Consider the following 226,014-nt stretch of genomic DNA (forward strand, 5'->3'; position numbering starts at 1 on the left):
ATTCTTGCCAGCAAGTTAAAGAAGTATGGGCTGGATGAATGGACTATAAGGTGGATAGAAAGCTGGCTAGATTGTCGGGCTCAACGGGTAGTGATCAATGGCTCCATGTCTAGTTGGCAGCCCGTATCAAGTGGAGCGCCCCAAGGGTCGGTCCTGGGGCCAGTTTTGTTTAATATCTTCATTAATGATCTGGAGGATGGCGTGGACTGCACCCTGAGCAAGTTTGCAGATGACACTAAACTGGGAGGAGAGGTAAATACGCTGGAGGGTAGGGATAAGATACAGAGGGACCTAGACAAATTGGAGGATTGGGCCAAAAGAAATCTGATGAGGTTCAACAAGGACAAGTGCAGAGTCCTGCACTTAGGATGGAAGAATCCCATGCATCGCTACAGACTAGGGACCGAATGGCTCGGCTGCAGTTCTGCAGAAAAGGACCTAGAGGTTACAGTGGACGAGAAGCTGGATATGAGTCAACAGTGTGCCCTTGTTGCCAAGAAGGCCAATGGCATTTTGGGATGTATAAGAAGGGGCATTGCCAGCAGATTGAGAGACGTCATCGTTCCCCTCTATTCGACATTGGTGAGGCCTCATCTGGAGTACTGTGTCCAGTTTTGGGCCCCACATTACAAGAAGGATGTGGAAAAATTGGAAAAAGTCCAGCAGAGGGCAATAAAAATGATTAGGGGACTGGAACACATGACTTATGAGGAGAGGCTGAGGGAACTGGAGATGTTTAGTTTTCAGAAGAGAAGAATGAGGGGGAATTTGATAGCTGCTTTCAACTACCTGAAAGGGGGTTCCAAAGAGGATGGATCTAGACTGTTCTCAGTGGGAGCAGATGATAGAACAAGGAGTAATGGTCTCAAGTTGCAGTGGGGGAGGTTTCGGTTGGATATTAGGAAAAACTTTTTCACTAGGAGGGTGGTGAAACACTGGAATGCGTTACCTAGGGAGGTGGTGGAATCTCCTTCCTTAGAAGTTTTTAAGGTCAGGCTTGACAAAGCCCTGGCTGGGATGATTTAATTGGGGATCGGTCCTGCTTTGAGCAGGGGGTTGAACTAGATGACCTCCTGAGGTCCCTTCCAACCCTGATATTCTATGATTCTATGATAGAAGGCAATTAGATTAGTCAGGCATGACTTGCCCTTGGTGAATCCATGCTGACTGTTCCTGATCACTTCCCTCTCCTCTAAGTCCTTCAGAATTGATTCCTTGAGGACCTGCTCCATGATTTTTCCAGGGGCTGAGGTGAGGCTGACTGGCCTGTAGTTCCCAGGATCCTCCTTCTTCCCTTTTTTAAAGATGGGCACTACATTAGCCTTTTTCCAGTCATCCGGGACCTCTCCCGATCGCCATGAGTTTTCAAAGATAATGGCCAATGGCTCTGCAATCACATCCGCCAACTCCTTTAGCACTCTCGGATGCAGCGCATCTGGCCCCATGGACTTGTGCTTGTCCAGCTTTTCTAAATACAGAGGCAAAAAAAAGCATTGAGTACATTAGCTTTTTCCACATTGTCTGTCACTAGGTTGCCTCCCTCATTCAGTAAGGGGCCCACACTTTCCTTGACTTTCTTCTTGTTGCTAACATACCTGAAGAAACCCTTCTTGTTACTCTTAACATCTCTTGCTAGCTGCAACTCCAGGTATGATTTGGCCTTTCTGATTTCACTCCTGTATGCCCGAGCAATGTTTTTATACTCTTCCCTGGTCCTTTGTCCAATCTTCCACTTCTTGTAAGCTTCTTTTTTGTGTTTAAGATCAGCAAGGATTTCACTGTTAAGCCAAGCTGGTTGCCTGCCATATTTACTATTCTTTCTACACATCGGGATGGTTTGACCCTGTAACCTCTGCTCTGGGAAGGAGGTGCAGTGAGGTGAAGCACATGCTGCAAGGTCCATGCCTTTTATTAGAAATAGGCAGCTGGGAGGTGATCCAAAACCCACTGAAGTCAATGGGACTCTTTCCATTAATTTCAATGAGCTTTGGCTGAAGGCAGCTGCTAAGGTACCATGATACTTCCAGCCCCACTAGACACAGACCCCCGATACTGGAAGTGCCTGCTGTTAGGGTTGCCAGGTGTCCAGTTTTCAACCAGGAAGTCTGGTCGAAACTGAACAATGTTGGGTCAGAAGTACTGACTGGACACCAAAAGTCCAGTTACTGCCCACAGGGGAGCCAGAACGGGGGGTATGTGGGGGGGGGAAGGCACTGCCCACTGCAGAGTGTCAGTCCACAGCGGGGCACTTGCAGAGAGCTGGGGGCAGCACTTCTGTGAGCCAGGGGGGTGCCAATCCATGCCACAGGATTGCATTTGGATCATGTCCTATTTTCTACCCTCCTCTCTGGCTCTGCCCCCACCCTCCATCTTCGTGGGAAGCCATTCCAGGTGCTTTGAGACATGCGTGACCAGCAGTGGAGACGCAACTGAGGAAAGGTGACTTTGCAGCTTCACCTCCCTCTCTGTGCCATTTGGATGGGGGCTTGGCCCAGCCCAGGAGAGTGGGGGAGCGCACCCTTAAGCTCAGGTCATATGTCTCATTGTGGAGCCTGGCATTCAGCTTGCACACACAGCAAGGGGAGGAAATGGCATTTCCCCAGCCTGGCCCAGATCACCCAGAGAGACTGACAACACCCCTGCCCCTTCACAACTGCTGCCTGCAAACGCCACCGCCAGCCTGGCCCAGGGCGTCATCAACCCCTGGTGTGTTGACTGTGCAAATAGGGTGTACTCAGGCTCCCTTGCTTCCGCAGCACAGCCCTCTTTGGCTTCCATGGCCTCACTATTTTCTTGCCTATCAGCTGTTTGGGGGTAGGCTATTTCCAGCAGGCTTTTTATCTGTAACCTACAGCTCCCCCATGACCTTTGCAGATAGAATCCTGTTGCTCTGTCACATGGATCTTCCCTATGAAGTTCTCCAAAGGAGGGCAGACTAGAGCCCCTAGTGATGTCCTGGATGGCAGAAATTAAGAAATGTCCCTAGTGAGTCCAGAAGGAAAATGGGAAAGTTCTTGAATTTACAGCTCAGGTGGTAACTGTCATGGAATAACCCAAGAGATACAGCAGGACACATGGATACATTTGCTTCTGGAACACATGTCCTGAACTTTCTTACACTACCCATCCAACTCAGCAGCTCCCCCATGCTGGAGGAATATCCCTCACCCACTTTCCTCCCTCCTGCCTTATAACCAGCACTCCTATCTGTGAGATGGGGGAACACTGCCCCCTACCTCTTGGAACCAGGGCCAGATTAAGGTTATGAGGGGCCTAAGGCTAATGGGAGGGAAGAGCCTAAGTATAAATTACATATTGCAAAAAAATTATGAAGTCATCAAGCATTTATCTACATACATATTTATAGATTATTTATGTAAAATTAACAAGTTTATTCTACTCTCACCATACTCAATTCTTCAAACAAACAAAAAATTTTTCCTAGCTTTAGCTGTGGCAAAGTCATGAATGATGTCATCGCAATTCAAAGACCAGCCGATTGCATCCTTAATGCTCAAGAGGGACAAAGCACTGAGATGCTCTTGAGTCATGGTGGATTGGAGGACATTTTTGACCCTTGTTAGAAGAGAGAAGGAATGTTCTCCACTACAGTCAGTAATCATTAGTGACAAATACAGTCGTAAAGCAGTTTCAACATTTGGGAAACATTCTATCACATTGGATTCAGTGATAACTCGGTACATCCAAATAGATTTGCTTTCATCATCTTTTCTCTCTATATCTGAGAGTGATGTGAATTCAACAAATTAAAAAAATTCTTTAGTAAAATTTGCTGGAAGATCGTCTGGGTACTTCTGACACAGACATTTAATTCCTTCACTGACTTCAGAACTTGAAATGTTAGGCAAAAAATTTGTCAGTACAGTAAAGGTTTTGTCAATATTTTCGTAAGCCTCGATCCTATGTTCAATGAACTCTTTAGTTGATGATTGTAATGAAGGTATTAACTCTGAAGGCCTCCTTGTCAGTGAGTGGGCAGTTGCATCGTTGCATGTCTTCTGTGTTTTGCTGAGTTTGGCTGGCTTATATTCATGGTTAGCAGTCCTTGCAGCCCCTTGAATTTCATACTATCAAAACTATCCCGCATTTGTTGAACAGTTCCAAGACTCCTCATTAGACTTACAGCAATGGAAAGGTCAATTTGAGCACTTTGCAAGCTTAGACAGCACCTGCTGAATGATTGAAATATATCATTCCAGAGCTCACACAAAATACCAGTTTCCAAAGTGTGCATTGCATCACTCAGGATCTTCACATCTTTTCTTGCTGCTGATTTTTGATCATCCTTGATGCCCTCTAGCGCTTCAAGGATGTTGGGGTATCCCAGAACAACTGCATTCACAGCTTCAGCGTTGGCACTCCACCATGTCCCTGAGAGTGATTTGGGCCCTGGGCATCCCTTTGGTAGTGAATCTCTAAGAATCATCCAATGTCTCGTTGATGCAGATAAAAAAAATTGTACAATTCTTGGACAAATCCAAACAAAGAAACTGTTTCAACACAACCATCCATGGCAGACTGGCCAACAAGGTTGAGCAAATGTGCAGCACATGGTATGTAATCAACCAAAGCATTGCGCCTGCATCCCTCAATATTTGTCACTCATATGACTTGCATTGTCATAGCTTTGGCCATGACAAAGGCTGATGTCAATCCCATTTTCAGTGAGGAAGTCGAGTAGGTACGAGGCAAGTTTCTCCCCTGTGTGGCTGGTGATGTTTATGAATGTCATGACATGCTCAACTGGTCTGCTGGGTAGCACATAATGCAAGATGACAGTCAGCTGATCTACGTGACATATCTGGTGTTGAGTCAATGGACTCTGAAAAATATCCCGCATCTTTAATCTCATCTACAATGGCGGATAGTGTCTTCTTTGCCAGCAGTGCAATGAATTCATTACAAATTATGTTTGATAGATATGATGTGTGGCCTTTTCCACAATTTGCGTGTTCACTGATGTGCTGAGCTAAGAAAGGGTCGAACTTAGCGATTAGCTCTAGATTGCCAAGGTAATTGCCATTGTGTTTTGACCCAACAGTCTCATCTGAGCCACGGAATGGAAGACCACACTCAGCAAGAAAAACTATGGTTTCAACTATGTGTCTCAGAACATTCTTCCAATAAGCACGAACCTCCAAAAACTGGTTTTCCATTTGGGTATCAATTCTGCCCAGATTTTCTGGGCAACCATGAAGAAGTACAATGTTGGTTGTAAGTTTATTCTTGCCATTAAACAACTGTATGCCAAGGCCAGTAGTGAAGTTCTCATCAATGGCACAATAGGAGTGTGGTTTCGCACCACTGTTGGAGTCCAGCAAGGCTGCCTTCTTTCGCCCACACTGTTCAACATCTACTTGGAGCACATAGTGACTGATGCCCCAGAAGATCACATACGCACAGTCAGCATTGTGGGGCGAACAATCTCAAATCTTTGGTTCGCTGATGACATTGATGGCCTGGTAGGCAGCGAAGATGAACTTGCCAACCTTGTGAAATGATTGGATGAAACCTCTGCAAAATATGGCATGGAAATCAGTGCAGAGAAAACCAACCTGATGACAAACAAACGTGATGGGAGACTCAAGCACTGAGGCACAATCATCAGGGGTGTTGACAGTTGGTTGATTGCTCATCAATGATGTTGTCCCAACGACCTACGTGGTTATGGGAGTGATGATGATGATGATCAATTCTGCCACTAACTTTCTTTTGGGCGTGGTAGCTGCTAATTGACAATGTATTCTGCTCACTCATTGCATGATTGGTAATGTATGCAGTATTCTTCCAATCACTGAAGCCTTCACAGAACATTCCCCACTTTTTGGTATCAGAAAACAGGAAGCAATAAAAACATTACACTTTCTTCTTAGAAGGCAAATAAATGAGCCATTCTCGCTTGCCAATCTGTTTGTTAGGCTTCACATATTCAAACATTGATTTGGTCAGATAACGATTCCGATTGGTGTACTCTCGCTTTGTCAATGAAAAATCAGCATCTACATTCTGGCATTTCTGTGGGACCTTCTCAGTCTAGTACGCAATGAGATCTTGAGAAGTCATGTCCCGCTCGCCTGGATCACTGGAGAAGGATATTTTTGTATTACTATCTCTGGGAAAGTGTTCTGAGGAGTGGGGTGAGACTACAGCTAGAGAAGTCACAGGAGGCTGCTCCTTTTCATCAGGCGCAGGCACTGCAGGGTCACTTGGGCTGGTATTCGCCTGGACTTCCTCACCACCAGACTTAGTAGCAGAAAAACCTTTAGGAGAGAAGGAGTATCTTTCAGCACTACATCTGGTCTTTGCCGTCTTTCTTTGGCCTCCTTCAATTTCTGCCATCCTCCTTTCTTCGACATGGTTTCTATTGTCCAGTTTAGGCCTACCGTGTACAAAGTGCTTGGGCCCACAAACACTTACTTGGCCCACAAAGACAAAATCACAACCACCATAAATTGAATTCACAATCTTGATGGATTAATTTGTACAAAGCAATATCTAAGGCAGGGGTGGCCAACCTGTGGCTCTGGAGCCACACGCGGCTCTTCAGAGGTTAATATGCGGCTCCTTGCGTAGGCACCAACTCCGGGACTGGAGCTACAGACACCAACTTTCCAATGTGCTGGGGAGTGCTCACTGCTCAACCCCCTGCTCTGCCGGTGCAAGGATATTTTGTGCCCTAGGCGAAACTTCCACCTTGCGCCCCAGAGAGCTGCAGTAACAAAGGGAGTGCTCAGAACTATGCAGCACAGCCTCTCCGGAGAACTTTGCTCCTCCGGGGAGCAGGGAGGTGAAGGGGGAGAGGGGTTGCGGGGAGAGGCAGTGGTGGTTAGTGCTTGTGCTGTTGATTACACATAGATCACCAAATTCAAGTGTCATCATGGTGAGGAGCCCAGGAAAGCAATCACACACACACACACACACCCCTCTCGGGAAGATTGCAGCCGCAGCAAGGCTGGGCTGGACGCGAAGTGGAATCGGACGGAGTGCGGCGCCCTGACGGAGAGAGGGGAAGCCCGCAGTGAGGCGCAGGGACCTCAGCGGCTCACTCGCTTTGGAGAGGCTCTTCCCCGCATGTTGGGAAGCTCCAGACGGAAGGGTGGGGGGGACAGAAGCACCACCAGATGGAGAGAAGCAGATCGCCAGGGGGAGGGGAAGTGGGGACGACGGAGACAGAGGCGCACCCTGGAGGGTCAGTCTTGCGTGCTCCACCTCTCCCTTTCAGACCCCACGTTCCCTGTCCGCTGCGTCCTCTCCCCCCTTCCCTCCATCGCTGTGTCTCCTTCCCTCCTCCTCCTCCTCTCCAGTGTTTTCCTCCCTCGCTCCCTCCCCATAGACAAGGAAAGTGCCTGGGAAATGCAACCGAGACAGGTCGCCGGAGAGCCAGCCCTACTCGCCCGTGAGAAGATATGCCCTGCCTCGGGTCCAGGGCATGGGCTTCTGATAAAGTGTGAGCAGCCATGCCTTGCCACGGCCCTCTCCCTGGCAGAGAGAGGCTGGAAGTTTCCCGTGGGGGCGATTCCCAAGCCCTCTGATTCCGGCTCCTTGATTTATTTGCTCCAGGCAGAGGTTTTCCCTGGCAGGAGAAAGGAACAAAGACGAACCCTCCTTGCATGCACGGTTGGGTTGTCATGAGGTAACCTGCGCACAGAATGGGACAGAGCTGCCCAATGTAGTGTGTGGAAGAGACAGAGAGCGAGGGAAACCCAGGTATGGGGGAAGGCGGCTTGGGGAAAGGACGGAACTGCGCCCCATCCCATTTTGGATGAAGCAAAAAAAAAAAAAAAATTGGAGGCACCGCTTTTTGGGGCTCCCAAATCTTGGCACCCTAGGTGGTTGCCTAGTTCACCTAGTGGTTACATTGGCCCTGCCCCCACTCCACCCCTGCCCCAGAATGTGCTGTGCCCTTCCTCTCTCCTTTACCCCCCTCCCCCAGCCTCCTGTGCATGCAAAACAGCTGATCATGGCAGGCAGGAGGCATGGGGGGGAGGGGGAGGCACTGGGGGCTGGAGCGGGGGAGCAGACGGGAGGCTACTGACGTATTACTGTGGCTCTTTGGCAATGTACATTGGTAAATTCTGGCTCCTTCTCAAGCTCAGGTTGGCCACCCCTGATCTAATGAGACAAAAAAATTCCCAATGCCCTGCTACCGTCGCTCGGGTGTTACTTCAATATGGAATGGAGGGCCTACAATAGTGCCTAAAAATGGGCGGGCCTAAAGATTAGGGCCTAAGGCTATTAGCCCATGGGTTAATCTAGCCCTGCCTGGAACTAGTAACTATTGGGGGTGTGGAACACTGATTCACCCACTGAATTAGCCTCTCCCCCCAAAAAAACGAATGGAAGGGAGATGATACTCCCACACCTTGACTAGCCCGCCCACCTCACCCGTGTCCAGAACTGAGGGAGATTTGGGGGAGCAGAGAGGTTGGAGAGAGGAACTGAGAAGTAGAATGGAAAGCTGGGGGTCTGGCTGGGAACTGGAGCCTGGGAAATTATCCTTAGTGGGATGGGGCTGGGGCTGCAGGGAAGCAGAGGCCTCCACTGCGTGGGGGAGGCGAGCCAGAGCCCTACAGAAATGATAAAACCAATGCAATAAAGAAAGAAGGGCCCGGGGCTGTTCAGCTGGGGGCTGCTCTGGCTGAAGGTGAGGGGCCCCTTGGATCGTCTCCCCGAAGGGTGGGGCTCACGCGCCGCCCAGGTTCAGGGGCCCTGCATTTGTACCTGGTCAGCACTCGGGAGATAGGGGGGCTCAGAAGAGCTCTTGTAGTCAGGTCCAGAACAAAACTCAGGGTGTGTGTAAAACCCAGCCGCGGCAAGCCTGTGCTTAAGAGCTTTTAATACAACCCACACCCATTTAGTCCCAGCCTAAACTGAATGATTTCCCTTTGATCTCGTTGCCGTTTGGGAGGAGGAAGTGCCAAACTGATACACAAGGGGGGAAAAAAATCATTTGATTGCGTGGGGTGAGGGGGCCTGTTGCAAAACATCAGCTCTAAAGAGTATCGGGCGCTTAAATCTCCCAGATTTCTCCGAGCCCCAGGTTAGGGGCTGAGCGGAGCTTCCCCTTTAAGAGGCTGTTCCTTGTGAATGGAATCGCGCCTCCCCCTCGCTGGGAGAGCTCCCTGTGCAATTCGCCAGGGCCCCCCACTCGCGCCCCCTTCTCCCCTCAGGCCAGCAGCAGCAGCAGCCGGGGCCCCTGCCCCTGCCCGGGCCTCCGGAGGGCTGCTCAGGGCGAGATTGGCCGAGGCCAGAATGGGAGCGGCAGAGGGGTGGGAGGAGGGCCGCCGCTCGCGCCTGGGCAGCAGGGCGGGACCGTGGCTCCTGGCGGACTGAGCGGGAGAGAAGAACCCAAAGGCCACCGAGATTGGGGCGAAACACTTCCAGCCGGCCAGCATCATGTCCACCAAAGCGGAGCAGTGTAAGTAGCGGGCGCCCGGGGCTCGGTCCCGGCCCCTCCCCTGGGAAAGGAGGGCGCAGCCAGGGCTGGGGGGTTGCTGGGGTGTGGCCGGGTGCGGCGGCGGAGGGGCGCTGCACTGTCCATGGTCCTGGGAGCTGGCCACGGGGGCGGATGGCAGGAGGAGGGTGTGTCGGGGGGGATCTATTACACGGCCCCTGCAATGGATCAGCTGCCTGTCCCTGCGCGCTGAGCTGTGTTGGGGTGTCTGGCTGTCTCTGCAGTGCGATTTATTTCACACAACTGATGAGAAACCCTATCAAGGGTGGCCAGTTTGTGCTCTGATGTTATCTGAGTTAAAAACCGGAGGCCTTTCTGCCTTGTTCCAAGACAGGAGGATAGAAGGGAAGCCAGGCCCTGCGACCTAGTTCTGGTTAGGGCCTGGTTTTAGGTGTTTTGATCAGTCTCCCTTGCTGTAAATGGCAGCTGTGGGTTAAAGCTTCCCAGCCTTTGTTCAATGCTGTTGTACATCATTTTCAGTGTCTGTTCTCTTCCCTAGGAAGTCTTGCACTTGGTGATTTTTCAATACCTGTGCTGATACTAACCCCAGTCTCCAAACTGTTTTGGTTGCTTTTAATAGCCCTTAAAGGTTTCACTTATTGCTTTGCATGCTTACCAATGAGATAATATTTACATGCTCCATTAAAAGGAAAGCAACATAATTATGTGTTGGGGGTGGGAAGGGGAGGAAATGATTGATTGGTTTGGTTTGGCTTGTGGATTTAGTGATAAAATACAGAGCCTAACACTTCTTGATCACTAGCCCTGATCAGTAGTGACCCAAAGTGAGCTGACAGCTTCATTGGCTTGTATGAATTGAAGTGCGGGTTTAGCTTAGGTCCTAGTGTCTGTGTCAAAAAGTCACCCAACTAATTGTCTGAAGCGTCTCCGCAGAGAGCCCACAGATTGAACTAACATAGAATGTGATCTGCCCCTCACAGTCTTAAAAGTGGTCTACCCATGAAGAAGCTCGTTGACAGAGCAGGGAAGCTGGCCTGCTGCTGTGGCTCACACTATGCATCTTCTGTGTATATTCAGAAGTCATCGTTCTCTTGCCTTGTCTACGCTATTGTTTCTGACAATTCCCCACTGCTGCTAACAAACACCAGGGGAGCTCCGTTGACTTATACCCTTGAGTGGCTGCTAGTAGCCACTGACATTTTAACTGCCGTGTTTTCTAGATCTACTCTGCCAGCAAAGTCAGATGATGGTTATTAGAATGCAAGCAGCTGGCCCACATCAGAACTCCGACTATTGTTACTACTGTTAATAACTGGCATATTTGCTAGTGCAATAGCAGGAAATTTTAAGAAAAATGCCACTGTAGACCAGCACTGAATCCATATAACCTTTTCTCCTGATGCACTATCTTAATGGTGTGTCGGGATTGCTCTTTGATCAAGGACTTAGAGTGCTTCTGGCCCAGCTGGAATCATTTCATCTGACATTTTGGATGTTGAAATTCACTTCGCTCTCTGGTCCATGTCTGTTGATCTTCAGGTTATTTACAGGCCTTTGCCTGATTAGGACAAAGGGGCATCTTTTTTTTTTTTATTTAAACTTTTGGGATTAATCTCTTAGTTACAGTAGCTGATATTTTTGTCTTTTAAGTGTTGTGCTGATGGCCTAGATGCATCCTTTATGGAGGGTGCATTTTTATAAATCAAGGGATGGTGTCCCTAGCCTCTGTTTGCCAGAATGGATCACTTGATGATTACCTGTTCTGTTCATTCCCTCTGAAGCACCTGGCATTGGCCACAGCATCCCAGACAGGATGCTGGGCTAGATGGACCTTTGGTCTGATCTAGTATGGCCATTCTTATGCTCTTAAAAATGAAAGAGAATTCTGTAGTCCCTCTCTGAATGATGCAATGTTCTGCTCTCGCCCATTGTGCTACTTTTTTTCTCTGTCTTTCCCACATTTTCTGAACATCTCTCCCTTCTCATGCTACTCTGTATCTCACCTCTGATTACTTCACATTGATATATGGAACAGTTCCTTCTGCTTCTTCCACCCTCTCCATCAGCACCATTTTTGATATTTTCCCTTGCTGTTATCAGCCTTCGCGTTCTCTCACCCCTAATGTTCTTGGCCTGTTCTACTCTGAGCTTCTTTCACTCACTCTGCAGGCTGCTATTTACTCTTTCTTCCCCTTGTGCTGCTCTGGAACCCTCACTTTGGTACCACCTTCTCCCTGTTTCTTTTAGTTTTAAGGACTTACCCCCCTTTTTTACAGTTTTGGTGTATACACTGGTTTTAAATGGGATTCACTTGTGGACCCAGATCATGGATTTCTCCTCTGTTCCGGTCCTGAAGCTGGCTTTCTCCTCCTCATGATGCTTAAGGTTGGGGATACAGAAATTCCTAACGCACTGAATTTCTGTTTTATAATATGTTTATCAAAGCTTCTCCCTTGCCTAGCTCTTTATGGCATTGTAAAGTGTGTTTATTTGCTCTTTGCATAATTCCAATTCTCTTTCACCTGCACTTTTTGACAAATGGTGATGATTTCCAATAAGAATTATCCTGGCTTATGCACCACTACCAGGCTACCCCTCAAGCCTCAATTGATGCTGCCACTGCTACTGTCCTGCTTGACTGACAGGCAAGAACCAGATTGTCTCAGGTAGGTGCGACAAGCAATGATGAGTCCAGAACTTACCATGAAACAACTGAAAAAACTAAAGTGAAAGAATACACAGACCAGATCAGAAGAGCAAAAATTCCAATCCTAATCATTGGTGGTGTAGAACTTCTCAGGAATACATGACCAAGCAACAGTTTGTCCCCTGCTGCTCTGAGCAATAGCAGGTCATCCTAACGAAAGGTGACAGCCAATAGAGGGTCACAGGAGGTCACCTGCTCATGGCACTCTTCTTTATTCTCTACCTGGGTCTCCTTCTGAGCACATTCTGAAAAGTAAAGTCAATGATACTCATCATTAGGCCTATCACCACAGCATTCCAATGGAGCTGAGCTATTGCACAGTATAGCACCCACTGACAGCAAACAACCTGGAGATCACCCGTTAATTCCTTTGTCCTCCAGTAATAAAAACTGGCATCTGCTCATGGTAAGTAATGTTCTGGGAATGCCCACTATCCTCTATTTTCCTGCCCAGGACTTTGAAACAACCAAGGAGACCATCTCCAAAGAGTCCAACCTAGATTTTGCACTTGTGTCAGAGGCTCAAAGAGGAATCTGGGAGTTTAGATGCACATGCAGCGTGGAGGTAGACATTGAAGCTAGCAGATGTTTACGTCAACATTTTAAAACATGGATAGCTAAAACTAGGCTCCTAAATCCATATTTAGACACATCAGTACAAGTGGCCTGATTTTTCTAAAGTGTTGAACACCTGCATTTTCTATTGAAGATAATAGGATTTGTGGATGCTCAAGACTTTTCAAAATCAGTTACTTATAATCCAATGCCTGCACTGGATTTAGGAGCCTATCTTTAGGTACCAAGGTTTGCAATTTGATTTAGTGCTTTCATTGAAAAAAGCTCTCAGTAACCTGGGACATAACAATTAAATTTCTATGGGAGGTGTGGTCTGATAGCAAAAGCAACATGAAGTGACTCATTTTACAAACACAATTATTATCTAGCTATTGCATTTATGAATGATCTTTTATGTTGATTGATTTCATTTGGGCACTAACCCTCTTAATAGAAATAAACAGGTTTCCTACTTTGCACAAAACAGCACTCCTGACATGCTTTGCCCTCTCTTGAAAACAACTGGCTGTAGAGATGAATGAGGCTCTTTAAAATACAGCTTGACTAATATCTCTGGCATTGGTTTTCCTGTTTCAGTTATGGACATCTGACTGCGTAGCATGGCACCTGCAATGAACTATAAATCCAGCTGTGAGTTGTTCTTTGGTTGGGAACTCTGATTTGTGACCTGATTATTTAAAAATCTACTAGGCTTCGTATCCTTTACACGAGGGAGACTGGCATCACAAACAACATTTAGTAAATAGAAAAGGCTCTCTCCTAATCTAATCCATGTATTTATACTGTATGACTCTCCTTACCATGGAATCTGAGCACCTACGCAAAGGATATTCTCTAGTCTAGTTGTCTAACGAGATTTTGGGAACAGGGGTCCATATTCTTCCGTATTTGTAAAGGGCCATTTACACCTATAAGGCTGTATCAGTAAACAGTAATAACAGACGTTATGCGCAGGGAGAATACATGGTGTACTAGAAAAGCTTTATCCATTTAAATCTGAGGTGCCTATTTTGCTCACAAGTGGAGAACCCAAATGCACCAGTTCTGGTAACCAGAATGTCATAGATATTGTGGTGGAGGGAAAGAAAGCCTTCCTTGCCTTGCATAATCACTGAATAAGATTTAACACATTTATTCTGTAGTCCTTCAGAACTCAGAGCATGATTTTTGCTACTGGATTCTTTAGCCTTCTATTTTGTTCGTCCCACCCATCTGTATATCATTGTATTGAGTCCACTGAATGGATAGTTGAGGACAAAATATGACCAGTGTGACCCACAAGGCCATCAATACCCAGTTGGATGCACAAATGTAGCTTGTTTATGCAAAAAATTTGCTAGTGCAAAGATACAAACATGAAAAATTGCACATTGGAAAAAAAGGAGACTTTGAGGGGACTCTTTTTTTTAAATTATGAAAGTTATCCATAAAATTAGAGATACAGCCTCAACCTGAGCTCCCCTTTAGGCATACACAATTTTGTGCAGGGGTCATGGGGAAAAAATAAAATGTGATCATGTAATTAAAATCAGTATCATAATGCATACATCCAACAGGGCTGAATTCAGGTTGCATAGGCAACCTTAATTCTGGCATTTCCTAACTTTTAAGAGCTTGGCTTTGCAATCTGAATATTTTTACCATAGTTTTTGTATTTAATAAATATATAGAATAGTTCACTTGGGGGAGCTGATCAAAGCAAAATATATACAGTAAATCTGTTCAAGAGATACCTACATTTAGCTGTAGTCTGGCATGTTGTGATGGATGGCCTTACTTTGTTCCTAAATTGTTTTATGTATCTATAGAGCAGGATTTTCACCAGTGCTAGCATTGCCCAGTTCTGCTTCCACTGAAGTCAATGGGATTTTTAACACTGACTTGAATAGGAGCAGAGTCAGGTCAGTGCTGAGTGCTTGGAAAATCCCACCCGTAATGTTCCTCATTGCAGAGAGAAAAGTGAACGTGCACTTAGAAGTTCTCTTCTTTGTTAAAGAAGAGTTAAAGCATTTAAAATCTTAAGCTGTGCTGACATTTATTATGTCATGTTGTCCACTCTTGGAGAATGACAACAACAAAGTGACATAGTGAAGTAGCATCAGTATTTCATATTAACAAAAATGTTGACCTTTTCTATAGCTATAGTGTATTTGTTTGCTGTGGTATTGTACAGAAAATAGGGGTGCCCTCTAAGCTTAGGCCTATAACTGATTTACGTGCTGAGCTTTCTTTACAATTAACCACAGAGTGACTTTTATTGTAGAAAATAGAAGACCAGCAGTCCATTTGCAGGTATTCTGTCATGAATAGGGAAAGGAACTTATTAGAATAAGGAAAATGCTATGCTTTCTAAAGCTACGATTTCTCCCCCCTGCACTTCACTGTAGAAAAGCCGCTTTGAACCATCCCTGACCCCACCCCGCCTCTGACCAGGCTGCCTGCTATAGATGTAAATAAACTGTACACAGTCTTACACAATTGATTCACTACATGGCCTAGAGCAAACCACTGAGTTTCTCTTTGCCTCAGGTTATCCATCCATAAATTGACTGTAGTAATACTTATCCATCTCACGTGAGTTTTGTGTGACTTACTGAATAAATAATTATTACTCCCCCTTTTTGACCTCAGTGGCTAGTCAAAATGTGGAACCCTGTACATGTTCCAGTTGGGAGGAGAAATTGGTGGTAGTCAGGTATTTCTTGGATACAGTTTATTTTGTTTACAAAGAATGTACGAAGTCCTGTGTCTCTGAGCGCAGAAGGAAACAAACAACTTCCTTTGCTCACAGCACCAAGAGCACTCTTTTGAGCCTGAGCCTGTGACCCAAAAACCTCTCCCTAGATTTCTTCCCGGGTTAGCTACATGCCTTCAGCTGCTGCTGCAGGTGCTCTCTCACTCTGTCTGTTCTTGGCTGACCTTAGTTTCTGTGTGATCTCTCTTCCCTTATACCCACACACATACCCAAAACAATACTCAGACAGGAGCTCCCTGGGTTCACACACACCTTTTGTCTTAGGTGGGGCTTATGCATATAGTTATAGTTCACATCTACCAATCTCAATGAGGTTTGAACTCAACCCATGACAAGGTTTCACCCAGCTCATAACATTATAAATGAGGCTTGAAATCCATGAATGGAAAACACGAGACAGGCACTAAGTGTTTGACCTTTTAGCATAGAGTAGGACAGATTTAAAAATACTATATAAAATGTTCCCCTTTTCTTCCTTCCTTAATCAGAGTATTCAATTCAGTCAGCCACAATAAAGATTGGAAAGACTTGTCTCTTAGATTTAGCTCACTACATGAATTTTAACGATACAGTAGGGGTAGAAAACTGATATGGTGTCTTAACCTGAACTAAGCTAAATGAAAGTCTCTGTGTTTTTTTTTTTTTAATCCAGTTGCTTCCAAGATCCGCTACCTACAGGAATACCATAACCGCGTTCTTCACAACATTTACCCTGTGCCCTCTGGAACTGACATTGCAAACACTCTGAAATACTTTTCTCAGACTTTATTGAGGTAAGTTTTAAATTATGCTCTTCAAGAGAAAAAATGTTAGGGGATATGTATTGATTTCTTCTTGGTTAATGGATCTTATGGATCAATGCTCAACCAGAAGGAGTCAGAGCTCAGTTTAATTAAAAATATGGTATAAATAAATTACAGCATTGGCTGTTGCCCAATTTGCCCAGTTGAGTTGCTTGTTGAGTGGCTGATTCTAGAACAAAATATGGTTTGCTTGGACCTATTCTAGGTTAGTGGAGTGCACACATGTGCTTGAAGTAAAGAAGAGAGAAGGTTGCTATAAAATTTCACAAGTTTGACTGTGACCGCTCTGAGAATCCTAAAGCTGTAGGATCCTACTGAGATGAGCCTGAGCAGCAGAACTAGAAGCTGAGCTGTCCCATAGTTCAGTGGGCTTTCAGATCTGGATTTTGGTTCAGCCTATTATAGCAATGGGCATAGACACAAAGTTTGGATCCAGATCTGGATCTGAATGACATTAACGGTTCAGAGTTGTTCTGATCTAGGGATTTGGTTTAGTCCACTCTAGTTGCAATATAAAAACAAATAAGTTCGAAGTATGATTAGAGAATAGGTTTAGATAGGTGATATCACCTTTCAACTTGTTAAAGAGAGCTGTTATAGGTTTGGGATTTCATTAGGAACATTACTTATATTCCAATTTTCCCACAGTATAATGGATTCATTGACCTAAATTTTCAAAGTGGCCTTGAGATGGCCTTTGACATTGCAGATATAATTTTTGTATGCCTACATTTTTGTGGCATATTTTTTCATATGCAGATAGTTTTGAGTTCACGGTGCATTTTTGTGTATAACTACCTGATTTGCACCTACAAAAATATATACGCTTAGAAAATTGCACCCATACTTTAAGAGGCTGCTTTGGAAGTTTGGCCAATCTTGGAGAGAAGAAACATTCTCTCTTGCTCTAAAATATGTTAACAAGCAAGTATTAAAGTTGAATGAAAAACTCATTGAGAGCCCACATTCAGAGACCATGGAATTCAGAAACACTCCATGTTCTGTGTTAACAGGAAAAATACATATGTAGAAATACACGTTACCTGAGTGAAGCAGCTAGTTTTGTAGGTTACAAAAGCAGAATTTAGAGGTCTGCACAACTCTTTTATGTGTGGCTGTTTTAAGTCTGCAGAATTGTTAATTCCATATGAAGGGAGCAATTCCATTTAACTTCTTTATTTCATGCTAGAGGTTGGACTGAACCAAAACCCTGGTACTGATTACCCTGACCTTGATAAGATTTGAGGTGGTACTCACAGTGTATATTCAGATTTGGATATAATTTCATAGATGGCCTCTTTCTTTATAATGGGCAAATCAAAATGCTGAATCTGAACATCCCCCAAATTAGGGAGAGGGCATTAGAAATCCAGCCCTGGATCCAGATCTGAATTTCATATAGTCCATTGCCTGTATCCTCAGAATAGGCCAGATCAAATCTCTAATCCAGACCTCCTTTAACTTTGGAGTGTTTGAAATCTGGTTCTGGACCTGGGTGCTGTGGTGTGAGCCCACCACAACTTCATGCACCTGTTCACACCAAGACAGGGATTAGACAAAACACCTTACCCTACACTGAGTGTGTGGCAAGTGGAAAGAAGGAAACTCCTGTCCAGTGCACGCAATTCCGCTTTCAGGGATCTTAAGTCGGTTTATCCTAAACAAACATCTCAAGACCCTGGCTTGCTCAAGACTTTGTTCAAGAGTTTCCCTGAAGCCTTCTTTCTGCCTCTCACACTATCACCGCGTACACACTCATTATTGCACAATGGAGTATAAACACAGTCAAATATACCCCATTCAGTTGTTAGCATACTAGGTCTTAGCAGGTGTAGTTTTTGCAACCTGTTGTACCTTGACAGTACAGTTACTTTTCTGTGTTATAAACATATTGTCTTAGTTCTTCTGCGTGGGGCAGTCCCACTGTTTTGGGTCAAAGTCATATCTGGTGTAATACCAGTAGCTTCAGTTTAGTTGCAACAAGGATTAACTTGGTCCTTTCGTTTATATACATTCAATGATGTAACAGACTCAGGGGTGGGGGTGGGAAGAAGTGGCTATGGTTGAAAAAAGTGAGGCATTTACTTTTTATGAATAAACATCACATAAAATCACCATACACAATGCATAACATATTGATTCATTTAGCTCCTCCTCAATTTTCTCTTTGGGCAGAAGCATTTCTTTACATTACAGCATGAATTTAAGTTTCATGCATTTCTCATTTCCAGCCTTTCCTCCCTCACTTTAGGATTGACCTAGAACATAATAAACGTCTTATAGAATACCTGCTTCTTTCTTGTTTTCTGAGGAAAAAACTCCCTCTGTGCATTTCTTAACTACAGACAAAATTATTTATTTAATGAACAGTTATTAATGCACAAGATATTTTTTACTGCTTTTCCTGGGTATGGAGAGATGCAATTTCTCTGGCACCATTTCTCAAAGAAACACCTCGGGAAGGTAGTAATTTGGAGAGTGGCCTAAGTTGCAGCAAGGGAGCCCAAACTTTGACCAGTTAAGAGATGCATTGGCAACTCATTTGCATACAGTGGGACAGATTCAGTATGGAGGTGCCTGCAGATACTACAGGTCCCAGTGTACAGTGCTCCATATTGAGTAGAAAAGGGAACGAGCTACAGTGGCCAGATCTGAATCTGCAGCCAAACTTTCTCAGAGTTCAGGATTGTTATTGGATCTGGAGTTTTGACTGGTCGCATTATAGAATTTGGGGTCAGCTGCATATCCAGATTCAGAGATTCTCTGAGTTTGGGGTGGTAGGAACTGGGGCTTTGGTAAGGGCACATCTCTAATACCTGAATTGAATAGAAGGCCTCTATGATCAAGATGGAGTATTGTATGCTGGGACCTGTAGTCTCCATGAGTCCCACCTTTATATTAAGGAAGAGGGAGGCCCTGAGATGAGTGTTAGCCATCATGGCCTTACGCTTTCCAAAACAAGGATTTATTAATGCTGTAATGTCCCTCCTGGAAATATTGCTCCCGGGGCAGCACTTCTAGGGAGTGACGTGTTAGCAAGTGAAGGAACTGAATTTGGTGGATAACTGGGTAGCATCTGTTCAGAGAGAGGGGTTGAATGAAATTTAATACCTCCACATCTCAAATCAGAAGCTGCAAAATGTATCATATGAAAGTCAACCAAATTTAAAAAAGCAAATCCAAAAAAGAGGAATCAGCACTCTGATAATTCACTTTTAAAATCCTAATAGATCTTGGTTGGTTTACTGATATGATTTCATAAAAACTGACAGAACAGTCTTGTTACCACTTTTCTTAGACTGGACATTGGGTAACAGAAACCAAAATAATTTACAGGCATACAAGGCACAATAAGAAAAAAACAATTATGCAGTAACTTTTCTTAGGGTAGATTATATTGTATATATATAACATCTGCATACTTGACAGATCAGGCATGCCTGACTATAGCCACCTTTGCTCAGAGATGTAATTATAAAAATTTTAATATATATGGCAAATAAATCAGGCCCTCTCTTGCAAACACATAAGCATGAGTGAAACTTTCTCATGTGAGTTGTCACACTGACTTCTATGGGACAACACGTGAGTAAAGTTCACGTGTGTTTAAGTATTTGAAAGATTGGGGCCTGAATTCTGTGTAGGGTGGGTGGAATTTTCAAAAGCGCTTACCATTGACCTAACTCTGCTCCACTGAAGTCAATGGATGTTTCAATGCCACATCTATACTTTATTGGTTTTAACATTGACTTCAATGGGAGTAGTGGTATGCCAACACTGGCCACTTTTGGAAGCTCACCCTACAGGTACGGTACATGTAAAACAAGTTGGTCTATTGTTTAATATATTAAAATAGTATATGATACTTTTATAGGAGCATGAAAAAGTTTATTAGCTAGCCCTGTAATGCATATTCATTTTCTGTTAGGCTAGCCAAAATATACCTTTGTTGCTTAAGCAGCAATTTATTCTATTTTTAAAATTATTAATCATTTCAGAACAATTGGACTAACGTGTTTATAACAATTTTAAAAAGACATAGCAAGCTGGTTGATTTTTAGTCTCTATTTTGATGCCCACTAAACTATTTTAATTTTTGAAATTATCTTTCCTTTAGTTTGTAGTGAGTTTTGTTGAATAATAACGTAAGTAGCAGCAGGAATGTATGATAACACACTGTCTGATGTGCAGTTCTATAACTGGTATTGCTTGCTTAGCCCTTAGATTTGGAAGTACCTATTTACCAAAAGAGTGTTTGTATTCATAAAATAAAATGTTTCCTCCCCAAATATGGGCAAAATTAGAAACACACATAAACAACCATTATCATTAGCTCTCAAACATATGCTAAAGATCATCTACTATATATTATTTTATAGCTTCTCCAAATGTAGTTTAGTTAACATTTTAGAAATATTATATTATTTCTAAATCCATGTGCCTGTTTAAACTTCATTATCTCAAATGATACTGACGGAATGTCATGAAACAGTATCATAAAATACATACAGACATTATTTTGATGCGATAAACATGTGATTTTTAAGACTATCTTAACAAACCCACATGTTTATTCTTTGCTAAAACATGTTTCTGAAAGTGCCACACCTATATTTTACAAGTTTTCACTCCCTTGGTTCAAACAATGTTATTGAAAAAATATTTCCCCCAAACCTTCTCAGAAGCAAATTCTCCAGCTATTTGGACACAGCTATTCTTTTCATAGCAAGCAGCTCAATTCCCAAATTCTGCTTAACTGTGAAACATGGGTATGGCACTGAAACATGCATTTTTATATTTTTGCTCCTTATGAACCAGATAACACATGAGATGCAATGAAAATTTTTACAAATGGCAATTTTTAATTTTACTCTCTTGAAGCATGGAAATGAATGGTTGCTAGATTTGCCAACATACTGGTATTGGTAGAAATTGCATCTTATGTGGGGTATATCTGGTGTTTTATTATTTGTTTTATAGTGTCATTTCAATGTAATGTGCTGTTCTTTGTGTCTTTGTTGTCTCTTTTTTTTCTTTGTCCCCCCAACAGCATTTTGTCCCGCACAGGGAAGAAGGAGAATCAAGATGCCTCCAATTTGACAGTGCCCATGACCATGTGTCTTTTTCCTGTGCCATTCCCACTCACCCCATCTCTAAGACCACAGGTCAGTTCCATCAACCCTACTGTTACTCGCTCCCTCCTTTACAGCGTCCTGCGAGATGCTCCATCTGAACGCGGCCAGCAAAGTCGTGATGCTCAGTTATCAGACTACCCATCATTGGACTATCAAGGACTTTACGTGACATTGGTGACTCTGCTGGATCTAGTTCCTTTGCTACAGCATGGTCAGCATGGTAAGCAGGTCTTTGAATCCTTACCGTACACGTAGATCCAGTGCTCTGAATCCATGTGTGGTATGTAAGGCCTGGGCTACGCTACACAGTTATGTTGACGTAAGCTTCCTTGTGTCAACCTAGCTGTGGAAGTGTCTACACATAAATTTGGCTCCTGCCGATGTAAGCGCCTCTTTATGCCGATTTAGTAACACCACCTCTCTGAGTGGCATAGAGTCACGGTCAATGTAATTAGGTTGACGCAGTGTCAGTGTAGACGCTGTGTTGGTTAAATTGACTGTTCCTGGCTTTCAGGGGATGTCCCACAATGCCCCACACTGACAATTCAATCGATACAAGTGATCCTGGTGAGGAGGTGAACTGCTGACACAAGGACCCAAGTGTGCGTGCACACAAGCGATTTAATAATTGCTGATGTAAGTTAGGTCAACATATTTTGTAGTGTAGACATGGCCTTAATAAAATAATAGAGATGGGCCTAAACTGATCTAGATTTTGAACCTATTCAAAAAATGGAAGTATTTTTATCTGGCCTTTTGGTTTGACTCCATTGAAGAGTCAGGGCCTATTTGCAAATTGTGGACCTGGCTTTGGGTTTGGATTCTGGAGCCCACTATTGCTCAGGGATGTGAGGATCAGGCCCATCTCTGAGTAAAATGTGAAGTGGATTTGATAAAAGATCTTAACAACATTTTAACAATGTAATAGAGACTGGTTTAAAATGTAACTGGGTAAAAAGAAAGGATTGTAAGTCTGAATATACAGAAATAGGGGTTTTTGCACAGTGCTTTGAATCATCTCATCACAAAATTTGTTAGATTTTGGTTACATGTTGCTATTTATATTGTTCTTAGTCAACTCCTCCAGTATTCAATTTTGTAGACTGTGGTTATCTTTACTGAAAGTCTGGGGCCCAGTTCTCCCCATCTTAGGATACCAGTATCTATCTTGATTTCAGTGGGTGTTACTTGTACACTGAGGTGCAGAGAACTGTGCTCTAGGCTGCTAAGTTTTGGTAAGTATATGAATTAATTTAACAGGAAAGAGTTCCCTGTTGCTTTCAGAATTCCTTTGGGATTGATATCATATTTTGATCCCAGTAGAGATGTAGAAAGAGATGATATGATGTATGTACAGTGGATTAAAATTTGCAAGGAAACTGGTCATTTATTCCTTCCTTCAGCTTAGTAATGTCTTTAATAAAATTTAGTTATCAGAACAACTTAGATCTGTTGGGTAAGAACAATGCTGTTGTGCCTTCAGCCAGACCACTTGTGTTTTGATCCTGTCAGATTTCACAAGCTAGGCCACCCTTGTACTTAATACTTTTTCTGCAAGATGCTGAGCATTTATTGCAAGAGAGAGGCACTCTGCGTCCTGCAGTATCTGGCCCTTGCATGGAGGACCTTTGAGGAACACTAAAATGGAATACAGTAACGATTGTTAGAGCTTATAGCGTGCTTTTCGGCCATAGATCTCTAAGCTCTTTACAAAGGTAGGTATAAATATCCCCAGTTTACAGATGGGGAAACAGAGGTACAGGCTGCCTAAGTGACTTGCCCAAGGACACATAGTGAGTTAGTCACAGAGCTTGGACTAGAAACCCAGGTGCTGCAGGGGGTGGTTTTTGTGATTCATAGGAACATAGGAAGTGCCAGACTGGATCAGACTCAAGGGTACCTCTAGTCCAGTATCCTGTCTCTGGCAGTGGCCGGCACCAGATACTTCAGAGGAAGGCAAATGTGGGAGAATCTGCCTCCCTCCTCACAGGTCTGATCCTGATATCTAAAGATTGGCTTAAGCCCTGAAGCACAAGGTTTAATATCCCTTCCACAATTTTGGGTATAATTAATTATGATAACTCTGAATATACTTGATATCCATATAAATATCCAATCTCTTTTTAAATCTTGGTGAGTTCTTGGCCTCAATGACTTACTGTGGTAATGAATTCAACAGTTTAATCACTTGTCATGTTGAAAATACAGTGGCATTCTTCCCTCTGAGTCAGCACAGAACCAGTGCCCCAGTTTGGTGTTCTGGAGGCACTTTGCTGCTCTTTGAATGAGATTTAAAACTTAGGTTCTGCTTTCCTGTGGTTATGACAGCTTCTACGGCACTCTTTGCAAGAATAGGTCGGTTAATATACCAATGTCCTGGCCAAATTCTAACATTGATAGTGGCATTCTCCCTACCTAAACCCACGCCCCCATCCATGCTCCTGTGCTGGTTTTACAGAGTTCATTTCCCTCTAAACTGTTGCTATTTGCTGTTAAACAGCTGCCTCCTTCCACCCTAGAAGGAAATTCATTATAATGGTGGGTGAAGTGATTCCTGTGTGTTGTTTAAATATCAACTAAATTTCTAAACAATTTTGGGGAGACAGGCACAATTTAAGTGTAAGTTATTATGATAGTTTTGTAAACAGTCCATAAACCAAAAAATACATCATGTTTTTTTCTAATATAATGATGCTCTGTTTATTGAATTTTCTTTGACAGATCTTGGACAGTCAATTTTTTACACAACCACATGTTTGCTTCCTTTTCTCAATGATGACATCCTGAGTACTTTGCCTTATACAATGATTTCAACATTAGCCACCTTTCCACCATTTCTGCACAAGGATATTATAGAGTATCTCAGTACCTCTTTTCTACCTATGGCTATATGTAAGTGGAGTTCACTCTAATAATGTTACGTTTCAGAAAGTATATAGGGTTTTGAAATAACATTAGACCATAGTTATGTTTTATTTACCATGGGGATGTGGTTACATATTAATCCACTTGCTTGCCTACAAAAAATAATTCAGTGTGGCTGCTCTTACCAGAGGAAGTAAGTAGTTCTACAGAATGTCTACTTTCTATGCTGTATTACTAGCTTATTTCTTTTCACTTCAGGGGTGAAATAAAACATCTTCAGGTGATATATTGTACTTATTACACTGAGAGCTTCCAATGGCAGCAGTGGGAGTCCTGAATACAGAGCAAATGTACAATATGGTCCTGAAAATACAGATGCACCAGCAATAGGTGTAACATTTGCATCGGAATGCACATGAACAACTACGGTCAATATAACTGATGGACATCCAATGGCAGAATTTGGCTCTATCTATTTATCTTATTGTTTTGTACTGAGTAACTATGGGTGCCAATGGAATCTGTTCTAACTGTAATTGTCAGGAAGTAATCTGATAGGTAGTTGATTTTCTGCTTTTCTTTGAAAAGATATTGAATTACTGCATAAAGTTAAAATCCCTGCAAGCTTTGGATTCAAAGCAGTATTGACTATCTGTGTTTTGAACACTCATCTATGTACCTGATAAAAGCTTGCTGACCTTTCAGTAGCTGCTGTAAATACTCTATATGTCTTTTTTCACATTTCACAAATTTGGAGATTGGGGACTATAACAAGAGTCAAGTTGCACCATAACCCTTTGTTATCAGCTCTATAGACCTTTGCTGTATGCAGTGTTGTTGTGTAGCCATGTTGGTCCCAGGATATTCGAGTCCTTTATCTAACAGTATGAACTATTTCTGCATTCAGAGCTTCATTAATGGTACTGGGAGTTTTGCACAGCAAATATCTACAGAATATGGGAAGAAGCATGGTCTAGTGTCCTAAAGCCTAGAACTCTGAGGAGGTCTGTTATCTACTATTCCTGGCTCTCCCACAGATTTGCTGTGTGACCCTGGGCAGGCCATTAACAGCTCTGTACCTCAGTTTTCCCATTTGCAAAGTGGGAATAATAATACTTCCTTATATCATGAGGGTCTTGTGAGGCTTGATTCTATAATGTTTTCTAAAGCTCTTTTATATTGTGGATGGAAGATCCTATAGAAATACAGATCAATATGCAATAGTCTCACTGTGGTTTTAAAGAATCTTGAACTAAAGCTTTATCTCTCCATTACGCTAGTCTGAAAAATGCATCCAATGCAGAACTTTCTATAGAGTGCTCCTCCAATCCTGAATTTCCTCAAATCTCTGAAACTAGTCTCCAAAACAACCTATTAAGCCTAATTCTGTCTTTAGTTAAATGGATACTAGTCCCCCCAGTAGATATTGTACATATGTAACTGAGAGCAATAGTTAGCCAATTGCCTTTTTCTAACACAGCTTTCTCAAATCACTGTATAAATCAATCCAACTCTATATTTTGTTTCTAATACCGCATGGTACCTTTTCTCTGTAGACTGTATTTTAAATGCTAGGTCAGAACTGCGGGAGAATGCATATTTCGCAATATAAATTCTCACAAACAGATCATGCCATAATAATTTGGGGATTGTTTTGAGCGGCATGTAATTACTGGGATACTGACTTGGCAGAGAATAGTTCCAGCAGAGCAGTAATTAAATCAGAGGTAATTACACTTGTGGCGTGTACATTCAGGGGTATCAATTATATTCATTGTATGAGTGCTATGATCAGTGGGTCTGGCCATCTATACCACATTGCTGAACTGTTTCACAGCCTCTCTTCCACTAACCCCACTTGCTTAAGCAGCTCATAACCCCAGCAATGGGCTCCACCAAGCCTTTGCTTTGTAACTCTGTTTCTGCCATTGATATCCAGAGATGAATGATGGCAGTCCAATAAATACCCTCAATCTTCAGGGCTTTCCCAGGATCCTAGCTGGTGGTGACCACTAGCTCAACACTGATCAGCCCACTAGGAGAGCAGCAGAAGCTCCAGCTAGGGTCTATTAAGTCTTATCTCCTACAATCAAAATCATAGCTCCCATATTTAAACACTGCTGTTGGTATCACTGTCCTAGTATAGTTATCCCAGCTAGTGAGAAATGGGATTTAGTTTGAAAATAGTGTTTAAAATTATGTTGCCTAGGGACAAATCTATGCTATAGACCAGGGGGCAGCAACCTATGGCACGCGAGCCAATTTTTAATGGCATGCTGCTGTCTGCTGGACCCGGGCAGACAGCAGCGTGCCACTAAAAATCCTGCCCGGCCCGGCCCGCTCTATTCCGCCTTCTGCCCACCGCTCTCTTCTTGCAGGGCAGGCAGGCTTCCCACTCCCGCCGCCTCTTCCCCCAGTGTGCAGGGTTCGTGCCCCTCCTCCTCTCCCTTTCTGCAGCTGATCAGCTGATGGCCCTTGCTACGGAGCAGGAGCGGGAGAGGTAAAAGCGGAGCCACAGCGCGCTCATTGCTCCAGGGACCTTGGGAAGGGAGTGGAATCAGGGCCTATCCCCTCCAGCCCCCTGCTGTGAGCTGCTCAGGGCAGGGGGCTGGGAGCACCCCCACAACCCCAGCACACACCCCAGCCCTCTGCCCTGAACCCTCCTCACACACACCCAGCCCTCTGCCCACAACCCCAGCCCTGACTCCGGCATCCCCCACACATCCCCAGCCCCCCCACACCACATGCCCTGACTCTTGCACTCCCCACATCCCCACTCTCACCCTGAGCACCAAACGGGAGCTCCTGCACACCGCCCCCCAACATTCCCACCTGCACCCCTCGCACCAAATGGGAGCTGCCCAGGTAAGTGCTCCACACCCAAACCTCCTGCCCCTACCCTGAGCCCCCTCCCTCATTCTAGCTCCTGGCCAGACCCTGCACCCCAACCCCCAGCCTGTTCCTTCACCCCCAGCCCTGTTCTCAGCACACTCCCACCCTCATCTCAGTGCATTAGAGAGAGGAAGAGAATGGCTAGAACCAGGGAGAAGGTAGGTACCTACTCTATGTGGACAGGGCCGGGACTCCAGACCGGCAGTGGGCTGAGTGGGGCTGGCAGCCAGGACCCTGGGTGGCAGGCGCCGGCGGACAGAACCCCAGACCGGCAGAGGGCTGAGCAGCAGCGGGCTGAGCCACTCAGCCCACTGCCAGTCTGGGGTCCCGGCCGCTGGCCCTGCTCAGCCCACTGCCAGCAACAGGCTGAGCGGGCCGGCGGCGTAAGATCAGCATTTTAATTTAATTTTAAATGAAGCTTCTTAAACATTTTGAAAACCTTGTTTACATACAACAATAGTTTAGTTATATAGTATATAGACTTAGAGAGAGAGACTTTCAGTCATAGAATATCAGGGCTGGAAGGGACCTCAGGAGATCATCTAAGTCCAACCCCCTGCTCAAAGTAGGACAAATCCCCAATTTTTGCCCCAGATCCCTCCTTCTAAAAAACGTTAAAATGTATTATTGACATGTGAAACCTTAAATAAAAGTGAATAAATGAAGACTTGGCACACCACTTCTAAAAGGTTGCTGACCCCTGCTATAGACCAACAATAGCCAGCACGCTATTCCACTCCAGCCCCACCCACCATTCCTCAACACCATTCCTCTCATTGTCCCTGTTGCCCCACTCAGTAGCTCCCCAAGCTTCCCATTGTTTCCCACAAGGACCTAAATCCTAACAGCAAAAGACTGTAGGCTATGGTGTGTTGTAAGCTGATATTTTGGCCATTTTGTGGGTTGTAGACTGAAAAATTTGAGAACCACGGTTCTGGAGCAGGGTTTTGCTAGCACAGCTGTCAGACAGAAACCTTGCTATTCAGGGGAACTGGGCTAAAACCCTGTGAGCAAACACCACATCTACAATAGTCTTTCTTTTGCCATCAGAGAGCTTTTACCCCATCACGTTTTTTTTTTTTTTTTTAAAAAATACATGCAGCCCTATGCATTTTATTTGCGTCAGTCAAAATCTAAACTGGGTGCAGTTGTTTTCTAATTTTTCTTGCTGTACGCTAGGAGATATTTTTTGCTTCCCTTTAAGTGGGATCTTCGAGGAGAGAAGGAGTGCCTGCACACGTCACTCTGTCTGCATCTTCAATGCTAATGATTGCAATGCAGTACACGTCAAATCCTGGTATGTATAAATAAATATGCACCATTGTTTGTATCTCTCTGTCAAGGGTATGAGTCATGAAATATTACGTCAAAGAGAGTGTTTGAGAACTCAGCTCACTGGAAGTTCAGACAATTGGAAATGCTCTTCCTCTCCATGCTGGTATTGCAAAATGGGATTTAAAAATAATCCTTTCAGTTAAAACTTGCCATTTCTGAGACTGGTATTTGAAGCAGCAATGTTCCAGATAACTAGGCTTGTCCAGATTCCTTATTTATTTTATTTGTTTACAATTTTGATAGATAATGTCGGTTATTTGTAAGCATTTTTTTCTATTTTTATCAAATTAAATTTTCACAGATGTACAAAATTATGTGTTTTAAGCATATTTTATTAATTTCTGTTGATTTAAATGTTCACAGTTGTGGGTATGGGGGGGGGGTCAGAGAACAGGGTCAGGAATCAGACAATAAATATTCAGTGACAGTAGATGTTGAGACTGAAAAAAGCTACAGCTTTATAACAATTAAAACACAAATTGTCACCACATGTCAAAACATACAAAGTAAATATTCTTAAATCCAACCCTAATAAGTTCTCAAGCAGCATTCTTCTTACTCTCTCTATCTGTAAATTTCGATTATTATCGATGGAAATATTTTGAAATTGAGACTTTAAAGCAGTCCTGCTTATTTTAGCTTAACACCAGAAAATGGAACATTCTAACACAGGGGTCTCAAACTCAAATGATCACGAGGGCCACATGAGGATTAGTACATTGGCCCAGGGGCCGCATCACTGGCACCCCGCCCCCACTCCACCCCTTCCATGAGGCCCCGCCTCTTCCCACCCCTTCCCTGCCCCCATTCCCGTGCGGGGTGCGGCATGGGGCTCAGGGCAGGGGGTTGGGGTGCAGCAGGGGGTTGGGGTGCAGGAGGGGTTTGGAGTGCGGCAGGAGATTTGGCTGCAGGAGGGGTTAGGGGGGTGGGCTCCAGCCTGGCGTGCAATGGGGACAGGGCAGGCTGCCTGCCTGCCCTGCCCCCGCGCCGCTCCGGCAAGCGCCTGGAACCTGGGGGAAGGGAGGCACAGGGGTCTGTGTGTTGCCCTGGGTGCGCCTCCAGGCACCGCCCCCCGTAGCTCCCATTGGGTGGGAACAGGGAATTACTAACCACTATCAGGTAGATAGAATCTGTTTTATTGTCTCATATACTGGACTCTTATACTGCTAGAATCACAATTGTTGTCACTTTTTTAGCAAGACAGCTGTCTACAGGCTCCAAAATAAACTGTAATTAATTTAATTGTAATTAAAAAGCACTTGAAGACAAAATCTGCTCTCTCTAACATTGGCGCAGCCCCAGTGAAGTCAGTGAGGTCACACTACTGTCAAGTGAAGACAACATTCGACCCATAGGAATTGACTCTCTTTGCCATAAACAACTCTCTCCTATTCTATTTATTTATAAAGTTGTGTAGATATTGAAATGCACTGGGCCATCTGTACCATGAGCATGTGAAGAAGTCTCCCACAATACAAACCTAATTAACCAAAGCTGAATAAAAGTAGGCCACAACCTAGAAATAAGCTATTTATATGACAAATTTTAAATATGAATGAGATTTTTGTATGAAGTATTTTGCTTTTTGACTCCCAGATCCCTGCTCTAGCCACAACACTGTTACACCAGAGCTGAATTTGGCATTATATATTCACATACCGCCATAAAAACAAGGTCTAAGTGAATAGGCAGATAAATCAGATGGAGGCAAGGGGAACTACTCCATCTCTGTGTAAAGAGTAAGTGCCAAAATTCGGTACACTAGTAATTCTCATCATTTACTGCATTCCTCAGCATCAACAAACTACTGACATTTAATTTCGGACGCTCAATTATCTACTCTAACCCCAGGATGATGAGCCTTTAGCAAATTGTTCACTTTATAAACACTGAATTAAACAGAATGTAGATTCAATAAACTAAACTAAATGGGACACAAGCCATTTCTTGAACTTGAGTTTCCATTTCAGTGTCATGCTTATATGGTCTTTTCTCTCTCAGTGTATCATTGTCAGTTACTGGAATGCCTCATGAAATATAAGCAAGAAGTATGGAAAGTAAGTTTGTGACCAAATATACCTTACATAGACAATGTTGTTTACAATAATGAAAACCAGCTGGTTTGAAAACTGTAGTCACTTTGAGCCAGAAAGTCAGAAGTCGTGATCTCCGTATGTGATCCTCTTGCTGAATTTGGGGTAAGCAGCTGTTGGTTGCTCAGAATTGGAATTTACAGATGCTGTTCCATCTCTTCAGATCAGGGCCCGTTTTCTGAATCCTGCTTAAATGTGGCTCAAGTTGGGAAAAATCTTGTAAGAGCAAGAGATCTTACTAGTTCATATTGGACTGAATTTTTATGAGGACGGTTTGTGCGTAGTATCATTGAGGCCAGAGGTAATTTAGTCCCTATTCAACCTCAAGTCTGGATTCTTATCCTTAGCCTGAACCAAATCTGAATCCAGTTATGGATTCAAACTCCACCTTTTTGGTCTGTATCTAGACAGAAGGCTTAACTTGTTTGAAGTTATTATATATGATGTGCATTGTGGTAGCAGCTGGAGGCCCCAGTCAAAATCACATACTCATTATGCTAGGTGCTTTACAAACACACCAGTATGAAGGGTTAATGTCTAGCTATTCCACCTGGAAGCAGGCGGGGCACACCCTGACTGTTTCCTAGAACCAATGCACACATTGCTCTTTCCAAGGACAAGGGCTAGATATGAACCCTGAGAACTTGATTGTTTGGACAGCAACTGTGGGAGGCTTTTTTAGCCTGGGCTCAAGGCCTGAGAACCAGGATTGTAGTAGATAGAGGATGGTAACTAAGCATATGAATCAACGTCATACATTCCTTTGTGTAGCAGTGTGTAATGCTTAGGGGGAGAAATATAAAAAAAGGAGAAGGTGGAAGGCGGGGGGGCAGAACAGCCCATCTCCGCTGACCAGCCTGTTTGCTTGCATAAAGCTGTGTTCTGTCTCATCACTGAACCGCAACACCAGTAGAGTTGCCATCTAATCTCCCCCAAAGAGTTTGCAAAAGGTGGTGGGCAGGGTGTAAAATGTGTACAATCTTTATGCGTGTATGCACATTTGAAAACATACATCAAGTAATGTTATGAAATGAGTAGTGTTTTGTCACCATGCAAACTAAACAGCTACACATGTTTTTCCTTAGGACTTGCTGTATGTAATAGCTTATGGTCCTTCTCAAGTAAAACCTCCAGCAGTACAAATGCTATTCCACTATTGGCCCAATTTAAAACCGCCAGGGGCAATAAGTGAGTACAGAGGACTGCAGTACACAGGTAAGTGCAAAAATGTTTGTATAAACCCAAATAAATACAATAAATGAGGTGGTCTGGTGTGTACTAGTGTTAGCTGTTAACTCTTGTCAGAGTGATCCTAACTACAATATTCTATAGGTAGATATATTAAGTATAAGCAATGTCTATTTCAGTGTGCTTTCAAAAGGTGATGATAATTGGTAGTAGTTATGGGTAGTAGAAGCTGGATCAGATCCAATAAATACAGTGTGTCAGTCCCAACACTAACTGGATAACCCTCTCCCCATAAACCTACAGTGAAAAGTCCTGAACCGGGATATAAATGTACCCTGTAGGTCCAAGAAGGAATCCCTTCCATGTCCCTTTCTACTGTCAGTTGGATGCTAGTGATGCCTCATTTGTTATAGCTGCTGCCGTTGCTATGACTCCTCTTCTAGCTATTACTGTCACTGGAGTCAGGTGCAAACAGAGCTCAGTAGGAAAGTTCCCAGGACTGGAAAGAAGGATGTGGGAAAGCAGGAAGAGAGAGACGAAGTTGAGTAGGTGGATGGCACAAGGTCTCACGCTCACCTTCCTCTGTGTAGTTTTTGCATCTTATATTGGTAGGGGATTGTGCTTCTGCTGGGGTGGTTCTTAAGGTGGGGAACTTCCTTTTGCTGCTTGTTGGCCTTAACCCCATCTCTCTGCTTTGAAGAATCATATTTTCAATACTGTATTGTGTTGTCCTTTTGGATTTTTTTTCCATTTGGAGTACAGTTGGGCTGGCACCAGAACCCCACACTCAGATAACCCTGAACTTTGGGACATTCAGAATGTGAACTTGGATCTGAATCCAAATTATGCCCCTGGAATACACCTCTAATATTTGATTTCTGTCACCTCCTATGTAGCATTCCCTTCCCCTTTTTAATGAAGTCAGATTATTGGGATTTAAACGTTGCTCTGCTTTGTATATTGCTGGTTTCTGATCTTGTTCATTGTATTATTATATTTTAAATTGTTGTGCGGCTCATTTAGTGCTAGATTGTGTGTCTGGGCCACAGTATTGTCACCCTCAAGAGAGCAAAAATAAGATTTGGACCCCAACAAATCATGAGATTGTCCCCAAAAATCATAGGCTTTCTAAAATTAAAATATTCCATTCTGTGGGTTTTGGTCTGTCTTCTGGTTTTTGAACTGCTCCTGCCCATCCCCAGCGTGTGCATGACAGTGTTGCAAACGATTCCACATTTATTGGGTAAAGTGATTTTTGGCTCCCATTACAGGAGCTCTCGCCCCAAAATTTGCATGTTCCCTGCCAGCAATTAATTCTGACCCCACTCCTCTCAGTTCAGCCCCACAGCTTCCTCTCTGCTCTTCCTGGGTTCTCACCCCCCACTCTCAGGCCTGGGGGACTGCAGCAGGGTACCCTCTCCCCTTTCCAGTTGTGAGCAGGGGGCAGCTCGAGGGGCTGCGGAAGAACACTCATGCTGTCCTGTCCCTCACATTGCTCAGAGGATGGGATGGAGTTGCCCTGAGCAGTGGTCTGTTTAGTTCCCTCCTTCCCCCTCCCCTCCTGTCAGAACAGTTTTGGTTTGGTATGGGGTGGTGGTGAGTGCTTTTTCTGTAGCAGTTCTGATTGGTTGCTCAGCCCCAGGAGGTAGGCGAGTGAGGAAGACAGCTGATCAGAGGGGGTTCCCCACTAGGCAGGGCACAAATTCCCTAGACTAGAGGGCTGGAATGTGTGACAAAATCTGAGCATTGAGGACACAGCCCTTAGTAAGGGATAGTGTGTTGCTGAGCTGGCCTCGGAACAGCTCAGCGAAAGAAATGTGTTTTAGGGGGCCACAATTTCCAGGCTACTCCTCTATGCTCACTGGAGGTAGTCAGAAACTAATCCAAAGTCTGGGTAGCATGAAAGAAATGAAAGGGCTGCTGGGGAGGGTTCCTTACTCCTGCCTTATACCCTTGTGTGTGGGAATACAGTCCACCTCCTAATCCAGACAGGCATGTTATAAATTGTTGTTGTTACTAGTATGCTTCCTGGGGCAGGGGTCATGTCTTCCTCTTTATTTGTATGCAGATAGCACAATGAGGCCCAGTCTAGATTGGGGCATCTGGGCACTAGCATAAATGGTACCTATGAATAATATTTGTTTGTTAATCAGCTGTGTTTTGGTTTTGCAGCCTGGAATCCCATCCACTGCCAGCACATTGAATGCCATAATGCAATTAACAAACCAGCCGTGAAGGTAACAGTCATTTCCACAGGACCAGAACTTTGCCCAGTTGAAGGCCTTACTGTAAAATTTCTGTAAGCCCATGGGTTGAAGCTAGGGCCCCATTTTGTCTCTGGTCACACACTGAAGTCGGTAAGACTTGTATGTAACCAAGGGCTGAGTTTGGCATGGAAATTGCTTGCAGTTACCCGTATCTTTAATGGCCTGCTTTGCCTTCTACTGAAGTCAGTTGCAAAACTTCCATTGACTTCCATAAGATCAGATACAGGAACTAAGATGGCAGCATGGCCTGTGGAAACTAAAGGTCCTAAGAATACATCTTGATGGCCTATGTAGCCTGGCTGCTCGGATGAAGATGGAGTATTTCATCCTGGAGCCTCCATGAGCTATGTCCCCATATTAAATATAAGGATGGTTGCGGGCCACATATAGGGTTGCCAAGTGTCCTGTTTTTGACCAATTGGGATGTTGGCATCGCCAACCGGGATGTTAAAAGTCCGGTCGGCGGCACAGCAGGGGCCCAGGGCTAAGGCAGACTCCCTGCCTGCCCTAGCTCTGCGCAACTCCTAGAAGCAGCCACCAGGTCCCTGCAGTCCCTAGGTGCATGGGCGGCCAGGTAGGCTTGATGTGCTGCCCCCCCTCGCTCCCCCAAGGGCCGGCTCTGCAGCTCCCATTGGCCAGGAACCAAGACCAATGGGAGCTGTGGGGGCGTTGCCTGCCGGTGTGAGGGCAGGGCACAGAGCCGCCTCGGCTGCCCATGTATCTAGGGGACCTGGCGGCCGCTTCCTGGGACCCATGGTAAGTGCCACCAGGACCGTGCAACTCCTCCCGCATCCCAACCCTCTGCCCCAGAACAAAGTCCCCTCACACACCCAAACTCCCTTCCAGAGCCTGCACCCCACACCTCCTGCACCCCAACCCCCTGCCCCAGCCCCGTGAAAGTGAGTGAGGGTGAGCGACGGAGGTAGGGGAGATGGAGCAAGCAGTGGCAGGGCCTCAGAGAAGGGGCAGGGCTTCGGGGCAGGGGGCAGGGCAGGGGTGTTCAGTTTTGTGAGATTAAAAAGTTGGCAACTATCCACATGGAAAATCTCTGGAGTGGTCTCTGGCTACCCCAGTGTTATGTTTTCTCAAAAATGTTACTTATTATATTCTCCAAAGTGCTTTAGAAAGAAGATAATAGCATCATCCCCGTTTTACAGGAAACAGGAATCACAGAGAGGTTAAGTCATTCAGACCCCAGGGTCATTCAGTGGGCAGTAGGAGAGTCAGGAATAGAATCCACATTTACTGAGTCCAAGTCTGGTGCACACTGCCTGTAGTAAAGCTATTTATTTATTTATAGACCTAACCTATGTTCCAGGCACTGTATAAACATTAAAACAATTAAACTGATCAAAATGACACTTGACAGATCTCTCCCTTCCAGCAAACTAGGCTCCCAGTATATTATAATTGCAAAAAAAAGATGTTCACACTTGACTTCAGAGCTCCCAACATTTCCCACCCAGCATATTCCAACTCCAGCCCCTCATCCATCCCTTCCCAGTCACCCCCAGTTAGGTCCTCCCATCACCAGAGAAAGATAACAGGTAGGTGTTGCATTGTGACCTGAAGACTCCAGCCATTCAGTGGGGAGAGTAACTCTTAGTGAGATTTACAGTTCTAAGGTTTGTACATGAAAATGCTTAATGCTTAGAAGTCTCGAATGGACTTTCATCTGAACTACTTTTTGTAGAATGAAGATCAGAGCTATGTAGAGATATATGAACTGAGGCCTATTCTCTCTTCGATACATGCCCCAAACTCTTGTTAATAGAGAGAGGATGGAAGTTACATCCAAAGAATAATATACCCTGTCATTCGCAGCAAGATCAAGCTCTTGGCTAGATTAAGAAACTTTTAATTTCATTTAGAAGTGATATTATGATGTCTGTTAGTGATTGCCTTTTGTCTTCACTGCCCCCTTGTGATGAAACTGGGTGACACAGCAAGGCTGCTTCAGTTTGCATCCTACTCTGATGGACCCCCTCACCATCTAGCCTGCTCATTGGTCCTTTGTCATAACCCTAGCCCTCTGGCTGGATGGCTGGCAGTCCTTTCCCCCTTTCAGGGTGCTAAAGAGTCCAGTGCTTCAGCAGGCCAGTCACCTTAGATGAGGGGCATACAGTCATTGAGCTCTTTGAGTGTGGCCCACTTGCTCAAGACCTTAGTAAACCCTCCTGATGGGTTTGGTAGGGGAGCCTAGGCCTGGCCATTTTCTGGATTCCAGGCTAAGAACCCTGTATAAAGTGGTTGATGTCAATTTCTTTCAACCTTTTACTGTTTCCCTGGTGTGCTTCCTAACACACTGCTCCTGTAGACTGTTCCTCTAGTTCACATTTTGTGGTCCTCTCTTCCAGAGGGTCTGGTTTCCTGGGTGGCTTCTCACTGCTGTGTTACAGAGACCTCTGTTCTCTGTGGCTCTACAGCCTCTCTGGCACTCCCCGGGCTATACTCCAAACTGTCCTTTTGGTTTCCCTTCTGGTTTCCCACATCTAGAGTGACCCCCCAGCCTTCCTCTTGAAACTGGGGCTGTAATTCTAGCCATTAGCATGTTCCTGTTTCAGACAGGAGTGGGCCCAGATTAACCAATGTGCCCTTGGTGAACTTGCACAGGGCCTACCAGAACACAAAACAACACCCCCCGCCCCCCGACACACACAAATCCCACACTTGATTGGTGCTGTGACCCTGTGTGCCAGGTTGCAATTATACTCAAATTTGGTCCAGCCACCGCTGTCATGCCACAGGGTAGCTGGGTCATACTGGAGTGAGTGGTCCTGTGACCTGAGCTCAGCCCCCCACTTTTACAATAATCACTGGACCAGCAGAAGGCTTGCTGTACCTCCACCCCTCCCCCCAAAAGTCCAGGGAGGTGCACCTCCTTGCTTGAGAACCTCTGCTATAGAGGGTTGGAGCAGGGCAGCAAAATGAAGTTTTGCCTAGAGCGGTGATTATCTTGTATATCACCTGCTCTAGTTTAATGAGGACGGGGGGGGGGGGGGGTGAACCACCAATTTCCGTTGTGCACAGGGCCCCAAAACTCTTTTTAATCTGGCACTGAACCGGAATCTTTCTAACTCTCCTGCAAGGACCTGGGGCTGTTGTTTAGGTAGTTAATTCGCTCCTCGGGACAGGAGTTCCCCCAGCTCTCGTCTGTGGAGCTGGGAGTTGTGATTTAGGCCAGTTACAGGTCTTAGCCAGCTTCACCTTCAGCTGGGCACTTTTCCCCATCCAGCACATGAGCCTTCTCCTAGTGATATCGGCCTTGCTAGGAGTGGGGAAGCAGCATATAAGATGGTCCCCTTCTTAAAGCTCATCCCAATTGGCTGGGGGAGAGGGGAGTCTTGTCCCACTCATTCTGCAAAGATCCTGGTCCTGGGCCTTTAAAGAGACAGTAATGTGATTCCTCCCAAACACTACTTATTCCCTTGACCATTTCCTCTGTCCCCAGTATCTTCTTGGTCTTTCTATATCACCCCACCACCCCCGAAAAAAAATCTTAAAGGGGGCCTGTCACAAGGATGGTCTACTCACCACTGGAGCGCCTCCTTCTGGCCACATCTGGGGATTAGCTGTGCCAGGCCGATGCTTCTTCCTATGGTTGCGCTCTGTCCCCCTCTCAATCTCGTTCTCTTGGGACTCAACTGCTCCCGCTTTGAGGCTTGGCCCTCCGGCCAGATCACTGTAGTTTTCCCATTCCAGGGGGAAAGTCTCTTAGGACCCACTGTCCCAGGCAGTCTTCTCTTTCACTGCCCCTTAATGGTGCCACTTCCACAGTGTTTGGTAGGGAAACCCAGGCCCACCCTCTACACTGGGTTCCAGCCCAGGGACCCTGAAGCAAACAGTCAAGGTCTGTACAGTCCTAAACATTACTACTGTATCCCTGGGTTGCTTCCTACCTTTCCTTCCCTCATCCTGAGAGTGACTGCAGCCTCATTCTCTGCTGCCCCCTTCTTCTCTCAGCTACTGGGCTTTATACAGCACCCTCACCCCACCATTCCTGTTCCTCTGAACCTCGTCCCTAATTGGTGCTTGCTCCCTGATTCCTCCTTCAGGTGCAGTCTAGGCGCTTAACTGGTCCACCTTACCCCCTTCAGGCCTTGTGTGGGATGGACACCCCATCACAGGACCATGCCATGTGACTGGGGTGGGCTGACCTCTAGGTACCACTACCCGTAAGGGAAAGATCAACCTGTCACAGTGTCCATGTCCAGACCTACGACTGTCCTGCTTCCAAGTACTTAAATAGTGTAATGCATCTGCTCAAATATGTGATCATGTTGCCATCTAATGGCTAACCCACAAAGGGGATAAAAGCCTCACCGCTAGTGCAAGACAGGGGAGTTATTCTTTTAGCTCTGGTGGCAGAGGCCTGCATTTCGAGAGCCGGAGCCCCTGGGTTCCATCTCTGTTATCACATATGTGCTGTATAGCCAAGAGCCATGTTGTGTGTATACTTGCAGTGTATAGGTGTTACAAGTGACACCACTGAGATTGAAAGATCTGGAATTCTACCTTAGCTTGGCCTAAAAATATTGAGCCAAATTCTCCTGTATGAGATTCTGCCTCTTAGGGCACGGCTACACTTGCAGATGTAGAGCGCTTTGAGTTAAACCAGCCTTCGTAGAGTACAGTAGGGAAAGCGCTACAATCTGTCCACACTGACTGCTATAAGCGCACTGGCGTGGACACAGAGAGCAGTGCATTGTGGTAGTTATCCCAGCATGCAAGTGACTGCAACATGCTTTTCAAATGGGGGGTGGGGTGGGGTGGAGTGTGATAGGGAGTGTGTTGTGGGGGGAGAGAGAGTGGGTTTTTGGGGGGGCTGAGAGCATGTCAGCATGCTGTCTTCTAATTTCAGACAGCAGCAGACCCCCCTTCCCCCTGTCTCCCTCTCTCACACACAGCGTTGCACAGTAATGGTTGCTTTGTCTCAGAGCAGATAAGCAGTCGGCTGTCAGAAACGGAGCTTTCAAAGGGCATATCCGCATTCCTACAGCGAGTTCAAAACAATGACAAGAGTGGCCACTTGACTTAAGGGGATTATGGGACATTTCCAGAGGCTGATCAGAGCGCAGTAATGCAACACCTCGTTCACACTGACGCCCAGGCGTTTCAGCCAAGGCACAACAAGCGTTAATCTTCTCACTGAGGTGGAGTACCAGCAGCACTGTTGCCATGGAGTCAGAGTGCTCTTCATGCCTTGCCAGTGTGGATGGGTAGTAAGCTAGGGCGCCCGGGGCTGCTTTAATGCGCTCTAACTCACAGGTGTAGCCAAGCCCTTAAAGCACTGCAATGACCATGAAATATAATACATGTGTTTAGTTATAGTAATGTAACAAAGACACACCTGTGTTACTCCTATAGGCCCATTTAAAGCAAGAATGCAGAAAACAGGACTGACACTGCTCTCCTTTTACACAGACTGGTTCCCTGTTTTGAGCTTGTTTTTGGCGGAAACCATTTGGGACACAACACTGGCAGGTGCTGAGTGCCTCCTGCAAGAGGAAAAATGCCCTCCACAAGCACTGACGCCAGTGGATGCTCATTACCTTGTAGCATTGGTCCCTTGGATTGTTATGAAACCAGAGCACTTTCTTGGAGAGAGAAGTTCATTCTGTTCTTCCTGTGTGTTTCAGATGTGCATAGAACCTTCCTTGTCTGTGGCTCTGGGTGATAAGCCACCCCCGCTTTATCTGTGTGAAGAATGCAGCCAGAGGATTGCAGGGTGGGTAGACTAAGACTCAGAGATGAACGAGGATCACAAATAGTTGGTTAAAAACAGCTGCATACAATGAGTTTACAGCTCCAGATTCTAACACCCTCAATCATGTTGAATAGAATCTTACTCCACAAATAATCCAACTGAAGTTAATGGACCCACCTGTAAAGTAAGGTGCTACCTGGTACGAGTAATTGTAGCAGAGTCCGGCCCAAAGCGAACAGCATTTGCTTTTAGTTTTCACGTTAGTGAGTCTTAAAGGTAAGATTTGTGAATGTTATGATTTTAAGTTATGAATCCACACCCTTTTTGCACAAGAACAATGTCTCTCCTCACCATTAAGAGCACTGTAGTGAGGTCTCCCTTGCTGAGACATCGTTACTTTTATGGAAAATGTACTTCAGAACATTCTCTAATGCATACCATGAAGCAGCTGCATAAGGAGTTAAAACTAGATCACACTTGTGAAGTACATGCAGAAATACATTCAGACATGAATTATCCTCACATTTTAAGTTTTGTTTGGAAACTTGTTAATTTACAAAATCCACTAATTTGCAATGTGTCTCCCAATCATTAGTGCAAATGAACGAAGTTCTGCTTAGTTCAGAAGCTGTGTATATTTATTTTTGGCCCTTGTTTAACAGACACCTCTGTATCATAGCAGCTGCAGGGAAAAATAATTAAATTCACAGAAGTCATCTTGGTTTTGAAGTCATCCTTGATTTAAAGCTGCCGGGAAAAGTAATCAAATTTAATTGCAGCCATGGCTTCTAAACAGATATACAGTGTATGGAACAGGTACTTTTCCTTTTTTCATGTTTGTCTAACACTGTTCACCATCAGTTTTTAATCTCAGTATATACAGAACACATTGTGTTTTCTAAATTGCTAAATTAATATCTTCAAAGTAATATTTGAAAGCCTTGAACATGGACAGATATCAGCACAGTGATAATTTACAATCAATAGGGCATAACAAAGAGAACTGATTTAAAACAGCCCACTATTTATTATGTGCTATTTACAGAAAAGCTTTTTCAGAACAGTGTAGGTCACTGATGTTTCTTTTGTGCAAAAATAAAATAAAAAGGGATGTTAATTAAATATTTGAATTATTTTAGGGACCACAGTGAATGGTTGGTTGATGTTCTCCTGCCACAAGGTAAGATTTACTTTAAGGATGAATAACAAGTAATTGTGACTCTACAATCATAAGTTTGTTTATTTTTCTCTGTTATCTTAGGTATTATACATCCAAGAAGACCACACCGAATCCTAGAAAATAATAATTGTTTACACTTAAATGCTCCTTAGCATCTTCAGAGCAGTGTGCAAACATTAGCTAGTCATTATTGTTATTAATCATGTTTATTATGGTAGCCCAGAAGGGCAAACCAAGAGTGAGGCCCCATTATGCTAGGTGCTGTACAAACACAGACTAGCAGATGGTCCCTGCCCCGAAGAGCATCCAATCTAAATAGACAAGACTGACAGACAGGCTGAGGGAAGGGGTAGAACACAAGCAGAATGAACACTGTGAGGGCAGCAAACATGTTAATTCTGCCATTTGGGGTGTGTGTGGATTTACTTAGGAGGGGATTAGCTAAATGGAAAGAAAAGGGAAGGGAAAGTGTGGGTGGGGCAGGAGACAAGAGGGGAAGAGGTGCAGGGGTGGAGTGAAACTTAGGTGAAGAGAATGTGAAGGAGAGGGAGGAGGAGGGGGTGGAGCAAACAGCCAGTCAGCACAGGGCAGAGAAGGTCCAGACAAAACTAGAAAGTTCTCTGAATGCTCAGACATCCAAAGGACCCTTCTTTGGCTGCTTCTGCTCCCACCAGCTGCAGTCTCTGGCTGGCTCCTGCCTTCTTTCTGTCTTCTCCCAAGCCCACATGGTGAGGGGATGGGAGTCACTACCTAGGTTCCAATGCCTTCAGTGTGGAGTGGTCTCCCTGCACAGTTCTGGGTGCAGAGGCATGCTGGGGGAAGGGTGGCTCTGGGTGGGTGCCATTTGATCCCTTCTCTCCAGTGCAGCAGTCAGTATTGCCAGCTTCAAGAGATCAAAAATCATGAGTCAGATCCCAAAAATCATTGGCCCCAAAATCATAACATTTAAAAAAAAGATTATATTGTGTTTTTTAGGCCAGTCTCTTGATTTCTGACCTCCCCTTGTTCATTCCCAGGAGGTGTGCATGTAACAGTGTTGCCCACTCTCCCACATGTAATGGATAAGGTGATTTTTGGCCCCTGCTGCAGGAGCTCTCACCCCCACATCTGCCCTTCTCCTGCCCAGCAATTAATCCTGTATCCCAGTCCCCCATCAGGTGTCTCCCCACCCAAACCTCTTCAGTTCAACACCCCCCCCTCAGTTTATCTCCCAGCCCCCGTCATCACCACCCCAGCAGTTCATAGAATCATAGAATATCAGGGTTGGAAGGGACCCCAGAAGGTCATCTAGTCCAACCCCCTGCTCGAAGCAGGACCAATTCCCAGTTAAATCATCCCAGCCAGGGCTTTGTCAAGCCGGACCTTAAAAACCTCTAAGGAAGGAGATTCTACCACCTCCCTAGGTAACGCATTCCAGTGTTTCACCACCCTCTTAGTGAAAAAGTTTTTCCTAATATCCAATCTAAACCTCCCCCACTGCAACTTGAGACCATTACTCCTCGTTCTGTCATCTGCTACCATTGAGAACAGTCTAGAGCCATCCTCTTTGGAACCCCCTTTCAGGTAGTTGAAAGCAGCTATCAAATCCCCCCTCATTCTTCTCTTCTGCAGGCTAAACAATCCCAGCTCCCTCAGCCTCTCCTCATAACTCATGTGTTCCAGTCCCCTAATCATTTTTGTTGCCCTTCGCTGGACTCTCTCCAATTTATCCACATCCTTCTTGAAGTGTGGGGCCCAAAACTGAACACAGTACTCCAGATGAGGCCTCACCAATGTCGAATAGAGGGGAACGATCACGTCCCTCGATCTGCTCGCTATGCCCCTACTTATACATCCCAAAATGCCATTGGCCTTCTTGGCAACAAGGGCACACTGCTGACTCATATCCAGCTTCTCGTCCACTGTCACCCCTAGGTCCTTTTCTGCAGAACTGCTGCCTAGCCATTCGGTCCCTAGTCTGTAGCTGTGCATTGGGTTCTTCCGTCCTAAGTGCAGGACCCTGCACTTATCCTTATTGAACCTCATCAGATTCCTTTTGGCCCAATCTTCCAATTGGTCTAGGTCCTTCTGTATCCTATCCCTCCCCTCCAGCGTATCTACCACTCCTCCCAGTTTAGTATCATCCGCAAATTTGCTGAGAGTGCAATCCACACCATCCTCCAGATCATTTATGAAGATATTGAATAAAACCGGCCCCAGGACCGACCCTTGGGGCACTCCACTTGATACCGGCTGCCAACTAGACATGGAGCCATTGATCACTACCCGTTGAGCCCGACAATTTAGCCAGCTTTCTACCCACCTTATAGTGCATTCATCCAGCCCATACTTCCTTAACTTGCTGACAAGAATACTATGGGAGACCGTGTCAAAAGCTTTGCTAAAGTCAAGAAACAATACATCCACTGCTTTCCCTTCATCCACAGAACCAGTAATCTCATCATAAAAGGCGATTAGATTAGTCAGGCATGACCTTCCCTTGGTGAATCCATGCTGGCTGTTCCTGATCACTTTCCTCTCATGCAAGTGCTTCAGGATTGATTCTTTGAGGACGTGCTCCATGATTTTTCCGGGGACTGAGGTGAGGCTGACTGGCCTGTAGTTCCCAGGATCTTCCTTCTTCCCTTTTTTAAAGATTGGCACTACATTAGCCTTTTTCCAGTCATCCGGGACTTCCCCGGTTCGCCACGAGTTTTCAAAGATAATGCCAGTGGCTCTGCAATCACAGCCGCCAATTCCTTCAGCACTCTCGGATGCAACTCGTCCGGCCCCATGGACTTGTGCACGTCCAGCTTTTCTAAATAGTCCCTAACCGCCTCTATCTCCACAGAGGGCTGGCCATCTCTTCCGCATTTTGTGATGCCCAGCGCAGCAGTCTGGGAGCTGACCTTGTTAGTGAAAACAGAGGCAAAAAAAGCATTGAGTACATTAGCTTTTTCCACATCCTCTGTCACTAGGTTGCCTCCCTCATTCAGTAAGGGGCCCACACATTCCTTGGCTTTCTTCTTGTTGCCAACATACCTGAAGAAACCCTTCTTGTTACTCTTGACATCTCTGGCTAGCTGCAGCTCCAGGTGCGATTTGGCCCTCCTGATAACATTCCTACATGCCCGAGCAATATTTATATACTCTTCCCTGGTCATATGTCCAACCTTCCACTTCTTGTAAGCTTCTTTTTTATGTTTAAGATCCGCTAGGATTTCACCATTAAGCTAAGCTGGTCGCCTGCCATATTTACTATTCTTTCGACTCATCGGGATGGTTTGTCCCTGTAACCTCAACAGTGATTCCTTGAAATACAGCCAGCTCTCCTGGACTCCTTTCCCCTTCAAGTTCAGCCCCCTACCCCATCCACCTTGACTACCCTCAGTTCACCCTCCCAGCACTCACCCCATCTGCTCAGAACCCACCATCAGCCCTCACCCTCCTCACTTCAGCCCCCCCTCCGGCAGCCTCACCTCTGCTTCTTAAGGTTCTTCACCCTCCCCAGACCTGGGGGGCTGCAGTGGGGTCCCCTCTTCCACTTCTGGCAGGGCACCAGCAGCCCAGGGCTGACAGCTGGAGCCCTGGCCATGCCTGGGGGCGGCTGACAGGATTTAAAATTAAGCCTCGCTTTTAGAACTCTCAGATGTCAGGATTTTTTTCAGTTCATGCTTATTTGAGGTTTGGCCCTCCTCCCCTTCTATCAGATGAACTTTCTCTCCCCTGCTGGGGTGTAGCCAGCCAGCTGTCTCTTGTTAATTTGATAGCTCTGCTTACCTGATATTTAAATGAATTCTCATTGTCTTTCAAAGTACTTTGGAATAAACTGCCCTATGGAGAAAACACCTTCCTTTGTTTAGGATGGGGTATCTCCTGTTTAACTGGAAACACATGATTTGTGCCATGGCTGAGGAAAAAAAAATCCTGTTTCAGAGTGGTAGCCATGTTAGTCTGTATCAACAGAAAGAACAGGAGGACTTGTGGCACCTTAGAGACGAACACATTTATTTGAGCATAAGCTTTCGAGGGCTAAAACCCACTTCATCGGGTGCATGCAGTGGAAAATACAGTAGGAAGATATATATACAGAGAACATGAAAAAATGGGGGTTGCCATACCAACTCTTAACGAGACTAATCGATTAAGGTGGGCTATTATCAGCAGGATTAAAAAAAACTGTTGTGATAATCAGGATGGCCCATTTCAAACAATTGACAAGAAGGTATGAGTAACAGTAGGGGGAAAATTAGCATGGGGAAATAGTTTTTAGTTTTTTTCCACTGAATGCATCTGATGAAGTGAGCTGTAGCTCACAAAAGCTTATGCTCAAATAAATTGGTTAGTCTCTAAGGTGCCACTAGTACTCCTTTTCTTTTTAGTTAGTGTAATGACTCATCAACTCCCTGACTTTGAGAGTTCTCTTGCAAAACCATGAGTGAGGCTTAATTTTACTCAGAAATTGCAACTCTTGCCATCAGTTCACAAGAGTTGGCATGCATGAGCATTCCTTGCTTTGCCTACTTCAGGACCTACCAGCTTGCATCTCTCTTGCATACCCTATAGTTTACAGCATGCAGCGACCTAACTTGACCCAAGCAGCCTGGCATTGGGGCTGAAGTATTGCATTCGGTGACATGTAGTCTGTGTGGGATGACACATCCATGCAGGAGAGAAAGGCCGTTGTGGCTCACATTTAGATTTCAGTGGTCTGCATTTTATCAGCCCTTGTACCCAGGTGTTTGTTATGATTTGCTGGTTGAGAGAAAGAGGCACCGATTTAAATTCTGCTAGTATAGAAAGTGAATGTAATTATAAAAAGAAAAGGAGTACTTGCGGCACTTTTAGAGACTAACAAATTTATTTGAGCGTAAGCTTTCTTGAGCTACAGCTCACTTCATCGGATGCATGCAGTGGAAAATACAGTAGGGGGATTTTATATACACAGAGAACATGAAACAATGGATGTTACCAAACACACTAATGAGAGTGATCAGGTAAGGTGAGCTATTACCAGCAGGAGAAAAAATTTAAAAAAAACCAAAACGCTTTTGTAGTGATAATCAAGGTGGGCCATTTCCAGCAGTTGACAAGAACGTGTGAGGAACAGTAGAGGGGGAAAAAAACACGGGGAAATAGTTTTACTTTGTGACACATCCACTCCCAATCTTTTTTCAAGCCTACTTTAATGGTGTCCAGTTTGCAAATTAATTCCAATTCAGCAGTCTCTCGTTGGAGTATTATGAAGAACTTTCCTTCAAATTACAGGCCCTGACTTTGCAGTCCCTTGGCAGACAAAGCTTCCATTAATTTCACTGGAATTTTCACTAGAATTCAACACATTGGCTGGGTACAGTTGACATCAATTATCTGATGTGTTTCAGATACAAGTAGGGAAACCTACCATATAGCTGGAGGAAAAGGATAATGTTTAGAAAGTCAAGTCAAACCCTGGAGGCTCTTTTTTTACAAACTTGTTTCTCCCATGGTTGCCGTGGTAAAGGAGAAAAGTGTTAGTACTGTGTTGATATTTTATATACCTTCCCCTTACAGCTGAAATTTCTGCTATATGTCAGAAGAAGGTAAGACTAAGTTGTTTCTGTGATGGGGCATGATTTGGTGTGTTTGTGCGTAACTTCATCCCATTACTGTGTGGTATATTTTTTGCCATCTGAAGTTTTTTCATTATGTATCCATTGCCACATTTGTTAAGGGGAAATGAAGGTGATTTATCAGTGAGATTTGTTTTGGCTCAGAATTGCTGCCATTTGACTTTTGATTTTGAGGTGTTTCCATTAAAATGATAGCTTAACAAAGCAGTCTTATTGTGCAATTGATTTTACCAGTCTGTGTATAATACTACTTATAAAGAGGAGAGTATGAACTACTAATTTAAAATCCAAGCATTTTATGTATTCTGGGCCACAATACTGAAGTACTGAATTAGTCCTTATTAGGCACAACTCCCATTATAGTCAGTGGATTTTTTGCTTAAGTAAAGACCAACTCAGTCTTCAGTATCGGACCCTACACAGAGTACTGAGAAACCAATCTGCTTGCAAAACATACTAGCAAAATTTTCTTAATAATAATTTAATAAGTATGGATAGACATGTTCAAGGTCTCGTGCTAGAGAAAGCTTATACATCGAGCCAAAATCTCAGCTGGTATAGATTGGCATAGCTCAGTGGAAGTCAGTTTATATTTCAGAAATTTTGAAAGTTACCCCTAATGAGTTGGTGTAAATTGGCATATCTCCACTGAAATCAATGAAGCTACATGGAATTAAACCAGCTAAGGATCTGGCCCTGTTATGTGTAACTTTCAAAAATTCTGAGTTATAATTAGGGAGTGAGAGAATTTTGCAGGACACAAGTATTAAATATTCAACAAAGTGAACTCCTTTTCCTTGCTGTATTTCTAGTTTGCTTCTGAGAATCACACTGCTCTGAATCGGATGGGTGGACTTAGAAATAAATTGGGTACAGGTGAACTGAAAATGAGATGCTATTATTACCTTTAGAGATTGGCCCAAGCCAGAAAGTTGAGGTTGTTGGCTGAGGCGTTGATTTGGCCCATTCCAGAGAAAGGAGACTATCCATGACATTCAAGTCTAGGTCTACATGTATCTTTGCTTGAAGTTTAGTAATGCTTGGCTCCGGGGATGTTTTGGACCCATCGCTAGTGAATTTTAAAAAATGCCAACATATTAGCTAGCTCTGTTATGTTGATTTTCATTCTCGTTTTCAGTTCCACTTACTGCCACATGTGGCATGATAAAATCTGTTTGTTTCCAGAACTGTAGCTCACATGTCAGAAGGGCTGTCGTCACCTGTTTCTCAGCAGGCTGCTGTGGCCGTCATGGAAACAGGCCGGTGCGCTACTGCAAAAGATGCCATTCAAACCATCACAGCAGTGAAGTTGGGGCAGCAGCAGAGACCCACCTCTATCAGACATCTCCTCCCCCAATCAATACGCGGGAGTGTGGGGCGGAGGAACTAGTTTGTACTGTGGAAGCTGTGATCAGGTAATGAGGCAAACAAACACACAGATCCTGACCCTCACACTTGTACTTGCAAATCCCAGGGCCAGGTTGTGATCCTAGTTTCACCAGCGTAAACTAGAGACTAGAGTGACTGCACTGAAATCATCCTGGTGTAGCAAAGATGAGAATCCAGCCAAGGGACTTGTACACATGTGTTTGAGTGGCAAAATTTGGCCTTGAAAGCTGGAACTTTATCTTATTTCATTATATTTTTTACCCTTCAAGGACACTGTGCACAGGGAGATGAATGAAATCTAGTGCTTTAACTTGTAATAGTCACTGACCAGCTACCTTCTTCCAGTGTAGGAAGGCTGAAGTACGGGCCACATTCCCCTTGTTTTGCAGCTTGCTGAAAGAAGCAGAGTTCCATGCTGAGCAGAGAGAGTATGAACTCAACCGCAGGAGGCAGATGGGCCTCTCCTCTTCCCATCATTCCTTGGACAACACTGAATTTGATAACAAAGATGATGACAAGCATGACCAGCGCATCCTGAGCCAGTTTGGAATCTGGTTCTTGGTAAGAGTTGCTTGCTGTTTCTCCCTCTCCCCTCTTTCGTGTAGGGTCATCTGTCCTATCATTGACCTCACTCTTAAATTCATTTAGCTTAATTCAGTCATTTAACAGGAAAGGATTGATCTAGTTAAATTGGTGCCATTTTTATAATACAGACAAGCTCTAAGGTCACATAGCAGAGCTGGGAGGAGAATCCAGATTCCCTGACTGAGTTACTTGCTGTAATCATTGGATTACAAGTGCACCTCTGTATGATGTTACATACCGTATCTTTGTAACTGTTCTACAAGGATATGTTTTACACTATTTCTAGGTAAAGGCAAAGGTATTCATTATTTTTTTTCTAATGTGCATAACTAGTTTATAAGAGTTCAGTCTTTGGTGCTTTCCACTGTCTTCAAGAACTTCTGTGTTTCTGCTGACACATCCCAGACAGTGAATTTGTTACTATGGTATTATTGCTCCTTTCATTACGAAGGATGCCGCACCACAGATTTGTTATCTTTATAATAAGCAAATACTTTAGGCTCGTTAGTTCTTTTCTCATGATTTGCATAACTGGATAACAAGAGGAGTTTGTCTTGCTAGAAGAAATCTGTTTTCACTCTTTCTGCTTTCAACAGTCTGCCCCTTTCTTCTGTTTCAGACACAGAAGTTATTATTGAAGTACTCCCAGCACTGTTCACATTCTCTTCTCCCTGTGTAAGAAGGTTTTTCCTTAAGTTTAGTTTCCAGAAATTCAGTTGTAGTTTTAGTGACAAACGTAACAGGAGCACTTCTGCGTACACCAGAGTGCGGAAGCACAAGATACATATCATTTTAGATACCATTTAATTTTAATTTGTTTTTCATTACTTCTCCATTGCTTGATGTCTTGCCACTACACATTTCCCAAATTAATTGTCTTTCTTCTTCACCATCCCCACTCACTTTTAAATCTATTTCAGTCTTGAAAAGATGCTTTCCAGCCTCCGCCCTGCTTCTGCCAAATAAGACTCTGTGAATGTTTGCAACACACCCTCGCAGTCCATATTAAACTCATCCACTAGAGAGTTTTGTTTATTACAAATTTGAAATTCAGCCCATGTTAATTCAAGGTTTGCGAAGGTTCATGCACTGTTTGCTTGAATCTGTGCTGATGAACTCCCCAAAGCCTAGTGTATCTGGATCAAAGTAATGGGGCATTTGTGCTTTAAAGATTTTTTTTTTTTAAGTCTGAAACCAGGTGTGTCAAGGTTCCTCCCCCACTCTGAACTCTAGGGTACAGATGTGGGGACCTGCATGAAAAAACCTCCTAAGCTTATCTTTACCAGCTTAGGTCAAAACTTCCCCAAGGTACAAAATATTCCCTCCCGTTGTCCTTGGACTGGCCGCTACCACCATCAAACTAATACTGGTTACTGGGGAAGAGCTGTTTGGACGCGTCTTTCCCCCCAAAATACTTCCCAAAACCCTGCACCCCACTTCCTGGACAAGGTTTGGTAAAAAGCCTCACCAATTTGCCTAGGTGACTACAGACCCAAACCCTTGGATCTGAGAACAATGAAAAAGCATTCAGTTTTTTACAAGAAGACTTTTAATAAAAAATAGAAGTAAATAGAAATAAAGAATCCCCCCTGTAAAATCAGGATGGTAGATATCTTACAGGGTAATTAGATTCAAAAACATAGAGAACCCCTCTAGGCAAAACCTTAAGTTACAAAAAAGATACACAGACAGAAATAGTTATTCTATTCAGCACAATTCTTTTCTCAGCCATTTAAAGAAATCATAATCTAACACATACCTAGCTAGATTACTTACTAAAAGTTCTAAGACTCCATTCCCATTCTGTCCCTGGCAAGAGCAGCATACAGACAGACACAGACCCTTTGTTTCTCTCCCTCCTCCCAGCTTTTGAAAGTATCTTGTCTCCTCATTGGTCATTTTGGTCAGGTGCCAGCGAGGTTACCTTTAGCTTCTTAACCCTTTACAGGTGAGAGGAGCTTTCCCCTGGCCAGGAGGGATTTCAAAGGGGTTTACCCTTCCCTTTATATTTATGACAAGGTGAAACAGATTTTGATGGAGTTTCACTCTGAATTTTGGTTTGATTAAAACCTGCAATTCAGAATGAAACTCGGGAGGTACAAATCCACATTGACTAAAGCTGATGGAAAGGTTTGTATTAGCTGCTGTAACCACTTAGGGTATGTCTGCACAGCAGCTGGGAGTATGCTTCCCATGTGGGTAGATGGACATATGCTAGCTCTGCTTCAGCTAGTGCACTAAAAATAGCCAAGTAGCCGTGGGTCTACCCACGCTGGGAAACATGCTACCAGTTGCAATGTAGACATACCCTCAGTTTCATACATCTCTACCATCTGGGCCTATACCACCAGTACACACTTAGCCAAAAGCTCTTTCCTTGTTCCGTGAGGAGCGATCAAAATTTTCCATAGCCAGAACCATATCTTAAAACAGAAATTATGTTGTGGACAACTCCCTTCTTGTTTGCAATCATGTAGGCCTTCTCCCTTCCCATTTGGACTGCATAACATCACTGTGACAACCACAGCAATTGCCCGTATGGAAAAGTAACATTAAGCAAATATTTAATGTGATTTAAGTGTCTTTTAATGTGGAAATAAGGATGAGGCAACAGCACCATGTAACCAGCCTGCTGTCTGTGGTCCATAGTTTGAGAACTTCTGCTCTAGGCATTTTAACCAGTAGTTTAACCTATTTTATCTGCAAACTATTTGTAGAGTGTGGAGTAAATCTTCTTGCCTCAGAGTTCCTTCTGGAGGAGAGAACTAAGGTGGTGTGTTGGTGGTTCCACTCAGCCCTGTTGTATGTGGCTGTAAGAAGTTGCCTAAGGACGCTCTGCTTTTGTCGCCTTTAGTCCCAGCCGTGTGTCTGAGTACCCTCTTTCCTCATGCCACACCTGCCTCTGTGCCTTTTTTTCATGCAGCCCTGTTATGTCTAGTCCCCATTCAAGACTTGGGCCACCATGCGTCCACCCTCTGTACCACTGAGTCCAGTTCTTCAAGGGCATTGATAAACTACAGTATTGAAATATATGCTTTATATAGAACAAAAGAAATTTAAAAATCCCTGTGGGGCCTGATTCATCTTCCACTGACTCTGGTGAAAAACAGGAGTAACTTCATTGAATCAAATGAATACATTGCTTGTAAAATGGGTGTGAAAGGAGAATCCACTTCTACTAACTCTCTGGGTTTTTAGACTCAGCTACAAGAAAACTCCTAGGTACCAGGAAATCCCTTCTGATTGGCTGTCCTTTCCCATTTACCCACCTCTTGGGGAAGGAGAACCCAGAGCTGCTGCATAGGCTAAATGGACAGCTCATTCCATCAGCCTGTGTAGCAGGCAGAGGTTGCCCCTGGCCTCCCAGCAGGGTAAACAAAAGGGCTGAGCTATGGTGAACCCCCCAGGCCTTTGATCTCTGAGCATGCTGGGATGCAGCTTCCCCCTACCAGCTCTGCAGCTCCCTATACGTCCTATCCCCCAAGTATTTTTAACCACTTCCCAGCATCCCCATATTCCTCTGCTGCCTTCATCCTCCCCATTTACCCCTAATCCACCATGTACCACTGACCTCCCTGTGATTCCCCCACCTGATCCCCACCATGTCTCTGACCCTCTGTCCCTAATATCAAACCCTGGGTACCAGCTTCCCCTCTTACGTCAGAGTCTTCTGGGAGGGGCCCTGATGGGCTGCCCTCTCCTCCTGGCTTCAAAGGGTGCCCAGCTGCCCTTTCCAATCTCTAGTCTTCAGGGGGCCATCAAGGGGGGTCACTGTTCACCAGCCAATCCAGAGAGAGCACATGGGGATCAGAGGGGAGGGCAGGGATGGCACAGAGTCCTTCACCCGCCTTGCCGTGCTCACAAGCTGAGTCCTGCTGGTCTGGGAGTAGCTCCAAAGGGGTTTGATGGTGAGAGGTGTCTCCCTAGGGTAGGTAGGGAAGCCCTGCCCAAGAAATAGATATGCCCCAAGCCTGCAGGGTGGGAACTGGCAGGGCCCAGAGTTTAAGCAGGGCTGGGACCTGCTGGGTGAGGGTAGAAAGAGTATCTCCCAGCCCGATGATTGATCCTGGGGTGCGCTCTCTCTCTCTCTCTCTCTGAATTGCGGGGATGTAGTGATTGCCCTTGGCAGCCCCCCAAAGACTAGAGATTGGGGACAGCAGGAGAGGAGGGCCACCTACTGAGGCCTATAGACAGGTGCTGTCCCAGGGCACCTCCACATGATCTGGGTGGCCCTGCAGGTACCCTGCCTCAGTTTCCCACTGAGTTCCCAGAATAATCCAGTCACAACAAGGTCTTTGAAACCATATTCCCCCTCTTCTGGAGTTTAACTTATTAAGTAGCATCCAGATCCCTAAATGACCCCTTTCTGCTCACCCCTCAGGTTTAGGGTGGCACAGTCCTCTTTGGGACTGTGTTGCCAGTCCTGGCTTCCCTGGCCTGTAAACTCTCTCCTCTGGTTCAGGGATCTCACTGCCTTCCTTTCTTGAGCTGTGTCCCAGTTGAGCTCTTCCCCCTCAGCAGCTGTGTGGCATCAGCCTGTCCCTTCGACTGGGCTTGGAGCCTCTCAGTCAACTAATTACACTCTGGGCCTCCCCCATGTGGGTCTAAGAACCCCAAACCCTTCTGTGCTGGCTGGGGCTACAAGGAGTCTTGCCCCCTTCTGTGCTGGCTGGGGCTACAAGGAGTCTTGCCCCAGCCATTCTACAAGGCTCCTAGTCTCAGGCCCTTAAAAGGAGCACTGGTCTGGGATGGTCTTGTACTATTTCTGTCTCCAACACTAACTACTCCCTGGGACCATCTTCTTCTCCCCCAGTAACTGCTTCATTTGCTTCCCAGGACACATGGAATGGGGTGACTACCTCCTCGGGCCTTAAAGGGCCAGCACCCATTTACAAGGCCTCTTCCAGAAGGCTGAGGAAAGGGGAGGGGGAGCTGGGGCCCTGGGGTGTGGTATTAAGGTATGGTGTAGGAGGGCAGAGACATTTATGCAAATATATGTAAATGAGACCCTTCGGCTTTCTGTTTACAAATGTTGGCAGGTCTGAGAGTTAGGCCCCCTAACTCTGAAGGTGTTTGAACTACTGACTCAAATGATGATGTGACCTTACTGTCTTCACCCTCCTAATATCTCCTTGTCTAAACTTCGAGTGTAAGCACTTTGGGGCAGAGATTCCAATCTTGTTTTGTATCGAGTTGTGTCCATCTATGGTGGTTAAAACAGTTTTCTCTGAAAGCTGAAGGCCGCTTTATATTCACAGGAGGTGTAGCATATAGGCAACAGCAGTACAAACTTCCCTGCTCTGTTCTGTCAATGTGCCTCATCCCTGACCTTGAGGGAACATCTCTTGATGGTAGAGTGAAAAATCAATGATTTTACTGAACGCCTATGCAAACCTAGGCCTCTGCAGAGACTGACAGCAATGGTGCCAGTTAGCATCAAGTGAACACTTTTCCATTAGGAACTGGACAGAGATCAGCAATTCATTTCAAAGAGACTGTCAGATGATAATGCTTTTCAGTTAATACACATCTGAGCTGCAGTCGTACAAATACTGAGAAGCAAGTAGTTCCATTACCCCATTATCAAGATGCAGAGTGGAATCTCAGAGAAGATGAAGAAACTTATAGAAAATGGTACCGTCCCCTCCCCACCAGCAGTTACCACAGTATCTTGGGATAAATGGAAAATTAGGTTTGTTTTTGCTGTCTTCCAGGTGAGCCTTTGTACTCCCAGTGAGAATACTCCCACAGAGAGCTTAGCTCGCCTGGTTAGTATGGTCTTCCAGTGGTTTCATTCCACAGCTTATATGATGGATGATGAAGTTGGTAGCCTGGTGGAAAAACTCAAACCTCAGTTTGTCACCAAGTGGCTGAAGACCGTTTGTGACGTTCGATTTGATGTCATGGTTATGTGCCTACTTCCTAAGCCAATGGAGTTTGCCAGGGTAAGAACATTTTCTGTATTTTGTCCAAAGATTCTATGAAAGCCATAATGCTTGAAGTCTTACTGTGGTATATTCAGAAACTTTAAGGAACAAATTCTGCCCTCAGATCAAGGCATACAGGCCCAGACCCATAAGGGTAGTTAGGCACCTAACTCTCTGAGACAGGGTGCTCTACTCACTGCAGGATGGTGCCTCCTCCTGGCCATCTGGGGATTAGCTTAACATAGCCAAGGGCCCTTCTTGTGATTGCATTCCATCTCTGTCTCTTGCTCTTGGTCTGCAACCCTTCTCTCACTCCAGAAGCTGCTGCTGTCTCTTCATGATGGCGCTCCAGCCAGGTCATTCAACGTTCCTCCCTTCCGGGGTTGTGTACCAAAGTCCCTGCTCACCAGCAATTTTAGGCAGTCCTCCCATTCACTGCCCCAGGTGCCACTCCCTCAGTAGCTAATGGGGAAACTGAGCCCACCCTCTACTGCAGGTTCCAGCTCAGGGACCTCTAAACGCCAGTCAAGGTGTGGTTCCCTCCTGCACCTTGCTGCCTTTCCCTGGGCCTCTTCCTTATCTCCGGAGAGCTGGATTCAGAAAAGAAGTTAGGCGTGGTTATGTTGAGTGTCAGAATGCCTAACTTTTAAGCACCTAGAAAATCACTGTGATACACAATGCCTGAGTTAGGCACCTAAACTCCTATACAATGAATGTGCAGAGGCAGGCACCTTAGAATTAAATAAAACAAAAGCCCCCAGCATGCTAGGCAGGAAGCCAGCTAGCCAGTGGGAGGTGCCAACAAGACAGGCGTGTGATAAGCCCTATCCTACTGCCAGAAATAGGCACCTATCTCTGCTGGCAATTCTCAGCTGTGAGCACTCCTGAAATTAGGCACCTATACCATTATTGTTGGTGGTACCACTACCCGCCCTGTAACTTTTAGCCCAGTGGTTAGTGCACTCACTTGTGATGTGGGAGACCCAAGTTCAATTCCCCATCTCTGCCAGTGGGGGAGAAGGGATTTGAAGTGGGGTCTCCCACCACCCAGAAGAAGGCTCTATCAACTGAGCTATGGGATATTCTGGTGTGGGGCTCCCTCACTCTCTCCTTTTGATGTTTGGATAAATAATGAAAGTGGACTGGACCTGGTGTCTTCTGCCTTCCAGCTTGCTACCCTAATCACTGGACTACAAAGTCTTTCTGTACTGTGGATAAATACTTAAGTAGTCATTGGGCCAGACAGGGAGAACTGCATTTAAATCTTCAGCTGCACTTCAGTTTCCCCTGGATCATATGGGAAAAAAAAAAAAAGCAGTTCCCATGGCTGAATCTGAAATATCCACAGAACTTTACTATTGATCAATCATCATGATTTAATGTCTGTAAGGTGCCATGCAAATATATGATGCTACACAAATAACAAATGCAAGAATTATAATAGCTAATAAACACTATTCCTGGAAATGCCCTCAGGTTGGTGGATACTGGGACAAATCCTGTAGCACTGTGACACAATTAAAGGAAGGTCTGAATCGCATCCTCTGCCTGATTCCATACAATGTAATAAACCAGCCTGTGTGGGAATGTATTATGCCAGAATGGCTGGAAGCCATTAGAACAGAAGTGCCTGATAATCAACTGAAAGAGTTCAGGGAAGTACTAAGGTAGGTAAACAGGTACTTGAGCTGTAACAGTGGTGAGTATATTAATTAACAAGGGTTTTAGCACAAGAAATTGGTGACGTTGAATAAAAATGGCTTTTAGAACTGCTTTGCTTATATGCAATAGAAGAGACAGTGACTAGATGCAGCTGAGTCATTAATAAATTAAAGTTGGACCTTAACTGGAACATTTGATCCAAAGTTCCACAGTATCATTGGATCTGTATCATGATCCAAAAGTAGGGCTAGATTGACCTTTGCCCTGAGCGGACAACACGTCCAGTTGGTTCTGGCACAGTAGAGAGAGCAGCCTCCAGGGAAGTGCTACTTCTCCCTTACAGGTGGGTCTGGAGTGGGTATGCAGGGGTGGGGAATGGGCAGAGCCCTGGCTTGTGCTACCCAGCACAGCTGAGCTAGCACAGAAGTGGAGTAGTCTGCTACTGGTCGAGCAAATTACTTCCCCTCTGGAGTAAAGGAGAAGCCAGGGTGTGTGCTCTCAGAGACCCAGTGCCCTGTTTCATGCATTCTGAGACAGTGCAGCTACACAGTGCCTCTTAAACTTACAGTCGATCCTTAGTGGCTGAGGCCTGTCTCCAGTATGAAATGCATTTTGGTGGGGGAAAGGTAAGGAGAGAACTATTTCTATGTGTTGGAGATAGAGAAAGTCATCACTAACAGATGAAAATATTTCTGTTCACTAATCTCTCCAATCCATCTGCATCACCTAACTGAACACTCTTTGAAATTTAATTTGAATTGTTATGATGTATGACAGACCCACCAAACTCAGGAATAACTCCCAGGAGTCAGAATGACAATTGCAGGTGACATACTCCTTGTGTGATGCAAAATGAGCATGCAAGTGATACGCTACTGAGGTGTTCGTATTATTTAGTTGTGATTGGTATTCTATTAATTGTCCATGTACAGTCTATGTACTGCACATAACAGCAAACCAATGATCATATATCTTTGTTCTTCTTCTTTGCAGCAAAATGTTTGATATTGAGCTTTGCCCACTCCCTTTTTCCATGGAGGAGATGTTTGGCTTCATTAGTTGTCGATTCACGGGCTATCCTTCCTCTGTGCAGGAGCAAGCTTTGCTCTGGCTGCATGTAAGTGACTATTATGGATAGGTCATGCTGAAGCAGCTTACTGGGGTTGTAATTAGAAATGGGTGAAATGGTTCAGACATAAAAGAGCTATCTTGAACTTTCACACATCTCTGAATCAAACCTTTTTTAAGGGTCAGGAAGTCTTTTTCTTCTTCGCTTACCCCCAGTGCAAGCAGATAGGTAGCTCACTGCCTACAAGGGAGGCTAGATGTCACTCTCCCATCTCAGGTGATAGGTCTCAGCTTTTGGTGGAAGGCTAGAAGCCCGTTTTTCCTTTGGCTGTAGGTTGTGTCTTGAGGGTAGGCCCAGCACCTCTGCCTCTTCCCCAGCTGTACTCTAGGGTCTGCACCTAATTTGCTTCGTAGACTGCCGAATGACTTCAGGAACACTTAAGCAATTTTTAAGGGTCCTTTTTTGTGAAGAGCCAGATTGGATTCCCTTTGGAGTCTATCAAAACCACTTGTTGCCTTGACTCCACTGCTCCTGTGTACCAACCCATAAACCTGGCCGGCTGGAGTGAAGAATCATAGAATATCAGGGTTGGAAGGGACCTCAGGAGGTCATCTAGTCCAACCCCCTGCTCAAAAGCAGGACCAATCCCCAATTAAATCATCCCAGCCAGGGCTTTGTCAAGCCTGACCTTAAAAACTTCTAAGGAAGGAGATTCTACCACCTCCCTAGGTAACGCATTCCAGTGTTTCACCACCCTCCTCGTGAAAAAGTTTTTCCTAATATCCAACCTAAACCTCCCCACTGCAACTTGAGACCATTACTCCTTGTCCTGTCCTCTTCCACCACCGAGAATAGTCTAGAACCATCCTCTCTGGAACTACCTCTCAGGTAGTTGAAAGCAGCTATCAAATCCCCCCTCATTCTTCTCTTCTGCAGGCTAAACAATCCCAGTTCCCTCAGCCTCTCCTCATAAGTCATGTGTTCCAGACCCCTAATCATTTTTGTTGCCCTTCGCTGGACTCTCTCCAATTTATCCCCATCCTTGTTGTAGTGTGGGGCCCAAAACTGGACACAGTACTCCAGATGAGGCCTCACCAATGTCGAATAGAGGGGGACGATCACATCCCTCGATCTGCTCGCTATGCCCCTACTTATACATCCCAAAATGCCATTGGCCTTCTTGGCAACAAGGGCACACTGCTGACTCATATCCTGCGTCTCGTCCACTGTCACCCCTAGGTCCTTTTCCGCAGAACTGCTGCCTAGCCATTCGGTCCCTAGTCTGTAGCTGTGCATTGGGTTCTTCCGTCCTAAGTGCAGGACCCTGCACTTATCCTTATTGAACCTCATCAGATTTCTTTTGGCCCAATCCTCCAATTTGTCTAGGTCCCTCTGTATCCTATCCCTGCCCTGCAGCGTATCTACCACTCCTCCCAGTTTAGTATCATCCGCAAATTTGCTGAGAGTGCAATCCACACCATCCTCCAGATCATTTATGAAGATATTGAACAAAACCGGCCCCAGGACCGACCACTGGGGCACTCCACTTGACACCGGCTGCCAACTAGACATGGAGCCATTGATCACTACCCATTGAGCCCGACAATCTAGCCAACTTTCTACCCACCTTATAGTGCATTCATCCAGCCCATACTTCTTTAACTTGCTGACAAGAATACTGTGGGAGACTGTGTCAAAAGCTTTGCTAAAGTCAAGAAACAATACATCCACTGCTTTCCCTTCATCCACAGAACATCATAGAAGGCGATTAGATTCATCAGGCATGACCTTCCCTTGGTGAATCCATGCTGACTGTTCCTGATCACTTTCCTCTCATGTAAGTGCTTCAGGATTGATTCTTTGAGGACCTGCTCCATGATTTTTCCAGGGGCTGAGGTGAGGCTGACTGGCCTGTAGTTCCCAGGATCCTCCTTCTTCCCTTTTTTAAAGATTGGCACTACACTAGCCTTTTTCCAGTCATCCGGGACTTCCCCGGTTCGCCACGAGTTTTCAAAGATAATGGCCAATGGTTCTGCAATCACAGCCGCCAATTCCTTTAGCACTCTCGGATGCAACTCGTCTGGCCCCATGGACTTGTGCACGTCCAGCTTTTCTAAATAGTCCCTAACCACCTCTTTCTCCACAGAGGGCTGGCCGTCTATTCCCCATGTTGTGATGCCCAGCGCAGCAGTCTGGGAGCTGACCTTGTTAGTGAAGACAAGGGCAAAAAAAGCATTGAGTACATTAGCTTTTTCCACATCCTCTGTCACTAGGTTGCCTCCTTCATTCAGTAAGGGGCCCACAATTTCCTTGGCTTTCTTCTTGTTGCCAACATACCTGAAGAAACTCTTCTTGTTACTCTTAACATCTCTCGCTAGCTGCAGCTCCAGGTGCGATTTGGCCCTCCTGATTTCATTCCTACATGCCTGAGTAATATTTTTATACTCTTCCCTGGTCATATGTCCAACCTTCCACTTCTTGTAAGCTTCTTTTTTATGTTTAAGATCCGCTAGGATTTCACTGTTAAGCCAAGCTGGTCGCCTGCCATATTTACTATTCTTTCGACACATCGGGATATACCCAAGCATATGTGCTTCCCCTCCGTACTAAGCAGCTACTTGGACGATTGTCCCTCAGAGATTCATCCTGCAGAGTGCAGCTCCCTTTAAGGCCATGTGCATTTTACAATAGTTGACCTTTTGTGAATAACACTTATGTCCATTGTTATTGCTCCTGCACTGATGAGAGTTACTTGCAGTCAATGCTAGGTGACCTATTTGCAGAGAACAATTTAGTTGATGGCTGTAATAGTTTTTTCTGTTGGCAAATTTTCCACCAACAGATTGTGACTTTTGCAGATTTGCTTATTAACAGCTGTTCGATGACTAGTTTAAGCGAGCACAGTTTTGTCTTTGGTTTGTTCATGAAGGGGTCACTGTGAGAATTCCCTCTTGGTGATTTGCTGCATGTGATGGGTCCCTTGAGAACTGGAAGAGGCCCCGGTCTGTTCACCAATATTTGAAATTGTTTGATGAATCTACTGAGGAATAATGAAAAGAGCTTTTCAGAATGGCCACAGGAATTATGCTGATTGGAGCCTTGGGGGACTACTACAATACAAATAATAAATAGTACTAGTGGATACACCTAGAGAATAATTATTCATGCTAGTAGTTGTGTCATTTTTGCTTCACGAAAACATCTTGTGAAAACACCTCACATCAGAATGTTTGTGAGTAAATGGGGCCTTAAATATCAGCAAAGAGAGTTGTCAGGTTTCAGTTGCAAGCATATTGGAAAGAGCTCTTTGTAGTACTCAGACAGGTCTGCTTGGCTCTGATTCAGCCAGGTACTTAGGCATGTGCCTGACTTTAAGCACGTGCCTAACTTTAAGCACAAATAGTCCCATTTGACTTTCACTTCAATCACGTGAGTAGTTTGATTGGACACATTTTTATGGACCTTGTTGAAGTAGGGGCACGGTTAAAGTATTTATAAAGGTAGTTAGTATTTTTGGTCCGAGCTGAAAACTCATGCTTTTTTATTTTTATCTTTCTTTAGGTGTTATCTGAGTTAGACATTGTGGTTCCTCTTCAGCTACTGATCAGTATGTTTTCCGATGGAGTTAATTCTGTCAAAGAGTTAGCAAATCAAAGAAAATCAAGAGTCAGTGAACTGGCAGGGAATCTTGGCACTCGAAGGGTATTATCTTTCGTCTTGTTTTTTTTCTTTTTCTCCTTAAAACAGTTTCCCTTTTAATTTGCATATGAAGATTTAAAAACTTGCTGCCTATTACTCTAGCACTTGATAGGAAACAAAGTACAGATTTGGAGAGTGATAAAAATCAACACAGCTTAAGTTAATGCCAGCCTCCCATTTGATCAGTTTTAATTTATAAATTAATAATTCGGTAGAGTGTAATTGTGAAATCTCTTTCTGAATGAACTGTTTCACTTGGTGTATGGCATCTATATAATAGCTAAGCACTAGTATTTATTTTGTGTTAACTTTTCCAACAATTTTCATTTTCTGTATCTTCTGTCCACTACTATCAACCAGCAATTTTTAATGGACATCTCGTCATCTAGGGTGAGCTTTCATATTCATGTCGCACGTGTTTAGTAGGGCCTAGGCACTTATTGGTGGTGGTGACAGAGCAGAATTCGTTTCCTTGTCCCTCCATTTTTCCTTGTATTTCACCTAACCTGCCTCTACACTCTCCAATATTTACCTCTGATGGAAGAAGAGAGAAGCAGCTTCCTTTGACTTATTGCTAAGAGCTAACACTTTGTCCAATAGGCAAACCTGCTTAGAGGCTTTTTGAGGGGGCCTTTTTGGTGGCAGATGCATATTCAGTCATTGCAGTTAAATTAAATCCAATCCTGTCTCAATTTCTCTCCTCTAGTCCTTAAAGTGTTATCTGCTGGTAATATGTCAGCAGACAACGTAGACTCTGAATCTCTAGGCTGTCTGCTGTACAAATCAAATGAACCAGTTCGCAGCAGCACAAACCCAAACTGGCCAATATTTAACTCATGCGACCAGCAGCAATAGATCAGACATTTGACTGAATGCTTCTCTAACAGCGCCTCCATTTGCAATGGATTCCTCTATCTGACTCTGGCTTCCAAAATTAATTCACTAGTCTTAAACAGAGAAAATATGAAAAATAAAGCAAACATATTTACTGAAACCTGTGCATAAATTCTGAAAATCTGTTAGTACTTCATTTCTAAAACACTGTACTGTTTCTTGTGTAACAGAAACACAAGCATGTGTCATAAATAACGATCAGTGGAAGCATGTCCTTTTGCTTTCATCAGCCTTATGAATTCTGCTCCTTGTGACTCAGAACTGTAGAGTTTATCCTCTGATTTTCATATTTTAACATCACTTCCAATCTTTACATTTTTGCTGCATTTAGTTACTTTTAGTTGAGTTACAGAAAAACAACGGAAGATTCTGCAGTTACTTGGCATGCAATGTTTATGAAAGCAGTGAATATTTGTTTGCTGGCACTGCAGGTGAGGTGTGGAATGTTTCTTTCATGTTTTAGCACACCTATATTGGGCCAAATTCTGCAGTAGAGGTGCAAAAATGGATGTAAACTAAAGCCACTTGTTAAAATGTGTTCAGGCTTTAAAATTCCAAATTTTGGATTCTGTGGAGCAAAAGAAGATAGGTTGGTGCCCACAGGCATAGTGAATATTCAGGAGAGAACAATGTTATTATTATGCTAGGAGTCTGACTCAGAGGCAAACAGAAATACTGCTAAATGACACCACACACAGCTCATGTGACAGTCAGGTAGCTTAAACTCAGAAGGTCAGATCCTCAGCTCCACTAATGGTGCAAAGGGGCTAAAAGCTGCCGCAAATGGGCAACTGAAGAATCCCTGGGTTGTAGAGGGATCCTCATCTGTTGTAGCATTGGCATTGCAGACAGCAAACTCATAGAGGATAACACAGCCAGTCCAGGACCACTATAGAACACCGTACAGAAGAAACACATAGGTTGACTATACTGTATTTCAGACAATAGTTGGCCTAAAAGTAGACAAATGTGTGGTCTGACAGTGTACTTCCTTGCACCACTATGGGAGTTTGTGTGTGTTACTGGGAGTGATGTGGGGTGCCTATCATGGTGTGGATGTAAATTTTCTGTATCTATGTTGCTTTATTTTATATTCTCTTGCTAGTTGCTTTTCAGCTATGTGACACATCTAGGCATCACCTTAGTTGACACTATTTTCTTAAAAAAAAGAACAGGAGTACCTGTGGCACTTTAGAGACTAACAAATTTATTAGAGCATAAGCTTTCGTGAGCTACAGCTCACTTCATCGGATGCATAGAATGGAACATAGAGTAATATACATATACATACAGATAAGTTGGAAGTTACCATACAAACTGTGAGAAGCTAATTAGTTAAGATGAGCTATTATCAGCAGAAAAAAACAACTTTTATAGTGATAATCAAGATGGCCCATTTAGACGGTTGACGACAAGAAGGTGTGAGGATACTTAACTTAAGGAAATAGATTCAATATGTGTGATGTCCCAGCCACTCCCAGTCTCTATTCAAACCCAAGTTAATGGTATCTAGTTTGCATATTGATTCAAGCTCAGCAGTTTCTCCTTGGAGTCTGTTTTTGAAGCTTTTCTGTTGCAAAATTGCCACCCTTAAATCTTTTACTCAGTGGCCACAGAGGTTGAAGTAAAAAGAAAAGGAGTACTTGTGGCACCTTAGAGACTAACCAATTTATTAGAGCATAAGCTTTCGTGAGCTACAGCTCACTTGAAGTGTTCTCCTACTTGTTGTGAATGGACACAAATCTGACACCAGGAATCATAACATGCAGAAACTGGTAGGAGAACTCATCAACCTCTGTGGCCACTCAGTAAAAGATTTAAAGGTGGCAATTTTGCAACAGAAAAGCTTCAAAAACAGACTCCAAAGAGAAACTGCTGAGCTTGAATTAATATGTAAACTAGATACCATTAACTTGGGTTTGAATAGAGACTGGGAGTGGCTGGGTCATCACACATATTGAATCTATTTCCTTAAGTTAAGTATCCTCACACCTTCTTGTCAACTGTCTAAATGGGCCATCCTGATTATCACTACAAAAGTTTTTTTTTTCTGTTGATAATAGCTCATCTTAACTAATTAGCCTCTCACAGTTTGTATGGTAACTTCCAACTTGTGTGTGTGTGTGTATATATATATATATATATAATATATATATATATATTATATATACACACACACAGATAGCTTATGCTCTAATAAATTTGTTCCTCTAAGGTGCCCCAATACTCCTGTTCTTTTTGCGGATACAGACTAACATGGCTGCTACTCTGAAAACTATTTTCTTAATATACCCTCTTTTTTTTCATCAGCCACTACCCTGCATTCAGAGCATTTGTGGGGTTAGATTACACTGATCTGACATTCTATGATAAGCAAAAGGAACTTGTCTCCTTTATCTTCTGTAGTCATTTTCTGGCCAGTTTACACTAGGAGGCCAAATTCACCTCTGATGTAACTTTACTGAGATCAGCAGAATTACACCAAGCATTAATTTGACCTCAACTGTCTTGCGTACACCAACATGTACATCAGTGCAGAATTTGGCCCATTGAATTTATAATATATTTTAACGTTTAGTGGCATTAAGAACCAGTTGAAAATGTACAAGAAACAGCCCTAACAGGGAACAGTAAACCACTTTCCCTCCTTTCCTTTAGTATCATACTAGCCAATGCCCAAGTGTTTAAAGTTGACTTGCGTGTATCCACTTTTTGTTTCTTCAGGTGAGTGTTGTCTCTGATCCTGGGCGCAGGGTTCAGCACAATATGCTGAGTCCTTTCCCAAGTCCTTTCCAGAGCCCATTTCGCAGCCCCATGCTCAGTCCTTTCCGTAGCCCTTTCAAGAACTTTGGACACCCTGGAGGGAGGACTATCGACTTTGACTGTGATGAAGATGAAATGAATCTGAACTGCTTCATACTGATGTTTGATCTCATCCTGAAGCAGGTGCCAGCAGATAAAGAATTTCGATTGTTAAACTGATGCAAAAATACAGTTCTCAATACTTGAAACCCACCTATGTTTTTTCTGAGTGACCTGAAAGGAAATTAACTATTCCCATGTTTAGATGAACACAAAAGTCAAAAGACATGAAAAATATGTGGATCTAAACAGTGTAATCAGACTGGTCACTTTATTGGGACTTTGTAGAAATCAATTTACAGCTGTCAACATGCAGAGTTTCATAGATTTAACTGCAAGTGTGATTTTAAACTAATTTGGTTAAACTGGTACAAAAGGCACTGTGGACACTTGTTTTGGTTTAAACCAGACTTATTTTAGTTTACTTTAAGTCAGTGTCAGCACTTGTCTGTACAAGAAAGTTGCACAGGTTTAATTTAAGATTATAATTTTAAATCACTTTAGTTAAATTGATGGAAACTCCTTGTGGACAAGTTGTTGAATTGATTAGGCTGAATCAAAATAAGCCACACTTAAACCAGAATAAACATGTTCACATAGAGGTTTGTATTGGTTTAACTAAGTCACTTTATAAACTGATTTAAGGCCAGGTCTACGCTAAAAAGTTAGGTTGACCCAGCTAAGTCGCACAGGGGTGTGAAAAAAACACATCCCTGAGTGACGTAGTTATGTTGACCTAACCCCCAGCATAGACAGCGCTAGACTGATGTAGAAATCTTCCTTTGACCTAGCTTCTGCCTCTTGGGGAGTAGGATTGACTATAGCAACAGGAGAACCCATCCCATTGCTGTAGTGAGTGTCTACACTGAAGTGCTATAGCAGGACATCGACAGTGCTTTTAAGTGTAGACACTTCTGTAGGTAGACAAGTCCTTAAGAACAGAAATAAACAAAACCAAAATAAACCACTTTTCAATTAAAATAAGTGTGTGCACATGGATTTGCACTAGTTTAGCGAATTTCTTTTAAGTGCTGCACTAATTGCAAACTTATCTGTTAAGAACCCCTAAGGTCTATCTTCACTAGGGCCATGTCTACCAATGCAGCTGCTCTATGCCAGCAGGAGAGATCTCGCCCATTGACATAATTAAACCACCCCTAACGAGCAGCGGTGGCTAAGTCAGCAGGAGAGTGTCTCCTGTTAACATAGCACTATACACACTGGTGCTTCTGTCTGTGTAACTCGGGGTGATTTTTCATATCCCTGAGCAACGTCAGTTATACTGACAAAAGTGCTAGCGTAGACATAGCCTAGGAAAAAGGTGTGTGTTTAACTTGAGTTATCTAACATGAGGTAGAATCCTAGTGAAGGCAGTCTGTGGTTTTCACGTGAGTTAGCAAGTCGAGTTAAAGACTGGGGGAGCCTCACTGCTAACCAACTGCCTTGTGTTCAGCTAGGGTTTTACCTCATGTTGGTTAGAAATGCATCTCTTTTCCTAGTGAAGACACCTCCTTAATGGGGATGCCTTCATCCAATGTTAAGGGATTCAGTGGCACTTAACCAAGTGTTAAATTGGTGTGACATTCTGAGCTCTGACCTTTTAATATAGAATTTACCAAATAAGATTAGGAGCAGCCGTAAAGATGAAGTGCAGTCAATGTCTTTCTCATTCTTGTCTTTTTTATTTCATGTAGTGTTTTATTTCATTTAAGTCTTTCCCAACTTTTTTTTAAATTGCTTCCTTTCAGTTTCAGAACAGCTACTTAATCAGGATGAAGAAAAGGAGTACTTGTGGCAAGTTAGAGACTAACAAATTTATCTGAGCATAAGCTTTCATGAGCTACAGCTCACTTCAAATGGCATATCCCAGTATAATGCTCTCTTGATATAGGTCCTAATATTCAGAAATGGCCTTTGATTTGCAGTGCCTCCATTTTTGGTCCCCTCCCCCTCCACCAACAGCTGATTTGTAGGTGATTAGCAGCTCTAAAAATCAGGCTCAGATTTCAGATCCCAGCCTCTGCTGAAGTCCCTTTGTGCTACTCTAGTGATTCAGAGAGGACATAAAGTTCCCTTGAGTGGACAAATTAGGATGCTCCTGGTTGGAGGAGTCCCAGGGTGGCATAGAGTTGTCATAGGTAGCTCTACACAACCTGCTGTCACAGTCACTGATTTAGGGGCATGGCAAGAGTGTAGGAAGGAAAGAGGATGTGGCCAGAGCGCTGCTGTGCTCTGACGATCCTCAGCTGGTGTAATGGCCCCTTGGGACTGTTACCAACTGGGATAAATGAAAGGAGCCCAGGTGGTTGGTCTGACTTGTGCTGAGAGCTGAATTGGAACCCACAGAGTCAGGGATCAGGGGAAAGCACAAAGTTAGTGTAAAGCCATCTTTGTCTCTCCCCTCAAGTCCTGCACTAAACACATCTCTGCTGGACCCAAGGATGGCGCTAGGGCTGAGTTTTACAAAGTGGTCTAAGTGATTTAGATACCAATCTCCTATTAAAGTTAATGGGAATCGGACATGCAAATCTCCTATGTGGCTATGAAAATCCCACCCTAGGTGTCTATAGTTGGGCACCCAAAATCAGTGGCTGCTTTTGAAACTGTGAGCCACACTACATGTCATACTCTGTCTTGTTAATTTAATACTGGCAGTAATGTGAGAATAAGCAGAATAGGAAGAGCACTGATCATTAATCAAATAGTTAATTTCTTACCGTTCTGTCACTGACTTTCAGATGGAACTCCAAGATGATGGCATCACCCTGGGTTTAGAGAACAGTCTCTCGAAGGACATAATTTCCATCATAAACAATGTATTTCAGGCCCCTTGGGGTGGCTCTCACACCTGTCAGAAGGACGAAAAAGTAGTAGAATGTAACCTGTGCCAGTCTAGCATTCTCTGTTACCAGCTGGCTTGTGAGCTGCTGGAACGACTAGCTCCAAAAGAAGAAATCAGACTGGTGGTAAGTAGTGAAACAAATAGCTTATGTAATTAAATGACAAATTATGAGAGTTCTCCCAAACTCCTGTTTTAATTAGCCTGTCATAAGGAAATGAACTGCACTGATCTTATACATAGAGGAATTCCAGAGCAAAATTCCCATTGACTTCTCAGATCTCATAAGCTTGTATGGGAAATCTTCAAGGCGCACTCGGTAGCAATGATATTGATACAATAGTTGGCACTCTTCTTTCTATATCAGCATTGAACCAGTGCTGGCAGGGCTCTGTTGTTGGAGGTGATGTCTTTCAGATAAAAAGGATGCTGCTTAGTGCTTTTCGTCTTCAAAGTTGTTTATATAACTAGTTAAAACCAAGGGCCAAGATTTTCAAGTGACTAGTGATTTTAGGTGATTCAGTTTTCAAGTGTCTGATTTGAGGTCCCTTAAAGGGGCCTGATCTTTAGAAAGTCAGGTCCCTCGAAGCTGGTTCAGGTTGGGCACCCCACATCACTAGTCCCTTTTGAACATCTTAACCAAAGTTCCTGGCCACTTGTGATCATTAACGATCCTTTGTTACTTTTTATGAGAGTTACTTGAATGGCTAGATTTGAGACTGCTGACAGTACCACACTCGAATGTACAGTCCATTCATGCTCAGTTTGGGCCCTGTTTATGCATGCAGGATTTAACTTAAAGATCAGGTTTTGGCCTTGTGTATGGAAGTCTGTACATCAAGAAATGAATTGAATTCTTCAGTTTCCCCATCTGTAAAATGAGGACGATGATACTGACCTTCTTTGTAAACTGCTTTGAGGTCTACTGATGAGAAGTACTAAATAAGAGCTAGGTATAATCATTATTGTGTCCTTATAGGAGCCCACAGACAACCTGGAGGATAGTCTTCTGTATACTAGACCCGAGTTTATTATAGGAACTGAAGGGGAAGAGGAAAATAAATCTGCAACAAAACATGGAGAAAACCCAGGAAATCATACAGAGACAACAGAAAATGCTAGTAAGTTAGGAGGACATTTGAACTAGGTGTTAAATGAAGCATTGGTTTGGCTTTATTTCTTAAAAAAAAGATACAAATATTTGAAGTAGCCTTGCAAGTTCAACAGCACGAAATTGATAGTTTTTCATGCATTTAATACTTTTAAAATTTGTTCATTCTATGGGAAAGTTGCATTCCATTTATACACTTATATAGCAAAATTGTTGGACCAAGAAAAAAATCATTAAAAAACCCATTCCTTTGATCACACAGAAAAATTTTATGGGTCAAATTAATTCCTGATATAATTCTACTGACTGCAGTAGAGATACAGCTGGGATGCATTTGCCCTTTGCAGCAATCTCACCTTCCCTTGGTTTATTTTCTAGTTTCATTCCCAACCAGCAAAAGAGATGATTAATGACTCTAATGTAACTTGATTTTAGCATCAATAAAAAATGACACTGAAAGAAAATTCTGTTACCAGCAACTTCCGGTTACGTTGAAGCTCATATACACTATATTGCAGGTACAGCTGATTACTTTTTAAATTTATATATTTGATTTAATGACATCCCTGCTTTGAGAGTAGTATTAATTACATGAATTGCTTGCACAGGAAATGGCCAGATTTGAAGAGCCAGACATTCTTTTTAACATGCTGAACTGTTTGAAGATTCTCTGTCTTCATGGGGAATGTTTGTACATTTCAAGAAAGGACCATCCACAATTCTTAGCTTACATTCAAGATCACATGCTGATTGCAAGGTATGCTTTTAACCCAGGAATTGTCATTTTAATTTATATTACAGTTAATGCTTCTTAATTCCAACCAGAATCAGAGGTCCATTTTGCTAGGCATTGTACAAACACACAGTGAGAAGCAGTTGCTACTTCAAAGATCTTACAGTTTAAATAGACAAGATAGTCAAAGGGTGAGAAGAGAAACAGAGGCACAGAAAAGTGAAGTGACTTCTCTAAGGTCACACAGAACCCATGTATCCTAACTCCCAGTCCAGTGCTCCATTTGCTAGACCACTGTGCCTCCCTGATTGCAGTGCAAATTTGGTTCCAGGAATGGTCATATATTGTCCATGAAACTGATTTGTGGATAATAAAAAAACAGTTCAAGGAAAAGCAGATCAGAATTATGTACAGCATGTGAATTTTATTTTTAAATCATAAGTTCTGTTTTGAGTGCTGTGGGCTGAAACACTTGCTGTAGTTTATTTTCAAGGAGTTTGGCCATGTGAACAACGAACTTGTCATCTCATTTACTAAGAAACTGACATTGTGTAGATCTCATTCCTTTCTTTCCTCCCTTCCCTTTTGTCCATTATTGTCTCTCCTTATGTCAAGTCTTATTGCTCTGGGGCCCAATCATGTAAACACCTTACTAGCGTAAGCAATTCAATCAGCTTTGGTGGGACAACTTGTGTGAGTAAGGACTTGCAGGATTCATCTTAAATTGTTAAATCTTCAGAGCTTTCTTGGATTATTTATTTGTCTGTAAGGCACTACGTGCACTTGTGGTGCAGTATAAATAATGATAATAATAAGAAGGGTTGCACAATATCTCTGTTCTCAAGAGTGCATATGGCAGTGTTTATATTAGACATTAGCTAGAGCCGGTAGAAAATCAGGAAATTCTGGTATTTGACATTTTGTTTCTGTCTGTACATACAAAGCGATGTAGTCTAATTTAGCTGTAACCACTCAAGAAAGAGATCTTGGAGTCATCATGGATAGTTCTCTGGAAACATCTGCTCAATGTGCAGTTGCAGTCAATAAAGCTAACAGAATGTTAGGAACCATCAAGAAAGGGATTGATAATAAGACAGAAAATATGATGTCACTCTATAAATCCATGGTACACCCAGTCCTTGAATACTGCATGCAATTCTGGTCAGCCCATCTCAAAAAAAGATATATATTAGAAATGGAAAAGGAACAGAGAAGGGCAACAAAAATTATTAAGGGTATGGAACGGCTTCCATATTAGGAGAGATTAAAAAGACTAGGACTATTCATCTTAGAAAAATAGATGACTAAGGTGAGATATGCTAGAGGTCTATAAAATCATAAATGGTGTGGAGAAAGTGAATACGGAAGTATTATTTACCCCTACACATAACACAGGAACCAGGGATCACCCAATTAAATTAATAGGCATCAGGTTTAAAACTTAGATACAGAAGTATTTCTTTACACTATGCACAGTTAACCTGTGGAACTTGTTGCCAGGGAATGTTGTGAAGGCCAAAAGTATAACTGGGTTTTAAAAAAAAAAAACCTAGATAAGTTCATGGAGGCTAGGTCCATCAATGCCTGTTAGCCAGGATGGTCAGGGATGAACCCCATGCTCTAGGTGTCCCTAAACCTCTGACTGCCAGAAGCTGGGACAAGATGACAGGGGATGGATCACTTGCTAATTGCCCTGTTCTGTTCATTCCCTCTGAAGCATCTGGCATTGGCCACTGACTGCAGATCAGCTACTGGGTTACATGGACCATTGATCTGACCCAGTATGGCTGTTCTTATGTTTGTCAGTTCCAAATCTGGATGAAAAATTGAAATATTAAATTTTTTTACTGGAATTAAATGTTGAAATGTTTTGGTTCAGTTTGACAGGGAACTATGTCTGCCTGAGTTGCTGCAGTGCCTCAAAGGGGTTGTAATTTGGGTACATCCCTCCTCCCCATTCTCTTCTATGGACCAGGCTCCTGTCACAGACGGTATTCCCTGTAATGCGCCACAAAGGGAGCATCTGGAGGGGAGAATGAGGTGCACCATGGGAGATAGAGTCTGGCTGGGGAGCCAAGCCCACAGGGGGAGAAAGAGGGCATGAAGCATCTGAACTACAGCTTCCATGAGGCACTGCAGCTGCCCGGGTGGACGCAGATTAATGTTGAACTGACCCGTAACAAAATGTTTAATTCAGTTAAAAAAAACTGAAAAGTTTTTTGATTCAGGAACACCCCGTCAGAAATGAAATATTTCATTTAGATTTTCCCAATAAAAAAAATCAAAAACATTTTGGTAAAATTAAAGTTTTACCGAAGACCACTTAGATTTTGCAGGAACAACGTTTTCTATAAAAAAAAATGGTTCGAAAATTCCCTGCTACCTCTTAATATTAGCTGAGAAATATGTCATTTGGCGAGGGTAAAACCAAAGGGGAGTAACCAACTGTAAGCAGGTGCCAAAGCATCACTGTTGGAGAGAGGACACCAAATGAGATCGACCTTTGATCTGATCAGGCATAGCAGTTCCTGTGTTGCACACACTGCTTGTTTTACGAGCCAGATGTATGTTTCTCATGTGGAGTAATACATTTCTGTCTCCGTTATGCTGGTGAATGTCTATCATAGACAATTTCCAAAAAACTGCTAGAACCTCCCCCCAAAAAATTAATTCAAATGAATATAGATGCAGGGGAATATGGGACTTCCACATACAGCAACATTGAATTGTTAACATGGGTGCTGGGTGTAACTCACAAATGTTACCCCTTTTCTTATTAAGCAAATTCCCCCCAGCAACATAATGTTGACATTTAATATGAAGGATGTTCTGTGAAGTAAAAGACAGATTCTGTGATCAGATTTGCTTTTGTTGGTCCTTCTAGCTTATGGAGAGTAGTGAAGTCTGATTTCTCTCAGCTTTCTTCATTGGCTGTCCCACTTCTTCTACATGCTCTGTCGCTTCCTCATGGAGCTGATATTTTCTGGACAATCATAAACAGCAATTTTAACAGCAAAGACTGGAAGATGAGGTTTGAAGCAGGTAGGTCTGAGAAGTGTATGATATTTGCATGGGGGTTAATATGGCAGGGAGGAAGGGGCTTTGTCAGTTGCAGGTATTGTAGTTGACATTGGCTGTTTAAGGTAGAGAAGCTCTTTTTCTATAGTTTCTTTCCATCTGCTACCCATAAGTGTTTTTTTTTTTTTTGTTTTTAAATATTCATTGTCTTCATTGGCTGCTCTGGTGGTTGATTTAATAAAATCATACACCACACTGATAGAAAAGACCCAGTAGGTCCTCCACACATAGTCCATCTATCTCTAATCAATGCAGGATTGTTCCTTATAGTCCATTTCCTAGTGCTCAGGCTAGCCTAGTTTACAAAACTCCAGTCATGGAGCATTACTCACTGTGTACCCTCTTGGATCGCCTTTTAAATGTTATTTAACTTAGTTCTCCATTATTGGTGTATGTTTGTAGCATGATAAAATTCTCTAGTAATCTCCACGCATAGTTTTACCCTTCTGTTATCAGAAAAAACAGATATATATTACTGCCCATTGGATTGATATTCTCTGTACTGGTCAATCAAGGCCCATGATGTAAGTTCAGGTTTAATGCCAAGAAGCAGTGAGTGTTCTCGTCTGCTCCTTAAAAGAGGAGTAACTTCAAATCAAAATGATCCTGGTATTTGAAATAGGGGAATGAAAAGAAAGGAGCAGCTATTACAATCAATGGGCCTTACTTATTTTCCTCTGTTACGCTGGTGTCAATCTACTGACTTCAGTGGAGTTACTTTTAATTTACACTGGTGTAAGGAAGAAGAGACTCAAGCCCACTGGATTTTGGTTTTGGAATTATTGGCCCACATCCTTGGCTGCAGACAAGGAGTGCACAGGACAGCTTAGGAAAAGGGGTGTGGTGTAAAGAGGTCTTTGGCCAGCGGTACACCAGGACAGTCCATCTAAAAGCTGCTCTAAATTCTGCTGTTTGCCAGTGCCTCTGAAGGGCCATTACAGCTGCTTGCGATTGCTAGGATGCAGAGAACCAGATGAAATTTTATTGGCCTGTATTATACTGAAAGTCAGGCTAGATGATCGTAATAGTCCCTTTTGGCCTTAAAATCTATGAATTTAGAAGCCCCTTCCTCTAGCCCTGCCAGTTGTAGGCAGGTTGGGTGGTGTAGAAGCAGCTGTCCTGGCTCTGTGCCTTCAAAAGATCCTCCTGCACTGGAATGATCCTCCTGTGGCTGGCTGTGCTGGCATTGGAGCCACTTTTCACTGACGCTATGAAACAAAGTGGCTGTAGTGTAGGGGAGAATCTGGGAACCTGTAAGTAATTGGAGGTGATGAGAAAAATGTGCACTTGTTGCACAGAGCTGGAAGTGGAAACAAGTTGATGTTTCAATTATTCTTTGTTGTTTTCGATGAGATACAGGCCTGTGTATGTTGTTCAAAACACAGGTCACTGCCTGAATTAATGTGAATATTCTCTTTGTTTTGCGGTCTTGTCTGCTGCAGTAGAGAAAGTGGCTGTTTTGTGCAGGTTTCTGGATATTCACTCAGTGACAAAAAATCACCTGCTGAAGTATTCTTTGGCTCATGCGTTCTGCTGTTTTTTGACTGCTGTGGAGGATGTCAACCCAGCAGTGGCTACAAGAGCTGGGCTATTACTTGACACCATAAAGAGGCCAGCTTTGCAGGTAGGTTCACCATATGGAACAAAAGCATACATCAAAGCTAGAAATGAGTGCAAGTGACAAAGACAGGATCTTGACCCATTTTTTCCCCCAAAGTTCAAAGGCGTTCAGATTCATAGTCTGGAGTTTGGCCCATCACTATAACCTCAGAAAACACAGCATCTTAAGGTTCTCAGTAGCTAACTGACACAGAGGCAACATGCCCTTTACAGGTTCTAGAGGTGCCAGTCTTCTGGTCCAAAACACTAGAGCTTCCAGTAGGGTTCTATAGCATCTGAGCTATTACTTGAAAAAATATAATTATTTTTATAATGGTAAAACAAATTGGGGTGATTTTATTTTTAATGCTGGGGAAAAAAATATAGTTCAAAAATCTACTGACTCACAGGAAGGCCCTTCGTTTTCAGTTTTTACTGATTCTTACTGAAAATTTCCCAGGTTTTACAAAAGCTATTATTCAGTTTTTACTGATTTTCACCCTAAGTTTGGACCAATCATGTACAGGAAAATACTGTTTATATTAAGAAAATCTAATACATTATATAAGGTAAATGTGTTTATGTTAATAATAAATTAGTCTAAGTGTAATTGTGAGTTGTTTGTTAAAGTAAGGCAAAGTAGTGGAAGATTCACACACTCACATGTGCATATGTGTACGAACTGTTAATGTACATTTTATGAAATAAACCACAGCATTAAACTCCTTTTACTTTCAGTATTTTTACTTTTCTCTATATGTTGTTTTTTCTGTCCTCCTGTCTCCCAATATTTACCAGAAAACAGTGAAGTTAATTTTTTGCACTGATTTTCACCCGTTTTTTTATCTTTGTGGTAAACACTGATAAATTACTAGGAATTTTTAAATAAAATAACACTGTACATGAAGGGCCTTACTCACAGGTAAACTGATAGCAGAAATTTTTATGAAAACAAAGCTACCTATTGCCTTGATCTTTGAAAGATTTATACACATGTTTACCTTTAAGCATGTGAGAAGACCTACTGATTGGACTACTTGTGCTTAAAATTAAGCACATATATAAATCTTTGCAGGATCAGGACCTACATTTATAAGCAAGATGAAAAAATCTCATTATAAAGTTTAGTGCAATATCTGGTATAAATTATTTCTGGTAGATAGAACAAAAACAGTATTTAAGTAATAATTCCAGTACAGTTGCCCATAAAATGCAGTTAAGAGTTTGCTATTTTATACGATGTATGGGGCAGATTTTCAAAGCACAGCTCAGGGACTGTGGATTCTGCTGAAGACAGTGGGAGTTGCTCAGCTCCAGTCCTGTGTAAATCTTTTCAGATGTGTCCCTAGTGCTTTGACAAATTGATTGCATATGCCAAAGGCTGCAAATAACTGCCCAAACCAGATTTTTCTTTGTGGTCTGGCCAAAGGTGGTTCTTGTTGAGGAAGACAGACTTGTCCCACATATGCTGTACTTGTTAAATATTTAATCTCTGTTGTCTTTTTCAAACATGAATGTTGACAGCAAGCTCAAAATTCTTGTGCTAATAAAACACAGCAGCATTTTATGAGATTAGTGCCTTTGATACTTTTAACCATGTACTAGATCTTTCTCATTTGGGGCCTGAGCCTACCTACCTAAAACTCCTACTGAAATCAATGGGAATTTTGGGTACACTAGAAGGTCAAGATCAGACCTATAGTTTTGAGCTATGTAGTTATTAAAACATTTAAAATAACATTTTTGATTACTTAGAACAGTTGAACCAGTAGAATTGCTGCTAAAGTCCCATCATGTTTCATGGATTGAATGAATGGGAGGTAACATATGTTTCTAGTGGTACATGCTTCAATAGTCTCCACTCTCCATGAAAACTATATCAAACTCCTTGGATTTCTGTTGGCAAGCAAAGTCCTTTCCATTAGCTTTTGACTTAAGTGCACTAGCCCCAATGCTACTTTTATGGCTCTGCTGGAAATAAATGGCTAAATTCCCGGAACCCCCTTGCTTTTGAAGACTCCTTGAAAGTAATGGGTTTGCATGGATGAAAATGAAGGCAGAATTCAGCCCAAGAATTCTGAGGCAAAGGGTTTTGCATGGTGTGCACATCTGCATTGGTAATACCCACAGTATTACCAGCCTGACAGGTATGTCATAGCAACGGTGGGGTTTGGGTTTGAAACTGTTTCTAGATGCACTGCATTGATTCCTGTATACCTTGCTTGTCAGAACTCTGGGTTGCTTCCTCTGCTTTAAAATGACTTGGGGCCACTACGCTGGTATAACTTCACTGGAACCAAGAGAGCAGCAGGGTGTGATCAGGGAGAATCTTGTGTGTTGCATGTAATAGGTTATATGGCAACATTTTACCCTATGTATTTTTAAAAATTAAAATGGAAAATCCCCCATTCAAAATGACGAGGGCCTAATTGTTCCCTCACTTACACTGGTTTTCCATCAACTTCAGTAGAGTTATTCCCAACTGACATGTGTGAGAGACCAGAAACAGGCTCCTCTTCTCTACCAGCTGATTAGAGAAGTTGTGAGGTTTGCCTCGCTATTTTAAAGAACACTTGTTATACTCTTTACATTTGAGTTCTGTTCTTTTTTTCCTCCACAGGGTCTGTGCCTCTGCCTTGATTTCCAGTTTGATACAGTTGTCAAAGACAGACCCACAATTCTCAGCAAGCTTTTGCTCCTTCATTTTCTAAAGCAGGACATTCCAGCTTTGAGCTGGGAGTTCTTTGTGAATCGCTTTGAGACACTGTCTCTGGAAGCACAGCTTCATCTGGACTGCAACAAAGAATTCCCTTTTCCAACAAGTAAGCAGAATCGGAAACACATTACCTTTCACCACTGCTGGAATTCAGCTCCCTGAACTAGGGAAGGAGAGAAGCGAAGGCCCCATCTGCAGTGGGGCTATAACCAGGTTTGCTGAACTGGTGTAGTCATTTTAAACTAGAAGTGGATAACCCAGTGTGAACATGCCTAGACCAGATTAGGATACATTATATTTGAAGGTTTTTGAACACCATGTTCTGCTTTAGTTAAAACATGGTTCTCAGACTTTGTTGAAACATAATTTGGTTCTGTGAATAGTCAGGGTCAAACTGAGTTAGCCTGAATGTTCTTTAGAACCAGTTCCCCCAAACACTGTTCTTGAGCCCTAGTGTAGAGGGGTTTTTAGTTTGCCCTATTATTATTATTAATTAATAAATTAATTATACTATTATTATGTATTTATTATTATTCCCAAAGGCTCCAGTCATGTTTGGCCCTCATTCTGCTGGGGGCTGTAGAAAGATAGGTAAAGAGACAATCCCTGACCCAGAAGCCATACAGTCCAAAAGACACAAATGGATGAATGGGAATGATGATATTACATTGGGGCTCATACAACAGTTAATAATTCCCACTGTGTCTGTAACAGACATTTGTTACCAGAGGTACTGCACATACCTGGCTTCCTGTTAAGATACCCATGGAGATCCTGTTTTTTTTTTTTTCCATCCTCCAATGGGCTAAGACAAAATAATAATTGCACTTGTCTTTGTATGATTATTTTCACATGATTTATTTGATTTGTAATTTTTAAATCAGTAACTTAAAGTGAAAAATATTTGGAAGCATTTAATATATAACTATGCTTCAGATGTCCACCTTTTGCCCCTTTGCTTCTTGGCATTGCAAACATAACCATATGGTGTTTAGGGGATTTGATTATTTGCTTTTGGATCTCTAATTACTGTAAAAATCAAAGGGCTTCAATGTCTCATGTGCCCAGATCATCAGTGATTCCATTAAAGCTAATTGAAGTGCACTGGCAGGGGTGAAAGGAACTTAAGAGACTTACTGGTACGCAGGGCCGGGGTCCTGAGCAGCAGGTGGGTGGGGGGTGGCCTCAGATGGAAGGGGTGGGGCCTTTAAATCACTGCGGAAGCCCCACAGTAGCTGTAGCTGTGGTGGTGGCTGGAAGCCCCGGAGCTCTGGCGGCGATTTAAAGGGCCAGGGGCTCCAGCCAATGCCAGGAGCGCAGGGCCTTTTTAAATTGCCTGCCTGGGGAAGCTGCCCCCGCTGGTATGGTCGGCTGTGTACCAGCTCTTGCCGGTACGCTGTACTGTACCGTACCGGCTTACTTTCACCTCTGTTTACTGGTAATAATCTCCTGGGAGAGGAGAACCCTGTTCAGAGGACTCAGGGGGCACTGTTCAGATGCAGATCTGAGTTAGGCGCAGGCAGTTCAGCGTTTGAGTCTGAGACTAAAGCAGGTCTGCAGTCCGAGCTTGTATTTGACAGCACTGAAACTTTCTGAGCTGTTCTCATGAGATTTCTGCTCTCTTAAAGGGTGAAGTCCTCATTCATCATCATCTTCAATTCAAAAGGGTTTGGATTCAAGGGCCTCATTTTGTTCCATCTCTAATATTTAGAGAAGGATCAAAATTACTTTTTAAAATATATATGTCAACTGTTCGGGGTTTCATAGCTGATGATTCAGATCATGCAATGAGTTCCTCCCAGGTGGAGCCCCTGCACCCAAAGCCAGTCAAAGGCTTGTTGACTTCAGTGGGACTTGGGGTCTGCCTGCATGTGGCACTTTTCAGGATTGCAGTAAATATGTTGTGGAATGAATCCTAACTTGGTTGATTGCATTTGTAAAGCTATTACTGCTGTCCGGACAAATGTTGCCAATCTCAGTGATACAGCAATGTGGAAGATCAAGAGGGCTCGTTTTGCACGTAATCGTCAGAAGAGCGTGCGTTCCCTGAGGGACAGTGTGAAGGGACCCGGGGAATCAAAGAGAGCACTCTCCCTTCCAGAAACCTTAACCACCAAAATCCGTTGAGTATCCTTTTATATTTTTGTGATAAGCCTGCATCTTCTCCCTTAAGATTGCATCCTGTTGCTGAGTACACAATGGGACTTTCAGTATTCATCCAGTTGGGACAGTTTAGCATATCTGGGTTATGGACTGACTCAGACATTATTCAGGTAGTTAGAAGTCAGTGAGTTTTCCAAATAACAGGGACAACATTCCAGTTTTGTGCTGTACTTGTTTTATGGATAGAATGAAATGCTCTGACACAAGTTTGTAGATAGTTTTTAATCTACGTAAGGTGGCTAATGTATTGCTTACTTGGACGAGAACTAGAGGTAGCTTTTGGAAAGTGATTCAGTTATTACTGATAATTATTAATTAATATGTTTTGTCAATTTATGCAGCACTATACTATATATTGGCACTTTTCAAACAACAAATTCTTTGCTGCAGCCATTCTATATTTGCAGATTTCCTTTAGCAGTATAATAATGTGCATACAAAACATTTTTATAACCTTCTTACATACGAGGAAATTGATTCTCAAAATCCTCTGGGTTGCATGTGCTGTAAAAATATATATGATTAGAATATTTTTAATATGCTGTAGGAAAAATGACAAATCTATTTTTCATTTTTAGAGGACTTTACAAATATTAATTAGTCCTGTACTTAAGACACTTCAGCCACACTTAATATCCCCAACCTGTATAATATAATACTTGTTAAAATTAACCTGAGTCATCGGTGCCAATGAGCTGCTAAAATTAATTAGATTTTTTTCTCTAAAATTAGTAGAGAACCAAATTAAAACCAAATTTATTTTGCTTATAGTTTTCTGTGAATCTTATGTAACTTGTATTGATTAACTCTGGATGCTGCACGAGTCCTTCTAGTTTAATGATCTTGGACCAGAAAAACTGAGTAATAAAGGAGACTAGAGTTAAGGGATAGAGAGCATAAAACCACAACTCCACAAAAATCAATCTTCTAAAATGTTACATTCACTGCATAATAACAATTAATACATACACTTGAGAATGCTCTTAGATCAAACTCAGCTTAATGCTGAGCATATATTGAAGTGTAAGTTGTCTCTATTGATTATTTAAACAGAATTATTCTTGGTTTTTAGCTGTGAGGTTGACCAGGCATGAACAGTCTGCTCCTGCACTTGGTGGAACACCAGAGCAAACGCCAGGTGGGTACTTCCTCTGTTGAAGAGAGGGGTGTATAGTGGATACAGGAAGAAGGGAGGGAATGCTATCTCTTTTATTGGATCATGATATAATTTGCATCAGGCACTAGCTTATCAAAAAGGTTCTTTCTTAAAATGTTGAGTGCCAGAAGAAGGAATAATTTTGGCCTGCAAGTTGTTGTAAATTATATACGCTTAGTCTATTAGTCTGTCTTATACTTATTATAAACTCCTTGGGGCAGGGACTGATCTTTTGTTCTGGGTTTGTACAGCACCTAGCACAATGGAGTCCTGTTCAATGGCTGGGGCTCCTAAGTGTCACTGCACAATAAATAATAATAGTAATATTATTTGCTGGTCTGTGTAAATCAGTGTGCCGAAAAATAAAGTCCCAAATACAGGGTCTCTTCATGTCCCTTTCTTCAGGACTAGCTTTATTTGCTAAAATATAAGCTCAAAACCAGAACAAATCAACTCAAGCTACTGAGTGATAACCTGCTAGGCCTTCCCAGTTTCAGCAACCTGGGAAGGGCAGGGGCACAACCTTGCTCGATGCTAGCCTCCTTTGAACCAGCACCCCTTCCTTTCATAGCCCCATGCAGATCAATCATGTGGCAGGCAGAGACTAGGTGAGTCTTTGCATGCCAGAGCGCCTTTACACTTTGTCACAATCTGATAACAGATGTGATACGCAGGAGTGTTGGAAGTGACTATTCTTTATTCCCAGGCCCCAGTCACCTGGCAGAGGTCAGGGTTACCAAGGTCGATTCCCTTGTCACATGGGAAGTATTAGCTGCACATTACCTAACTTAGTGTTGCCAACTTTCATGATTGTGTTATGAGTCTCATGATAGTTGATTGTATTCTTAAAGACTCAACTTCTGGATTCAGGTGATTATGTGAGAATCTCAGCTTTGGTTTTAAAAAATTGGAAGTTTCTAGCCCTCCTGATGGTGAAGAAAAGCCTTAATAATGACCTGAATGCATCCCAAAGACTTGGAATCCTGCAGGCAAAAAGAACCCAATGTTTATTATATTTTAAAAAAAACTCATGATTTTTGGAGGCTTGACTTATGAATTCTTGTGGATAGTGATACTGAACTTGACTGATTTTTCCAAAGAACCAATATGGCTCCAAATACTTTCTGCACATCTGCTATCAAAAAACACACCTCTCTCTTACACGGAGAAAATGTAAAAGTAAAGATTTGATCCTTGTCCCCATCCACTCCTTCATTTTAGGTTTAAACCTGCAGTCCCAGCTCAGTCAAAACTCCTGTTGAAATCAGTGGAGGTTCTGTGGGAATCAAGGAAACAGGATCAGGCCATTATTAATTCTGTTCAGCATTCCAACCCACTTTGTCACAGAAGGCAGGAATTCCACTGAGTGGCTTGTACTAAAAGACAAAGAGATCATGTTTAGTATGAGGCAGTCTAATCATGGTTTGGGGTTTCATGATATATTTTGATAGGTCATGAGGTAATTTGAGGGTGAAAGGGTCTCAGATTAGAATCATAGAACTGGAAGGGAACTCAACAGGTCATCTAGTCCAGGCCCCTGCACGCAAGCCAGAGCTAAGTATTATCTGGACCATCCCTGACAGGTGTTTGCGCAACCTGCTCTTAAAAATCCCCATTGATGGAGATTCCACAGTCTCCCGAGGCAATTTATTCCAGTGCTTAACCACCCTGACAGTTAGGAAGTTTTTCCTTATGTCCACCTAAACCGCCCTTGCTGCAATTTAAGCCCATTGCTTCTTGTCCTATCCTCAGAGGTTAAGAAGAACAATTTTTCTTCCTCCTGCTAATACATCCCAGAATGATATTTGTTATTTTTGCAACAGTATTACACTGCTGACTCATATTTAGCTTGTGATCCACTATGACCCCCAGATCCCTTTCCGCAGCACTCCTTCCTAGGCAGTAATTTCCCACTTTGTATGTGTGCAAGAAATTTAGTCTCCAAATCTGACATACCTTAGAACTGTCACAAACTGGTGGGTAATATCGAAATATCTGTTTATTAAATTAGATCAGTTGACTCTTCCATATTTAAAACAAATAACAAACCAAATACCACTCAAATCCCCCAATAGTCCTTGTTTATGAATTGCCCTATAATAATGGCTAAAGAAGCAGACATCTAGCCAGTAGGAGGAGGACAATGTAATTAACATATGCCAGGGCTGATCCTCAGTGGAGCTATGATAATTTACAGCAGCTGAGGATCTGCCCCCCCCCCCCAGTTTCCCTGTTGTAGTTTACAGAGGCATCATAATGGATGCTGATAACAGAGAGAAGTAGCAGATATGAGATTTTGCATGCTCATAAGAGCATAACACTAACTCTGGAGAGTGAAAGCTCAGAAAAAGTCCTTGGAAGTATCCATTAACTCATGCCATGACTGTATACCCATTGCAAGGCTGAATATTTCCTTATCTTCAAGTTTCTGAAAGACACAGCTCAGTAAGCAAAAGTAAAAAGGATAATTTTATCAGATTCCTTACTCATTTAATTGTATGTGGAAGTTTTGGGATAGATTTAGACCCACATTAATGACTCATTCAGTTCCATAGTTACATTTTTTTATGTTATGGAAAAGTCACGCAGAATTTAATAGAGATGAAACCAGTAGGGGGCTAAAGAAAAAACTGTAAAATCGTCTGAATGAGACTGATGTCCTTTTTAGAGGAAATATTCAATAGAATTTAATAGAGAATTATATCTCTGCTGTGGAATTGTTTGGAAAGGTTATCACTGTCAGTTGAATTCTAAAGGACCAAAAGGGGTCAGGGATAAGAGACACAAGGTGGTGGAGGCAATATCTTTTACTGGACCAACTTCTGTTGGTGAGAGAGACAAACTTTCGAGCTCCCCAGTGCTCTTCCTCAGGTCTGGGGCCAAATTTGAATGAGAGTGGTGCTGAGACCGTGTGCCAGGTCACAATGCTTGGAGCGTGGAGCTGGGAGCCACTGCTGCAGCCCTAATTCATACCTGAAAAAAAGAATGTGAATTTGAATTATGCAGCACGTACTTTATTTTAATCAATATTTAAACAGGTTGTGTTGGAATTACAGTACATTGTATACTCTACCAACACTTCTGCTTTATACCTTCACATATTGTTAGCTGTAAAAAAACCTCATACTTAGACGTGCTGGGCAGCTGTAGCTCCTATTGACTTCAGCTGGAGTTGTAGATACTCAGTACTTCTGATACTTCATCTCTATTGTGAAGGATCTCAATAATAAAGACCTGTTTAGACATATGGTAAAATGTAGGACAATATTTCATGGGCCAAATAAAGGGGCCCTGATAGGTTAAAATAGGCGCACTGGAACAGTTTGTATAGTGGGGGTGCTGAGAGCCATTGCACCAAACTAAACCTGTATATGATGAAAACCACTTCAAGCTAGGAGGTGCGGCAGAACCCCCTGCACACCTAATTCCATTACCTATGCATAGGCATCGACTTTCTAATATGCCGGGGGGTGCTCCCCCTGGCTCCGCCTCAGGCCCTGCCCCCACTCCACCCCTTCACACAAGGCCCCACCTCTTTCCACCCCAACCCCTTCCCAGAGTGTGCCTCGCCCTCGCTTCTCCTCCTCCCCCCAGTGCCTCCTGCACGCTGCAGAACAGCTAATCACGACGGGTGGGAGGTGCTGGGGGAGGCACTGATTGGTGGGGCTGCTGGCGGGAAGGAGGCATTGGGGAGGGGGTTGGGCAGGCATTGATGGGGCTGCCAGTGCGTGCCCCAGGACCCACCATTTTTTTTTCCGTGGTGCTCCTGTGCACCTATGAGTTAGAAATCATAAGGGTTAAAAATATTCCTTACCTAAAAATGTTGCTGAAAAGGTTTTAGATTATGAAAATGGAAAGAATGTTATAAATCTAATTTACTGTTTGTTCTTTTTGCTGCTTGTTTCCTTTTTGCATTCAGTCAGAATGGACAATGATGCTCAGTTAGTCAATTTCCCTCTTGTTCGGATTGTCATGCAGTACTGTTTGGGTTGCATGCACTGCAGGGGAATGATCAAATCCAACTTCTTTCACTGGAAAATAATAATGACAATATTTGTACTAAATATTTAACTTTTGTAAAGCCATATATATGATATGATACTATAGTATACTACAGTATAAGCAACAATTTGGCTTAGACTATCAGACAGCATACCTTAACACACTCTGTGTAGATTTTAGGGATTTACTTAGCAGCATTGGATGATAGTTAGGGTCTCTGCATTCCTTTGGAAGCTGTGGTTTTCCTGGATAAACCTAAAGTGGCACAATCTATTCAGGTAAATCCACTTTTCTTCTGTGTCTGGAGAGAAGTATGCACTAAGCATGTTAGAAGGTGAATCCTTTATTCTCTATTTGATCAAATGCAGGATTTTCCCTCTCTCTTATCCTCTAAAGCAGTGATGGGCAACCTGTGGCCCGTATGCAGGCTGTATGTGGCCCATTGGGGTAATCTGCTGGGGGGTTGCGAGACAGTTTGTTTACATTGACCGTGAGCAGGCACGGCTGCCCGCAGTTCCCAGTGGCCGCAGTTCCCCGTTCCCAGCCAATGGGAGCTGCAGGAAGCGGCATGGGCCGCAGGGACATGCTGGCTGCTGCTTCCCGCAGCTCCCATTAGCTGGGAATGGCAAACCGTGGCCACTGGGAGCTGTGGGCGGCTGTGCTTGCGGTCGGTCAATGTTAACTGTCTCACAGCTCGCCAGTGGATTACCCTGATGGGCCATGGGCCGCAGGTTGCCCACCACTGGGATTTTTTGGGTTTTATTGGGATTACCCTTAGCTGGAGTAAATTTTGGTCCATTGAAGTCAATGGAACTATGATGAATTACACCAACTGTGGCTCTAACCCATAAAATATTAATCTTCTTTTGCTCACAGTAGTGTAAACCAGGAGTAAAGCCACAGAACGTGGTGGAGTTACACTGGTGTGAACAGAAATCAGAATCAGTCCCATACAGTATAACTGTTCACTGAGGACGTTTGAGGAGTTGAAAAGCTTTTGACTTCAACAAAATATGGAGTTAATTTCGTATACCTAAAGTGCCTAAAGGCAAGAATAGATTACTGCCCTCAGAAATGCATGCACAATTCCTACTGACTTCACATGTGCGTATAGGGTCAGAAGTGAGACATTTAGAAGTGCATATAGGATCAGAAGTCTCTTGGATAGATGTCTCTGGCCTGATTCTTTATTGCCTTGCACTGCAGTCATTCTCATCAGTGTCTTTCTTGTGCTGATAGGACAACCATCCCCAGAGAATGACAATACAATAAAGGACCTGCTTCCAGAGGATGCTGGGATTGATCATCAGACCGTCCACCAGCTGATTACTGTGCTAATGAAGTTTATGGCAAAGGATGAAAGTAGTGCTGAGTCAGATATCAGCAGTGCTAAAGCCTTCAACACAGTGAAGCGCCATCTGTATGTCTTGCTTGGCTATGATCAACAGGAAGGATGCTTCATGATTGCGCCTCAGAAAATGCGCATTTCAACTTGTTTTAATGCATTTATCGCTGGAATAGCACAAGTAGGTGTGATTTATTCTCACTGGGCATATGTGATCCAATGAGCTGGCACCAAAATACCTCACCCAGCCAGCTACCATTGTCTGGGGTTCCTGAAATGTCTGCAAGGCAGTCTCCTTTACAGTGTTAAAAATGCTGGTTGAGTGATCAGTAAACAAACCTAATACCTTAGATATATGCTCTCATTGTAATAAGTGGATGAATTTGAGAGCGAGAAGGGCTGTGTTGCCTGTTCACCCTTCAAAACGCTCAGTCTAGACTTATGAAGTACCTTTCCTAGTGCTATTGCTTTGGAGAAGGAAGGAAAGTGGTTAAAGACAGAGACTGCAAGTTAGAATTCATGGGTTCTATGCCCATTTGCACCATAGACATGCTATATAACCTCAAGCAGGTCAGTTTTTCTCTCTGTGCTCTAGTTTCTTCATCTGTAAAATGGGGTCCACAATAATTCCCTATCTCACAAGGGCTCACACTGGTAAAGTGATACATGGCTGAAAAGGGCTACATGGTTGCAGAGTATCATTATTGCTTTTGATGACAAAGTCTTTTCATTGCTGCCATGTTTCCCCATAGCTCCTTATTAAAACTCCCTGTTACGTGAACTTTAAGGGAGAAAAATGGTCAGTAGTTCAAATAACCATAAAACATATTAAAAATGCCCAATAAAGATGCAAGAATATCACCTTTTTCATCGACTTTTTTGTTATACACATTGGAGGAAGCACCCTTTTTTTCCAAAGCAGGGTGCGATGGATGAATCTACAGAAGTTCACATGCAGCCTCAGGCAAAACATGCAGACATCTATACGTGCAGATCAGGTCCATGTGCACGTGGGCACTTAGATTAGGATGCATTTGTACAAACTGCACACCAGACATATCAAGATGCAGTCACAGTGTATTGTTCCTGATTTACCTCTTACTTACTGTGGATATATAGTGCTGTATATGAAAGGAGGTTCAGGCCAATTGTGTTGTGTTGAGCTTGAAGGTTCAGAAGGTGGAAGTTAGACAGTAGAACCATAACCTAAATTTTCCAAAGTAACTAATAATTGTGCTTGCCACAATTTTGGGGTGCCCAACTTGAGACACCTTTTGAAAGGCTTGATTTTCAGAAGTGCTGAACACCCACTCTCTAAAAATCTGGTCTCTTTAAGGTGTCTCAGGTTGGGCTCACAAAAGCACTATTCACTTTTGAAAATTTAGATCCATGGGTGGAATCCACTGAAGTCAGTGGGAACTTTGCCATTCGCTTTAATGGGGCCAGGATTTTACTCCATGTCTTTAGTGTGAAAATATTAATTTGGAATTTGTTTTATGATTTTTTTTTTTTACTTCTGATATAAGGGAGCATTCTATAGTGTAGGGAATCTCCTTGGCTGTTGGAGCCACACTCTTTATTGCAGCACTGGCATTTGCTCACAAGAAAAGGGAACTTTGTAAAATACAACATTAACATAACACAAAATTTATAAATATTTACTTTCTGCGGCCAGTTCTGCAAATGGTGGGATTGGATGAATGTGCTGGTTTATTAGCTTTAACTTTCATGAGCTTAATCTTAGAAGGTTTAGCTCAAGAAAACATTATTTCCAAAGATTATTGTTAGTATTCAGCTCCTTACACCCTAATATTGCTGCTTTGCTATTTTTATGTAAGATAGATACCTTTTGTTCCTTGCAGCAAACACTGAAATAAGATTGTGCAAGGTAAAATCATTTTGATGTTATTCCACCAGGTGGTGGTATTGGACAGTTCTTTTTGGAGGAAAGAATATAGCACAGATGGGCCTTGATAATACTTTGTAAAACTGTGCTTTAAGTCCTATGGTTGAGCTATAGTCAGGATATATAACTTTAGACTTCCCAAATCTTAATATAACATGTAGAAAAGTGCCATTGGCTTCAGGGCTTGTCTGAAATACAAAATGGACTGCATTGAGACACCTTGTTATTACAAAAAGAACAGGAGTACTTGTGGCACCTTAGAGACTAACAAATTTATTAGAGCATAAGCTTTCATGGGCTACAGCTCACTTCATCAGATGCATAGAATGAAACATATAGTAAGAAGACATAGACATACAAAGAACATGAAAAGGTGGAGTAAGAGGCTAATTAATTAAGAAGAGCTATTATCAGCAGGAGGAAAAAAACTTTTGTAGTGATAATCATATCAAAAGTTTTTTTTCTCCTGCTGATAATAACTCATCTTAATTAATTAGCCTCTTACTCCACCTTTTCATGTTCTTTATCTATCTATCTATCTGTTCCATTCTATGCATTCGATGAAGTGGGCTGTAGCCCACAAAAGCTTATGCTCAAATTTGTTAGTCTCTAAGGTGCCACAAGTACTCCTGTTCTTTTTGCGGATACAGACTAACAAGGTTGCTACTCTGAAACTTGTTATAACACAGTTTGGTCTTACCTGTGGTGGTGATTTGGTCAAAACGTAGTATACTCATGTTACAGAGCCACGTTATAGCCTTGTTGCAATCAGATGTCAGGCTCTCGGACCATATATGGAGATGCACTATATATTCATCTGACAGTTTATGTATATTGGTAGATAGACAGGGTGGGTCTCATTAGTTTGACTCAAGGAATGTTAAATGTTAATGTAATAGGGAGACGGAGACAAGAACAGGAAACTCTGCATAGAAAAGCCTAGTCAGTCCACTTGTGCTGGAGCTTGGGAGCTAAATCTTGTGTTTGTATATACAGTCCAGTCTTAGGGCTTTGCTACTTTAATGAAAAAATGAATGTAAATCCCAACAGTGGGTAAGTTTGGAAAATAACGTGTGTGTGTGTGTGTGTATAGGGGCTGAGAGTGAGGTGATTAGTCCACCCATTTATATGTGAGGAATTGCTAAGCCAAATATTTAAAAATCATAAGTCAGGCCCACAAAATCATATTGACTTAAAAATCATGAGGTTAAAAAAACTTGGATAATTTTTATTAGCCTCCTGATATTGAAACCTTTAGAGTTGACATTTTCAAGCTTTTCTCTGCGATTATGAGAGCTAGAAACTTTTTTTTTTTTTTTTTAACAAAGAGATATGGGAGTCTTGGCTGATTACATGACTCCAGGACCTGGGAACTGAAGAAAAACACCTAATATAAAAAGACTCATGCTAAGATCATGAGAGTTGGCAAATGTAGCTGGTTACCTAACATGGGTATAAGTTCGTTTTGGTCCTGTTCGTCCATCCATGATCACACTGTCTTATAACACGAGAATGACCCAGCATGATATATTTTGGTGTATGAGCAGGCCCTGTGCACACTACAGTTCAGACTGTGCTAGCCAGAGCTGTTTTTAAACACCCCTCTTGCTAACACACTTTCCCCATCTAGCTAAACAGGGTCTAATTACAGGATGAACCATTTTACTAGATTTTACATCACTGAGAATTTTTGTTTGGAAAGTGGTTTATAACATAGGCCTTTGGAGAAAAGTTTCAAATGCGCCTAAGTGATTTAGGCGCTTATGTGCCCTTTTTCAAAAGTGATTCAGGCACTTAAGAGTGCATTGACTTTCAATGCTATAAATGTAAAGTTGTTTTAATTGAACAATGTATTAAAAGAGTAAAATGTGCTTGCATCCTTCAGTACTAGGATGGTATTTAAGCAAGAGATGTGCAACATTCAGTTGTTTATGGGTTCAAAACCTATTTGCATGGCTAACTGATCTCCCAAACATTTTTTTTTTGCATTGCCTCACAATATAACATGACATAAAGGGCCAGTTTTTGCCTTAATTTGCTCTTGTGCCAACCTGTTGATAAATATTGTTGTAACTGAAGGCGGAATTTGATCCGCTGAGCTACGTTTTATAAGCAAGGCTGCACTCATCGGTTGCAAACTGGGCATTTGTGTGCGTGAACACACATTTGTTGATGCACATCCTCAATTTCTACCCACCAAAAAGGTATTTAGCAACCACAGCAGACATTGATACATATATTGTCTCTGCAACTTAATTGGGGAGATTTGAAAATTTTGCCAATAGTGTGTTTTGAAATGATAAATAACATAGTGGCCGTGTTGTAGTAAATGACTCATCAGGCTGATACCATGCAAAGAGCTAACAAAACAGCAAACTTCCTGAAAGCTTTCTAGGTGATCGTGGAAACTCCCCGCAGGCCCTTATTTCCCTTCACCTTCCCAGTATTTAAACTACTGTTGTAGTATGGCAATTGGTAACATATGTGGAATTGATTTTCTTGTCGGTGCACTAAAATCTAAATTCATATTCATTTCAGGTGATGGACTATAACATTAACCTGGGAAAACATCTCCTTCCATTAGTGGTTCAGGTGCTGAAGTATTGCACTTGTCCTCAACTAAGACATTACTTCCAGCAGCCTCCCCGCTGCTCCCTCTGGTCCATCAAACCTCATATTCGGCAGATGTGGTTAAAGGCGTTACTTGTCATTCTTTACAAGGTTCGTTGTCTTGAAGGGGTGTTATCTTAAAATTCACATTTCAGTCTAAATTTTGTTTCAGGTGGTGCCTAAACCTACTAAACCCAAAAGGGATTAGAGGGAAACATTTTTCTCTCTTCTTTCAGTTTGTTTACTTTGTGTATTTAGTTTCAATTTGTGTAAATTAGTTTCACTGTTTACCCTATACAGTCAACAAGCTAGTCAGTTTCTCCCATTGTTGATGTGGTTCTTTCATCTAACAGCCTGAGCAAGAAAAATATTTTTGAATTCAGGAAAATGGGTTGTAAAACCACAAAACTGGCAGGTGGACTCAGTTGTAATATCTGATGCTACTTTAAAAATTGACTAAATTTTAAGTTAATAGTGTCAATTTAACAACTGGAGTTCTTAATTCACATAATGTTTTTATGTGAGTTGTAAAGAACATAACTTCAGTAAAGTACCTATTGGAGCTGAGATCTGAAGCTTTGACCGTAATTTGACATACAGAACACATGGAGAAATACAGAACAAAATGGAGAAATTGGAAATCAGTGAAATAGCAAATATTTTGCAAATAGGTCTGGTAAGACCTCTTGAGGTATCATTAAAAGCCTGCTTTATCATATAAAAACCAAGGAAATAATATATTAAACTATCCTCATAGGGAATCCTTCAAAATGTTTTATCTATAGTTATCTATAGTTTCTTTTTATAAAGCATTCTTTACAAAGTGGAGGAATATTCCTGCTTTCTAGGATGTATTTAGAAACATAAGATCATAGGAGTGCCAAGGGCCACCAGAAGACAATATGCTTGGCCAGTTCTATATTATTACCTCAATATTTATTCAAGGGAAGGGCCTACTATAGACAAATCAAGAGGCAAAGTTAGTTTTTAAGGTAAAATCTTTTTATTTCACTGAATAGTATCCGTACAGAGACTGTGACATCAGCAAGATTGTGCTGCATTTGATCTACATAACAGTCAACACGCTCAACGCCCAGTACCACAGCTGCAAGCCACATGCCACCGCCGGTCCTTTGTACAGTGACAACAGTAACATAAGCCGATATAGTGAAAAGGAAAAAGGTATTTTAAATATTTAAATTTCTGCAGTAGCCACTGATTTAATTCATTAAGCCGTGGGTGATGAGGGAGTGTGATCTAGCAGTTAGAGGCAGGGCTGAGATTCTTGGATTCTATTCCCAGCTTTTCCTGTCTGCTCTATGGAAGGTGAGCTAGTTTTTCTGCACCTCACTTTGCCAGTTATGAAATCGGTACAGTAATACAGGGGCAATGTGAAAATTAGAGTTGGAAAAGTGGTTTGATATCCCTGGATGAGAACCTATACAATTGCAAATTTTATTATTCTATTATAAACCAATTGGATAATTTCTTAGAGGGGTTCTATTGATGATAAAACATAGCTGCCTTTTAGGGAATTTGTTACTACCTTCTTACCTGACAAAGACTCTTCCTGGTGTGCAGCAATCTGTTTTTCTTGCATGAGAAAAATACTTACAGAAGGGTCAAATTTACCCTCAGTTTCTAAAACCTTTCATTTACTGAGTGTGGGCTGGATACCTAGAGTTTATCCCGTGTCACTGTGATTAAAATCTACTCAAGACTTTTGTGAAAGACTATCTCCGCAGGATAAAAGACAAAACGAGTAAAATTAGAATGCGTTTTCTGCCCACTCTGTCATTTTATTTCTGTCAGTACCTTTTCTGCTTTGCTGCATGTTGCTTAGTGCTTGGCATTTTGAAAAGTTGAATGATAAACATGTCAGTCAAACAGAGGTCCAAATTCTCATTTACACTAAGGCTACTTTACACCACTCTGCAAGTGCAAAGGGGCCTTCAAATGGATGTGAATTCTATATTTTATATTTACAACAACTTGATGACACCTTTATGCTGCTAGGGCAGCGCAAAGCGGCCTTAGTGTTACTGAGAACCAGACTATTTTGTTTCTTCAGATGACTCTGGACTAATTTCACCATCTGTTTGTCTTTGCCTTTATCTGTACAAGTAAGTTATAGTGACAGGGAGAACTGGCAATATGCCAGCCTGTAAAATGGAATCACATTTGCTGGCAGAGATTTAGTATTTCTAAAAGATGTCTTTAATGAATGTCTAGAAACTTGTGACATCATGGTCTAGGAGAATGGGCAGTTTGTAAGGATTGAAGAAACCCTGAGTTCTAATCTTGTCTCTGCTATGGAGCTAGACCCACTGTGTGGCCTTGGACCACACTTCATCTCAGTTTCACCTTATGTAAAGTAAGGAGAATACTACTTACCTACTATGCTAGGCTTTTGGGAAGTGCTTTGCAATGCACAAATGAAATGGTCTGTATATGGACAAACTTACTATATTAGCACAGAGTATTATTATTAAACTGAGGGATGAATCTCATCCTGTACTTACTAGTGTGGAAGAGCAGGAAGGGGGTACAGGAAGGTTTTTCCCAAACCTGCAAGAAATAGGCCAGGATCATTCCATAGTGTTTTGGAAAACTGAAGGGCTGGCCCTTTCCCACATCCCCAGGGGTGTGTATGTGTGTTGTCTACAGATTAACAGTCATATTTAGCCTCTAATCAGCAAATGCATATGCCAGTATCATCAGCAAATGCTAGACAGGGGTACATTTTGCTCCTGCTCAGAGGACCAGCAATAGGAGTAATCCTATCTCAGTCAGCGATAGTCCTGATGCAGAGGATGCATTTGCCCAGCATCCAGTATCTCTCCCAACATCTCTGCTGTATTTCATTGTACTAGTTGTGACAGGACTGCTGATTTCAATGGAGCTGCACCAATTTATGCCCGCTGAGGATCTCACCGAATACTGTGCATGGTGAATGCTACAACAAGCACTAACTGCTTAGAAAAAAATACTGTTCCTTACTTTTCAGACCTTAATCGTTCAAGCTGTAAAGTGTGTTTTGAATGGTATTACCATGATATGGGTTTCTTTACAAACCTGTAAAACGTTTTAAATTTTCTACTTTAAAAACTGATGTGTAGCAGCTGAGGATTTGGTCCATAGGCTCTGTTTCTTGTGCAAGGTCTGACTCTGAGGAGTAATAATGATTTTCTTTCCCGAGCAGAGGAAGACAGTGTCTTTGATGAATCTGATATTCATGACACCCCAACTGGACCCTGTAGTAAAGAGTCTCAGACATTCTTTGCAAGGCTGAAAAGGATTGGTGGCAGCAAAATGGTGAAATATCAACCAGTGGAGATGAATGCCCAGAGAAGTATGAATTTTTTTATCAGAGTTAAGTTGTGAAGAAATACGATAATCTGCTGCTTGTAGCATGCTAACACCTTAATTTATGTATACTTTGTCACTGTGCATCATTTTAATATTCTTGTTCACACACTTGTAGGAGTTTGAGTACTCATTCTCTGAAAATCAGTACTTTCCAGAAATAAGGCCTCTTTAAGGCATCTTATGATGTTGGGCCACAAAATCAATAGTTTCTTGTTAAAATGTGACTCTATAATATATAGAAATGCTATTTAAAGCTCAGTTTGAGAAGTTTCTAAATTTTTACTCTTCTACTAATGGCTAAACTGGAGGTGGTTGAAAATTTTCAGTTGAAGCTTCTCTTTTGACAGAAGTTGGCTTTTTGATTAAATGGAAATATTTGTGGAAATAATGCCAATGTTGTTGAAAATGTTTTGGTTTTCCATTGCTTAAAAAAACTCAGTTCTTGTTTGCCCAAACCTGAAAAATGTTCAGTTTTCAGTTTTTTGGTTTTAAATTATCCTTTTTTTTTTTTTTTGGTAGCAAAAAACTAATTTTCTGACAATCCCTAGCCTGAACTTTTGGAGTAATTTTTCCTTCTGTTTTTGGCATTGGGTTTCCAAGGCAGAATGATCTATAGTAACAGTAATGACTAGAGCTCCTTGGTACTGTAGCAGTGCTACAGCAAAATAAAATATTTCTAAAACCACTTTCCTCTAACCTATATGCCATATACAGAATACAGGGAGGTATGGTGTAAAGGTGATATTGACGTATGTTTGGGATGACCCATAAACCTACTGGGTGGCTTCACCACTCATAAGTAATGCAGCCGTCCCACATGGATGCCAATAAAACCTTTTCAACACACCATCTTTTATTCAATATATAGGGCCAAATAGACCCTATGGAGGGTACATCTGGTGGAAGCTGAGAATTTGCTTTTACAATCTAATGGTCTGAGTAAAAAAGAAAAGGAGTACTTGTAGCACCTTAGAGACTAACAAATTTAATGCATCTGATGAAGTGAGCTGTAGCTCACGAAAGCTTATGCTCAAATAAATTTGTTAGTCTCTAAGGTGCCACAAGTACTCCTTTTCTTTTTGCGAATAAAGACTGACACGGCTGCTACTCTGAAACCGGTCTGAGTAAAGTGATCTGGGCAGTGGCTTTTTCTTTGCCTGTGGCAAAATTCTTTGTAGTGTGACTCTGAGATGAGAACAAATCTCAGATGATTTTGATTGAAGATTAACTGTCATAACACTGGGTTTGTATCTGAAATGTCAGTCGTGTGCTGAACTATGAGATCAAGACATGATTTCTGCCAAAAATCTCCCAGTAAAATAGTACTAGCTTTTTCTGTTTTAATCAGGTGAAATAGAACTGGCTGAATATAGAGAAACTGGGGCGTTACAAGACAGCATTCTACACTGTGTGAGAGAAGAAAGCATTCAGAAAAAAAAACTGCGCTCTCTAAAACAAAAATCTCTTGATATAGGGAATGCAGACTCCCTGTTGTTTACATTAGATGAACATCGTAGGAAGTCCTGCATAGACCGGTGTGATTTAGATAAACCACCCGCCACTGCTGCTTACACCATGCATAGACACAGTGATTATGGACGACCTAGACAGAATTCTTCTACCAGGACTGAAAATACAGAGACACAAGAGAATCCTTCTATCATGGAAAGCTTCCAGGAAATAAGGAGACCTGTCATACCAGAAGTCAGGCTAAACTGCATGGAAACATATGAAGTAAAAGTGGATTCTCCAGTGAAACCTCCTGTTCTTAAAGAGGATTTAGATCTGATAGATTTGTCCTCTGACTCAACATCAGGGCCTGATAAACATTCAATCCTCTCCACTTCAGACAGTGACTCTCTAGTCTTTGAACCACTTCCTCCCCTGAGAATAGTGGAGAGTGATGAAGAAGAAGAAGAAACAACGAACCAATTAAATGATGGTATCTCTGGCAAAACTGCTGTGTCATCTCCCTCATCTCCCATCAGTGCCTCTGGCCTCAGCCTCAGTGCAACCCGCTTCGTACAGTTCAGCATTGAGGATTGCTCGAGAGACTTTACATCTAAGGATGCGAGCAATAATGTTTCATTAGGAAAAAAGGAAATCCCCTCCACAGCTCCCAAAGTTCAAAAAGACTTTGAAGAGTTAGCTAAGCCAGAGGAACTTCAAGATGTGTCCTGTGGGAGCCCACTAACACTTAAGCAAAAGCGAGACTTATTGCAAAAGTCATTTGCGCTCCCTGAGATGTCCCTTGATGATAACTCTGAGCTTAGTATGGAAGAAATTAAACCTAGTGGACCAGTTCCAAGTTCAAATGTAAAAACTGTCCTTATTAAGGTTCCTGAAGACTCTGAAAACCAAACAGAACCTGATAAGCTTGATGCCAGCACAGAATCTGATACAGAACAGAAACAGGAGGAAGAAGCTGAGGAGTCAGAATTTAAGATTCAGATTGTTCCCAGGCAAAGAAAACAGAGAAAGATTGCTGTGAGTGCTATACAGAGAGAATACCTTGATGTTTCCTTTAATGTTCTAGACAAGCTGGGAGAACAGAAAGAGACAGGTGAGGACAACCACAAACCAAACCAAAAGCTGTTATTACTTAAGTTTTTAGTAATGTATCTGTTTGATCACTCAGTCCTGTTTACACGCCAGACAGTAGGATATAAAATGTCAGAACGGATCTCATATAAATGTACCCTTCCAGAGTGTCTGCTTCTCAGTGAATTTGCTGTCGAACGTGTTGGAATCAATTGGGAATGTACTCTCTACACAAGTATCATGTATGGGTGATAGCATATCTAAAAGAGATGCTCTAGTTCAACTACAAATGTTGTTGGGCTTGATATAGGAATTAGTGGATGAAATTCTATGGCGTGTGTCAGGAGGTCGGACTAGATGATCACAATTGTCTCTTCTCGCCTTAAAATCTATCAGTGTAATCTGTGCAACATTCACTCGCTGTTAGAACTTATTTCCTCTGCGGGCTGTAGTCAATAGATGGCAAGAAGATTGTATAGAGTAGGGCTGTGCAGACTGTTAGCTTTTGGAATCTAATTCCAAGTTCAGCCTGGAACCAGTAGAGATTTGCTTGAAGTTTGTTCTTCACAAAACGTTCCCATGAAGCTTTTTGCAGATACTTTTGTTTTTGCTGTATCTGGGTATCCATGAACTTTATTGGTCCATCGTTTGTGGTATATTTCAAGTTCAGCCCCCATTTATTGTGAGAGTTCCCATGATATTTCTGCTGTAGCGTGATTTGTTGAACTGATCTCAACACAACGTATTTTCATTTGGTTTCTCCACAAGACAGAAGTTACATGCTGTGATCCAGCTAGAAAAGCCAGAAAGAATTTTAAAAAATGTATGGTGGCCCCTACTTCTCTTGGACTTTGGAAGCAGTGGCCTAGTACCATCAGTATTTTTCAGTTAGTGGGGACTCATTGCTCAGTTGGGGGTCACGCACAGTAATTGATCTCACAGGTTCAAAAGGGAAAATATTCCTACGACTAGTTATCTTGTTGCATGAGAAGTGAAGCCTAGTTTTTGTGTATGTCTAGCTCCACCTCCTGTAATTGCCCTTCCATCCCCCCATTAATGAGAACGGTCTCATTATTTTATGTTGATGTGTTAACTATATTCCAGTTTTGCAAGGGTAAATGTATTTAACGGCAATCAGTGTCAGTGTTCTGTCAGGGCTGAAGCCTAGTCCCACTTGTGGTTCCAGTGAGCCAAAGAGCCAGTGCAACCAAGTGAAAATGAACCAACTGATCCTAAACGCTTTGTACAGGTTTGCAAAGGGAGGTGGCCACGGGAAAATTGGATTTGTTCAGACTCAACCCCTTTTTCGCCATTAGAGCCTGCAAATCAATGAGAACCAGGTTTCACACGTACATTCACAAACATCTGCTGAACTGGAAGGGTTGTCAGAGATGTTAGCATCATACCTCTTAATCCACTAAAGAGAATATTTATCCACTAAAGAGCAACATGATTACACATCGCTGAGTGTATTATTATACCACCTCATAAAACATTCACAATGTCCCATTAAATGATCTTGGTTTATAATGCTGTATGTTGCAGGTAGTGACCAGAATGAGTTACATATCTTGTTGTCTAAGGGTTTTATGTTTATTTTATCATCCTGATTAGTTTACTAGTTTGTGGATACATTTATTATAGTTTAGGAAAGTAGGCTTGATGTGGTTATCATAATTTGCTGGTTACAGTTTCAAGCACCTATTGCAAAATGCTGACACTTGCATGCTTTAATATCTTTGAAAGGATTCTGACATAATGGGTTTCCCAGTGGACTGTCCAGATGATCTGTTTCTTCAAATGAACAACCCATGGGTTCCTGCTTGAGATTTTTTTTGTAATAATATGTAACTTCACATTTTCTTAGTTATTTTGTGCTTGCACAAGACAGCTAGTAATGCCTGGAGAAACTTTGGATTTGAGTCTTTCAGTTTTGATAACTTCAGCTGCTCAGAAATCATGAGATTAGCTTAAAAATCATGAGATTTTTTAAAAATATTAGATTTGGGATTCTTTTCCGTTTTTTTAAACTGTAGGATGCATATTTTCAAGCTTTTCTCTGCAACTCTGATGGCAATAAACTTTTTTTTTAAATGAAAGCAGAGATTCTCACGCAATCAAATGACTTTAGGAACTGAAGCTTTAAGAATAATACCAAATACTGCAAGAGTTGTGGCATTCTGTCATTTACATTGGATTTACATCAGTGTTACTCCATTGACTTCCATTAAGTTAGTCCTGATGTACACTTTGTAATTGAGATCAGTCAGGTGCTTTATGTATATTTATTCATTATAGTATGTACTATATATGAATAGTCTCCAAGAGGCTTATCCACAAATCTCCTTTAAAAAGAGATTTAGAAACAACTTCCTGTGCTCCTGTAACATCACTGGAGGGTGCCAGATGGCAAATGGAACATTGAAAAGATGTGAAAATGGCAATCAGAGAAGGAAGCTGATGAAAAAATGTTCTCTGATTTTTAAATAATGCACTCAGAGTTTAAGCACCATTTCCATTTGCAGATCCCACTGCTAAAGGACTTTCAACTCTGGAAATGCCAAGAGAATCATCTTCTGCTCCAACACTTGAAGCAGGTGTGCCAGAGACAAGTAGTCACTCTTCCATATCAAGTAAGTTTTTTTCCCCTAGATTGAAGAACTGAAACTCAGTTACTGCATTTGTACATCTAATATGCATCAGCATCTGGCACATTATCTTCCTCCAAACTTTATGCGACTGGAAGCATATTTATGTGGTGCATTGTTAGATTTGTTAACTCTCCAAATGCCAGCATGATGTTTGCAATTAAGGACTACACAGTTTATTGTGACATAGCCAACTTCATGGACATTGATTTGCTGCATATGCATTGTACATCCTTAAGCAATAAGTGGAATTTTGAGGAGGTGGTGGCTGAACGCAGCCTTTTGCTGATGTTGTGTGTGCAGTTCGAATGAGATGTAGCATTATCTAGTTGTCTAAGCACAGGACCAGGAGACAGAAACTCCCCAGGATTCTATTACTAGCTATGTGGTCTGAGAAAAGCTACTTAACCAATTGTGAAACAGAGATAATAATAACTACTCTGCAGGAGAGCTGTGAGCATTAATCATTTAATATTAGTGAAGTTCTTTCAAGATTTTGGGCCTGACGAAAATCAGATGTAACTGCCCTGGAGCCAGTGGAGTTACAGTGATGCAAATGGGGTTTAAGTGAGAGGAGAAACCGGCCCATAGGGTGCTATAAAAATGCTGAGTATTAATTTATTTAGTGATATCCAAGAACCACTGACTTCAGTGGAAGTAATATGAGGCCTGTAAAAGGAAGGATGGTTTTGAGATCAGCACACCAGTCTAGGACTCAGGCAGAGCTGGAATCAGTTCCCCAGCTGCACTACCAACTTCCAGTGCGACCTTAGGCAAGTCCAGAGGGCCAGATTTACAAAGTATTTAGGCAGCTAAAGATGCAGCTCAGCACTTACGGGGATTTCCAAAAGCAACTAAATTGGGGCAGCTTAGTTGCTGAATTCCCACTGATGTCATTGGACATGAGGTGCCTACCCTGCTGAGATGCTTGTGTAAACCCCACTAGGTAATTTTCTGCATCATTAGGCACCTAAACACCTTTGTAAATCTGGCCCTTTTTCTCTTTGTATCTCAGTTTTCATCTGTAAAATGGGGATAAAAATGTTTTCTTTATCTTTTTTGTCTATTTAGATTGTGAGCTCTTTGGAGCAGGGGCTGTCTCTTGCTATGGGTTTGTTCAGTGTTTAGTACAATGGGGCCTTGACCTCTGTTGAGGGCACTACTCACTAGTGTAATATGAATACATAATTATACTTAGGCTGCTGGTTTATAGACGCATACATTTTCAAAAAATCCTGATCAGGAAGAGTTCCCATGGAGCCTGTCTTCTCCCATTGGAATTTCCACAGACAGAAAGAAACATAGGGGCAGATCCTAAGCTGATACACACTGTCATAAGTCTAACTGAATTATGACAATTTACACCAGCTGAGGATCTGCTCCCTAGACTTTTTCAAGTTATTGGTAGAAAACAAATCATGGAAATAATATTTCTGTTGGTACAATCCTACTACGTGAAATGTCACATGCTTTTCTGTAGCGACCGACTTGGCTCCAATACAGTTCAAAGGCTGGAGGCAGCTTTTTTGTTTTTTCAACGTTTGAAATCACAGCTGTCCTTAAGAAACCAGGTAAATAACTCTGAAAACATGAACCAACTCAACACCACTTTGATAATGTTGAATATTTATTAAAAAAACTTGAATTACAATCATAAAAGCTGGTAAGGAAGTTCAAAGAGATAATTTCCTAGATTTTAACAGTCTTCTGCACTCCAAGCAACATTGTCAGTTCTGAAATTAATTGCCATTCTTTCACTGGGAAATTTGGTCTTTGATAAACTGATAAAGCATCTATTTAAAATCCCTTGCACTGGAAGAGATGGAAATTAGATTTTTCTGCTAATTTGCTGTGAAAGGCAGCTGCAAAACAAAACAAAAAAGTTAAATATTAAATGCAATCACAATTCGGTTCAGTTCCTGAAGCTCATTTATGCAAGGTTTGGTTTGCTGCAGAGTTGGATAATTTTGTTATTGAATCCGAATGGAGTTTAAATGTGCTTTGATATATTGAAAGGGTATTGTATAAATGGGGGAAATCCTACAATGCTTCTCATTATGATGTGTATGAAATTGTTTTGATGAGCAGATTCCCAGTGGATGTTATTGCTCTGTTTATTATAAATTGGATACTGGTACTTATTCTGTTAGAAAGTTCTTTAAATTGTTCTCCTTATGAGATGAGATCAGGACAAGAAGTAATGGGCTTAAATTGCAGCAAAGGAGATTTAGATTAGATATTAAGAAAAAATTCCTAACTGTGAGGATAGTTAGGCACTGGAACAAATTACTTAGGAAGGTTGTGGAATCTCCATCATTGGATGTTTTCAAGAACAGTTTTGACAAACACCTGTCAGGGATGATCTAGATAATATTTAGGCCTGCCTCAGATCAAAGGACAGGACTAAGTGACCTAAAGAGGTCCCTTCCAGTCCTACATTATCTGTGATTCCATTATTCTATTTCATTTGGGTTTGAACCTTCTTTGCAGTTAGACATTGAGATGGATCTAACCCAAGACCTGGGATCTCAGTGCCTCAAAACTTTGAACAAAGTTTGGATCTGAACATTATGGATTGTGCTCATCTCCAGTTCTGCCTTTTCAGTTAACAATGTCAAGGACTGTTTTTTTGTTTTTTTTAAGCTTAGCTGGTTACTATTGGGCATTTTATAATTGTACTGTCAGGTGTCATGTTAATACTATTTTAAAACTATGTTAGATTTCTTTTAGTAGCAAATGAAAATGATCATGACAAAGAGGTTTCACATTGATATCATGTAGGCCTGACTTCAAGAAAATATTTAAACTCATGCTTAAATCTACATGGCTAAAAGCTTTCCAGAATAGGTATGGATTTAAGAACATGCTCGATTGCTTTTCAGATTCAGGACCCAAGAATCAGTTTCAGGCAATGAGTCTTGGTTTCATTGGGGAAAATACATTGCTCAGACTGGGTTGATAAAGGAGCCATGCTCACCCATCTTGATGCTTCCTGTTGAAAGGATGGAAAAAGAAGATAGGTTGGGAGCATCCCATCACCTGTTTCTCCTTCCATTTGAGTATTAGGGAAATATATTACAATACTGGTCTTAATTGCTGGTTACATTATGGTTTATTCAGGGAGTATTGTCCACAACTAGTCATTTTCAGTAAAATATACAGCAATGTAGGTGAAAAAAAAATATAGGAATTGGCAACTTGATGGACCAGCAGAAGTTGGCTACTTAAAGAATGAGGTCTTCTAATAAAAGTGGAGGGGACAAAGGGCCATGTTGTGCTATTTTGATGCTGGCCTGTCTACAAGATGGTATGGAGTCCCACCCCACCCCTGAGAGCTTCAGAGAGACATGCAATCCTTTCCTCAGTGGCAGGGTGTTCAGCGAGACTGCAGGATGCACCAGTCACGTAATGTGTCTTGCACTCTGCAGGCCACTGCAGAGGGTGGGGCACAAAGCTATGATCCTCACCCACTTTCTTTTCCTAGGGGTGCCTAGAGGGAGCAGAGCTCATGCTTTCCCAGGTGCAGAGACTGTCATTCGATTAACTCTAGAATAGTGTGTGCAAATGAAAGGGGGTTGTTGGGGAAGACACCCTCCTGCAGCGTGTGCACACATGGGCTAGTCACAGTCTGATTTGATGTCTGGCGATACTTTGGGGTGGTTTCTTAAGCATTAGGGATGTCTAAGAAAAGTGGTGTCTTGAACACATTTCACTGTATTTTAGAATAAAGATTACAGGCCAAGGAATTGATAGTAGACACTATGTGTGAAATCCTGGTTTTACTGAAATCCACAGGATTTTTGCCATGGACTGCAGTAGGGCCAGAATTTCACCATGTACAACTATGTGAATAGAGCAGATTACTTTGAATAAAATTCTGAGAGCAAGCAGCTGGTCTTTGTGGATGTTATCAGTACCTCCTTCATGCTGATGGACAAAATCGGGGGAATAAGAGCAGCTTGTGTGATTCTCTGAACTCTTTTCAAATTCTGATTTGCAGCTCAGTTCAGACAGATGAAAAGGGGCTCCCTGGGAGCTCTGACAATGAACCAGCTAATGAAGAGACAGCTGGAACACCAATCTAGTGCGCCCCATAATATCAGCACATGGGACACTGGTAAGTTATGCTTCTCTATTCTTTATTTCCATTCCCTTAAACCAGTTAGTGCCTCTTTCTGTTGTGATCAATTATTGTGAATATAAGTGAGCCATTGCCATTCTTCCATTGGAGAAAAGTAACCAAGCTCAGGTCTACAGTGGAATTATATGAGATTCTCTGCTGGTGTGAATCAGCATGGATCTATTGTAGTGGGATATTATTCCTTTAAAATAATGACCATTACTGTTTTGTATACAGCTAGGTGAGATTCTGGCCCTATTGAGATCAAATTGAGTATTGCCACTGACTTCAGCAGGGCCAGGATTTCACCTGGTGTGTGTGAATCATTTGTATAAAGACAAACCTCCCCCCCGCCCCCGCATCATATTGAGACATCAAGCATTTAAACCTTATGCCAAGGAGACTCTCACTTCCCCACAGGCAGAGGCTTGGGAGTCTTTTGCCAGCTCATGCAGAACTCATGGGGTTTCCGCTCAGTAATTCATACTGGGTTTCCATGTTTCTCATTAAGAGTGAAATGCAAAGCAGACAGTGAAAACTGAATTAAGTACAGAATGTCCCCACTAACCACCCGAAAAAAGTTTTAACCTCTTCTTTTCATTCTTTTTCTCTTGTGTGAAATCTTCTATAGTTCACTGAAGTTGTCACAGAATGATGAATTCTGGCATATGTTTCATTGTGCCATAATAGAATGATGCTGCTAGAATTTCACTAGCAAACCAGGAGGTGACAAGAGGGTGGGAAAGAACTGTAAAACAGTGACCTAGAGCGTAGTACTTTGTTGAACGTCCCCACTGCCACATTAGTGGGGAGATTGGTCTAAAAAATTGTGCTTAATTCAGTTTTCACTTTTAAGTCCCATCAGTCCCATTCCATTTGTGACTCTGAGGCATGGCTTCTCTTGTGATATCCATCCTCAGAATGAAGTGGATTGTCAGTTTCCCTTCCTAACCTTCCCCACATCATTAGTTCAGAATTTGTCATTGATAGCGGGTCCATGGTAGCCTTCTGACATATCAAATAAGTTTATCTCACACAGAAACTTCAGTTAGCAAAACTTACACAGTAACCCTGTTTTCCCATTTAGTATTTCCCATTTAGTTTCCCACTGTTAGTATAGAACCATATAGTTTATCATTTACCTCTTATGTGAGCTATTCAACCTGTCTTCCAAGTGGGCAAGTCAATATTCTATTCACTATATCTTTGAGGAGCTGCATCTTAATGTTCTTGTTGGGAATCCACTAGCATTCTTTTCAACATCTGTCACCTTTCTCTCCAAAAGACCTCACTTCAAGTCACTTCCTCCAATGGCTTGAGACACCACCTGAACTTTTCAAGGGAACTTTTGCAATCCCTAGCTTCACATCATTTTGTGGCTGCTTTATATTTTCTACATCAGTCCAGCTAACCTGGGTACCGTGCCTCTCTTTCTTCATCTCTCGTTTCAAACTTCTCTTTCCCAATCTCTTTCTCTGAAAAATAAACTCATTGTGTGTCTATCCTATGCCAACACAAGCATGTCCATGAACTACTGATCCCTCAGTGTCCCTAAGCATTAACTTTTACTCTTTCTGTGACTCTTTACATATCCCATTTCTTGCTGAATCCTTGCAATTAGCCCTATATTTCTTACCAAATGTCCTTGACTTTGAGCTTTCCTAAAAGGCTTCCTTTGATATTGCTAAATCTAGTTCTTGCTTCCTCTATGGACCTCTCTTTTACCTTCTTTTCTTCTCTTCTTTTCTCTTTTCATGCTCAGAGATTTAACCCTCTGTTTTCCAGCTGTTGTGTATGTGTGTGGTGATGGTGGTGTTTTAATTGTTGGAGTGAATTTGTGGTGCTGGCGATAGGCGCTGCGTTAACAGTACCACAGTCTGAAGTCGTCTGTTTATCCACAGAACAGATACAGCATGGGAAGCGGCCGTGCAATGTCTCAGTTTGCCTAAACCCTGACCTGGAGGGACCACCACTAAGAATAAGAGGTTAGTTCAGTGTCCATGTCTATTCAAACTTGGTCTCTCTGCTGAGACTACTAACAAGGTTGATGGTGGCTTTGTGTTCTGTTCAACTAGAGTGACACCACCAATTCATTTCACACAGGACATGGGTAGTTGATGGATGCCTAGATGCCTTCGTCAGTGCCTTGCTCGTCTGGACTTAACTGATGACTTGGAAGTGAAAGACTGTATGCCCCATTCCCTGAGTCACCATGTCCCCACTTCCTAGCTATTTGAACACTCATTCCTGACATCCAAACTGCTCAGTCTTCCTTACAGCATTTTAATGGCATCATGAACTAGCCTTTCTCTAGTTTGAATCGCATCCTCTCTCACTTTTCACCACAAGATCAGCACAAGTGTTCTTATTATTAGCAGCTTAGCCTTACTTCCAGTTATGTAGCCATGATTATGTCAATGTCCAGCATTTGCATTCTATACTGTAACCTGTAGCTAGAGATGGAATCAGTTAAGCTTCCAGCATGATGATAAAATGGAAGGTAAAGTGAATCAGTTTATGAAGCAAAGACTCGCTAGACATATTCAAACAAACTGTTATTTCTGGCATTCTCGATGGTTTCCCATATCACTGAAGACTTCTCAAGACTTTCTAAACTGTCTACTGCATCCAGTGTAATCTCACAGGGACCATTACTTAACATATAAGATAGGGTCTTAGCTTGTATAGAAAAGAATTATGTTTCCTTCCAAACTCAGCAGAACAATTGTTTGACACTTCTGTTTTCATTAAAGCAGCATTCAGCACCCAGTACCCTCCCTATTAGTCTAGAATGGGATCTCATATAGATCATTTGGTCTGAGCTTGCCTTTGCAACAGCAGCTATTGGGACCGTATCAATAGCAACTCCATTTGTATCAGGTTTAGTCAGACAATCCACCTCTTATTTCTTTAACCTGTGATGAGGATTACAATAGGCTAGTTTCAACATTGGCTGTGAATTCTGTTTGTGAGGCCTTCAGATTGCTGTTTGTTTTCTTGCTGGCTTCTTCAGTCACCTCCAGCCCTTCCATATCTGCAAGGGTCAAACTGGAGGGAAAAAGACATTGGTATTCTTCCAAGCTGTAACCACAAAATGAGCTCCATGCATGTGCAACTTCAAAATGAGGTGCCACTCAGCGTGGACCATGCAGGTGTGATCATACCGATAATCTGAGTTCCACTGGGTTCCTTGAGTTTGGCTCTTCTCAGTGGGGCTTAATTAACTTTGGGGAAAAAGAAATGGCGCTGTCCCACAAATGCCACTCAGTTGTAGCATCAAAATGAGACAGTACTTGATAGGTTGTGTAGATGTGTGACCTTTCCTGTTCTTTCTTACCTGAGAAAAGAAATAATTAACAATGTTGATATTAAAATATCATCACAGGGCACTTGCATTAACACTTCATTGAGATGAATGGGGCAGTTCACACCTCTCTTTGCTATTGTTCCAGAGGTTTTTTTCACAACCATAATAGCTAGAGAAATACCTTTAAAAATAATTTTAAAAAAAGGGAAAAAAAAGCTGTGATTCTGGAGAACAAGTTAGCTTTTTCAGAGACATGGTGTCCTATAACATCAATACAAGTCCTGTCAACCAGGATACTCCACCTATTCTATACCTGTCCTAATGAGGCTCCTACTGCCTTCAGCCCTTCCTGTTTAACCAAGAATATGCTCCCATCTCCCATGATTTGGGCACAGAAGTAGTGCCCCCGGGGCAAGGGGGAGCCATATGTGACTGCACTATTTGTATGCCTCTATGACAAGGTCTGTAGGCGGTCAGTTCCGCCTCATCGGTATAGCTTGCCTTTAAAAGTTTTCTTAACTGAAAATAACACTAATAATACTTTGCATTTCTAAATCACCTTCCATCCAACTATCTCTAAGCCTTTTCAAATCTTGATGAATTATGCCTCAACATCCTTGAGGCATTATCATCTCCTGTCATAAATATAAAGGGAAGGGTAAACCCCTTTGAAATCCCTCCTGGCCAGGGGAAAGCTCCTCTCACCTGTAAAGGGTTAAGAAGCTAAAGGTAACCTCGCTGGCACCTGACCAAAATGACCAATGAGGAGACAAGATACTTTCAAAAGCTGGGAGGAGGGAGAGAAACAAAGGGTCTGTGTCTGTCTGTAGTCGTCTTGGCCAGGGACAGAACAGGAATGGAGTCTTAGAACTTTTAGTAAGTAATCTAGCTAGGTATGTGTTAGATTATGATTTCTTTAAATGGCTGAGAAAAGAATTGTGCTGAATAGAATAACTATTTCTGTCTGTGTATCTTTTTTGTAACTTAAGGTTTTGCCTAGAGGGTTTCTCTATGTTTTTGAATCTAATTACCCTGTAAGATATCTACCATCCTGATTTTACAGGGGGGATTTCTTTATTTCTATTTACTTCTATTTTTTATTAAAAGTCTTCTTGTAAAACACTGAATGCTTTTTCATTGTTCTCAGATCCAAGGGTTTGGGTCTGTGGTCACCTATGCAAATTGGTGAGGCTTTTTATCCAACATTTCCCAGGAAAGGGGGGGTGCAAGTGTTGGGAGGATTGTTCATTGTTCTTAAGATCCAAGGGTCTGGATCTGTAGTCACCTAGGCAAATTGGTGAGGCTTTTTACCAAACCTTGTCCAGGAAGTGGGGTGCAAGGTTTTGGGAAGTATTTTGGGGGGAAGGACGCGTCCAAACAGCTCTTCCCCAGTAACCAGTATTAGTTTGGTGGTGGTAGCGGCCAGTCCAAGGTGTAATATTTTGTACCTTGGGGAAGTTTTGACCTAAGCTGGTAAAGATAAGCTTAGGAGGTTTTTCATGCAGGTCCCCACATCTGTACCCTAGAGTTCAGAGTGGGGGAGGAACCGTGACATGGTGGCACAGTGGTGGGATTAACCTGAAATCATTTTGAGATCCAGTTGAGATTTTTTGAACTAGAAATACAGATTTTAAAAAGGAATTTTTAGGAAGTCCAGAAAGCAGCTTTGAAACTGAAAGCAGCTTGGTTTCTCTCTGCTTTGTGGCCAAGCAGAGACAAAAGGGGATTATCTTGTGAATTGCAGGTTTTCTTTGCCTGGAGGCAGGGTACTTAACTCCTGCAGGGAAATTCACAGTCTTCCAACCCAGAGGTTTTTTTTTTCTTTTCTTCCTAAAAGTAAATAGGGGGTGTGTGCTCTACCCATTTGCCTGGAGACAAAAGTGGCAGGGTTTTTTTTAGGATTTTGATTTTTTTTTGTTTTACAAGGAGCACAGGTTTGAAAAGAAATTTTTTTTTCTTTGGGCTGGGTAAGCAGGTTTCCAAGTAGTTGGAGGTTTTTTGCTTTAATTTGGGCCCAGAGCAGAGACAAGGGAATTGTCTTTTTCTGTAGGCTGACAATCACTATCAGAGAATAGGTATTCTATTCCAGCACAGCAAAATTTTACAGCCAAGTTTTGTTTGTTTATTTCTAAACCTCGGGTGTAAAGTTAGTTAAAAACAGAGAGGTTAGAATGGCCAAATCCTCGGCTCGACTACAGCTGGAATTAGCCAAATTTCAGGCTGAGGAAAAACAAAGGGAACATGAAAGACAGATAGAACTCGTGCGGCTGGAGAAGGAGGTACAGGAGGCTGCCCACAAGAGGGAAATGGAGGCAAGGAAGCATGTGGAGGAGATGGAGAGGATAAAGGCCCAGCAGAATATACCAACAAACCCTAGCAATCCTTCTCCAGGTACCACTTCCCATCCCAGAAAGTTCCCCACCTACAAGGCAGGTGATGATACTGAGGCCTTCCTAGAAAACTTCGAAAGGGCCTGCCTTGGGTACAACATCTCTACTGACCAATACATGGTAGAGCTGAGGCCGCAGCTCAGTGGACCCTTAGCTGAGGTGGCAGCTGAAATGCCTAAAGAACATATGAACAAGTATGAACTGTTTAAATCCAAGGCGAGAGTCAGAATGGGGATAACACCCGAGCAGTCTCGTCGGAGGTTCCGAGCCCTAAGGTGGAAACCAGACATGTCATTTACCCGACATGCCTACCACATTGTGAAACATTGGGATGCCTGGATATCAGGAGCAAGTGTTGAATCTCCAGTAAATTTGCCCTTCCTAATGCAAATGGAACAATTCTTAGAGGGTGTTCCTGAGGAAATAGAAAGATACATCCTAGATGGGAAACCCAAAACTGTAATCGAGGCAGGAGAGATTGGAGCCAGATGGGTGGAGGTGGCAGAGAAGAAGAAAACTGGTCGCAGTTGGAGCGGAGACCAGAAGGGACCACCCCAGACCACACCCTATTACCGGGGGCTGCCCAAAGCCCCACCTACCTCCCAAAGAACCCTCCAGACCCCTTATCGTCCCACCACCCCGTTCTCCAGCAACCCACCTCGCCCCGGTGACCCGTCAGCTGGACGATGTTTTAAATGTAACGAGCTGGGGCATGTAAAGGCCAACTGCCCCAAGAACCCCAACAGATTACAGTTCATTGCACCGGAATCACACCAGAGGTCCACAGGCCCAGATACCTCCCAGATACCCTTGGAGCGGAGGGAAACTGTGAGTGTGGGCGGGAAGAAGGTCACCGCATGGAGGGACACCGGAGCACAAGTGTCAGCTATCCATGCTTCCTTAGTGGACCCCAATTTAATCAACCCAGAGATCCAAGTGACGATTCAACCCTTCAAGTCCAACTCTTTCAATTTGCCTACAGCCAAGTTGCCTGTCCAGTACAAGGGCTGGTCAGGAATGTGGACTTTTGCAGTCTATGATGATTATCCCATCCCCATGCTGTTGGGGGAAGACTTGGCCAATCACGTGAAGCAGGCCAAGAGGGTGGGAACGGTCACCCGCAGCCAGGCTAAACAAGCCGTGAGGCCTAGCTCTGTTCCGGAAACTTCTATCAGGGCCCGGTCAGAGGTGATGGACCCGGACCCCAGGCCAATGTCTGCAACAGCAGTAGTGGATCCAGTCCCAGAGACCCAGACGGAACCAGTCCCAGAACCGGAACCAGCCAAACAACCAACACCAGACCCCGTGCCAGCACTGAATCCAGTACTTGCAACCTCAACACCAGAGGGCCCCACCGAACCTGAACTGGCAGCAGCCGATAACCCTACACAAGAGGCTCAGCCGGAGCCTGAATCCCAACATAGTGCACCAGCGGAGAGCGGTTCACAGTCAACAGAAACAGCTCCATCCCCTATATCGCTTCCAGAGGGACCAAGCCTATGTCCCCATCCAATGAGGAACTGATGTCTCCAGCATCAAGGGAACAGTTCCAGACCGAACAGGAAGCAGATGAAAGCCTCCAGAGAGCGTGGACGGCGGCACGGAGCAACCCACCGCCTCTCAGCTCTTCTAATCGATCCAGAGAATTAAAGGTTTGTCAGTTTACAGCCCAGGGAGGAGACGACGCTGAGTGGCCTGAAGGTGTCTATTACGAAGGGAAATGTGCTGGTGGTGTGGAAGAGGTGAACCTCTCCATGACCCTTGGGCGTATGCAGCGACAGCAGATCCAGGAGCTGTGCACTAGCTACGCGCCAACGTTCTCAGCCACCCCAGGACTGACTGAACGGGCATACCACTCCATTGACACAGGTAAAGCTCACCCAATTAGGGTCCACCCTTACCGGGTGTCTCCTCAAGCTAAAACTGCTATAGAACGGGAGATCCAGGATATGTTACAGATGGGTGTAATCCGCCCCTCTGAAAGTGCATGGGCATCTCCAGTGGTTCTAGTTCCCAAACCAGATGGGGAAATACGTTTTTGCGTGGACTACCGTAAGCTAAATGCTGTAACTCGCCCAGACAACTATCCAATGCCACGCACTGATGAACTATTAGAGAAACTGGGACGGGCCCAGTTCATCTCTACCTTGGATTTAACCAAGGGGTACTGGCAGGTACCGCTAGATGAATCTGCCAAGGAAAGGTCAGCCTTCATCACACATCTCGGGCTGTATGAATTTAATGTACTCCCTTTCGGGCTGCGAAATGCACCCGCCACTTTCCAAAGACTTGTAGATGGTCTCCTAGCGGGATTAGGAGAATATGCAGTCGCCTACCTTGACGATGTGGCCATATTTTCGGATTCCTGGGCAGACCACCTGGAACATCTACAAAAAGTCCTTGAGCGCATAAGGGAGGCAGGACTAACTGTTAAGGCTAAGAAGTGTCAAATAGGCCTCAACAGAGTGACTTACCTTGGACACCAGGTGGGTCAAGGAACTATCAGCCCCCTACAGGCCAAAGTGGATGCTATCCAAAAGTGGCCTGTCCCAAAGTCAAAGAAACAGGTTCAATCCTTCTTAGGCTTGGCCGGTTATTACAGACGATTTGTACCGCACTACAGCCAAATCGCTGCCCCACTGACAGACCTAACCAAAAAGAAACAGCCAAATGCTGTTCAGTGGACCGGAAAGTGTCAGAAGGCCTTTAACAAGCTTAAAGCGACACTCATGTCTGACCCTGTACTAAGGGCCCCAGACTTTGACAAACCGTTCCTAGTAACCACAGATGCATCCGAGCGTGGTGTGGGAGCAGTTTTAATGCAGAAAGGACCTGATCAAGAATTCCATCCTGTAGTGTTTCTCAGCAAAAAACTGTCTGAGAGGGAAAGCAACTGGTCAGTCACTGAAAAAGAATGTTATGCCATTGTCTACGCTCTGGAAAAGCTACGCCCATATGTTTGGGGACGGCGTTTCCACCTGCAAACCGACCATGCTGCACTAAAGTGGCTTCACACCGTCAAAGAAACTAACAAAAAACTTCTTCGGTGGAGTTTAGCTCTCCAAGATTTTGATTTCGACATCCAACACATCTCAGGAGCTTCTAACAAAGTGGCTGATGCATTCTCCCGTGAAAGTTTCCCAGAATCAACTGGTTAAAATCGTCCTTGAGATGTGGAAAATATTGTTAGTCTTTATGTACTTGGTAGTATATTTAGAGATGCATGTGTCTTATTAACTCTGTTTTCCTAGAGCTCCAGGAAGAAATCCCAGCCAGTGTTTCACCCTAGCTGAGATTTGGGGGGCGTGTCATAAATATAAAGGGAAGGGTAAACCCCTTTGAAATCCCTCCTGGCCAGGGGAAAGCTCCTCTCACCTGTAAAGGGTTAAGAAGCTAAAGGTAACCTCGCTGGCACCTGACCAAAATGACCAATGAGGAGACAAGATACTTTCAAAAGCTGGGAGGAGGGAGAGAAACAAAGGGTCTGTGTCTGTCTGTAGTCGTCTTGGCCAGGGACAGAACAGGAATGGAGTCTTAGAACTTTTAGTAAGTAATCTAGCTAGGTATGTGTTAGATTATGATTTCTTTAAATGGCTGAGAAAAGAATTGTGCTGAATAGAATAACTATTTCTGTCTGTGTATCTTTTTTGTAACTTAAGGTTTTGCCTAGAGGGTTTCTCTATGTTTTTGAATCTAATTACCCTGTAAGATATCTACCATCCTGATTTTACAGGGGGGATTTCTTTATTTCTATTTACTTCTATTTTTTATTAAAAGTCTTCTTGTAAAACACTGAATGCTTTTTCATTGTTCTCAGATCCAAGGGTTTGGGTCTGTGGTCACCTATGCAAATTGGTGAGGCTTTTTATCCAACATTTCCCAGGAAAGGGGGGGTGCAAGTGTTGGGAGGATTGTTCATTGTTCTTAAGATCCAAGGGTCTGGATCTGTAGTCACCTAGGCAAATTGGTGAGGCTTTTTACCAAACCTTGTCCAGGAAGTGGGGTGCAAGGTTTTGGGAAGTATTTTGGGGGGAAGGACGCGTCCAAACAGCTCTTCCCCAGTAACCAGTATTAGTTTGGTGGTGGTAGCGGCCAGTCCAAGGTGTAATATTTTGTACCTTGGGGAAGTTTTGACCTAAGCTGGTAAAGATAAGCTTAGGAGGTTTTTCATGCAGGTCCCCACATCTGTACCCTAGAGTTCAGAGTGGGGGAGGAACCGTGACATGGTGGCACAGTGGTGGGATTAACCTGAAATCATTTTGAGATCCAGTTGAGATTTTTTGAACTAGAAATACAGATTTTAAAAAGGAATTTTTAGGAAGTCCAGAAAGCAGCTTTGAAACTGAAAGCAGCTTGGTTTCTCTCTGCTTTGTGGCCAAGCAGAGACAAAAGGGGATTATCTTGTGAATTGCAGGTTTTCTTTGCCTGGAGGCAGGGTACTTAACTCCTGCAGGGAAATTCACAGTCTTCCAACCCAGAGGTTTTTTTTTTCTTTTCTTCCTAAAAGTAAATAGGGGGTGTGTGCTCTACCCATTTGCCTGGAGACAAAAGTGGCAGGGTTTTTTTTAGGATTTTGATTTTTTTTTGTTTTACAAGGAGCACAGGTTTGAAAAGAAATTTTTTTTTCTTTGGGCTGGGTAAGCAGGTTTCCAAGTAGTTGGAGGTTTTTTGCTTTAATTTGGGCCCAGAGCAGAGACAAGGGAATTGTCTTTTTCTGTAGGCTGACAATCACTATCAGAGAATAGGTATTCTATTCCAGCACAGCAAAATTTTACAGCCAAGTTTTGTTTGTTTATTTCTAAACCTCGGGTGTAAAGTTAGTTAAAAACAGAGAGGTTAGAATGGCCAAATCCTCGGCTCGACTACAGCTGGAATTAGCCAAATTTCAGGCTGAGGAAAAACAAAGGGAACATGAAAGACAGATAGAACTCGTGCGGCTGGAGAAGGAGGTACAGGAGGCTGCCCACAAGAGGGAAATGGAGGCAAGGAAGCATGTGGAGGAGATGGAGAGGATAAAGGCCCAGCAGAATATACCAACAAACCCTAGCAATCCTTCTCCAGGTACCACTTCCCATCCCAGAAAGTTCCCCACCTACAAGGCAGGTGATGATACTGAGGCCTTCCTAGAAAACTTCGAAAGGGCCTGCCTTGGGTACAACATCTCTACTGACCAATACATGGTAGAGCTGAGGCCGCAGCTCAGTGGACCCTTAGCTGAGGTGGCAGCTGAAATGCCTAAAGAACATATGAACAAGTATGAACTGTTTAAATCCAAGGCGAGAGTCAGAATGGGGATAACACCCGAGCAGTCTCGTCGGAGGTTCCGAGCCCTAAGGTGGAAACCAGACATGTCATTTACCCGACATGCCTACCACATTGTGAAACATTGGGATGCCTGGATATCAGGAGCAAGTGTTGAATCTCCAGTAAATTTGCCCTTCCTAATGCAAATGGAACAATTCTTAGAGGGTGTTCCTGAGGAAATAGAAAGATACATCCTAGATGGGAAACCCAAAACTGTAATCGAGGCAGGAGAGATTGGAGCCAGATGGGTGGAGGTGGCAGAGAAGAAGAAAACTGGTCGCAGTTGGAGCGGAGACCAGAAGGGACCACCCCAGACCACACCCTATTACCGGGGGCTGCCCAAAGCCCCACCTACCTCCCAAAGAACCCTCCAGACCCCTTATCGTCCCACCACCCCGTTCTCCAGCAACCCACCTCGCCCCGGTGACCCGTCAGCTGGACGATGTTTTAAATGTAACGAGCTGGGGCATGTAAAGGCCAACTGCCCCAAGAACCCCAACAGATTACAGTTCATTGCACCGGAATCACACCAGAGGTCCACAGGCCCAGATACCTCCCAGATACCCTTGGAGCGGAGGGAAACTGTGAGTGTGGGCGGGAAGAAGGTCACCGCATGGAGGGACACCGGAGCACAAGTGTCAGCTATCCATGCTTCCTTAGTGGACCCCAATTTAATCAACCCAGAGATCCAAGTGACGATTCAACCCTTCAAGTCCAACTCTTTCAATTTGCCTACAGCCAAGTTGCCTGTCCAGTACAAGGGCTGGTCAGGAATGTGGACTTTTGCAGTCTATGATGATTATCCCATCCCCATGCTGTTGGGGGAAGACTTGGCCAATCACGTGAAGCAGGCCAAGAGGGTGGGAACGGTCACCCGCAGCCAGGCTAAACAAGCCGTGAGGCCTAGCTCTGTTCCGGAAACTTCTATCAGGGCCCGGTCAGAGGTGATGGACCCGGACCCCAGGCCAATGTCTGCAACAGCAGTAGTGGATCCAGTCCCAGAGACCCAGACGGAACCAGTCCCAGAACCGGAACCAGCCAAACAACCAACACCAGACCCCGTGCCAGCACTGAATCCAGTACTTGCAACCTCAACACCAGAGGGCCCCACCGAACCTGAACTGGCAGCAGCCGATAACCCTACACAAGAGGCTCAGCCGGAGCCTGAATCCCAACATAGTGCACCAGCGGAGAGCGGTTCACAGTCAACAGAAACAGCTCCATCCCCTATATCGCTTCCAGAGGGACCAAGCCTATGTCCCCATCCAATGAGGAACTGATGTCTCCAGCATCAAGGGAACAGTTCCAGACCGAACAGGAAGCAGATGAAAGCCTCCAGAGAGCGTGGACGGCGGCACGGAGCAACCCACCGCCTCTCAGCTCTTCTAATCGATCCAGAGAATTAAAGGTTTGTCAGTTTACAGCCCAGGGAGGAGACGACGCTGAGTGGCCTGAAGGTGTCTATTACGAAGGGAAATGTGCTGGTGGTGTGGAAGAGGTGAACCTCTCCATGACCCTTGGGCGTATGCAGCGACAGCAGATCCAGGAGCTGTGCACTAGCTACGCGCCAACGTTCTCAGCCACCCCAGGACTGACTGAACGGGCATACCACTCCATTGACACAGGTAAAGCTCACCCAATTAGGGTCCACCCTTACCGGGTGTCTCCTCAAGCTAAAACTGCTATAGAACGGGAGATCCAGGATATGTTACAGATGGGTGTAATCCGCCCCTCTGAAAGTGCATGGGCATCTCCAGTGGTTCTAGTTCCCAAACCAGATGGGGAAATACGTTTTTGCGTGGACTACCGTAAGCTAAATGCTGTAACTCGCCCAGACAACTATCCAATGCCACGCACTGATGAACTATTAGAGAAACTGGGACGGGCCCAGTTCATCTCTACCTTGGATTTAACCAAGGGGTACTGGCAGGTACCGCTAGATGAATCTGCCAAGGAAAGGTCAGCCTTCATCACACATCTCGGGCTGTATGAATTTAATGTACTCCCTTTCGGGCTGCGAAATGCACCCGCCACTTTCCAAAGACTTGTAGATGGTCTCCTAGCGGGATTAGGAGAATATGCAGTCGCCTACCTTGACGATGTGGCCATATTTTCGGATTCCTGGGCAGACCACCTGGAACATCTACAAAAAGTCCTTGAGCGCATAAGGGAGGCAGGACTAACTGTTAAGGCTAAGAAGTGTCAAATAGGCCTCAACAGAGTGACTTACCTTGGACACCAGGTGGGTCAAGGAACTATCAGCCCCCTACAGGCCAAAGTGGATGCTATCCAAAAGTGGCCTGTCCCAAAGTCAAAGAAACAGGTTCAATCCTTCTTAGGCTTGGCCGGTTATTACAGACGATTTGTACCGCACTACAGCCAAATCGCTGCCCCACTGACAGACCTAACCAAAAAGAAACAGCCAAATGCTGTTCAGTGGACCGGAAAGTGTCAGAAGGCCTTTAACAAGCTTAAAGCGACACTCATGTCTGACCCTGTACTAAGGGCCCCAGACTTTGACAAACCGTTCCTAGTAACCACAGATGCATCCGAGCGTGGTGTGGGAGCAGTTTTAATGCAGAAAGGACCTGATCAAGAATTCCATCCTGTAGTGTTTCTCAGCAAAAAACTGTCTGAGAGGGAAAGCAACTGGTCAGTCACTGAAAAAGAATGTTATGCCATTGTCTACGCTCTGGAAAAGCTACGCCCATATGTTTGGGGACGGCGTTTCCACCTGCAAACCGACCATGCTGCACTAAAGTGGCTTCACACCGTCAAAGAAACTAACAAAAAACTTCTTCGGTGGAGTTTAGCTCTCCAAGATTTTGATTTCGACATCCAACACATCTCAGGAGCTTCTAACAAAGTGGCTGATGCATTCTCCCGTGAAAGTTTCCCAGAATCAACTGGTTAAAATCGTCCTTGAGATGTGGAAAATATTGTTAGTCTTTATGTACTTGGTAGTATATTTAGAGATGCATGTGTCTTATTAACTCTGTTTTCCTAGAGCTCCAGGAAGAAATCCCAGCCAGTGTTTCACCCTAGCTGAGATTTGGGGGGCGTGTCATAAATATAAAGGGAAGGGTAAACCCCTTTGAAATCCCTCCTGGCCAGGGGAAAGCTCCTCTCACCTGTAAAGGGTTAAGAAGCTAAAGGTAACCTCGCTGGCACCTGACCAAAATGACCAATGAGGAGACAAGATACTTTCAAAAGCTGGGAGGAGGGAGAGAAACAAAGGGTCTGTGTCTGTCTGTAGTCGTCTTGGCCAGGGACAGAACAGGAATGGAGTCTTAGAACTTTTAGTAAGTAATCTAGCTAGGTATGTGTTAGATTATGATTTCTTTAAATGGCTGAGAAAAGAATTGTGCTGAATAGAATAACTATTTCTGTCTGTGTATCTTTTTTGTAACTTAAGGTTTTGCCTAGAGGGTTTCTCTATGTTTTTGAATCTAATTACCCTGTAAGATATCTACCATCCTGATTTTACAGGGGGGATTTCTTTATTTCTATTTACTTCTATTTTTTATTAAAAGTCTTCTTGTAAAACACTGAATGCTTTTTCATTGTTCTCAGATCCAAGGGTTTGGGTCTGTGGTCACCTATGCAAATTGGTGAGGCTTTTTATCCAACATTTCCCAGGAAAGGGGGGGTGCAAGTGTTGGGAGGATTGTTCATTGTTCTTAAGATCCAAGGGTCTGGATCTGTAGTCACCTAGGCAAATTGGTGAGGCTTTTTACCAAACCTTGTCCAGGAAGTGGGGTGCAAGGTTTTGGGAAGTATTTTGGGGGGAAGGACGCGTCCAAACAGCTCTTCCCCAGTAACCAGTATTAGTTTGGTGGTGGTAGCGGCCAGTCCAAGGTGTAATATTTTGTACCTTGGGGAAGTTTTGACCTAAGCTGGTAAAGATAAGCTTAGGAGGTTTTTCATGCAGGTCCCCACATCTGTACCCTAGAGTTCAGAGTGGGGGAGGAACCGTGACATCTCCATTTCTCAGATGGGGTGATTGAGGCAAAGAGGATGTTAAGTGACTTCCTTCCCCAAAGTCACACAGAAATTCTGGGGCAGAGCTGGGGAAGAATCTAAAATTCCTGACACCCAGTCTCATACTAACTGTAGGATCATCCACTCTACCTAAAGAATGAGGGGATAAAAACTTGACAATTTAACACTGAAGCAGTCATACCACCTTCAGTTTGTTTCTTTTACTTCCTTAGGATCTCAATTTTTAAAATAATTCCTGACCCTTAAAAAATAAAATAAGCACAAGTAATTGGAGTAGTCTGACAGAACCAAAGAATGTGTTGTATCTTTCTCCAGAGAGACACATTTTTATTTACATACACTGCAAAGGCTTTTTTTGTTCACACATGTCCATTCCAGATTTCCATTTACCTTGCTTCTTTTCTTTTAATGACTTCAAGGTGCCACCAAATCCAGCTTACTGTCAGCACCCAGTATAGTCAGTATGTTTGTACCAGCCCCGGAAGAATTTGCCGATGACCAACCTACTATGATGACTGACAAGTAAGTCAGTTTCTATTTCTTTCAAATAATTTGGTAGTTAAAAAGTACTGAGCTTCAGAACATATTTGGATGGGCCCTGCCTCAGTGAAAGAACATTCTCAAATTTTCTCCTAAGTAGCATAATTTTTTGTAGCAAGGGAAAATTTTCAAAATGTTCCAAACCAGGTGTGCTATGAATATGCTGGGCCATGAGTATGTGTGTGCACAGGTGGCTGTGAGTATTAGTAGTACTGTTTCATTATTTGAGTGTTGACCGTTTGCCTAGTACTGTACATAAAGAAAGGTGTGTAGCCTGATTCTCTTCTCACTTACCCCTGGTGCAAATCAGAAGTAACGCTATTAAAGGCAAGGTTGTTACTTGTACCAGTTTTACACTGGTGTGAGATAAGACCCATGGTACCTGTTGCATGGGACTCCTCCAGTTTTAAAGGAACATAAACAGGATAAAGACTGTATCCTTGGGAGAAAGGAAATCTTACTTTAAAGGGGCTTTTTGATGATCTAGAGATAGGCCTGAACTGGGACCTGCACTCCAAACCCTTGGATACGAATTCACTGCAATGGTTTTGGATCTGAGTCAGATCCAATGCCTGAAGGAGTCTCTTTTCTAGATTTGATTTGGAAAAGGTCCAAACTGAAAGAAATCTTGTGAGAAAAGCTCACGTCATGAGATTTCGGAGAACCATTGCCATCTGTGTGGATAGTGGGATGGGAGGAGGCACTCAAGTATTAGAGTTTCTATGGCAGCGATCAGGGAATTCACTAATTCTTGCGCTCTGCTTAATCTCTTGGTTGGGTAGAATTTTCTGTAAGCAAGTTTGGGGACTTGGCTGGTTCTAAAAGCTTTTTGCCTTGAAACTGGGAGTGGTTTTTATTTGTTTGGCCTTAATTAAACTCAAAATGGTAGTCTTAACCTAAGATGGATGTGAATCTACACATTGTGTGCGTGACTGATTTTGTTTCTATGGATTTGATCTAGGGGAAGGGACTTTTATTACATTTGGTTATGTAAATGGATGAAATAATACTGTATCCACAATTAACAAAGACTTTAATTCTGCAATTGAGCTTTCTCTGTTTTTTACTGTAAGGGCTCATTGTAATCCACTGAAAACTTGTTTTTTCTCCCTAAAATGAAAGTTATCGCTTTTTTGAATTGCTATGGCTTTGCCATTGCAATGTAAAGCCATGACTGTAAGTCAGCACCTTGAATGCTACGGTTACCACCACTACTGCTATTTTGCACTTATATGCTTTTCCTCTACAAGGATCCCCAACGCCTTTTACCAACATTAATTCTTTGATCAAAATCCCATTGAGGCACTGTAAGTAAATATGATGGTACTCTTTTTACGGCAAAGTAGCTGGCTTAAAGCCACCCATTAATTCAATGGCAGAACTGGGAGTAGAACCCAAGAGTTGTGGCTTTCAATCCTATGCTCTAGCCACTAGATGAACTGCCAGGATGCTTACTAGAGAAGGGCAAGGCTGTTATGTGAGTCTTCAGTGGAACTGAAAATTATGTTGGGTAAATGCTAAACATCCCAAGAAGTGGGCTCATTTCATGCATCTTCTTTGGCCTTTTTCCAAAAGCTTTGGCATCAGATGCTGAACCAAATGAGATTGATTTTCATAACCTTGCTAGCATCTTCTCCTCCTGTTGAGACACAAAGGGACGGAAATTGCTTGTAGCATCCCATTAAGTTAAAATGTCAATCTGTTGGAGTCATAAGCGATTGCTTGATCAAATTAACCAATCCTCCCTATTGGGCTGCGATGTACCTTTTTCCCTGGTTTGTTTGTCTTTTTATGTGGTTTTAAAACCCTGCCTCATCTCTCCTGCAGCTGACCTCTCCCTTATGATTAGACGTTACAAAGCTATTTCAGAGCGTTCAGAGTTGTCTCTCAGCATTGCAGGAGGGGACAGCAGTTCAGCAGCAAAACTGGTTTGGAACAGAAAGAGACCTCTCTAAAAACAAAGGGACTCTTTCTTGGCCTCCTCCCCACATAAAAATCCTATCATTTCCTCTTCGAGTCTATAACCAGAGCTGTAATCTGATCTCATCAAATTATTGCTTTATTGTTGATCGATGCAAAGCACAGACTGGAATAACTGACCACCTGCCACAGATCAACATTGCCTGTTGATGGGGCTAGTGAAAAGTGCTTTGTATACAGGGTTTAAAGCACAGTGATCTATTTTCTTAGCCATAAAAAGTTCAATGTAACATGGGTTCTTCTAATTAATTGAACAAATAATATTAGTTTCTAATATCTTTCCTTGCAGATGCCATGATTGTGGGGCTATCCTCGAAGAGTATGATGAAGAAACACTAGGTCTGGCCATAGTTGTTCTCTCCACATTCATTCACCTCAGCCCAGATTTGGCTGCTCCTTTGTTGTTGGACATCATGCAGTCTGTAGGAAGGTAACCTTTGGACCTCTCTCTCTCTCTCTCTTTTATGAGGAAAGGAAGATTTTTGTGCCCTTGAATTGTGATGAATTCCCTAGGAGAACTGAAAGGGATGTCCTGATGGCAGATCAGATAGCTCAAAACCATATTTGAAGCAGATGGATCTTGGCTCTAGAGGAAGGGGACAGTGCTCTGTGCACCAATCTAGTACACCACGCCTTATGCAATGGTATTGTAGATTTGAGGTGGTGTCTCGCTTTTTTTTTTTTTTTTTGGTCATTGCTGTGTAGCTGAAAAATGGCAGCCCAAAATGAAGGTGAAGTAGAGCATGATAAATTTCACTAGTTCCAATCACACTTGGTTCAGAGATGAGAACCTCCATGGCATATACTCTGCCGGGATAACTGATGGAAGAAAGTTTATACCCGAAGACTTTGAAACTGTTAAAATGAAACAACAGCAATGCCCTGAAGAGCTATACTGAGAAGTGTAAGTGATTCAGGACATAGAGAGTTGTCTAAAGGCATGTCTACATTGCATGCCACTGGTAGTATGTGTAGCTAGTGCTGAGTGCATAGCAGGCTGTGTCCACACTGAGCTTTGTAACTACACATGGTAGTGAAAGGTTCTGGCTGGGGATGCAGCGGGGAAAGGCTCTGGCAGCAGGAAGCTGCTAGAGTCTTACATGCAATTCCCTGTGGCAGGGTAAGGGATCAGGGCATAGGTGGTCTGGCCAGGTGGTCACAGCTGGGCTGGAGTCCACACAGTCAGTGAGCCAGGCGTCAGAGGAATCGTTAGAGCTGGGTTCAATAAGCAAGAGTCAGGGTCAAAGTCAGGCCAGGGTCAGAGATTGGAAATCAGAGGTAATACCTGGCTGGAATTGGGAGGTAGGAATTGGGGTCAGGCTCGGATCAGAGGCTGAAGATCAGGAGAGGTCTGGAATCACAGCAGGCCCAAAGTCTGTGCTGTTGCTCGGATAGCTTTCTGGGGCATCCTTCAGAGCTAAATAGGGTGGTTGGCCAGTCAGAGGGTCGCAGGATACTGTCACTCTGGCTCCCTTGGGTAGTACTTCCTATGGGCCCAACTCTCAACAGGGCTCCCTGGCTGGAGCTCTGCACAGGCTCCTGGTGGGAATGTCAGCTATCCCAGGCTCTTCAGACCTGGGTTCTAATCCTTGCATCCTTATGCTGCCAGAGCTTTTCCCTGCTCTTCCCCCTGCTACTGGGCCCTTTCCTTACCACAGGGAGTTGCCAGAGCCTTTCCCTGTGTCAGGGAATGGCTCTGGCAGCTTCCTGTGGTGGTGAAAGGCTTCAGCAGCAGGAAAGTATGCTGCTAAAAATAACAGTATCGACCTGGGAGGCACTGTTTGGGCATGTAAAGAGCCATGTAGGGCACATACCCACAGGGTTCAGGAATGTCTTTACTCCACTTGCCTAAGCAGTGCCTCACTAGCTACACTGTTGTTTATACCTGTGCTAGGGGGAGCACGCAGTGTAGGTACTCTACATGCCACATGAGGAGTGAGCAGTGCAAACATATCCTAAGAATGCTCGTTGGAGAATATCTTGCACCTAACTGAAATTCTCCTGCTGCTACAGATTATGCTGTTGAGTGTATAATAATCATGCAGTTCGCGCTCAGTTATGTTACCCAAAACCTGGGAAATGATCAGTCTTGACCAGGCGCTCTGGTCAACTAAGGTCATTGCGTGCTATGAAGCCATTTGGAGAGATGACCATTGGAGAATTCTCCATGTACAGAGAACTCTCTGCTAGCAGAGGGCTGGTGGAGATGGCTCCTCTGCCAACTGCTTTCACAACCCCCAGGATAAGAGAGAAGGAAGGTGTTTGTCGGGGTATTCCAGGAGTGATGCCTGAGCAGGACAGGTTGTGGTGGTTGTGAAGCAGAGCTCTCTTATACCTGACTCTCCATTGGCATAAGACCCCCGAGGAACCTTATGTCCGTGGTTTAAATTAAAGCTACTCCCCTACAGCTTGAATTTATTCAGGGGGTTGGTGGTCAAGGATCCTGAAACTGCAGCTGGCTGCCTGCAGCCCTCCCTCTCTGCTATGTCTGAACTCCACTTGAAGATAGTGGAGAATCAAGGCCTCCATTTCCATTAACTCTGAGGCTGCAGTTCCCTGCTGTCAGTGATAATGAACTCTGGAGGAGGTAGAGTTTCCAATCTAGACTGATGCCATCCATCCTACTTGTTACTCATAAATACAGCACTAATAGGGCCAGTGAGAAGCCATGAACAATTAAGCTCCGGAAGATTAGTTATCAAAGTGTGGGGGGAACGTGGTACATTTTCCTCACTGAAGTGGAAATACTGCATCCTCTGTGAGACACATCTGAGTCTGTTAGTGAAGCAGATGGTATATAACCTGGGGCATTCCAGTATGGTGAACGTACTTTGTCATTTCCTAGTGTTCAGTCTTGGTCACCACTATTTTTTACTAATCAAGGTGCAGTTACAGGCCCATGAAGGAATTGCTTTGAATAGATGCAGAACAAGGCATACTCCCCCTAAAAGTAGATATGGGCATGAACACATTAAGGTGGCTTCAGTGTACTTGCTCTTACATTCCTAGTAAACTTTCTGTTTTTTTCTGAAGTTATTTTTGTGCAAACACTATGAGGTACATTGCCCCCTTATATCCAGTCTATTAACACACATGATATTTATGCCTGTGCATCACAAGTGAATGACTTACTATTTTACTGCTTAGAGAAGATAGTAGTGTCTGATGTTTAGAACAGAGGAGTTGGAGTCAGGAGACCCAAGATCTAGGGTAAAATTTTCAAAGCACTAAAGCGACTTAGGGCCAGATTGTCAAAGGTATTTGGGAGCCTAAAGATGCAGATAGATGCCTAATGGGATTTTCAAAAGCACCTAGGGGCCTAACTCCTGTTGATTTTAGTCAGCATGCAGTTCCTACACTATTCCTGCAAATTTCTGCTCTCCAAATTACCCAGGGTGAGTAATTAATTGTTTTTGGTGTATGAATACAAGATACTTTCATTATCATTATGGTGATAAGGGAGGGCAAGTAGAATTTGTCTCAACTGGCAAATATTTATGACAATATTGCAAGACTGACTTTGACTCTTACCCTTTACAAAAATGAATTTGAGTCCCCTGTGCATCTGATCAAAGGGTCTCCTGTGACCTTTAAAACATGTTCTCCGAAATGTCTACTTACTAACTTTTACTTACTGGTAATTTTACTGGCTTGATTAAAAATATTATGAACAGTACTTTTGTTTGACTTGCTGTTTTCTGCTGTTTACTCCAGGTTGGCGTCAAGTACCTGTTTTTCTAATCAAGCAGAAAGGTACAGTAACACCCCACTTCCCCCGCAAAAGTGTGCTAGATATATAAACAAATGGTCAAATCCTATCCTTTGTTACGTGGGTACAAATATCTCATGTTTTCTAGCGATGGGCCTGGACCAAAAAGCCCAGATCCAAACCTCCTTGAACTTTGGAAAAATTCATACCTGGATCAGGGATTAAATCCAGGCCTCCTTAAAGTCAGTGACAAAACTCCCATTGACTTTACAGATCCTAGATTTCACTCCACACCTTTGTAGCTCATTTCCATGTCTCGTTATATATGTGGTTTTCCCATTATGCTGGTGAATAAAATTTATGGCCCTGGGAAGGGTTTTCATCTGTATGCATTTAACTAAGTCTATATCTACACTACCACCGGATCGAAGCTCTGGTGATTGATGCACCAGGGTCGAAGACCTGCCAAATTGACCACAGATCGCTCTCCGGTCAACCCCAGTACTCCACCCCGGATGAGAAGAGTAAGGTCAGTTGACGGGAGAGTGTGTCCCATTGATCCAGTGTGGTGCAGACACTGCAGTAAGCCAACCTACGCTATGTTGACTCCAGCTATGTTACTCACGTAGCTGGAGTTGCATAACTTTGGTCGACTTACTGGAGTAGTGTAGACATAGCCTAAGTCAGTCATCCATAATTCTGGAGAACACCTACTGGTGATGTCCCATCATGCAATTAGACTACTGTCCTTATACAGGGACATCACATGGGCTGCGTTCATTTTTGGAAATTTTAAAAAGGTTGTGCTGCTTAATTCATTAATGATTGGAAAGTGCTTTGAAATCTTTGGCTGGAAGGTGCTGGAGAGGAATAAATGAATGAGCTTTATGGGAGCTTGCATACAAGTGTGGAAGTTCTGCATCCCTGAAATCAGTGAGAGTTTTGCCATTGACTTCAAAGATAGCAGGATTGGGCTTCAAATCCTGAAGACTCAATGGCAATAACATTCCTGACACTATGTAGAGAATCAGGAAAAATTAAACTAGCTATTGAGGCCAGAATCAAGCCACAGCACTTCAGCACTTGCTTAACTTAAACCAAGTAAATAATCCTGCTGAAGTCATGAAAGTTAAGCCTGTGATTGCGTGCTTTGCTGGATCAGGAACTTTTATAGAGCACCCAGGAGGACTCAGAAGGCCTGTGCTCTATTCCTAGCTCCGCCACTAGCCTGCTGGGTGATCTTGGCAAGTCACTTTACCTCCTTGTGCCTCAGTTTCCCTATCTGTAAAATGTGGATAATGATCCTGGCCTCCTTTGTGTTCTAATAATGAAAAGTGCTTTATAAGACCTAGGAGTTATTATTATTACCATCTTCTTGTATTCATAACTGAATTTGGCTTTGAGTTACTAGAAAGCATAGGATCTTCTTTACCTTCTCCAATTTTCAGCTTTGGGAAATATTTTTCATCCACTAGGGAATTTCTCCCTCTTTTTTCCTTCATTTCAGCATGATGATCCCTGGTAATGCTGCCGGTGTGGCTAAGCAATTCCTCCGTTGCATTTTCCATCAGCTAGCTCCCAATGGTATATTTCCACAGCTGTTCCAGAGCAATATCAAAGGTAATGTGCAATGCCTGAGTGATGGTGACAGAAATGCAATCATCTCAATCATTCCAACACTTATAAAAAAGATGTGGTTCTGATTTCCAGATGGAAGTTTTTTACGGACCCTGGCTACATCTCTTATGGACTTCAGTGAGCTGAGCTCCGTAGCTGCACTGAGCCAACTATTAGAGGTATGTCCACAATAAGGCTGACTGTATTAGGTACTACCAAGTATATCTTTCCGTCCTTCTCTAACATTCTAAGAGCATGATCCTACACCATTAAAGGCAATGAGAATATTTGCATTGACTTACATGGAAGCAGAATCAAGCCATAATATCTTCCACCATTTTCAGTCAGAGTTTTGCTCTCACTTCTCCTGACAGCTATTGGGTCCTCCCTTCTCCTTGTTGCTGCAGGCCATTCCTTTCCCCTGCACTGTTTCCATTTCTGTGCATGGTTCTTGTCATAGTTCTGTTGCTGCATGTAAAACCATTTCTCCTCTGTATCTAATGGCAATTCCCTCTCTGCAATCCTCCTCTGTGGAATCCCTTGAGGTTATAGTCTAGTCCCTCTGCTTGTTCCATTCTACGTCTCCTCCTAACTTGTCTCTACCTCAAGTCTCACTTCTACACTGATAGGGTATATATCTTTCAGCACTACCAGGAACATGGGGATTGCTTCTTTTCCTTCCAGTAGTAGCCCTATAAGCAAAGCTTTTGACAATACTTTAGCAGTGCTTACATCTTTTCAGGCCACCCACTAGAAACTAAAACAATTGCAGTCTAATCAACAGTTGCACAAGTCTGGCATTCTTTCCAATATAGGAAAATGATAGGTATGTACAAGACAATTCGTCACACGTGGTCTGCTGGGCCAGAGACGTGCTGGTGGCTGGTTCTTAATGGATGTGTCTTTCAGTTGCCTAAAGATGATTCCGCAAATATATGCTGCTCTAATCTTTTCCTTACCACTATCCCTGTTGATGATCTGCCTCATACTTTATCAGTGGTAGATGCTATATAGAAGCAATGTACTTTAAATTATTTGTGGGAGAAGACAGAAATTGCATTATTATTCTGACCTTGGCTATTGTAAGTGTGTTTTAAAATATTGTTTAGATGGTCATTTTTGGATGTTTAATTTGTTTTAAAATTCTGCATTTTGTTTTCTAGGGTTTAAACAACAAAAAGAACTTGCCAGCAGGGGGCGCAATGCTACGTTGTTTGGAAAACATTGCTACATTTATGGAAGCTTTGCCAATGGATTCTCCTAGTAACCTCTGGACCACTATTAGTAACCAGTTTCAGACTTTCTTTACCAAACTGCCTTGTGTTTTGCCACTTAAGGTATGATGCATGTAATGCAGTTTTTTATTTATAAGGGTAATATGTAACTGATCAACTAAAACATCTGACACAAGGATTGTGCTACTATTGGCTAAGGCATGTGCAAACTGTTTGAAAGTTGTATACAAACAGAGCATAGTTTGTAATATTTTGTTGTAAATTACCTGACATTTCCAGTAGATCAGGTTGCACTAGAGTGCCTGATCCGTCCCTCTGTCTATACCCTCCATCTAGTAGCCACCATAACTATGGCCGGGGTGGGAATATTTTTCTCCTCCTCACCTTCCAGGTCCTCTCTTTGTCAGATTAGGACAATAAATTAATGATAATCAACATTCTTGGCAATAAAAAGTTCATTCACTGTTACCTCCTTTAGAAGAATTAAATACCATAGGAAGAAAAGCTACCTCTAAATAAGTTCTTAAAATTAATGAATACATAATAGCCAGTCAGGTAGATAAGCCTTCAGGCATCAGAAATTGAACACATCCTGCTTGACTGACTAGGTTATAATCCCATCAGAGGAACCTAATCAGGATATAGTTGTGGAGACCGAGTTCAGCGGCTCTGGGATCTGAGCTGTGAACATTCATGGCGCCTGCACTTTTCCAGTAAACAAAGTTCCAAAGGCCTCATTGAAAGTCATCTGAAGTCAGTGCGACTCTCTCCATTGACTTCCATCGGTTTTGGATCAGCGTTTAAGGGCCAGATTTCGATACATTTACTTATACTGAAAAACAAGTTGCTCCCCGAGCGGTCCCATTGAAAAACACCACTCTGGCAGTAAGACACCATTCAATACATCTTCTGTTGTTGTAGCCATGTTGGTTCCAAGATATTAGAGAAACAGGGTGGGTGAGGTAATATCTTGTATTGGATCAATTTCTGTTGGTAAGAGAGGCAAGCTTTCGAGCTACACAGAGCTGAAAAAGAGCGGAGAGAGACACTGGGGCCCAGAGCAGCTACAGAAACATAGGACACTGGACTCCTGTTAATCCCTCAGGAACATGTTCCCATACTAATCAAATTCTGTTGGATTAGAAAACTTGGAGATTTTCTGTTCTACAGAGGGTAATGTCAGCGTCCTTGACAGAGCAATTTGGAGTGAACACGGCAAGCCAAGCCTTACTGAGATTTCCTCCTCCCAATCCTCCTCTTGTAGGCTTTATTGCTGGAGAGGACAATACAGCCCATGATATTTAAATTGGCAGCATCTCATTAAAGATAATTTAGAAGTGATGGTTTTTTGACTTCACTTATTGTATGTTTACAACAGTCACCATTACAAACAAGAGGTGTGCAGATGAAGACATTAACTTTTTTCTTTCCACAGTGTTCTTTAGATTCCAGTTTAAGAATAATGATTTGCCTGTTGAAGATACCTACCACTAGTGCCACCCGGGTAAGTTCCAGAAATACACAACTCTTCTCTAACAGAGTTATCCATCCTTCACTGTACTACAAATTTGTTCCTTATCCCCTAGCTAGAGAAGTATTATATGTGAGCATGAAAATTTGCAGTCTACTATTCTATAATGAATGCCAGAAGCTTCAGAATCTAGGTCACATGAAAGTGTGTGCGCGAATGTATAGCTTCCGAAAGGTTTGATGTTTTTCTAAAACAACTGTAATGATAAACTTCCCCAGAGTCTGATCCTGCAGTCCACTCACTAGTGCAACTCCTGTTGAAGTCAATAGGAGTTTATTTTTTGTAAGCACTACCAGTAAGCACTGGTATCAAGTAAGCACTGGATTAAAGGTGAAACTCTGTTTTCTATTCCTTTGCTTCTAATTTGTTTTGTAAACATGAAGACATATGTCAGAACAGCCTTTTGTCTGAAATGGGGTAAACCACAGCAACACATCCTCAGAGTTAAAAATAAAGGTTCTGTTCCATTAAAGCTTTTCAGAACTTGAATGTTATTTATTTTGCTGAATGATTCAGTTATTGATTTCCCTAAAATCATATTTCACTGCAGAGTCTTCTTGAGCCATTTTCAAAATTACTAAGCTTTGTCATTCAGAATGATGTCTTCACTCTGGCCTACCTGGTGGAACTGTGCGGCTTATGCTACCGAGCCTTCACTAAGGTAATAATGAGCTGATGTTTTTCCTTAGGGACAACTGAAAACAGGGAAGAAAAATTATGAGTTCCCTAAGTGGGAAATGCATAGGTAAAAGCTGAAATCAATGTTAAGTCTCAGTCATGTCAGCAGTTTTAATATAGCTTGACTAATCAGTAGTTAGGTTGATGCAGTGCCTATCAATAATATTGACTTTCATATTTCTGGTACAGGCACAAATAAAGGGAACTTGCTGTAGAGGTTGTGAGGACAGGATCACAAAGATACACCTTTTATGCCTGTGAAAATTCACTCCGGTATAGTTCATGTCTGGGATTTGGCATGATTTAAAAATGTGTGAGAAAATGTAAATCCTGTCAAACATCCCCGAGTATATGTGTTCAACCACACATCGCTGGCAGTCAAAAAAATCAAAATATTTTGCAAATGTCCTATGGCTGGTAGCATGTCTTGACAGGAAAGTTCATAGGGAAGCAGTGTGGACTTATAGAACAGAGGACTGGGAGTCAAGAGACCTGGGGTGCATTCCCAACTCTACCCCTGTTTGACCTTGTATGAATCACTCAACCTTTCTGTGTTTCAGTTACTACACATGTAAAAAGGAGATGATAGGTGCCCACCTTTGAAAACTCTTTGAGATACTTGGATGAAAGTCACTCTATATTGTGACAAAGTTCCTCCTCTACCTTGGTGGGTCTTGCGCTTATTGGCAGATTTGCTCACCTTGGAGCTTCACGACAGCCCTCAGTTTGGCCGTTTTCATGAACCCACAGTCCAGGTCAACTCCTCCTGTGTCTGACCATGAGTTGGGAGGTTTGGGGGGAACCCGGGCCCACCTCTACTCCGGGTTCCAGCCCAGGGCCCTGTGGAATGCAGCTGTCTAGAGTGCCTCCTGGAACAGCTGTGCGACAGCTACAACTCCCTGGGCTACTTCCCCATGGCCTCCTCCCAACACCTTCTTTATCCTCACCATAGGACCTTCCTCCTGGTGTCTGATAATGCTTGTACTCCTCAGTCCTGCAACAGTATATGTTCTCACTCTCAGCTCCTAGCGCCTCTTGCTCCCAGCTCCTTACACGCGCACCACAAACTGAAGTGAGCTCCTTTTTAAACCCAGGTGCCCTGATTAGCGTGCCTTAATTGATTCTAGCAGCTTCTTGATTGGCTGCAGGTGTTCTAATCAGCCTGTCTGTCTTAATTGTCTCCAGAAGGTTCCTGATTGTTCTGGAACTTTCCCTGTTACCTTACCCAGGGAAAAGGGACCTACTTAACCTGGGGCTAATATATCTGCCTTCTATCGCTCTCCTGTAGCCATCTGGCCCGACCCTATCACAATATGTACAAATAATAATAATGAATAATTAGCCAAATGCATTTTTATATCAGTTATTGACAAGAGGATATACAATACACAAACAGTAGAAAACAGACAAAACTTTTAGCAGAGTTCCATAAAGTCCATCAACTCAGTTGTTAAAGCAATAAACACAAGCCTTATCCAGCCTTAAAGTAGACAATTTCCCAACTTAGTCATTATTATCAGAACAATAATTAATACCAGGGAAATAATTTCTTTCATAAGTAACTACATGCTTTACCAATTCAATATTACACACGTACACCAGGGATCACATTACCCTTCACCAGAATATAGCTACCTGTTAAAAGGGGATGCGGCATCCATAATAAAGGTAACATCAATAACAGCAACAGTTTAATGACAAGAAAATTAAGAAAATCATTTTATGCTGAAATGATGGGGGAACTTCAGATAGATGGAATTTGTCAGACACCCAGGTGAACTCTTGCAAAAAGTTGCTATCTCTAGCGACAGCAAGTGGACAGTACCTTGGTTTTATGTGTCATGTAAAAGATAGATTTTACGAATGAAGAGATCCTATATCTGGGAGGTCCTGTCCAGCGTTTAGAAATAATTACTCCAACGGCATAAAGGACAGAAGGATGGGTCATGTGGAGTAGAGTCAGGAATGTGGAATTGGCTCCCAGCTCTGCCATAGACTTCCTTAGTCAAGTCCCTTAAAATCTCTGTGCCTCGCTGTGACGGGGTGCAACTTACCACTGTGGCGCCTCCTGCTGGCTGTCATGGGGATTAGCTCTTCTGGTGGTGTCTGGCTGCCGTCATGTCTGCTTCAGGACCCACGTCTCTCCCAGAGCCGCGACATCCCCTTCATTACACAGCCCTCTGGCTGTGCCACACTCTGTGCTCCCCCCTCTGCGGGGGAATGTATTGCAGTCCGATGGTCCAGCCACTTCCTCAGCGGCGAGTGGAGGAGAAGGGGGGACCTGGGCCCACCCACTACTCTGGGTCTCGGCCCAGGGACCCCATAGATGGCAGCCATGCTCTGCATCCCCTTCATCCTCTCAGCCTACTTCCTTGGGCCACTTCCCCACAGCCCCAGCACCATCTCCGCCCTTATCTCAGGGCCTCAGCATGCCAGCAGTCAGCTGGGAGCTGGCTCTCACTCCCCTGGTCCTGCCCAGCACTGCTCTGTCCAAGGTGCTAGCTTTTCTCCTCCTGCAAGGCAGGAGCCTCAAACACCAGGGAGCAACTGAACCTGCCCTTCCCAGAAGCTATTCTTATATGGACATCTCCTATTGGCTGCCTTTCACACAGCCGCCCTAGGGCTTCTTTAACTCTTTATAGGCCAGTATGGGGCGGACGCCCCATCACACTTGCTTTTTTCCAGTCTTTACAATGGAGACCATGATCCTTCCCTACCAGACAGAGGTGTTACGAGGCTGAATTCGGATACTATAATGTATAGATAGCATAAATTCCTACCATGTCTTAAAATGAGAAACTATCTGAAAATCTTTGTCCCAAAATAACACTTGGCACTCTCAATATAACACACCTGAATCATTTTGTGTTTGGGCTGTGATAAAAGAATTCATCCAGAGCTACCAGAGCAAATCTTGGAGTGTATGAAATATCCAGTTCTCCTCACATACACACTATCACTACCTCATTTCAATAAAGTTCTCTTTCTGGTGTGGATCTTGGTTAGCATTTTTCCCCTTATGTTTGCCAGTCACATATTCTAAGAATATATTGACTTATTTCATTACAAACAGGAAGCTTGGATTATATCTCTTGGTGAAAATTCCTGCTTGAATTTGTTAATGCGAACTGGTGACCCAGAATGGGATCATTAGCAAATGTTTTTTCTGCAATTTATACCCAGAAAATGCTTCATTTAGTAGAACTTCACACTACATTATCCTTGTTATTGCTGAATCTTTACCATACATTTTCATTAGAATTAGCGAATTTATGACTGCAATTAGGAGAAACTTACCAGTTCAGCTCTCTGTGTTTCTTATCCTGGAAATCCCTGTATCTAAAGGACTGATTTCTCTGACAGAATACCACACAGGACTGCATGCTGGACAGAATACAATTTGTGAACCCTTGAACTACTCAGATTCACTTGTCCATGACACAACTTAGTTTTGTCTGCTAGAACCAACCATAGCAACAATAGCACACTCAATCTATGTGTATGCTACGGGGTATGTAGTAGTGTTGTAGCTGTGTTGGTTTTAGTATATTAGAGAGAGAAGGTGGATGAGGCCATATCTTTTATTGGATCAACTTCTGTTGGTGAGATAGACAAGCTTTCGAACTACACAAAGCTCTTCTTCAGGTCTGTGAAAGGTACTCTGAGCATAAAAGCTTTTATCTCAAGTGAACTCACATAGGAAAATGATAAAAGACAAAAACAACCTGTCACCTGTGGGTGAACACTTTTTATGAAATGATTGCTCTGTATCTGACCAATCAGTCCTCATTCTCAAAGGAAACCTGCACAACACTTAAAAGATGAGCCTGGGAGCTTAAATTCATAACTCTGCTAGACACTTAAAATCATGGACTGAACAGAGACACTGGATTTATGGTTTATTACAACAATCTGTAACACACTAACTCTGCCCTTTTTTTCCTATGACTGCAGCGTTGTTAGTGAGCCACTCTACCTTGAATGGTCACTTAGAACATGTGCTAACTACCTATGCTAAAAAAATCTCTTCCACCTTTTATTTAGCTGTGACGCTCAGAGTACCTTTCCTAGACCTGAAGAAGAGGTTTTTGTAGCTGAAGAGCTTGTCTTTCCCACCAACAGAAGTTGGTCCAATAAAATATATTACTTCACTTACCTTGTCTCTCTTATGCCATGGGCTGGTATTTATCCCTTTCCAAGGAGCAATGCATTCCCCCACAGCACACATTTTAGAGGTCAAAGTTGTAGAGTTGGTCAACATTTTTTATCCAACATTTTCCTAATCCTCTGTGGGAGAAATATCTCAGTTTCTCTTGTCGTTAAGTTTCCTGGGACTCACATCAGTCTCATATTTCCTTATCTGAGTTTATTTTCTACGTCACCGGTCTGATTTGTCAATGCCAATGGTACTCTCATGCAAATAGCTTTGCCTCTGAGGATTGTAATCTCAATATCTTCAATTTCCCTCTCAGTCTCTTCAAGTCTTAAGTGGATGCTTTGTGGATTTCTTATCTCTTGCAGCCACTCAAGTTTGAACCCCAACTTAGCCTTTTACGAACAGTTATAGAACTCATATTAAATAAATGTGGCATTGAATTGTACATGACATCATCTTGCTATTGAAACTTTATGAGCAAATTATAATGTGCCAGATCCTCAAATGTGGTAATTTAGTATAACTCCATTGAAGTAACAGAAAAATCAAGTTTGTTTTCCTGGCTTGTTTTGTGGGTTATGGACTATTCTATTAAGGAACTGAATAAATTCTGGGGACTTTTTTTTTGTTTTTGAGTGAGGGTCATTAGAATTAGTGATAAGATAAACCTCAAAAGTTTCCACACCTATGACTCTCCAAGGTCACTGTGTCCACACATACTGCTGGTAGGGTTTATATAAGGCTTGCTAAGCAGCCTTTCCTTATATAGGCCCACTGCATTTTGTTGAGGGAGTGAGCTTTGATAGAACAAAGTTGAACAAAGCTGCATTCCAATCTCTTTTATACCAGTTTTACACTTATGTAACTGCATAGGGCCTTATTCAGTTTTACACTACAGCCCCTTCACACCACTCTGGCAGTGTAAAGGGGGCTTATGTGGGTGTCAATTACATTTATTTGTGTAATGTATACCAACAGAGTGGTGTAAAGGACCTTAGTGAGAAAGGGAATCTGGCCCATGGACTTCAGTGGAGTGACTCCTGATGTACAATGGAGTAAATGAGAGCAGAATCAGGCCCATTCAGTTTTTAATTCAGATATCTAAGAACTGTAGCTCTTTATCTAGAGTATCAGTAAATCAGTCTGCAGACATTTATTTGCACTGCTGTGCTCTCTTTGTAATAATGGGTATGAGCAGAGGAGTTTATTTCAGAAATATAACTTCAACTGATGGAAGTTCTCCAGAGTTTATTGGCCTTGTTTGTGTACCCATGCCTGCTTGGTGAGCTGTTCTGTCCTCCTCCAGTGCAGGGGCGGCTCTACCAGTTTTGCCGCCCCAAGCAGTCTCCACCGAATTGCTGCTGCCGCAATACCCCTGGAGCTGCCACCGAGTTGCCGCCACGCTTGGAAGAGCGGCGGAGCTGCCGCCGAGTTGCCGCCATGGGACATGAACTGCCGCCCCATTTTGAATGCTTCCCCAAGCACCTGCTTGGAAAGCTGGTGCCTGGAGCCAGCCCTGCTCTAGTGGTACCTAGCCCATCTAAAGATCTAGGAGTCTGCTACAGTCTCGGCTAAGAGCCATGTGGCTTTTAGCTCCTGTAATAGAGGCTCATGCACTAAGCGTCGGAGGTCCCAGGTTCAATCCCGATGACCGAGGTCTGTTGGCGTTACATTTGCACATCATCTGCAGATCTCAAAGTGCTTTACAAACATGGAGGACTAGAGCACAAGATAAAAATCTGCACTGAGTAAAGAGTAGTGCTTTGTTATATTGTCCTTAGAATAGTTTGGGAGGGAGATTGTGATCCACAGAAACTATGGTTCCCCCACTGCTCTGGGGAGGGAGTAAACTGTACCAGGTCTATATCCAGAGCAGCATACGCTGCCTGAAGCGCTCTGAGAAGCAAGATGGGTGAGGTAATATCTTTTATTGGACCGACTTTTGTTGGTGAAAGAGAGACGCTTTCGAGCCACACAAAGCTCTTCGTCAGGTCTGGGAAAGGTACTCAGGGTGTCACAGCTAAATATCAGATTGAACAGGTAGTTTAGCATAAGTAGTTAGCACATATTCTGAGGGACCATTCAAGGTGAAGTGGCCTGTAAATAACCCTGCAGTCATAGGATAAAAAGGAGGGTTAGTGGGCTACAGATTGTTGCAATAAGCCGTAAATCCAGTGTCTCTATTCAGTCCATGATTTTTAGTGTCTAGCAAAGTGCTGTTTGTCTGGCTATTTATTGTAGGGTTTTATGCTGCTGCTCATTACTTGTAGTATCTGAATGCCTAGCATATAAAATCAGTAGCAAATCCCCTAGTCCAGTTTATGGAGTCTCTTGTTCTGCTCCCTTTTTAGGGTAAAAACTCTGCTTGGGGTATTTTTCGTTTGTTGATGATAGTTGATTTGTTTGCTACAGTTTTTCTTTCCTTTCCTTTTCTCTTTAAATTATCATTAGTGGTAATGGTTTGGGGATGGGGCCACTTTTGCGTAGACTAAGGTAACAATGCATAGAGCTGGTCAGAACATTTTCAGTGAAATTTCATATGATCAAAATATGCTGTTTTGTCAAAGCCAAAATGTTTTGGCTTCAACAAGTTACTTTTTTGGGGTTAAGAGAAAAGGGCTGTTGTGCTCTGTAGCCTGGTGGTTAAGGCACTGGTGTGGGAAGCTTCCTGAATCAGAGTGCTCTGGGATGATAAACTCTCCTTTGACTCAGGTAGAGCAGGGAGTTGAACTTGGGTCTCCTGTATCCCAGGCTAGTGTCCTACCCACTAGGACAGACAAACACCTGAGACGTTTTGACACCGCTTCCCAAATAAAAAACGTACATTTTGGTACAATGCCATTGTTCACTAAAACGTTCAAAAGGTTTTGGATTTGTTACAGTAAGTAATGAAAACAGCTTTCGAAACCTTGACAGTTGCTGTGCAATGGAATTGTCATCCACTGACCAGCTCTACTGTTGTGAGTATCATTCTTGCTATAACGGAAAGGCTTGTTCGAAGAGGAAGAGCTATGCAGCCTTCAGTGTTGTGGGGGCGGAGCCAAGACTCTTCCCAGTCCCCAGCTCATTCAGCCGATTTCCCTCTCAGTTGCACTTACGACCTTGCATGGCTGCTGGTTAATGAAACCTCACAAGACTTTTGTGTGGTAGAGGCAAGTATTAATTATACCCATTTACAGATGCCATAAAGAGCAAAAAGCCCTGACGCGGTGAACACTGATGCACATGCTAAATTTTACTAACATGAGCAGTCCAATGGACTTCAATGGGGTTACTCTTGTACATAAATTAATCATTTGTGTAAGGGCTAGTCTACACTACCCTGCTATATCGGCACAACTGCGTCAATGCAGCTGTGCCACTGAAGCACGTCTGAAGTGCGCTGTGCTGATGGGAGAGCACTCTGAAGTCGACGTAATTAGTCCACCTCAATGAGGGGAAGCAAAGTCGGTGGGAGAGCGTCTCCTGCTGACAAAGTGCTGGTGTGGACAGCACTTAGGTCGATGTAACTTGCGTTGTTCAGAGGGGGTGGCTTTTTCACACCCCTGCATGATATAAATTACATTGACTTAATCGGTAGTGTAGACAAGCCCTAAATGTTTGCAGGATCAAGGATTCAGTGGCGGAGCTAGTAAAAGGACTGCCTCATTCAAATTGCACGGTAGTGATCAAAACCCCTTGAGCTGCTAGCTTCAATAACAATTTACAGATTGGTTCCACATATCCTATCTCCTAAGGTCAGAAAATATCAGATTGAGATTTGTAACATCTTCAGCTAATCTCATCATCTGTCCCATCTCCAAAATTTGTGTTCTTGGCCGACAGATTCTAATCTCCATCTCCTAATCTTCCCTCATGCTTTAAAATGTTTTTTTGTTGAACAAGCTGTAACTAAGAGGGATTTATTGTGGAAGTGGAAAAGTACTGCTTGGCTGATGAAGTCTGTATAGATGTCCGAGCTGGTTTAACAGAGACACTCATTTTGTGGGGAAACAACGGAAGAATTCAAGATCAAATTTGGAGCTTTTATGATAGGCTTAATAAAAGACTTATGCTACATGAGTTTAGTGCTAATTTTGTTCTTCTGATTCAGACCTAGCTACTGACCTCCATATTCTTTTGTACTTTATAAGGTAGATCTAACCATGTAGCTTTATATGTGTATAGATATATAATTTAATTTATCTATACTTTACATATAAAATATACAAACACTTAGACAGGTCCTGATGCAAAATCCACTGAAGACAATAGGAGTCTTTCCATTGACTTCTGTGGCCTTGGATCAGGCCCATAGTATTGTACAAATGAATGGTGCATTATTTGAATGCTTTCTGGGAGGGAAGGCCAAAGGTACACACCTGTTTCTTTTCTCTTGACTCATTTTTTAAAATTTCTCAATTAAAAACAAATGGAAAAACAAATTGAGGCTATGGGGAGCACTGTGGTGCAGTGTTTGGTATCAGTGCACTTTAGGTGAATTTCTAGACATCTTCACTTATTTTATTTTTTCTTCTGTTTAGGAAAGGGATAAGTTCTACTTGTCCCGCAGCGTCATCTTAGAGCTACTGCAGGCACTGAAGTTAAAGTCACCCTTACCAGATACGAACCTGCTGCTGTTGGTACAGGTACAGTAGATAAGCCTTTAAAACTATTTCGTGCTATCAACATATTGTGAGTGCTCAGACCTCAATTCAGCAAAGCACCGAAGTAGTGATTCAGCCCTTCACCATTCCAAATAAAAGCTAAGTATGTGACGTTAAGCATGTGCTTGTCCGAACCAGTGCCTTCAAAACTAAGGATGACATCTGAAAACATGGATGCCTAAATTTGGACACCTAAATTCATATTTATGCACCTAAATAAGTGGCCTGATTGTTAAAGATGTTGATGACCCACAGCACTTTTGCTAATGCGCTAGCCTGCACATCCCATCTCAAAGGAGTCTCAGTCTGCATGGTTCATATCATAGCCCCACAGCTAGCCAGGTGATAGACTGTGATTAGCAAGGCATGCTAATGGGCAAAGATTCAATTTGTTCCTGCTTAGAGGAGCCTCAAAGTTGTCTCCACAGCATGTCCGTCTAGGCCATTAAGGATCCTCCCCTAGTTGAAAGAAGAAAAGGAGTACTTGTGGCACCTTAGAGACTAAGACTTAGAGACTTAGAGACTAAGGTGCCACAAGTACTCCTTTTCTTTTTGCGAATACAGACTAACACGCCTGCTACTCTGTCCCCTAGTTGAAAGCATTCTTCTAACTTCGTAGTGTAGACCAAGCCTAGGAAACATTTCTCCTCCTCCCTTGCTATTCTGCTGGCTCAAGGCAGGATTTAGGCTGGGATTTTCTAAGGGAGTTAGGCACTCAAATATTATTGGAAGTCCATTGGGGTTGGGTGCCTAACTCCCAGAGACTCCTTTGAAAACCCCAACTTTAATCAAAGAACTCTTCATCTATCCTAGCTACCTATGTGACTAAATTAGAGATGAGCCTGCGTTGTGAAATGCAAACCTGGATCCAGACTTCTTTCAGGTTCAAGGGCGTGAGAAAGATCCAGTGTCCTAGTTTGGATCCCACTTTAACGGCAGATGAATTTTAAGGACTCCTGTGGAACCAAACTGAAAAAACATGCCATCCAGCACAGACCCCCTCCTGAGGACCAGCAGTTTTGAACACAACCAGCTGGCAGTAGCTGTCCTCTGCTGTACAATGAGCTGGCCAATGTTTGCATTAGATAGTTTTAAAATGACGGAGTCAGCATTAAAATGACACAAACGGCCAAAAGCAGGATGTTGTGCTCTGTAGATGCCCTCCTTGGGTCATTCACAATGTCCCGCTCATCACAGTGTCTTCCCCCTTTTATCTGGCCAGTGCCGCACAGCGCATATATTACCTCTCCTGAGTCTCACTGGTACATTAGTTGTAGAAACTAAGCAGTTGCTTATTGACAGAACAGTAAAACCGACAGCTTAAATTGCAGAGTCATTAGAAAAACTCTGAAAACAACTATTATAACATCAGTATTGAAAAAAACGATTTTTTTGTGTGTGAGGAAAAGTGATTTTATTCACTTTAACTAAAAATCAGAAATGTGTTTTTTTTTAAGCAGGGACTTCAGGTAGTGTCATCCAAAACCCCAAAGAAATTAAAAAGGAGGAGACTCAGAGAATGGCTCAGAGAATTGTTAGTGTTCTTCAAAACACTGGTCCAAATCCAGCCCGGGGTGGTAGTGAACAAAGTTACCACCTGATGGCTGTGCAGTGCTTAGGGCCTGCTCTTGTGAGGCTCCGCTGCAGCTGTCCTGCTGTAAGATTTCCCGGGTAGCCGCTCTGTGCTGATGAGAGAGAGCTCTCCCATCGGCATAATTAAACCATGCCCAGTGAGCAACGGTGGCTGTGTCTTCAGGAGACGCTCCCCCGCCGATACGGCACTGTCTGTCGGTGAAACTTCTGTTGGTCAGGAGGGTGTTTTTTCATACTTCTGACTGACAAAAGTTTTACCGATTAAAGTGCTTGTGTAGACATAGCCTGACTGCCACTGCATCACAGGCTAAGCAGTTCCAGCTTTTCCACATTGCTGTATCTATTCACTTCAGTCCTGGGGCTACCTTGACCTGTGACAAGATACTTTCATCTCCAAAGCCGATTCAAGCTTGAGTTCCTCTGTTGAGACTGCTGGAAAGGGTGCCAATTAATGACAGTTTTGGTGGTTTAATGATGTAATGACTTGTCCGCTAGGAACTGGTCAACCTATCTTGTGTAAGGTGTAACCACCTATCCAAGTGCCTGATCCAGGTAGAGTCTGAGTGCTTTCTAAGGGCTGGGAATAGGACCCAGAGCTACTGACTCAATCCCATGCTCTAGCTGCTAAACAAAACTCCCTCTCATCTACTTGTAAATATAGAGCTACAGTTGCTGGTAACCCAGCACTTTCCCCATACACTAAATTCACAGAAACACCCTTGAAAATAATCAGCTAGTAACGTCACATATATTAATAATTATTTTAGATTTATTTCAATATCCTTGAAATGAGATGTCTCATTTCCCCACGTTACCACAGAGAAGCCTGTAGAAAATTCATATCAATTGTATCATGTTAATCAAACCTGTGGCAGAGGTAGCATGAAATGAACACAAGGACAGTTTTATTTGCACAAAGGTTCCTGCAAACCCCCCCCCCCCCACCTGTTAATGTATATATACACCTCTCTGCGTGTGATGCATAGAGTACATTGGGATTCACTCCAGATGATCGAGATAACGTGGGGGCTAGGAACACTTTATTTTAATGATAGATCAAGCGTGGGCTGAATAACAAAGGAATTACTGGAATGTATATTCGACACCCACATTAATTCCAGATTACTCACTGCCATCAGCGTTACTGATGACATATATACTAAATGTGATGAGAATAATTTTTTCACACTTTACTAGGAAGGTGATAACACTTTGGGCCTAATTATGCCTGGCTGGGTCACAGGTGTTCTGAGTAGGTTGGAAGAGGTACAGGGAGTCTCTTCTTCCGAACAGCCCCTGCAAGGGACAGCTATAATGTGTTTGCTTGTGCTTTCTGGGAGTATGCTAAATACACACCATGCTGGTTTAATTGACAAGTAGAGCTTAGTTTGAATGATTCCCTACAGCACTTTGTAAAGGGTGTTCTGCCTAGTTCTGCTGTCCAGCTGCTGTGTGCTGCATAGGGATAGACACCACCAACCCGCACTGCAAAACTCCCTTTGGCTTGTGCAGCTCTGCCAGCTCCCCTTGCACTCAGGGCAGGGCACCCCTAGTGTGGGGCACTTTTAACTCCCCTGTCACATGGTGTCATCCACTGGAGCACCACCTTGTGGCCAGGGGTGCCTCTGCAACACCCTGCTCCTGTTTTCCCCTTCAGGGCTCCTTAAACAATACACAGTCTTGCTCAATCGCAGCACTTCGTGAGGTCTGATTTTTTTAATTAAATTAACAAAGTTTCCAGAACATTTGAAAATGTTCCCCTCCTCCCTGACATACTGTCCCTTCCTTGGGGACCATTGCAGGAGACTCTCCCTCCCTGCAAAAAGAAAAGGAGTACTTTTGGCACCTTAGAGACTAAGAAATTTATTAGAGCATAAGCTTTCAAGAGCTACAGCTCACTTCATTGGATGTATACAGTGGAAAATATAGTGGGGAGATTTTACTTACACAGAGAACATGAAACAATGGGTGTTACCATACAGATTGTAACAAGAGTGATCAGGAAAGGTGAGCTATTGCCAGCAGGAGAGTGGAGGGGGGAACCTTTTGTAGTGATAATCAAGGTGGGCCATTTCTAGCAGTTGACAAGAACAGTAGGGGGGAAAATAAACAAGGGGAAATAGTTTTACTTTGTGTAATGACACATCCACTCCCAGTCTTTATTCAAGCCTAAGTTAATTGTATCCAGTTTGCAAATTAATTCCAATTCAGCAGTCTCTCGTTGGAGTCTGTTTTTTGTTATTTTTTGTTGAAGAATTTCCACTTTTAGATCTGTAATCAAGTGACCAAAGAGACTGAAGTGTTCTCTGACTGGTTTTTGAATGTTATAATTCTTGACGTCTGATTTGTGTCCATTTAGTCTTTTACGTAGAGACTATCCAGTTTGGCCAATGTACATGGCAGAGGGGCATTGCTGGCACATGATGCATATATCCCATTGGTAGATGCGCAGGTGAACGAGCCTGTGATAATGTGGCTGATGAGATTAGGCCCTATGATGGTGTCACCTGAATAGATATGTGAACACAGTTGGCAACGGGCTTTGTTGCAAGGATAGGTTCCTGGGTTAGTGCTTTTGTTTGGTGTGCAGTTGCTGGTGAGTATTTGCTTCAGGTTGGGGGGCTGTCTGTAAGCAAGGACTGGCCTGTCTCCCAAGATCTGTGAGAGTGATGGATGGGTCATTTTTCAGGATAGGTTGTAGATCCTTGATGATGAGTTGGAGAGGTTCTGTGGTAGGTAACTTCTGGGTACTCTTCTGGCTCTGTCAATCTGTTTCTTCACTTCAGCAGGTGGGTGTTGTAGTTGTAAGAACACTTGACAGAGATCTTGTAGGTATTTGTCTCTGTCTGAGGGGTTGGAGCAAATGCGGTTGTATCGTAGAGCTTGGCTGTAGACAATGGATCGTGTGGTGTGGTTTGGATGAAAGCTGGAGGCATGTAGGTAAGTATAGCGGTCAGTAGGTTTCCGGTATAGGGTGGTGTTTATGTGACTATCGCTTATTAGCACTGTAGTGTCCAGGAAGTGGATCTCTTGTGTGGACTGGTCCAGGCTGAGGTTGATGGTGGGATGGAAATTGTTGAAATCATGGTGGAATTCCTCAAGGGCTTTTTTTCCATGGGTCCAGATGATGAAGATGTCATCACTGTAGTGAAAGTAGAGTAGGGGCATTAGGGGACGAGAGCTGAGGAAGCATTGTTCTAAGTAAGCCATAAAAATGTTGGCATACTGTGGGGCCATTCGGGTACCCATAGCAGTGCCGCTGATCTGAAGGTATACATTGTCTCCAAATGTGAAATAGTTATGGGTAAGGACAAAGTCACAAAGTTCAGCCACCAGGTTTGCCATGACATAATCGGGGATACTGTTCCTGGTGGCTTGTAGTCCATCCTTCTGTGGAATGTTGGTGTAGACGGCTTCTATATCCATAGTGGCTAGGATGGTGTTTTCAGGAAGATCACCGATGGATTGTAGTTTCCTCAAGAAGTCAGTCCGGTCTCGAAGATAGCTGGGAGTGCTGGTAGCGTAGGGCCTGAGGAGGGAGTCTACATAGCCAGACAATCCTGCTGTCAGGGTGCCAATGCATGAGATGATGGGATGTCCAGGATTTCCAGGTTTATGGATCTTGGGTAGCAGATAGAATACCCCTGGTCGGGGTTCTAGGGGTGTGTCTGTGCGGATTTGTTCTTCCATCTCACCATCAACCTCAGCCTGGACCAGTCCACACAAGAGATCCACTTCCTGGACACTACGGTGCTAAGAAGTGATGGTCACATAAACACCACCCTATACCAGAAACCTACTGACCGCTATTCCTAACTACATGCCTCCAGCTTTCACCCAGACAACACCACACGATCCATCGTCTACCGCCAAGCTCTACGATACAACCGCATTTGCTCCAACCCCTCAGACAGAAACAAACACCTACAAGATCTCTATCAAGCATTCTTACAACTACAATACCCTCCTCAGGAGTCACTCAACACAACTAAGGATTGGTCCCTAGTTTCTTCAGAAGCTATTCTGCATTATGTTAAGCAGAGATTTGTTTATCTGAAAAGTCCAATAATTCAGAGAACAAATCTGTACTGCTGTAATTCTCAACTGTCATTCTTAGAAAAGTTGAAGGTTTGACTTTGGCCTAGAATTGAGTCATTAACTGAATGTGAAACATGCTTGTCTACTGTAGCGTATTATTACTTTCATTTTGTTACTGGTCTAACCAAAGAGTTTGGCAGGTAGTTATGGTCATATTAACATTTCACAAATGATTGTTTGCAGACTCAGAAACTGTTGGTTTAGACTCTTATAATGTAGTTTCCCAAATTCTCTGGGTTCCTCAGTATTATATCCTCTTCTTTCTGTTTTTTTGTTTTACATGTTGATCAACATTTATATCCAAATATTTAAATTAATTAGTGAAACTTTCCATTAGGGTTAATTGTATTCTGAAAATTGATATTCACAAGCTCAGTATAAGCATCTATTTAAGCACGGTTTTTAAATGTTGATGATTTATTTATTTATTGCAAGGTTTCTTGGGGTTTTTTTGCCCAGCATCCAAATTTTGTTCAACACAGGATAACACTGAAATCTTGCCAGAAGCCAATGGCCATGCCTGCTTTGCAATCCCCACACCATATCTTCATTATGCAGGTGTGGCCCATGCAGATTATATAGGAACTGCTTCTTCTACTAACATTTTAAATCCCAAGGGCTTGATTCTGTCGTCCTTGCACCAGTGTAAACCTGCATTACCTCTGTGGAAGTCAGTGCAATTAAAACAGTGTAAGAGAGCTCAGAATCAGGCCCGATGTTTCATTTCTTTTTAACTTACATGTTTTATTATTTCCCCTTTTTAACAACAAGCCCCATGAGGTGGCACCCATTTTGAGCAAGACCTTCAACTGCTGTATATCTGTGTAGCTCTTTTGACTTCAATGTAGCCATGCTGATTTACATCAGTTGAGGATCTAGTCCTCAGAATTTAATCATAATGCATAACTGGCTGAAATGATCAAAGATGAAGGTCACATTTTAAGATATTTCTCGCAAATATTTTTTTAGAACCCTGAGCATGAACAGATGGATATTTACCCACCCAAATTCAGCAGACATGTCATTTATTCATTACCCAACCACTTTATCTCAATTAGCAGACAATGTTAGGAAGAGATCCAACATATATTTCCCATCCTTTTTGCAATGTGATCCTATGTATGACTGGTACTAAATCTATTGCCGGTGACAACTTGATGCCTCATAGTATTTGTAGGGAGTTAATATGAATGTCAGTGAGTTGAACTGGAAATACGAAATTTTAGTTGGGCATTAGTTTGGTTTATCCAGCCCTTCTTCCTTGCAGTTCAGCTCTGGAAGGATCCTTGCAGCTGCAGGCCAGATGGTAACCAAAATTATAAGCTAAAGCTAAGCTAATTGCTCATTACAAACTTTATGGATTTTGTTAGCCATTGTTCATGTTTATATTAATCTTTGTTGCATAACCCACCCCATTGAATATTTTGCATTTAGTAGGTTAACAGGAAGCTAATAAGGCTTTTTTGTTTTAAGGGAAAATAATATTTAAAATCAACAATGTTTCACTTTAGCAGATGTTCTCAGTTGACTTGAAATTACTGAATATTTACACAATATTTTACCTATAGCAATGCAGATAACCTACCATAATGTGTTAGAAATGCCAGGCCAGATTCTCTAGTGAGTTATGTCCCCTTTGTGCCACTCGTGTGGTGCAAAAGGACCATAATACAGTAACAAATGTTCAACAAACAATTCCTCTGGCAGAGGAGAACTTCCTACTGGCATATCTTCTCAGAATAGGGGATGTGCCAAGGGTGTGTTGGGGGACATGTCAGGAGTATTCCTATCCTCCACTGGTATAGGGTCCATTGAGTTTCCTCCACCTGTGGCATAATTTAGAGCAGCCTAACAGCTACTTTAAATATCACTGGTTTCAGAGTAGCAGCCGTGTTAGTCTGTCTTCGCAAAAAGAAAAGGAGTACTTGTGGCACCTTAGAGACTAACCAATTTATTTGAGCATAAGCTTTCGTGAGCTACAGCTCACTTCATCGGATCGAAAGCTTATGCTCAAATAAATTGGTTAGTCTCTAAGGTGCCACAAGTACTCCTTTTAAATATCACTGTGGCTGGTTCATACCATAACTGCTCCCAGAGGCCTTCTTCGTCCTTCCGTATGCCAAATAGAGCTCTGGCACAGAACAGATTCTGACCAACCCTCACTGTAATGGTATGGGTCACATCATGATCGCTCTTCAGTATAAATTGGAACCATTGGCTTTACTCTGGTATGAAACTAGTGTAAATGAGATCAGAATCACGCCATGTATATGGGGAGACCCTGTGTGAATGTTACCCTACACATCGTTTTCTCTTCATGGCATTTATCCCCAAAGAACAGACTGACGTCAAAGATCTAAGTTTAACGTATGAGTGTTTCCTAGTCTTGGTATATAATACTAATATTCGAATTAAAATACATTACAAAAGATATAGGTCATATAAGACTAGAAATGCAACTTCAGGCACTGCAGGGGACATCTGGGGCCAAGATTGAGGACAATCAGTGGTGACAATGGTGCCAGACTTGTGTGTCAAACAGTTAATAGATATATTATGTAGTTTGAAGCTGCCCAAATTAGTGAAACCACAACATACACTGAGGAAATCCAGGTTGACACCTCAGCTTGGGAACCTTGCTTCTGTGTCTGCTCTTTGGGGGATGACATACTGCATATCTATGGACAGAAACTACAAGAATTGCTCCAGTACAAGGACAATGTTTGTTAGGATAGTAAACTCTCTGAGGCAGGGATCTCATCATCTTGTCTGCAAAATGTCTAGCACAGTGTTGGAGATATATAAAGAATAAATAACAATATTAAAAGGCCTGGTGTATGAATATTGTGGACATCAGTGGTTTTGGGGGCAGGGGAATGAAGAATAAATAGAAGTCTAAAAACGGAATCAAGAAAAACAAGGAAAAATTAATCATGATAATGTTCAATGACAGCTGCTCTAGATAAACAGGAATTTATTGGATTTGATTCAGGCATTAGTGGGTGAAATTCTATGGCCTGTGTTATGCAAGAGGTCAGACTTGATGATCATAATGGTCCATTCTGAATTTAAAATCCATTAATATAATTCATCCTTAGTGTAACTCCAGTGATAGAGTTCTGCAATAGAGATTCATGAAAGCTGAATATTGCTGATTGATCCATTCTCCTTTACTTCTGATATCCATCACAATAAGAAGAGTCCATTGAGGTTTTTTTGGAGAAATGCAAAAGTTTCCTATTGATTACAAATATATTTAGGTTTGATTGAAAATTTCCTATATTATCTTATAATTTTCTTCAAACCATTACTGCACAAATCAGCATATATATGTCAATTCATATACTTTAAAGTCAGTTTTTCTATCTGATGAATTAACTTGTTTATAACAGACAAATTAGCTTGTTTATAATGTGTCCAAAAGCAAGTTACCACAAAAGTAAGCAAAAAGAGATCTGAGCTGAGTTTAATAAAATCCTAAATTACTTTTTAATGTCTTCAGGCTCTTATAAATATAATTCATCTTTAATTTCTTATTAGTTTGTTTGTGCAGATGCTGGAACAAAACTAGCTGAGTCAACAATCTTGCACAAACAGATGATTGCATCTATGCCTGGAGTAAGTACTGAACCACACTCCATCTCTTTGTTACTGCTTTTCTTAAAAATGTCTCAGTCAGTTCTGATGTTCAGATTGTTAATGGAAATGTCCTTTCTCTTACTTTTGTTTCTCTTCTGGCTTACCAAGGCATTGAAGATAGAAGCTTGGATGATTCATTTTTATAGAATGTTGAGAAAAATTTAAAGTAACGCAACTTGATCCTGCAGCCTTTACTTTATATGAGTAGTCTTACTCACATGACAAGTCCCATTGACTTCAGTGGGGCTTCTCAGTCAAGTAGGAGTTACCTTGCTAGTCTCCAGAAAACTGAACTGGGGAGCAGACCAGCTGAATGCCCCAAAAGATGTCATAAGCAGGGAGATTTCAGACTGTTGCCCCCACTTTCCCAAAAGAAAGACACAGGTAAAGAAGAAAGTTAAATAATCCTGTAAGGTATTCATATTTATCATGCTGGGTGTAGCACAAATACCAGTAAATAGATAGGGTCTGGGACCTGTCCTTAGTCATTCCAAATCTGCTGCAGGGTTTGCAGACTGCTTTTCTATGTGCAAGTCTCACCAGCACTATAGATGACCGAACAGGTCTTTTCTATATCTAACTTTTGTGATTCTATGACTTTTAACTCCAAGCCACAATGATAATTAATACCTCTCCTAACAGAACCTTTTAATTTTATTTTTATCAAAATAGCCAGATTGGTCTCGATATAACAAGACATGGAATAAATTGTTCACTTTAGAAGAACTAACAGAAGAGAAAGTTGTTCTGCTGTTTGAATGCAACATATTCCTGCCGAAAGAAACTGAATAAACAGTAGGAGAGAAATCTCTTGCAATAGAGGTTTATTATTCAGGAGGTTTGCGCACAATATCTTTTATAATTCCATCACTCAGTTTAAAAGAACCAATGTGGAATCCTTAGTCCACGTAAACTGGATGGAGGGGACACTGACAGGGCTGCCAGTGACCTTATTTTATTGTTTGTTATCCTGTCAGGAGAACTGACAGGCATAGCATTTGAACAGGCAGAAAGTGTTATAGTTCAGCACCATGTAGATTTATATTAACATAGAAAAATGAGAAATACTTGGGTCAGCTGCTTAAATATAGAATTTGAGCAGATTCTCAAATTTCAGTAACTAAAACTCAGTTATGGCTGAATAATTTTATGAACAAAAACAACACTGGCTGTTGTTTATGCTCAGTAAAAGGTGATCAGTTCATAGAATCACAGAAGATTAGGGTTGGAAGAGACCTCAGGAGGTCATCTAGCCCAACCCCCTGCTCAAAGCAGGACCAACCCCAACTAAATCATGTTTAGGATGCACACCATTTACTAGAGGGGTCAAAGAGGAATATTCTTTCCCAACATACAGTATTGCATTACAGGGCAGCTGCATTATGACTTTTTTCTTCTTTTAAAGCTATAGGTATTGGCCACTCTGGGAAGCAAGATATGAAATTTGATAAAACAATGGTGTCCTGTAATGCAGTAAGTGTACTGGACCCAGAATAATCCTGAATTTATAGAAGTTTGATTTTCAGAGGTGCTGAGCAGCCAGAGCTCCCACAGACTTCAGCTGAAATTGTGGGCGTTCACTACTCCTGAAAATCAACCCCTCAGATTCAGAGGATTCTGCCTTTGGATGAAGGTGACGACTCCACCAGCTGTATGCACCTTCTCACAAAGCTTTTATGAAGAGCTCTCTGGCATGACCTATGTTTAGCTTGGTAATTTAATTCACTGCATTGCTCGGCATGTGCCTTGCAGATCTTTTACTAACTGAGGGCTAGACTGGCAGCTGGCAGTGTGCCCTGAGTAAGGGGCCATGCACAACTGCACTTCCCAGGAACAGAGCACAGACTAAATTGTGACTTTATTGCATCACAGTTTGGTCCCTGCTCCCCTTTTGCTCCATGGGGGAGGTAATGCAAGCTAGCCCCTTTCCTGGCACAGATTACTTCTCCCTGTATGCTGGCACAGCTGCTTACCCACCTGTGACTGAAATGCAGATAGCTCATGCAAGAGCATAGGGACATGTTTTATACTCCCTAATTCCCCTGTGCTGCTGGTGTGTAGGCTGGCTCATGATTGAGCCCAATGTGCCATCTGTCCTCTTCATTTAAATAGGAGTTGAAGGAAAGAAACTGTCTTTATTGTATCTATTTCCCTAAGGCTATTTGTAATTATGGAGGGGGGTTTGTTTCAGTTTCTTAAAAAAAGTCTTACACCGTTTTGCTTTGTCCAGTTTGGACTCCCAGAATTTTGCATGTTCCCAAAGTGTTGTGAAGACAGTACTTTTGTTGCTACTCTGAAAACACTTACCTTTTTTTAAACCCTACATGTTTTGAAGTGAAAACTATTGTGATCTAAATTTAGCATGTTTTACAATTTTTTTTTTAGTTAATTTGAAATGGTAGCAAAGTGCTGATCTTTTGAGTACTTTGTCAATGAAAATATTCCACTAACCTCTGCTAGCAAAAATTGTGGTGCACACAGTCGTCTCTGTTAACAAGTGAAAAGCATTAGCTCGGTGATTAAAAAGCAGTTTTTCTGGTGCCATCTTCACTGGGAACTTGTGAGCAAGGAAGAATGACTGTGTTCTTTACATAAGTTTCCTGAACTGGACTCGTTCTTATGAACACAGAGGATCCATGCCTGTGGTTGTATTTCAATTTCTTAGGGCTCAGCCCACCAATTTGCCTCAGAGGAGAGCTCAGCTGCTTGAAAAGTTGTGGGACTGGGGGCCTTATCCAGAGCCCATTGAAGCTGATGGAAAGACTCCCTTTGACATCAGTGAACTTTGATTCAGGCCCCATGAAAAGTTCAAGGAGGACACTGTACTAATATTCTTGAAAAGGTCTTCACTTAACCTTTTATTACAGTCACTGATGAGAAATTCTGTGATTGGCTGCTTTATGTATATGCTTCTGGATAATGGGGAAAACTTCACTGCAAAGAAGACTCCCAAGGAATATTTCAGTTTAAATGGTACACCATCAGAAGCAGTCAAGAAACAGATGTTTTTCAGTGAACATGAGATAAATCCAGAAACCTGAATATGTCAAAAACCAGATGATTAAATTCAGTTTTTTTGTGTTTTGTTTTTTTTAAGTGTGGAACAGCAGCAATGGAGTGCATGAGGCAGTACGTTAATGATGTGCTGGATTTTATTGCTGATATGCATACCTTAACCAAATTAAAGGTGAGTACGGTACGGGGATATGTTGACCCAAATTGTATTTGCTAATTATGACTTTCATCCTTTCTGTAAATAGCATAGTTGGAGAGACCTATATGAAAATGACCAACAGAGAGATTTCCATTTTAAAGCTAGTGTTATCATAGGTTAGTCACTTCTTCAGGGAAAAACAAGAAAGTAGCTTATGGAAAGGGCTGAAGTTAGGGCTGGATTTGAATATGCAAAGCACACAAATAAAAACACAGGTTTCATTTTTTGAAATGTGGATGCTGAAAAATAATATCATACAAAGATTGCTTTGGAAGGGACAGTCAGGTTAAACAATCATATACAGAAAAATAAATTTCTGTATCCATGTTACTAATTCTGCTTTAATGGACCAATCCTGCATCCCTTATACACACACGCAGACATTACTTGTCTTTGTTAGGGGTGTATGATTTAACCATGTGCTACTAAAATTGTAATAATTTTAAAATTCCAGTTTTCTTTTCCTCATGTGTGATGATGCATTTCATTCAGTTTGGACAAAGGAAATAGACTAATAAGTTTCTCTTTGGTTTCTAGTCAGTGTTATTTTCTGATTCTTATACATTAGCCTGATGCTGCAATGTTTGGATAGCAAACATGCCAGAGAAATGTTTACATTAAAATACAATATTTTAATTTTAAAAAATCCCATATAAATATTTATATTATTATTAAGTTTTGTAAAATAAATAACTATTACTAATAATTTATTTTTATTTATACAACTTAAATTGTAACATTGTCTCTCTAAACAAGTCTCTGAGTATAGTTTGGAGCTGAAAATACATGCACAGTGGTTGAAATTCACCTCTGAGCAGAGGGGAAGCACAGGTATATCAATAGCACTGCTTAAATACCTCCTACATCCTCAAAAATGGTGTTAAGGGGGATTTAAATGGTCTGTTGATCTAGTGCTGCTTCCTTGCACAGGAGTGGATTTCATCCAGTTAGCACATAAAGTAAAGCAGGAGGGGATGTAAACAGGTCTTGCTACTTGTAACCCATACAAAGCTTGCAAGACAAATTGATGGTTTGGGAGTATGGAACAGAGGTCATTCTGAAGTACAGAAGAGAGTCCAAAAGCTGTAAAAGATGCAGCCAATGCTAAAATCTGGCAAAAGGCCGTTAGTGTCTGAACAACAGGAACTCAGTGATCCAAGGGGAAGTTCGTCAGCAGAATCAGAGGTCACTCCATCACTGAACACAGTCAAATCAAGCAGTTGCCAAATTGTGTTTGTGTGATCTAAGGCTCAGTTAACAGATCTAGTACAACTAGTGTTGCCTAATTCTAACTAGCAAGAAAACATATTCCCGTCATTCACACATTGCACCCTGGGCTCTGACATATGCATAGTTCTAGGGAGGCTCCAATACTAATCTCCCAAGTTCACTTCTAGCCTGTGCCTAAAGAGCTGTTGATTTGCTCCAATGCATTTTGCAGCACAGGTCAGTCTGTAAGGGACAATGGGCAAAGTCTGCTGCTTCCCTTATATGCCAAGGTTTGGAATGTGTCAGTCTTTTTCTGAAAAGTAGTGACCGTGCACTAGATCGCCTCATGCTACCAGTTCATCTTTTATCTTCACACGAACGTGTTCTTGCAGGGAGCCACACAAATGAGGAGGAATCCTGGGTAAAACCTTAAAAAAATGCTTCTGTTGAGACCCACAAGAAATTTTTTAAAGAGAGAAATATCTCTGCTTCCAGTTCCTGCCCTATTGAATGTCTGCCTTGAACCCCATTCAGCTTTTAGAAATGCTCCAGTAGGGGAAGCTGCTTTTTTCCTCTTTTGCACTGGAGTAGTGATCCACTCTAAAGCATGAACTAATTAATCATTTTCAACTGAACTGAATTCCCATCCCACTCTGATTTTTCCCTGTTAAAAAATTATTCGCACATTCTAAATTACTTTCCAAATATACTAAAAAATGAATCAGTGGTGAAACTAAGGGAGACTCATCCTGTACACTTATCCCACAGAAAACGTGAATTTGATTGAAACCATAAATGGAAACCATATCTTTGTAAATATATTCAGATTACCTCTCTCTGTGAAATATTCCCCAAAAGAGCTCGCTCTCTCGCATACTTTTTTTTATTCCTTCTTCTTCCCTTTTCTTTTCCCATTTTACTAAATTGTTGCCATCTCTTTAAGGCTCCAATCTTGCAAAAGCTCATGCAAATGCATCACTCCAGGGCTGGAGCAGCCACAGGAAAAAAACTAGGGAGTGCTTAGCACCCACCGGCAGCCAGCTCTGTCCTTCTCCTCCCTCCCAGTGCCTCCTGCCTGCTTCGATCAGTTGTTCTGCAGTGTGCTGGAGGTGCTGGGGGGGGAGGGGAGAGGAGAGAGGAGTGGGGATGGGGTGCACTGGGGGAGGGGGCGGAATTGGGCAGGTAGAGATGGAGCAGGGATGGGGCTTGGGAGAAGAGGTGGGGTGGGTGTGCGGGCAGGGCCTGGGGCCAAGCGGGGGCAGGAAGAGACAGGGTAGGGGTGGGGATTTGGAGGAAGGGCTCAAGTGGGGGTGAGGCCTGGGGTCGAGCAGGAGGTTGAGTACCTGGAGGAAACTGGTGCCTGTGGTTGTGTTGGTCCCAGGATATTAGAGAGACAGGGTGGGTGAGGTAAAAGGTCCAATAAAACATTACTTCACCCAACTTGTATCTCTAATATCCTGGGACCAATACGGCTACAACAACATTGCAAACAACAAAGGAAGAAATCAAATTTTTCCATCTGAAATGGAAACTCTGCCACATGAAGAAAAAGGAAGAAAAACTGAACAGCGACATCTACTTTCTGAGTAAATGCAAGAAACAAAACATCATTCCCAGAGGTGTCACCATCTATAGCCCTCTGACCACTACATGCAACAGAAGTTGGTCCAGTAAAAGATATTACCACCTCATCCACCTTGACTTGCTTCAATTACACAGCTGCATAAGTCTTTGCAGAATCTAAAAGTTCTTCATGTTTATTGTTAGTCCTTGTATAGCAAGCGATGGACCTGAACTAAGCCCCCTTCTCTGTTCTTCATAGATCTGTCTTTCATGGGACAAAATTAAACCAGGGAGCAAACTCCTAAACTTTGTGATTTGGGGGTTGAAATCTGGATCAGAATCAAAGCATTTCCAAATTTTAGGTTGCTTGGATTCAGCCCATATGAGATACGAATCAGACTGCTTGAAGGAATACAGTAGAAAGCCAGCTAATATGACCATTATTTTAATTAATGGTTTATTGAGGTTCTGGTTCAGTTTGGAAAATGTAAAGGCAAGTATATATTTAGTCTGGAAAGTTTGTAGGTGGAAAAGCTGTAGCCTCTTCCTTTTTGGATTTACCTTTTTAAGGGATGCAGACAGAAACATATTGTATGTCTCCTATATAACGGGACAAATACTGGAAAAACCAAACCAAACCAAAAAACCTGCAAATGTTCAGTCAGCATTTTAAACAAGTCCACATCATCCATGTTCATGCCCATTCATACTCATTTTACATGAATGTTCATATTGACTGGGTTTCACTAACGCAAATGTCCCTGGAAAGTGGATTTTAAGTTTATCCACATTGTACATTTGTTTTCTGCGAGTATTCCTTCTGTTGGTCAGAGTCACACTAGCCAATCCAGGTGATGGGAACAATATCATGTGACTTATATGACCAATCACAACCTAGGAGCACAACTTGATTTGGGATTTCAAATTGTGAATAACAAGGCTTTGAATTTGAAAGGGGGAAATTGTTCATCAGCTAATGAATAAATCTAAGGAAAGCAGTGTTTGCAGACATTCAATGAACAAAAAAAGAGGTGAAGTTTGCTGAATAAATATTTAGTTAAAAGTTGTTAGTTTAGTTCTAATAAAGTGTTTTTCTGTGGAAGAGACCTTAATTGTGCATTTCTTTCTCAGTCCTGTATTAGTAACTAGTGCATTATATTAGACTTGCACATGATAATGTCTCAGCATAGCCATATTCTCATTTATTTTCTGTGTTCGGTTATTTATGGTCTTTGTTTTCTCTTGGAATAAAATGTAAATTTCTAGAAAGTCAGGAAAGCTGAATTTATAAATTTCACTATCTGAACATAAGCAAAAGATCTGTCTGTCTGTCTGTGCTGGAAGATTTTGCACTCCTGAAACAGGAGTTCAGTTAAATGATTTTCATTTGTTGAACTAAAATTACTGGGGCCAGATCCTCCGCTGATGAAAATCATAGGTCTATTGACTTTTGTGCCATTATAGCAATTTATTCCAGCTGATAATATGGCCTCTATTGTGCAAAGGACATTTTGTCCCTTTAAGCAAACCAGACACCAGTTGACACTGCCATCATCTGCAATAGCAATAGACAATTCAGAGTTAGCACATTTGGGAATATGGAGGAATCTCAAGAAGCACCAGTTAAGCATTACAGCTCACAACAGTGTTTTATAAAATACGTTCTCAGGGATAAGCATATGCCACTCAATTGATACAACATTGCCCTTAGATTTTCAGGGCCTAAATGTCCTCACAAAAAATGAGCCATGCAAAATGGTCTCTCACCCACTGAAGAGGCAAAATACTGTATTTTAAAAGGCAAATGGCTATTTGCCTGGGTAAAGCTGGTAATTTCTTGTGCAAATTATATTACCTTGTGAAAAGATTGAGTCCTTTGATGTGCAATTAAATAAATAGAGTATGCAAAAGCTAGTTTGCATACATAGTTACAGGGTTTGCTGATAGAAAGGATGCATGCACATGTTGCCTCTTTCTTTGTATGGGTGATTGAAGGTGAACAGACAATATGTGAGAATTTGCATAAAGTGGATTTAGTGCAATACCCTACTGGATAGAAAATCAGATCTTTACTTTGCAGAGTCACATGAAGACGTGTTCCCAGCCACTGCATGAAGACACCTTTGGTGGACATCTCAAAGTTGGTTTAGCTCAGATTGCAGCTATGGAAATTACACGAGGAAATCACAGAGATAATAAAGCTGTGATTCGTTACTTGCCATGGCTGTACCATCCTCCTTCTGCAATGCAACAGGGGTAAGAGCACTTTTGTCCCCAAAAGAAGAGCAATGAGGCAGAAATTCCCACAATAATTCTGGGGTTCTTGCCAGATTAAAGGGAATGCAGTTAGTGATGACAGTGGGTATGATTTGATGATGGATGTTGAAACAAAGACAATTCAATGTTAAATGTTTCAACAACCCCAACTTTCATAGAATCATAGAATCATAGAATATCAGGGTTGGAAGGGACCCCAGAAGGTCATCTAGTCCAACCCCCTGCTCGAAGCAGGACCAATTCCCAGTTAAATCATCCCAGCCAGGGCTTTGTCAAGCCTGACCTTAAAAACCTCTAAGGAAGGAGATTCTAGATTGTTTAGCCTGCAGAAGATTCTAGATTCTAGATTGTTTAGCCTGCAGAAGAGAAGAATGAGGGGGGATTTGATAGCTGCTTTCAACTACCTGAAAGGGGGTTCCAAAGAGGATGGCTCTAGACTGTTCTCAATGGTAGCAGATGACAGAACGAGGAGTAATGGTCTCAAGTTGCAGTGGGGGAGGTTTAGATTGGATATTAGGAAAAACTTTTTCACTAAGAGGGTGGTGAAACACTGGAATGCGTTGCCTAGGGAGGTGGTAGAATGTCCTTCCTTAGAGGTTTTTAAGGTCAGGCTTGACAAAGCCCTGGCTGGGATGATTTAACTGGGAATTGGTCCTGCTTTGAGCAGGGGGTTGGACTAGATGACCTTCTGGGGTCCCTTCCAACCCTGATATTCTATGATTCTATGATTCTACCACCTCCCTAGGTAACGCATTCCAGTGTTTCACCACCCTCTTAGTGAAAAAGTTTTTCCTAATATCCAATCTAAACCTCCGCCACTGCAACTTGAGACCATTACTCCTCGTTCTGTCATCTGCTACCATTGAGAACAGTCTAGAGCCATCCTCTTTGGAACCCCCTTTCAGGTAGTTGAAAGCAGCTATCAAATCCCCCCTCCTTCTTCTCTTCTGCAGGCTAAACAATCCCAGCTCCCTCAGCCTCTCCTCATAAGTCATGTGTTCCAGACCCCTAATCATTTTTGTTGCCCTTCGCTGGACTCTCTCCAATTTATCCACATCCTTCTTGTAGTGTGGGGCCCAAAACTGGACACAGTACTCCAGATGAGGCCTCACCAATGTCGAATAGAGGGGAACGATCACGTCCCTCGATCTGCTCGCTATGCCCCTACTTATACATCCCAAAATGCCATTGGCCTTCTTGGCAACAAGGGCACACTGCTGACTCATATCCAGCTTCTCGTCCACTGTCACCCCTAGGTACTTTATCACTCAGTAGTGTTGCGTCATGGTCCCAAATGGATCCATGATGTAACTCCATTGGCTTCAGTGAAGTTACATCAGGGATGAATTTGAATAAGGATGTGAGAATCTGAGTTCATAGTAAAACCGAATGAAAGTATTCAATCAGTTCTGGTTGTAAACCTAGCTATATAGGGCCAACTCCTGACTCCTTACTCATTGCAGTTTGCCTGTGTAAGGAGTGAATGTAAATGAGTGGGGCGTCAGGATTGGGCCCATTCTGAAGGTGATTTGTTAAAAAAAGACTTCACAATATGAGAGTTTCTTTGGATTTAATCTGTGAAGCTGTACATATACTTTAATTTATTATCTCCCTGGGCTTCAGTTCGCCATGTGTAAAATGAGGATAATTAATGTTTGTGAAGCCCCAGGTCCTAGGTGCTGAACACCAGAGAAAAGCCAATGAATAAAATAAATGTATTATTGTTATGCCTCATGGGTGTTTTGAATCACTGTTGATATTAAATTAATAATGAAAAATGGCAGTCAGAGGTCTGCTAGGCAACTGCTTTCTGACCTGAAATTCGTTTCTTCTCAGTGCCTCTGAATTCAGATGACTAAGTAATCTAAATTCCAGGCTTTGTGAAAGCCAGGGGATCTTGGATTGAGATGAAATTTATGGAAACTATTGTTATTCTTGTGTTACACTAACACTTAGACACCCCAGCTAAGATCAGGGTCTCATTGTGCTAGACGATGTATGATCTTTTAATCAGAGACCGTCCCTGCCCCAAAAAACTTACAAATTAAATGGACCAAGACAGACAAAGGGTGGGAGAAAGGAAGTGTTATTAACCTTATTTTACTGGTGGGGAAGTGAGATCCCGAGAGATCCAGTGACTTGCCCGTGGTCACCCAGGAAATCTCTGGCAGAGCTGGGAACTGAGTCTAGATCTTATGAATCACAGCCCAGTGCCATAACCCCAGTCTTTAATATACAGAGGAATCATGATATACAGCTCCTTTGATCATTTATATCCAAATAATCACTGTGTGTGGCTCTGTGAGTTTGCCACATCAGCCTGGTGCAGAATTTCTGCTTTGCAAGGACAGAACAAGTGCTGCTGGGCATGTTAATGCCATGCCAGGTCAGCCAATCCAAACGCAGCTCCACCTGCCATTCCCACAGGCTGTCCAAACGATTTCGACTCTAGCAAGCACTGGCAGCATTTTGCAAACATACGGGATTCCCAGTTAATGAGAGAAAGCAAAGGTCACTTGCATTGTAAAAATCAGTTGTTCTCTGACAGGCCCAAAGAATTCATCGAATGTGTATCTCATATTCGTTTACTCTCCTGGCTACTTCTGGGGTCTCTGACACACAACGTCGTCTGTCCGAATTTTCCCTCATCTTGCATGCCAATTCCTCTGGATGCTGGCTCCCACATCGCAGACCACCTTATTGTTATCCTGATTGGGTTTCCAGAGCAATCAAAGGTAAGGGATTCCAGGGGTTTAAGATGATACACAATATGCAATGCCATTAGTATTGCAAACACTTAACCAGTTGTGGTTTTTTTCAGGGAGGTGAAGATGCATCTTACAACTTTTCCTCCTCTGGATATCTTAAAAGCAACTTCATGTTAATGCCTTATTTAAAGTGGCTTAAACTCCCAGATGGTACCCCTTGTACATGTAAAATATTCCAGCAGTATTGTTTGAGTGTTTTAAAGTTACACTGCCCACTTTCTAGTTCAATAATGGTCCCACCATACTAAAACTGCCCAAAGTTAGCAGGCTGCTGTCTTCATAAGATATAGGAAACTGGAAGCATAATAAAAAACTTATGATCATAATTCAGAAAAGAAAACCCAAACCTGCCCAGTCTTTCTTAAGGTAACTGCCCCAATAGACATAGAAATTCATAGTGATAAATTCACTAAACATCAGCTTGCTAGAGATATTTTATTGTTTGAGAGCATCACTGTCTAGTGGTCTGAGCACAGGAGTGGGAGATGGAAATTTCTGAGTCCTTAGTCTAGCTTTCTTAGCTCCACATTGACTCTCCCTTTAGCAAGTGACTAAATATCTCTATTCTATTCTATTCTATTCTATTCTATTCTATTCTATTTATTCTAATAAGACTTGCTAACCTACATCACAGAGGTAGTGTGAGGATTAAAAAAAGACTTAATATTTGCAAACAGATGGACTCAAGCCCAGCTTGATTTGTCAAGTGCTTTGAAGATGAACAGTGATGTTGCAAATCGTAAACCATTTATGACAATAATTAACATAGATGCAGCAGGCAGTATGTGTTTATTAAATAAATAATAAATAGGAGTTTATTAACTACAGAAGTAGAATGATCACATGCTTGTCTAGTACTTGGCCTCCCCTCACCCATTCAAGACTGTTGCTTCCCATTCATTCCTTCTAGTTCTTTTTGCTCTTTCAAATACTTCCCTCCAGTTACCAAGCAACCCTGGCAGTGTTTGGTGCAGTCATAGTGGCATTGGTCATGAATCACTGTTGCACTTTTAAACAGAGAAAATATCTATGACCTGAATTACAGTAGAACATTTTTTATAATGAACTAGTGACATGTCTAGGAATCGTGACAGCTCTTTGGCGTGTCTGTCAGAAATCACTATATCTAACATTTATTATTAAAGGCTCATGCTCAGGTACATCTGTAAAACTGCACAGCGAGTCTTGCAAAGTTCCCATTATGGGACTGTAACATAGAGGTGTTTTGGGGTGTTTATATTCTGGTAAGATGGAGCTGGGTTGCAGATTAAAAGAAATTGATGTAAAATGATTTATTTTGTATGGATACATGTTTCCTTGGGAAACTCACACTCCCACTGACTTGGGCAGTAGCATGTTTAAGATCATATTCCTACAGGCCTCCCATTGACGGCAATGAGCGTTTTACCCCAGTAAACTCAGCAGGATTGGTTCCCAAGGACAAAGTGGTCTTCACACTCTGACCCTTACTTTAATACCCCGTAGTGCATCTGTAATGCCGACAGACCCCTGTTGTTGGCGGGCAGGATTGAACCTGAGGCTTCTGAAGCTTAGTGCATGAACTCTACAGCATGAGCTAAAAGCCAACTGGCTGTTAGCTAAGGCTGTAGAGCAGACTGATTTAACCGTCTCTAAGTGGTCTCGGTACCACTAGATGGGACAGAACACCACACTCAGAAGGTGTGTGGGTTACACATCTGCACAGGTAAGGGCCTGTATGTGCAGATCTGTTTGCAGGATTGGGCTTTTAGGGTGTAAATATAAACATATTATTTCAACATGCATGAGCTGTTATCAGATGCCTTTCACTTACTGCAACGAGAGAAACACTTTGATAGTTATGGTGGATTTGATCAGTGAGTACCTGATGCGGGAGAACTTCTTGGGGGATTTAATTTGATGGAGGTTTATGATAATGGGGGTACTTTGATGGGGAAAGTACTTTATACTTTTTCGAGAAAAACATTTTTTTCTTGTTACTCTTTCCACAGACATCAGTGCTGCACATGTGTTCCCTCTTCCATGCGTTTATATTTGCTCAGCTCTGGACAGTGTATTGTGAACAAACAGCAGTAGCCCCTACGGTCCAAAATCAAAATGAGTTTAGCTTTACAGCCATCCTTACAGCTCTGGAGTTCTGGAGCCGAGTGACACCTAGTATCCTACAGCTTATGGCACATAACAAAGTGGTGAGTTAGATGCTGTATACAGATTTGTTTATTACAGATATATATAAAACCAAACCAAAACTTTAGGTTTAAAGTTTAAAACTGAATACATGGGACTATGCATAATTTTGTGAAGCAATTGTGCTACTTTTGGCTGTGCAGTATATGTTACCTTTGAGAGTTCAAAGGGAAAGATAGCTAGCAATAGTTTTACCCTGTAGTGATCTGAACAAGGATCTGAGTGCTATTCACTTCTATTGGATCTTAGTGCTATTCAGTGTTAGAGCTTCTGAGTTTGCATCGCAAAATTGATCAAATACTTCAGAATGATTCTGTAAATATTTGTTTGAGTTTTTACCATGTGACCCATGTATTCAGTCAAAACAGTTCAAATGATCAATATTGAACTCTCACAGTCAACTGGTTGCAAAGAAGTTATTGAGTGAGCATAATCCACAGAGATCGTTCAGCAAATATTTTTGAGTAATGAATGATTTGAGAAGACTGCCGTCTGTTCAGACATTTCGCAAACAGAAAATGAGCCAAATTTGTTTAATTAGTTATTTGTTACAGATTATTCATCTTATTCATCTGCTTAGCATGCAGGTGCAGGATGTAGGTGTAGTTCACTAAGGACCCAATGTTATGCAAATTTCCCGGTGCCTCCGGATATGTGCCAAGTGCTATAAACTCCCATTGACTTCCATTGCTGAGTACCTCATAGGTTCGGGCCCTAAAGCATGCACAGTGCTAGAATAATAGTTCTCTCTGTTTGCACACTCATGGTTGACAGCTTGCTTAAGATGGGCAAGGTACACAGTGGTCTTGTCTCTCACTTGCCAGACTCGTCATGAGCTTCTGGTTCTACTAATGTGATGGATATTCTCCATTAGCTGAAATGGTAATTGCTGGTTTGGCTCTGAAGGTTCTGATTCTAGGCCCAAGACAGAGATTCCTCACATATAGCCCAGTCCTCTAAGCATGGGGTTCTCAACATTTTCTAGAATGTGGGCCACCTATTTATGTAGAGACTGCTTTGTGGAGCACCTCCCTGCTCATGTATGATCATGTAGACTACCTCCCATTCCCTCTATGGTTTGGGCATTTTCCATTTCATTTGCAATCACATGGACTGCAGCTGGAATATTTTTGTGCCAACTACAGCAATTGTTTACATTAAAGTCACATTAGACAAGTACTTAATATATTTATAGCTGTCCTTTCATGTGATTTTAACCTCTGGAAATGTGGAGAAGCCTGGGTGACCAGCCCGCTGTCAATGGACTACTCATTAAGTGCTCTGTGACCCACTTGTAGTCCACTGAACACAGTTTGGGAATTGCTGCTGTAAGCCTGAAGCTCCTAGTGAAATCAACTGAAATTCTGCATGACCTCTACCTCTGACTAGCCGGATGCTTGGTCAAATCTAAGGGGAAAGGTGTGTGACTAGGAAGCCCTGAGTTTTAATCTCAGTTCTAACAATGACTCATTTTGTGGCCCTTGGCACAAGTTATTAAACTTTCTGCCTTGGCTACGTGCTCTGTAAAATGTGGATAATACTTATTCTCACAGGGGTATTTTGAAGTTCAATTTAGTTCGTGTTTGTAAAGCTCTTCGAAGGAGACAAGCAATACTGAAAAGCTAAATTTATTGTTATATAGGGGAATACATGCATAGTTCAGACAGGCACTGCAAATACTCACTGCCATCTCAAGATATTTGTCTCCTTGTACCTATGCATTTACAGAACATAAAACATAAAATGCTGTTTACTACCAAAAAGCTAATATTTCCATATGCCGTATTTCATGCTATAAAATCAAATAATTTTATATATTCATGGTCCCTCTGCCAATTCAGAACAATAAATCACCTTCAGATGGAAAAAATAAAATCTGATCTTTGTGACTAAGTTAATTTTAAAAGGAATTCAGTAAATAAAAATACCAGTTTCTGACTCAATGATTGATAAGAACTACCCAACAGGGACATATAGAAGGAACAATGACTGAGAGGAAGAAAACTGAAGACAGTTTGTCTTGGTGTGCAATAGGAATTAAAATATATAGAGCACTCTAACAGATAGGTGCTCTGCATCAGAGAAAGACTTACTAAATAGAAATGTCCCCCGTGTCATCATGTGATATTTAACCTGAAATGTCAGTGGTTAAAAAACATACAGCTTATGCCCCAGTATAGCTGCCAAGAAAATGGAGTGAGACTATCCCTAGAGACTGTTGGCTGGGTTCACAATATTATTACACTGGATATTTATTTAATATTTTTTCTTTCAGATGGTGGAAATGGTGTGTCTGCATGTGATTAGTTTAATGGAGGCTTTACAAGAATGCAATTCCACTATATTTGTCAAGGTAGGTGAATCACATGTTGTGAATACTTCTTTTAAGGATTCGTAGGGACCTTTTTTCTAAGAGACTTCCTAGGAGGGGAAACTAGAAGGGGCTGAGGTTAAATGTCAGTGCAGGAATATAGCTCTTCACAACATTAAAAGAGTAAAATTCCTAACATAGAGGCATAGACCAAAACCCTGCGCACAAACTGCCCTTGAATTTTGACTTTGTATCTTATTTACTCCTAGTTCCTATAACAGAATGAATCCAAAGTCTGCATTCAGACACCCCTGAACTTTGCAAGCAGCAGCATTCAAAATCTGGATTTTAAATTTCCATTTTGGACCAATTTCTAATTCCTAACAATGTTGGTGTCACTCAGCTTCCTTTTCAGATCACATTTATGTCCTGGCACTCAAATTATTTCAGGGTGATAACACAAGACTTGTGCCTGAATAATGTCTGGTTTTATTAAATGCCTGTGTGTGTGTGTTTCTTTCTTAACTGAATATAATTAGATGGTGAATCCTGTTCTTTTAGGAAAGCACAATAGGCTATTCACCAGTCCAGGGCCAAGTTGTGCTTGCCTTGCTTGTGCAAAACTCCTTTGGGAATCAGTGGCCTGCAGCATTTGGTACAAAGTTTAAATAAAGTAGTATTTTTCCCCTTGTGGATGACCAGTGTTCCTTGAGTAAAACAAGCCAAATCAAAGAAGAAATGGAAAGAACTGGGGTGGTCACACAGGATAAATCAAGTCTTTTAGCATTATAGATGCTTTTCCACTCTGGATAGCTGTTTTTAGATGAAATAACAGCAAGCAAAGCAGTCCTTAGTCCTGTGCGTCTAGATGAGTTGTGTTCCTTTGTATAGTTGAGCTGTTGTATTGCATTAGAGCAAGCCACTGTGTATTTATTCTTTTTCAGCCTCTTAGGGTATGTCTACACTGCAACGTAAGCGCAGGGTTAATGGGACTCAAGTCATCTGACCCGTGTTAGGGAGCTCTGGGCTTGACTTTATGTTAAGACTTTTCGAACCTGTGCTGAAATCTAGAGCTCTGGTGTCCATATTGCAGTGCACAGACCTGAGTCAAAGTAACCATATCCCAGATTCCCTAGCATCCCGTCCCTCCCCCCGAAATGTGGCTGCTCTAGCCCTAGGACCATGATGCACTGTGGGAAAACTTTACTGCCTGCCCTGCATGTTACCAGAAAGCAGTTCGCTTTGCCAAAGACTTGATCTGTTCACTCTCCATTGCAAACCCAGGAGGCTCTCTGAATGTGTGCTTGCAGATTGGTGATTATGAGAGACTGAGTTAGCGCTGAGCTGCTGCCATTTACAAAGGGGGCATGGCTTCCATTTTCAATAGAGTGCATTGCAGATTGTTGGGATAGAGAGTACTATGGACATTTTCCCATGGAATTGTGGGATACGTCCGGCTGACTCCCAGGTCCTGAGTCAAGCGTGGCTGCATCTACACTGCAAGGCAATAGGGCTCGGACCTTGGGTTCTGGCTTAACTTGAGCTTGGACCCTCCAACCCTGCAGGGTCCTGGGACCCTGGGTCCAAATGCTGGGTTAGCACAATTGCAGTGTAGATGGAAGGGGGGGTTAGGCTTGAGCCCGGGCTCAAGCACAGGCTTATGTTGCAGTATAGCAATGCCATTAGTGTCCAGCAGTAACACAAAAGCTAAAACTGATACCTGATACCCTGTTACCATGCCTCCTTTAAAATTAACAGCCGATGGAGTTATATTGTTGTAGTACTGTGGAGAGCTACTGTCATAAATATAAAGGGAAGGGTAAACACCTTTAAAATCCCTCCTGGCCAGAGGAAAAACCCTTTCACCTGTAAAGGGTTAAGAAGCTAGGATAACCTCACTGGCACCTGACCACAATGACCAATGAGGAGACAAGATACTTTCAAAGCTGGAGGGGGGGAGAAACAAAGGGTTTCTGTCTGTGTGATGCTTTTGCCGGGGACAGAACAGGAATGGAGACTTAGAACTTAGTAAGTAATCTAGCTAGATATGCATTAGATTCTGTTTGTTTAAATGGCTGAGAAAATAAGCTGTGCTGAATGGAATGGATATTCCTGTTTTTGTGTCTTTTTTGTAACTTAAGGTTTTGCCTAGAGAGATTCTCTATGTTTTGAATCTAATTACCCTGTAAGGTATTTACCATCCTGATTTTACAGAGGTGATTCTTTTTACTTTTTCTTCTATTAAAATTCTTCTTTTAAGAAACTGAATGCTTTTTCATTGTTCTGGAGATCCAAGGGTTTGGGTCTGTGGTCACCTATGCAAATTGGTGAGGATTTTTATCAAACCTTCCCCAGGAAAGGGGGGGTAACGTTTGGGAGGATTTGGGGGGGAAAGACATTTCCAAACGGACTCTTTCCTAATAAAATAATACCGGTTAGACGTTTGGTGGTGGCAGCGAAAGTCCAAGGGCAAAAAGTAAAATAGTTTGTACCTTGGGGAAGTTTTAACCTAAGCTGGTAAAAGTAAGCTTAGGAGGTTTTCATGCAGGTCCCCACATCTGTACCCTAGCGTTCAGAGTGGGGAAGGAACCTTGACAGCTACTTAAACATTCCTTACATGACAATATCTTGATCAAAGAATGAAATTTCTAAAAACATTTTAGACATACTCTCTCACTGCCTCACTTCATGTATTTCCCTTCAGTAAATGTGGTGTTTGGACCCTCTCTTGGAGAGGGTGACGTTGGAATGAGATAGCATTTCACTTCCTAGCGGATGACTGAACATGAAGCAGATTGGATTGAAAAGATTCAGGTTCTATTAGCAAATGTTAAAATTCAGATTTATAATAGGGTAAAGAGCTCAGTTCTGTACCTGAGCTCTGCGGGTTGGGGCCCTAAAAGTGGGCAAGGCTGTCCCAGGATGGGTCATGGACAGGGTTCCCAGGAGGTGCACTGATTCGGCACCTATGAATCAGGATCCTATGAAGCCCAGGGTGGATTTTAAAGCTGCCTTCCCACCCAAAGAAAAGGCATCTCACACAAATTCTGCAATAAATTCCCAAGCAAAAACTATGTTACAATGGAGTTAAGATTGAGAGTATATGTCAGTAATTTACATTTCGAAGAGATTGAATCCCTGCTTTAAGTGCAAAGCTCAACTTTAACTGTGGAGCCATGACTGGCACCTCCATAATTTATAGCAGTGGTTTTTAAGCTGTGGTCCGCAGACCCCTGAGGGTCTGCAGACTATGCCTAAGATTTCCAAAGGAGGCCACACCTCCATTTGAAATTTTTTAGGGGTCCACAAATGAAAAAAGGTGGAAAACATTAAGTTACAAACATGAAATTTACCTCAAATCAGCTTTGAAACTGTCTTATTTTCAAGGGTTGCAGAGAAGACCTGAATGTTCATGGCCCTAACCTACATGCAGAGGTTGCAAAGATAACGGCTCTCTGATTGTTGGCTGATTGTTGTTTTTTATTATGTTTCAGACAATTTAGAAAATCTTGTATTGCCTTGACCTTGTTGGTAATTAAGTGTAGAATATATTTTATGTTTCAAAGCACCTTTCCTTTATGTAGATGTAAGCCTTTCAAACGAAAATAAGTTATCACTAGAGAATGGTGAGGAGGAGAGAGTGGAGTGAAAAATAATCTTATTTTTTTATTCAGTTTCAGCACATTCTTAATATACTTTTCCTGAGCTTTTTGCATTATGCAAATCAGATCACCACCACCAAGCCCACCCCTTTTTAGCACAGTGGTTGCCACTAAAACCTGCATACTTACCATCTTCATTAATTAAGTTTATTGCTGTATTTCTTATTCTAAATAGGGAATCAGATGTGATTAAAATGTTCAAGAAGGCCATTGTACAACTTCATCACAACAGACACAGGAAAAATGTGTAATTGTAATGACCACCACAACGGGGAGTCAGAGGGTCACATGTTGCCAGATGGATTACGGGAAGTGTGTTTACTAGGATGCTGATGTGGTGGGGAACCTTATTAGGAATGAGATGGGGGGAGGGTAAAGCCAGGGAAAGTGGAGCAAGATAGGGGACTGCAGATCTTCCTAAACTAAAAGCAGAGGAGGAGCTTTCTTTCATCTCACTGGCAGGGAGCAGCACTTTCTCACAACTCCCCTTCCTCTTTGACTGGTGCGGCGAGAGGTCCACCTCCTGATTTCATCTACTTTTAGCCATTGGTGTTATGTTCCCCACCTGCTTGCACTGTGTATGCTTCCCCCTGGGATAGATTGTCAGATTTTATTGTCAGATAGTACTTTTTGGACTGATTTTTAATCCATATTCCCCCTTTTGGAGAAAAGCCTGACCGAGAGATGGAAAGAAAAAAAATCCAAGTGTTCCAGCTCAATTTCTTCAACCTCCATCCAGCTAGGTGACAGTGGGGGGAGTGGGAGGGAGAGGATTTGCTCCCTTCTAACACCGCCCCCATCCCCCAAGGCAGAGGGGTCAGTCCTCCTAAACCTTGTGTGGATCTTGGGGTACATAAGAGACCCTGTGTTTCTGCCCAGCTTCCCGACCAGTTTTCCTTCCCCTTTGGCAGGAAACATGCTGCCACTGGCTAGCTCCCATAGGAGCAGCATGAGCACCTGATCAGATTTCCAGTGGTAAGTCTGTGAAGTTAGCAGGAGGAGCATGCCATGGAATTTGGGTACTCTTTTAACTGTCCTATTTCTGCCTCTCAAAACCCCACATAGATCTGAGTAATCAGAGCTCCAGTGGAGGAGCTTCTGCAAGGTCCCAGGGAAGGAGATTACTGAGCTAATGCTCCCCTATTCTCTGGCTGGGTTCCATCTGTTTTGGCATCCATCTGCCTGCAGAAGCGGAAGATTGCATATGGTTCTTTATTTGGTGGACCAAGTAATCAATACTGACAGAGCTGCATATGATCCACTAGCAAAACAGCACTGAAATTTATGTTATGCAGCCAGACAAACAATTAGCATTCTATGAACAGGGGGAATGATGCTTTATCTAATGCTGTCAATACTGATTAGGTTTAACCCAAAACTCTCAGTAGCATAATTGGTAAATTGCAAATTCTGATGCCATTTGGAGAAGCATTTCAGAACAATATGCCCAGTGGTTAAACTAATATTGGAGAGCATGGATAGAAATGGTTTCTGTAGGCTTGTCATGTAAAGTTACTCTCAAATAAAAGTTCTGTTAAGAGATATAGCCAGAAATAAATATCAGCTCTTGGATTATGGGTTCCCAGAGCCCTCCTACTCTGTTGGTGTCTGGAGTATGACCATATGAAGCCCTGATCCTGCAGTTGCTCTGCAAATAGAGTTCCCAGGGAAGTCAGTGGGAGGTTTGAGTGCAGATTGATGAGGCGCTGTCCTGGAGAAAATAAATCCAGGCATAGGTCAAAGCCTAAGAGGTACTTTTTCATCCTGATGAGTGAGCCTTCTGTCTCTTGGGAGTAGGGTGCAGGGAGGGCTTTTTTAGGCCAATGCACACAGATCAGTTGGAGATGAGGGATAAGGACATGGCAAGGGTGAGGCTGGAAGATCCACTGCTACATGGGTTCACCCATCCCCCCCATGGAGGGCTGCAATAACAGCTGTACAGCAACTCCACAGTTGCTTGGCATACTGAAGGGAAAATTCCTTTTCCACCGCCCCAGCACTAAGATGCCCAGCTCACTGTCTGCTGCACATGCTATATGGTGAAAGGAGGTCTTGGGCCTAAATTAGATGTGTGAGTATAGCATGGATGCCTGCAATTGTTCACCTATAAAACAATGGTCAGTGATCAGAATATAAAATGTTCTGCATCATCATGAATTTCTGCCTCAATCCTTTTCGCTCTTCAACATCTGCAGCGGTGTGCACCTTTTTGTGCAATGCTTGAACCGCATCCATTCCAATACCTGCGCACCGGGGTGTTAAGAAAACACCTCCAGGGAAATATTCCTTTTAATGGATTTTTATTTTAAACTATCAATATTGTCTTAAAATAGTACCATTAATGGCTCCTTATTGTGAAATAGGATACAAATGATCAAAGCTGGCTCTTAACCTCTGAATGCCACATGTCCAGCATGCCCATCTTTTACAAAGACATTTCCATATTTATGGGTGAGTCTTTTCAGCATGTGTCACCATCCATTCAAAGGGCTAAATGAGTTAGCTATACCCTGCTCTGGCTCATTGTAACTGGAACAGATTTATAGGCCCATATAGTATACTAACAAAACATTTGTTGTCTCTTCGTACAGCTAATACCCATGTGGTTGCCAATGATTCAGTCAAATCTAAAGGTAAGTTATTTTCTCTTGTTCTTTCATGCTTGTTGGTATTTCTGTTCTTTGCTTTGTCTGAATGTACTCTAGAAATAAGACTATTGGACTCAAGTTCCCAACTCTCTGACAATGCATCATAAAAACGCCGTATTATTTTTTCAACATACATCTCGTTATAATATGCAAACTGCTTGGTATTTGGGGACATTCAGTGGCCCAGCATTGACTGTGCCAAATTTGAATGGGCTGAGGCATCATTTAGGACAGTAGTTCTCAACCTTTTCCGTATTGAGACGCTGTGCCACCCATGACTTCCATCTAACTAGGATCTAGGTGGGAGGCCCTCTCTGCTCTCATGTAACTAGCTAAGGAAAGCAGGGTGGTCCATAACCCCCTGACATCGACCCACAGGTTGAGAACCCATGATTCAGAGGGTGGCTTTCAGTTCTACAGCACCTGACGTTCATAGAATCATAGCATATCAGGGTTGGAAGGGACCTCAGGAGGTCATCTAGTCCAACCCCCTGCTCAAAACAAGACCAATCCCCAACTAAATCAGGTCAACCTAAACGTTGACCTACTGTGGTCTGCTGGTTGGATGATGATGGTCAGTGCTCAGTGGCCCTGTGTGTGACAGAAATGAGGATGAGGCATACCAATGGGTCCTGTCAGTCAAGAGTGGATGGGAATAAAGGCTGTGCAGAAAGCTCCACCTAAAGTTGCTGTTGAGAACGTAGTGATTTTGGGGATGGTGGCCTGAAATCCATGCCCCTTGTGACAACATCTTTGTCGATGGTTGGAGATGAGGTAGAAAGACACCTGGGATGAAGGGAGGTGGGGCATGCAGGGGGAATCCTCTCCTTCAGAAATCCGCGCCTGGCAAAAAATCTTACATCATCCTGATTTAATGTATGTATTGAATAAAAGACAGAAACTCAACCTTCTGCTGGTTTTAATAGCATTTATCTGCTGGACTCCAACTGCGCCTTCAAGCCATTCAGAATAACGTGAACCACCACAGCCTGAGGATGTTACAAGGGTCAGGACAAATGAACAATAGCTCATCCGTACTCCGCAAGTGGCTGCAGTGTACCCAGTTTAAAATGGCTCAAGTGGAAATTCAGTCATCTGAAGCTGCATCTCAGTTTTATCCTCTATGAATTATGTGAATTGTTCCAAATCCTCACTTTTGGTCTAGCAATAATAGGGTTAAAGCTATAAGACTAAAGCTAATTTTTGTATATATTAGTACTTTATCTATGCTTTTTAGCCTAGGACAATTGTGCAAAAGCTTGCACAGGGCAAAGCTAAGAGCCTGATCCTGCCAATTTCGTAATCACACACATAAATTCTTGCTCACACGAGCAGTCCCAGTGAAGTCGTTGAGATTGCACTCAAGAATTTTTGCAGGGTTGGGCTCTATCTTTCATGCTAAACATATTTCTAATCATTGAAATATTTGATTCTGAAAGGGTTCTTTATATTATTTTTGAAAAAAAACAAAACTCACTTTTCTTTAATTAACTTCTATTTTTTTTAAACTAGACTAGTGACACATGAAAGTGCTATGTTGCTATTTTGGATGATAATCACACACACACTAAAATAAAAAAGGGCGGTGGTGGTGCTTTGGGATCCTTTCTACAGCTTTTTCTTTTAAACTCGCAGTTGGCAATGCAATAAAATTTGTCACTATAAAACAGTGATGTTACAATAAGGCTTTTTGTCATTATGTTTTGGGAAAACAGCAGCTTGGGAGGAGCATTATTACAAAGCACATTTAGAAATGAGGTTGTTAAACTGTGCCAGTTCATTTGTCTTTTTGTTTAATGTTTACCACACCTATCAAGTATGGTTTATTATTTTTTTGGAAAAAAAAAACTTGTCACTTCACTGATTTTGTGCTGTACTTTCCTGTAAGCTTCATGGAAACCTCTTGAGTTTTGTGACTACAGTATTTTAGTCTTTTGTGCATATTTGTATACAGTGCAATTAAAAATGTACAGCCCGATTCTGCTCTTTTTCATGTCTGGGGAAGTTTTACCCTAGAGTTCAGTAGGAGAAGGTTTGGTCCTGAATTTTTGCATTCTGATAACAAATTATAGCTATGGCATAATATTGCATAGAAAGTTTGTTTAATAACAAATGAATTTTAACAGCATTAAGGGACTGATCCAAAGCCCATTTAAGTCAATGGAAAGACTTTCATTGACTTCAGTGGCTTTTGGTGAATTCCTAAAAAGACCAGAATTTATCACCTCGTGTAATTAATATTTAATTCTGTTGATTCATAAACAATCTCTCATATTTATTACTGTAATGCACTGACTAGAAGAAGAATAAATATACATGTCAGCTGTATATTAAAATCCTATTTAAAACATACCCTTTACTACCACACTCAGCATTAATGTGTTTTTCCCCAGCTCCTTTGGAGGGGGACTGGGGTCCAGAAAATAATTGCTTGAGTAAAGATTTTATTTCTTTTACTCCTGTTAGCCTTGCAGAACCAACACAGTTGAGAGAGAGATTTAGATTCTGTTCCCTCATAGATTCATATGTAAGGGGACTATTGCCCCCTTACTACAATTCAGTGGGGGTGTTTTGGTTGGCTAGCTCCCAGTACGAAAAAGGGGGAAGGGTCGATGGGAAATCAGCACCCTGAGACTGACAGCCCCCGGGAACAATGGGGAGAGGCCAATGCTCCAGATCAGCCTGAATGACAGGGTGGGCAGGCTAATCAGAGAGTCAGGAGGCCAGGGAGGTCCTGTCCTGTCCTTCGTGTGAGCTGGATTTGCCTGGCTCAGACAGAGTGGGGCTGAGCTGTGCCAGATCCAGAGGGACCAGAAAAGCAGCCCAGAGAGAGCAGACCCTGTCCTGGGAGCAGAGCTGCAGCCCCAAAGCCAGAGGCATAGCCCAGAGAGAGCAGACCTGTCCTGGGAGGAGAGCTGCAGCAACCAGAGCCAGAGTGGCCAGAAAAGCAGCCCAGGAAGCAGGTCAGTGCTGGGAGCAGAGTCACAGAAGCAGCCTGCAGAGCAGAGCTGCAGCAACCAGAGCCAGAGGGGCCGAAGAAGCAGCCCAGGGAGCTGGCAGCAGAGCAGCAGCAGCAGTGCTGAGACAGAGTGGTGGAGCTGGGGCTGGAGCAGTCTGGAGCTGGGTGCGGTGAGCAGCTGGGGAGAGCGAGGGGGACCCTGGGCAGCTGGCCCAGCACAGGGAGACGCCTCAGCCAAGAGGCTCTGCAGGCCAGGCTTGGATCGTAACCCCGACAGGGTGGGGGCGACACTGGGAAGAAAGGTCCTACCACTTAGGGCCTGAGAGCGTGTGGCCACCACCAGAGCAAGTGTCCAACCCACAGCATCCCTGCAGCACAGCCAGGGCCTGAGAAGGAGGCCTGGGACTTACAAGGAACAGACTGTGAACTGCCTGGACATTCCAGAGACACTGTTTGTGATGTTCCCTGCCACGGAGCAGGGTGATGTGTTTCCTTTAACCTTTCCCATTGTTGATTAAATAACTTGCATTTGCTTTAACTTGTATGTAATGGTCAGCGGGTCAGAGAAGTGCCCAGTGCAGAGAGAGTACCCCGGAGTGGGGACACCCTAGCCCCTGTCGTAGGTGACCACAGCAGGGTTGGGGGTTGAGCCCCCCAGGAATCTTGGGCCCAGCCTTGTTGGGGTTACAAGGACTCTGCCAGACAGGAGAGTGGAAGGGGAGTCCTCAAGGGCAGGGAGGCCACTGGGTGAAGGAAGTGGGAGCGAGGACTCGGATCCTTTCGCTAGCCCACTTCACCACGGTAGGAAAGTTCCCCACAATAGCGGGACTATTCCCCCCCTTACACATAGAGTTTAAGACCAGAAGGGACAATTAGATCATCTAGTCTGATCTCCTGTACATCACAAGCCATTTCATTTCACCCAGTTACCCCAGTATTGAGCCCCATATCTTGAGTTTGGGTAAAGACTGTCTTCCAGAATGATATCCAGTGTTGATTTTAAAACATCAGGAGATGGTAGATTGTTCCAGTGGTTAATCATCTCAGTGTTAAAAATTTTGTGCCATATTTCTAATTTGAATATGAGCAGCTTCATTTCTGTGCCATTGGTTCTTGCTATGCCTTTCCCCTCTATGTTAAAGAGCCCTTTAATACCCAGGATTTTCACCCCATGATGGTACTTACTGTAATCAAGTCACCTCTCAATCTTTTATTTGATAAACCAAATACATTAAGCTCTTTAAATCTCTCATTATATGGCATTTTCTCCAATCCTGGATCCTTTGTGTGGCTCTTCCACTCTCTCCAGTTTTTCAACATCCTTTTAAAAATGTGGACACCAGAACTGTATGCACTATTCCAGTATCAGATTCACAATATCATATACTGAGGTAAAATCACCACCCTGCTCCTACTCACTACTTCCCTGTTTATACACCCAAGGACTGCATTAGCCCTTTTTATTATATCACAACACTGGAATATTCTATTGAGTTATTTAACCACAATGACCTGCTAAATCCTTTTCAGAGTCACTGCTTTCCTGGCTAGAGTCCCCCATTCTGTAGCTACGGCCAGCATTCCTTGTTCCTAGATGTATAACTTTACATCTGGCTGTATTAAAATGCATTCCCTGTGGTGCATTATCAACAGCAAAGCTTGTACCTGTGTAACCCCATTGAAGATAATGGGTGTAATGAGGGAGGTTTGGAAGACATCTCCCTCTCCAGCTTTCATTGTGGGGGCTGGGAAAGGGGGCGGGCAACAGTAATGCCTTCCTTCAACTTTTGGCAGACTGTGAAGGGGTGGGAGGGAAAGGGATTCTGAATGGCTTAGTGCAGCTCGGCTCAGCATCCTATTTCTCCCCCCTTTCCCTCTTGCAGGTTGCTGATCAGCTGTTTGGCTGTTAAAAGCTCCAGGAGCAAGAGGCTGTTGCATTTGCAGCCTCCAGCCAGGAGGGGGCTGCCATCTGCTCCTGCAGGACAGACAGGAACTGGGCCCCTTAGGGTTTGTGCCTGGCCCCTGGCCCCAGCCGCTGTAGAGCTGGGGGGGCTGGATGTGCAGCAATCATTGTTCCCTTGGGGGACAGGCATGGAGGAGCTGTGAGGGGCAGGCAGGCACCGGGGAGGACAGCTGGGATGGGCACTAGGGGGTGACATGGGCACTAGGGGACACCTCTAGGGGGGCGGGCACTATGGGCTGACATGGGCACTAGAGGGAACCTCAGTGGGGGGCACTAGGAGGTGACATAGGCATTAGGGACTGACATGAGCACTAGGGGGCACCTCTGGTGGGCACGCACTGGGGGTACCTTTGGGGGAGTAGGCACTGGGGGGCATCTCTGGGTTGACATGGACACTAGGGGGTGACATGGGCACTGGGGAACCTCTAGGGGGTGAGCACTGGGGAGCAAGATAGGTGCTAGGGGACACCACTGGGGAGGCAGGCACTGGGGGCAGGGGGAGGCAAGTAACATAGGCACTAAGGGGCAGGTATGGGGGGACAGGGACCAGGAGTAGGGTTGCCAGCTGCTTGGTTTTTGACCGGAAAGTTTGGTTGAAGGGGAACTTGTCGGATGTCCAGTCAGAAGTACTGACCGGACACCAAAAATCTGGTTATTGCCTTTAGGGGTGCTGGAATGAGGTGTGGGGTGGGGGGGACGGTGCTGCCTGCAAACACCACCACCAGTCTGTCCCCTGCTCCCTGCCAGTTTGGCCCTGGATGTGGGGCTTAGGATGGGCCAGGGCGGGGGGGACCATGTCATCAACCTGCGCCAGCCCCTTCTCAGCTGGGGCTGCCTCCTACCTGTATCTTGTGGGCAGGCAGGTAGGCTCTGTGTCAGCTCCCAGCCTGGCTCTGTAGGTGGCGGGTGAGTCCCCGGGGGGAAAGGGTATGTGTGTGAATGAGCGACCAGGGGGAGGAGGGGAGCGAGTGACAGGGGAGCCGTGGTGTCCGGTTTTAAGAAATTGGAAAGTTGGCAACCCTAACCAGGAGACAGCTGTGAAGTGAGAGGCACTAGGGGGTGACACAGTGTCTAAGGGGCAGCTCTCAGTGGAATTGGGAAAGGAATAAGCTGATAGGAGGATATAGAGGAGGGTGAGTGATGGGGTGAAAGAGAGAGATTGAGGTGAGTTTGGAGAAGTGGTACGGTGGGCAAGTGTGAGGGGGATCTTGGAAAAGAGACTGGGTGGGATTTGGGGAATGAGAGTCTCAGAAGCAAGAGGAGAGAGAGGTGGCTTGGAAGAGAGGGAGAAGGACACATTGGGGGAGTTTGTGTGAAACAGGTGAGAGTGAGAAGATTTCACACAGAGACGAATCTGTAGGGGAGAGAGGAGACAAAGTAGGTAGTTGAGAGGGAGAGTTGAAACTCTGCTTAGCACATAGAGCTTGCTACCACACAGGACAGGAACAACCAAAGACAGCACCAGAGGAAGACAGGCAGGAGCAGAGCAAAGTAAAAACTGTTTTTTGTTTAAAGGAAGGTGGGCGAAAGGCACTTGTGTTGGAACTCTTTTGGGGGTTGCAGTGAAGGGGGATTTCATGATGGGGGGAGTGTCTCTACCCCTCACCCTGCAACCTTTTGGAGATAATTACTCCACTGTGCACAGGTGTGACTGAGGGCAGAATGTAGGTTGCAGAACCTGTATTACTGGTGATAATGGGGAAGATAGAAAGGATCCCATTTTGATTTAGATTCCCTAGTGAGTTTGTGATTTGGACAGCTAGGAAAACCCCCACAAGTTTACTTGTAAAGGGAATGAAAATGAGTACTTGTGGCACCTTAGAGACTAACCAATTTATTTGAGCATGAGCTTTCGTGAGCTACAGCTCACTTCATCGGATGCATGCCGTGGAAACTGCAGCAGACTTTATATATACACAGAGAATATGAAAAAATACCTCCTCCCACCCCACTGTCCAGCTGGTAATAGCTTATCTAAAGTGATCATCAGGTGAGCCATTTCCAGCACAAATCCAGGTTTTCTCACCGGTGGAGGGTGAGAAAACCTGGATTTGTGCTGGAAATGGCCCACCTGATGATCACTTTAGATAAGCTATTACCAGCTGGACAGTGGGGTGGGAGGAGGTATTTTTTTCATATTCTCTGTGTATATATAAAGTCTGCTGCAGTTTCCACGGCATGCATCCGATGAAGTGAGCTGTAGCTCACGAAAGCTCATGCTCAAATAAATTGGTTAGTCTCTAAGGTGCCACAAGTACTCCTTTTCTTTTTGCGAATACAGACTAACACGGCTGTTACTCTGAAACCTGTAAAGGGAATGTACTTCATCTGGAGTCCTTGAAAGACAACCATTGAGCTCCACAGTGTTACTTGTACACAGTTGCATTCCAGAGCAGAACCACATTTGCTCAATCATTATCATTTCTATTGTGTGGTAAGCGTAGGCAGCACTGTGCATAGAACCTGCCCCAGAGGCCTAACCACCCAGAGTTACAGTACAGAACAATGGGATGCAAAATATGCTGGTGGACAGTCCATAAAATTAGAAATGGATCAGAGCTGCAGAGTTTGTATCCAGATTCACATCCAGACTCTTCCAAAGTTTTGGCTCAGCCCCCTACAAAGGTAAGATCTGAATGTCAATATCTAAGGCTTTGGTTTTGGTCCATCTTTAACTATAATCAAAATGCATCATGGAACAAATGGGTCTTTTTGAAGCAGGGAAGTGAGGACTGATTATATTAATTGGGAAGCTGTTCCAGCGTAAGGGACAGCCTGGAAGAAGGCATAAAATCAAAATGAACAAATAACCCCCAGGGGGATGACAGAAGTGACAGATTACTAGGGATATTTTTAATAATGCCAGCTAATACTGATAGTTCATACATTTGACGTGGCTAGATGTGTGCTTTAACACGAAGTGTACACAAGGTGAAATTTTTACAGTGTAATATAAATCTCTGGAAACAATGTAGGCAGCCTTAAGGAGAAGAGAATGATCTACTTTAATTGTGTTTAAACAGTTTAAAATATATCTTTAGGCTGCTTGAGGCTAATATGCAACTCAAGTGAGTCATTCATATTATCTCTGAAGTAGCTCAGAGTAGCAATTCTTTGTATTTTGTAGGCAGATTAGGAAGTAAATAACATTTGGTGTTCCATAAAAATGCTACCAAATAACACAAACTAATCTTGTTCTGTTATGCTCCCAGAATTCATATCTCTTTGTATGTGTGTCAAGAAGAGTCAGTTTGGATTGCTGTGGTCTCTCTTCTGGGTCCTCTTAAAGAGCTGGAGCTTAGAAATAGCATTTGGTCGTATGTTGTGATAAGCTTCTTAAATCAGTGGCTGTTACCACAGCTGACCTAGTAAAAGAATCAATTTATTTTGCACTGAACTATGAAATTTTCAAACACAAGACAGGCACTTGGGATCAAATGACTGTTAAAACTACAATGTAGGCAGCACAACTGGTAAATTACATAACTCTGTGTCTGCATGGCAAGGTTATCGGATGCTCTGAACACCTGGAGTTACTTAATTTTCTGCACAAGTTTCCTTAAACACCTCACAGTTTTATCCACATCGAAAAATACACTTCAGATAAAATGGTGTTTCAGTTGATTTTAATTTCTACTCTGACATCATATCTGGCCCATTCAGTGACCGCTAATTACAGACTTGTCACTGGTTAAAAGTCCTAACCAGGGGCCATAATATGTCATCATTTTTTCAGTTCTGCTTAAAATGTGATGATGCAATATGGGATACCATGGGAGTGATAAACCTGTTGCGGGGCCAAATGCTTCTCTAAACTGCAGCCCGTGCAGCCCCATTAAAGTTGGGAAGGTCACAAGAGCCCAGGGATTGCAGTTCTACCAGGCCCTTTTTCAGGATGTGCCAGGACAGGAAGGCTATTTTCACTTTGCTCTTCCATTGTGCACCTCCATAAAGTCCCAGGAAATCTGACCCACAGTAGTTGGCTCTCCAGTTGGGCTGGGATTGTCAAAGGGGCCAAAGGGCATTCCATCCCCAACCCCCATTGACTTTCCCTTAAACCCCTTTAAAAATCCCAGCTTTGGTGAACAGAGTGGATCTTCAACTTGGTGTTAGGCCTAAAATCAGGTTATGACACTGGCAAGCAAAGGTGCTGAACAATTTGTATAGTGGGGATGCTGAGAGCTATTGAACCAAACTGTAAACCCTGTATATGTGGAAACCACTTCAAGCCAGGGGGGGCTGCTGCACTCCCTGCACTCCTAGTTCCAGCAACCTATGCTGTCAAGACTATTAGGCCTACAATGTCACATGTTTAGGATGTGAGGGACAAGTCCCTGCTTAGGAGGAGAGGTTGTGAGGAGACACTCTGCTTCCAGCTACAGTGATAAAAATCTAGAATTACTCTGTTCACTTCTGGTGAAAGAGTTTGAATCTGAAAAAGGATGTAAGAGGGAAAGAGAGGGAGATGAGATGGGCAACGTGTATGGTTGGCAGGTGTAGGCTGGGAAGGACAGGAAGCAGAACAGCAAGTGGTAGTGTGCAAAGTTAAGAGTAAAGAGTTCTGAAGTTATCCCAGGCTGTAGAGGAGCCAGGAAGAGGGCCTGGTGCTCCCCCAGCTCCAGCTGCAGTTGCTGCCCCTTCTTGTGGTTGCTTCTGGGAGGTTAGAGGCTGGTGTCAGAAATGAATTTGGTCAGGTGGTGCAGGACCATCTGGGAGGAAGGCAGGTCTGCTGGACCTGACTAGCTCCAAGGGTTTCAGTTCCAATTCAGTAGGAACCAGGGTGTGGGGCAGAGGTGCTTAGTATTTTTTCAGCAGTGAATAAGCCATGTATTATTACCCTGTATGTACCAAATAGTAAAGACAAAAGCACTATTTTCATAAGTGGCTGATTTTTCATTCACTGCTAAGGAAACTTAACATAAAAAAAAATCTGTGATCCAAATGATGGGAAATTATTCAATTAATTGCCAGTATTTTGCTGGATTTGATAAATGTTACTAATATACTAATTTGATATTGAGCAATCCGGGAGCTGCACCGGCTAACATTACACTCTGGTATTGTTTTTAACCAGTTGCCCATCAAAGCTGACAAACCATGACTGTGGGCTGGGAAGCTCTGCGTTTGATAGACGTAGTGTAACTCTAGGTCAGCTTTGTCTATGTATAATTCAGTAGCAGGGCAAACAAAAACGATTAGGCTGTGTAATATTTTAGATCCTTTCAAAAAGGTACAACAGCGTGTCTGTAAAGTTTTACACATACAATAAAAATGTCACAGATAAGACTTTCTTTCGGCAGATTTGCTTTTCTGACAGTTCTACAGTTTTCCCATGAAATCAAATTACTTGCAGTCAGGTTCTCTACAAAAGCTTTTCTGAACCTGAGAATTTTTGCCTCATAGGAAAATGTCAATAAAGCTGATTATAAATAACCCATATTTTAAAAATTGTTATTATTAATTGAAAACTCTATCTTTGTTATGCTGCTGGACTTGAGGAAATTCTGTACAAATGCTGACAAAGGGTTAGATCCTCATCTGGTGTAAATTGCTGTAGTTCCATTGAAGTCAATGGAGCTACCCAGATTTACACCAGCTGTGGATCTGGCCCAGTGTTTTTAGCTTGTGAGGGATAAGGACTGTCACAGTGGGGATGTGATGCAGGCAAATGATATCAGAGTATATATAGATTCTAGAGTTACCCTATTATAGATGTGCATTATATTGCATGCTGTTTGACAAATGCTGCCATGCCTTAGTCCTCCTCCTGCAGATGTGTTTATTAAAGCCCAGACTGTGCCATTAAGGAACAGGACAGTGCTGGGGGTGATGCAGTGCTCCTAAGGGCACAGGATCAGCCGTGCCATCTTTAGGAAGGGGTTGCATGCCCCCATACATCCTGCCTTCTTCACTTCCTCTGTGCACCCTACATGGCCCTGCCTCCTCCTCATTCCCTTGGGGGTGGGTAGTATCCCTGGAGTGCCAGCAGTCTCTGAGCTAAGAAGAACATGGGATCTATAACTATACCTGGCTACTGAATAGAAGTGCAATGGGATCCAAATTGTGGCTGGCCCTGTGTGGGTGTATGAGATGGAGGACAGAGCAGAGGGGGAACCCCTTCACTCCAGGGCACCCATGCTGGAGCCAAAGTGCACACACAAAGGGGTGGGGTTGGCCAGTGCTATGGTGCACACTTACAGGGTGTAGGTGGGAGGCAAAGCCAGGTCTGTGCCCTCCCATGTACCCATGCTAGACTGCCACTGCAGGGAATGTGCTTTGAAACTTTCAGAAGGTGTGTGAAGAGCCATTGCTGTGTACATTTCTCTCAGCAGCCCCCAGCCATTAGGTGACCAGTCTGGCTGAGCCGCTGAACTTTCTAGGACTGTCTTTATCTGTATTAAATCCTATATCACTTAATCCAAGCACTTCTTATGGATTTTTCAAAGCATTTATAGAAAGTGCTATGGGGGGGCAGCTATATTATTATGCCAGCTGATTTTCTAGTGACAGCTTTCAAACTTCATAATCTTCTTCTTCTCGGCATTCCTTCCCTGTGCCCATCCACCACATCTCTGCTCCAGCAAACACTGCAGCTCTCTGGATCCTGATCAGAACCTTATCCCTCAGTCCCATCTCTAATGATTATTTATGATCCAGTGAGAGCTGTCTGTGAGACAAATGCTGTACAAACCTAGAGCAAAAACCTGCCCCGAGGGTTATATAAATCTTCAATGATTTGAACCCCAGATCTTAAGGAGAGCAACTTCTGTCTGATAGTTCCCATCCCCAAACCTTTTCAGCAACAATATTTTAGCTAGAATATTTTTTTTACCTTCCTGTCAAAAGTGAATTGCATCTGATTCACCTAATATATACTAATTTGCACATTCATTCTGTTACCTAAGGTATGCTTAATTGATCTGCATTGTCCAATTATTCATTCGATTCGCCCATCTACATACTGAACAAATAGCCCCAGTGGGTAATTTATTCTCTTCCCTTTGAATCACAAGACGGCTACTGATTTTCCCCATATGTGATGCTGAGATCAGACGTTAAGCTGCTGAAGGTGCTTTGCTTCAAATGAGGACGTTATTTATAACATTGCCTGAAGTGTCACAAAGCTGAGCAGAATGATGTGGCTGGGAAACTAAGTCTACAGCGACACAACATGGCTCTGTTTGGCCCCAAGCTATTTTGTTCCTCTGTTCACCATGTTACGTCTAGGGCACAATTGTGGCTGAGCGCTGGTTAGAATATACCTAGAGCCAGTGCCCTTCTGCCCCCTGTTTATGGGCCAGCCACAGTTGCAGTCACTGTACTAGCACCCTAAAAACAGGGTGCGGTGGAAGAGGCAGGGAGGCCCTGGCTTTGCCCTCCCCTGTCCCTCACAGCTTCATGGCCAAGGAGGGGCCAACATCTGTATCCTTGTGAAGAATGGTGCCATTCTTGTGCCTCACAGGATCTCTGGGAAGCTTTGTGTCTGCCCGAGACACAATCGTTCCTGGAGACCCATGCAAGGTGAGGCACTGCCAGTAGTTCCAGCGAGAGCATTAATGGAATTGTTAATTTTTAGGGCTTCTAGCCAATTGTTAGTTTTTGGAGGGGGGCAGGTAATGTTTCAAACCACAATCAGGTAAGATTCCTACGTAGTTTTTTTAACGTAACCACAATATAGTTCTAAAGACTTCAGATGAAAGCATTTGAAAGAAACACACCTGGTTTAGTCAACATTGTGCCATTTTTGCAGGTAAATATTGCTTATTGTAAGGAAATGGCTTTTGAAGTTCCTGGGAGTCCTAATGTAGCTCTGGATCAGATTTCCATCCATAGGCCCATGGACTGCATGTCATTGTCTTACACAGTGGGCCTGTGGGCCTCTACATGGGAATGCTCAAAGCACTGGGGGCCGTACTTGTTAGTGCTGGTTCCATCAAAGGGGAAAACTCCAGTGATAGAGAAACAGGAGCATGCTGAACTGGTAGCAGCTTTCCAGGAACAGCGTGTCCAGTCCTGCAATCCTTCTTTGGGTAAAACTCCTTTATGAAGGCAACAGATTGTTTTGCCTGAGTAAGGGACTGCAAGATTTAGGCCTATGCACACTTGTGCTGATTTTACCATGCCTTCAGGGTGCTTACTTTATAGAAGCAATTACCCTCTGTCACCAGGAATGTACCTGCTAGCAAATGAAGATGCTCTGGCTGTGCTATGTCCCCTGGGTGCCCTCTGAAAAAGGAAGCAATGATTCTGACTCTAATTTTTATTTTGTTGTTTAAGGGGATGGGCTGGTGCTTCCCAGGGGAAAAACTGACTAGAAGGAAGATTAAATCAGCTGAGCTCCTCACTTCACCGTTCAGATTTCAGCAGGTGAAAATTGTAAGGTTTGCACAGTTCTGACCTCCAGAGAAGGATTTGGCAAGCACAGAGCCTGACAGTGACTCACTCCCCTCAGTAATGGAAAGTTTTGGAGACAAGGGACTGACCTTTCACAAAGCTTTGATCTTGGGATGTTTACATTCCTATTAACCCTTGCACTCTGTATAACAGAGGGGCTAGCAGGCTGGGCTCTCTGTGTTGAGACGTGTTGCTCTCTCTCTTTATTCAAAGCTTTGGCTTGGAAGGGATACAGCTGCTGATACAAACAGCAGAGAAGACCAAAACTGGAACCTCCAATCCAAAACCCTTTGAATTTTAATGGGTTTCATATTTGACTTTCCAGATCCAATTTATTCCTGTGTTTTTTGGTTCCAGGCTGGATCTAAAATTGGAGGGAGTCTATTTTTTGGTTCTCATTTGGATGCAGAGAACAGCTGAGCTTGTGAAATTTCCACTATTCAAAAGCAACTCACAAGATTCTGGTAGCATGAAATTTGAAACCTAGTGCTGTTTAAACTTAATGCTTCTAAACTGATAACATTTAACCTGAACCCTATTTTCAGTCCAATATGGATCTAGATCAGGGGTGGGCAAACTTTTTGGCCTGAGGGCCACATCGGGGTATGGAAATTGTATGGTGGGCCATGAATGCTCACGAAATTGGGGGTTGGGGTGTGGGAGGGTGTGAGGACTCCAGGCTCTGGGGTGGGGCCAGAAATGAGGCGTTCAGGGTGTGGGAGAGGGCTCTGGCCTGGGGCTGGAGGTTGGGGGGGGGGAGGGCTCCAGCTAGGGGTGCTGGCTCTGGGGTGGGGCTGGGGATGAGGGGTTTGGGGTGCAGGAGGGTGCTCCAGGCTGGGACTGAAGGTTTCGGAGGGCAGGAGGGGGATCAGGGCTGGAGCAGGGGGATGGGTCATGGGAGGACGTCATGGGTGCAGGCTCTGGGCGGCGTTATCTCAAGCAGCTCCTGGAAGCAGCAGCATATCCCCCCTTGGCCGCAGGAGCTGCAGAGCCAGCACTTGGGGTGGGGGCAGTGTGTGGAGCCCCCTGGCTGCTCCCATGCATAGGAGCCAGAGGGGGGACATGCCGCTGTTTCTGGGAGCCATGGCACATGCAGAGTGGGGCAAGCCCCAGATCCCGGTCCCCAGTGGGAGCTCAAGGACCGGATTAAAAGGTCTGACGGGTTGGATGCGGCCCCCGGGCCATAGTTTGCCCTGCCCTGATCTAGATCCTACACAGCCTCCTTGGTCCACCCATATTAATATCAACAAGGTATTAATGAAAGAAAAGGAGGACTTGTGGCACCTTAGAGACTAACAACTTTAACAATAAATTTTTATTTTATTATTTATTATTAAGCTTTATTTAACAATAAATTTGTTAGTCTCTGAGGTGCCACAAGTCCTCCTTTTCTTTTTGCGGATACAGACTAACATGGCTGCTACTCTGAAAGGTATTAATGGTACAGTATTCTTGTCAGCAAGTTAAGGAAGTATGGGCTGGATGAATGCACTATAAGGTGGGTAGAAAGTTGGCTAGATTGTCGGGCTCAACGGGTAGTGATCAATGGCTCCATGTCTAGTTGGCAGCCGGTATCAAGTGGAGTGCCCCAAGGGTCGGTCCTGGGGCCGGTTTTGTTCAATATCTTCATAAATGATCTGGAGGATGGTGTGGATTGCACTCTCAGCAAATTTGCGGATGATACTAAACTGGGAGGAGTGGTAGATACGCTGGAGGGGAGGGATAGGATACAGAAGGACCTAGACAAATTGGAGGATTGGGCAAAAAGAAATCTGATGAGGTTCAATAAGGATAAGTGCAGGGTCCTGCACTTAGGATGGAAGAACCCAATGCACAGCTACAGACTAGGGACCGAATGGCTAGGCAGCAGTTCTGCGGAAAAGGACCTAGGGGTGACAGTGGACGAGAAGCTGGATATGAGTCAACAGTGTGCCCTTGTTGCCAAGAAGGCCAATGGCATTTTGGGATGTATAAGTAGGGGCATAGCGAGCAGATCGAGGGACGTGATCGTTCCCCTCTATTTGACATTGGTGAGGCCTCATCTGGAGTACTGTGTCCAGTTTTGGGCCCCACACTACAAGAAGGATGTGGATAAATTGGAGAGAGTCCAGCGAAGGGCAACAAAAATGATTAGGGGTCTGGAACACATGACTTATGAGGAGAGGCTGAGGGAGCTGGGATTGTTTAGCCTGCAGAAGAGAAGAATGAGGGGGGATTTGATAGCTGCTTTCAACTACCTGAAAGGGGGTTCCAAAGAGGATGGCTCTAGACTGTTCTCAATGGTAGCAGATGACAGAACGAGGAGTAATGGTCTCAAGTTGCAGTGGGGGAGGTTTAGATTGGATATTAGGAAAAACTTTTTCACTAAGAGGGTGGTGAAACACTGGAATGCGTTGCCTAGGGAGGTGGTAGAATGTCCTTCCTTAGAGGTTTTTAAGGTCAGGCTTGACAAAGCCCTGGCTGGGATGATTTAACTGGGAATTGGTCCTGCTTCGAGCAGGGGGTTGGACTAGATGACCTCCTGGGGTCCCTTCCAACCCTGATATTCTATGATTCTATGATACTCACAATACTGCTGTCATAAGAAAAAAAATGCCATTGAAGCATATTGATTTTCCAGTAAAAATGTAAGAGCTGGATAGCTTACAGGATTGTGTAAAATTCTGGGGAACTTGCATGAACCACTGCTGCTTACTGGAGAGAATGCAGGCCACATGTGTATGATGATGCTTCCTTTTGGCCGGATCTCAGGGCATAAAGGCCCTAAAATTACAAACAGATAACCAGATAACCAGAAGTCCTGGACGACTGGAAAAAGGCTAATGTAGTGCCCATCTTTAAAAAAGGGAAGAAGGAGGATCCTGGGAACTACAGGCCAGTCAGCCTCACCTCAGTCCCTGAAAAAATCATGGAGCACGTCCTCAAGGAATCAATTCTGAAGCACTTAGAGGAGAGGAAAGTGATCAGGAACAGTCAGCATGGATTCACCAAAGGCAAGTCATGCCTGACTAATCTAATTGCCTTCTATGATGAGATAACTGGCTCTGTGGATGAGGGGAAAGCGGTGGACGTGTTGTTCCTTGACTTTAGCAAAGCTTTTGACACGGTCTCCCACAGTATTCTTGTCAGCAAGTTAAAGAAGTATGGGCTGGATGAATGGACTCTACGGTGGATAGAAAGTTGGCTAGATTGTCGGGCTCAACGGGTAGTGATCAATGGCTCCATGTCTAGTTGGCAGCCGGTATCAAGTGGAGTGCCCCAAGGGTCGGTCCTGGGGCCAGTTTTGTTCAATATCTTCATTAGTGATCTGGAGGATGGTGTGGATTGCACCCTCAGCAAGTTTGCAGATGACACTAAACTGGGAGGAGAGGTAGATACGCTTGAGGGTAGGGATAGGATACAAAGGGCCCTAGACAAATTGGAGGATTGGGCCAAAAGAAATCTGATGAGGTTCAACAAGGACAAGTGCAGAGTCCTGCACTTAGGACGGAAGAATCCAATGCACCGCTACAGACTAGGGACCGAATGGCTCGGCAGCAGTTCTGCAGAAAAGGACCTAGGGGTTACAGTGGACGAGAAGCTGGATATGAGTCAACAGTGTGCCCTTGTTGCCAAGAAGGCCAATGGCATTTTGGGATGTATAAGTAGGGGCATCGCCAGCAGATCGAGGGACGTGATCGTTCCCCTCTATTCGACATTGGTGAGACCTCATCTGGAGTACTGTGTCCAGTTTTGGGCCCCACACTACAAGAAGAATGTGGAAAAATTGGAAAGAGTCCAGCGGAGGGCAACAAAAATGATTAGGGGACTGGAACACATGATATATGAGGAGAGGCTGAGAGAACTGGGATTATTTAGTCTGCGGAAGAGAAGAATGAGGGGGGATTTGATAGCTGCTTTCAACTACCTGAAAGGGGGTTCCAAAGAGGATGGATCTAGACTGTTCTCAGTGGTAGCTGATGACAGAACAAGGAGTAATGGTCTCAAGTTGCAGTGGGGGAGCTTTAGGTTGGAGATTAGGAAAAACTTTTTCACTAGGAGGGTGGTGAAACACTGGAATGCGTTACCTAGGGAGGTGGTGGAATCTCCTTCCTTAGAAGTTTTTAAGGTCAGGCTTGACAAAGCCCTGGCTGGGATGATTTAGTTGGGGATTGGTCCTGCTTTGAGCAGGGGGTTGGACTAGATGATCTCCTGAGGTCCCTTCCAACCCTGATATTCTATGATTCTATGAAGAGTCTCCTTTAGAACAACTGGTCTGACCTATGCTTTTGGAGCAATTGGCTGGGAATGGAGGGAAGCAGAGTGTGAAAGTAGAGTTGTTTCCCCTTTCCAATCCTTTTAGGAAGATAGAGATTTCATCTCAAAATTGTGCTACCATTTAAATCGTCACCATTAGGTTTCAGAGTTAACTATTGCATTGCTGATAAAAGCATACAAGAAAAAAAGGATGATCAGAATTTTCAAAACTGCACAAGTTGAGGGGAGGGGTTGAGATTGGAAGGCAACTGTCATTTATTTTTGACCCCTGATTTGGAGTAAAAGTTAATAGTAGTACAGAGGTAAGTTGATCTGAAACTGAACAGCAACTAACTTGGCAAAAACAGATAAGAGCTAATAATTTCATTTCTGACTATTTCAGCAGAAATTCCTCTTACTAAAAGGTGTAGCTAGATATCCAGTTGCAAGACTTACATTGCCAGAAAAAACTCTTATTGGCTGATCATTCTCTGAAGGCATGACCTTGTTGCTAGAGCTTGTGGCCATATATGAAGTAATCATCCCCTAGATATTACATGGAATGGAGTGCGGGAAAGGTAAGCTTGCTGACATCTCATGTGGGAAGGGCAAACAAGTGGGAGACTGTTTTCCTCTAGTTAAGGCACAAAGGGACGTTAGATATCCAATTTTCATGAAAAAAAAACAGCTGGAGTTGGGCATCTAACTCTCCCATATGCTTCTGTAAGTGCAATCTCCCATCTGTAGGTACACTAATCTAAAATGGGTAATCTTTAAAGTATTGCACAAAGGTAAACATAGTTCCAGCATGGAGAGGATTTTCAAGGCTGAAAGGAAATTTCACATCTTTTAATTGGTTCTGTGCCTCAGAGAGGATAGGCGACAGAGCTTCTGTAAAGCTCTGAGGGCCAATACAAGCGTCCAAATAGTCTGAATGGCTAAGCACACTTTTTGCAGTCAAGGGACATGAAATAACAACAGAAGTGTTTGTTTTTTTAGAACAACTTTTAATTAAAGCAATGAAACATGCCACCCACCGCAGATTCAAGTGGTCTCCCCTTTGTCTTCTGAACAGTAACTGTAATTTCAGCTACTTTAAGACCACTTATAATAAATAAGAATCAGAAAGCAATCAAGCTTGAAGTACCACAGAAATCAGATTAATACAATCAACTTGGCAGCAGGGAGATTTATTTTTTGTGCTGCTTCTTGATAGACAAAAATAGAGGACGTAAATGCCGAGTAGGTCCCATATGTCGTATTGTTCCTTGTTTCACACCACTAAATGTTTTGGAAGTAATGTTTGGTAGCTTCAGCTATTACAGACAAACTTTAGATGAATGTGCCTGTGAAAATCTAAACGAAATCCTGTATCACTTTACTTGTGGTTTTTTTCCATTCTAAATGAAATTATGGAGAATTAAATTTCTGAAGCGTGACCATTGCACAAGGAATTATTCAGGGAAGCTCTGGCCACCTGCATGAGATTCTTTCCCCCTAGCTTGTTTGTTCATTTTCTCTGTTACTAATTAGGTTTCTGACTTAAACTTAGTTTGCAGATGATGGATTTTAAAGATTATTGTAAAGGACAGGACGTTGAGGTCAATCTTTTGAGCTGGCAGTGGAGTAGCCTTCAGAATGCTTATGTTTTATGATATCCTGGGAAAAGGAAGGGCTGCCATGTTGGCTAAGTTGGCATTCTTGTTAGGGATTTAAAAAAAAACAAACAAAAAAACACAGCATGCAGCAAAAAACATTAACACCACAATTATGGATGATAAAAGTATTATTATCCATTTACAGCAGCGACCACTATATGTGAGCCACTTTGTAAGCATTCAAGAAAGGGGGGAGGGATAGCTCAGTGATTTGAGCATTGGCCTGCTAAACCCAGGGTTGTTAGCTCAATCCTTGAGGAGGCCATTTAGGGATCTGGGCCAAAAATTGGGGATTGGTCCTGCTTTGAGCAGGGGCTTGGACTAGATGACCTCCTGAGGTCCTTTCCAACCCTGATATTCTATGGGAAAGGGTTTTAATGGTTTTACTATTTCACTGAAAAACCTCACCCCTAACTGACATACCGGTGCAAATTCTTCCTGTGTGGAGACCCAGCCTTTACTTTGTGAATTGCTCCACTGAGACTTCTGGGAAAGTAAGAGGCTACTCAGGCCTGGTCTACACACAGTTTCTGGACCAGTATAATTATAATTTAGGGGTGTGATTTTTTTTTTAAAACCAAAATAGTTAAATCAGTGCAAACCCAACTGTGGATACAGTTATATGCATATAAAGCTGCCTTTTACTGGTAATGCTTATTCCCTTTACCATTGTAGTGGGGTACTTCGCTTTATCTCACCACCAAGTTGTGTGTGCCTTTGTGATAGCTAGTTCCTTATAACAAGAATCACAGCAATATTCAGATTACTCTAAGTCCCAAAGGACCAGTCACTTACCCCAAGTCAATTTCACCTTAGATCTCACACTGAAGACAATGCTTGTTGACAATCCTATAATAAACTATAAAAAGATTTTATTAAATAAGAAAAAAATGAGTTATTTACAAGATTAAAGTGGTAAACATGATGGGGTGTACCAGGCTCAGAGGCTCCCTGCTGGAGACCTCAGGGTCCTACCACACCCCATTTCAGAAAGGGGCGGAGGAGTTGAGTCCTCCAAGCAGCCAAGAGAGGCTGCATGGGAAGCAGTCAATTGGAGAAAGGCTGCAAGAAGCAGCCAGTCAGGGTCCAGGAGGGCCATATAAAAGGAGCTGCAAAGCTAGAGACAGATAATTTTGGTTTTTTGTGTGCTGGAGTAACAGGAGTGCAGATGGTGCTCCTGGCTGGCCGGCCCAAGGGATCTGTAATACCATAGACAGGGACTGGGGGAGAAAGAAGGAGCTTTTGGCTGGCTGGTGGGACTGAGTACAAGACTTCAGCCCTACGGTAAGGGTGAAGCAAATGTGAGTGAAGGTGCTGTGGCTTTGGGGAAGTGGCCCAGGGAACTGTAGTAGCATTGTGAGTGGTCAAAAGGACACAGTAGCATGTGGCTGCTAGTCATAGGGTCCCTGGACTGGGACCTGGAGTACTGGGTGGGTCTGGGTCTCCCCCACTGGCTGCAGGTGGAGTGGATCCACTTCCTGAGAAGGGAGTTGAACCTAACCCTAGAGAGGGGAATGAAGATTCTGAAGAGGGTCAGCAATTTACTGAATATTGAACTAGGATATGTCTCTGGAAGGGGAACTGAACTGCTTAATGGCCCACCTGGAGAGCTGGGTCCAGAAGGACCCAGAGGGGGTGAAACCATTGCCTCTGGGGAGGAACCCCTAGGATATGGCTTGATACCAGGGCTGGAACTATGTGAAGACTGTGAAACTGCTTAAAGACAGGTATTGTGACAGGCCTCTGTTGGACTGTTTACTCTGGAAGGGGCCTGCTTTGTTTGTGTTTCACATGGATGCTGTGTGATTTGGCCAGAGGGCTGAGTTAGCAAAACTGGTGATGGGTCACCATAAATTATGAGAGGTGCAGCTGCACTCCTGAACAATGGGATGCTCATGTGAGGTGAGTTCCACCCTGTTACATGATAGATACACAAATAAGTTACACTCTTAAATTTCAAAAGGTAAACAGAAGCTTTTATAATCCTCAAGCTCTGTGTCCTTTAGGGCTAGCCCAGGCTAAGCAGCTGGGATCTCTTGCTTATGCTTATGCTTTGTCCCCCAGAGTCCAAGCAGCATAGAGATAATCAGTCTCTTCTTGTTAGAGGTTTTATTCTCTTCTTCCTACATGCTTTTGGCAGCAAAGCTCAGCTGATGGGAGGAGTCCCTTGCATGACTCCTCTTCATGGGGAGGAGTAAGAATAACAACAAGTCTCTTGTTGACATAGAGAAATTCTGGTTGCAATGTCCCACAATAGTCCATCTGGTCTCAATTGACACTTCCTGTTGGGAAGATCAGTCCTTCGCACCAATTATGTCTCTCTCCCGTCTGTGATTTTACAGTCACAAAGGCTCACAATACAACCTCTCAAATATTATCTTACAACATGGGCTACAGATGTTAGGGGTGAGATCAATGTATACAGCAGCTCACAAGCATGTAATGAACTCTAAATGCCTAAACAGATTCTTATAAGAATTATAATAATACCCATTTTAACAATACTAACACACAGACAAGCAAGACTTCTTCCAACTATGTCTTTGTCAATGTTCAGTTGAGATATGGGGACCTTGGCATGAGCTGGCACCTGGCCTGGCAGCATCACAGATGGGTCCTGAAACAAGAGGCCAGGTTCTAGGGAGGCGGTGCTAGGCCCAGTGTTCTGGAAGAGGAATAGGGAGTTGACAAGGAGCTCACAAGAGATGAGAAGATCAAGCCTGGAGAGGGGCAAAAGATGCTTTGGTAGTCTTTAATTTTGTATGTGTTTTTGAGTTCTGCTGAGAGGCCTAGGGAGAAGCCTGCTTCTCGGGGAAAGAAGAGTGTGATTCTGTTTGATGGGGTAGGACTTTACTGCAGGTCTATGGGGGAGCTGGGTGAAGGGTCTTTGCAGAAACCAGCTGGGAGAAGCCAGCCTGGGGCCTGACCAGTTACAGCTGGACTTAGGTATCCTGGAAGGGGACTGAACTTGGCAGGCCAAGTCAATGAACCATACCCCCACAGGGTCCGAATAGCCATCGGGAGAAGACAGCCAAGAGAGAGGCCCAGCATCCCCACATCCAGTCATGAGATGTGTTGGCTGCAGAGTCATGTGGGGCTTGCTCTGGGCCGGGACCCTACGAAGACAGTATAAAACTCATTTATATCTTCATCTCCTCTAGCTGGGTTGTACTGCATTAATTACGCTGGTATAGCTAAAGTGATACAACGCTCTAGTATAGACAAATCCTAGTATGACCAAGAGTTGCCGAATCTGGCCATTAATGATTGAACTCAGTTTATAATCACCATCTTCAGAAGTCCCACATACCCTGGATGCTGTTAAATTGGTGCATTAAGGCACTAAAGAATACAGCTTTTTACTTGGTGCGAACTTTATGGCTTCTTGCTACCCATGGCAAATGGGAATATTTTTTCCTTTTCACAGCTCTAAGTCTCTCACAAACAGCCAAGATAGATATCGCTTTCCCTATTCTTTTGTTCCTTTAGGCAATGGCAGTGGGGTGTGATAGAGCTGAACAGGTTCAGCAGATCACTGTGAACAAGACCTCTGTAGTCCCTACCATATGCTATGGCAGTGTTGTTTCAGGGAGTGTTCGAACCAAGTGTAATGTCTGGAGGAGGCACTGCTCCTGGGTTGTGAACTTGTGATGGGGTATCTGGAATTCGTCAAGGCCTCTTTGTCAGCACAGCATACTGTAGCAGAAATAAAGAAAGAACAGTGGACCACATCTGTGAAGACAGGTGGCTGATCTCAATTTCCCCATTATTGAACCTGAAATTTGGGACCCATCTTTAATAAAGAGAGGGGATGACTAACTTTAAGACTTCATATGCGGAAATAGTACCAAGAGTGAAAACCCAATACCTTTCACATCACTGCCAATTGATTTACTAGGTGTTTTATTAATTCATCCAACACTGACAGCACAACCCAGTCATCTCAGACTATTATTCTTCTGTAGCTTGTTGAGATTGCTTGGTGTTTAAATATGCAAAGCCTCATTTTCTCATACCAGGATCAAGTGTTAGGACTCACTAATTTCAATCAGTCTCACATTTGTAGTAATTTAGCTCACTGCAGCATGTTGATTAGATTCATTGGCTAAGACAGCTGCAGAATATCCTGTGGCAGGAAAGAATTACTCTTTGCAAAGCACTCATGTTGATGGAAGAGATTATGATGGGGAATGCCAACAGTGAGAATATAGGTTTCAGAGTAACAGCCGTGTTAGTCTGTATTCGCAAAAAGAAAAGGAGTACTTGTGGCACCTTAGAGACTAAACAATTTATTTGAGCATAAGCTTTTGTGAGCTACAGCTCACTTCATCGGATGCATAAAGTGGAAAATACAGTGAGGATGTTTTATACACAGAGACCATGAAAAAAAGTGAGGATGTTTTTATACACACAGACCATGAAAAAATGGGTGTTTATCACTACAAAAGGTTTTCTCTCACCTCATCCCACTCTCCTGCTGGTAATAGCTTATCTAAAGTGATCACTCTCCTTACAATGTGTATGATAATCAAGGTGGGCCATTTCCAGCACAAATCCAGGGTGGTGTGTGTATAAAAACATCCTCACTTTGTGTCATAGTCTGTGTGTATAAAACATCCTCATTGTATTTTCCACTGAATGCATCCGATGAAGTGAGCTGTAGCTCACGACAGCTTATGCTCAGATAAATTGGTTAGTCTCTAAGGTGCCACAAGTCCTCCTTTTCTTTTTAGTGAGAATATAATGAGTGAGAATAGAATGATTTATCCCTAGAGGTTAAAACATGATTGTGAATAGGCTGGTGGGAAAGAGGGGAGGGTTTCAGGATAGTGGTTTTTTTGTTTGTTTTTTGATTGGCCTGTATTGAATTTGTTGAGTTAAAATCCTTTGTAAGTTAATGCTCAGGAACAAAACATTGGGAACAAAAGAAATGATATGGATGTTGAATTAAATTGATTTGTTCCCAAATTCTTTGATCTCCTTTATCATGGACAGCCCCATTTTTTTTTTCAAATGTGTACACTTGATAGGATTTCCAAATCCTGCCTATAGATGCTTAAATTGACCCTTAGGCACTGAAAGTACCATTTTATGTTTTAGTCATTCTGAATTCTAGGACTTAGATATGCCCTTTGAAGAATAGGCCCTGTATGTGATAACTTTAAATGAACAATCTTTCCCCCCATTTGGGTAAGTATTAATTGAGAGAGGTACCATAGTTACATGGATTTGAATAACTATTGGCAGCCTGGGTGAGACTGGTCTTGTAGCTAACTCACATGGCTGAATTAGAAGAGAGGAAATAGGGCTTATTCCTGCCTCTGCTCTAGACTCTTTGTGACCTGAGACAAATCATCTGTGTTTCAATTTCTTCATCTGTAAAACGAAGATAATGAACATTCTGTAGTGGGGGGAGGGAGGAAGATTGCCCACTGGTACTAAATGGGTTAACTAAAGCTGGCTAAGGTACCTGGTTGCACCAGGAGGGTGGCTCAGGCCCAGCTGAAGATGCAGCCCAGTTGTGGGTAATGAGCATAAAGGAGGAAACCCAGAGGAGAAGGTGGCTGTAGGGAAAGAGCTCGGAAGCCTCTCTTTGGTTTCCAAAGTGTGAAGGAAGGGCCTAGAGGGAGAAGTGCAGTAGCCTAGGAAAGGGCCTGAAGGAAGGCTAACGTAGCAAGGAATCTAAGGGAGCAGACAGTTGTTTGTCACAAGGTCCCTGTACTGGAAACTAGAGGAGAGAAAGGGTCTGGACTGCCCTACTGGCTACTGGAAAAAGTGGTGCAGAAAGGAGGAGAAGGACCATTGAGTTTGGAACTAGGGACCACTGGACAAAGCCTTATGAGGTGCCACTCTGCGCAAGAGAAGGAGGATGACTCTGCTGATGCAGGAAGGGGTGAAAAGTCTGGAGGAGGGAGCTTGGGAAGGGGTGAAGTTATGGGTGCTTGAATTTAATTTATTGGATGCCATGGCCAGAGGGCTGAATCCTGAAGAGACCAACGCAGAGCATAGCAACTGTCATCAGGGAGTGCTGGATGAGGCAAGAGGTGCTATGTCATGCCCAGCCATGAGGGGGCATGTCGATGGTGAGACAGCTCTTTTCTACTTATCTCCCTCACAGTTTTTGTGAGGCGAATTGATCATTTTTGTAAAGCACACTGACAGCTCCAAAAAGGAATGCCCTACAGGAATATACAATATATTATTATTCCAATAGAATCACTTTGGGCCTTGGGCAGTGCAGTAGATGTTCAAAGCACTCTACAGCCGTGAACCCTTCCTTTGCTCTCTAGTAATCAAGCAGGAAAACTTAAAACCTTAACTAATTCACTTAAACTAAAATGTTTTGGTGATTGAACTAGTAATGGGCTTGCTGAAAGCCCTCATGTTGAGTATAATGTTTCTTTTTTTTTTAAATCTCTCTGCTGTGGCACATGACAGAGTGTAGTCTCTTCAGGACTTTGAGATAAATATATAATATAGAGAGCTAAATGTCTGACAGGAGAGACACAAAATCACTAAAGGAAGATATTTACTAAATTGATATATATGTGTACATAAATTTACTTTGCCCTTGAAACAGTTGTGAATACTGTCAATAACTATTGTTGCATGTGGTGCATGAAATGAGCCCATGTGCAATAGAGGATCTGTAGGAAAATTACAGGGACTTCCATATTCCCTCACACCCATCAGTGAAGATGGATGCACATTCTGCCTCAGTTTCCATAGTCATTTGCATTGAAATAAAAAAAATCCATGTTTCTGCTGCTGATCTTCAGTTATCTCTGAACAGTGAGGGAGAGCAAATTGAGCAAACTGCTGTTGACAAGACTGTTTAGTTTCTAAGCATTGGGATGTGATGGCAGATGAGTGCAACTAGCACAAAGTGTTTTCACGTATCCAGTGCATGGCTTGAGTGTTTACAGTTGAGGTATAGCAGAAGGGGTGTGTGTATCCTACCATTTAGTGGTAGTTTAAGCTGTGGGTTGATGTGTCCATGTTTAGTCTGAGTGATTCTGATCTCAGTTACTTTGGATTTACAGTTTTGGGCCCTCCACTACAGAAAGGATGTGGACAAATTGGAGAGAGTCCAGTGGAGGGCAAGAAAAATGATTAGGGGTCTGGGGTATGTGACTTATGAGGAGAGGCTGAGGGAACTAGGCTTATTTAGTCTTCAGAAGAGAAGAGTGAGGGAGGATTTGATAGCAGCCTTCAACTACCTGAAGGGGGGTTCCAAAGAGCATGGAGGTAGACTGTTCTCAGTGATAGCAGATGACAGAACAAGGAGGAATGGTCTCAAGTTGCAGTGGGGGAGATCTAGGATGGATAGTAGGAAAAACTTTTTCACTAGGAGGGTGGTGAAGCACTGGAATAGGTTACCTAGGGAGGTGGTGGAATCTCCATCCTTAGAGGTTTTTAAGTCCTGGCTTGATAAAGCCTTGGCTGGGATGATATAGTTGGTTTTGGTCCTGCTTTGAGCAGGGGGTTGGACTAGATGACTTCCTGAGGTCCCTTCCAACCCTATAGCTATGATTCTATGATACACTAATGTAACACCGCTGATCCCGGTTTCACCACTGTGAATCCAGAGTAGATCCATGCTCTGGATCTATAGTTGTGTAACTGAGATCGAAATCTGGCCTTGTGCATATTAAAGTGCCAGATTGATACTCACATTGAGTTATAACTTTTGACATCAGCAGGGCTAGTCATGGAAGGCTGGATCTTCACAGGCAACCTGACCTGCATAAGGGGCAGCATGGAGTTGCTCTGCTCCAGGAGTAGGGCATGGTCCAAGTTGTGGCTCTGAATTGTAACTCAGTCACTGCTTCTCTTCCTGCTGCCGGGGAAGTAAAATGCACCAGCTAGAGCTGGTCAACATTTTTAAGTATAGACTTTCAAAAAAAATTGTTTTTTGATTTAAACAATCCCTTTATGAAATGTCTGCTTTCTATAGAAAACTTTTTGGTCAAATCCAAATAAGCCAAAGATTTTGGGTTTTGGCCCAAAACCTAAAAGATTTCAGCTGAAAACCAAAAATGATTATTCAAAAATTACCACTGTGATGGTGACCCCATAAGGCGATATGGAAATATACTTATAAATGTATATATGACATAACTAGAATGTGTTTTATCCTACATATGCCATGTAACATATCTCTGTAGAGGTTATGATCTACTGAATCTATTAAGCCTATTTGTATGCATGTATCATTTTTGTATTCAAAGTTATGAATATTGGCTGCATACTTGTTTGATTCTGAGTAGGTTTTAGTGAAGCAGTTGGTCAGCTTCCTGAGAAAAGACTATTCTCAGTAAATGCCCAATCAAGAAGCCCTTAAGACAACAATGAATTTGGAGATGCCAATCCACATCTTGGCTTTCCCAGCAATGTGGCTTGGCTGGTAAGGAACTCAGTCATGCATGGACATGTGACTTGCTCAGGTGTCTCCCAGACTTTGCATAGGAGAGAGGAGGGGGGGTCTCCACGCACAAGAGAACCCTCCATTTTGTCTTCAGCTGGCTAAAAAGAGAGACTCTCCATCCCAAAGATACCTGAAAGAAACCGAAACAAAGGACAGTAACTACAGGGGGTGTGAGTGATTGCTGGATTCAGACTAGGAGACTAGTCTGTAAAAGAGAGCTTACTGGAAGTAGTGAAGTTTTTATCTGTATTCAGTTTTATTACCGTACTAGACATAGACTTGCGTGGTTTATTTTATTTTGCTTGGTAATTCCCTTTGTTCTGTCTGTTACTACTTGGAACCACTTAAATCCTACTTTCTGTATCTAATAAAATCACTTGTTACTTAACCCAGAGTATGCATTAATACTTGGGAGGGGGGGAGTCCAAACAGCTGTGCATATCTCTCTATCAGTGTTATAGAGGGCGAACAATTTATGAGCTTACACTGTATAAACTGTGACAGGATAACAGAAACCCCATCTACATCCAAGGTCAGAGAAAAGTTGTAATCTTGGGAGTTTAATACAAGCCTGGACTGGCCAGTATTAATTTTTGAAATTCTTGCAGGCCCCCATCTTCTGCACTTGAAGTGCCAGAGAGGTGAATCAGCCTTGACAGTGTATGTACAGCACCTAGCATAATTGCAAACCAATATCAAGGTCCTGTGTAGGTGTTAAAAATAAAATATCAACAACCAAAAGGAGAATGCAGAATATATTGTGAAAAATGGTGGCATTGAAGTTTGCTGCTAAGCAGCAACCCCAGTTAATTTTTACTCTCCAAAAATATTGACTACCCCCACTTCTTAAGGATTCTGGGTAGTATAGTCCTACTCTAAAAAGTACACCAACTAGAACTACTACAGAAGGCCATTCCAAATGTTATTTGCACATATGACTACATTACAAGATTAAATGTTTGAAAGGCTTTCCCCTGATTTGTGACAGTTAGGACCGCTGAAATACAGTTCTCTTCCCCGTTTCTCTGGAAATTAACTCTGGAAATTAAAAGAAATAAACAAATGATCTTTAAAAAACAAAAAAACAAAAAAAAGCAAGGCCTTAAAGAAGAACATGCACAAAAATAGTTTTTCAGTGGACTTGTGTACTATAATGTGGGTTTATGAATTTAAATTTGTCTAGTTCAATGGTTCTCAACTTACCATTGTGAGCTGCATATGCAGCTCCGTGTTATATGGGCTGCATCCACACTCTGTGTGTGTGTAATATATATTAAAAAAACCCTGGTGGGATGATTTGCACAATTGGAATGTTAAAATCAATGGTTCTAAACTATTTAGGAAAGATCAAGTGGGCAAAAGGGGATAGGGAGTGGCTCTCTGTGACAAAAGTGGCATTATCTGTTCTCAAGTCACTGATTAACTTGGGGGGGGAAAAGACCTTGAATACTTATGCATCAATGGTCTAACAGATAAAGCACAAGATGGGGAACCAGTTGGTGTCTGCTACAGACCACTAAATCACACTACGGAACAGGAGGACTACTTCCTTCTACACCATCTACAATGTGTAGAGGGGAAAAAGCATGTGATCATGGGAGATTTCAATTTGAGTGACACATGATGGAGGTCTCATGCTGCCTGCATAAAACATCATTGGAATTTCTAAATGTTATAGATGAGAATTTCCTAAACCAAAAAGTGTTGCAGCCAACACCGGGGAATGCTATATTAGGCCTTCCTCTGATAGACAGAGGAACTGATAATAGAACTAAAAGTTAATGATAGTCTAGGTGCAAGTGATCATAGAAGATTAGGGTTGAAAGAGACCTCAGGAGGTCATCTAGTCCAACCCCCTGCTCAAAGCAGGACCAACACCAACTAAATGATTCCAGCCAGGGGTTTGTCAAGCCTGGCCTTAAAAACCTCTAAGGATGGAGATTCCACCACCTCCCTAGGTAACCCATTCCAGTGCTTCACCACCCTCCTAGTGAAAAGTTTTTCCTAATATCCAACCTACACCTCCCCCACTGCAATTTGAGACCATTGCTCCTTGTTCTGTCATCTGCCACCACTGAGAACAGCCAGGCAAACTCCATCCTTTTTGGAACCCCGCTTCAGGTAGTTGAAGGCTGCTATCAAACCCCCCTCACTCTTCTTTTCTGCAGACTAAACAAGCCCAGTTCCCTCAGCCTCTCCTCGTAAGTCATGGGCCCCAGCCCCCTGATCACTTTCATTGCCCTCCACTGGACTCTCTCCAATTTGTCCACATCCTTTCTGTAGTGGCAGGGCCCAAAACTGGGATGTAATCATGACTTTATTCTGCTTGCACATTATAAATTTAATCAAGTCCAGACCAGTAATGTGTATACTAGGTGCTATAACAGCCAGTTTCACATAGCTGAAAATAATTGAGCCAAATCAGTTGGGAGGAAGAATTTAAAAAAAAATTGGGAATAATTTAAGAACACTTTACTAGATGCCCCAAAAGCCATAATCCCACAACTGAAGGAAAAAGCTGTGATGATTTAAAAAAAAAAACAACTTGATTTGAAGGGGAAGTGATGGCAACTGTTAAAAATAAATATATAAGAAATTGAGGAAAGAGGAAGTTGATAGTATAAATCAGAAGTTAGGAATTGTAGAAAATTGATAAGGGAAGCCAAAATACACACACAGAAAAAATTATGGCCAGTAGAGTTAAGGATAAGCCTGTTTGCCTGACATCAATCCTGGGCAAGATAATAGTGCTGCTGATATGGGAATTGGATTAATAAAGAACTAGAGGAGGGTAATGTAATTAATGAAAATAGGCATGAGTTTATGGACAATAGATTCTGTCCAATTAACTTGATATCATTTTTTAAACGAGATTACAAGTTTGGTTGATAAATGTAACGTTGACAATATATATGTAGACTTCAGTAAGGTGTTTGACTTGGTACCGAATGATGTTTTGATTTAAAAACTAGAATGATATAAAATTAACATGGTACACATTAAATGAATTAAAAACTGGTTAATTTATAGGTCTCAAACTGTAACTGTAAACCCCTCAATAATGTTTTCCTGTTTATTTCCAGTGGGGTCCCACAAGGATCAGTTGTTGGCCTTACAGTATTTAATATTTTTATCAATGACCTGAAAGCAAACATTAAAATCTTCGCTGAAAGTTTGCAGATGACACACAATTTGGAGGAGTGATAAATAAGACAGGTCACTGATTCGAAGCAATCTGGATTGCTTCGAAAACTTAGCGCAAGCAAACAATATACATTTTTAATATGGTTAAATGTAAACGTATATTTCTGGGAACAATGAATGTAGGCTGTACTTACTAAATGGGGAACTCTATCTTCGGAAGCAGTGACAAAAAAAAAAAATTGGGTGGGAGTGGTCATGGTTGATGATCAGCTGAACATGAGCTCCCAGTGTGACGCTGTGGCCAAAAGAGCTAATGCTATCTGGGATGCATAGAATCATAGAATCATAGAATATCAGGGTTGGAAGGGACCTCAGGAGGTCATCTAGTCCAACCCCCTGCTCAAAAGCAGGACCCATACCCAATTAAATCATCCCAGCCAGGGCTTTGTCAAGCCTGACCTTAAAAACTTCTAAGGAAGGAGATTCCACCACCTCCCTAGGCAACGCATTCCAGTGTTTCACCACCCTCCTAGTGAAAAAGTTTTTCCTAATATCCAACCTAAACCTCCCCCACTACAACTTGAGACCATTACTCCTTGTCCTGTCCTCTTCCACCACTGAGAATAGTCTAGAACCGTCCTCTCTGGAACTACCTCTCAGGTAGTTGAAAGCAGCTATCAAATCCCCCCTCATTCTTCTCTTCTGCAGACTAAACAATCCCAGTTCCCTCAGCCTCTCCTCATAAGTCATGTGTTCCAAACCCCTAATCATTTTTGTTGCCCTTCGCTGGACTCTCTCCAATTTATCCACATCCTTCTTGTAGTGTGGGGCCCAAAACTGGACACAGTACTCCAGATGAGGCCTCACCAATGTCGAATAGAGGGGGACGATCACGTCCCTCGATCTGCTCGCTATGCCCCTACTTATACATCCCAAAATGCCATTGGCCTTCTTGGCAACAAGGGCACACTGTTGACTCATATCCAACTTCTCGTCCACTGTCACCCCTAGGTCCTTTTCCGCAGAACTGCTGCCTAGCCATTCAGTCCCTAGTCTGTAGCGGTGCATTGGATTCTTCCGTCCTAAGTGCAGGACCCTGCACTTATCCTTATTGAACCTCATCAGATTTCTTTTGGCCCAATCCTCCAATTTGTCTAGGTCCCTCTGTATCCTATCCCTGCCCTCCAGCATATCTACCACTCCTCCCAGTTTGGTATCATCCGCAAATTTGCTGAGAGTGCAATCCACACCATCCTCCAGATCATTTATGAAGATATTGAACAAAACCGGCCCCAGGACCGACCCCTGGGGCACTCCACTTGACACCGGCTGCCAACTAGACATGGAGCCATTGATCACTACCCGTTGAGCCCGACAATCTAGCCAACTTTCTACCCACTGTATAGTGCATTCATCCAGCCCATACTTCCTTAACTTGCTGACAAGAATACTGTGGGAGACCGTGTCAAAAGCTTTGCTAAAGTCAAGATACAATACATCCACTGCTTTCCCTTCATCCACAGAACCAGTAATCTCATCATAGAAGGTGATTAGATTAGTCAGGCATGACCTTCCCTTGGTGAATCCATGCTGACTGTTCCTGATCACTTTCTTCTCATGTAAGTGCTTCAGGATTGATTCTTTGAGGACCTGCTCCATGATTTTTCCGGGGACTGAAGTGAGGCTTACTGGCCTGTAGTTCCCAGGATCCTCCTTCTTCCCTTTTTTAAAGATTGGCACTACATTAGCCTTTTTCCAGTCATCCGGGACTTCCCCCGTTCGCCACGAGTTTTCAAAGATAATGGCCAATGGCTCTGCAATCACAGCCGCCAGTTCCTTTAGCACTCTCGGATGCAACTCATCCGGCCCCATGGACTTGTGCACGTCCAGTTTTTCTAAATAGTCCCTAACCACCTCTTTCTCCACAGAGGGCTGGCCATCTATTCCCCATGTTGTGATGCCCAGCACAGCAGTCTGGGAGCTGACCTTGTTCGTGAAGACAGAGGCAAAAAAAGCATTGAGTACATTAGCTTTTTCCACATCCTCCGTCACTAGGTTGCCTCCCTCATTCATTAAGGGGCCAACACTTTCCTTGGCTTTCTTCTTGTTGCCAACATACCTGAAGAAACCCTTCTTGTTACTCTTAACATCTCTCGCTAGCTGCAGCTCCAGGTGCGATTTGGCCCTCCTAATTTCATTCCTACATGCCCGAGCAATATTTTTATAGTCTTCCCTGGTCATATGTCCAACCTTCCACTTCTTGTAAGCTTCTTTTTTATGCTTAAGATCTGCTAGGATTTCACCGTTAAGCCAAGCTGGTCGCCTGCCATATTTACTATTCTTTCGACATATCGGGATGGTTTGTCCCTGTAACCTCAACAGGGATTCCTTGAAATACAGCCAGCTCTCCTGGACTCCTTTCCCCTTCATGTTAGTCCCCCAGGGGATCCTACCCATCCGTTCCCTGAGGGAGTCGAAGTCTGCTTTCCTGAAGTCCAGGGTCCGTATCCTGCTGCTTACCTTTCTTCCCTGTGTCAGGATCCTGAACTCAACCAACTCATGGTCACTGCCTCCCAGATTCCCATCCACTTTTGCTTCCCCTACTAATTCTTCCCGGTTTGTGAGCAGCAGGTCAAGAAAAGCTCCCCCCCTAGTTGGCTCCTCTAGCACTTGCACCAGGAAATTGTCCCCTACGCTTTCCAAAAACTTCCTGGATTGTCTATGCACCGCTGTATTGCTCTCCCAGCAGATATCAGGAAAATTAAAGTCACCCATGAGAACCAGGGCATGCGATCTTGTAGCTTCCGCGAGCTGCCGGAAGAAAGGCTCGTCCACCTCATCCCCCTGGTCCGGTGGTCTATAGCAGACTCCCACCACTACATCATTCCTGTTGCTTACACTTCTAAACTTAATCCAGAGACACTTAGGTTTTTCTGCAGTATCGTACCGGAACTCTGAGCAGTCATACTGCTCCCTTACATACAGTGCTACTCCCCCACCTTTTCTGCCCTGCCTGTCCTTCCTGAACAGTTTATAACCATCCATGACAGTACTCCAGTCATGTGAGTTATCCCACCAAGTCTCTGTTATTCCAATCACGTCATAATTCCTTGACATCACCAGGACCTCCAGTTCTCCCTGCTTGTTTCCAAGGCTTTGAGCATTTGTATATAAGCACTTGAGATAACCTGCTGATCGCCCCTCATCCCAGTGTACCTAGTTTAAAGCCCTCCTCACTAGGTTAGCCAGCCTGCTCGCAAAGATGCTCTTCCCTCTCTTCGTAAGGTGGAGCCCGTCTCTGCCCAGCACTCCTCCTTCATGGAACACCATCCCATGGTCAAAGACCATGCATAACCAGGGGGATCTCACGTAGGAGCAGAGAGGTTATTTAATCTCTGTATTTAGCACTGATGTGTCCGCTGATGGAATACTGTGTCCAGTTCTGGTGCCCATTAAAGAAGGATGTTGATAAATTTTAGAGAGTTCAGAGAAGAGCCACAAGAATGATTAAAGGATTAGAAAATGTGCATTGCAGTGATAGACTCAAGGAGCTCAATCTATTTAGTTTAACAAAGAGAAGGTTACGGATTAACTTGATTGCAGTCCTTAAGTACCTACATGGGGAGCAAATATTTAATAATGGGCTCTTCCGTCTAGCAGAGAAAGCTATAACATGATCCAATGGCTGGAAGTTGAAGCTAGACAAATTCAGATGGGAACTAATGCGTAAATTTTTTAACAGTGAGAGTAATTAATCATTGGAACAATTGACCAAGGGTCATTGTGGATTCTCCATCATTGACAATTTTTAAATCAAGGTGGGATGTTTTTCTAAAAGATGTGCTCTAGGAATTTTTTTGGGGGGAAGTTCTATTGTCTGTGCTATCTGAGGTAAGGATGGATGATTACAATAGTACCTTAGGGCCTTAGAATCTAGGAGAGCAATAATTTAAATAATATACATTAGAAGCGACTCATTATTATGAATAACCATTTTGCATCAATTTTGATGGTTTCAATCTATGTTGCACTCCCATTGGCTTCAATGAAAGCTTACAGTGGGGTTCACCTTTGCCCAAAAAGTGCTATGTAAGTGCTCAGTAGACTTATTAATAATAATCAGCCATACAGTTCCCAGACAGATTAATCCAATTTTCCTTCTGCAATAGCTCTGGTCTTATTTTATTCAGCACATTCATTTTATTCTCTACTAATTAAATGTGATTTTTTTTTCTCAGCAGGAGCCTTTTTTTATTTGAATTTTTGACTCAGCAAAGCTGAATAACAGGCCTCCCATTCTCAGTTAGCGTTCCATTTTTGTCTCACAGCAAGCAGCATGTGCAATGTGCTGCCGGCCTCCAAGAAAGTCAGAGCTCCATAAATTCACTGGAGGGAAGATCTGTCATGTTTCTACGAGCCCCACAGCCCAGATAATGTCCGCATGTCTGGATTTATAATCAAATGATGATCACAAGGGCAGACTGTGCATTCTTAATATCACTTTTAGAGAATCAATCTTGCAAATGTGATAAATGCAAGAGGTTACTGGATCTTTGAAAATACAAAGATATAAATCTAGGAGGACTTTGTTTGCTTTCTTTTATCTTGCAAACCCCAACTATCTTCAGGCACCTTCCTTGTAATTTTTTTTTTTCTAAGTCTCCCTCATCTGTATTCTGGAGGACCCAGCCTCTTTAGAGTGAAGGGCTTGATTTTTATCTCTGTGTAAACTGCTGGTTTCCTGAGACATCTGGGAAAGCAAAACAATGGTGCCAAATTATTCAGGTCATTATTTGCAAAGGCTGGATTGCTGCAACTGCCCCATTCATTTGAGTTAGTGCTTCTGAGTTACTCATCAAATGTGTAAAACAGCCTGGATCCATTAAGCCGATCACCCCTGGCTCCGCAAACAGGATATTTAAAAATAAACTAAAATGGCAAGTGTCAAGATGACTTCATAAGAAAAATAAAACAAAGCAGTGAAACATAACTGAATGGGATCAAATGAAGAGGATGGTACATCTAGTACTATAGCATGTAAATTCCATTATCTACAGAACTTTAATTAGTCAGTGATTTTTTTTAAGGAGAAGTTGGATCCAGTGGATAAAGGGTTATTATTGCATTAATGTTGATAAAGTGGCGCCCTGGAACCTGTCTGGAGAAGTGGCCTGCATTTGTTTAAATAATGGAGATAAGGTAATAAAATGCTTTGGGAGATGGGAGAACATTCTGAAGCTTTACAGGGAAGGCATAGTGCTGTGCAGAGGCACAAATTTCTACACTTCCACCACTAAGAGTAGCAGGGGCCCAAACTTGTCTCAGTTGAGAGCCAGATGGGCAACTTGGTGAACCAAGGCCTGAGATGCTGCAAATGGGCTAAACTCTCTGTTTATTTACACTGCAGATCTCTCGCAATTTGTAGAAAAGGGAGCATGTTAGAGCTACTTCATCTTTATTAAAGGAGTGAAGCCCAATGGGAATGAAAGATTCTAGGATGTGATAAGCTGTCTGAGAAATCTGGGGCAAAAGGGAGCATTGCTCACCCTCTGTATAATAACTTCACCAGCTACCTATAGGCCACACGCTGAGCACCCCATGTTTGGTACACGAATTGTAGCAGCAAGGAGGGTGTGGTGGAAAGGAAGAAATGCAAAGAGAAATGGGGCACTGGAGAGAGAATCAATTCATAAATATTGAATGCTTTGAATGAAAAACTGCTTTAGGGTAGGATGCCAAATTCTCCATTATGTCTTGTGTCCAATGAAATGCGTGACTTGGAAATGGGATAAAAAGAGTGGCTCCTCTATTTTATGTGTTTATAATATATCCATCACTGTAATGTCTTGGTACCAATGATGTTTTCTATGTTTTACAGAGCCGAAGGCTCTAACTTCAGAGCTACGTTCATAGAATCATAGAATATCAGGGTTGGAAGGGACCTCAGGAGGTCATCAAGTCCAACCCCCTGCTCAAAGCAGGACCAATCCCTAACTAAATCGTCCCAGCCAGGGCTTTGTCAACCTGACCTTAAAAACTTCTAAGGAAGGAGATTCCACCACCTCCCTAGGTAACGCATTCCAGTGTTTCACCACCCTCCTAGTGAAAAAAGTTTTTCCTAATATCCAACCTAAACCTCCCCCACTACAACGTGAGACCATTACTCCTTGTTCTGTCATCAGCTACCACTGAGAACAGTCTAGATCCATCCTCCTTGGAACCCCCTTTCAGGTAGTTGAAAGCAGCTATCAAATCCCCCCTCATTCTTCTCTTCCGCAGACTAAACAATCCCAGTTCCCTCAGCCTCTCCTCATAAGTCATGTGTTCCAGTCCCCTAATCATTTTTGTTGCCCTCCGCTGGCCTCTTTCCAATTTTTCCACATCCTTCTTGTAGTGTGGGGCCCAAAACTGGACACAGTACTCCAGATGAGGCCTCACCAATGTCGAATAGAGGGGAACGATCACGTCCCTCGATCTGTTGACAAATGGAAGATGTTCAATGGGTATTGAACCACTTATTGTGCCTGTGTATCTCAAAACAGCCATTCCACTTGAGTAAAACAATCCTTCTGATACTAGTAAAAGTGTTGGGTGAGTCCTGAACTAATTGCCACAAATTAACTGCCTGAGGTTACCCTAACTATAAGGCTAAGTCCACTGAAGCTGGTATAGAGAGATGTCCATTACAGATACTGCTAATGCTGGATGGGCAGGGAGTAGGTTTTACAAAAGAATCATAGGACTGGAAGGCATGTCAAGAGATCATCTAGTCCAGTTCCCTGCACTCATGGCAGGACAAGTATTATCTTGACCATCCCTGACAGGTATTTGTCAATCATTGTCATGTTCCTATTACGCCTCTGGAGTTTAGGGCAGTAACGAAACTCCTCCACTCCTGTCTGTTTCTGGCACATCTTTCAGTGGTTCCCCAACTGTACCCCAGGTTTTTCAGGTCAACTTCCACAGCTCTTTGCTATGTTGTTTTTGGGCAGCCTCATTTTCGCTTGCCTTCAGGTGTCTCACTTATTGCTACTCTGGTGATGGAATCAGTTTCCATCTGAAGCACATGACAGATCCATCTCCAATGCCGTCTGGCTGCACTGTGTCAATAGATCTTGGTTTGAGATTGTTCTGGGCCAAAAGATACAGGGGATTTTTCTGAGGCAGGTTGTATGGTATTTGTCTAACCTGCTCTTAAATCTCCAACTATGGGGATTCCAAAACCTCCCTAGGCAATTTATTCCAGTGCTTATCCACCCTGACAATTAGGAAGTTTTTTCTAATGTCCAATCTAAACCGCTGTTGTTGCAACCGAAGCCCATTGCTTCTTGTCCTATCCTCAGAGGTTGAAGAGAACAATTTTTCTCCTTCCTCCTTGTAACAACCTTTTGTGTACTTGAAAACTATCATGTCCCCTCTCTGTCTTCTCTTCTCCTGACTAAACTCAGTTTTTTTCAATCTTCCCTCCTGGGTCATGTTTTCTATACCTTTAATAATTTCTGTTGCTCTTCTCTGGACTTTCTCCAATTTGTCCACATCTTTCCTGAAATGTGGCACCCAAAACTGGACACGATACCCCCTAGTTGAGGCCTAATCAATGGGGAGTAGAGTGGAAGAATTACTTCAGGTCATGCTCAACACTCCTGCTAATATATCCCAGAACAATGGTTGCTTTTTTGCTGTTGACTGACTCATTTTAGTTTGTGATCCACTATGACCCCCAGATCTCTGTCTGCAATACTTCCTAGACAGTCATTTCACATTTTGTATGATTGTAACTGATTGTTCTTTTCTTAGTAGAGTACTTTGCATTTGTCCTTATTGAATTTCATCCAATTTGCTTCAGCTCATTTTGAACTTTAATCCTAAGCACTTGCAACCCCTCCCAGCTTGGTATTGTACACAAACTTTGTAAGTGTCCTCTCTACGCCATTATCTAAATCACTGATGAAGATATTGAACAGAACTGGACACAGAATTGATCTCTACAGGATCCTACTTGATATGCCCTTCCAGTTTGACTGTGAACCACTGACTACTCTCTGGGAACTGTTTTCAAACCAGTTTATAGTACACACCTCATAGTAGCTCCATCTAGGTTGTATTTCTCTAGTTTGTTTATGAGAAGGTCACATGATACAGTGTCAAAAGCATTACTGAAGTCAAGATATACCACATCTACTGCTTTCCCGCCTATCCATAGAGCTTCTTACCCTGTCAGAGAAAACTATTAAATTTGACACAATTTGTTCCTGACAAATCCATGCTGATGGTTACTTATCACCTTATTATCTTCTAGGTGTTTGCAAGTTGATTGCTTAATTATTTGGTCAATTATCTTTTTGGGTTTTGAAGTTAAACTGACTGGTGTATAATTTCCTGCGTTGTCCTTATTTCCCGTTTTTATAGATTTGCACTATATTTGCCCTTATCCAGTCCTCTGGAATCTCTCCTATCTTCCATGACTTCTTGAAGATAATCACTAATAGCTCAGATATCTCCTCAGTCAGCATCTTGAGTATTCTAGGATGTATATTGTCAGGCTCTGGTGACTTGAAGACATCTAACTTGTCTAAGTAATTTTTAACTTTTCCCCCTAAATTAGCCTCCGATCTTACCTCATTTTCACTGGCATTCACTATGTTAGATGTCCAATCACTACTAACCTCTTTGGTAAAAACCAAACCAAAATAGTCATTTAGCACTTCTGCCATTTCCACATTTTCTGTTATTGTTTTCTCCCCTCCACTGAGTATCATATTTGAGAAAGTCAGTGTACTGTTTGAGGCAACAGGGACTCCGGCTATAGCTAGGCAAGACTGGCTTTCCCGTAATGGATGGAGTACCTTAAATGCTGGACAAATTGGGAGGGCCTTGTGGCATGACTGGCAGAAGTAGCACCACTAGTAAAAACATTGCATTGTGTTATACTCCAAAGTGTGCTGTGTGCCAAGTTGAGTGGGTAGTTGAAAGATGTGAGGGAGACCATGATAAAAATAATCAGTTTAATCAGAGCCTCCTCAAGTCTGCAACACAGACTATTTTGTGAGCTGGGTTCTGAGACTTCTGCAAACGATAAAGATCATCTTCTCCTCAGTGCAGTCTCAGTAAGGGCACATCACTGGCACACATCTGCAAGCCCAAGACTCAAGTTCTTGATTTCCTTCAGCACAGCACTCACAAGAAAGCAGCTGAATACCTGGCCCTTCTAGAAGATACTGAATTAATGGTCAAAGTAGCATTTTGTTGATGTATTTGGCCACCTGAATACCTTGACCGTACAGCTGCTAGGCCAGAAAAAGAAAATCTGTGACCTTGTCGAGAAGTTACATCCAGCTTATTCTGAAAAGCTTCTATTTCTCTCTCATTCTGAGCTTTGGGAAGCTTTTGTGCTTTGCTCAACTCTGCAGCCACTGGTGAGCACTGGAGGCAGATGATTTGATCAGTCATGGCATGACAAGCTTCCTTCAACAGCTAAGAGACAACTTCAGCATCTGATTTGGAGAGTTTTTTTTTCTTTTTTTTCCCCATGCCAAAGAATGTAATTGGCTTCATAGGTGATCATTTCTCCATACCACCTAAGGGAGACTTTGCATCTCATGCCTGTGAGGTTCTCCCCATAAGAGACATGGCCATGCTACAGCTGGAACTAGTTGACTTGCAGACCTCTGATGTGGTGAAGAGTGAATTCAAGAACACAGAAATCCAGACGTTATCTGGATATAGAAAAGTATCCAAACATCAAACTCTCCTTCCTGGTGCTCCCAATGTTCGGATCAATATATTCATGTGTGATAACTGAAGGGGGGGATGTGGTAGCTCCCTTATAGACACCCGGCCAGCCAGTTAGCTGTAAAATCCCTCTTGGTGTTTGTTCTCTGCTTGCTTTACCTGTAAAGGGTTAACAAGCCCACAGGTAACAGAAAAGGAGTGGGCACCTGACCAAAAGAGCCAATGGGAAGGCAGAACTTTTTAAAATTAGGAAAGAAACTCTCCCTCTGTCTGCTGTTCTCTGGAGAAGGAGACACGGAGCAGCAATGCTATAAGCAGAAATGCTGTGTAAGGCTTGAACCAGGTATGAAAATTCATCAGATCATACCTAGAATTAACTTATTATCCCCCAAATATGTAAGTAAATAAGGAATGTTTAGATGCAATCAGGTTTATTTCTTTATTTGGCTTGTGGCTCTACTCTGTGCTAACCCCAGATGCTTTTGTTTGCTTGTAACCTTTAAGCTGAACCCCCAAGAAAGCTATTTTGGGCGCTTAATTTTTGGAATTGCTCTTTTAAAATCGAGCAAAAGCCTAAGTTCCAGATGTATTTTCTTCCTTTTAGTTTTTAATAAAATTTACCTTTATTAATAGGATTGGATTTTTGGTGTCCTAAGAGGTTTGTGCATGTTGGGTTAGCTGGTAGGAACAGCTAATTTTCTTTGTTTTCTTTCTCGGCTATTCCCCGGAGGGGAGGGGTGAAAGGGCTTGAGTGTACCCCACAGGGAGGAATTCCCAAGTGCTCCTTCCTGGGCCCAAAGGGGTTTTTTTGCATTTGTGTGGTGGCAGCGTTTACCAAGCCAAGGTCAGAAAAGCTGTAACCTTAGGAGTTTAATACAAGCCTGGAGTGGCAAGTATTAATTTTTAATTAATTAATTAATTTAATTTTAATTAATAATTAATTAATTAAGGGCCCCCACCTTCTGTACTCAAAGTGACAGAGCGGGGATTCAGCCTTGACAACATGCAAATCCCAATTTGCAATTATGAAAGTCATGTAGAATGATGCTCAAACATGCTGACGAACAAGCCTCCGGAGAGCTGCCTTTGTATAGCAGTCACTGCACTGAAGCCAGACTTTAACAAGCTAGCACAGAGCAAAAAAGTGCCACTTTGCTTACTAGTAACAAGAGGTAAATAATATTACAGACAAGGACTTTCTCTCTATTAGCTGCCACTCCTCTAGTAAATTAGCTGGAAGAATTAAGCTTGTATTTAATATATTAAATGGCAGAGAACTCCTTATTCAGTCACAAAATTTGAAAAAGTCAAACAAAAATGATGTGGTGAGGAGGGTTTAATGTCAGATTGGAGACGATGCAGCAGTAAGGAAGAGCATAGAATGAAAGTACTGAACATTTCCACTTCAGCGGGATACAGAACTTCAACACCCAAAGGTGGTCTGTCAGCATGGTCAGTGACTGAACAAAATTTCAGTGTGAAACTGCAGCTAAAAATATCACTTCCCTCAGTCCAAATACCTAGTTATCTGAGGGTATCTGATATCCTGCAGGCCATTTAGATAAATGGACTTCACCTGTGTTTTAATTCAGAAACTTTTCATGTACATGTAAACATATTGGAGCTAGACTGATACAGTTCAACCCACAGTGGTAAACTTTTTTTTAATCAGGTGCTTAATCAGATGCTTATGCAACATAAAGCGATCAGTAATTGACATGCTTTAATTAAAAAGCAAACACGTGAAGAGCCCTTTGACCCCAGGAAGTGCCCTTTGGCCAACCAAGATTTGGACATTTGCTTTAGCCAGCCCACCAGAAAATGTAGTTGAATACGACTGTACTTTCAGAAGTGTCTTTCATCTGCTCAGTTTCCATAGGCAAAGGCGTATCTCTTCAGCACATATTGAACTCAGAAGACATTGACAGACTGCAGCCATGAGAATAGATGTTTGCCTTTTAGGTCATTCTTGTCTATGGCATGTGGCCAGTCAGCTTGAACAGAGGATATACTAGGTTGCTTTTGAGGCAGATAGGTTCAAAGTATTCTGCATTATGTGACAAACTGCTAAAAAAAAAAGGAAAAAAAAGATATGGAAAGAAGAGTCCTTCAGCTGTAGGAAACTTTGATCACTCAAATATAAAATGTATTTTTACAGTACAGATTTAAAAAAAAGTCTGTTCATGATATTTATATTTCTATGTTTGTTTATAAGTACTCAGTTTAGCAGACAGGAAGGACGGTCTTGTGGATCAAGAACTGAACTAGAATTCTGGATTCAATTCCCAGCTATGGTTTAGACTACTTGTGTGATCTTAAAGAAATCATAAAGACCTTGTCTACATGGGAAAGCTTCTCCCCTCCTCCACCATTTAGTTTTTTTTCAAGATGAATTGCCCTGTGTCTACACATACAAGTTCTATTTTTTAATTATCTGGCATCCTAGCCTACATTAATTAATCTGCTTTTGAAGTGTAATTATCCTGTTCAGGAAAGAGGGTGGGCTTTTTTGCAGGGGGGTGTGGGGTGGGAGATAAGGTTTGTGTGGTTGCATCTGTATTTTGAATTAACTATTTTTCTTCTAGCAGTCATCCACTGCTTCCTCACACTGCATTGCTTCACAGCTGGATCAGTCACATTAATATTGGTGAACCTTCCGAGGTGATCAACCAGGTTTTGCACCATAATGGAGAAATCCCACTCTCTGTTTGGTATGGGGGCAAAGAATAATCACATGGATCTCATGAATGGCTTCTACAATCTGGGAACCCCAACTATGCAAATCCATAAATTATCTACTGTGCATTGCCAACCTTTATGACTTGGCCCACAACACCCGCTCAATAACAGTACAGATGTCCATGACAGCAGCCTTATCAGATCTACCAACATCAAAATGCCACTGGGGGGTGGTGAACTTCCAGATGGCATGGCCAACCTGCTTTTTCATGCTGAGGGGACTCTCATGTTGTTCCATCTCCACAGTTCCAGGGTGAGCTCTGCACAGATCTCCAGGAAAGGTGCCTTTTGCCTCCTGAAGTTCTGTTGCCACTGCTAATTATCCCAGATCTGCCTCACTATCCTGTCCCACCAGTTGGTGCTCATTGGCCAGTTCCAGAAGCATTTCACTCAGCGAAGCAATTCCAGGAAAATATCCTGTAGAAGTGACTGCTTGATTTCCTCCTCCTTCTCCTCTCCCTGTATCACTGTGGCATTGCTGTGCCTGTCTCCTAACCCATCCAAAGCCAACCAGCTGCATGACCACCAATCTATGTGGAGCATCCTGTTCATATTAATGGCTATCAGGATTGTGGCACCCAGCAGTGTTTCCTCTATGCTAGCTAAGAGCAGTTTGAAAATGGGACTGGGCTTGTGAAAACCAGATGAATTATAGGATACCAGGATAGAATCAGGGGAGTTTGTTAGTTTGATCCCAAGTCCCAGAATTCCAGTAGGTTCTGGTAGGCATCCCACAATGTACCTCAGAAAATTCCAGAATGCATAGAATGGTGGAACATGGTGCCATGAGCTATCTGTCCAGAATCCTGTGTTTATTTAAAAAAAAAATGCAAAGCTGGCTGGATGCAGTGATTCACAAGGTAAGCATATTAAGCTGGCAGAAGCAAAGTGGTGTGCATGTTTTCTTTCAGCAGTTATTCTCCTTTCGTTATAGCAGAAAAACACATTTTGAAAACCATTCATTTCTCTGTACTGTACCTAAGTACCCCATCTGTAAAGAGGCATATTAGTGCTTCCAGTCTCTCGCCCCTTGTCTACTTAGACTTTTAAGCTCTGTGGGGCAGGAACTGTCTCATGTGTGTGTATAGCATGCCAAGCACAGTGGGGCCCTGATCTTGGTTAGAGCATCCAGGTGTACTGTAATACAAATAAATGGGATTATGTCACAAGAAATCATTATAGTAAATTAAAACTATTTTTCAAAGCAAACGTTGGAAGTCGAACATCATCCCAAATGTATGATGGATGCTTACTACTTCTGAAGTACATAATTGAAGGATTTTGGTGAAGAATTAGTTTTAAAAGTATGGCTTTACTTTGAAAGGTGACACTGTAAAATGGCACCATCTTACTCCACAGATATGTTTAGTGAATTCATAGTCACTAAAGTCAGTAAAATAAACCTATACTGTTTTCTACTGCTTTTAGTTCAGCAGAGCCCACACAGCTATGAGAGCTATATTAATTCTGTCCCTTCTCATGCATCAGCTATGGAAGTGTTTACTAAATTCCAATCAGTTCTACCTGGATAAACCCGTTGAATGCGTAGAGGTCAGGGAGGTCATAATCTCAAAACAATGGGGTTGCACAAGTGTAACTGAGGACCTACTTTGGTCCCCAGAATCTGTATTACAGCTGATTATGTGTGAGAAGAAAAGAACAGAGGGACCGATCCTGCAATTTGCATCTCAAAGGTGGACTCCTGGACCAATGTAGAACCTCATTAACTTCAGTTTTGCACAATCAGGGCAATTCTCTCTGTCAGAGTTCAGACTGGGTTTGCAGGGCTGGCAATTAGGGGGGAAAAAATCTTGTAAACTGAACGAATTCTTTGTGGAGTCAGTAACAGACAAATATGGAGCCCTAAGAAGCTGTTTTAACACAGCGACTTTTAAGTAGAACCAAATGAGGAAAGATTCTGCTATAGGGTTTAGGGGCATGGGAAGGGACTTGCTTTGACAGATTTGAGATATCTTTCCTGGATATCTGGTTGGTGAATCTTGCCCATATGCTCAGGGTTCAGCTGATGGCCATATTTGGGGTCGGGAATATTCCTCCAGGGCAGATTGGAAGAGGCCCTGAGGGTTTTTCGCCTTCTTCTATAGCATGGGGCCCGGGTCACTTGCTGGGGGATTCTCTGCACCTTGAAGTCTTTAAACCATGATTTGAGGACTTCAATAGCTCAGACATAGGTGAGAGGTTTATCGAAGGAGTGAGTGGGTGAGATTCTGTGGCCTGCATTGTGCAGGAGGTCAGACTAGATGACCATAATGGTCCCTTCTGACCTTAATATCTATGAATATTTTATATATTGTGGAATTTTAGAAATACTTGCCTTCCACTCCTCAGAATCTGTAAAAAGAAAAGGAGGACTTGTGGCACCTTAGAGACGAACCAATTTATTTGAGTATAAGCTTTCGTGAGCTACAGCTCACTTCATCATATGCATTCAGTGGAAAATACAGTGGGGAGATTTATATACACAGAGAACATGAAACAATGGGTGTTACCATACACACTGTAAGGAGAGGGATCTGGTAAGGAGAGCTATTACCAGCAGGAGAGCGGGGGGGGGGGGTAATACCTTGATTATCACTACAAAAGGTTCCCTCTTCCCCCCACCTCACCCCTCTCCCCCCGCCCCGCTCTCCTGCTGGTAATAGCTCACCTTACCTGATCACTCTCCTTACAGTGTGTTTGGTAACACCCATTGTTTCATGTTCTCTGTGTATATAAATCTCCCCATTGTATTTTCTACTGAATGCATCTGATGAAGTGAGCTGTAGCTCATGAAAGCTTATGCTCAAATAAATTTGTTAGTCTCTAAGGTGCCACAAGTCCTCCTTTCCTTTTTGTGGATACAGACTAACGTGGCTGCTACTCTGAAACCTGTCAGAATCTGTGTAGGTCTACAAGGGAATGTGGAATTTCTGCTATGTATGTGTGTGTATATATAATATAGCTAGTACTCTCCTAAGATTATGCTTAAATATCAGAGACAAGGATTGCAATTATATATAGGTTCTGCACAGAGGGGCAAGGAGAGGGAGGGGTGTTCTGAGTCCAGTCCACTCTTGCACACATCTGGAGCAGATGGTAAAAACTGGCCATTTCATCCAGATGAAAAACGCTATGTACATGTAAGATTAATAGCATTTGTTAGGCTGTATGCTGCTTACTTTTGAAAATTCCTTTATTTTAAGCCCATTGATGCATTGAGTTGAGGGGTCTGGTGGTCAGAGCAGTTACTCATAAAAACCCAGAACAGTGGGTAGCTAATGAGAGTAGCTGCTGTGCACGCTGGACCACTGCAGGCATTTCCTTGTGTCAAGATTAGAGGACAGGGAAGAAAAATAGTGGTTTTTTTTTAAAAAGAAATATTCACTGTCTTTATCATAGCCTATGCACTCAAAACTTTACCAGCAGGGAGAAGACAGCAGCAATAAATCTTTTAGCATCAGTAACTATTGCTATGGTAATATATTAAAAGGGAGTAGGTAAACAGCAGTTTATTACACTCATTGCTTTAGTCAGTGAAAGACACACATGTTACTGAGATAAATGGTGGTGTGGTTGGAGTTCCTGGGTTCTGTTTGTATATCCACTTGCTATTTGAATTTGGACAAGCCACTAACCTCAGTGCCTTAATCTTATCCATCTAAAAAATTGAGTTACTTTTGTACCCATAACACCAGTTGTGTAAGATTTCATTTGTGTTGGCAAAACACTTGGAGATCATTAGATAAGTGGTGCTGTAGAGGCAATCCATGGGCAGTCTGGTCTCAGATAGGAGGTGAGGGGATGGAGCATGCTCATTTCAGATGGAATCTTCAGAGAACTTTGTTGCTAAATTCCTACAAGTGTCTACTTAGGATGTGCAAACTACAACTTTTCAGAGGTTTACAATTTAGCCAGATTTGGACATTTTTTTCACAGGGCAGCAAAAGATATCCCTGACACCAAGGTGACCTACCTTAAAATTTCAAGTCCCCTTCTCCAAAGCATGGAATTTTACAGCATTTTAAATGAAATGGTTGTAAGAATTATTTTAACATGGGCAAAACAACATATTTTTCCCTAATCTCATTCTCAGAAATGGCTACTTCATTTTAGCAGCCTGAGGCAGACAGTTAGCATGGAAAATTTCAATCCGAACAGTTTAAATTTGGCACAGTAATAAGCAACTGAAAACAGGGTATTATGAAATGTGTTGGGCAACATTAACTATAGGCGATACTACCAACAGCATGCATGTGTGTGTGTATATATGTAAATAAAATTTATTTATTTTAGTGTCTTGATCATTCATCTTAACTTGGTCCAGCATAATAATTCTTAGAGCAAAATGGGTGCGAGTATTGTACATCCTTGAAAGTTTCTGCATGTACTTTCTCCGCTAGGGAAATTCCCAGTTAGCGAGATCTGCTGGGTTGACAGCCTGTTTTGCATCAGTGGAACAACTCAAAGGGGATATAGCCAACCCAAGAATTGGGCCTTAAGAATCCAAGATGCTTTTATCAGCCTTGTCTCCAAATGACCTTAGCCAAAATGAATGACTTTGTTCAGCCAAAGGTTGAGTCCACCAGAAGAGGACTTTGCCTGGCAGCCAGCCAGTCAGTAGGTTAATGTGATCTTGTGCTCCCAGTACAGTTGTGTTGTGGAGGAGACAAATAGCTTCTCTTCAGCTAAATTCAGAGGTCGTAGGCGACACTATATTTTAAGAAAATAATTACTCAACTCCTCGTGGCTTTAAATTGTCATGTTGTTGATTTTGTTGTTGAGCATGATGCTTTGCTAATGGTTGAATAGGCAAAAACATCCACACTCATTAAGGAAGTTTTACATGCAGAGAGTTTTTTTCATCAACAGTGCCAACTGATCAGTAATTGATGTGCTTATTTTGAAATACCAACTCTCTTGTCCATCTTGCCAGTAACGCCACATGTTGTGTGTTGCTTGACTTCTTTCAGTGTTTTCGTGCAGAAGTTATTGTGCAAGCTGCTGCCATCTTTGTTTTCTGTGAAAAAACTTAAGCCTTGAATTCAGCAATTCTTAGGTTGAATTATTCAGACAGTAGAACCTCAGAATTATGAACTGAATGGTCAACCACACACCGCATTTGAAACCGGAATTACGCAATCAGGCAGCAGCAGAGACCAAAAATAAATAAATAAAGAATTTTAAAAGGTACAGTACTATGCTAAAGGTAAACTACTAAAAGAAAAGTTTTAAAAAATTTGCCAAGGTAAGGAAACTGTTTCTATGTTTTTCATTTAAATTAAGATGGTTAAAAGCAGCATTTTTCTTCTGTAGAGTAAAGTTTCAAAGCTGTATATATTAATGTTCAGTTGTAAACTTTTGAAGAACAACAGTAATGTTTTGTTCAGGGTTACAAACGTTTCAGAGTTACGAACAACCTCCATTCCCGAGGTGTTCATAACTCTGAGGTTCTACTCTACAAATAATTCCACTGAAGTGCTATTCAGTATGACTGAGGTTTGCAGAAAGGAAGGATGTTTTCTTTGGCTTAAGCATTGGACTAGGACTTTGGAGTTCTGGGTTTAATCCTCGCTTTGTTACAGACTTCCTGAGTGACCTTGAGCAAGTCACTTAATCTTTGTGCCTCAATTTCCTGCCTGTAAAATGAGCATGATATACCTCCTCCCCTCCATCTTTTCTTTGTCTGTTTAGACTGTAAGCTCTTCAGGGCAGGGACTTTCTCCTGCTATGTGTATGAACAGCGCCATGGAGCCTTGATCTCAATTCTTAGGTGCTTTGGTAATACACTTAACAGTAAGATGAATCAGGCCTTTGATGAGCTGCTGCAAGTCCATTCCTTTTTGTTTTCTAAATGCTTGCCTCTCTGCTATCATTAGAAGAGGTATAACAGATGGGCTGTCAGGTGCATTTGTATTTTAATCTCCCTCTGAAGAGACTCTACGAGCCCTTGAAGTATTCTATTACGCAGATGACTGCAAATGAGGTGTGAACCCACTAATCTGAATATATACTTCACACTGCCCTTTGCATTTTTTTTCCCAGGAGGCAATGATTAAGTAAGGGCTTTTCTGGGATTTTAAACACTGGGATTTTTACTTGGCCTGCTAATGCTGTCAGGTCTAGTTTGCTGCTGAAACAGTTCATGCTTTGATACTGGACAATGCATGAATTTTAAATTGCTTGAAATGTCTAATTGAATTATCCTCAAATTACAAACCCAAATGGGAAAGGCTGTCTCTAGCTCACAGGCTCATTCACTTGGACGTGTGTGCCATACTGCTGCTTTTCTTTTCACTCTCTTTTCGCTTCTGACTATGTTTGTGTTAAATGAAATCTTAAATACTGAAAGCATTTCTGAGTGAGAGGGGTGGGGGTGAAGTGACGCTGAACTACAGTTTAAAGGGAAATGCACTCACAATTGCACTCAAAGTCTTATTACCAGGCACAAAACCTAGTTTGTCATACTTATATCAGGTAATGTGAAAGCAAACCAGCCAGCTCCTTTTTACAATTAGCCTTCCTTTCTCTAGACAGGTCACAGACAATATATTATATATACAGACATTCATAAACACCCTTTATCCAGTCCACTAAAGGTGTGTAGGTTAAAGAAACTAATAGACCACAAAGGTGTGGCATGTGTCAGTCATAACAGGACTGGTATATTCTAGCACTATTATTCATACACAGCAATAGAAGCTAAAAGTCTGACTCAGTTTCCATTTTAAATTGCTAATGGAGGGGGAAATGAATCCTAGATATGAGTATGACCCTGTCCCCCCTGCACACTGGCTGCACTGCCAGGAGTTCTCACTAGAAACTTTTGACACGATAAAAATGTCAGTCAGGGGTAATATACATATGCTATATTTGTATATTGGCAAAAGCCCTAGTATAAACAGTTATACCAACAAAATGCTTTTGCTGAGAGAGCTTATTTCAGACAGAGAACTGGTATAAGCTTTACAGCCAAAGCACATTTGTGTTGTCAGAAGCTGCGTCTACATTAGGAGGTTGGCTGGCATAGCTATACCAGGAAACCTTTTCTAGTGTAGACTAGAACTAAGATGCATTTCACTCCAGTGCTACACTTTTCATACTGCCTCCCTCCCACATCTTTGTGTGTTGCTGGCCCTCTCCCCCGTTACACACCTTTTGGCTCCCACGAGCCATAATTTAGCTCTTCACGTAGGAAGTTCCTGCGGCAGTTATGTGGTATATGAATCAGGCAACAGTAAAAGGCTGAGGAGTAAATACTCTGGCACCTTCCCTCCTGAGACTGAGGTCACGTCTACACTACGCAGTTTTGTTGACAAAAGGCAGCTTTCATTGACAAAACAGTGGGGGTGTACATTACCCAGAGTCATAGTCCTTTGTAGGGGGAGGCGATTAATGGTTCTGCACGCTTGCATCACTGCAACTCCCATGGTGGACTTCCCAACTCCAAACTGGTTGGTGACCAGGGCCGGCTCCAGCATTTTTGCTCCCCCAAATGGCAAAAAAACCAAAAACCAAAAACCCTTCCCGCCGAACACAAATTGCCGCCGGCGACTGAAGAAGAGACACCTCCCCGCTGCCGAATTGCCGCCGAGCATGAAACATGCTGTGACGGAGCTGCCGCCGAATTCCTGCTGCCGCCGAGGGCAGATTGCCGCCCCAGAGCCCGATGTCCTGCCGCCCCTTTACGTTTGCCGCCCCAGGCACCTGCTTGGTTTGCTGGTGCCTGGAGCCGGCCCTGTTGGTGACTGATCGGTAGAAGTCTGGAGTTGCCAGCTTCCACACAGCGATTGCCACTCACTTCTCCACCATGAGGGCAGCTCTCATTCTGGTGTCCTTACACAGCAGGGCAGGGGTGAGCTCCACACACAGTTTCAGGAAGGTGGCTTTGCAAATCTGAAAGTTCTGCAGTCACTGCTCATCGTTCTATACCTGCATCACAATGTGAACCACCACTCAGTGCTTGTTTCCCAAGCCCAGTAGTGATGGTCCACCGTGTGCAGCTGCTCCGTGAATGCCAACAGCAATCTTGAATTGTTTCTTTCCATGGCGCACAGCAGGGCAGACACCACAGAGTCACTATCAGATTCGCAGCTCATGAAATACTGCAGGATCAGCTGCGTGGTGTTCATAACACTCATCATGAGACTTCAGACAGAGATGGTGAGTGCACAGTTTACAGGGGATGTTGAAAAGCAGTGTGAAATGTAGTCAGAAGCCCATGGAATGATGAGATGGAGAAAACTGCATTATCGGCTGCTGAGCCCGCCCCTAGGAGGCACTGCGATCCATTCCTACAATGCAGAGTGGCAGATGGTGGCAAGTTGCACGGTGGGATAGCTACTCAATGGTGGACATGCACTGCCATTACAAGGAGTGTTGTGTGGACATGCAAAAACAATTTTATTTACAGTGGTGGATGATCATCGACATAAATTAAGTTGACTTAACTTTGTAGTGTAGACACAGCCTGAGTATGGTACCAGCAGAGAGTTCTCAGCCTCCATGTAAAGACTTGTTCGTTTTCATATGATGGCAGGGCAGTGTCACAAAACCAGACTGATATTACATTAGCAAGAATGAGAGCATGAGTCTGACTTGTAACACTAAAGAGAATCATTAATCTTTATTTCAACCTGTGCTGAGGTCCAGAATAGGAACTTGACATGGTGCTTTATAAGGAGATGGGAGAGGTTTCTAAATTTGACAATGAATGTTACTCTTTAAATATGACACAGAATAGAAAGTTTGTAACACACTAGGATTTTTTTATACTTAGTATTTGTCTTGAATACTGACAGTTAATTAGATTTGGGTCACCTTTAAGGGCAGCTGTTGTATTAGTTTGAAAATTAGATAATTTTTATGGAACAAAAATGGCTATTAAATGCATAGTAGCCATAGAAAGGATATTAAGGTGCCAGATATGATGCTTGTTAAATAAAAGACCAGACGTGTGTATGGGAGAAATATTTTTGGTGGTCAGATGAACATTTAAACTATTAATTCTAGCAATTTATTAATACCATATAATTCTTTTTTTCTAAGACCATGACCCCTGTCCTTTCCAAATGTGACCACTTTAAAGCATCTGCCAGACAAAAAGGAAATTGTAGTTTAAAAAAGTAATTGTACTGGACATCTTCCATTAAAATACTGGGGTCCTCAGCAGAACTTGTCTCCAAATGAAACCACTGAAATGCACTTGATCATGATTATGCAGAGAACCAAAATCACATAATACACTGCAACACCATTCATCATAACTCTCTCTCTTTCTCTCTCTGTCTCTGAACAACATTAAAACCTAGTGTCATAAATATAAAGGGAAGGGTAAACCCCTTTGAAATCCCTCCTGGCCAGGGGAAAGCTCCTCTCACCTGTAAAGGGTTAAGAAGCTAAAGGTAACCTCGCTGGCACCTGACCACAATGACCAATGAGGAGACAAGATACTTTCAAAAGCTGGGAGGAGGGAGAGAAACAAAGGGTCTGTGTCTGTCTGTATGCTGGGTCTTTGCCGGGGATAGACCAGGAATGGAGTCTTAGAACTTTTAGTAAGTAATCTAGCTTGGTACGTGTTAGATTATGGTTTCTTTAAATGGCTGAGAAAAGAACTGTGCTGAATAGAATAACTATTTCTGTCTGTGTATCTTTTTTGTAACTTAAGGTTTTGCCTAGAGGGGTTCTCTAAGTTTTGAATCTAATTACCCTGTAAGGTATCCACCATCCTGATTTTACAGGGGGGATTTCTTTATTTCTATTTACTTCTATTTTTTATTAAAAGTCTTCTTGTAAGAAAACTGAATGCTTTTTCATTGTTCTCAGATCCAAGGGTTTGGGTCTGTGGTCACCTATGCAAATTGGTGAGGCTTTTTATCCAACATTTCCCAGGAAAGGGGGGGTGCAAGTGTTGGGAGGATTGTTCATTGTTCTTAAGATCCAAGGGTCTGGGTCTGTAGTCACCTAGGCAAATTGGTGAGCCTTTTTACCAAACCTTGTCCAGGAAGTGGGGTGCAAGGTTTTGGGAAGTATTTTGGGGGGAAAGACGCGTCCAAACAGCTCTTCCCCAGTAACCAGTATTAGTTTGGTGGTGGTAGCGGCCAGTCCAAGGACAACGGGGGGGAATATTTTGTACCTTGGGGAAGTTTTGACCTAAGCTGGTAAAGATAAGCTTAGGAGGTTTTTCATGCAGGTCCCCACATCTGTACCCTAGAGTTCAGAGTGGGGGAGGAACCTTGACACCTAGTAACCTAGTTACTCCATTGGTATCACACAGAAAGCTTGATTCCCAGTGACAGGCCTATAGAGTTAGGCACACCACAAGTCTTTCTGGAGATATTTTGACTTGCCATTTCCTTTATTATTTATGAATGCTTTCAATTGTGCTCAGAAACTTTGTTTATACTTTGTTACAAGTATTGAGTCAAATTCTCCTAGAAGGAAAACAAATTGAGCAACTTAGTATCTTACATGCTGTAGTAATCTAAGCATATTTATACTATATATTGTCTTACTCTAGTCTACTAGGAATTTTATTAGAAGACTGAAATTTTCACTCCTTTGATTAAATGATCATTTCGCTCACACATTTGACCAAATCATTAAAATGTCTAGGAAATTAATCAACTGAGTGACAATTATGGATTGACTTTTTTTACTAACCTGGGCAAATTAAAGACTAATGCATTTTTGAATTTTAAGTTGCACAATAAGTTATAAATCTTTGTAGTTTTTCTATAACTGTGGCTTACCTTTTTAGTGACTGTTCTCCGGAATCACCACCTGTTCATAGCAGGGGCTCCTCTTCAATACTACAGCATCAATGTTTCTTCTTCACCCAGAATGGGAGGTGCTGGCAATGTATCAGATATCTTTTCTTTGCCTCTGGAAGCTGCAGTGGGGCTTTCCTGTGGTCACATCTTTATCCCCTTGGACTGCAAAGGCTTGTGACATGGATGTGTATCTTCTTCACAATATAGGTCACCTTCTTTCTCACCTGAGCAGAGGAGGAGGGGGAGGTGCCAGTCCTTCAATTTGCTTTCAGTGCAGTGTTTCACATTTCACAATCCCCAGGTTTTTATACCAGAAAAAGCATTATTTTCCATCATATTGACAAATTTAAATGTGCTAGCAGCATGTAAGATACTAAGTTTGGGAGTGTCAAAGACAGTGTCTTAGTGAAAACTAGAAATGAACATACTAGTTCACAAGGGGTTTCTATTTTATGCTCTTATTGTCAATTGCTCAATTTGTTTTCCTTTTTTTCTTCTCCTGTTTTCAGTCAAGTTTAATTCTGCATTTCCTGACTTCAGTTTGTCCAATTTCCTCAAATCAGATTGTAACTTTAGCCCCTTCATCACCCTTGAATTTTAATAAAAAAAAATCTGGGAAGGAGAAGAAGTCAAGTAGATTGCAACAGCAAGATAAAGAAAACTAGAACAGCTTGACAGAGCAGGGGGGAGTGTTGTAGGATGATAGGACACAAGGCAAAATGGCAGGGGGAGATAGTTGGAGAGAGGAGGTACATGGGTTTAGGTGATGTGCAAGGAGAAACCAGAAAGTTGGGTGGCCGGGAAACTTGCATGATCAAAGAGGCAAGCCATGATAAGACAGTTCATGCAGTTTTATGCCTGGAATATTCATTTTTAATAGATCTGGGGCAGAATCTCCTCGCCATTGAAGTCAATGGGAATTTTGCCTTTAATTTCATGAGGACTGGGATTTCACCTCATCTCTACAAGTGGTTTAACACTCTTTGGATGATGTCCTGGCCCTACTGAAGTAAATGGCAAAATTCCCATTGACTTCAACATATATTCCTTTGTTTAGGATAGACCTGTTTAACAACTTTTGTGAACATGTGCTAATAACATCATAGAATCATGCAAGTGTAGGACTGGAAAGGACCTCGAGAGGTCAGCTAGTCCAGTCCCTAGCACTCATGGCAGTACTATGTGATAACTAGATAATCCTCTGCAAAGTACTCCACTTAGGAAGGAACAATCAACTGCACACAGGGGCGCTGACTTTCTTAGTTCCCAGGGGGTGCTCGACAGACACCCTGACATGTGTTTGTCTTAAGCTCTTCTTAAAAACCTCCAATGATGGAGATTCCACACACTCCCTAGGCAATTTGTTTCAATGCTTAACTTCCTAACAGGACATTTTTCCTAATGTCCAACCTAAACTGCCCTTGCTGCAATTTAAGCCCATTATTTCTTGTCCTATCCTCAGAGGTTAAGGAGAGCAATTTTTCTCCTTCCTTGTAACAACCTTTTATGTACTTGAACTGTTTTCATGTCTCCCTCAGTCTTCTCTTCTCCTGAGTAAGCAAACCCAATTTTTTAAATCTTTCCTCAGAGGTCATGTTTTCCTGACCTCTAGTCATTTTTGTTGCTGTTCTCTGAACTTTCTCCAATTTGTTCACATCTTTCCTGAAATGTGGACACAATACTCCAGTTGAGGCCTAAGCAGTGCAGAATAGAGTGGAAGAATTATTTGTCTTGCTTACAGCACTTCTGTTGTTACATCCCACAATGATGTTTGCTCATTTTGTTTTGCAAGTGTTACACTGTTGACTCATGTTTAGCTTGTGATGTACTATAACCCTCCCTTTCTGCAGTACTCCTTCCTAGGCAGTCATTTCCCATTTTGTATGTGTGCCATAGGCATGCATTAGCAGCCTGCCGAATCATTTCCTCCCCCTCTTCCCAGCATCTCCCACCTGCTGGTGATCAGCTGTTCAGCAGCATGCAGGAGGTACTGGGAGGGAGGGAGAGGAGCAGGGGCAGGAAGAGGCAGGGGGAGGGGACAGAACGGGGCGGGAAGAAGTGGGATGGGGGCAAGGGCTTGGGGGAAGGGATGGAGTGGGGGGTCGAGCACCCCCTGGGAACTAAGAAAGTCAGCGCCTCTGTGTGCAGTTGATTGTTCCTTCCTAAGTGGAGTACTTTGCATTTGTCCTATTGAATTTCATCCTAGTTATTTCAGACAGTTCCTTGCAGGACCATGCTCAATATACCCTTCCAGCTTGACCGTGAACCACCGATGACTACTCTCTTGGAACCGTTTTCCAACCAGTTACGCTCCCAGCCTATCGTAGCTCTATCTAGGACAGTTATATTTCCCTAGTTTGTTTATGAAAAGGTCATGCAAGACGGTATCAAAAGCCTTACTAAAGTCAAGCTATGCAACATCTACCACTTCCCCCCTATCCACAAGGCTTGTTACCCTAGCAAAGACAATTATTTGGTTAGTTTGACACAATTTATTCTTGACAAATCTATGCTGTTACTTATCACCTTATTATCTTCTAGGGGCTGGCAAATTGACTGGTTGAATATTTGCTCCATTAGCTTTCTGGACACTGAAAGTAAACTGACTGGTCTGTGATTCCCTCGGTTGTCCTTATTCCGCTTTTTGTAAATTGGCACTATATTTGCCCCCTTCCAAGTCCTCTGGAATATCTCCTGTCTTCCATGAGTTTTTGAAGATAATCACTAATGGCTCAGATATCTCCTCAGTCAGTTCCTTGAATATTCTAGGATGCATTTCAGCGGGCCCTGATGACTTGAAGTCATCTAACTTGTCTAAGTAATTTTTAACTTATTTCCTTATTCTTTCCCCCTCCATCATACAGAGGGAATTTACAACTTTACATATAAAGTTGCTACATACATTTCACCACGATATTATTGATCAGTGAGTTATTAGTTGTCAAATGCTACTGCACAAGTACAAAGATTACTGCAGTGTAGGGTGCAAATAGTGGTGCTTTGTCACAACTGTATAATAGGATATGATTTATTGCTAAACTTACTAAATTGCAATCAAGAATTTTGCATCACTATTGGATTTGTTTTTTTCAATTCAGAAAGTTCTTTAATTAAACTGGAGTATGAAATCATCTTCAAAGAGCCATTGAAAGCTATTAAGCTTGAAGTAAGCCAG

General features: G+C 42.8%; 1 protein-coding gene across 9 annotated transcripts; it reads left to right on the forward strand.

Annotated features, from left to right (window-relative positions):
• Nucleotides 1-9,172: 9,172 nt before the first annotated feature.
• UNC79 (unc-79 subunit of NALCN channel complex) lies at nucleotides 9,173-171,169 on the forward strand. Of its 9 annotated transcripts, none has more exons than XM_073349519.2 (53): nucleotides 9,173-9,439; nucleotides 16,127-16,247; nucleotides 21,328-21,632; nucleotides 24,134-24,304; nucleotides 28,374-28,466; nucleotides 30,506-30,561; nucleotides 31,683-31,812; nucleotides 33,958-34,022; nucleotides 39,692-39,780; nucleotides 40,899-40,939; nucleotides 46,472-46,500; nucleotides 47,716-47,945; nucleotides 48,309-48,480; nucleotides 54,219-54,449; nucleotides 55,908-56,098; nucleotides 57,087-57,210; nucleotides 60,724-60,864; nucleotides 61,222-61,251; nucleotides 64,480-64,701; nucleotides 67,356-67,583; nucleotides 68,436-68,577; nucleotides 69,003-69,085; nucleotides 69,176-69,324; nucleotides 72,185-72,342; nucleotides 73,821-74,002; nucleotides 76,598-76,799; nucleotides 78,636-78,815; nucleotides 79,929-79,994; nucleotides 85,254-85,540; nucleotides 89,804-89,986; nucleotides 90,895-91,057; nucleotides 93,078-93,227; nucleotides 94,593-95,807; nucleotides 98,311-98,418; nucleotides 102,434-102,550; nucleotides 104,455-104,538; nucleotides 117,976-118,078; nucleotides 120,366-120,506; nucleotides 123,791-123,829; nucleotides 125,293-125,405; nucleotides 125,496-125,581; nucleotides 126,566-126,739; nucleotides 128,073-128,141; nucleotides 128,719-128,829; nucleotides 137,526-137,630; nucleotides 146,880-146,957; nucleotides 150,076-150,165; nucleotides 155,045-155,220; nucleotides 157,790-157,976; nucleotides 160,001-160,198; nucleotides 162,472-162,549; nucleotides 168,761-168,802; nucleotides 169,744-171,169. In XM_073349519.2, the coding sequence occupies exons 1-53, from the start codon at nucleotides 9,418-9,420 to the stop codon at nucleotides 169,942-169,944; spliced, it is 8,151 nt and encodes a 2,716-aa protein (XP_073205620.1). In that variant the 5' UTR covers nucleotides 9,173-9,417; the 3' UTR covers nucleotides 169,945-171,169. The 9 variants fall into 9 exon arrangements, with proteins under 9 accessions (XP_073205620.1, XP_073205623.1, XP_073205624.1 ...); XM_073349522.2 differs by having other exon boundaries at nucleotides 94,719-95,807; XM_073349523.2 differs by having other exon boundaries at nucleotides 21,487-21,632.
• The last annotated feature ends 54,845 nt before the right edge of the window (nucleotides 171,170-226,014 follow it).

Source organism: Lepidochelys kempii, chromosome 6 (genome assembly GCF_965140285.1).
Source record: "Lepidochelys kempii isolate rLepKem1 chromosome 6, rLepKem1.hap1, whole genome shotgun sequence".
In the NCBI taxonomy this organism is placed as follows: Eukaryota; Metazoa; Chordata; order Testudines; family Cheloniidae; genus Lepidochelys; species Lepidochelys kempii.

Bases quoted from the DNA above. Each gene is read 5' to 3' on its own strand.
- UNC79 (XM_073349519.2), top strand. From the start codon at position 9,418: ATGTCCACCAAAGCGGAGCAGT. The intron at 78,816-79,928 runs GTTGAGTATCCT...CTTGGTTTTTAG, and splicing joins AACCTTAACCACCAAAATCC to CTGTGAGGTTGACCAGGCAT. The intron at 137,631-146,879 runs GTACAGTAGATA...ATTTCTTATTAG, and splicing joins ACCTGCTGCTGTTGGTACAG to TTTGTTTGTGCAGATGCTGG.